Raw genomic sequence first — 261,014 nt, 5'->3', positions numbered from 1 at the left:
CTGTATCAGCTCACCTGGGACCCTGCCCCGTTACACGGGCCCCAGCAAAGCCACCAGCAAAGGCGGCGCGCACTGAAACGCCGCACGCCGGGTGACTGGTGCGCAGAGCTCTGCGGTCTGCACGCCGAGCGGTTTCGTCATCGCGGGGGAACCACGAGACAATCACCCACGCGCCCGCCCGTGGTGCTTCTGTGGTCCGAGGTCTTGTGTCGCAAGCCGGCTGCTCGGGAGCGAGGCGAACCGGAGGGTACACGAGAGCAGCCGGATTCCTGAAAAGGAGCAGGAGTCCGAGAAGGTTGGGACCCACTGAGGGAGAGGGACAGAGGCGCCCGAGGGGCTAGACAGACACGTACAGGTCAGACAGATGGGTAGAGAGAATCTAAACCCGCAGTCATTTATTGCAGCCCTGCGCTCCCTTCCACACACACACAGCGCTGCCGCTGCCTCTGACTCACGCCCTGCAGCCGCCGGGCAGCGTCCTACCAGGGCGGGGCTAACGCCCCTCGTGGGTCCCAGCACGCAGCCGGACGCGTGTCCCCTTCACCCGCTTCCCCTCTCACGGCACAAAAGGGGCCGGGCGGCGGAGCCTGGGTGACGCGATCTGTGCCTTGAACAGGGGCCGGGCAGAGCCGGCGCCACCGCGAGCGAGGGACTGAGCTATGCTGAGATCGCTTTCAAGGCTCCGGCGCACACAGAATACGCCTCCATCCGCACCCAGCGGCTCTGAATTCTGCCACTCCTCTCGCCCAGGGGACGCGGCCAAACTTCGTAGCGGTGCCTTGGGGGAGCTGCAGTCCCCTCGTTCGATGTCGGGGCACACGCCTCGGCTGGCCGACCCCGCGACAGAGCAGCCTCACAGGAGTCCCCGCAAGGGACGGCTCACAGGAGACGGCCTCGGGCTCCCCGACAATGAGGCCCTGCAGCGGCAACTCCCACAGGGAGCTGCTGTGAACCCAGCCCGCTCGGCTTGTGAGATCTCACCCGACCCCTGACGCTTGCTTCAGAAAACAGCGAAGCTGAAAGAGATTTGCTGAGTGTTCAGTGGGTGTGCGGGGCCGGCGCCGGGGGCCAGGGCTGGGGTGGGGGAGTCCTGTTCACCAGCCAAGTCGAAATCGGAGCTGAATTTTCTCTCTCTCGTTGCCTCTGTCTTGAAAGAACAAAACTGGCCAGCAGTCAGTAGTTTCCAGGTCACACGCTACTGGGTGGCACCCGCCAGAGGCTCTGTAGAGCCCGGCTGAGGCGGAGGCGACGGCTGGTAAACGGAGCAGAGGGCGGAGCTGGGGGAAGACCCCTCGGGGCAGCCGGAAGTAAGCGCCGGCGTCGGTGACTTCGACGAGGCTGCACGCTGACGTCACAGGACCCCACTGACGCGACAGCGACGTCCTGGAGGCAGGGACGGAGTCCCACCCCCCTTTCCACAGGGCGAATCGGGGCTGACGGCGGCAGGGTTAGAGCCTGGCCTGAGCTGCGCCTGCCCGGGCAGTTCCTGACCCGGCTCTCTCAAGGCGGGAACTCCTGGAGCCGCACGCCACCGGCTGGGGAGGGGACCAAGCTGGGTTGTTCCAGACCTAACCCAGCCTGCCAACAGGAGGCGAGGCCAGTGGTCCTGGCGCTGTGCCCTCCTGCGGAAGGGCAAAGGGCACAGGTCAGGCAGATGGCCCAGCTAGCAACGCCGGGAGCTGCCCGCCCCCTGGGGCTCACAGCCCCCCGAGTTCAAAGGTCCAGGTTCATGTAGGTGCGCAGGTCCCGCTCCCAGGCCTTCGCTCGGGCCTCTCTGCGGCGAGCCTCTCTCTTGCCCACCGTGGCTGCCCGCCGCGGCCGGGGCCGCTGCTCCTCGGGCTGCGCCACGGCCTGGGCGTCGTTGGCGCCGAAGTGGGTGACCTTGGGCCGGAGGTCGCTCCGGAAGCCCAGGCCCTTCTGGTCCCTCTTGAGGACGGTCTGAACGGGGAATTTGCGGCCCGCGCCCTCGGGCCCCAGCCCGGCCTCAGCGTCCCAGCCGCCCTTGACCAGGAGCCGGAACCCGACGTTGCTCTCGGGGATGTGGTAGCGCGTGGGGGGCAGTGGGTCGCGGCGGCTGAAGAGGTGGGCGGTGGAGCGCTCGTGGAGCTGCACGCTGTCCTCGGCGTAATGCGTCTGGCACACGGCGCAGTACTTGCGCTCCGCCGGAGCCCTCCTGCTGGGGAGACAATGGGGTCAGGGGCTCCCGGGGGGAGCGCGCTGCCTGGCTCAGGGCCGGGGGGAACGGGACACGGGGCCCTTCCCCTTTGGGGGCGGCCGGCTCCCGGCTGGTCCCCAGCGGCTCAGGCAAAGGGGGAACAGCAGACGGGACCTTTTCCGTCTCGCTCTGCACCAGACGGGCCGCGGCCCTGACAACTCACCTGGCCACCTGTTCCTCCGGCTGAGTCGCTTCCGGCTCCTGGAAGATCCTCACCACGTCCCGGTGGCCGGCTTCCTCGGCCAGGTCCATCGCGTCCCGCCCCTGCGACTCGCACACGCCCACCCAGGCGGCGCCCTGGCTCAGCAGGTACCGCACGGCCTCCCCCCGGCCGGCGTACGCGGCGCACATCACCGCCGTCCAGTAGTAACCGTCCCGATAGTTCACATCGCAGCCCTCCCTCTCCAGCAGCCGCCGCAGGGCCGGCACGTCGCCCTCCTGGGCCGATCTCAGCAGCAGGTTCCCGCGGTGAGGGTCCGTCTGCCCGGGCTGGGCCATGGGCGGCTCCGGCACCCGCGGGCGTCTTGGCAGGGCCTTGCGTTCTTGCAGGGGGCTGCAGCTGTCGCCTGAGGCCAGGAGGCTCTCGTAGAAGCTCCGGGCTTCCTCGCCGGCCGTGTCCCCGACCCCTTCCCGGCGGCTGGCAGGGGCACGGGCCTGTGGCTGGAGCTGCCCGTCCTTCCAGCGGTCTGACTCCCCCCGGGCACGGGTGAAGGCGATGAGCTGGGGGCCATCGGTCATGGCTGGAGGGGCAGACGGGTCCCTAGGCAGCTGTGCTCCACCGGGAGGGATCAGCCTGGTTTTGGGGGGGCAGTAAGGTCAGCAAAGGCAGGAGGACACAGAGTGGGAGCCCTTGGAGGGGCAGGAGACAGGCCCTGGGGGACCACTGGCTATCGGGGCGTCGGTGGCCTGGGGAGGGGGCAGGGCTGGGGCCCCAGGGAAGCGGGAGTGGGGCAGCGAAAGCTGGGGGCGGGGCAGGGCTGGGTGTGGGGGGTGCGCTGGGGGATGTGGGCGGGGCTAGGACCCTGGGGGCGGGGCTAGGGCTCGGTGGGGGGCGGGCAGTGGGGGGCAGAACTAAGCCCTGCAGGAGGGGCCAGTAGGGGCGGAGCTGGGACCCTGGGGGCAGGGCTGGGGCTCGGGGGGGGGGGCGGGGGTCGGCCAGTACTAAGCCCTGCGGGAGGGGCCAGTAGGGGCGGGGCTGGGATCCTGGGGGCGGGGCTGGGGCTCGGGGGGGTCGGCCAGTGGGGGGCAGAACTAAGCCCTGCGGGAGGGGCCAGTAGGGGCTGGGCTGGGACCCTGGGGGCGGGGCTGGGGCTCGGGGGGGGGCGGGGGTCAGCCAGTACTAAGCCCTGCGGGAGGGGCCAGTAGGGGCTGGGCTGGGACCCTGGGGGCGGGGCTGGGGCTCGGTGGGGGCGGGGGTCGGCCAGTACTAAGCCCTGCGGGAGGGGCCAGTAGGGGCGGAGCTGGGACCCTGGGGGCGGGGCTGGGGCTCGGGGGGGGGCGGGGGTCGGCCAGTACTAAGCCCTGCGGGAGGGGCCAGTAGGGGCGGAGCTGGGATCCTGGGGGCGGGGCTGGGGCTCGGGGGGGGGGCGGGGGTCGGCCAGTACTAAGCCCTGCGGGAGGGGCCAGTAGGGGCTGGGCTGGGACCCTGGGGGCGGGGCTGGGGCTCGGGGGGGGGTGGCGGGGGTCGGCCAGTACTAAGCCCTGCGGGAGGGGCCAGTAGGGGCGGAGCTGGGACCCTGGGGGCGGGGCTGGGGCTCGGGGGGGGGGGGGCGGGGGTCGGCCAGTACTAAGCCCTGCGGGAGGGGCCAGTAGGGGCGGAGCTGGGACCCTGGGGGCGGGGCTGGGGCTCGGTGGGGGCGGGGGTCGGCCAGTACTAAGCCCTGCGGGAGGGGCCAGTAGGGGCTGGGCTGGGATCCTGGGGGCGGGGCTGGGGCTCGGGGGGGGCGGCCAGTGGGGGGCAGAACTAAGCCCTGCGGGAGGGGCCAGTAGGGGCGGGGCTGGGACCCTGGGGGCGGGGCGGGGCGGGCCAGTAGGGGCGGGGCGGGGCGGGCCAGTAGGGGCGGGGCTGGGACCCCGGCGCGCGGCCCGCCTCTTGGCCATTCTCTCGGCCCCCCCCCGCCCTTGGCCTGCCCCCAGAAGCCTCAGCGGCCCGACTCACCATAGAGAGGCCGGAGGCCGCAGTAGCAGCGCGCCTCGCTGAGCGTAGACGCGGCGCATGCGCGTTAGGACACCGCGCGGGAGGCCGAGAGGCGGATCCTGGTTTTAGGCATGCGCATTAGAAGGTGGGGAGGGGCGGGGGGCAAGGGGTGACACTGCGCATGATCTCTAGGGAAGGCGGCTCGGAAACGCCCTTACGTGGGCTGGCCGCGATACGCATGCGCACTCACGCGCAAAGGCGCGGGAGCACACGAACACGGACCGAGGGCGTGCGCGCGGCGACAGTGGAGACCACCGAAACTGAAAGGGAGCGCATGCGCAGCCCTCTGCCCCGCAGGACGGGGCGGGCACAGCGCATGCGTGCGTGCCCCGCCTCCAACGGCCTCTCTCGCGCGCCCCCTAACGGCCGTTGGCCCACGAGCTTCCCTCCCTCCAGCGCGCGGCGCCTGGCCCCGCCCCGCGCTCTGGGCGAGGAGACCGACTCCACAATTTGCATATTACCCAGCATGCCTTGTTTCTTCAAACCCACACTTTAGCGCAGCCGGGGCCCCATCGCAGTCGGAAAATTAGCTAATTAATGAATCCAAATAATTAACGGCTCGTCGTTTCCTGACGTAACGTAGTTACTTGTCGGTGGGTGAGATCATTTCCGCTCACCGTAACTGCAAGACACACGTCACATATACATCTGACGTCAGGCTCAGTGGACCCGACGGTAATTAGGGTCTCATTAGCATAATTTATTCCTCTCGAGAGGCGCCAATTAGCGATGAGCAAGCGGGGGGCCATGGAGTACAGCCGGGCAGCCGCCCGGCGGAGCAGCTCCAGCGTCAGAGAGGGTAAAGCCCGCCACGCCCACTCCTGGCACAGGCCACGCCCCTCTTGGGTTAGGCCACGCCCCTCGTGGTGTTGGTCACGCCCCTTTCAGCGAAGCCACGCCTCCTTCTGGATAGACCACGCCCGTTTCTGATGTCTCCCCAGGGCCCCTGCTGGGACCCCTAGACCCCAACCCCCGGGTGCCGGTAGAGGACCCAGGAGTCCGGGTGCTCTCCCCTGCCCCCCACGAGTCTCTGGTCTTCTGCTCCCAAGAGGCTCAGCGCGTGCTGAGAGCTCGCCTCCCATGATGCTCTGCGCCCCCTTGGAGTTTCCCTGTGCTCCGCTGCCCGTTGGAGTCCGTGAGGCTCGGGCAGGGAGAGGACTACAACTCCCATGACGCCTTGCGGCAGAGCCCTACGGTGCCCGGAGCCTCGGGTGGCTGCAGAACTACAACTCCCGCCGTGCCCCGCGGCTTCCCATCAGCCCCCGTCCTCCGCGCTTCCCCGGGGCCGCCGCGCCTGGCATGATGGGAGTGGTAGTCCCTGGCCCACCCCGCGCCCCGGGCTCCCAGGGGAGCGGCTCCGGCTGAGAACTACATCCCCCGTGATGCCCCGCGCGCCTGCGCAGTGCGGAGGGGCTCGAGCGGGGCCTGTGCGCGTCGCGCTGCTCTTGTTTGCGGTCGCTGCCGGCCGCCGCCTGCTGCCGACCGGGCGGAGAGCGCGGGGGTGAGTGGGGTCGGGGGTCGGGGGTCGGGCCCTCGTACACAGGAGGAGAGGCGGGCCCGACCCGTCCTGCAAAGGGGGGGCGGAGGGATCGGGCCCTTGTGCAAAGGGGGGGCGGAGGGATCGGGCCCTTGTGCAAAGGGGAGCGGGAGTTCTGGTCCCTCGTGCAAATGAGTGTGGGGTGTCTGGTCCCTCGTGGGAAGCACGGCGGGGGGGGTCTGGGCATCTGCCCCGCTGCAAAGGGGGAGGTGGGTTTTGCCCCCCCCAGTGCATAAGGTGAGGGCGGTGCCGGCCCCTCCCACTGCTGAACAGTCTGTCCCCAGTGCAAAGGGGGCACGTCCGCACCGGGAGAGGGTCCTGTGTTACTGACCCCCTCCCGCACCCCACCCCAGAGCCAGCTGCACCTCCGCACCGGGAGAGGGTCCTGTGTTACTGACCCCCTCCCGCACCCCACCCCAGAGCCAGCTGCACCTCCACACCGGGAGAGGGGTCCCTGTATTAGTGACCCCCTCCCGCACCCCACCCCAGAGCCAGCTGCACCTCCGCACCGGGAGAGGGTCCCTGTATTAGTGACCCCCATCCTGTATCCCACCCCAGATCCAGCTGCACGTCCGCACCGGGAGAGGGGTCCCTGTATTACTGACCCCCATCCCGTGCCCCACCCCAGAGCCAGCTGCATCTCTGCACAAGGAGAGGGGTTCCTGTGTAATTGACCCTGTGTGCCCCACGCCAAAGGACCCCATCTCCGTGCTGCAGATTGGGTCCCTGCCCCGCTCCCAGGGAGGCAGAGCTCAGTGCTGACTGCACTGAAGCTGCTGGGAGCTGCATGCTTGTGGGGCTGAGCCCTGCCCCGCTCATCACACCAGCGACAGGGGGCAGGCTCTGCTGAGGCCTCCTCTCTCCGTAGAGGACGGGAAGATGAGCAGCTCGGAGGAAGTGTCCTGGATTTCCTGGTTCTGTGGCCTGCGAGGGAATGAATTCTTCTGCGAGGTGTGTGGGGGCTGGTGGTTAGTGCAGGGGCTGGGGGCCAGAAATCCTGGGTTCTCCCCGGCGCTGGGAGGGCAGTGGGGGCTGGTGGTTAGAGCAGGGGTGGGAGCCAGGACCCCTGGGTTCTCCCCGGTGCTGGGAGGGCAGTGGGGGCTGGTGGTTAGAGCAGGGGTGGGAGCCAGGACTCCTGGGTTCTCCCTGGCACTGGGAGGCAGTGGGGGCTGGTGGTTAGAGCAGGGGCTGGAAGCCAGGACTCCTGGGTTCTCCCTGGCACTGGGAGGGCAGTGGGGGCTGGTGGTTAGAGCAGGGCTGGGAGCCAGGACTCCTGGGTTCTCCCCGGCGGTGGGAGGCAGTGGGGGCTGGTGGTTAGAGCAGGGCTGGGAGCCAGGACTCCTGGGTTCTCCCCGCCGGTGGGAGGCAGTGGGGGCTGGTGGTTAGAGCAGGGCTGGGAGCCAGGACTCCTGGGTTCTCCCCGGCGGTGGGAGGGCAGTGGAGGCTGGTGGTTAGAGCAGGGGCCGGGAGCCAGGACTCCTGGGTTCTCTCTCGACTGTGGCAGGGAAGTCTAGTGGCGGAGGAACAGCGCATCTGTTCTCCTGGGTTCTCAGCCCATCTCTCCCCGCAGGTGGATGAGGATTACATCCAGGACAAGTTTAACCTGACGGGACTGAACGAGCAGGTCCCCCATTACCGCCAGGCGCTCGACATGATCCTCGACTTGGAGCCAGGTGCCCGGGGGTGGGGGGTGTCCCTGTCTGAGCCCCTGAACCCCTCCACTCCCACTAGGGTCCTTGTCTCCCACCCCTCCCAACAGGCCAGCCCCTTGGGCGCTGGCGGGGGTGGCGTGTCTGAGCCTGACGCGCTTGATAGCTGCCCTGTGCACGACTGGCGGGTCAGGCTGTGTGTGGCACGGCTGTGTGCCTGTGTCTTGCACAAGTATGGTGCACAGGCATGCGTCCATTGTATCACACAATGATTGCGTGCCTTGCACAAGCCTGGGAAGCAGGTGTGTGTGTCCGTGGTGCTGCGTGTGGCTGTGTTGTGGAAACACGGTGGACAGGGCTGCGTTCTTTGCACAGCTGTGTCTTCTGCAAGTGTGGAGGCGGCTGCATTTGTGGCCAACCCGTGCACACGGTACACCTGGCTCTCGGCCCTCGGCCTGCGTTCTCGCACGACTGGGAGGGCCTGCTTTGGGTGTGCCTGGCCTTTGCACGAGGCTGCCTGCCTTTTGCACAGCAGCGATTCGCGTGCAACTGTTCCTTGTGCGAGGAGCCCCCGCTTGTGCGTCTCACGCATGGGAGGATATGACAGCAGCGCACTCTCGGGGCAGCGTCTGCACTCGCCGGCGTGCAATGGTGCGAGAGCTGCGGAGGCGTCTCAGTTGTGTGATAGGCTGAACTCCCTCCCCTGCCTCGTCCTTCCATTCAACACGGCCGTCCAGCCAGAACTGGCGCCTGCTGGCCTGTGGAAGGGGCACCCTGGACAGATGCCCTCTTAATTTTTCCATCAATGTGCGGAATAAATTTTGTGTGTCAAAGCCTGTGCGGCTGCGCACCACCAAAGACACACCCTCTGCTGGCGGGAAGGGGGTTGCGCTTCTGTCAGTCGGGCGGTGCCCAACTCCCCTGGGCAGCTTCCTGTGCACTCAGTTTCCACGGAGCGCTGCCTAGAGTGGCTCTCGGGGGCTGGGCGTTCCCTCCACGCAGCCATAGGAATTAATTCCCGCCAGTCGTTTGGCCTCGGTCAGGAGCTGAGACCGGCTGGACGCCGTGGGGCAGGGCTGTCCCTGGTGCGGCCGCTGTTCCTGGGGGAAGGGGTCTCCCCAGAGCGGCCGCTGTTCCCAGGGTCTCCCCGCATCTGGCTGACACTGCCCCTGCCTTGCAGACGAGGAGCTGGAAGATAATCCCAACCAGAGCGACCTGATCGAGCAGGCGGCAGAGATGCTGTACGGCCTGATCCACGCCCGGTACATCCTCACCAACCGCGGCATCGCCCAGATGGTGAGTGCCAGCCCCGACCCTGTGCCAGCTAGGCCACGCCCCACTCGCCGCCCCCTGGGCTGGGGGGAGCCGGCGCCCCTGGAGGGGACAGGCCCTGTTCCCAGCCCTGTCTCTTATCCTCTCTCTCTCTCTTCGTCCCAGCTGGAGAAGTACCAGCAGGGTGATTTTGGCTACTGCCCTCGTGTCTATTGTGAAAACCAGCCCATGCTGCCCATTGGTAAGTGGGGAGGGGGAGTGGGGCCTAATGGTTAGAACCAGGAGGTTGCGCACTGGGGTGCCTGGGTTCTCTCCCTCACCACGGCAGGGGAGTGGGGCTGGCGGTTAGAATCAGGGAGGGGGGCTTGGAGCCTGGACGCCTGGGTTCGCTCCATGGTTGTGTGAGGGGGAGTGGGACCTGCTGGTTGGAGCTGGGGGAGGGAGCTGGGAGCCTGGACACCTGGGTTCCCTCCCTGCTTGTGTGAGTGGGGCGTGGGGCTTAGTGGTTGGAGCTGGAGGGTGGAGGGAGCTTGGAGCCCGGATGCCTGGGTTCCCTCCCTGCTTGTGTGAGTGGGGAGTGGGGCTTAGTGGTTGGAGCTGGGGGGCAGGGGGAGCTTGGAGCCCGGACGCCTGGGTTCTCTGACCTCTCTCCCTCTTCACAGGCTTGTCAGACATCCCGGGCGAGGCCATGGTCAAGCTGTACTGCCCCAAGTGTATGGACGTCTACACCCCTAAGTCCTCCCGTCACCACCACACGGACGGCGCCTACTTCGGGACCGGCTTCCCCCACATGCTCTTCATGGTGCACCCCGAGTACAGGCCCAAGCGGCCAGCCAATCAGTTCGTCCCCCGGTGAGCCGCTCCCCGCCCCCAGTGGGCAGAGTCCCAGCCCAGCAGGTCGGGGGAGGGAGGAGGTCCAGCTCCAGGTTTTCCTCCTTTCCTGGTGGGCTGGGGCCCAACTCCATTCCAGGGGACTTGGGATCCGCTTCCAGCTCTTCTGTCTCTCCTGGGGGGGGCTGAGTGAGGCAGCCCATTCCAGTGGACTCTGGATCCAGCTCCAGCTGTTCCATCTTCCCGGGACCAGGGAGCTGTACCTAGTAGTCCATTCCAGTGGATCCATCCAGCCCCTACAAGGGACAGTGCCGGAGTTCGTTCCAGCAGGGCAGGTGGATCTGCCTCCGGGTTTTCTCACCCCTCTGAGGCTGCAGTTGGCCCCATTCCCAGGGCTCCGGCTCCAGTACTTCCCCTCCCTGCTGTGATTGCAGCTGGGCTCCATTCCTGGGGTGTGAGAGGATCCGGTTCCAGCTCTTCCTTCTCCCAGGCACAGCTGGGGTGCAGCCGGAGTCCGTGCCAGTGGGAACAGCTGTTCCGGTTCCGGCTTTTTCTCTTCCTGCCAATGGGCGTTCACTCTGGAACCTACTGAGGGGCCCCCGAACACCATCCAGGCACAAACCCCTCCAGGCTGGGGCGGGGCAGGGCAGGGGAAGCCCTGACGTTAACCCTTCTCCTCCCTTTGGCAGGCTCTATGGGTTCAAGATCCACCCCATGGCGTACCAGCTGCAGCTGCAGGCCGCCAGCAACTTCAAGAGCCCCGTGAAAGCCATCCGCTGAGCCCTCGCCCGGACGCCGGGGTCCCCGCTCCTTTCCCACCTCTGTCCCCGGGACAGGGCCGCTTTGGTTTGGGTTCCTGGGGTCCCCTTGGACTGGTCTTACCCCCCGTTTCTCCTCTGGCGTCTGATTTTCCTTCCTGCGGCCGCGGTGTTTAAATATTTCGTTCTCGGGAAAACACGTAAAACTCAAAGTGGGGCGGGGAGCGCGTGACTGTCTCCTTTGTCAGAAGTAGAGTAGGGGGTGAGGGTCGGCGCTGGGAGGGTCCTCATCCCTAGCAGGTAGAGCGGGGGGGGTGGGAGCCAGGACACCTGAGTGCTGGGAGCGCAGTGGGGGCTGGTGGTTAGAGCAGGGGCTGGGAGGGCAGGGGGGGGTGGTGGCTGTCTGCCCTGTTCCTCTTCCCTGAGGCCCACAGCTGGCTGCGCTCCTGGGCCTGACCCTCAGCTGGGGGGCGGGAGCCCTGGGCTGCTCCTTGCAGCTACGTGACAGCCCTGGGCTCAGGCTGTGGGGCACACTACAGGCTGCAGCAGACCAGGGGCCTACGGAGGAGAAGAGGGGGGCTCTTGGGGTCACAGCAGAGGCTCCCCCAGGCATAATGGGGTGCAGGATCCCAGATCCGTCCCTCCATTGCCCCCAGGGGTGGGCAGCTTGTCCAGGGATGGGGGGCGCTGTCTGGGGCAGGCAGACGAGCAACAGGAAAGCCAGCGCCTTCCTCCTGCAGCAGAGAGGGCCTAGGGCCCCCAGCTCCCTGCAGCCCCCCAGCTGCTGGCCTGGGGAACCCCCACCCTCCCTCACCCCCCAGCTGGAGCTGGGCCCTGGTGATGAGGCAGCTGGGGGAGGGGGTCTCTCCTGGTGGCTCCCAGCCCCACACGGCTATGGGGGAGGTTTAGGGCTGGGCCTGAGCTCCTGGCCAGCCAGTGCCCAGCCGGGGGGGGCGGGGGGGGTGGTCCTTGTGGCTCTCTGTGTTCCGCCCCCTGCCTGTTCCCCAGCTGCTGGGCTGGGCCCCTCTGCAAAGCAACCTCCGCAGCCCCTCCTAAGCCAGCCCCTGGCCAGTGCCCAGCCAGGCAGCCCCCAGGAAGGTTCCCGAACACTCGAGGTTCAAAAGAGGCACTTAGATGACCCCGTCACTGCAGAGCAACTCAGTGAATTCTTTGCTTCAGTCTTTATGGCTGAGGGAGGGTCCCTGGAGCCATTCGCCTGTTCTAGTGACACATCTGAGGCATTGTCCCAGCCTGAGGCGGCAGCAGAGGCTGTTTGGGAGCTAATCAACGAACTGAACAGCGACGAGTCACTGGGGCCACCTGGCATTCACCTGAGAGTCCTGGGGGAACTTGGCTGGAGAACTGCAGAACTGTAAACTGGGGTTTGTAACCTCTCCTTTAAACCCGTTTCTGTGCCCAGGACAGCTAATGCGATGCCAATATTTAGAAAGGGCTCTGGCAGCAATCCTGGCAATTACTGACCGGTAGGTCTAATGCCAGTACTGGGCAAATTAGTCAAAACCACAGTAAAGCATAAAATTGTCAGACAGGTAGAATGTAATTAGTTGGGTGAAAGTCAGCAGGGTTTCTGTGAAGGGAAATTCTTACTAATTGATTCAAGCTCTTTGAAGGAGTCAAACTCATGTGGAAAAGGGGGATCTGATAGATGAAAGCCTTTGACGAGGTCCCTCAGCAAAGGCTCTTATGCAGATTAAGTCATTGTGGGAGAAGAGGGGAGATGCTTTCACGGACCGAGCGCTGGTTAAAAAGCAGGAACCAGAGGGCAGGAATAAATGGTAAACGTCCAGGTTGGCAGCTAGTGGCGTTCCAAGGGTCAGCCCTAGGCTGGTCCTGGTCAGCTCGTTCATCACCCCCCTGGAGAAAGGGCTTTACCTGGGAGGTGGCGAAGTTTGCAGACGACCCGAAGCTGCTCTGGAGAGTTCAGACAAACACAGACTGTGATGAACTTCAAAGACCTCACAACACTGAGGCAAGAAAAGAGCCCATGAAATGTAAAGCAACGCACATTGGAAGAAGTAACCTCAGTTATACCCGCAGGGCGCTGGGGGCTAATTTACCTACAACGCCTCAGGAGAGAGACCTCGGAGTCAGCGTGGTCAGGTCTCTGCAAACAGCCCCGCAGTGCGCAGGGGTGGTGAAAAGCAAACACGAGGTCAGGAACCATTAAAGAAGGGACAGAAAATCGGAGAATATTTCACTGCCCCTTCCTGAAACTCTGGTACGGCCACAGCTTGATACTGCATCTGGCTGGGCGCACCCCCTGCAACGGTACTGGGGGGTCAGGGAAGGCTCAGAAAAGGGCCCGTGAAGCGGGGGGGGGCTGGGAGGGGTCCCTGCTGGGGGGATTAGAGGGGGGCAGGTCTCAGCTGAGAGAAGGGGCCGAAGGGGGAGCTGCGAGGTCTGTACAGCTGTGAGGGGGGAGGAGAAGCGAGCAGGCAAAGGGTTGGACTTGGCCCCTGATCCCAGGGCCACCGGGCACCAAGTGAAGCTCGTGGCAGCAGGTTCAAACCTGGCGAATGGCCCCTGGAGCTGGCTGGCAGGAGATGGAGTGTTGCCTGTTGGGCAACTCCGCCTGGGTACCTGGCCTTGGCTGCTGGGGGCTGACAGGATGCTGGGCTGGACAGACCTCTGGTTTAACCCATCGGGCTGTTCTTCAGGGGTTGGGGGCCTCTCCCTTGCACTCACCCCCCCCCTTGCTGAGCCAGGAGAGAACCCAGGAGTCCTGGCTCCCAGCCCCCACTCTACCCCCCAGCACCAGGGAGAGAACCCAGGAGTCCTGGCTCCTGCCCCCCCCCCCGCTCTAACCACCAGCCCCCACTGCCCTCCCAGCACCAGGGAGAACCCAGGAGTCCTGGCTCCCATCCCCCCTGCTCTAACCACCAGCCCCCACTGCCCTTCCAGCACCCAGGAGACAACCCAGGAGTCCTGGCTCCCAGCCCCTGCTCTACCCCCCAGCACCCGGGAGACAACCCAGGAGTCCTGGCTCGCAGCCCGTGCTCTACCCCCCAGCACCCGGGAGAGAACCCAGGAGTCCTGGCTCGCAGCCCCTGCTCTAACCACCAGCCCCCACTGCCCTCCCAGCGCCAGGGAGAACCCAGGAGTTCTGGCTCCCAGCCCCTGCTCTACCCCCCAGCACCCGGGAGAGAACCCAGCAGTCCTGGCTCCCAGCCCCTGCTCTAACCACCAGGCCCCACTGCCCTCCCAGCAACAGAGAGAACCCAGGAGTCCTGGCTCCCAGCCCCTGCTCTAAGCACCAGCCCCCACTGCCCTCCCAGCACCCGGGAGAGAACCCAGGAGTCCTGGCTCCCAGTCCCTGCTCTAAGCACCAGCCCCCACTGCCCTCCCAGCGCCAGGGAGAGCCCAGGAGTCCTGGCTCCCAGCCCCCTCCCCCCCGCTCTAGCCAGCTCCGCAGCAGCGGGCACTGGGGCCATTTGTGACCAGGCAGCAGCTGGAGCCAGTCAGGATCCCCAGTTGGCTGGGGAGAATCCCCTGTGTGCCCCCGCCCCCGAGTGCGGGACCTCCCTGCGTCCCATCAGCCTGGAACCTCCAGCCTTGGGGGCAGTGGGACAAGGGCCGGCCGGGGAGCTCCTCGCCCCCTCGGAGGTTGGGGATCTCCCGGCGCAGCACCACTGGGAAGCAGGCTGGGGCACCGGGCTAAGCCCCCCCAGAAAGAGAACCAGATTCCCCCAGGTTAAAAGTTAATCGCACTTTATTAAGAGGGTGCCAGGCCGGGGGTCCAGGCACTCAAAGCCCAGGGGCCGTTTGCAGGCAGCCAGGACCTGCCGGGGCCCAGGCAGAGACACGTGTGGGGGCGATTACAGCTAAGGGACTCTGCTCCCTGGCCGAGGCAGGGGAGGCCACCGAGCAGCCAGCCAGCTCCAGCGCAAGCCCCTGCTACTTCGTGCGGGGCCCCAGGCGCCAGCCTCAGCCGGACTTTGGGTGGGAAGATCATTTCCAGCTGGGGAGTGGAGCCGGCTTCGGCCCACTAGTCGGATCGCTCCAGAGCGAGGGCGCTGCTGCTGGCGTGACTCAGTTTACCCTACGGGACTTCCATGGAGTCTGGCCGGCAGCCGACCAGCTGGAGCCCCTGCCTTCGCTCTGGTTCTGGTCACAGTCCCGCTCCGGTTCGGCGTCTCCCGGCCATCGAACCACATCTGCGACGCTGCAGCCACCCCGGCCCGCGCTCGCTGCGCCCCCAGATGCCCGCGGGCCTCGTCGAGGTTTCTGCAGTAAAGCCGAGCCCGATGCCCAAGCGGAGAGACGCCGGGGAGTCAGCCCGAGCACCCGACCTGGAACAGCCATGGGCCCGCTCGGTCCTTCACTGGCGCCAACTCCCCCAGCCCCGGCAAAGCTCAGAGAGCCCAGGTCACCGCCGCGCCTGGAGCTCTTCCACGCGGCGGCAGCTGTCGCTTCGGCCTGTGCTACGCACGAGCGTCTGTCCGCGGCCGGCAGCTAACGCAGCAGCTTCTCCGAGAGCGGGCCGGCTGGGAGGAGGTGGATCAGCTCCGCCACGGTCCTCGCCACGTGCCGGCTGCAGGCCCTGGCCACGCGCGCGTCCCACCGGGGCACTCGGATCTCGTACTGGACGTGCCCCTGCAGCTGGAAGACGGAGATCTCGTTCTCCTGCGTGCCGGAGGCGAAGACCAGCAGCGTGGGCCCGCTTTGCAGGGTCAGCCGGGCGTTCTCCTGGATGCAGGCGGGCTCCCGGGAGAACTCGCTCAGCGCCAGGTGGAAACAGGCCCTGAGCTCCGGGGTCAGCCGCCTGCGGGACTCCAGGCGCGTCCGAGCCCGGAGCAGCCACTCGATGCTGAGGGGCTCGGGGAGTGGGGGAGATTTAACCACACAGCCGCCCATGGGTCGTCCCCGGCCTTCGCTGGGGATAATTCAGCCTGCGAAGGAAAGAAATCAGGGTTAGTTCCTCCAGACCTGGGCTGACCCCCATCCCCCGCTCACAAGTGCAATGAGTTCTCCTTGGGTCTCAGCCTAGTTGGTTTTGAGACCTAACTAAACTGGACACTGGGTAGACCCCACCCCTTGTGACAAGGCTACAGCAGAGTCCAGCCTCATCCCCTCTCTCTATTTAGAGGAGGCCAGCGGGTTATTGCCAGGGTGTGGGGAGCCAGGACACCTGGGTTCTGTTATTGCTAGGGGAAGGGACATCTAGGGGACTAGGGCAAAGGGGTGGGGAGTTAGGACTCCTGGTTTGCACCCCCAGGCCTTCCTCTGACTAACGGGGACTTTGAGGGGGTCAGGGGTCCCTGACCCACAGGAAAGTCCATTGGGGCACACTACTGGGGGCCCTCACTGGGCCCAGAGCAGAGACTGTTTTCCCAGCCCCCAAAGGTGGGGATTTCACCCCAAATCCCCTCTGCACATGTCTGGTGTAATGCCAGCAGCCCCAGGGAGCTGCCCCTCCGCAGCAGCCTTGGGCCTGACCCCTCTCCAGGTCAGGATCTTCTCCGCTCCCTTGTCTGGCCCCAAACCCCCACCTGCTCTGTGGGACCCTCCAGTGGTCAGAGAAGAGCCCGAGAGGTCCAGCTACACAGGAGAGCTGCCTGGGGTCTCCCCTTGCAGGGTCACATCTGCACCACCCGACCTGCTGCACTGACCCAGCCCTGGGGCCAGAGCCTCCCCCTGCCCCAGAGATCGACCCCTACGTGGGGCCACGTCCACTCTCAGCTGCTCACAGCACAGAGGGGTCGTGTGCCACAGGTCCTGCAAGGGTGGGACTGGAGAACCTGGACGTCCTGGCTACCTTGTGATGCACCCTCTAACCACCAGCCCCCACTGCCCCCCCAGCGCCAGGGAGAACCCAGGAGTCCTGGCTCCCAGCCCCCTGCTCTAACCACCAGCCCCCACTGCCCCCCAGCACCAGGGAGAACCCAGGAGTCCTGGCTCCCAGCCCTAGCCACCCACCCCCCTTGTCCTCCCAGAGCCAGGAGAGCCCCAGCCCCCAGCTCTAACCCCTAGACCCCACTACCCTTCTAGCAGCAGGGAGCTGAGCCCTGCACCCTACAGCACTCCACCCCTCAGCAGTTCAGGTGCCACAGCCCCATCCCACAGCAAGAGGTGCCCTTGGTTACCAGGGACCACCCCCCCCCCCAGCACTTCTGAGAGCAAATACCCCCCCCGCCCCCCAAGAGGGGAGCAGCAGCACTGCAAGTTCCCAGGGTCACAGCTAGACAGACCCCATAACACCACTCTGCATTTAACCCCTTACCAAAACCTACAGCGGCCCCAGTGACCTCTGCCCACCTAGCCCTAGTAGGGGGAGTAGCTCCCTGGTCTCCTTTTATAGGCAAGTGGCTCCCAAGGCAGGCTGGGAGCTGGCCGCTAGGGACGCTGGGAGTTGAAGTTTCTTAGCCCCTTTGCAAAGAAAGGTCCCTTTCTGATTGGCCAGGGGGGAAAGGGGGTGGGGCCTGGATTCATCATTCCGGGCCCCCCCACCCGCGCCCCCGGGGCACTGCTGTGATTGGCTGAGCCCTCCAACCCAGCTGGGCTCAAATTGCCCTGGCCATGCCCCTCTGCTCTCTGATTGGTCAGTTCTTAGGGGCGGTGGGGTTGTCCCAGCTATTTAAAGCTCAGGGCTGGGCTGAGTCCCTCACTGTTTCCAGCTGGTTGGGTCCTTGGGGGTCTCTGGAGGTGCTGTCATGGAGTGTGTGAGTTGGGGGGCAGCTAGGGTCTGGGGGTGGGGTGGGGGTAGGAAGGTCTTTGGGGTGTCTGTAATTCTGCTGGTAGCTGCTTGCTCTGCCCTGTGTGTGGCCTGCTGTCTGAGCCCTGTTTGGGAGGCTGTGAGCCCCATGGGGGGGTGTTGGGGGCAGATATGGGGGAGTCACAGATGTAATCTACACCCCCTTATGCAAGTCCTACGAAGTCCCTGGTCTGGAGATCCCCTTCCTGCTCTGGGGGTGGGGGCAGTACTGCAGGGCTCACCTCTTCTCTCCCCTCCCCGCCCCAGGGGATGGTCCTGACCCACCTGAACGTCCAGCCTGGTGAGTGCATTGTGGTGAAGGGGACGGTGCTGCCAGATGCTAAGAGGTGAGCCTAGCTGCAGGGGGGAAGGGGATCCCCCTCTTAGGTTGCAGTCTGGGGGTCTCTCTGCTCCTCCTAGCAGTGTGGGGGCAGGGCACCATAGCCCGGGGCTCTGCCCCACAAGGGGGGAGCATCTCCTGGCTGGGTCACCCCCTAAGTTCTCTAGGGACCCCCAGGACTTGGGTCTGACCCTGCAGTGGGAGCCATTGGAATGGGGAGACCAGCTCCCATTCCCTGCAGCTGGTTCTCCCCTGTATGGGGTGAGCCCCACAGAGGGAGGGGGAGCTGGGCTGCAGGGAACCTTTGCCCCTCTCCTGCAACCCAGCCCAAAGGATGCTGGGAAAGCCAGGCACTGCCTGGTGCATTGTGGGAAGCTTCTAGAGGATGCCCACAGGTGACCCTGCTGCAGAGGATGCTGGGAGATTTCCCCCCAAGGCCCCAGAGCTGTGGCTTTGCCCTGGGGGTTCTGGGAGCCTGGGCTGGGGGTAACAGGGGAGGTGCTGGGAAGTATCCCACAATGCACGGGACAGGGCATTCTGGGAAACTCTGCTGGTGATGGGGAATTTCCCATCATGCTCTGCATGGCTGGAGGCATCTTCCAGGGTCAGGCCTGGGCAGCTGCCCTGTCTGGGGGGGGGGGGGGGGGGGCAGGGTCTGAGCCTCTTCTTCCCCCCCCCCCCCCCCCCCGCCCTAGGTTTGCCCTGAACATGGGCAAGACCAGCTCGGAGCTGGCCCTGCACTTCAACCCCCGCTTCGAGAGCCACGGGGACACCGCCGTCATCGTCTGCAACTCGCTGGCGGCCGGCGAGTGGGGGCAGGAGCAGCGGGAGCCCCACTTTCCCTTCCAGCCGGGGCAGGATGCCAAGGTGAGTAGGGAGGGGTGTGGCACTGTCCTGGGGGAAGAGCGCAGCCCTGAGCCCCTCTCGGGCCAGGGCCCTGCTGAGGGGAAGGTCCCAGGGCTCTGCTGGGGGCGGGGGTCCCACGTTTCAGGGGCCAGACTCCTCCCCCTCTCTGGGGCAGGAAACTTGCGGCTCTTTGCTGGGGAACAGCTCAGGGCACTGTCTGGGGAAGACCACAACCTCCATCTCTGGGCGGGGGCTGGGGTGGTACTTGAGCCCTGGGGGCAGGTGTCTCAGACTCCGCCTCTCCCCCCAGGTGTGTGTCTCCTTCGATGCCCAGGAGCTGATGGTGACGCTGCCGGGGGAGCAGCAGATCCTGTTCCCCAACCGGCTGGGGCTGGAGGCCATCGGCTTCTTCTCCGTGGAGGGAGACTTCAGGGTCAAGTCCATCAAGTTCAAGTAGCCCCGCCCCCTCCCCGCTGGCCACGCCCCCTCCCTGGGGAGCTGGAAGCTTACCAATAAACTCTGCTCAGCTCATCACCTGCGCTGTCTCGGGCTGGTCTCTCTTGTGGGGGCTGGGGTGTTGCCCCACTCTGGGCTGGGGTTCTCCAGGGGCTGTAGATGCCTCCAGGGGTCTAAGGATGTGACAGTGGGGTGGTGCTGCTGGGCTGGGGAGCAGGATGCCTGGGTTCTCTCCCTGCAGAGGGGAAGACAGACAATTTCATTGCCCAGCTGCACTGGGGGGGTTGCTGGGCTCTGCTCCCCCCATGGGCTGATCTCCCCGCAGGCTGTCTGGCCGGCTGCCCTCGGCGGAGACCCCCTGCTCCGTGGTGGGGAGGTGCCTTTAGCAGGGATGCTGCGGTGCTGGGCTATGGGTCCCCTCAAAGCAGCTGGGGGGGTGGTAAGTTGGCAGTGGGGGGAGGAGTAAGGGCAAATTCCCCCCCCCCCCCCAACCTGGTCTAGTGCATCCAGGAGGCCTTGGGTCCCCTGGGGGGTGGGATAGGCTGATGCCTTATGGAATGTGGGCTCCTAGGCCTCAGTCCAGTTTAATGCCCAAACAGCCCCACCAGCGACCTAGGAGGTCGAACCCGCCAGCTGCCCCTCTGTGGCCAGAGGCCTGAGTAAAACACAGTGGAGGGGGGGGCCCTGCCAGGAAAGGGCTGGGATGGAGCTTCCAGAAGCAAGGGGCTGCCCAAGGGTGTAGCTGTCCCAGCCCTGAGCCTGCTGCCTCCAGGCCTCCCTTGGAGGCTGGGTCAGGGGCTGACAGTCCCCCCTCATGTGCGAGGGAGCCTCTCGGGTCAGCCGGGCTCTGCCCCCGCAGGAGGAGGCGGCACAGGGCCTGCCGGGCTCCTGGCAGCGCCCCCAGACTAGCACCCCATGCTCTGTGCCAGGACAGCCTGAGGGGGCGCTGGGTACGCCTGGTCCTGGTGTGGCTGAGTAAAGCGTCGGCATCAGTGCCGTGGAGGAGACGCATGGTGTGCGTGTGCCCCGCCGTGGGGCTGAGCGCAGGGGGCTGGGGCCGCTGCGTGCGATGGTGGGACCAGGCTCAGGGGACGCTGGCTCTGTCTGCCTCTCCTGGTCTCCGTCCAGGGCCCCAGGTGGACCCCCCCCCCCCCCCCGCCCTTGCTGCCTGTCCCTGTTTGTCTGCTGCTGTTCCCAGTTCCTCCAGCTCCAGGCCTCTTACTGGCATCAGCTACTGTCATGCTGGCTGTGGTCTTCTCCCAAGGGTGCCCTGCCCTCCGCTGCCAAGGGAGAGCTGCGGTCTTCCCCGAGGGTGCCCCTCTGTGATGGGGTTCAGGGTCCCCCTGCTCTGCACCCTGTCCGCTGGCAGGAGTGACTCTCACTCAGCAGGTACAACAGGAGGTTCATTAGGCAACAGATGCCCAGTTTCTCACAGAAGCGTCAGTGCAGCAGCCAGAGACAGTCCTTCCACCCCGTCCTGGGGAGAGGACCCCGAGGGGGGCCCCTCTGGGGTGTAGCTTCCCCCCTCCTCCGGCTGGCTCCTTCCAGCTCCCTCTTCCCCCAGCCTCTAACTGCTGCCCCAGAATCAAAAACCAGCTCGGCTCCTCCCTGCTCTTTGCTCAGGGCAGAGGTGTTACCTGCCAGGTGTAGCCCCAGGGTCATCCTTAGCCACTGGGAGCTGCTCTGCTTGTCTCTCACATCCAGCCTGAGTCTCTCAATGCACCACACCCTCCATGCTCCAGAGTGGAGGGAAGGGCGGATGCTACCGGGGGGGTGGGGGGGGAGACCTGCCTACCAGCTGGGTCCCCTCCCCCCATTCCTCAGTTTCCAGGGTCCCAGCCCCCACTACCATGGAATCTCCCTCCTAAGCGTCACTGGTAAACTGTTCGCTCGCGTCATCCTTGGCAGACTCCAGAAGGTTGCTGAGCGGGTGCACCCCGAATCGCAGTGCGGATTCCGCGCAGAGAGGTCTACCATTGACATGGTCTTCTCTCTGAGGCAGCTGCAGGAGAAGTGCAGGGAGCAGAGAGAGCCACTCTACATGGCCTTCATCAACCTGACCAAGGCCTTTGACTTGGTCAGCAGGGACGGTTTGTTCAAACTGCTCCACAAGATAGACTGTCCTCCACGGTTACTCACGATGATCCAGTCGTTCCACGAAGACATGAGAGGAACCATCCAATCTGACGGCGCATTATCGGATGCTTTCAGAATCAGGAGCGGCGGCAAACAAGGATGCGTGCTTGCTCCGACGTTGTTCGGGATCTTCTTCGCACTCCTCCTGAAGCCTTTGGATCTTCAACAGAGGGCATCTTGCTGCACACAAGATCGGATGGGGAAACTGTTTAATCTTGCAAGGCTGAGAGCTAAGTCTAAGGTGCAGGAAGTCCTCATCAGAGAGATGCTGTTCGCGGACGATGCTGCTGTGGTGTCACACACAGAAGACCAGCTTCAAAAAGTGCTGGATCAGTTCTCCAAAGCGTGCAAGGACTCTGGGTTACCATCAGCCTAAAGAAGACGAACGTACTCGGTCAGGATGTTGCTGAATCCCCATCAATCAGCACTGACAACTATACGTTAGAGGTCGTCCACGAGTTCGTTTACCTCGGGTCCACCATCACTGACACCCTGTCGTTGGACACTGAGCTAAACAGGAGGATCGGAAAAGCGGCCACAACTCTGTCCAGACTCAGCAAGAGGAGTGTGGAATAACAACAAGCTGTACACTCACACCACAATACAAGTCTACAGAGCCTGCATCCTCAGCACCCTCCTTTGTGGCAGCGAGACTTGGACCCTGTACACCCGCCAGGAAAAGAGGCTGAACGTCTTCCACTTGTGCTGCCTCAGGCGCATCCTTGGAATATCATGGAAGGACAGAGTGACCAACACCGCCGTCCTCGAGCAAGCTGGAATCCCAACCATGCACACCCTCCTCAGGCAGCGTCAGCTCCGCTGGCTTGGCCACGTCCACAGGATGAACGATGGAAGGATTCCAAAAGACATCCTGTATGGTGAGCTAGCCCCTGGCAAAAGACCCCCCCGGACGCCCCCAGTTGCGTTACAAAGATGTCTGCAAGAGAGACCTCAGAGGTAGACATCGAGCTGGACAGTTGAGGAACTAGCAGATGGAGGCAGGGGTTACACAAGGGCCTTCAGAAGGGCGAGTTGAAGATCAGACAGCTAGCAGAGGAGAAGCGAGCGCACAGAAAGCACACTAAGGACTTGCCAGACACCCACCACATCTGCAAGAGATGCAGCAAGGACCGTCACTCTCTTGTGGGCCTTTATAGTCACAATAGACGCTGTAAATGAAGTCCTCAGTTGAAACTTTAAAGGGCGCAATCCATCGTCTGGGCAGACTGAAGGATGCCCACTCTAGCCCCCACACCCTCCCGTTTGTCCCCTTCCCAGGTCACCTGCCCCCCCTGCGCGGCAGCCGGCTGGCTCTCAGAGGGGGACCACCCCCCCAGTGGCTGAGTAGCTAAATGCTCCCACCCCATTAGATCTGTACGTAGGGAACCTGAGGCACAGCTGGAACTTGTGCAACGTCGTGAGCAAATCCCCACGTTCTCAGGGGCAGTGACTGGGGCATGAGTAAGGAGCGGGGGCTCTGTGTTTGGAGCCCAGAGCAAGGGGGCAGGCTTGTGGGGCAGCCGGGGGGTCTGTTCTGAGTGGCCCCAGCACCATATTCAAACCCGTGGCCCCCCCCCATGGCTGAGGGACCCCATATGGCATAGCCAGCCCCTCATCTCCCCCCCCCCCCCCCCTCCACTGCCTACCCTGAGATCCCTGGCTCCTGCTGCTGCTATGGGGCCAGTCCCCCTCCTAGCCCGCAGGCAGCCCCCTTCACTTACACACCACTCCCCCATTTCAGTGTGGCCCCTCTGAGATGGCGACTGTCTTGAGGCCCCGCACCCTGGTATTTCCTGCCCGCAGTGGGGCTCCTGGCTGGGCTGGGAAATGGCCCCCGGCACCCCTCACTCCTGGCCCGCTGCCCCCCAGGGCTCCCTGCACAGGGACTGGCCCCCAGGGACAGAGGACACCCAGGGCACCTGGTGCCTCCTGTCTTGTGGGGAATTCACACAACTGACGAGGAGAACGTCTTCGGTCTGGGAACGGAGAAACGTGACATCCTGGGGCCAGAAGTTCAGAATTGGGAGAACTAAAGTTAGTGAGAAACCGTCCCTGGGAGCTGTAAAGTGCCTCTGTTAACCACAACGAAACCGGCCTGATAAACCCACATGTTTTGCCGCCTTTTCATTTTCCCGCAGGATTTTCTCATCCCTATTAATGACAGCAAAGAGAGTCGATTTCTAGCGGTGTGGCTGTAGACGGAGAGAGGGAGCTTCCCTTGCCTGGAGACTTTTAAATGAAAAATTGTCTTGCTGGAGGCTTTTAACTAATGGATAAATTTTACTAATTCTAGATTTTTTTTTTTCCCCCCCCCCCCTCCCACAAATTGATGTATTCTTCAGCCACCTTAAAAATATGATCATTGTCTTTTTTTGGATGGTTTCTGGCTACAGCGTGACTGAAATTTTCCGAAGAGCAGTCTCTCTATCAATGCAAAAATTGTCATTTTCCATTTATAAAAATCTAGAAATAAATGTTTGACATCTATTTAAAGAAATGCCTACGGGGGCTTCTCTAGTGACCTTTTAAAATAGAAAAGTTGTCGTGTTTAAAGGACAAATGGGAGCACAACCTCTCCCCTAGAATTTTACCAGAAATAAATGTTTTTTTTTTCATAAATCGGTTGTTTTAATTCAGAGAATCTTTGTGTATAAATACCAGCTGTGCCACCGTTTAACTCTCTTCTCCAAAACCCATTACCAGCTCTTCTGCTTCCAACAAGAAGAATAAAAGTCAAGTAGCAGCAAAAATATTTCTGCACAAAGAGCTTATTTTGCAAGTGGGGAAGACAGCGTCTCCTTTAATGAACCTGTGAGGCTGTAAAATTAAAAACAGACCAAACCAACCACCCTTTCCCCGCAAAGCACAACTGGCCTGAGGGTCTTAGTGGGGTGGTGTGTGGCAGGGGGGCTCACAGAAGGAGGGGGGCTCCTGCTGGGGTAACCTGGGGCCCAGGTGACACCTCTGGGCTGCAGACAAAGGGGGAGGTGGAGCCTGAGGAGTTTGAATTGGAACTGGGAGTTGGAAGCAGTGAGTCTGGGCTGAGGGAGAGAGAGACAAAGGAGGGGGCCAGGCCCCAGTTCCGGGGGCCCCTCGGGGCCTCCTTTCCCCAGCATGGATGGGACTGGCTGTCTCTGCCTGCTGTACTGATCCCTCTGTACGACGCTGTGTCCTGTCGGCTCATAAACCCGCTGTTCTCCTGCCAGTGAGAGTCTCTCCTGCCTGGGGACAGGGGCAGAGCCTGGGGACCCTGAGCCCCATCACACTGGTGGCAGAGGTGGGATGTTCTGAACCACAAGGATGGAGCATCCAGCTGTAAGTGACCGGGGTGCAGGAGGAAGAAGGGGGGCCAGTGAGACCCAGGTGTGCCAATGGGCAGTGAGGTGCAGCTCCCCAAGCCGGAGGGGCCTGTGGCCGAACCAAAGCACCTGGGATCGTGGTCCTTGAGAGGGGGTGTCCCACCCGAGGAGGGGGGTTACTCCTGGGAGTCAGTTGGAGTCGGTCCCAGAGGGCAGAGGGGCCGAGGGCCCAACCCCAGGGACAAGTGACCCGCGAGGAGGCTGACGCTGAATGAGTTCATCCCAAGGCAGTGTGGTTGTGGTCCTTGAGAGCGGGTGTCACAGCGAAGAAGGGGTTCCTCTGGGAGTCTGTTGGAGTTGGTCTCAGAGAGCGGAGGGGCCTATGGCCTAACCCTGGGGGGCTTGTGACCCTCAAGGAGTCTGGCACACTGAAGGAATCGTGGGGTGCAGAGGGCATTGGCCTGTGAGCCTGCAGCCACGCTCAGCAACTCCCCTGTGAAGCAGCAGCACCTGGAAACTGAATGGAGATTAAAGAAGCTGGACAAGGCAGCGTGGATGTGCAGTGGCAGAGCTGAGGGTTAAGGAAACTCCTGCAGAGGTGAGCCCGGATCGGGGCAGGGAACCCTGGACTGCCTGGAGCTCTGAACCGAGGGGCCTGCCGCAGCTCAAGGAGGGAAGGGGCGATTCCAGCCCATCGTCTACTAGTGGCCAAGACAGACCCGTGAAGAGTTTTCCAGGCCTGGGCCGAGGAAGGTGCCTGTGTGTCTGTGCAGGAAAGCAGCTGATCCACTGGGAATGGCAAGTTGTCTGTGAGAGAAGCTGCTCCACCTTCTGTGTGTGTGTGAGACCAGCCGGGGGGCTGGGACAAAGGAGAGAGTGTCCCCCATTGTCTGTCTGTGTTGAACAGCAGCAGCGGCCTGGGGAGAGAGCAGAGCCTGCGTTTGGAAAAGGTGCCAATGAGGAAACTAGCCCATTGTCTGAGGAGGATGGTGGCTGGAGAGGGAACCACCAGGAAAGAGCATTCCAGGTGTGACTCTGAATCCAGCCATGGGGGTGTGATGGAGGGGGGGCGGTGCAAATGCGAGACTCAGGCTAGATATGAGAAACAAGCAGAGCAGCTCCCAGTGGCTAAGGATGACCCTGGGGCTACACCTGGCAGGTAACACCTCTGCCCTGAGCAAAGAGGAGGGAGGAGCCGAGCTGGGTTTGAATCGGGGGCGGCAGTTAGAGGCTGGGGGAGAGGGAGCTGGAAGGCGCCAGCCGGAGGAGGGGGAAGCTACACCCCAGAGGGGCCCCCCTCGGGCTCCTCTCCCCAGGACGGGTTGGAAGGACTGTCTCTGGCTGCTGCGGTGTCGCTTCTGTGAGAAACTGGGCATCTGTTGCCTCATGAACCTCCTGTTGTACCTGCTGAGTGAGAGTCTCTCCTGCCAGCGGACGGGTGCAGTGCAGGGGGACCCCGAACCCCATCACAGGGGGCTGGAGCAGAGGAAATGGCTCTGGGATGGGCAGTGGTGTCCCTGCTAAGGACGCTGGTCCTTGGTGCAAGAAAAGTGCTTCTGCTTCTGGGGAAGTGAATCCTTTGCCTGAGCCTGTGGGGGCTCAAGATGGGCCAAGATCCCAGAGCTGGAGCTGAGGGCAGCTGAAGCCCAGATGGGAAGTGGGCCTACCTCTGTGTCTCTCAGGGGGGATGATGCTTTAACTCGGTCTGATCCAGTTAGTATCATCAGGGAATCCCAGAGAGCAGATGATTCTGGTCCTTGTTCTTTGCCTGATGCTGAGGTGTTCCTGGGAGGGGGTGAGAGGACTCTGTCCTACCAGAGTCATCCTCCAGCCAGGACACAGGAAGAGCAGACGGGCAATGGAGTTATGCTGCCTGATGAAGATAAAGGAGCTGGTAGCAGAAGGGAGGAAAGGGACCCTGACCTTCTGTCCGGTGGTACTGGCTGTCTGCCTGGAGGGGGGTTATGTGGGAATCCGCCTGATGGGCCAGAAGTTATCCTGGGTGTAGGTGAACCCCAGGAGCTGGTTGCGGCTCAAGGGAGCAGTGCCCCTGTGGAGCCAGACAGGGGTGAGTTGTTGCTTGGGGGAGCTCTGGAGGAAGAGAATTTCCCTGAAACTTTTCCTGAGCCGTCTGGCAGGCTAGTGGCATATTAGGTTGCACTAAGAGGAGCGTTGCCAGTAGATCCAGAGAAGTGATTGTTCCTCTTTATGCAGCTTTGGTGAGGCCGCATCTGGAGTACTGTGTCCAGTTCTGGGACCCCAATTACAGGAAGGATGTGGAGACACTGGAGAGGGGCCAGCAAAGGGCGACCACAATAATTAGGGGGCTGGAGCATATGACTTATGAAGAAAGGTTGAGGGAATTGGGACTTTTTAGTCTGCAGAAGGGAAGACTGAGGGGGGACTTGACAAAAGCCTTCAACTTAGTGAAGGGAGGCTGCAAAGGGGCTGGAGAGAGGCTGCTCACAGTGGTCGTGGATGGCAGAACACGGAACAATGGTCTCGAGTTGCAGTTGGGAAGGTCCAGGTTGAACACGAGGAAAAGCTTTTTCCCTAGGAGGGTGGTGAAGCGTTGGAATGTTCTACCCAGGGCAGTGGGGGAGTCTCCATCCCTGCAGGTGTTTGAGTCTCGCCTCGAGGAAGCCCTGGCAGGGCTGATCTGATGGGGTTGGCCCTGCCTAGGGCAGGGGGCTGGACTCAATGGCTTTTTGAGGTCTCGTCCAGCTCTGTTGTTCCCTGATTCCATGACCCCAGAAAATGGGAGTGAGCTGCAGGAGAGTGACCAGGAAAGGTGCTTCTCTGGAAGCGCCAGAGCCCTTTGCCTGTGGAGAAGTTTGTTTGTTGATGGCCAGGACCTGCCTGAGTGCGACGCCCCTGGCTGTGCTCTGCAAGGGGGCAGAGCGGGCAGGGCAAAGGCTTTGGAATTGGAAGTTGGTCTGGGTAGAGTGAAAGCTGTAAGGGACGTGAGCAGCCCTGTGAGAACCAAGCGAGGGGTGTGACCAGCGCACCGGGAGCGTGATGCTGAGCCAGGGCACTTGCAGGCGAGCGCCAGCGACCTCCCGTCTCCAGATGCTGGGAGCACTTGTGATGGACCCACTTCCGAGTCCAGGGGGAGGCAGAAGTCGGAGGCGGAAGGACAGAGGCGCTGGGGCCTGGTGGGCCGGTCGGGGAGAAACTGGGATTCCTCCATCAAAACAAAGAGCAGTCAAGTAGCACCTTAAAGACTAGCCAAATAGTTTATTAGGTGAGCTTTGGTGGGGCAGACCCACTTCTTCAGCCCAGAGCCAGGGTGGGGTCTGCGTCTGGGTCTCACAAAGCAACTTTCAGAAACCAACGGGGCAGCAGTTTGGTTTGCAGGTTTCCAGACTGGCTGGGAGGGGGCAGTTTCCCTGAGATCAGTGATGGCCCAGCTCTCCTTACAAGGGAGGGCACAGCCAGAGAGATCAGCAGCGGGGAGGTGGCCGTGTTTGTCTGTAGCTCCGAGAGCAAGAAGTCCTGGGGCACCTTTACAGACTAACAGATGTTTTGGAGCATCAGCTTCCGCGGGCAAAGAGCGGCTGCGGCAGATGCACAAGTGGGGGGCGTTGAAGAGGGGGGCCCAGTAAGAGGGAGGCCAGAGCTGACAAGGGCTATTCTGCAAGGGGGACTGTCTACGAAAGCTGATGCTCCTCTTCCCACGTGGATGCGACTGGCTGTCTCTGCCACCTGCACTGACCGCTCTGTACGACGCTGCGTCCTGCCGGCTAATAAACCCCCTTCTCCGGCCGAGTGAGCGTCACTCCTGCCTGCGGCCGCGGGGCAGAGCCTGTCCCTCTGGCCGGGGCAGATACCGAACGTTGTGTACCCACTGGGGCAGGAAGCCTGGGTTATAAGGGCCCTGCACAAAACCCGCACACGGGGCCACGTTCGCAGCCCACAAGGGGACGTTTCTTGGTCCCACCCGGCGCAGGCAGCAGGCGCCGGCGGAGACGCCGAACGAGTCTCACAGGTGCGGACACGGCTGGTTTGCAGAGCGCTCCCGTGGCGGCGTTGGTGCCGGGCCGGGATACCAGCCAGGACGGCCCCTTAATTTCACCTTGTGCAGCCCAGCCCAGCCCAGCCCAGCCCAGCACCCCCCGCCCCAGCCGGGCTTTGGCCACCCGGCAGTTGCTCACCGAACCCCCCCACCCCCCGTGCTCCAGCTCCCCCCAGTCCCTAGCTTCCCGGCCCGACGACAGAGTAGCTGAGGTTCCCGTCGGGGATCAGGTAGACGGTGATGCTGTTCACCCCGTCCCCAGAGAGAAAATTCAGCACCTGCCCGTCGCTCTTCACCACCATCCTGGCGTTCTCCTGGATGCTCTCGGGCTCCCGGGCGAGGCGCCGCTTGGCCTGAATCAGGCAAAACCTCAGCCCTCTGGTCAGCCCCTTCTGGACCACCAGGTTGTCCAGGTTGTCCAGGCTCAGCACCAGCTTCCCGCCGGGTAACTTTTCCACTGAGCTGTCGAAGGCGGGGAGCACCACCTGATACTGGGGCACCCCCTGGAAGTAGAAGACCTCTATGGAGCTCTCCCCCTGGCCCGCGACAAACTCCAGCTGCTGCGAATCGCAGCGGACCACCAGCCGGGCGTTCTCCTGCAGGTAGTCGGCCTCCCGGCTGACCTGCAGGATGGCGTGGTCCAGGCACTCCTCCATGGGGCGAGAGAGGGCTCCCAGGGACACCAGCCGGTTCCGCACCCTGGCCATGTTCTCCAGGCTCAGCACCTCGGGGTGGGCGGAAACGGAGGCTCCGAGATCCATCGCTCCCAGGTGCCGACGTGCACCGGGGGTGGCCAGAGGCTTGGAACCGACTCGCTGGCCCTGCAGGCAGAAGCAGACACAGGCCGTGGGGGTGAGATCTCCCTTGGAGGCCCAGTGGGGATGGGGGTGGGCAGGGCTCAGCCGTGCTGGGGGAAGATGAACCACTGGGTCCCATTTCACCCGGGGATACGCGGCAGGGAGTTCCCTGGCGCCCGGCTTTGCACCAGGGCCACCGCGCTGCGGATCTGGGCCTGACTTCAACCCGAGGACACCTGGGTTCCCTCCTTGGCCCCGGGAGGGCAGTGGGGCCCGGGGTGGAGGCGGGGGAGCAGCCAGGACTCGGGCCTGACTCTGCCCAGACGCGGTCTCGCTGCGGCAGAGCTCCCCATGTCTCCTGCCCTGGTGCAGGGGAAACCGAGCCCAGGGCATCGAACCCCCTCGGGGGGATTGAAAGCTGGATGCACCGGGTGGGGCTGCGGGGGCTGGGGGCAGGTTGCACCCCGAGGGGTTCACAAACAGCTGCCTCCTGGGCCGAGCCCCGGGAAGGCAAAGGGCTCCCATCCCTCTGGCTGGCTGTCTGCACGTTGCTTTGTCCCGATACTGCTGGGCTGCGCCCTGGGGGGCGGGAACAGGGTTTGGCAGAGCAGGAGTGGGACAGGGAGAGGCCGCAGGCCCCCAGATTTCTCCCCTGGGGCCCAGCACAGCTCAGCTGGGGGAGCGCTCAGCCGGGGGGGTCAGGTTGGGTCTGGGGTTACTCTCACTCACGCTGCAGGAAGGGACCTGGCCTCAGGAGTTACACCAGGTCCCTGAGGGCGGCGTTACAGCCTGACTCCTGCTGGGGCCTGGCCTGGCACTGGGAGGGTAGTGGGGGCTGGTGGTTAGAGCAGAGGGATGGCAGCCAGGACTCCTCGGTTCTCCCTGGCACTGGGAGGGCATTGGGGGCTGGTGGTTAGAGCAGGGGGTGGAAGCCAGGACTCCTGGGTTCTCCCTGGTGCTGGGGGGACAGTGGGGCTAGTGGTTAGAGCAGGGGCTGGGAGCCAGGACTCCTGGGTTCTCCCTGGCGCTGGGGGGACAGTGGGGCTAGTGGTTAGAGCAGGGGCTGGGAGCCAGGACTCCTGGGTTCTCCCTGGCACTGGGAGGGCAGTGGGGGCTGGTGGTTAGAGCAGGGGCTGGGAGCCAGGACTCCTGGGTTCTCTCCTGGCACTGGGAGGGCAGTGGGGGCTGGTGGTTAGAGCAGGGGCTGGGAGCCAGGACTCCTGGGTTCTCTCCCTAGCGCTGGGGAGGGGTCCTAGGGTCAGTGGGGGTCGAAGGAGCTGACTCGCCTCTGCAGCCCTTTCTCCTGCCCCAGCTGAGCCTATTCCCAGGAGTTGCGCTGGGGGGACCAGGGCTCACCCTGTTCCCAGCCGGGGCCCTCAGAAACCCCTTCCCCGGCACAGCCCCAAACCCGTCCCCTGGTCGTGTCCTACCTGTGGCCTGTCTGGGGCGTCTCTCCCGCCGGCAGCGGCTGCACGTCCCCTTGGGAGCCCCTCACTGGCCTCCTGCGCTGCAGTCTGGGGGTTCGGCCTCCGCTGTACCGGTGGCTTCTCCGCAGGTCCCCGGCACGCGCCAGCTCCACGGCTCCCTCTCGGCCGAGCGGTTCCCTTTATATGCCCCATCCTCCTGGGGCCGCCCAGCGCGTGGGAGGGGACGTGGCCGCTTGGCCCCAGAGCAGCTGTGTCATCCGTGCGGGGGGGGGTACGCCCTGCCCCAGGGAGTGGGGGCTAGTGGTTAGAGCAGAGGGGCGGCAGCCAGGACGCCTGGGTCCTGTCTGAACTTGGCTGTGACGAAGGCTGGGCTGGAGGAAAGCCAGATGTGTCCTGGAGCTGCCGTGATCTGGGCACGTCCCCGTGGCAGAACCAGTTTCAGTTTTGACATCCTTGAACCCGGCCCCACCCAGTCGCCGGTGTCCCCATCGCCCTGGCTGGGAAATCGAAAGTTACCACCCCCCAGAAGTGCGTGTGCGGCTCGCGTGTGTCTGGGGCCCCGGGCGCCGGGGGGCTCACGCACGCTCTGCCCAGAGCAGGGGGAGGCCCGGCCCTGACTCAGGGTCCGGCTGGCTGGCTGGTTCCGAGCCCCCGGCACCGGCTGGGCACGGCTGGGGGGCGGGGGAGTCCGGGGCAGAGCTGGGCGATGTGGCAGGGCTGGTGGAGCCCAGCAGGTGCGGCAGGAAATCGGTGGTGGGCTCCCAGCTCCCCCTTTGTGAGATGAGTTTGGGGTGGTCTCAGCCTCGCTGCGGGATGGAGCCCGGAGAAAATGAATCAGGGCTTCTGGGTACAGGGGGCGCTCTGAGGTCCAACTCTGTCCCGGATCTTCATTCCCAGCACTCCTGGGTTCTCACCGGTGCTGGGAGGGCAGTGGGGGCTGGTGGTTAGAGCAGGGGCTGGGAGCCAGGACTGCTGGGTTCTCTCCGGGCACTGGGTGGGCAGTGGGAGCTTAGAGCAGGGCCTGGGAGCCAGGACTCCTGGGTTCTCCCCAGCACTGGGAGGGCATTGGGGGTTGGTGGTTAGAGCAGGGGCTGGGAGCCAGGAGTCCTGGGTTCTCCCCAGCACTGGGAGGGCATTGGGGGTTGGTGGTTAGATAAAGAAGCTGGTAGCAGAAAGGAGAAAAGGGATCCTGACCTTCTGTTCAGTGGTACTGGCTGTCTGCCTGGAGGGGGGTTCTGTGGGAATCTGCCTGATGGGCCAGAAGTGATCCTGGGTGTAGGTGAACCCCAGGAGCTGGTTGTGGCTCAAGGGAGCAGTGCCCCTGTGGAGGCAGACGGGGTGAGTTGTTGTTTGGGGGAGCTCTTGAGGAAGAGAATTTCCCTGAAACTTTTCCTGAGCAGCCTGTGGGGACGGCAGAAAATGAGAGTGAGGTGGAGGAGAGTGAACAGGAAAGGTGCCTGTCTGTGAGAGCCAGAGCAGCCCTTTGCCTGGGGAGAAGTTTGTTTCAGCTCCTGATGGCCAGGACCTGCCTGAGTGTGAAACCACTGGCTGTGCTCTGCAAGGGTCCAGAGCAGGCAGTGTAAAAGTTTCTCAGGAATTGGAAGTTGGTCCAAGTAAAGTGAAAACTGTCAGGGAGTGTGAGCAGCCCTGTGAGAACCAAGTGAAACAGCTGCACAGTCAGTCTCTGTAGGATGCAGGAGAGAGCCAGCAATTCCCCATCTCCAGATGGTGGAAACACTTATATGCTCACACTGGACTCCACTTCTGATTCCATGGGGAGGCAGTAGTTGGCGGTGGAAGGACAAAGGAGCTTTGGGCCTGGTGGGCCAGTAAGGGATAAACAGGGATTCCTTCATGTGGATTCTGCGTCTGGGAGTCACAAAACAACTTCCAGAAACCAGTTTGGTTTGCAGATTTCCAGGCTGGCTGGGCTGGGGGGGGGGGCGTCTCCCTGAGATCAGCACTGGCCCAGCTCTTGTTAGAAGGGAGGGCACAGCCAGAGAGATCAGATTTCCACCCCAGGGGGCAAGGGAGGAGATTAAAACTTGATGGTGCTAAGAAAGGCCTCAGCCATTTAGCCCCAAAATACCAGATTCTCAAGGATGGTGCACAAAGGTTGTGGTCTACCAAAGAGCAACGTGAATGTGCAGTTGCAATGGGTTTGTTCTGTAACTCACGCTGACTGCTGTAACCAAGGGGTGCTGCTACCCAAAGCTGTAGAATTGTACCACGTACTGACTGTTTAAAACAAGCCCTGTAACATAATAACATTGACGTAGAAGCATAAATTGTACGTTAAAGGAGTTTGTAATTGTGAAATGTCACCGTTGTTCCCTGTAACTCGTCTTGCAACCTCTCACATGGGCAGGAACATTCCAAACCTATTGTGTGGCACGGAAGGGGAAACCGAGGCCATTGTGGTGGTCTGGCTAAATGCCGAGGGTGGAAGCATTTGTACCTTCCGTTACTGGACTGTAACTGAATCCCAAACATTGGCTGGAGCAGCCGTATGGGCTGGTGGTCAGACGGGGCAGGGCCCAGACCAGAGAAGAACTATTTGACCTGCTGGTGCTGCAGCATCTGTATGGGCTCTGCCCGCCCGACTTGAGAACGTGGCTGATGGACCAGAGGCCAAAGCCGGGAGACCGACCAACCCGAGGGAACTAAAGGGACTTGCCCGGCTGCATCACATGAAAGGGGCCAACACCAAGCTCCTGACTTGGAGCCTCCCCCGGCAGGATTACGACGTGGAGGTGGTAACATCGAGGGGAGCACTGAGGGTGCAGCCGACGCCCTGTCACGAGGGGAGGGCCCCGAACTTCCCCAGGTCACCGGCTGAGTGACCCCGCTCAGTTCGGTCTGGAAGGGGGGAGAGATGTGCTGGAGTGGGGGATACCTGTGTGTGTGGGGGGCTCACACAGGGTGTGGGGCTCCTGCTGAGGGTAACCCTGACGACCAGGTAACACCTTTGTACTGCAGACAAAGGAGGAGGTGGAGCCTGAGGGGTTTGAATTGGAACTGGGAGTTGGGAGCAGTGAGTCTGGGCTGAGAGAGAGAGAGACAAAGGAGGGGGCCAGGCCCCGGCTCTGGGGGCCCCTGGGGGCCTCCTCTCCCCAGCATGGATGGGACTGGCTGTCTCTGCCGGCTGCGCTGACTCCTCTGTACGACGCTGTGTCCTGTCGGCTCATAAACCCGCTGTTCTCCTGCCAGTGAGAGTCACTCCTGCCTGCCTGCAATACGGGGTGCTGAGCTTGGGGGACCCCGAGCCCCATCACACCCCCCAGCCCTACTGGTGCCCCCTCACTCCTGCCCCCCAGCCATTCTGGTGCCCCTCACTCCTGCTCCACAGCCCCTGCCCCCGACGTCTGCCGGTGCCCCTCACTCCCCAGTCCCAGCACGAATGAAAATGTCCCCAAGAACCCACCCCACCGTCTCTGTTAATTACACACACACACTCTCTGTTAGTTTCACTTGCCCTTTTTCCCCCTGCAGTGGAGGGTGTGGTGGGAGGCGGCTGGGTCCCGCTCTGTCCCGGCCCTCCCTCCGGTCATCTGTGTCTCCCCCCATCACTCCCACCCCCCCCCCCTTTGCTGGGCATCCCAGCCCCCCACCTCCGCCCGGCTCCCCTGAGATGTGCCAGAGCCGAGGCAGCCCGAGAGGGGTGAGGCCGGGATGGCTCAGCACCACTCAGAACAGTGGAGTCACTTCCAGCCCGGCGCTGGGGCCACCCCCAGCCCTGCGGTGCAGCCGGGGGCCACTTTTAGGCTCTGAGCCGCACCCGGGCAGCCTGCGCGAAGCGTTTTCTGGCGGGTTCCCCACAACAGGCTGGGCCCTGCCGGCTGCTTCTGCCCGAGCCGGAGAGGGGAGGGAGACGTCACCCCTGGAGACCTTCCCTCCTGCTGGGCTCCCGGGCCCCGCTGGCTGCCTCTCCTGGGCCCCGGGGTCGGCGAAACCGGGGTTTGCTCCGGTGCCTGGCGAGCCGAGGGCTGGGCAGAGATTTCAGCGTCGCCTGGCACAGCGCCCGCAGCCAGGTGTCCTTCGTCTCCGTGCGGGGCCTGAGAGCATTTGATTCCCTGCGGGGACGGGGCTCCCCGCGCCCTGTTTACTTTTGACTTTCAGTTCTTGCTTCTGTGTCCCGTAGCTCTGGCCGCCGTCGCTGGGTTATGGACCAGCCGGGTTCTGGAGTCCGACCTGGAACTTCGGCTGCGCCGGTAGATTTGACCCAGCTCGTGAATCGAATTGCTTTCTGCCACTTCTCCTGGAGCCTGCCCGGAGGGGGCGCCCCTGGCCGACTGGGCTGGAGTTCCTGAGACTCACCCCTGGCACCCCAGTGCCCTGCAGCGGTGGGAGTGGGGTTTGCGCGCCCTGGAGAAGGGCAGCGAAGCCCCCCCAGAGGTTACAGAGCGACCTGCACAAACCGGGCAATGGGCCGAGCTCTGCGGACAAATGCAAAGGGCTGCGCTCGGGGGGACAAGCCGTGTCACACGCGCGCCCTGGCGGGTCAGAGGGGCCCACGAGCGGAGGCGAGTCTGCAGGGCGAGGCTCCTGCAGGGAAAGCCGGCGGGATCCCGGGCCAGGCTAGCAGGACGGCTGTGAGTCACCAGAACCAGTGTGGTTTCTCCAGGGCTGCGCTGAAAGGCGTTCGCAGTGCGGCTCCAGGCCACGGGCTCCCATCCCAGCTGCGCTGCAGTGCGAGAGCATCGCGGGGAGCTGCTAGAGAGACCCGCAGCCAGAGGCTGGAAGCAGAGCGCCGGGAGAACGGAGCGAGAAGTGACTGAGGGGCAGCTGGGGTCGTGGCATCCCCGTTCTGGGGTGCTTGTTCCCCTCGGCTTTGTCCGTCGCGCTGCGAGATGCGACGCCCCCACTGCCCTCTAACCACCCGCCCCCACTGCCCTCCCAGCGCCGGGGAGAACCCAGGAGTCCTGGCTCCCAGCCCCTGCTCTAACCACCAGCCCCCACTGCCCTCCCAGAGACGGGGAGAACCCAGGAGTCCTGGCTCCCAGCCCCTGCTCTAACCACCAGCCCCCACTGCCCTCCCAGTGCCGGGAGAGCCCAGAGAGTCCTGGCTCCCAGCCCCCTGCTCTAACCACCAGCCCTCACTGCCCTCCCAGCCCCAGGGAGAACCCAGGAGTCCTGGCTCCCAGCCCCTGCTCTAACCACCAGCCCCCACTGCCCTCCCAGCGCCAGGGAAAGAACCAGGAGTCCTGGGGATGAAGATTAGACACAGTGTCTGACATCTGTGCCCCCTGGTCCCAGCCCCCACATCCCTGGCAGCTGCCTGACTTCAGCATGTGGGTCTAGCATGGGGGGGGCGGGATTTTGTTCCCCAGGTTTTCTGGCACTGTTTCCAGCTGCCCTGGAGCTCCCTGTGGGAACGTGAACGCCAGGGGAGGATGGGCCCCTTTGTCCCCGGGCCCAGGACGTGGGGCAGGCATGGGGGGGGGTTTGCCTGGGACCTGGGAGTGGGCAGGTGGTTGGCCTGGGCTGGGGAGAGAGACGGGGCCAAGGCCCTGGCTGGGGACCCCCTCGGGCCTCCTCGCCCCAGGATGAATTGGACCGAGCGCTTCCGGTGGCTGGGCTGAGCCGGGTGGCCGGTGACCCCCTCTCCTCCCGCTGCAGGAGAGTCGTGCCTGGCTGCCCAAGGGGGACAGGCCCCGGGGACCCCCCACCCTGTGAGAGCAGCTAAAGAAACCAGCAGCCCCAGCGATTTCTTCTCTCCGGCGCCAGCCCCACAGCGAGGCTGAGACCCCACCAGCTCGTCTCTGCTGTGCTCCAAGTGGTGCTGGGAGCCCCAGCCATGTCCCCCAACCCTCTGAACCCTGCGTTCCCCGCCAGCTCGCTGGCCTCACCCCCAGCCCTGCCCGGCCGGTGCCGGGGGCTCGGAACCAGCCAGCCAGCCAGACCCTGAGCCAGGGCCGGGCCTCCCCCTGCTCTGTGCAGAGCGTGCATGAGCCCCCCGGCGCCCGGGGCCCCAGACACACGCGAGCCGCACATGCACTTCTGGGGGGTGGTAACTTTCGATTTCCCAGCCAGGGCGATGGGGACACCGGCGACTGGGGGGGCCGGGTTCAAGGAAGTCAAAACTGAAACTGGCTCTGCCACGGGGATGTGCCCAAATCACGGCAGCTCCAGTACACATCTGGCTTTCCTCCAGCCCAGCCTTCGTCACAGCCAAGTTCAGACAGGACCCAGGCGTCTCTGCTCTAACCACTAGCAGTGTGATGGGGTTCTGGGGTCCCCCAAGCTCTGCACCCCATCCGCAGGCAGGAGAGACTCTCACTCAGCAGGAGAACAGCGGGTTTATGAGCCGACAGGACACAGCGTCGTACAGAGGGGTCAGTGCAGCCGGCAGAGACAGCCAGTCCCATCCACGCTGGGGAGAGGAGGCCCCGAGGGGCCCCCAGAGCTGGGGACTGGCCCCCTCCTTTGTCTCTCCCCGCCCCAGCCCAGACTAACTGCTCCCAACTCCCAGTTCCAATTCAAACCCCTCAGGTTCCACCTCCTCCTCTGTCTGCAGTACAAAGGTGTTACCTGGTCGTCAGGGTTACCCTCAGCAGGAGCCCCCCACCCCCTGTGTGACACACACACACACACACAGGTAGCCCCCACTCCAGCACACTAGCCCCCACTCCCTGGGGCAGGGCGAACCCACCCCGCACGGAGGACACAGCTGCTCCTGGGCCAAGCGGCCACGTCCCCTCCCACGCGCTGGGCGGCCCCAGGAGGATGGGGCATATAAAGGGAACCACTCGGCCCAGAGGGAGCCGTGGAGCTGGCGCGTGCTGGGGACCTGCGGAGAAGCCACCGGTACAGCGGAGGCCGAACCCCCAGACTGCAGCGCAGGAGGCCAGTGAGGGGCTCCCAAGGGGACGTGCAGCCGCTGTCGGCGGGAGAGACGCCCCAGACAGGCCACAGGTAGGACACGACCAGGGGACGGGTTTGGGGCTGTGCCGGGGAAGGGGTTTCTGAGGGCCCCGGCTGGGAACAGGGTGAGCCCTGGTCCCCCCAGCGCAACTCCTGGGAATAGGCTCAGCTGGGGCAGGAGAAAGGGCTGCAGAGGTGAGTCAGCTCCTTCAACCCCCACTGACCCTAGGACCCCTCCCCAGCGCTAGGGAGAGAACCCAGGAGTCCTGGCTCCCAGCCCCTGCTCTAACCACCAGCCCCCACTGCCCTCCCAGTGCCAGGAGAGAACCCAGGAGTCCTGGCTCCCAGCCCCTGCTCTAACCACCAGCCCCCACAGCCCTCCCAGTGCCAGGAGAGAACCCAGGAGTCCTGGCTCCCAGCCCCTGCTCTAACCACCAGCCCCCACTGCCCTCCCAGTGCCAGGAGAGAACCCAGGAGTCCTGGCTGCTCCCCAGCCTCCACCGCGGGCCCCACTGCCCTCCCAGGGCCAAGGAGGGAACCAGGTGTCCTCGGGCTGAAGTCAGGCCCAGATCCGCAGCGCGGTGGCCCTGGTGCAAAGCTGGGCGCCAGGGAATTCCCTGCAGCGTATCCCCAGGTGAAAAGGGACCCAGTGGTTCATCTTCGCCCCGCGCGGCTGAGCCCTGCCCACCCCCATCCCCACTGGGCCTCCAAGGGAGATCTCACCCCCACGGCCTGTGTCTGCTTCTGCCTGCAGGGCCAGCGAGTCTGTTCCAAGCCTCTGGCCACCCCCGGTGCACGTCGGCACCTGGGAGCGATGGATCCTGGCGCCTCCGTTTCTCCCCACCTTGAGGTGCTGAGCCTGGAGAACATGGAGTGATGGAGTGGGGAGTGCATGGGTGAGACTCAGGCTGGGTGTGTGTGACAAGCAGAGCAGCTCCCAGGGCTAAGGATGACCCCTGGGCTGTACCTGGGCTGGCAGGTAACACCTCTGCCCTGAGCACAGAGCAGGGAGGAGCTGAGCTGGGTTGGAATCGGGGGCGGCAGTTAGAAGCTGGGGGAGAGGGAGCTGGAAGGCGCCAGCCTGGCGAGGGGGGGAGCTGCACCCCAGAGGGGCCCCCCTCGGGCTCCTCTCCCCAGGACGGGTTGCAATGACCGTCTCTGCCGGCTGCACTGACCCCTCTGTGCTGAGCTGGGCTCTGTCGCCTCATCAACCTACTGTGCTACCTGCTGGGGGAGAGTCACTCCTGCCTGTGGTGTAATGTGTGAGGTGATGAGCTTCCCTGGGCCGGACCCCCTCCTTCCCCACCGCTGAACAGCCACGTCACCAGCTACACCAGCCGCCTGACCCATCAAGCGTAACCCCAGGGTGGGACTCAGACCGGGCTGCCACGCGCGGCAGATCCCGCTGACGGCCTCGTGTCCGGGAGCTGTGTAGCGCTGGGGTGCTGGATGGTCCCTTTGGAAGGAAGTTGAAGGCTGCTATTAAATCGCCTCTAACTCGTCTCTTCTGTGAACTGAATCAGCCCAAACCCCTCAGCCTCTCCTCATCGGCCGTGTGCTGCAGCCCCCGTAAGCACTTTCATTGCCCTCCGCTGGAGCTGCTCCGACGCAGCCACGTCCTTCCCATGCCGGGGGGCCCAGAGCTGGACTCCAGACGTGGCCTCACCAGTGCCGAGCAGCAGGGAACAGCCACTTCTCCAGCTCTGCTGGAAATGCTCCTCCCAATGCGCCATTAGCCGTCTTGGCTACAAGGACCCTCTGGTGGCTCGTATCCAGCCTCTCAGCCACTGTCTGCCCCAGGTCCCTTTCTGCTGCTGACTCCTCTGGCCTCCCTGCTGGGTGAGAGCCACCCCTGGCTGCGGCGGCGGGGCAGGCTGGGGACCCCTGCTCGGGGACCAGGGTGAATGCTGGTCCCTTGCACGGGCTGAGACACAAGCACAGGAGGAAACCTCCCAGCTGCCCGGTGGAAGGAGTCGGGCCTGTCGTGGTGTGTCACTGCCATCTCCTGGAGAGCCTCCGTGTCTGCCCAGCCAGCGAGGCTCCGGCCCAGGAGAACCTCAGGGTGCGTCCGGACCTCGGAGGTGCTTGGGTCCAGCCTCTCCCCACCGGCCGGTGCGATCTCATGGGGGTCCGGAGAGGTGCAGCCAGTCTCCTTCCACATGTGCGGCCGGGGAGAGGGTCCGGCCTGCGACGTCGGTCTCCGCGTGGGGGCCGAGCTGGGGCCGGCTCACACCGCCGCTGGGACCCCCCTGGCTGCTGGCTGGGAGCCCGGCTCTGAAGGCAGCACCACCAGCAGCAGCAGTGCAGACGGGGTGGTAATTCCCCCAGCCCCTGCAACGGCCTGGCCGCCCCGCAAAGCCCCCAAGGCCAGGTCAGGCCCCTGGTTACAGCCTGGCGGAAGTGCAGAGGACGGTGAATCAGACGCTTTCGCTGATCCCGGGGTGTGAAATTGGCCCCACGGACAGAGACAGGCTCCCTACGGTCCCTGGGAGGGGCGTTCTCGGGAGTCTGCTCTCTGCCTGGGCCCTTGGTCACCTCCCCCGACGGCCTGTCTGCCCCCATCTCCCGCTCTGGGGTCCTGGTGGTGGGGGCAAAGTCCCAGCGGGTGCCCTGCGCCCACAACCTTCCCTCCGCTGCCTCGCCGCACGGAGGGAAACTGAGGCACGCGCCGTGTTCGCCAATGCCCCTGCCCCGAGGGCATTCGCGTGGCTGCCGGTCCGGTCTCTGGCTTGGGAGGCGGCGTGGCGCCGCGTCGGGGACCCACGTCACAACCGGCGACCCCCCCCTCCACGCGTGGGCTGGCCCCGTGCATCGCACCGGCGTCTGCCACCCCACTTCGCCCCCGGAGGCCATACGAAGGAACAGGCCGCCCCGGAGCAGCCTGGCGGGGTCGTGGCGGACCGAGGCCGGCCCAGCTCAGAGCCAGCAGGCAGAGGAGGAGGGTTCGGCCCAGGGCTGTGTGCAGGCGAGGCAGGCGGGACAGTCCCAGGGCTCGGGGCAGAGTCAGTGTCAGTGTCAGTGTCAGGCTGTGCGGCTGTGGGATGGCGCCAGGTGGGGCGCAGAGCCCAACGGTGGGGCAGGAACATGAGCCCCAGACACCCGGGGGCCAGCTGGACACCCCGGGATACACACGGCTGCCCCACAAACACACTCACGCTCATACACGGACACAGAAACGCACTGCCACACATACTAGTGCACAAATACACACTAACGCACTACAGAACCACTGGCACGTGCACACGCTGGCACACAAACACACACACACTGACACGCACCAGTGAACACACACTGGCACACAAACACACTCGTGCTCATGCACTGACACACACGGATATGCAAATACACACCATATACACACACACACACGGATACACAAAATCACACCTTCATACACACACACACACACACACACACGGATACGCAAATACACACACACACAAATACACACCTTCATACACACACACACGGATACGGATACGCAAATACACACACACTAATACACAAATACACACCTTCATACACACACAGATATGCAAATACACACCTTCATACTCACACACACACACACGGATACCCAAATACACACCTTCATACACACACACACACACACACACAGATACACAAATACATACCTTCAAAGACACACACGCACACAGAGGAGTGGGTCGGTCGCTCCACTGCAGGCATAGCAAGAGTTAAAAACAGCCCTGGGTAAGGGCTGTCCCAGCAGCCAATCAGGGGGAGGCTAGCAGCAGCCAATCAGGGCTGGCCCAGGCCCTATAAGAAGCCACCTGTAGGGGAGACCCCCATTCAGGCCCCAGCACTGGAGGGGTCTGTGTGGGGCTGGAGGTCCTGGGGGGGGGGGGGGCTGGGCAGTGTAGTGCAGCAGGAGGGGGCGGGTCCAGGCACAGCCAATGGGAACAGCTGTGATGTTGGGGTGGGGTGGGACCAGGCTGGGGGTCACTGGGGTGAGGGGGAAAGGGGGGCTCCCTGAGGGTGGTCACACACGCCTGCACACAGACATGGACACACATACACACACCCCAGGCAGAGGCAGGCTGGACGGACACGCACACCCCTAGGCCCACACGGGCAGAGGCAGGCCCTACAGACACACACACACACACGGACACTCACACCCCGGCTTGTCCAGCCCCGTCCCAGGCCCGGCACTTGCCGTCCAGCCGCTCGCGCCGAATTCAGCGCCCGGCTCTGACCGGGAGGAGGAGCAGCTGGACACACAGACACACCAACTCCCCCAAGCCATCGCCGGCAGCAGCCGTGGGGCGGGATTTCAACTCCGCCCAGCCACTCGTGGGGCCATTTACCCACAGCCCTGGGGCACAGGGGCCTGAGTTTGCCAACAGCACGGACGGACGGACGGACAAGGCCTGCTTTGCACCCGGAGAGGTGAGCAGAGATCGTGCCACTGGCTTTATTAGGGGGTGCAGGAGCTCTTCAGGGGGCTTGGGGGGTGGGAGCAGGACCATTCTCCGCAGTGGGGCAGCACCCAGGGCCCTGACTCAGTGCCCGGTGCTAGTTGCAGAAGTCGCCATGGCAGCAGGTGTAGTAGGTGACGTAGCTGAGCGCGGCCCAGGTGGCGGCACCCTCGGTATTGCACTTCGCCGCAGCCACACAGTTCTTCCGCACGATGGGCTTCTGGCCAGCTGGGGGGAGAAGGCGTGAGCGGTCGGAGCCGGCGAGGGCGGGACAGGGGGCCCGGAGCGGTCGGAGCCGGCGAGGGCGGGACAGGGGGCCCGGAGCGGTCGGAGCGGGCAACGGGAGGATGGGGGCCCAGAGTAGTTGGAGCCGGCGAGGGCAGGATGGGGGCCTGCAGTGCTCAGAGCTGGCGAGGGCAGGATAGGGAACTGGGAGCGGTTGGAGCCAGTGAGGGCAGGATGAGGGCCTGGAACGGTTGAAGCCGGTGAGGTTGGAACAGAGGGGAACCAGAGCGGGCGGGAGGCCTGGAGCAGTTGGAGCCTGCGAGGGCTGGACGGGGGGAACCGGAGCGGTTGGAGCCGGCGAGGGCCGGACAGGGGGGGCTGGAGCCGGCGAGGGCAGGACAGAGGGGAACTGGAGCAGGCAGGGGGCCCGGAACAGTTGGAGCTGGCGAGGGCCGGACAGGGGGGAACCGGAGCGGCTGGAGCCGGCAAGGGCCGGACAGGGGGGAACTGGAGCGGCTGGAGCTGGAGCAGGCAGGGGGCCCGGAACAGTTGGAGCCGGTGAGGGCCGGACAGGGGGGAACCAGAGGGGGCGGGGGGCCTGGAGCGGTTGGAGCTGGCGAGGGCCAGACAGAGGGGAGCCGGAGCAGGCGGGGGGCCTGGAGCGGTTGGAGCTGGCGAGGGCCGGACAGAGGGGAGCCGGAGCAGGCGGGGGGCCTGGAGCGGTTGGAGCCGGTGAGGGCCGGACAGGGGGGAACCAGAGGGGGCGGGGGGCCTGGAGCGGTTGGAGCCGGCGAGGGCCGGACAGGGGGGAACCGGAGCGGTTGGAGCCGGCGAGGGCCGGACAGGGGGGAACCGGAGCAGTTGGAGCTGGCGAGGGCCGGACAGGGGGGAACCGGAGCAGGCGGGGGGCCTGGAGCAGTTGGAGCCGGTGAGGGCCGGACAGGGGGGAACCAGAGGGGGCGGGGGGCCTGGAGCGGTTGGAGCTGGCGAGGGCCGGACGAGGGGAGCCGGAGCAGGCGGGGGGCCTGGAGCGGTTGGAGCCGGAGCAGGCGGGGGGTACCTGCGTGGCCGCGGATGGTGGCACAGAGCTCCCCGGGCTGGCAGGTGACGGCGCTCAGGTCGCAGGGCGCGTCAGCGGCGGTGAAGTCGCACTTCAGGCACTGCAGGGCGGCCCCTGGGGACACAGCTGGGGTGAGACGGGGGGCTGCTCCTGCCCCCCCAGATACGCCCCAGCAGGCAGCCCCCGGGGAGTCCCACAGCGCTGGCACGGGGAGGGACCTCGGGGGTCGCCGCCTCCGGTCCCTGCAGCGCGCTCACGGCGTGTGTCCAACGGCTCTGAAATACCCCGCGGTGGGGACCCGGTGCTGCCTGGGGGAGCATCTCCCAACGTCCAGCCTCAGTCTCCCCGGCTGCAGCTTGAGCCCATTGCCTTGCCCTGTCCCCAGAGGCCGGGGAATGAGTCTCCTCTTCCTTGGGGCCTTGGAGATGCTTGTGACATCACGTCCCCCTCAGCCCCTTTCCCTCCTTGCTCGGCTTCTGACCCCCCAGCGCCTGAGGCCTGCCCCACGTTCCCCACCCCCCTCCCAAGGCGGGGCCAGAACCGGACCCACAGCCCCCAGGTCCCCTCTGAGCCAGCGAGTCGCTCCCCGGGGGCGCAGATGTGCCCCTCCCCGCCTGCGGCACTCGGCGTTGGACGAGCTGGGGCCGGGCCGGGGCAGAGTTAAGGGGACAAGGGCAAGGCTGGGGGTTACGGGGGGGGATGTTGGGGGGGAAATGGGGGGCCAGGCCAGGACTCAGGCTGGGAAGGGGACCAGGGAAAGACCCACCTCCCTCTAGCCGCCCTGTGAGGGTTAAAATGGGTCCACTCACCACATTCCCAGGGGAAGCGCTGGGGGATGGGCCTGGGGGTCCCCTGCCCCCCAGGCTCTGCCCCCCAGCCCTGTCAGTGCCCTCCACTCCTGCCCCCCAGGCCTTCCACTGCCCCCCACTCCTGCCCCACAGTCCCTGCCCCACAGCCTTGCCAGCGCCCCTCACTCCCACCCCACAGCCCTGCCACTGCCCCTCACTCCTGCCCCACAGCTCCTGCCCCCAAAGCCCTGCTGGTGCCGCTCACTCCTGCCCCACAGCCCCGCCGGTGCTCCTCACTCCTGCCCCACAGCTCCTGCCTCCACAGCCCTGCCACTGCCCCTCACTCCCGCCCCACAGCTCCTGCCTCCACAGCCTTGCCACTGCCCCACAGGCCCTGCCCCACAGCCCTGCCGGTGCTGCTCACTCCTGCCCCACAGCCCCGCCGGTGCTCCTCACTCCTGCCCCACAGCTCCTGCCTCCACAGCCCTGCCACTGCCCCTCACTCCCGCCCCACAGCTCCTGCCTCCACAGCCTTGCCACTGCCCCACAGGCCCTGCCCCACAGCCCTGCTGGTGCCCCTCACTCTGGCCCCACAGCCCCTGCCCCCCAGCCCTGCCGCCGCGCCTCACTCTGGCCCCCAGCCCCCCCACTCTGACTCACACCAGTAACCCAGGCCTGTGGACAAAGGTCACCTCTCCGCTGGGGCGAAATCTCTGGCGCAGCTAAAAATACTCCTGGGGGGCCCGGCTGGCGCCTCCAACGTGCCCCCCACCCCTGGCCTGGCTGCACCCATCGGGGGACGCGAGATCTGGGCCTCAGGCCGGATTTCCAGCCTCAGAAATAACCCCCCCCCACCGTACTCCCGCTGGGCCTGGCCCCCCAGCGTGCCCCCAGCCCAGCCGCTGTCGCTCGGGGGGCACCGGTAACCACGAGGGGCCGCCCGCCTGTGCCGATTTCTCCCCATGCCCGAACCGGGAAGAGCACCGCCCTGGCTGCCCCACGTCGCCCTCCCGCGCCTGGGGCGTGAGCGCCCAGGAGCCCAGAACAGGCAGAGTTAAGGGTATCTTGGGGAGACACCTTTGCGCCGGCCCCTCCTTCCCCCCGGGGGGGCCTTGGGAGTTCAGCTCTTCCCGTGGGGCAGGACAGCGGGGGCGGGGGGGATCCTTGGCGCGCTTTGCACCCCGAACGCTCAGGGCGTGCCTCAGTTTCCCTGCCTGCTGCGCGGAGTAGGGGGAGGGCCCAGCAGCCGGGGGGCGGCTGAAGATGGGGGGGCCGAGGGGAGGGGAGGGGCGAGCGGGGGCTTGGCGGGCGGCTCAGCACCCCCGGGGTTCGGGGCTCACCCAGCCCGGCGCAGGCCAGCGCGGCCAGGCACAGCAGCGCGGCTCGGCCCATGGCGGCGCCTCCGGAGCCACTCGGGGGGGTCGGGCTGTGTCCGCGGCGCGGCGGGGCGGGGCGGGGGGCGGGGCCTCGACTGGCACGGGGGGGGGGGGGGGGGGGAGGGGGACGGGTGTACGGCTGGACACGCGCACGCACCAACACACACACCAACACATACACTAACACAAATACACACCCACACAAATACACACCCACACAAATACACACACACCAACACATACACTAACACAAACACACACACACAAATACGCACACACCAGCACATACACTAACACAAATACACCCACACATACACACAAATACACACACACCAGAACACCAACACATACACACACACTAGCACATACACAAACACAAACACACACCCCCACACATACACACACACCAACACACCCACACAAATACACACACACCAACACATACACTAACACAAACACACACACACAAATACGCACACACCAGCACATACACTAACACAAATACACCCACACATACACACAAATACACACACACCAGAACACCAACACATACACACACACTAGCACATACACAAACACAAACACACACCCCCACACATACACACACACCAACACACCCACACAAATACACACACACCAACACATACACTAACACAAACACACACACACAAATACGCACACACCAGCACATACACTAACACAAATACACCCACACATACACACAAATACACACACACCAGAACACCAACACATACACACACACTAGCACATACACAAACACAAACACACACCCCCACACATACACACACACCAACACATACACTAACACAAATACACACACACCAACACACCCACACACACCAACACATACACTAACACAAATACACACACACCAACACACCCACACATACCAACACATACACGAACACAAATACACACACACCAACACACCCACACACACCAACACATACACGAACACAAATACACACACACCAGCACACCCACACATACACACACACAACACATACACTAACACAAATACACACCCCCACACATACACACACACCAACACATACACTAACACAAATACACACACACCAGCACACCCACACATACACACACACCAACACATACACTAACACACATACACACACACCCCCACACCCACACACACACCCACACCCACACACACACCCACACCCACCAACACATACACACACACCCCCACACCCACACATACCAACACATACACTAACACAAATACACACACACACATCAACACATGTAAATGAATACACACAGTCTCAAATGCACACACACACTGACAAATGCACAAACACACACACTCAGACCCACACACACATACAAAAACAAACATTGCTTTCTCTCCCACAAATACACACACTCACTCACACTAACACCAACACTCACAAATACACACTCATTCACGCTCACACACAAACACATGCAAATACACATATACTAACACACATTCAGGCAACACACTCAGTCACACACAAGTATGCAAATAAACACACAAACATGCTCCCACGCATTCATGCCCACTCACAAAAACACACCCTCTTGCTCATATACATACACACTCATACATGTGGTAACGCCAATCTACCCACAAACACTTAGATGCACAAATACACACATACGCACTCAAGCATGGTTGTACACACACTCATACACAAATCTACACACAAACACTCTTACACACCCGAACACAAATGCACTCATAAACCACACACTCCAATACAGACACACTGAAGACAGCCCGGGGCAGAGAGACGCACAACAGGAAATCAGTAACACACAGTCCTGTCCCTCACACACACACACACACACACACACACACACACACACAGGCCTAGCACACACAGAGCACATCCAAACAGACAGCCATGTGTAGCGCACACACAGGGTGCAGGTGAAAACACATCCACTAACACACACAGTGGGAAAGTTACCACACCCCCAACGCAACACAACACAACACAGTCACACACGAGGCACAACCCCCCCATGAATCCACAAGGTGAGGATACGCTCACAACGCGCGCGCGCGCGCACACACACACACACACACACACACACACACACACACACCCGGCAGAGACAGGCACAGCAACACACACAGGGAGAAACCCCCCAAGAAATACACGTGGCTTTGTTGGTGCCCCACAGCCCCTCCCCCAACTCCCGCCCCACAGGCCCCGCGGTCGCGTCGGTCGGAGCCGGGTGTGTGCTTGGCGCTGCCGGCGCCGCTCTGGCCCGAGCACAGCGAGTCCAGGTGGGGCGGCGGCCCCCACCCCGCCCGGCCCGGCCGCGCAGCCCGCAGGGCCCCAGCACGCTTCGGAGACGCGTTGGGGCGCTTGACCCAAGGGCGCCCCGGGGACCCCACGGCCCCGCCCTCCCGTGGGGTTGTGACATCAGCGCTGCAACGACCAATCAGAGGCGCCCTTGTTCTGTGCCCCGTCCGGGTGTGGAGGTGAGAAACTCGCCCCCCAGAGCCCCCCAGCCCTCCCCCCAGTCACCCCCGGGGCCCCCCAACCCTCCCCCCGGAGTCCCCTAACCCTCCCCCCAGTCATTCCCCTGGGCCCCCCAACCCCACCCCCATCACCCCCCGGGGCCCCCAACCCTCCCCCCAACCCTCCCCCCGGGGCCCCCCAACCCTCCCCCCGGGGCCCCCTAACCCTCCCCCCAGTCACCCCTGGGACCCGCCCCTGTCACCCCCAACCCTCCCCCCAGTCACCCCCAGAGCCCCCCAACTCTCCCCCCGGGGCCCCCTTACCCTCCCCCCAGTCACTCCCCTGGCCCCCCCAACCCTGCCCCCTCATCCCCTGGGGCCCCCCAATCACCCCCCAGGGGGATTAACTTTTGTTGTGCTCCAAGCCCCACACACGGGCACCACCTGGAGAGGCGCCGCCACCGCCGGCTGTGGGTCCCTGACTCCCCGGGGCAGCCCCAGTGCTCAGTTCAAAGGGTCGCTGTCTGGGCCTCCTGCCCCCGCCGGCCAGGCAGGGATCCCAGGCGTCCTGGCCCCAGCCCCCCTACCCCAGCCGGGCAGAGAACCCACGCGTCCTGCCCCACTCGGTCCCTCACGCCAGCCCCGGTGGCTGAGTCACAGCCACGCTCGCCCCCTGCTTGGCTGGCGAAATTCCTGGGGGTGGGGGGGTGAAGCCAGGAGGAAGTTGTGGAGTTATGGGGCAGGGAGGGGCCTGGGCCCCTGCTGGCCCTAAGGGCTGCTCAGCCGGGGACGGGCTGGACACGTCGCCCCCATGGGGCTTCTGGATAATCCCCCCGGCCCAGGGCAGGACTTGGGGGGCACAGCCTGTCCCCTCTAGGGACATTGGCTCCCCCCATCCCAGGGCAGGGCTGAGGGGCAGGGAGAGGGGGCACCGGCAGGGCTGTGGGGCAGGGGCTGTGGGGTGGGAGTGAAGGGCACTGGGAGGGCTGGGGGTCAGGGAGAGGGGGCACTGGGAGGGCTGTGGGGTGGGAGTGGGGGTCACCGGCAGGGCTGTGGGGCGGGAGTGGGGGTCACCGGCAGGGCTGTGGGGCGGGAGTGAAGGGCACCGGCAGGGCTGTGGGGTGGGAGTGGGGGTCACCGGCAGGGCTGGGGGGCTGGAGTGAGAGGCACCGGCAGGGCTGTAGGGTGAGAGTGTGGGGCACCGGCAGGACTGGGGGGCACCGGGAGGACTGGGGGGCAGGAGTGGGGCGCAGCAGCAAGGCTGGGGGGCCTTTCCCAGGCAGGCCACTCCAAGGGGCCAGCTGCCCCTCCCCTCCCCTCCCCTCCCCTCCCAGCCCGTGGGCGTCTCCTCCCTGGGCTCCACCTCTGGGCCACTCCCCGGTGCAGAGGGATAAAGCCGGGGACAGCCCCGCCCCCGCCTCAGTTTCCCCAGGGGCTCTCAGCTGCATCTCTTCTGCCTCCCCCGGCTGGTCAGTTTCAGCCTCTGCTGGGGCTGCCCTGAAACGGACCAGGATGAGCCGAGTCCTGCTGCTCCCGCTGGCCCTGCTGCTCCTCTGGGCCCAGGGTGAGTCGGGGCTCGGGGGGCTGGTGGTTAGAGCAGGGGCTGGGAGCCAGGACTCCTGGGTTCTCCCCGGCGCCGGGAGGGCAGTGGGGGCTGGTGGTTAGAGCAGGGGGCTGGGAGCCAGGACTCCTGGGTTCTTTCCTGGCTCACCTCTCTCCCAAGCCCCAAACTTGTAATCCATTCGGTGCCCTCATGTGGGGCAACGCTGATCCCGAGCTGGCTGCACATTCCCACTCTTCCAGCAGCTACTCCAGGGGCCCAGCCCGGGAGGTGGGGGGGCTTGAAACAGTCATGGATGAAGCCTGGTTCCACAGGGGACCTCGAAGCAGCTTTTTCTCGCTGTGTTTTGGTTGCCAGGGCGGCTGGGGGCTCTCGCTCATCACAGGGAGGGTTTTTAATCCCTTCCCCAGGTGGGGAACCTGGAATCTGCCCCTCCCTGCCCCAGAGACTTCTCTGCTTCCAGCCGCGGCCGTCGGGGGCCGTCCCATGGGTGCTACTCCTGGGGTGGGGCACCTCTGCAAGCAGCCCTGGGGCTGACACCCGCTGTGGGGTGGGGCAGGGGCAGCCGGGCTCCACGGTGAGGGGGCCCTGGGATGACTCAGAGGCACTCGACAGGCTCGAGGGTCCCCGTGGGTGGCAGCGTCTGCCTCGGTGACAGGCACAACGCCCCACGTGAGCCGCGGCATGTGGGTTCCCTGGCATGACACAGCAGCAGGGAAGGCCCCTGGGGAGGGGACCCAGGAGTCCTGGCTCCGGGCCGTGCCCTGATTTGACCACCAGACCCCACTGCCCTCCCCAGCTGTGCGCTAGCCCTGCCAGGGGAACTGCTTTCCCCAGGGGGCTCGGGGTGGCAGCTGTGTGTGCTCTGGGATTGCAGTGGGCTTTCCGTGCTCCACCCTAGAGGCAGCCGCACCTCTCTGCTGGCGCAGGGGGAGCCAGTCGTGCTGTGCCCCAGAGGCAGCCGCATCTCCGTGCCAGGCACTCTTGGCAGTTGTGTGGCTTCCCCTGGCCACAGGTCTCCAGGTCTGGGTGAGACCCATGAGTGAGTCAGGGCCTCTCCGCGGCCTGGTTCTCACGCAGTGCCTGGCGTGTGGGTGCCAGGTGGCTCCTTGCCCTCCTGCCTCGCCAATCCGGCAGGGAGCCCCCGGCCGGGCAGGGGGTCCTGGGCACCTGTGATGGGGTTCTGGGGTCCCCCAAGCTCTGCACCCTGTCCGCAGGCAGGAGAGTCTCTCACTCAGCAGTAAAACAGCAGGTTTATTAGCCGACAGGACACAGCATCATACAGAGGAGTCAGTACAGCCGGCAGAGACAGCCAGTCCAATTCATGTTGGGGAGAGGAGGCCCCGAGGGGCCCCCAGAGCTGGGGCCTGGCCCCCTCCTTTCTCTCTCTCTCTCTCCCAGCCCAGACTAACTGCTTCCAACTCCCAGTTCCAATTCAAACCCCTCAGGCTCCACCTCCTCCTTTGTCTGCAGCCCAGAGGTGTCACCTGGGCACCAGGTTCCCCTCAGCAGGAGCCCCACACCCTCTGTGAGCCACTCACATACACACAGGTATCCCCCACTTCATCACATCACCTCTTGCCTGGGCCTCGGCTCCGCTCCCCTCTGCACTGGGGCAGAAGCTACAAAGGTCGGGCTCCCACCTGCCCCTCGTCATGCTAACCACTAGGGCCCCCTGCTCTAACCACCAGCCCCCACTGCCCTCGCAGAGCCAGGAGCCCTGGCTCCAGCCCCCCGACACGCGGCTGACGTACCTCCTGTCTCTCCCCACAGCCGAGGCTCTGATCTGCAGGGTCTGCAAGTTCAAGGTGGGAGCCATGTGCTTCCGCTCCGAGCAGCCCTGCCGGGCGAACCCGGATGAGTACTGCGACACCACCAAGGCCTACCTGGGTCAGTGCCAGCGCCGGGAGCCTGCCCCGGGCCCGTCCCCGCCCCCCGCCGGGCGCCCGCCTGGGCCCATCCCCACCCCCCACCTGCCCTGGGCCCGTCCCCGCCCCCCGCCGGGCACCCACCTGGGCCCGTCCCCGCCCCCCGCCGGGCGCCCTGCCCAGGCCCGTCCCCGCCCCCCGCCGGGAGCCTGCCCCGGGCCCGTCCCCACCCCCCACCTGCCCTGGGCCCGTCCCCGCCCCCCGCCGGGCGCCCACCTGGGCCCGTCCCCGCCCCCTGCCGGGTGCCCACCTGGGTCTGTTCCCACCCGGGTCTGTTCCCACCCAACCTGGGCCCATCCCTGCCCCCTGCCGGGCGCCCTGCCTGGGCCCATCCCTGCCCCCTGCCGGGCGCCCTGCCTGGGCCCGTCCCTGCCCCCCGCCGGGCGCCCGCCTGGGCCCGTCCCTGCCCCACACCAGGCGCCTGCCTGGGTCCGTCCCCGCCCCCAGCAGGGCACCCACCTGGGTCTGTCCCCACCCAACCTGGGCCCATCCCCGCCCCGCACCTGGCACCCGCCTAGGCCCATCCTGCGCCCGCTCAGGGCTGCCCCTCCTCTCCCGGCAGGCCAGCTCCCGCTGTTCTCCAAGTTCGGCTGCAGCCGGCGCCGTGAGCACTGCAACGTCACGGAGAAGAAGGACGACATCTTTGAGATCAGCTACAACCGGACCTGCTGCGAGACCGACCTGTGCAACGCCGCAGGCCCTGGGCCCCAGGTGGCTGGGCTGCTGCTGCTCCCCGGGCTGGGGGCCCTGCTGGGCTGGGGGCTGCTGAGATAACGCCTCCATGGCGGCCCCGGCCCAGGGCTTTGCTCTGCTCTGTTCCTCCAGCCGCAGCTCCGCTCCACCCCGTCGAGTCGCCTTTCCCAGCCGCCTCGCCCCAGGCCTCTTCCAGAGCGACCGGTCGTCCCCCCTCCCCAGCGAGCCGCCCGCGCCCTCCCCACTTCCCGCCCCCCGCCTCAGGACAGGGTGGGGTCCCCAGGAGCATGGTCTTGAAGGGCAGCGACGCCCGGCCCTGAGCCACTGTGGCCAGAGCTCACTGGGCAGGAGCCCAGGTCAAGCTCCCCTGGGGTGGTGCCAGCCCTGGCTGAGCCTAAGGCAGCTGTCCGGGCCTTCTGGGAGACGCTGGCGGGTAACTGAGTCACAGCAGTGAGCGGCTGCTGCAACCCCAAGCCCTGGGACAGCCACGCCAGGGGCCGCAGCTGGAGGTCGCCCACAGGGACCAGGCGGGCCCGCCATCGCCGCCTTCTGCCTTGGGGGGCCAGGCGTGGCCCCAGCAGCTGCCTGGGGCTGGCGGGTTTGTGGCGGTGGGCCTGTACGGCAAATGGAGGAATAAAGGTGTGAGCCGGTGCATGTCCCTGCAGTTACCTGTGCCGGGGGCTGCGCCGAAGGGGGCTCCAGGGACGGGGAGCACGGACAAGGCCGGGGCGGGAGGGTGCTGTGAAACCCACAGCACAAAGGGGGACTCGGCTCCAAGCGCTCACAGTCCAGCTGCCAGCCACGGGCACCCACGACCCCGGCAGGCCACGCACGGGGGGCACTGGGGGCAGCCGCCAGCCATGGGCACCCACGTCCCCGGCACATGGCAGACGGGGGGCCCAAGGCAGCATTGCCCGTGGTTCTGGGGGGCCCAGGCGTTGGCAGCGGGGCGATCGCTCGGTGTGCCGGACCCAGCGGGACAGCGGGGGAGGAAGCCGAGCAGGGTGAAGGTCGGGGGAGCGAAGGCTCCTCCGAGGGCGAGTGAGCAGGACGTGGGAGCCGCAGGCGGGACCCTCGGGGGGCGACGGGGAAGGGTGGGCCTGCGTGGGGGCGGGCGGTGCAGAGGGGGAAGGTGGACACAGCCCCCGGGGCGGGGGGCACAGAGGGGCTCTGTGAGGTGGGCTGGCCAGGACTCACCGTGCACATGAACACAGCTCGACCCTGCCTCAGCAGGACCTGGCCCGGGCCCGGGTGGCACTTTCTGCCCTCCAGCAATGTCCCCGCCCAGGAACGGGGGGGGCTCGGGTCCCAATCTCAGCTGCTGGGGTACATGCCAGGGGGGCAGAGAATCAGAGAGGGAGGTGGGGGGCAGGAGCAGGCGGGGGGTGGGGTTCAGGGCCTGGAGCCAGGACCCCTGGGTTCTCACTGGCGCTGGGAGGGCAGTGGGGGCTGGTGGTTAGACCAGGGCGTGGAGCCAGGACTCCTGGGTTCTCTCCTGGCACTGGGAGGGCAGTGGGGGCTGGTGGTCGGAGCAGGGGCTGGGAGCCAGGACTCCATGTTCTCCAGGCTCAGCACCTCAGGGTGGGGAGAAACAGAGGCGCCAGGATCCATCGCTCCCAGGTGCCGACGTGCACCGGGGGTGGCCAGAGGCTTGGAACTGACTCGCTGGCCCTGCAGGCAGAAGCAGACACAGGCCGTGGGGGTGAGATCTCCCTTGGAGGCCCAGTGGGGATGGGGGTGGGCAGGGCTCAGCCGCGCGGGGCGAAGATGAACCACTGGGTCCCTTTTCACCCGGGGATACGCTGCAGGGAGTTCCCTGGCGCCCGGCTTTGCACCAGGGCCACCGCGCTGCGGATCTGGGTCTGACTTCAGCCCGAGGACACCTGGTTCCCTCCTTGGCCCTGGGAGGGCAGTGGGGCCCGGGGTGGAGGCTGGGGAGCAGCCAGGACTCCTGGGTTCTCTCCTGGCACTGGGAGGGCTGTGGGGGCTGGTGGTTAGAGCAGGGGCTGGGAGCCAGGACTCCTGGGTTCTCTCCTGGTACTGGGAGGGCAGTGGGGGCTGGTGGCTAGAGCAGGGGCTGGGAGCCAGGACTCCTGGGTTCTCCCTGGCGCTGGGAGGGCTGTGGGGGCTGGTGGTTAGAGCAGGGGCTGGGAACCAGGACTCCTGGGTTCTCCCTGGCACTGGGAGGGCATTGGGGGCTGGTGGTTAGAGCAGGGCCTGGAGCCAGGACTCCTGGGTTCTCCCTGGCGCTGTGGGGCAGTGGGGGCTGGTGGTTAGAGCAGGGCCTGGAGCCAGGACTCCTGGGTTCTCCCCGGCACTGGGAGGGCAGTGGGGGTTGGTGGTTAGAGCAGGGGGCTGAGAGCCAGGACTCCTGGGTTCTCCCCGGCGCTGTGGGGCAGTGGGGGCTGGTGGTTAGAGCAGGGCCTGGAGCCAGGACTCCTGGGTTCTCCCCGGTGCTGTGGGGCAGTGGGGGCTCGTGGTTAGAGCAGGGGCTGGGAGCCAGGACTCCTGGGTTCTCTCCCAGACCCCCACCCCACTGGCTGTGACATCTGTTCTGGGCCCCGGGGGTGTGTCTGTGGCTGGAGCTGGTGGGGAGGTGCCACCCCAGACTCACTGCAGCCTGGGATCCCCCAGCTCCACACCCGCACATCACAGGCCCTGTGGTGAGGCTGCCTGCGCCCCCCTGGGGACCGGGGGGTGTTGCAGGGGGTGTTTGTGTTTACTGGGGTAAGGGTGTGTGTGTTTGCGCTGTGCGTGTGTCAGTGGTGTGTGTGTGTGTGTGTGTGTGTCCATGTGTATCAGGGTGCATTTGTAGCTTTGGTGTATATAGATTGTGCATGTGAAGGTGTGTAGTTGGGTTGGTGTGTGTGTGTGTGTAATTGTGTGAAGCTGGGATGCATGTGTGTAGGGGTGTGTGTTTAGTTGCTCATGCGTATTGTTGTGGGTGTGCACTTTTGTCTGTAGCTGGGTGGTTGTGTGTGTGTGTGTGTGCGCAGTTGTGCATGTAGCTGGGCTGGGTGTGTATGTATTTGTGTGTGTAGCTGGGCTGTGTGCAGCTGTGAGTAGCTGTTTTTGTGTGTTTGTGTAGCTGTGTGTCGTCTGTGTTTGTGTGCTTGTATGTAGGGGTTTGTGTGTGTAGCTCTGTGTATGTGTGTGTCCCTCCCCACACTTTCCTCGGTGACTCACTGGTCTCGGGCTATATTTACGCCCTGCGATCATGTGTCCTGCTCCCCAGCCCCCCCCATTTGGCACTGTGTCCCCCCCCGTCCCCACCCCCGTTCATATATAATGGGCACAGCCTGGCCCAGCTGACTCACCCGCCAGCCGCCCGTCCGTCCAGCCGCCCGTCCGTCCGTCCGTCGTCGCCCCCCACCATGGGCAAACTCCTGCTGCTCTGCCTGGCCGCCCTCAGCTGTTTCGGCATCGGTAGGTCCGGCCCTGCCCCACTGCCCCTGCCCCCCGGCACCCACCCTGCCCTCCATCGGCCCGGCCCTGGGACAGGCGCGCACCACCCAGCAAACCAAAATGGGAAGGGGGGGTTGGACCTGTCTGTGGGACAGCTTGGGGGACCAAGCCCCCCCTTTGGGCAGGGAATCCCCCCACGTGCTCTGCCCAGCTGGGGGGTGGGGGTCACCAGCTCACTGGCTGCAAATGGGCGAGGAGTCAACCCACTGCTGCCACCAGCTGGGGAGCTGGGCCCTGGCAGCCCCCCAGCACCCCAACAGGCCCATTTCTCCCACAAACTCACGGCTCTTCTCGAGGGGCAGCAGAACCCCCCGACATGCACACACCTCGGGCCCCCCGTTTCCCAGGACTCCCTGGTTGAGCCCCATGAGCGACCCCCCCCGCACTTGGGGTGGGGCTGGGAGGCAAGATGCCTGGGTTCCCCTCCCGTGGACAACTCCCTGGAAATAGCCCCACCCCCAGCTCTCTTCCTGCTTCCTTAGCTTCCCTGTGGGGGATCCAGCTGGAAGGGGGGCCCCCCCCACTGCCTGGGGCTGCCCTGGGGCAGCGCTGCCCTGCCCTGCCCTACTTCCCACCGGCCGGGGCACCCGCGCTCCCACCCGCACGGGTATCGGGGGTGGGGACGCTGGGGTCCTTGGCTGGGGCCAGGCAGGGCGCTGGCCGGAGTTGCTGGGGTGGGGCCAACTGGCCAGGGGAGTTGTGTGCAGTGGCCCCACACACGCACACCCCCACACCCCAATGGGAACACACATACACATACCAGCGGGGGGACACAAACACAAACGCCGGCAACACACACGGCTACGGCACACAAACACACGCCAGTGCAGACACACAGATGCCAGCAGGACACACACACACACACACACCCCAGCAGCAACACACAAACACAAATGCCAGTGGAGACACACATGCCAGAGGGACACACACACACACACACACACCCCAGCAGCAACACACAAACACACATGCCAGTGGAGACACACATGCCAGAGGGACACACACACACACACACACACCAGCGGGGACACACAAAGACATACATGCCAGTGGGGACACAAACACACCAGCAGCAACACACACACACACACACACACACACGCCTGGCCCTGGGGAAGGAATCCAGGCCTGGGTTTGACTGGATGCCAGTTTTCCAGGCGGGGTTGTTTTTTCCGTGGTTGGAGCCGGTGCTCGCCAGCACACACCCAGCCCTGCACATGGGCTGGCACGTGCGCTCCCTGGGCCGCGTGTGTGTGCTGTGTGGGGCTCGCGGCGCTAGGTGTGTGCTCAGGAACGAGCCCCTGCACGCGGCTGCCGGGAGCGGTGTTGCACGCACCGCCCTGGCGCTCCTGCCGTAGGTGCACGTCCCTGGGCCTTTCTTTTCCACCGTGGGCTGGGTGCCTCGTGGGGGCCAAAGTCGGGCTGAGCCTAAGTCCCAGGATCCTGCTGTTTCAAAGGGGCCAAGCATAAAGGGCTCCTTATCGATCCCACTGCTCTCCCCAGGTCCGGTCAATCCCATCCCACTGCTGACACCAATGCTAGCGAACCCAATCTCCTTCTGATGCACACGTGTGACAGAAACCGATCCCACTCTCCCACCAATGCTAGCAAATCTAATCTCCTTCTGCCGTACACGTGTGGCAGAAACCAATCCCACCGTTCCCACCAATGCTAGCGAATCCAATCTCCTCCTGCCGCACACGTGACACTGATCCCACCAACACCAACATTAGTGAATAGTTTCCTTCTGCCGCACACGTGACAGACATCAATCCCACCTCTGCCACCAGTGCTAGCGAATCTAGGCTCCTCCTGCTGCACATGTGGGACAGACACTGATCCCACCACTTCCACCAACACTAGGAAATCCAATCTTCTGTTGCACACATGACAGACACTGATCCCACTGCTAACACCAGAGCTAGTGAATCCAGTTTCCCTCTGCCACAAACGTGTGACAGACACCAATGCTAGCAAATCCAGTCCCCTTTTACCACGTCACAGGTGCTGATCCCACGTCTCACAGCGACACTAGTGAATCCAATCTCCCTTTGCCACACACGTTACAGCCACCAATCCCTCTGCTGCCACCAATGCTAGCACATCCAGTCTCCTGCCACACAGGTGTCGGGCTCTGATCCCACTACTCCCACCAATGCTATGGACTCCAATCCTTTTTCCAGCTCCCACGCTCCAGAACCTGACTCTGCCACCAGTGCACCTGGCTCTGCACCCCCCCACTAGGCCCGGAAGGAGACCGATGTGCTCTCGCCCTTTCTCTCTCCCTCCCCAGCTGCGGCCTTGCAGTGCCTGAAGTGTGACTTCACCATGTTTGACATCCCCTGTCACACCACCACCGTCACCTGCCAGGACGGGCAGCAGTGCGCCATCATCCGCGGCCGCGCAGGTAACGCCCCCCCGCCCCCTCCTCGCTGGCCCCTTCTCTGTTCCTCCCCTGCCCCCGGAGCCATTTCTCTGCCCCCTCCCCCTCTGTCTGACTCCGTCTCGTGCTCCCGCCAGCCGGCCGCAAGCTGATCATGAAGAAGAACTGCGTGGACAAGCTGAAATGCGGCACCAACGACACCTCCACCTGGGCGGGCATCTCCTACACCACCTCCTACTACTGCTGCGAGGGTGACTACTGCAACTCGGCCGCCGGCGCCGGGGCCCGGCTCTCCCTGGCCGCAGGGCTGGCCGCGCTGGGCGCCTGGCTCGCCCGGGGCCTCTAACCCCTGCAAAAGAGGGAATCCTTTCTGTTGGAGGTCAAAAAACCGAGCCTGGCCTTACCTTTAAATAGCCACGCCCCCTTTCTTCTTAAAGGGGCACCCGTTAGCACAGGCAGGGACTTAATTTTCGGCCTTTTCGGGGTCACCTTAAAGCGTTTTAACCCGGGGCCGGGGGAAAGACCCTCGGGGTCTGTCCAGAGACAGAAAATGTAATCCCCCTGGCCTTTCTCAGTAAGCTTCTTCACTCGTTTGCGGTTTCTTTCTGTCCTGTCCCACGCTCGTCTGATTGGCCACCCCCCGGCGCAGCCCCCAAACCAGCCCCCAATGGCGCGCTGCTGTCTTCGTGCGACCTGCCCCCAAAAACGGGCGAGCACCCACCCCTGCCGGCTCCCGATGACACTGCTGTGTCCATGAGGGAGCCGTGGCGGTGGAAGAAAGCCCCGCTAAGAGTGGGGTGTGGGGCACCCCAGCCTTGGGGCCCCTCTCTGCCATTGCCAACCACACTCAATGGCACAGCCAACCCCCACCAGCCAGGTGTGCCCAGTGTGCCAACCCGTGCCACAGACCTCCGCGGCCAGAGGTGCTCCGGGGCTCTGGCATGACCCTGTTGGTGTGAGAAGTGGGATCTGTGAGGGGAGGGCTGTAGGTGGGGACAGACACCCTGTCTCCAACTGTTTCCCCCGAACGCCTGGCCTGAGCGGTTGCAGCTGCCTACAGCTCTGCAGACTCGGTGCTCACGGCCTCCCAGCCCGGCCACGCCTGGTCCCACTTCTCACCCAGCTGCAGCTGCTCCCCACGGGCAGGTGCCACCCCGCCCCCCAGTGCCCCTGCAGGCCGGGCGAGAAGGGCTGGGTGCCCGGTGTTGGCCCCGCCGACTGGGCTCCCAACTTGGGGCTGCCCTCGACTGGGTCGGGGGTCAGGGCCTCAGTTTCCCTGCGCTTGTTCTCCTGTAACGCACCCAGAATAAACCCTGCCCTGGCTCCGATCGCCTGGCGCTTGTGTCTCTGTTCCTCCCTCGCTCCCGGCCCACAGCACCCTGCCCCCCAGTGCCCCTCGCTCCCGGCCTGCAGCCTCAGCCCTGCTGGAGCTAGGACCCAGTCAGCCCGGGGGTGTTGTGTTGTTCACACTGGGATGGCAGGAATTCCCTGGCCAGACAGGCCGTGGGTGTGAGTCTGGCAGCAGAGCTGCAGCTCCTGCTGCAGGGAGAGGGGGGGTTGTTGGATGCGGAGGTTGTGAGGCAGGGCCCAGTGAGGCTGTGTAGCTGTGTGATTGTGTTGTTATGAGGGGCTTCTCTGGCTGTGTTTGTGAGTGCATTGTGTGTGACTATGTTATTGGGGGAGGTTTCCCTGTGTTGTGTGATTGTGTTATTGTGAGGGGTTTCTCTGTGTGTAGTTTGTGCTACTGTGGGGGGGTTTGTGTGTGTGGTGTGTTTGTGTTATTGTGGGGGTTTCTCTGTGTGTTATGTGTTTGTGTTTCTGTGTGTGGTGTGTTTGTGTTTCTATGGGGGTTTCTCTGTGTGTGGTGTGTGTTTGTGTTTCTATGGGGGTTTCGCTCTATAAGCGAGGTGCCTGATTGTGGGGTTTTTGTGTTTGCATGGTGTGTGATTGTGCTTTTGTGGACGGGGCCTCTGTGCATGGTGTGCGGTTCTCCGGGTACACAACCATGTGTGTTTGTGCAGTCACTGTGTTCAGCACCACTACCCCGGCCTACTCAGAGGTCGGACTGCCAAGTCACTCACACATTTTGTGGCACGGCTTCCCCGGCCTAACTGCAGCTCCAGGGCCGGTGCCGATACACAGGAGCATCCCCGTGCTGCCCGTGCGACACGCCGGTTCACCAGGGGGCTGTGAGACTGCACGTCCCCCCGCGCTTGTGCAAAGGTGTGATAGAGTGGGGGGGGGTGCGTGGGTGAGACTCAGGCTGGGTGTGTGAGACAGGCAGAGCAGCTCCCAGGGCTGAGGACGACCCCTGGGCTGTACCTGGGCTGGCAGGTAACACCTCTGCCCTGAACAGAGCAGGGAGGAGCCGAGCTGGGTTGGAATCGGGGGCGGCAGTTAGAAGCTGGGGGGAGAGGGAGCTGGAAGGCGCCAGCCTGGCGAGGGGGGAAGCTGCACCCCAGAGGGGCCCCCCTCGGGCTCCTCTCCCCAGGACGGGTTGCAATGACTGTCTCTGCCGGCTGCACTGACCCCTCTGTGCTGAGCTGGGCTCTGTCGCCGCATCAACCTCCTGTGCTACCTGCTGGGTGAGAGTCACTCCTGCCTGCGGCCGGGGTGCAGTGCATGGGGACCCCGAACCCCGTCACAAAAGGCTGTCGCACGAGGGGGTGGGCGTGATGGCGGGGGGCTGCCTGTGACTGGGCGGTGCACGACGGGCTGTGGGTCGCCCTGTGTGTCTACGTGCCGACCACGGCACTGTGCGTGCGAGTGGTGATGCGTTCCCTTGTGCGAGGTCCCTACCCTCAGCCCCACAGACCCACCACAGGCTCCGCCCACGTCGCCTTTATTCCAACCCTCCCCCACCCCACCCCACCCCACAGCAGTGGAGGAGGGGCAGCCGGACGCCTGGGTTCCTCTTCCAGCTGGTTGCTGTGGAAAGCCCCTGGGGGCGCCAGCGGCCGTGGGGTGGGGTGATGAGCGTTTGCTGGCAGCTGGCCTGGGCGTCGGCGCTCACTGCAAGGAAGAGGTCATATCGGCGCCCCCTGCTGGGCGACAGGACATACCACGGTCACCCCAAAACGGGGCTGGCATGGGGCCGGGAGCGAGGCAGGGGACTGGTTGGCTCAGGGGACAGGGCAGGGGGGCTAGGAATGGGGCAGGACTGGCAAGGCCTGTCCCCTCCAGGGACACCGGCTCCCCCCAGCCCAGGGCAGGGCCTGGCTGGCTTGGGGGACTGGGTATGGGGCGGGACCAGCCATGGGGCAAGGGGGCCAGGAATGGGGCAGGACTGGCTGACTCAGGGGGCAGGGAATGGAGCAGGGCCTGTCCCCTCCAGGGACACCGGCTCCCCCCGAGCCCAGGGCAGGGCCTGGCTGGCTTAAGGGACAGGGGCCGGGAATGGGTCAGGACCAGCCGTGGGGCAAGGGGCCCAGGAATAGGGCAGGATTGGCCATAGGGCTGGGGGGCAGGGAAGGGGGCAGGGCACAGGGCAGAACCAGCCGTGGGGCAGGGGGAGGGTGCTCCGGCCGCAGGCCCCACCTGTGTAGGGTGGCCCCATGTTCTCATACAGCTGCGGGGGGCATTTGGGTCCGGCGGGCGCTGCAGTCACACAGGAGAGAACGGCGGGAGACCAGGGGGCTCGGGGAGTGAGATCCCCCCCAGACCCAGCCATGGCACAGGGATGCCTACCTGGCTGAGGGCGCGCAGGGAGAGCACCCAGGGGTGACCTGCGGAGGAATTGGGGTAGGGCTGAGCTGGGGGCCCCTTCCGAGCTGCATGGCTGGAACCCAGGAGTCCTGGCTCCCAGCCCCTGCTCTAACCACCAGCCCCCACTGCCCTCCCAGCGCCAGGGAGAACCCAGGAGTCCTGGCTCCCAACCTCTGCTCTAACCACCAGCCCCCACTGCCCTCCCAGCGCCAGAGAGAACCCAGGAGTCCTGGCTCCCAGCCCCTGCAACAGCCACCAGCCCCCACTGCCCTCCCAGCACCGGGGAGAGAACCCAGGAGTCCTGGCTCCCAGCCCCCTGCTCTAACCACCAGCTCTCCCTCCCCCCACTACGTACCTGGGCTTCGCCTGCCGCCGCCTGCACAGCACCACCCCCAGCGCCAGCAGCAGGATCAGCTCCAGCACCGCGCACGCAGCCAGCGGGACCCAGACGAAGCGACAGACAGGCCCCTCCACAGCGGGGAGCGGGGGGGTCTCTGCGGCTCCCAGCCCTCGAGGGAAACGGGCTGTGAGAGAGAGGAGAACCCAGGAGTCCTGGCTCTTGGCCCCTGCTCTAACCACCAGCCCCCACTGCCCTCCCAGCGCCGGGGGGAACCCAGGAGTCCTGGCTCTTGGCCCCTGCTCTAACCACCAGCCCCCACTGCCCTCCCAGTGCCAGGGAGAACCCAGGAGTCCTGGCTCTTGGCCCCTGCTCTAACCACCAGCCCCCACTGCCCCCCCAGTGCCGGGAGAACCCAGGAGTCCTGGCTCCCAGCCCCTGCTCTAACCGCCTCCCCCACTGCCCTCCCAGCGCCGGGAGAACCCAGGAGTCCTGGCTCCCAGCCCCTGCTCTAACCACCAGCCCCCACTGCCCTCCCAGTGCCGGGGGGAACCCAGGAGTCCTGGCTCCCGGCCCCTGCTCTAACCACCAGCCCCCACTGCCCCCCCAGTGCCGGGAGAACCCAGGCGTGCGGACTCCCTACCGGGAAGGCTGAAGGCGACTCTGGCGCCCCCGAGCTGGCACCAGGCCTGGTGTTTCCGGCGGGCGCCCGGCTTCCAGCAGCCCCGCAGCAGGGCCTCCTGCGCTCCCCAGAAGACACGGTACCGGTCCAGCCTGGGGCTCTCCTCCACCTGCTGCCCGTCGGCCCACCAGGCCAGCGCCGAGCGCGCCAGCGGGGCCGTGACCCGGCAGCTCAGCACATGGCAGCTGGTGTTGGCGGGGCCGGGCCCTAGCGCCCAGTGAGTCCCTGCAGGGCACAGGCCACCAGTGGGGCAGGGTCGGGCTGGCCGTGGGGCAGGGAATGGGGCTGGGTTCTGCTAACTGTGGGGCAGGGAATGGGGCAGGGTCCCGCTGGCCGTGGGGCAGGGAATGGGGCAGGATCCCCCTGGCCGTGGGGCAGGATCCCCCTCGCCGTGGGGCAGGGAATGGGGCAGGGTCCCGCTGGCCATGGGGCAGGGAATGAGGCAGGGTCCTGCTGGCCATGGGGCAGGGTCCTGCTGGATGTGGGGCAGGGTCCCGCTGGCTGTGGGGCAGGAGTGGGGCAGGGCCTAGAGGCACCAGCAGGCCCCACCTGTGACAACGACGAGGCGGTAGCTGTTGCGGGGGGCTGGCCCCACAGTGCACCAGTATATCCCCGTGTCGGCGTCCTCGGCCCCCCGCAGTAGCAGCGAGTGGTTGTGGATCAGGGACAACCGGGGCCTGGCCCCCTCCAGCCGCTCCGGCGCCCGGCCCGCCGCCACCCGGAACAGCACCACTGAGTCCCGGCTCGGGTCCCTGTTGTAGGCCCACACCAGCGGCTCGGCGGGCGAGAGGGGCTGAGCCAGGGGGCAGGGCAGTGCCCGGCTCTCCCCCTTCGGCACGTAGGTGTCTGCGGGGAGCGGGGCGCATGAGGGGTCTGCTGGGGAGATGCATCCACCTCTGGGGGAGCCCATTTACCCAGGGACCCCTCGTCCGGCGGGGAGATGCGCCCACCTCTGGGGGAGCCCTTTTACCCAGGGACCCCTCACCCAGCGCTGAGATGCGCCTACCTCTGGGGTGGGGCAGCCGGTGACACAGGGACCCATTGCCCGGCACTGCGATGCGCCCACCTCTGGGGTGGGGCGGCCGGTGACACAGGGACCCATTGCCCGGCACTGCGATGCGCCCACCTCTGGGGCGGGGCGGCCGGTGACTCAGGGACCCCTTGCCCAGCATTGAGATGTGCCCACCTCTGTGGCGGAGCGGCCGGTGACTCGGGGACCCCACACCCGGCGTTGAGATGTGCCCACCTGTGGGGTGGGATGGCCAGGGACTCAGGGACCCCTCGCCCGGTGTTGAGATGCGCCCACCTCTGGGGAGGACAATGAAAGTCAGGTTTTTACCCTCCTGTCTGGTGAGTCGCAGCTGCAGAAGGAGTAAGAGCCAGAGCAGCGTCATGATGCCCCAGAGCTGGGTCCTTCTGTGGGGCAGCGCTGTGGGGCTCTGCCTGCCACACACGAGGAGGAAGGGACAGAAATAGAATAAGACACACGTCTCCGGCGTGACTCGGCCGTTCGGTCAGTGGCCGGCTTATCAGGGAGGCACAGCGGCAGCTGAGGGGGAAGCGGGTGAGGGGGATGGGGAAAGAGGACTGGGGTGGTCCGCCCCAGAGGCAGTTGCATGTAAGTGCCGGGGAAGGGATCTCTGGATGAACAGCTGCCCCATCCCACCCCTGTGGAGTTGATGATGTCTGAGATGCCATCTTGGCTGGCTCCGGCTTGGCGTGACCGTCATGGCCGCCCCACAGACGCCATTTTGGCTGGCTCTGGCTTGGCGTGACTGTCATGGCCGCCCCACAGACCCCATCTTGGCTGGCTCCGGCTTGGCGTGACTGTCATGGCCGCCCCACAGACCCCATCTTGGCTGGCTCCGGCTTGGCGTGACCGTCATGGCCGCCCCACAGACCCCATCTTGGCTGGCTCTGGCTTGGCGTGACCGTCATGGCCGCCCCACAGACCCCATCTTGGCTGGCTCCGGCTTGGCGTGACCGTCATGGCCGCCCCACAGACCCCATCTTGGCTGGCTCTGGCTTGGCGTGACCGTCATGGCCGCCCCACAGACCCCATCTTGGCTGGCTCTGGCTTGGCGTGACCGTCATGGCCGCCCCACAGACCCCATCTTGGCTGGCTCCGGCTTGGCGTGACCGTCATGGCCACCCCACAGACCCCATCTTGGCTGGCTCCGGCTTGGCGTGACCGTCATGGCCGCCCCACAGACGCCATTTTGGCTGGCTCTGGCTTGGCGTGACCGTCATGGCCGCCCCACAGACCCCATCTTGGCTGGCTCCAGCTTGGCGTGACCGTCATGGCCGCCCCACAGACGCCATCTTGGCTGGCTCCAGCTTGGTGTGACCGTCATGGCCGTCCCACAGACGCCATCTTGGCTGGCTCCAGCTTGGCGTGACCGTCATGGCCGCCCCACAGACCCCATCTTGGCTGGCTCCAGCTTGGCGTGACCGTCATGGCCGCCCCACAGACCCCATCTTGGCTGGCTCCAGCTTGGCGTGACCGTCATGGCCGTCCCACAGACGCCATCTTGGCTGGCTCCAGCTTGGCGTGACCGTCATGGCTGTCCCACAGACGCCATCTTGTCTGGCTCCAGCTTGGTGTGACTGTCATGGCCGTCCCACAGACGCCATCTTGGCTGGCTCCAGCTTGGCGTGACCGTCATGGCCGTCCCACAGATGCCATTTTGGCTGGCTCTGGCTTGGCGTGACTGTCATGGCTGTCCCACAGACGCCATTTTGGCTGGCTCTGGCTTGGCGTGACCGTCATGGCCGCCCCACAGACGCCATTTTGGCTGGCTCCGGCTTGGCGTGACCGTCATGGCCGTTGCCCGGCCCAGCCGTTGAGCGGCTCCAGCTCAGCCGCGTGCAACCGAATGGGCCATGGGTCGGCCCCTCCGACAGGGCTTGTTGAGCCTGGCCCCCCCGCCCTCTTCCCCCCATGGGGACACCAAAATGGCCACCCCATCGGGGTACTCCCAACATGGCTGCCGCTCCCTCCCAAAGGGGTACCAGGTAGCCAGGCCGTAGTCATGGCAACGCCCTTTTCCCCTCCCACCACCGTTGGAGTCAATGTGAGGGAGAGGGAAATGGTCGCCTGGCCCTTTAAGAGCGGAGGCGGGGGAGAGAACGAGAAAATGGCGGGGGAGCGTTCCGAAATCCCCTGACTAAGCGTGTCTGCGTTCGCCCCCCGTAGGAAGTGCGGAAGCAGCTCTGTGGGTTTGCCCCGCCCCTCCGCCGTCCAGCCGGCGCCCGGCATTGGTCCGGGCCAAGATGGCGAAGCTGCTGAGCTGCGTGCTGGGGCCGCGGCTCTACCGGGTCTACCGGGATCGGGCCCCGGCCCGGCCCTCCCGGGACGAGGGCGAGGGGGCTCCCGCCGCCCAGGACGGTTCTTGGGTGAGTTGGTTACCCTCCCCCTGCGGGAGACAATGGTATCGCCCGGGCTCCCGTTATCTCTATGGGAGCTTGGGCAAGACCACGGAGCGGGAAGGGGGTAGCTCCCCCGCTTTGTCCATCTTGGAATCGTCTGAGCCCGGAGGTCTTGAGACCCCGCTGGGCGATACTATTTTGCAAAATGGGGGGGAATGTGGGTTCCCTCTTCTGCTCCCGTTATCCAGCCTGGTATCTCCCCAGGGAATTGAGAGCTCCTCCTTCGGGACAGACCATTGTAGACGATGGAGGGGGGTGCTTCCGGAGGAAAGGGGCAGCTGAACCCCTTTCCGTGGCTGAAGATGGTATTAATGAGCACGCTTTGGAAGCGATCATTCCAAGAAATCGGAGGGGATAAGGAGTTTGCCCTCTCCCCATTTATCCAATGGTATCGTCCAAGCCTCATGGCTATTGATAGTCCCTGGGAGAAACCATTGTAGGACACGGGGGGGGTACAGTGCCACGCCTTTGCACCTTTAAGGTAATGGTGCTCTTTCCCGCTTAGGGGAGATCACTGTGGAAGATGGTGGGGGTGTCGGTGTATGTGGTCTCTCCCAGGCTCTAGCACCCCAGTGGGTCAGTGGAAGATGAATTCTGTTTCCCCCCTGCTATCCATCATGGTATCATCCAACCGTAGGGTATTTATATCCACCTGGGATGAACTATTGCAGGAAATGGGGGGGGGGGTGCTGTCCGGTGCTCTCTGAGTGCATCGATAACAGTGTAAGGCCACTACAGAAAGGGGCTGGAGTGGAAAGGGCCTTTTATCTTGGCCCCTTCTCTCACCCCGTGGCCGTGACGCTGCCCTCTGGAGATGCCAGGTTGGCACCACTCCCATTTGAGGCGTTCCAAGATGGCCGCCTGGGCGCCACTCTGGGGGCGGGGGGGAGCATTCCAAGATGGCCGCCTGGGCGCCACTCTGGGGGCGGGGGGGAGCATTCCAAGATGGCCACCTGGGCGCCACTCGGGGTGGGGGAGCATTCCAAGATGGCCGCCTGGGCGCCACTCCTCAGAGGTGCTATGTTGGCGTGACTCCACTGTGTTCGTACCGCAGCTCCTCCCCGGCGGCGGGATTTGACCCCAGTGCCCGACGCGCCAGTTCGGCGTTACTCTGAAATAGCCGCCACGTGGGGCGGGGGGAAGATGGCCGCTTCCCTTCTCCCCTGGGCCCCGGCCCCAGTGCCGCCTTCGCACCTTGGGGCGGGGTGGGTGGGGAACTGGGCCAGGTTCGTCCCCCATCCGACTGGGGGCCCGAATGACGTGGGTTTTTCCCAGCAGGAGTCGTACTACCAGCCGCGGGCGCTGGAGAAACACTCGGACAGCATCCTGGCCCTGGTGAGTGCCACGGCCAGCTCGTTCAGAGGGACCCAGGTGTCCTGGTCTGGCCCAGCCTAGCCCAGATAGCATCCTGGCCCTGGTGAGTGCCACGGCCGTGCCCCCGGGGCGCCTGGGGCAGGGCCAGCTCGTTCAGAGGGACCCAGGTGTCCTAGCCCAGCCCAGCCCGGCCCGGCACGCGTAACCTGCCTCAAGGGAAGCGTGACTCAAGCTGCAGTGAAAACATGTTTGTGTTTAATCTGGTCCCACAGGGCCTGGCTGGCTCAGCCGCAGCCTGGGCCTCCTGCCCTGCTGTGCTAACCACTAGTCCCCACTCCCCTCCCCCAGCTGGGAGGGAGCCCAGGAGCCCGGGGCTGGCTGCGGTGGGCTGCTGACCCTTGCTGTTCCTTGCAGGCCTCTGTGCTCTGGTCCATTTCCTATTACGCATCCCCCCTGGCCATGTTCTACTGCTATCGAAAAGGTAGGGGCGCTGTGGGGCAGGAGTGAGAGGCTCTGTGGGGCTGGGAGTGGACCTGGGACGGGGAAGGTGGGGTGCAGCAGGGTGCCCTCTCTCCAGCTGCCATCCCTCTGCAGCTTTACGCCACCACACCCCAGAGGTGGCTGCATCTTAGTGCTGGGTGAGTGAACCTTATGCAGCGTTATGTGTGGCTGTGACCTACCCGCCGTGCCCCAGAGGTGGCTGCATGTTAGCGCTGTGGAAGCCAACGCTGTGCAGCATTATGTGTGGCTGTGACCTATCTGCTGCACCCCAGAGGTGGCTGCATTGCTCCAGGCTGTACCCTCTCTGCTGGGCACAGCTTGGCTGGCTGGCTGCTGAAGCCCAGATAACCCTTTCCCTCTGCCCCCACCCCGCAGGGTACCTGACCATGTCGAAGGTGGTGCCTTTCTCACACTACATTGGCACCTTGCTGCTGCTCCTGGCCGGGGTGGCCTGCCTCAGAGGTGAGAAGCGGGGTCTAGTGGCGAGAGCGGGGCGGGGGAAGGGAGCTGGTCCCTGGCAGGGGTGGGGCTGGGAGCCCGGACGCCTGGGTCCCCCCGCAGGCGTCTAACTCCATGCGTGTGCGGCAGGTTTCGGGCGCTGGACCAATCCCCAGTACGTCCAGTTCATCACCATCCTGGAGGACAGCCACCGCCTCCGCACCCCGGAGATCAAGGTGAGGGGGTGGGGGGCAGCTTCTCCCCACAGCTGCGGGAAACAGCTCCGCCCACCCCCAAAGAGGGCTGCTTCCCATGATCCTCTGCAGCTGTGACCCGCCAGCTCCCGGCACGTCCATGGCCTCTCCTGCCGCTGCTGCCCTGCACCCCCGGTTTCCCAGAATGCTCCGGGGCCAGCTGCCTGTGCCTCTCCCACAATCCTCAGGGCCAGCCCCACCCATCTGCTGTGGTGCAGGGGGTGTCCCTGGCTGCAGCCACCCCCCCACCCCCCATAATGCTCAGCAGCTGCCCCCTGCTCACTCTCCGTCCCAGGGGACCCTCAGGGCGGGGCTCGCTGGCCAGCTGGGCGCACCCCTCACGCGCCCCCGTCCTCCTCTCGCCTCCGCAGAAGAAACTCACTGGCTACAACTTCGACTTCAGGAGCTGGCCGGTGGACTTCCGCTGGGACGAGGCCTCCAGCCGGTGGGTGCGAGGCGGGGACCCAGGAGTCCGGGGTCGTCCCCCCCTGCTCTAACCACTAGACCCCACTCCCCTCCGGGGCGTTGAACCCAGGCATCTGGGCACGCGGTCCCCTCATCCTGGCTCTGGGGGAGTGCCCGGGCGGGAATGACGCTGGTCTGACCCTGTGCTGCCCCCCAGGCCAGCCGCCGGTGGTGGCGTGTCCCTTCTGCGCCCGGAGCCCCGGCACCGCAGCACGGCCACCGGCTTCCTGCACCTCATCCAGAAGCTGCCCTGCCAGGTGGCCAGGTAGGTGCCGCCCCCCCCAGGGGAGGGGCTTAGTGGGTCCTGGCGCCCCATTGGTTGGCCAGGGGGGTGAGTGCGGGAAGGAGGAGCCCAAGGCATTGTGGGACCATGGGGTCTGCACAAGGGCATCATGGGAGATGGGGTGGGAGGTTATCCTTGGGGCGGATGGGCCAGGTGGGGTGGAGGGGAGGGTCTTCTGGATGCTGATTGGCCTGCTGGTGGAGGGGCGGGGCCTGTAGGATGTTCCTGGAGGGGACCTGCCTGGTGATTGGCAGTGGGGCTGGGTGGGCCTGTTCTGGATGCTGAGAGGGAAGGATGCTGATTGGCTGAGGGCTGGTGGGCGGGGCTTGAAAGGGTGGGAGGATGTCCAATTGGTTAGGGGGAACGGGAGCTTTGAGAGGGTGGGAAGGAACCCTGCCCTCAGATTGGCTGCCAGCAGCTTTGCCTGGTGGGGGGGCAAGGGGGGACCGACCCACGCGCCTCCTCCCCACAGCTACGTGGTGGCGCACACCTTTGGGCGCCGCATGCTCTACCCCGGCTCCGTTTACCTGCTGCAGAAGGCCGTCATGCCCATGCTGCTGCAGGGCCAGGCCCGCCTGGTGGAGGAGGTGAGTCCTGCGGTCCTGGTGGCCAGCCCCCCACCGCCGCCCTGCTCCCCTCCCACAGCCAGCACTCCTGGCCCCTGCTCTACCCACCAGCACCCCCTACCTGCCCAGCGCCGGTGAGAACCCAGGAGTCCTGGCTCCCAGCCCCCTGCTCTGACCACCAGCGCCAGGGAGAACCCAGGAGTCCTGGTTCCCAGCCCCCTGCTCTACCCACCAGCCCCCACTGCCCTCCCAGCACCGGGAGAACCCAGGCATCCTGGCTCCCGGCCCCTGCTCTGACCACCAGCGCCAGGGAGAACCCAGGAGTCCTGGTTCCCAGCCCCCACTGCCCTCCCAGCGCCAGGGAGAACCCAGGAGTCCTGCCTCCCAGCTCCCATACTCTGACCAGTGGGCCCCCCTCTTGGAGTCAGGGCAGAGGCCAGCGTCCTGACTCCCCCACTGAGCCACGCTCCCCCTTTCCCCCCCGGCGGTGCAGTACAACGGGCAGCGCGCCAAGCTGCTGGCCTGCGATGGCAACGAGATTGACACAATGTTCGTGGACCGTCGGGAGAGCTCCCAGCCCCAGGGCAAGAAACTGGTGAGTACCTCTCGCTGCCCTTGCTCCCTGCGGGGAGGCGCTCTGGGTCTGGCAGCAGCGGCTCCAAGGGGGCGAACCCTCTTGGCATCGGCCAGCGGGGATCGGGGGAACGTTCCCTGTCTCCCAGTCGTCCCTTCCTGGCGCCGCTGGGGGGCAGGCTGCCTCCCGCACCCATAAGGGCCCACGCGGCCCGGCTCGGGCAGAACCTCAGCCGCTGCCCACGCTGCGGGGCCGGGGGACCGGCTTGAAGACGAGCCTGAGAAGGGTTGTTTGGAACAGTCGCCTGGCCTGCAGCCGAGCAGGAGCTGTGGGGTGTGAAACCAGAAATGCAGCCACCTCTGGGGCGGGGCTGCTGGGGACTGGCTCAGCAAGGGGGCGGCTCAGCGGGCACAGAGATGCAGCCAGCTCTGGGGTGGGGAGCAGCCGACAGGAACGCTGCGGCTAATTAGCCCCAGTGCCCAAGGGGGGCGCCGCGTCTGGTGCTAGGGAGGCTGGGCCCCTCATTGCCCCTCTGCCCCCCCAGGTGATCTGCTGTGAAGGCAATGCTGGATTCTATGAGGTTGGCTGCCTGCCCACCCCCCTGGATGGTATGATCCGGTGTCACGTTTCCCTCCCCTCCCATTTCCAGTATGGTAGAACCCAATCCTCTTCCCAGGAGTGGGGCACATCCCTCCTTGGACCAGTCCACTTCTCTGCATGGGGGGGGGCTTGCTGCTTTTGAACCACTCTACCTGTTCAGAAGGGGTGGTGATGTCTCCCTTAGGATTAATGCATTCTTGTGCTTTGGCGGGGGGGCTGCCTTTGGACCCATCCATTTTGTGTATGGGGGGATGCAACCACTTGGGCCAATCCACTTTCCTGTGAAAGGGGGAGTGCAGAACGGAATTGTCCTGTTCGGACTAGTCCATTTGACAGTGTGGGGGATAATCCTGTTTGGACTAACCCATATTGCTGTCCGGGGGAGTGATTCCCCCCAGACTTTCTTTCGAGTGATTCATCTTTCTGCTGGCAATAAGGGTGTAAAGGAAGGATCCATTTCTCTAGGGCACCTCTGCCCTTGGGGTTGGCCCACTTTGGGGGGGGGGGGGGGACGACGCATCCTAATCTGCCGGGTACAAGGCGGGGAGGTGTCTCTCCTCCCCTGCACTCAGCAGTGGGACTGTCCGTCAGCCCCCTCACCCTGCTAACCCCCCACCTGCTTGTCCCCCAGCCGGATACTCCGTTCTCGGATGGAACCACCCTGGCTTCGCCGGCAGCTCGGTGAGTCCCACCGCCCCGGGTCTGGGCTGGAGCAAAGGCCGATGGCGCTGGGCACGCAGGACCCAGACGTCCAGGCGCCCCCCTCCTCCCACCCCAGCTCCTGGCACTTGTCCCCTCCCCCGCAGGGCGTGCCGCTGCCGCAGAACGAGGCCAACGCCATGGACGTGGTGATGCAATACGCCATCCACCGCCTGGGCTTCCTGCCCGAGGACATCGTGCTGTACGCCTGGTCCATCGGCGGCTTCACAGGTGAGGGGGCCAGTCCCGTGCCGGGGGGGGGTGCTGGGGTCTCCCTCCCCCCCCGCCACCACTGACACTTCCCCTCCCTCCCGCAGCCACCTGGGCGGCCATGTCGTACCCAGACATCAGCGCCCTGGTGCTGGACGCCTCCTTTGACGACCTCGTCCCCCTGGCACTCAAGGTCATGCCGGAGAGCTGCAGTGAGTGATGCACCCCCCCATGTGGTACAGCCCGTTTCCCCTCCCCCCCGTGTGCTCTGTCCATGTGGTACAGTCCTCTTCAATACACCACCTTCCCTCTGTCCATGTGGTAAAGCCCATTTCCCCTCCCCCGCCCACATGGTACAGCCCTCTTCCTCTCTGCCATACACCCCCTTCTCTCTGTCCATGTGGTACAGCCCATTTCCTGTCCTCCTTTCCTCTCTCTTACATGGGTTGACCTTTTTCTCGTCTCTCCTTCCCCTCTATTGACATGGTTCGGCCCGTATCCCCCCTCCCCCACACACACTGGGGTTCGGCCCCTTGTCTCAGACACATGGATTAGCCCTGGAACCTACCCGCCCATCTGTTTCCTGCCCCCCCCCGCTGATCATATGACCCCCCCCCAGCCAACCAGAACACCCCCCCCCGCCCCCCAGGCCAAGTTATTCTGGAGCATCCCACATACTGGCAGGGGGCCGGGGGGGGGGGTGGTTCATTGGCTGTGATGTGCCAGAAGCTTCCATTATGATGGGGGTGGGGTGAGAGGTTCCATTAGCCATGCACGGCGGGGGGGTCGTTCCCCCAGCGAGAAGCGGGTCGTTCCATTGTTACCCAGCCGTCCCTGTTGCGCCTGGCGTGGTCCCCCGAGCCAGCACTGAGCCGCTGTTGTTCACCCTGCAGGCGTGAGGCCACAGGGGCCGTCGCGCCAGCGTAGGGACCTGCTCTAACCACCAGGCCTCGCTGCCGGCTGGGTCGCGGCAGAGTCTCGGGCCGGCTTGTGCTCGGAGCGCTGCTCTCTGGCCAGCGTGGTGATGTCACCCCGCCCTGCCTCAGTTTCCCAACAGAGCTCCTTCCCCGAGCTCTGCGAGGGCCCAGCCTTGCGCGGTGTCTGTGTCTCCGTCTGTCCGTCCACGCGCTGCTTCTCACGTTGATTCCTCCCCTCCTAGGAGGGCTGGTCACCCGGACGGTGCGGCAGCATCTGAACCTGAACAACGGCGAGCAGCTGTGCAGGTAAGAGGGAAACTGAGGCACGGGCCTGAGGCCCCTCTGTTTCGTGGGGGGCAGGGGGGGCATGTTGGGCTGGTACGATCCCAGCCTCGGACAGCGGGCTCCGGTTGTGAGCCTGCCTCTGGAGCCTGATCTCTGCCCAACCTGGCTGGACTTTCAGCCTCGCCGATCACCTGTGGGACTCCCTGTTGCAGGATTTCCTGTCCGTGTACCTGGTAGCTGCTGGATTCGTCTGGGTTCTTCCAGCATCTCAGCCTCTGGTACCAAGTGTCCCACAGGCAGGAACTCGCCGCGTGATTGGAGCCGGATCCTGGGGCAGGGGGTCCCACAGGTTAACGTGATTCCTCCTCTCGGCTCTTGTGGGCAATGCTCAGGATGGTTTCCATCCTGGAGGAGGGTTTAATTCACTCCCCCAGCCCCGCCTCAGCTGGCTTTTTCTGCACTCCCCAGGTACCAGGGGCCCGTGTTGCTGGTCAGAAGAACGAAGGATGAAATCATCACAACCACGTGAGTAAAGCTCAGGGGAGGCGGGTGGGAGTATAGTGGTTAGAGTGGGGGAGCTGGGATCCAGGATTCCTGGGCTCCCTCCCCAGGGAGGGGAGTTGGGGTGTCATGGGATATAGGGGTGGATTGTTGGGGTCTGGCGTACAGCATAAAGAATTGAGAGTGGTCTGGAAGATACCCTTAACTGTGCCCCATTGCTGGCGTCCTTTAGGGTCCCGGAAGACATCATGTCAAACAGGGGGAATGACCTGCTCCTGAAGCTCCTCCAGCACCGGTGAGTTGCAGGACGTGGGAGGACATGGGCCAGGAAGGAGGGGCACTGTGGCCTGTCTCACCGCCCTCCCCACCCCCGGTTCCAGGTACCCCAAGCTGATGGGCGAGGAGGGGGTGAGAGTCGTTCGGGAATGGCTAGAAGCTTCCAGCGCCGTAGAGGAAGGTAAATGAGCTACCCGCTAGGCCCTGTGCCTCTCCCACAGCTAGGGGGAGAACCCAGGTGTCCTGCTTCCTCTGCCCTGCGCTAACCTCCCTCCCCCACAGCCTCGGTGTACAGCCGCTACGAGTTAGAAGACGACTGGTGCCTGTCCGTGCTGAAATCCTACCAGGCCGAGCATGGGGGGCACTTCCCCTGGAGCGTGGGTGAGTGGGGGGCGGCGGCTCTGGCAGAGGGCTGGGGGGGGCGAGAACCAGGCAGTGCGGTTGCTACGGATCAGCCAGTGGGGTGGCCGGAGGCGGGATCCACCAGCGGGTCGCTGGGGAAGGTTTGCGGTGGGGGGTAGGGGTGAAATCAGGTGGGGGGGGGGGGGTTTTCGTTGCCTGACTTTTGACCTCTTCTCCCCCCCCCCCCGCCCCCTCAGGGGACGACATGACGCCTGAGGGGCGACGGCAGCTGGCCCTGTTCCTGGTGAGTACCCCCTCGCTGGGGGGAGGGTGGCATGTACCCCTTCCAGTGCCTGAATTGTTGGGAAAATACCCTTCACGCTGCCCTCCGGGGTCCCGGCAGGAGCTAGATCAGAGCTGGGGGGAACCAGGATGCCGAGGTTTCCTCACCAGCGCTGGGGAGGGGAGTGAAGTCTGCTGGCTACAGTGTGGGGGGTGGGGCAGGGCATGTCCCTACCTGCCCCCCATCACCGACTTCCCTCCTTCCTCTGCCCCCCAGGCCCGGAAGCACCTGCAGAACTTCGAGGCGACGCACTGCACCCCCTTCCCCTCCCACGAATTCCACCTACCCTGGAGCTTGTAGCTGGGGGGCCGCCCCCCGACCCCCCACTGGTTGCACTTACCCCTCGGTCTGTTCTGTATGGCGCGGCCCCCGTGTCCCCGTCCCGGCTGTACCCCCACCCGGGCGCAGAACCGCCAGTAAAGACGATATTTTTTGTACTGGGCAGTGTCGGCTGGCGGCGGGTCTCGGGGCGGAGCTAGCCCTCTGGTAGGGGGCAGTGGCCCAGTCCCAGGCCGAGCCCCTCTTGCTCTGGGTTGCGCCAGGCCTGCCGAGGCGTCGGCCATCGCTAGGTTCCAGGGTTAATGCCAAGTCGGCCATGGGTTCCAGCTCCTGGCACGGGCAGGAAGTCGGGGCTGTTGTGATAAGGGCCCCGGCCGACTCAGCCCGACACGTACGAACCACAACACTCCCACCCGCACCCCCCCCCCCCCCCCCCCCCCAACGTGCACACTGCCCCACCCGCATCCCTGTCGAATCCAGCCCTGCGGGGGAACCCATGGACCCTGTCGCCTGGCTCCTGCTGGTGCTGGTCACCCCCGCCCCCATGTGGGGTAAATGCCAGGGCTGCGGGACAGGAGAGAGAGGCACCAGGGGGGCTGTGGGGTGGGAGCGAGGGGCACTGGGGGGGGTGGGAGCGAGGGGTACTGGGGGCTGCAGGGCTGGCGCAAGGGGCGGCTGGGGGGCTGCAGAGCTGGAGCGAGGGGCACTGGGGGGGTGGGAGCGAGGGGCGGCTGTGGGGCACGAGTGAGGGGCTAGGGGTGGGGCACTGCTAACTTTCTGCCCTGGCCAGGGTCCGTGCGCCTGGAGCAGCGGGCAGCTGGGGGCTCGATCCTTCTGAGCTGCGATCTCTCAGGGCCCCCCCTGCGCTGGGTCTGGTCCCCCCAGTTCCCCGACTGCGCCGGGCTGGCTGGGGACCTGCTGCACCTCGCCCGGCTGCCCCCCAGCCCGGAGCCCCCCCCGGGGCGCTTCCAGGGGCGGCTGCACGCCCTGCCTGCCCCCCCGGGCACCCTGCTGCTGCAGAACCTGCGCATGAGCGACTCAGGCACCTTCACCTGCCTCGGCGCCACCGGGGCCCAGCGCCCCGTCCACCTGCAGGTGTCCGGAGGTGAGGCCGACCCTCCTCGGCCGCCTGCTGGGGGCCCCCCACGGCTGCCCCCCTCGCTGACCCCCCTTCTCCCCCCAGGCTGCCAAAACAACCTCACGGTCTTCTCCAACCAGACGTCCCCCCGGTCCCTGACCCTGCACTGCCAGCACTGCCCCCCGTGGGCCAGGCTGGGCCCCTTCCGCTGGCTGCTCCAGGCCCAGCCCCTGGGCAACCGGCCCTGGGCTGCTAAGAGCGACCACGGGGCTACCCTACAGCTGGACCCAGCCCAGCGGGCGGCCTGGGGCCGCTGGGAGTGTCTCCCCCGCCTGGGCCCCTCCCTGGGCTTCGAGTTCTGCCTAGCGCCCCCCCTCGGGGCTGGGGACACAGGTGAGTGTGGGCCCCACGGCGCCCCCCCTGCCCCACGGGCGCCCCCGCCAACTGACGCTGCTTCATTACAGGCCCCAGTGCCGAGTGGGGGATCTGGGTCGCGGTGGCTGCTGCAGTTCTGCTGGGGGCAGGGCTGGGTGCCTGGTGCCTGAGGTGGCAGAGGAGGTAAGTTGGGGACCCAGGTGTCTGGGGAACGGTGCCCTTATTGGGGGAGGGGGTGAGGGAAGGGACCCAGGTGTCTGGGGAACGGTGCCAGCCCCAAAGACCTGGGCGAGGGGCAGTAGGTGGGGGTGGGAAGCTAAGGAGCCTGCCAGGGGAGCCTGGGGAGGAGGTAGAGGGAGTGACCCAGCTGTCCGGGTTGGGGGGCAGGGGGAAGAGGCAGGAAACGATTTCTCACCCACTGTCTCCCCCACGTTTTCTCCAGGACTCGACAGGGCAGCCCTGAACCAGTGAGTGAATCAGGTGAACAGGCCTTCCCCCAGCCTGTTCCCAGTATCCCACCGCTCCCACCAGCACTCTGACCCCTGGGGGGAAACAGCCTGTGCAGTCCCATCCCCCCTTTCCTGCCCCCTCCACCCTTCCTGCTCACATCCTGCTCTCTATCCCACCCCAAGGGGCCCCCGGGCAGTGCCCTGCAGATACAGCGACTTGACGGACGCCCTGGGCCCCACAGCGAGGAAGGGCAGGTGAGGGGAGACATGAGCAGGGCTGGGGGATGGCTGAGAGAGGCACCACCCAGCAAGGGAATCACTGCAGATTTTACCCCTCTCTCCCCAGGCCTCCGGTGCTCTCCTGTATGCCACCATCGAGCTCCCCGGGGCACCTCGTGTCCCCCCAGCGTGCCCCGCCAGCACCACGGCCTACGCCACCCTGGCCTGACCCCCCGGCCTGGGAGAGTCGCTGGGGGGCCGGGCACGCCCTGGCACGAGGAGTTCCACCGGTTAACACTGCACAGCATTAAAATCCATCCTCCACACGCTCCTGGCCTCTGCGTCCCCCTCGGGCCGGCTCAGAGGGCTGGGCCCATGGCCGCTGGGCCCACTCCTCCGCTGCCCCCCAGAGCCAGCTGCAGCACTGCCCCCAGCACCCACCACAGTGCAGCCCCAGGGGGCCCATTGGTGCTGAGCCCATGTCCCCAGGGCAGGGTTGGACCCTGGCCCCCAGCTCGGCCGCTGCAACACCCTGGGGTGAGGGGGGGATGGGGGGAAAGTGGGAGCTCATGGTGTGGGAGGGATGGGCGCCAGCACTCCTGGGTTCCTTCCCTGGCGGGGGCTGGGACTCCAGACACCGGGGTTCTCCATGGCTCGGGGAGGGGTGGGGGGCGCCCTGGCTCCCTCTGGCTGTCCCTTTGCCCCAGCCCCTCCCCCCCCCCCACGGGCTGGCCTGCCCCCCCCATAGTGTTACACACACACACACACACACACGTCTCCCGAGGCAGGTGTGTGTGTGTGGAATTTCCATGGGCTCCTGCGTCGCAGGGGCCACCTAGCAGACAGACCCAGACGCACGGACCAGCTCGGTGGGCGGTGAGTGCCCAGAGACCGGGGGGGGTGTTGTGGGGCTGGCAGAGTGGGTTGGGGGCTGGCTGGACAAGGGAGACTGAGCTGGGGGGGGCGGGCTTGGGGAGGGCAGAGGAGTCGGGGTTGTGTGCTGTGGGGCTGGCTGGAGCAGAGAGAGTGTGGACTGGTGGGGGACAGGCTCAGAGGGCTGTGGGCTGGCAGGCAGCTGGTGGGAGGGGAGGCCCTTGGCTGCTGGGGGGGCATCAGACATTCACGTCGGGAACCGGGGCCCAACGGCCGTGCTGGGAAATCCAGCGGCGGGCTGTTCCCCAGGTTAACACCAGGCATGTAAGGGGCTGCAGGGCAGAGCAGCAGTGAGAGGAGTTGCCCCGCTTGGGGGGCAGACCTAGTGGAGCAGAGCAGGTCTGCAGGGCTGGGGGGCTGCCTGCGTCAGGGGGCTCAGCTCGCTCCGGTCTGCCTCCCCCAGCCCCTACAGGGTCCTGTACCTCGCCAGGGCCAGGCTTGGCTCGGCCACCAGGTGAGGGGGCACTGGGGCTCACCTGCCCTGTGGACTGCCGCCCCCCCCACCCCCCGGTCCAGACTGGCACGCGCCCATCTCGGCCTCCTTCCCCCTCGTCGGCCGCCTGGAGCAGCTGCTGCCTGCAGGACACCAGCACCGAGCGCGGGGCCGGGCGCCCGGAGCCCCAGCCTCCCACCGGGCCTTGGCCCAAGATGGCTGCCCAGCACCCCAGTCTCTGGCCGGACCCAATATGGCCACCCAGCACCTCACCCCCCACCCAAGTGCCTCACCCCCACGCCAGTACCCTCCACCCCCCCAAGGGAAGCAACCCTGCAGCAGTGTCCAAGATGGGTGCCACAGAACTACCAGACAACCCCCCGCCCCCACCACGGCCTCCCCAAGATGGCTGACCACAGAGGGGTGGCACTTGTGGAAGGAGGGCACAGCTCAGGTATTCCTCAGGCTAGGAGGGGGCAGCGGTGGGGCTCTCATGACCCTGAGCCCCACACACACAAAGGGGGTGTCACCCCGCATACTGGCTGGGGAGGGGGGGTGCATGCCCCTCAGGCTGAAGACCAGTGGCCTTGATCTGCTGGTCAGAGGGGCCTTGGGACTCACTTTCATTTTTGTAGGCCCTACAATAAACAAGGCACAAGAAACACGACAGGGCTGGCGGCCCTGTGCCGGAGGGAAGAGGTTGTACTGCCATTAACCTTCAGCCTGGCTCCTCCTCGGGGGGGTAGTACCCCCCAGCTTGGGATACATGCAGAGAAGAGCTAGAGCAGGGAAAGGTGCCCCCCCACCGCAGGGACTGTGGGTGGGGATGGGCAGGAAATGGGGTTCAGGTCCCCCCCATCCAGACACAACTCAGGGGAAGCTAATCTGGTTCCATTCTTTATTGTGTCCAGGAGCTGAGGCAGTGAATAGCTAAGAAAACAGCTGGACCCTGGCTCACACTCCCCACCCTCTGCGCTAGAGGCTACTCCTACCCCACATCACAGGAGGCTGCTAGGAGCCCCCTAACTACACTAACACACACACACACACACAAGGCACCCCTGGCTTGGCGGAGGGGGCGGGGCGGGGCGGGGGAGACACCGTTACCTAGCTGAAGGCCTAGTAGTCCCTGCCTGGCAGCACAACTGCCCAACCTGGTATCCCACTGCACCCACCATCAGTCAGCCTCAAGGACCTGTTTGCTACAGCCAGCAGCAGAGGGGGACAGGGATTACCCCTCCCAAACACCAGCACCCTAGATTAGTAGAGTGGGCAGGTGCACAAGTGGGAGGGGACAGTCCTACCCCTTCCTGCTACCCTCCCCCGGTGACAGGATAAATCAGGGTGCCCCCCCCGCAGGACATACAGGGCTCCGCTGTACCCCACCATCATGGCCAGGCTTTGTGGAGTCTCCCAACCTCTGTATAGGGGTTTCCTTTGCCCCCTCCCTGGGTCACCCTGGCTCCCCTCTTCTGCAGATGGCAGCACCCCTTTGTTTCAGGGCCAGAGGTCTGGGGGTGCCAGGCGGGGGGGCCAGGAGGCACTAGCGGTCGAGCTTCTTGTTGATGAGAAGGGTGCAGGAGCTCAGGGCCCCCCCCAGCTTGGCCACCTCGCTGCAGCCCACTGGGATCAGGGCCACGTCCGGCAGCTTCTGGAAGGGCTGCGGGGAGATTGGCAGCTCAGAGGGCGCAAGGCATTGTGGGTAAGCAGCTCCCCACAGGCCACGCCCTTTACAGGGATGGCCCTCCACTGCCAAGCCCACCCCGGGTCCCCATGCCCTGCCCCCCACTTCCCTAGCCCCACCCCCACACCCCATTCACTCCTACCCACCGCCCCCCCCCCAGGCAATAAGCCCGTTCTCAGAGACCCGCCCTGACTCTGCACTCACACATTCAGCCCTGCCCCCAGCAGCCCCACAGCCCCGCCCCCTCACCGGCAGGCTGTCCGGGAACTCCTCCGGGCTGCGGTGGAGCAGGGCGCTGCCCTGGGGCCCCAGCCGCACGTAGATGCAGTTCCCGGCCGGGTCATCCGGCACCGTCAGCGTCTCATAGCGGTGATCCGTCAGCTGCTCCATGGCCTTGGGGGGCAGGGTGTGTGTGTAAGAGCAGGGCCTGGGGGTCCGGTCCCTGCCCCGCAGCCCCCTTAGCCCATGGCCTAACGCTCACACCCTTCGGCTCCACCCTGCCAGGTATCCCACAACTGCCATCACAACTGAGCACTCCTGGGCTGGCCCAGCCTGGTATCCCACTTGTGCCACCATGACAGGGCCACCACAAGCTCGTCCAGCTGGGTATCCCACCGCTCACACCACGATTTACCCATCCCCAAGCCCACCCAGCTGGGTAACCCACCACTGACATCACAGGTCAGTGCCTTTGGGGCCACCCAGCCGGCTATCCCACTGTGTCCAGCACAGCTCAGCCCCCTGGGCCCACCCAGGCGGGTTTATCAGACCCTGTTACCCTCATTGCTTTCCTGGCCGCCTCACTGCTTCCGATGGCAACTGTGTCCGGCCCAGCCATGCTACAGAAGCTCTTCAGGTGGAAGGCGCCCGACACAGGAACAGTGGAGACAGCAAAATCCTGGCATCCGGCAAAGGGTGAGAAAAATAAAAACACCCCGTAGGGTCCCAGCCCTGCCAGTGCCCCTCACTCCCGCCCCACAGATCCGCTGGTGCCCCTCACTCCCGACCTGCACCCACTGACTATTCTGGGACTCCTGGGTTCTCTCCCAGCACTGGGAGGGCAGTGGGGACTGGTGGTTTGACTGGTGGGGTGGGGGGTGGGGGGTCTGGGAGCCAGGACTCCTGGGTTCGCTTGGTGAGCCTGCCAAAATTCCAGCTCACCCGAAAAGCCTCCGCCACCATCTCTGCCCCTCTGTGATTGGTCCATTTGGAGATGCCCACAAAGAACTCGCGACCTGTGAGGAGAAGGAGGGGTGAGGCCAGATGGATTCATCCTCAGAACATCCCACCCCCCCTTAGCCCCCACGGCTGCGACGTCAGGTTGATACACCCTCCCATGGAGCTGATCCCTTAGTTGCCTCCCTCTAGCCCTCCCATACCTCTGGGGGGGTGGCAGTGGTGGGGTACCCAGCTTGTTGGGCCTAGGGGGCCTGAGCCATGGTGTCAGCGGTGGGACACATGCCTGGGTGGGCCCCAGGGCACTGAGCCACAGGATACCACGCTGAACTGTGGTGGCGGCAGTGGGATGCATGGGTGGGTGGGCCCTGGGGGGGACTGAGCTGTGGGATACACAGCTGGGTGGGCCCCGGGGGGGACGAGCTGTGGGATACTGGACTGAGCCATGGTGGCAGCTGTGGGATATACGGCTAGGTGGCCGAGGGCTACTGAGCCATGGTGGTAGCGGTGGGATACACGGCTAGGTGGCCATGGGGTACTGAGCCATGGTGGCACAGGTGGGATACATGGCTAGGTGGCCGAGGGGTACTGAGCCATGGTGGCAGTGGTTGGATACACGGCTAGGGGGCTGAGGGCTACTGAGCCATGGTGGTAGGGGTGGGATACACGGCTAGGTGGCCGAGGGGTACTGAGCCATGGTGTGAGAGGTGGGATACACGGCTGGGTGGGCCCCGGGGGAACGAGCTGTGGGATACTGGACTGAGCCATGGTGGCAGCGGTTGGATACACGGCTAGGTGGCCGAGGGGTACTGAGCCATGGTGCCAGCGGTGGGATACACGGCTGGGTGGCCGAGGGGTACTGAGCCATGGTGGTAGGAGCGGGATACCCTCACATGCCCAGGTTGCAGGAGCAGGGCCTGGACTGTCACCTGTGAAGAGCACGTCGCTGCCGTCCAAGGTGGCCCCGTCATCCGTCAGCTCCACCACCCGCATCTTCAGCTCCTCCAGGACCTTCTTGATGCTGTTAATCTGGAGGCGAGTCCCCCCCGCCCCGCCCAGAGATTAAAACTCTTTCAGGGTCCCCTCCCCCACGTGCCTTCGCAAGCCCACCAGGCGAACCCCCAGCCCCCCCTCGCCCTCCCCGGCCAACGCGAGCTGCAGCCCCACCCCACAGCAGAGCTGGGGGCCAGGACCTCTCCCCACGGTGGGGGGAGGGGCACAGGCAGCTTGCAGGGGAGTCTCTGGAGGCCTAAGGGTTCACATCGCGGATGAGGTCAGGAGCAGTTGCCTGGCAACGCAGGTCAGCTGACCGGCTCTCCTCCGCCCGGACCGTGGGGCAGCGGGGACCGCCCGGGGGGGAGCCAACAGAAAACGAGCATCTGCCCCACCCCCTGCAGTCAGTAGGGGCTTCACAGCCTGAACCCCACTGGCAAAAGCAGACCCTGCTCCTGTAGAGCTAGGACAGGGACCCAGGAGTCCTGGCTCCCAGCCCCCGATCCAACCACCAGCCCCCACTGCCCTCCCAGCGCCGGAGAGAACCCAGGCGTCCTGGCTCCCAGCCCCCTGATCCGACCACCAGCCCCCACTGCCCTCCCAGCGCCGGAGAGAACCCAGGCGTCCTGGCTCCCAGCCCCCTGATCCGACCACCAGCCCCCACTGCCCTCCCAGCGCCGGAGAGAACCCAGGCGTCCTGGCTCCCAGCCCCTGCACCGACCACCAGCCCCCACTGCCCTCCCAGCGCTGGAGAGAACCCAGGCGTCCTGGCTCCCAGCCCCTGCACCGACCACCAGCCCCCACTGCCCTCCCAGCGCCGGAGAGAACCCAGGAGTCCTGGCTCCCAGCCCCCTGATCTGACCACCAGCCCCCACTGCCCTCCCAGTGCCGGAGAGAACCCAGGCGTCCTGGCTCCCAGCCCCCGATCCGACCACCAGCCCCCACTGCCCTCCCAGCGCCGGAGAGAACCCAGGAGTCCTGGCTCCCAGCCCCCTGCACCGACCACCAGCCCCCACTGCCTCCCAGCGCCGGAGAGAACCCAGGCGTCCTGGCTCCCAGCCCCCTGATCCGACCACCAGCCCCCACTGCCCTCCCAGCGCCGGAGAGAACCCAGGAGTCCTGGCTCCCAGCCCCCGATCCGACCACCAGCCCCCACTACCCTCCCAGCGCCAGGGAGAACCCGGGCGTCCTGGCTCCCAGCCCCTGCTCTACCCACCAGGCCCCCCGGCGCCCGGCTACCTCTGCGCGGCGCGTGGGCTCCCAGGGCCGGGTGAGCAGCGCGGTGTCGCCCTGCACCACGGCGAGGTCCTCGACCAGCACGGCGCACGGCAGGGCCTCGGCGGCCGGCAGCTCGATGAGCTGCAGCCCCAGCTTCTGGCGCAGGACGCCGGCCAGGACGCCGAGCTGCCGGTGCGCCTTGGCCAGGTCCAGAGGTGCCGGTGCAGCCAGGGCGGCGGGCAGGCTGCGCACCACGGCGTGGGTGTAGCGGCCGAAGGAGGAGGGGCCGGCCATGGCGGGGGCCGAGGGGCCGCGCCCCCATGCGGCGCTGCGGCTCTCAGCGGTCGAGCCGGCCCCAGGCACCCGTTCACCGCTCGGCCCGGACTCCTGGGTTCTCTGCCGGCCAGGACTCCGCTCACGGGCGCGTGCGAGGGGGGCCGGAGCCCAGGGCCTGGGAGCAGGAGAGGGGAGGTCAGTTCTGCTCCCACTGCACCCCCAAAACCTGTCCCCCACCCAACAGCCACTCCTACACCAGGGCTCCCCGCCGTCAGCCGCACCCCAAACTCCACCAGCCGCCCTGCCACCCACGGCCCCACCCCACAGCAGCACCCCCCAAGTGTCTCCTCCCCCTGCGGGAACCCGCCCCCCCAGGGCCCTGCCCCCCCCCCCGGCTCTGGGAGGGGAACATGTTTAGTGGTGAGAGCCGGGTGTGGGTCTGGGAGCCCCGACTCCCGGGTTCCGTTGCAGGGTCCTCTGCAATCCCCTGCCCCGGGTTTCTCTTTCCCCCCACATGGGTCTTATCTCCAGCCCAGGGCCAGACCCAGCCCCGCACCGGGCCCACAGCCAGCTGGCCCCGAACCCAGGAGTCCGGAGGCGAGGGTGGGGTAGGAAAGGAAGAGGGAGGGGCTGGGAGCCAGGACTCCTGGGTTCTCCCAGGTGCTGGGAGGGCAGCAGGGGCTGGTGGTTAGAGCAGAGGCTGGGAGCCAGGACTCCTGGGTTCTCCCCCTGGCGCTGGGAGGGCAGTGGGGGCTGGTGGTTAGAGCAGGGGGTGGGAGCCAGGACTCCTGGGTTCTCCCCCTGGCGCTGGGAAGGCAGTGGGGGCTGGTGGTTAGAACAGGGGGCTGGGAGCCAGGACTCCTGGGTTCTGCCCCTGGCGCTGGGAGGGCAGTGGGGGCTGGTGGTTAGAGCAGGGGGTGGGAGCCAGGACTCCTGGGTTCTCCCTGGCCCTGGAGGGCAGTGGGGGCTGGTGGTTAGAGCAGGGGGTGGGAGCCAGGACTCCTGGGTTCTCCCTGGCCCTGGAGGGCAGTGGGGGCTGGTGGTTAGAGCAGGGGCTGGGAGCCGGACGCCTGGGTTCTGTGGTAGGTTGGCAGCACACTGTAGACAGAGTCTGTCCCCCCGGGTGTGGCCGGACCTCCAGTGCGATGTGGGGGAGCCCTGACTGAGGGGGGCCGGGAGCACCCGGCACACGTCCTTGGGGAACTGGGCGGCGCTGGGGGACTCCAGGCTTCGTCACTCCGCCTTAGGCCGCCGCTAATTGCCCCAGGGGGAGCCTGGGCCTTGGTGGGGGGAGGGCAGTGCCTGGATCTTCCCTGGCAGCTGCCCCCTCCCCCTCCCAGCCGGGCGGGGCCTTCGCTCATGGCCAAAATATGCAACAGCTGGGTCCTGTCAGCCCAGTGCGGGGGGGGGGGAGCCCCCAAGGGTCCCCCAGCCCGGCCCCCCCACACCCTGGGGGGAAATGCGCTCCCCGACCCCAGGGACCTGGTGCCAGGCTGGAAACTCCCCTCCGCCCCCCGCAGCGGGGCTCTGGCCTGGGAGCGGGGCAGGGAAATGGGGGCCTCCTCCGCCCCCCAGCGCCCCTCCCCCCAAGCCAGGAGGCTTCGGGCGGATCCCTCCCCCGGGCCCATAAAGAATAACTCGAGAGGGGTCCGCCCCCAGCTCCGCCCTTCCCCCTCTCCCCCGAGGCCGGCAGGGAACCCAGGCGTCCGGGCCCCCAGCCCCCTCCCCCCCAGGAGACACCCCCCCCGCGCGCTCCAGACAAGCGATCCCCCCCCAAGCACTGCGACACCCCCAGTGCCCGAGAGACCCCGCCCGACCCCGCCCAGCCGGTACCCCGCACGCCGGGGGGGAACCCGGGGCTCCCTGGCAGCGCCCCCAGCCCGACCAGGGCAGCCCCCTAACTCGCCCCCCAGCCCCTCCCCCACGGCCCCCCCCAAACCGCCCCGAGACCCTCATGGAGCGGCCCCAGCGCCCCCCCCCCATTGTCAGCCCTCTTGCCCCATAGAGCGCGCCCCGGCCCCCGGGACCCCCAACTCCCCTCCCCGCCGCGCTCTCACCTCCCTGGGCCCCGCGGCTCCGGGGTCCCTCTGTCCGGGGGGGGGGATCCCCCGTCCCACAATGCCCCGGGGCTGCGCCAACGGGGGGGGGGACCCCGGGGCGTGTCACACCCGCCCGGATCCCAGCGCGGCCGCCGCCCGCCGGCCCCAGCGCATTGTCTGCCCGGGGGGGGCGGGGCGTCTCAGGCCCCGCCCCTCGGCAGGCCCCGCCCCTCGGCCAGAGCCTTTAAAGGGGCGCGGGGCAGGCGAGCAGGGGGGGGATCGTTCTCACTGGTCATGTAAGGGAGCGCTGGGAGGACTGGGGCCGGACTGGGAGCACTGGGATGGGGCACTGGACCTTACTGGGAGCACTGGGATGCGGCACTGGGCCTTACTGGGAGGCTGGGGCCGGACTAGGAGCGCTGGAGCCAGGCCTGAGGGTGGCTGGGAATGGCTGTCTGGGGAGCTCTGGCTGGGCGCAGAAGCCCGGCCCGATCCTGCTCATCCATGGGGTGGGGCGGGGCGGGGCTTTTCATGTGGGGTGGAGGCAGCGCCAGCCCCGCCCCCGAGGCCTCGGCCGCCCTCCTGGGGACACCCCAGCTCCTCCCCCCCCCCCCCCGGCGTTAACCTGGGAACCTACAGACGGCGGGGGCCGAGGGCGGGGCTCCCCTGGAGGCATGTGACTGCCCCCCCCCCCCCGTCAGTGGCAGAGAGGGGTGTGTGTGTGTTGTGGTGCCGGCTGTGTGTGCGTGTGTGTGTGTGTTGTGGTGCTGGCTGTGCGAGTGTGTCTGTGTTGTGGTGCCGGCTGTGTGTGCGCACGCTCGCGTGTGTGTGCATGGGCATCTGTGTGTGTTGTGCTGGCTGTGCGAGTGAGTGTGTGTGCTGTGCGTGCGTGCGTGTGTGTGTATGCGTGTGCATCTGTGTGTGTTGTGCTGGCTGTGCGAGTGAGTGTGCGTGCGTGTGTGTGTATGCATGTGCATCTGTGTGTGTTGTGCTGGCTGTGCGAGTGCGTGTGTGTCTGTGTTGTGGTGCCAGGATGGGGCCTGACACTCTGCGGCAGACAGACACGTATTGTTTCCAGCCGCCTGCGCCATCTGTGTGGGGCCCGGCCTGTCTGTCTGCTCCCCGCCGGCCCCCCACAGGAGCTGCGGCTGGGCCGGGGGACCCCAGTGGCGCACAGGGGGGCTGGTGTCACCCGCCAGCAGTGCAGGACATGCGGCCCTGCCCCCCGCCGCTCCACAGCTCAGCAGGGGGCTCTGCCACACCAGGGTCCAAGCCCCTGGGAAGAAATCCGGGGGCTCCCTGACTTCCTCAGGGGGCTGCCAACAGTAACAGCGCCCCTGTGACTCGCCTCCCCGGCCCAGAACTGCCACGGGGGCCAGGCCAGCAGCAGGCACAGCTGGTGCCCCCTGCCCATGTGTCATATACCCTCTACTGGTGCTCTGGCCTGGGCGGGTAGCAGCAGCGGCCGGGGGCTGCAGGGACAGGGGTTGGCAGTGCCCGGGGGAGGGGGGCAGGCGCTGTGGGTTTCACAGCCTGAGGCGGGGCTGGGGGATCCCCCTGGGCCCTGCCTGGGCCCCACCAGCCCCTCCCCCCCAGCTCCCAGCCCCCTGTCCTCCTCCCCCACTGCTCCCAGCCCCCCATTCTCTGGTCCCACCCCCTAGTGCTAATTAGCAGCATGTGGGTCATTAGCAGCTGGTGGCCCCCCAGGCTCAGACCAGACACGCTTGGTGCAGTGAGAGGACAGACAGGCCCCTAAACTCCACCCTGGGCCGGGTACACTGCTGGCTCTGGCTGCTGGGGAGCAGGGCCCGGCCGGCTGGCACATGGCAGGAGCTGTCAGGTCTCAGCTGGGGGTTAAAACCTCCACCCCACCAGGTGACTGATTGGGGGGTGTGAAACCCCCGAGGCACTGCAGACAGTTGGAGCTGGTGTGAGTGGTGGGATGGCAGTTGTGTGTTTCAAGGCTCCCCTCAGTGCCTTGAAACCACCCCCTGACACCAGCAGGCCTCTGCCCCACCCACCTGGTGCCAGCCATGTGACCATACACAGCCAATGAGGTGGCTCAGAACTGCCCCAGATGCTTTGCGGTTCTCTACCGCCCAATCAGAACCGCTGAACCCCCTCCTGCCCCCCCCAAATTCCTACCCCAGGGCCCAAGGTGGGCTCAGTCCCAAGGCAGGTGCTGTGAGGGGAGCTGCCCCCAGGGGTGAGCCCTGCACTGCCGACCCGGATGCCTGGATTCCCCCCTGCCCCCAGCGCCCCTCCCCCACTGCCAGCCCGGACACCTGGGCCCCCTCCCCTGACTCAAGACTTCACTCAGGGGAGTTTTACAGGTTTATTTACCAGGTTTCACATGCCCGAGCGAATGCCCCGTCCGGGCACGGCCCCCCCCAGCTCACGGGCCCCCGGCTCATGGCCGGCCCCGCTGGGCGCCCGGGGCTACTTCAGGGCTTTGGCCACCTGCTCGTAGGCCAGCTCGATCTCCTCAGCGTCGGGGCAGGTGCTGGCGAACTCCTCGCGGGCGTAGGCGTGACGCAGGTACCGGTGGACGCCCTGCAGCGCCTCGGGGATGGTGAAGCCCCGGTACTTCTTACACACCACCTGTGGCAGAGAGGGGTCGGCTCAGGCCGGGCCTGGGACCCACGGACACGCCCGCGGCCCGACCCACAGCCCAACCCACAGCCGCACTCGCAGCCCGACCCGCGGCCCGACCCACCGTCACTCCCACGGCACAACCGATGGCCCAACCCACAACCCTGCAGCCGGTCCTACAGCCCGACCAACAGACACACCAACAGCCTGACGCACAGCTGCAGGCTCTGCCTCGGGGGCCACCCCACCTGCTAGGGGAGAGCCCCCCCGCCGCCCCCACCCCTACTCCACTGTGGCTTTGGCTGTGTCTGGTGCCCTCCAACAGCTCCCCAGCTTTGGCACGGTGCCAAACTGTGTCTGGCGCCGCCCGGTGGCCATTCCCGGCACTGCGCTGGGGCTGGGGCTCCGGCTGGCGCCACCCGGTGGCCATTCCCGGCACTGCGCTGGGGCTGGGGCTCCCGCTGGCGCCACCCGGTGGCCATTCCCGGCACTGCGCTGGGGCTGGGGCTCCGGCTGGCGCCACCCGGTGGCCATTCCCGGCACTGCGCTGGGGCTGGGGCTCCCGCTGGCGCCACCTGGTGGCCATTCCTGGCACTCTGCTGGGGCTCAGGCTGGCGCCTCCTTGTGGCCGTTGCTGGCACTGCGCTGGGGCTGGGGCTCCGCCTGGCGCCACCTGGTGGCCGCTCCCGGCACTGCGCTGGGGCTGGGGCCCCGCCTGGCGCCACCTGGTGGCCGCTCCCGGGACTGCGCTGGGGCTCCGGCTGGCGTCCCCCGGTGGCCATTCCCGGCACTGCGCTGGGGCTGGGGCTGCCGCTGGCGCCACCTGGTGGTCATTCCTGGCACTGCGCTGGGGCTCAGGCTGGCGCCCCCTTGTGGCCGTTGCTGGCACTGCGCTGGGGCTGGGGCTCCGCCTGGCGCCCCCTGGTGGTCATTCCTGGCACTCTGCTGGGGCTCAGGCTGGCGCCCCCTTGTGGCCGTTGCTGGCACTGCGCTGGGGCTGGGGCTCCGCCTGGCGCCACCTGGTGGCCGCTCCCGGGACTGCGCTGGGGCTGGGGCTGGGGATCCGGCTGGCGCCCCCCAGTGGCCATTCCGGCACAGCGCTGGGGCTGGGGCTGGGGATCCGGCTGGCGCCCCCCGGTGGCCATTCCCGGCACAGCGCTGGGGCTGGGGCGCCCCCTGGTGGCCGCTCCCGGCACTGCGCTGGGGCTGGGGCTAGGGCTCCGCCTGGCGCCCCCCTATGGCCATTCCCGGCACTGCGCTGGGGCTGGGTCTCCCGCTGGCGCCCCCCTCTGGCCATTCCCGGCACTGCGCTGGGGCTGGCGCCCCGGGGTGGCCACTCCCGGCACTGCGCTGGGGCTCCGGCTAGTTCCCCCTGGTGGCCATGTCCGGCACTGCGCTGGGGCTGGGGCTTCTGCTAGCGCCCCCTGGAGGCCATTACCGGCACTGCGCTGGGGCTGGGGTTCCCGCTGGCGCCCCTGGTGGCCATTCCTGGCACTCTGCTGGGGCTCAGGCTGGCGCCCCCTTGTGGCCATTGCTGGCACTGCGCTGGGGCTGGGGCTCCGCCTGGCGCCACCTGGTGGCCGCTCCCGGGACTGTGCTGGGGCTGGGGCTCCGCCTGTCGCCCCCTGGTGGCCATTCCGGCACAGCGCTGTGGCTGTGGCTGGGGATCCGGCTGGCGCCCCCCTATGGCCATTCCCGGCACTGCGCTGGGGCTGGGTCTCCCGCTGGCGCCCCCCTCTGGCCATTCCCGGCACTGCGCTGGGGCTCCGGCTAGTTCCCCCTGGTGGCCATGTCCGGCACTGCGCTGGGGCTGGGGCTTCTGCTAGCGCCCCCTGGAGGCCATTCCTGGCACTCTGCTGGGGCTCAGGCTGGCGCCCCCTTGTGGCCATTGCTGGCACTGCGCTGGGGCTGGGGCTCCGCCTAGCGCCATCTGGTGGCCGCTCCCGGGACTGCTCTGGGGCTCCGCGTGACGCCCCCTTGTGGCCGTTGCTGGCACTGCGCTGGGGCTGGGGATCCGGTTGGCGCCCCCGGTGGCCATTCCCGGCACTGCGCTGGGGCTGGGGATCCCGCCGGCGCCCCCGGTGGCCATTCCCGGCACTGCGCTGGGGCTCCGGCCGGTTCCCCCTGGTGGCCATTTCCGGCACTGCGCTGGGGCCAGGGCTCCGGCTGGCGTCCCCCGATGGCCATTCCCGGGACTGCGCTGGGGCTGGGGCTCCTGCTAGCGCCCCCTGGAGGCCATTACCGGCACTGCGCTGGGGCTGGGGCTCCCGCTGGCGCCCCCTGGAGGCCATTACCGGCACTGCGCTGGGGCTGGGGCTCCCGCTAGCGCCCCCTGGTGACCATTGTCGGCACTGCACTGGGGCTGGGGCTCCTGCTAGCGCCCCCTGGAGGCCATTACCGGCACTGCGCTGGGGCTGGGGCTCCCGCTGGCGCCACCCGGTGGCCATTCCCGGCACTGCACTGGGGCTGGGGCTCCCGCTGGCGCCACCCGGTGGCCATTCCCGGCACTGCACTGGGGCTGGGGCTCCCGCTGGCGCCACCTGGTGGCCATTCCTGGCACTCTGCTGGGGCTCAGGCTGGCGCCCCCTTGTGGCCGTTGCTGGCACTGCGCTGGGGCTGGGGCTCCGCCTGGCGCCCCCTGGTGGCCATTCCCGGGACTGCGCTGGGGCTGGGGATCCGGCTGGCGCCCCCCGGTGGCCATTCCCGGCACTGCGCTAGGGCTGGGGCTCCGCCTGGCGCCACCTGGTGGCCATTCCGGCACAGCGCTGGGGCTGGGGCTCCCGCTGGCGCCACCTGGTGGCCATTCCTGGCACTCTGCTGGGGCTCAGGCTGGCGCCCCCTTGTGGCCGTTGCTGGCACAGCGCTGGGGCCGGGGCTCCGCCTGGCGCCACCTGGTGGCCGCTCCCGGGACTGCGCTGGGGCTGGGGCTCCGCCTGGCGTCCCCCGGTGGCCATTCCCGGCACAGCGCTGGGGCTGGGGCTCCCGCTGGCGCCACCTGGTGGCCGCTCCCGGGACTGCGCTGGGGCTCAGGCTGGCGCCCCCTTGTGGCCGTTGCTGGCACTGCGCTGGGGCTGGGGCTCCGCCTGGCGCCCCCTGGTGGCCATTCCGGCACAGCGCTGGTGCTGGGGCTCCCGCTGGCGCCACCTGGTGGTCATTCCTGGCACTCTGCTGGGGCTCAGGCTGGCGCTCCCTTGTGGCCGTTGCTGGCACTGCGCTGGGGCTGGGGCTCCGCCTGGCGCCACCTGGTGGCCGCTCCCGGGACTGCACTGGGGCTGGGGCTCCGCCTGGCGCCCCCTGGTGGCCGCTCCCGGCACTGCGCTGGGGCTGGGGCTGGGGCTGGGGCTGGGGCTCCGCCTGGCGCCCCCCTACGGCCATTCCCGGCACTGCGCTGGGGCTGGGTCTCCCGCTGGCGCCCCCCTCTGGCCATTCCCGGCACTGCGCTGGGGCTGGGGCTTCTTCTAGCGCCCCCTGGAGGCCATTACCGGCACTGCGCTGGGGTTCCCGCTGGCGCCCCTGGTGGCCATTCCTGGCACTCTGCTGGGGCTCAGGCTGGCGCCCCCTTGTGGCCATTGCTGGCACTGCGCTGGGGCTGGGGCTCCGCCTAGCGCCATCTCTTGGCCGCTCCCGGGACTGCGCTGGGGCTCCGCCTGACGCCCCCTTGTGGCCGTTGCTGGCACTTCGCTGGGGCTGGGGCTCCGCCTGGCGCCACCTGGTGGCCGCTCCCGGGACTGCGCTAGGGCTGGGGCTCCGCCTGGCGCCCCCTGGTGGCCATTCCCGGGACTGCGCTGGGGCTGGGGATCCGGCTGGCGCCCCCCGGTGGCCATTCCCGGCACTGCGCTAGGGCTGGGGCTCCGCCTGGCGCCACCTGGTGGCCATTCCGGCACAGCGCTGGGGCTGGGGCTCCGCCTGGCGCCACCTGGTGGCCGCTCCCGGGACTGCGCTGGGGCTGGGGCTCCCGCTGGCGCCACCCGGTGGCCATTCCCGGCACTGCGCTGGGGCTGGGGCTCCGGCTGGCGCCACCCGGTGGCCATTCCCGGCACTGCGCTGGGGCTGGGGCTCCCGCTGGCGCCACCTGGTGGCCATTCCTGGCACTCTGCTGGGGCTCAGGCTGGCGCCTCCTTGTGGCCGTTGCTGGCACTGCGCTGGGGCTGGGGCTCCGCCTGGCGCCACCTGGTGGCCGCTCCCGGCACTGCACTGGGGCTGGGGCCCCGCCTGGCGCCACCTGGTGGCCGCTCCCGGGACTGCGCTGGGGCTCCGGCTGGCGTCCCCCGGTGGCCATTCCCGGCACTGCGCTGGGGCTGGGGCTGCCGCTGGCGCCACCTGGTGGTCATTCCTGGCACTGCGCTGGGGCTCAGGCTGGCGCCCCCTTGTGGCCGTTGCTGGCACTGCGCTGGGGCTGGGGCTCCGCCTGGCGCCCCCTGGTGGTCATTCCTGGCACTCTGCTGGGGCTCAGGCTGGCGCCCCCTTGTGGCCGTTGCTGGCACTGCGCTGGGGCTGGGGCTCCGCCTGGCGCCACCTGGTGGCCGCTCCCGGGACTGCGCTGGGGCTGGGGCTGGGGATCCGGCTGGCGCCCCCCGGTGGCCATTCCCGGCACAGCGCTGGGGCTGGGGCGCCCCCTGGTGGCCGCTCCCGGCACTGCGCTGGGGCTGGGGCTAGGGCTCCGCCTGGCGCCCCCCTATGGCCATTCCCGGCACTGCGCTGGGGCTGGGTCTCCCGCTGGCGCCCCCCTCTGGCCATTCCCGGCACTGCGCTGGGGCTGGCGCCCCGGGGTGGCCACTCCCGGCACTGCGCTGGGGCTCCGGCTAGTTCCCCCTGGTGGCCATGTCCGGCACTGCGCTGGGGCTGGGGCTTCTGCTAGCGCCCCCTGGAGGCCATTACCGGCACTGCGCTGGGGCTGGGGTTCCCGCTGGCGCCCCTGGTGGCCATTCCTGGCACTCTGCTGGGGCTCAGGCTGGTGCCCCCTTGTGGCCATTGCTGGCACTGCGCTGGGGCTGGGGCTCCGCCTGGCGCCACCTGGTGGCCGCTCCCGGGACTGTGCTGGGGCTGGGGCTCCGCCTGTCGCCCCCTGGTGGCCATTCCGGCACAGCGCTGTGGCTGTGGCTGGGGATCCGGCTGGCGCCCCCCTATGGCCATTCCCGGCACTGCGCTGGGGCTGGGTCTCCCGCTGGCGCCCCCCTCTGGCCATTCCCGGCACTGCGCTGGGGCTCCGGCTAGTTCCCCCTGGTGGCCATGTCCGGCACTGCGCTGGGGCTGGGGCTTCTGCTAGCGCCCCCTGGAGGCCATTCCTGGCACTCTGCTGGGGCTCAGGCTGGCGCCCCCTTGTGGCCATTGCTGGCACTGCGCTGGGGCTGGGGCTCCGCCTAGCGCCATCTGGTGGCCGCTCCCGGGACTGCTCTGGGGCTCCGCGTGACGCCCCCTTGTGGCCGTTGCTGGCACTGCGCTGGGGCTGGGGATCCGGTTGGCGCCCCCGGTGGCCATTCCCGGCACTGCGCTGGGGCTGGGGATCCCGCCGGCGCCCCCGGTGGCCATTCCCGGCACTGCGCTGGGGCTCCGGCTGGTTCCCCCTGGTGGCCATTTCCGGCACTGCGCTGGGGCCAGGGCTCCGGCTGGCGTCCCCCGATGGCCATTCCCGGGACTGCGCTGGGGCTGGGGCTCCTGCTAGCGCCCCCTGGAGGCCATTACCGGCACTGCGCTGGGGCTGGGGCTCCCGCTAGCGCCCCCTGGTGACCATTGTCGGCACTGCACTGCGCTGGGGCTGGGGCTCCCGCTGGCGCCACCCGGTGGCCATTCCCGGCACTGCACTGGGGCTGGGGCTCCCGCTGGCGCCACCCGGTGGCCATTCCCGGCACTGCACTGGGGCTGGGGCTCCCGCTGGCGCCACCTGGTGGCCATTCCTGGCACTCTGCTGGGGCTCAGGCTGGCGCCCCCTTGTGGCCGTTGCTGGCACTGCGCTGGGGCTGGGGCTCCGCCTGGCGCCCCCTGGTGGCCATTCCCGGGACTGCGCTGGGGCTGGGGATCCGGCTGGCGCCCCCCGGTGGCCATTCCCGGCACTGCGCTAGGGCTGGGGCTCCGCCTGGCGCCACCTGGTGGCCATTCCGGCACAGCGCTGTGGCTGTGGCTGGGGATCCGGCTGGCGCCCCCCTATGGCCATTCCCGGCACTGCGCTGGGGCTGGGTCTCCCGCTGGCGCCCCCCTCTGGCCATTCCCGGCACTGCGCTGGGGCTCCGGCTAGTTCCCCCTGGTGGCCATGTCCGGCACTGCGCTGGGGCTGGGGCTTCTGCTAGCGCCCCCTGGAGGCCATTCCTGGCACTCTGCTGGGGCTCAGGCTGGCGCCCCCTTGTGGCCATTGCTGGCACTGCGCTGGGGCTGGGGCTCCGCCTAGCGCCATCTGGTGGCCGCTCCCGGGACTGCTCTGGGGCTCCGCGTGACGCCCCCTTTTGTGGCCGTTGCTGGCACTGCGCTGGGGCTGGGGATCCGGTTGGCGCCCCCGGTGGCCATTCCCGGCACTGCGCTGGGGCTGGGGATCCCGCCGGCGCCCCCGGTGGCCATTCCCGGCACTGCGCTGGGGCTCCGGCCGGTTCCCCCTGGTGGCCATTTCCGGCACTGCGCTGGGGCCAGGGCTCCGGCTGGCGTCCCCCGATGGCCATTCCCGGGACTGCGCTGGGGCTGGGGCTCCTGCTAGCGCCCCCTGGAGGCCATTACCGGCACTGCGCTGGGGCTGGGGCTCCCGCTGGCGCCCCCTGGAGGCCATTACCGGCACTGCGCTGGGGCTGGGGCTCCCGCTAGCGCCCCCTGGTGACCATTGTCGGCACTGCACTGGGGCTGGGGCTCCTGCTAGCGCCCCCTGGAGGCCATTACCGGCACTGCGCTGGGGCTGGGGCTCCCGCTGGCGCCACCCGGTGGCCATTCCCGGCACTGCACTGGGGCTGGGGCTCCCGCTGGCGCCACCCGGTGGCCATTCCCGGCACTGCACTGGGGCTGGGGCTCCCGCTGGCGCCACCTGGTGGCCATTCCTGGCACTCTGCTGGGGCTCAGGCTGGCGCCCCCTTGTGGCCGTTGCTGGCACTGCGCTGGGGCTGGGGCTCCGCCTGGCGCCCCCTGGTGGCCATTCCCGGGACTGCGCTGGGGCTGGGGATCCGGCTGGCGCCCCCCGGTGGCCATTCCCGGCACTGCGCTAGGGCTGGGGCTCCGCCTGGCGCCACCTGGTGGCCATTCCGGCACAGCGCTGGGGCTGGGGCTCCGCCTGGCGCCACCTGGTGGCCGCTCCCGGGACTGCACTGGGGCTGGGGCTCCGCCTGGCGTCCCCCGGTGGCCATTCCCGGGACTGCGCTGGGGCTGGGGATCCGGCTGGCGCCCCCCGGTGGCCATTCCCGGCACTGCGCTGGGGCTGGGGCTCCCGCTGGCGCCACCTGGTGGTCATTCCTGGCACGCTGCTGGGGCTCAGGCTGGCGCCCCCTTGTGGCCGTTGCTGGCACTGCGCTGGGGCTGGGGCTCCCGCTGGCGCCACCTGGTGGTCATTCCTGGCACTCTGCTCAGGCTGGCGCCCCCTTGTGGCCGTTGCTGGTACTGCGCTCGGGCTGGGGCTCCGCCTGGCGCCCCCTGGTGGCCATTCCGGCACAGCGCTGGGGCTGGGGCTCCCGCTGGCGCCACCTGGTGGCCATTCCTGGCACTCTGCTGGGGCTCAGGCTGGCGCCCCCTTGTGGCCGTTGCTGGCACAGCGCTGGGGCCGGGGCTCCGCCTGGCGCCACCTGGTGGCCGCTCCCGGGACTGCGCTGGGGCTGGGGCTCCGCCTGGCGTCCCCCGGTGGCCATTCCCGGCACAGCGCTGGGGCTGGGGCTCCCGCTGGCGCCACCTGGTGGCCGCTCCCGGGACTGCGCTGGGGCTCAGGCTGGCGCCCCCTTGTGGCCGTTGCTGGCACTGCGCTGGGGCTGGGGCTCCGCCTGGCGCCACCTGGTGGCCGCTCCCGGGACTGCGCTGGGGCTGGGGCTGGGGATCCGGCTGGCGCCCCCCGGTGGCCATTCCCGGCACAGCGCTGGGGCTGGGGCGCCCCCTGGTGGCCGCTCCCGGCACTGCGCTGGGGCTGGGGCTAGGGCTCCGCCTGGCGCCCCCCTATGGCCATTCCCGGCACTGCGCTGGGGCTGGGTCTCCCGCTGGCGCCCCACTCTGGCCATTCCCGGCACTGCGCTGGGGCTGGCGCCCCGGGGTGGCCACTCCCGGCACTGCGCTGGGGCTCCGGCTAGTTCCCCCTGGTGGCCATGTCCGGCACTGCGCTGGGGCTGGGGCTTCTGCTAGCGCCCCCTGGAGGCCATTACCGGCACTGCGCTGGGGCTGGGGTTCCCGCTGGCGCCCCTGGTGGCCATTCCTGGCACTCTGCTGGGGCTCAGGCTGGCGCCCCCTTGTGGCCATTGCTGGCACTGCGCTGGGGCTGGGGCTCCGCCTGGCGCCACCTGGTGGCCGCTCCCGGGACTGTGCTGGGGCTGGGGTTCCGCCTGTCGCCCCCTGGTGGCCATTCCGGCACAGCGCTGTGGCTGTGGCTGGGGATCCGGCTGGCGCCCCCCTATGGCCATTCCCGGCACTGCGCTGGGGCTGGGTCTCCCGCTGGCGCCCCCCTCTGGCCATTCCCGGCACTGCGCTGGGGCTCCGGCTAGTTCCCCCTGGTGGCCATGTCCGGCACTGCGCTGGGGCTGGGGCTTCTGCTAGCGCCCCCTGGAGGCCATTCCTGGCACTCTGCTGGGGCTCAGGCTGGCGCCCCCTTGTGGCCATTGCTGGCACTGCGCTGGGGCTGGGGCTCCGCCTAGCGCCATCTGGTGGCCGCTCCCGGGACTGCTCTGGGGCTCCGCGTGACGCCCCCTTGTGGCCGTTGCTGGCACTGCGCTGGGGCTGGGGATCCGGTTGGCGCCCCCGGTGGCCATTCCCGGCACTGCGCTGGGGCTGGGGATCCCGCCGGCGCCCCCGGTGGCCATTCCCGGCACTGCGCTGGGGCTCCGGCCGGTTCCCCCTGGTGGCCATTTCCGGCACTGCGCTGGGGCCAGGGCTCCGGCTGGCGTCCCCCGATGGCCATTCCCGGGACTGCGCTGGGGCTGGGGCTCCTGCTAGCGCCCCCTGGAGGCCATTACCGGCACTGCGCTGGGGCTGGGGCTCCCGCTGGCGCCCCCTGGAGGCCATTACCGGCACTGCGCTGGGGCTGGGGCTCCCGCTAGCGCCCCCTGGTGACCATTGTCGGCACTGCACTGGGGCTGGGGCTCCTGCTAGCGCCCCCTGGAGGCCATTACCGGCACTGCGCTGGGGCTGGGGCTCCCGCTGGCGCCACCCGGTGGCCATTCCCGGCACTGCACTGGGGCTGGGGCTCCCGCTGGCGCCACCCGGTGGCCATTCCCGGCACTGCACTGGGGCTGGGGCTCCCGCTGGCGCCACCTGGTGGCCATTCCTGGCACTCTGCTGGGGCTCAGGCTGGCGCCCCCTTGTGGCCGTTGCTGGCACTGCGCTGGGGCTGGGGCTCCGCCTGGCGCCCCCTGGTGGCCATTCCCGGGACTGCGCTGGGGCTGGGGATCCGGCTGGCGCCCCCCGGTGGCCATTCCCGGCACTGCGCTAGGGCTGGGGCTCCGCCTGGCGCCACCTGGTGGCCATTCCGGCACAGCGCTGGGGCTGGGGCTCCGCCTGGCGCCACCTGGTGGCCGCTCCCGGGACTGCGCTGGGGCTCAGGCTGGCGCCCCCTTGTGGCCGTTGCTGGCACTGCGCTGGGGCTGGGGCTCCGCCTGGCGCCCCCTGGTGGCCATTCCGGCACAGCGCTGGTGCTGGGGCTCCCGCTGGCGCCACCTGGTGGTCATTCCTGGCACTCTGCTGGGGCTCAGGCTGGCGCTCCCTTGTGGCCGTTGCTGGCACTGCGCTGGGGCTGGGGCTCCGCCTGGCGCCACCTGGTGGCCGCTCCCGGGACTGCACTGGGGCTGGGGCTCCGCCTGGCGCCCCCTGGTGGCCGCTCCCGGCACTGCGCTGGGGCTGGGGCTGGGGCTGGGGCTGGGGCTGGGGCTGGGGCTCCGCCTGGCGCCCCCCTACGGCCATTCCCGGCACTGCGCTGGGGCTGGGTCTCCCGCTGGCGCCCCCCTCTGGCCATTCCCGGCACTGCGCTGGGGCTGGGGCTTCTTCTAGCGCCCCCTGGAGGCCATTACCGGCACTGCGCTGGGGTTCCCGCTGGCGCCCCTGGTGGCCATTCCTGGCACTCTGCTGGGGCTCAGGCTGGCGCCCCCTTGTGGCCATTGCTGGCACTGCGCTGGGGCTGGGGCTCCGCCTGGCGCCACCTGGTGGCCGCTCCCGGGACTGCGCTAGGGCTGGGGCTCCGCCTGGCGCCCCCTGGTGGCCATTCCCGGGACTGCGCTGGGGCTGGGGATCCGGCTGGCGCCCCCCGGTGGCCATTCCCGGCACTGCGCTAGGGCTGGGGCTCCGCCTGGCGCCACCTGGTGGCCATTCCGGCACAGCGCTGGGGCTGGGGCTCCGCCTGGCGCCACCTGGTGGCCGCTCCCGGGACTGCGCTGGGGCTGGGGCTCCGCCTGGCGTCCCCCGGTGGCCATTCCCGGGACTGCGCTGGGGCTGGGGCTCCCGCTGGCGCCACCTGGTGGTCATTCCTGGCACGCTGCTGGGGCTCAGGCTGGCGCCCCCTTGTGGCCGTTGCTGGCACTGCGCTGGGGCTGGGGCTCCCGCTGGCGCCACCTGGTGGTCATTCCTGGCACTCTGCTCAGGCTGGCGCCCCCTTGTGGCCGTTGCTGGTACTGCGCTCGGGCTGGGGCTCCGCCTGGCGCCCCCTGGTGGCCATTCCGGCACAGCGCTGGGGCTGGGGCTCCCGCTGGCGCCACCTGGTGGCCATTCCTGGCACTCTGCTGGGGCTCAGGCTGGCGCCCCCTTGTGGCCGTTGCTGGCACAGCGCTGGGGTCGGGGCTCCGCCTGGCGCCACCTGGTGGCCGCTCCCGGGACTGCGCTGGGGCTGGGGCTCCGCCTGGCGTCCCCCGGTGGCCATTCCCGGCACAGCGCTGGGGCTGGGGCTCCCGCTGGCGCCACCTGGTGGCCGCTCCCGGGACTGCGCTGGGGCTCAGGCTGGCGCCCCCTTGTGGCCGTTGCTGGCACTGCGCTGGGGCTGGGGCTCCGCCTGGCGCCCCCTGGTGGCCATTCCGGCACAGCGCTGGTGCTGGGGCTCCCGCTGGCGCCACCTGGTGGTCATTCCTGGCACTCTGCTGGGGCTCAGGCTGGCGCCCCCTTGTGGCCGTTGCTGGCACTGCGCTGGGGCTGGGGCTCCGCCTGGCGCCCCCTGGTGGCCATTCCGGCACAGCGCTGGTGCTGGGGCTCCCGCTGGCGCCACCTGGTGGTCATTCCTGGCACTCTGCTGGGGCTCAGGCTGGCGCTCCCTTGTGGCCGTTGCTGGCACTGCGCTGGGGCTGGGGCTCCGCCTGGCGCCACCTGGTGGCCGCTCCCGGGACTGCACTGGGGCTGGGGCTCCGCCTGGCGCCCCCTGGTGGCCGCTCCCGGCACTGCGCTGGGGCTGGGGCTGGGGCTGGGGCTGGGGCTGGGGCTAGGGCTCCGCCTGGCGCCCCCCTACGGCCATTCCCGGCACTGCGCTGGGGCTGGGTCTCCCGCTGGCGCCCCCCTCTGGCCATTCCCGGCACTGCGCTGGGGCTGGGGCTTCTTCTAGCGCCCCCTGGAGGCCATTACCGGCACTGCGCTGGGGTTCCCGCTGGCGCCCCTGGTGGCCATTCCTGGCACTCTGCTGGGGCTCAGGCTGGCGCCCCCTTGTGGCCATTGCTGGCACTGCGCTGGGGCTGGGGCTCCGCCTAGCGCCATCTGGTGGCCGCTCCCGGGACTGCGCTGGGGCTCCGCCTGACGCCCCCTTGTGGCCGTTGCTGGCACTGCGCTGGGGCTGGGGATCCCGCTGGCGCCCCCGGTGGCCATTCCCGGCACTGCGCTGGGGCTGGGGATCCCGCTGGCGCCCCCGGTGGCCATTCCCGGCACTGCGCTGGGGCTGGGGCTCCTGCTAGCGCCCCCTGGAGGCCATTACCGGCACTGCGCTGGGGCTGGGGCTCCCGCTGGCGCCCCCTGGTGGCCATTGCCGGCACTTCGCTGGGGCTGGGGCTCATGCTGGCGCTCCCTGGTGGCCATTCCCGGAACTGCGTTGGGGCTGGGGCTCCCGCTAGCACCCCCTGGTGGCCACTCCTGGCAGTGCAATGGGGCTGGGGCTCCCGCTGGTGCCCCCCTGGTGGCCATTCCCGGCACTGCAATGGGGCTGGGGCTCCCGCTGGTGCCCCCCTGGTGGCCATTCCTGGCACTCTGCTGGGGCTCCGCCTGGCGCCCCCTGGTGGCCATTCCGGCACTGTGCTGGGGCTGGGGTTCCCGCTGGCGCCCCTGGTGGCCGCTCCCGGCACTGCGCTGGGGCTGGGGCTGGGGCTCCGCCTGGCGCCCCCCTATGGCCATTCCCGGCACTGCGCTGGGGCTTGGGCTCCCACTGGCGCCCCGTGGTGGCCACTCCCGCCACTGCGCTGGGGCTCCGGCCGGTTCCCCCTGGTGGCCATTTCCGGCACTGCGCTGGGGCCCGGGCTCCGGCTGGCGTCCCCCGATGGCCATTCCCGGGACTGCGCTGGGGCTGGGGCTCCCGCTAGCGGCCCCTGGTGGCCATTGCCAGCACTTCGCTGGGGCTGGGGCTCACGCTGGCGCTCCCTGGTGGCCATTCCCGGAACTGCGTTGGGGCTGGGGCTCCCGCTAGCGCCCCCTGGTGGCCATTGCCGGCACTTCGCTGGGGCAGGGGCTCCCGCTGGCGCCCCCTGGTGGCCGTTCCCAGCACTGCGCTGGGGCTGGGGCTCTCAGTGGTGCCCCCTGGTGGTGCCCGGCCCCGACCCACCTGCAGGATGTGCAGCTTGGGCAGCAGGTTGCAGTCGGCCAGCGTCAGCTCGTCCCCATCTAGGAACTTGCGCTGCGAGCGGCCCTCGTCCTCCGCGCTCGTCTCGTCCACCTCGTCCGGCAGCGGCGTCACCAGGTAATCATCCAGCACCTTCAGTGCCTTCAGCAGCCCCTTCTCCAGCACTGCGCGGCAGCCAATCAGAGCCGGAGGCCAAGGCAGGACAGCCAATCGGAAGGGAGGAGGCAGGACAAACCGGGAGAGACAGCCAATGAGAACAGAGCAGAGATGAAGAGCAGCCTATCAGAAGGGACGATCAACAGAACGGGGCAAACAGCCACCAATGGGAATCCAGGGCACGGCAGCCAGCCAGTCACAAGAGAGTACAGAGGGGCAGCCAATGGAAATGGGGGAGAGGATTATGGGAGCTAAAAGGCAACCAATGATAACCAAGGGAAGAAGGAAGCCAACCAATGAGTGCCAAGGTGGCGTTAGGGGTTGCTGGGGCTCAGACCAGGAGGCAGCCAATGGAAAGGCAGAGTCCGGGCTGGGGCAGCCAATGAGGAGAGGAGATTCCCCCCACCCCCACCCCATCCATCCAGGGGATGCCCCTCACCGGGGTCCTGGGCCGGGTTGGAGTTCTTGATGTAGGCAGAGAACTTGGAGAAGACGTCCAGGCCGGCCGTGTTGGACTCGGGGTTCCGGGCAGCCAAGCGGGGGAACCTGGGGGGAGAGGCCGGCAGGAGGTTTCCAACTGCCCATCCCGGAGCCGCCCCCCACTGGCCAGCCCGACCCCTTCACCCTGCCCAGCCCAGCCTGGCCCCCCAACACTGCCCGACCCGGACCCCTCACGCTGCCCAGCTCAGCCCCCCGACACTGCCCAGCCCGACCCCCTCACTCTGCCCAGCCCAGCCTGGCCCCCCAACGCTGCCCGACCTGGCCCCCTCACCCTGCCCAGCCCGACCCCCAACACTGCCCAGCCCAGGGCCCCCCCTTGCACCACTGGCCTAAGGCCCCCGCACACACCTCGGACCCCAAACCTGACCCCTCCTACTTCTGTCCAGCCCAGGCCCCCCCCACCTCACACTGCCCAGCCTGGAGCCCCCAGCTGCCCTGACCCTGAACACCCCCTAGAGGTCTCGTGGCCAGTGGAACTCCCTGCCACGGGCTGCTGGCACGTACTTGGGGGGGCAGAGAACCTCCTCCAGGAACTCCTCGATCTTGTTGGTGTCGGTGCGAACCTCGTTCCCGTACATCAGGAAAGGCAGCTGCCCCCCCGGACACAGCTTCTGCACCGTCTCCGTCCTCCTGCCGCGAGAGACGGGGGCTGCGGGTCGGGAGGGAGGGGCACTGGGGGTCTGTGGGAGAGGGGCTGTGGGGCAGGAATGAGGTGTGCCGGGGGGCTGTGGGGCAGGAGTGAGGGGCCATGGGAGGCTGTGGCGCGGGAACAACGGACACTGAGGGGTTGTGGGTTGGGAGCGAGGGTCACCGGGGGGCTGTGGGATGGGAGTGAGGGGCCCCAGGGGGGCTGGGGGCAGGAGCTGTGAGGTGGGAGCAAGGAGCCCCTGGGGGCTGTGGGGCAGGAGCTGTGAGGTGGGAGCAAGGAACCCCTGGGGGCTGTGGGGCGGGAGCAAGGAGCCCCTGGGGGCTGTGAGGTGGGAGCAAGGAGCCCCTGGGGGCTGTGGGGCAGGGGGCTATGGGGCAGGGGCTGTGGGGTGCCCCCGTCCTCACCTCTTGGTGTCCACGGTGGTGACGTTGAAGGTGACGCCCTTGAGCCAGAGCACCATGAAGAGCCGCTGGGAGAAGGGGCAGTTACCAATCTTGGCGCCATCGCTGCCGGCCTGGCACAGAGAGGGGGGATCAGCCGCTGCCCCCAGCCCCCATCCCAGAGGCCCCCCCGCCCCCCCGGAAGTCCGACCCCCGCCTTGGCCGGGGCCCAGGACCAGCTACCCCTGCCAGGGAGTGTCCAGCGCTGTACATCCCAGAGCGGGGCTCGGGGGGAGCTGCAGAGCTGCAGTTCCACCGGGACCACCAGAGGGCGACGCGCACCAGCTCCATAGGGCCTATGGCGGGGATCCCCCGTGCAGCCCCCCCAGCTGCACTCCTGGCCCCAGCGCCCCCTGTGGTCTCTGTGGGGGGCAGGAGGTGGGGGAAGGGAGTCGTGGGGGGCAGGGGAGGGAGCTGTGGGGGGCAGGGGGTGGGGGAGGGGTGTCTGTGGTGGGCAGGAGAGGAGAGGTGGGGCCCAGGGGAGTTGCACAAGGGGGCCCCCCAGGGGAGGGAGCGCAGGGGGTCCACACAAGGGTGAACCTGACCCCAGACCCGGGTCCCAGACCCGCCCCCCGACTGGGAACTGGATCCCAGCTCCCCGGCCACATCCTGCTGCCTGTTGCCAACATCAGCCAGGCCGCAGCCCGTCGCCAGGGTGACGCCCGGCAACCCCCTTCACCCCACCAGGTGGACCCGGTTGCTAGGCAGCTGCTTCCCACCCACCCCTTCCACCTGCCCCCAGAGACACCTGCTGGTTGCTACGGAGATGACCACCCAGCCCCACCAATGGCAACCCAGGTGACGGACACACCCGCAAAGTGGCAGCTCAGCTGACAGCCCCCCCCGCCCCCATAACACCTCCAGCTGGTCACACCCATGGCCGGGTGACAGGCATAACCAGTCGCCATGGAGAAACAGCACACCCGCCCAGCGCTGGGCAGAGCGAGACACACCCGACCCTCACCGCGCCAACAGCAACAGCCACCGCCGGCAAACACAGGCCGGGCCCAGGGAGCCCGACTCCTGGGTTCTCCCCAGCGCTGTGTGAGCTGGTGGTTAAAGTGGGGAAGGGGCTGGGAGCCAGGACTCCTGGGTTCTCTCCCGGGCAGTGAGGGCTGGTGGTCAGAGCAGGGGGTGGGAACCAGGACTCCTGGGTTCTCCCCGGCACTGGGAGGGCAGTGGGAGCTGGTGGTTAGAGCGGGGGGGCCAGGAGCCAGGACTCCTGGGTTCTCTCCTGGGCAGTGAGCGCTGGTGGTCAGAGCAGGGGGTGGGAACCAGGACTCCTGGGTTCTGTGTTCAGTAACTAGCTGTCTCCAGGTAAGGACCGAGGGGAGGGTCTGCGTCCCAGTCCCAGGACAGGGGCCCAGTTGCTGGGGTATGGTGCGAGGGCACCAGCAGGGCTGGGTGTGTGTGTCTCATATGCCCTATAATATAGCAAGCTGCAGCGATTCCCCTTTGACTATCCTCTGTGTTCTGCCCCACATGCTCATTCCCTGCCCCCCCAGTGCCCATCCTCGCCTGGTCCTCAAATCCCCACGACAATGCCCCATACCCTCGTTCCACCCCTCTCTGCCTGGGCCGGCGTGCTGCACCCCGAATCCCTCCACTGCCCCACAGCACAAGACAAGAAACCCCAGGCCTATGTCTGGACGACACCCCCCAGGCCGCATAACGCCCCCCATCCCTACGCCCTCCGGGAGAGACGCAGGGGAGGTAGGGAGGCTTGGATGGGGAAACTCGCCCTTCCTGGGCACAATCTGGCCAGGCAGAGCCAGGAACCGCTGAATCAACCTGCCCCAGGCAGGCTCTTTAGGGCTCTGTGCTTGGGGCCCGTCCACCCCTGCCCTCTGCACCCCCACTTGGCCGTCTGCTGGGGGGACGGCTGGCAGGGGGCACCGGGCTGAAGGGACCTGGGGGGGCAGGATGGGGTGCTGTGCTGGGGGGGCAGGAAGAGGGTGCTGGGCTGTAGGGGGGCAGCAGGGGGCGTCCCCAGGATCATGGTCCCCCCCCGGCACCATGTACTGCTCTGTCCCATGGGGGTGGGGGAGGCCAGGCCCGGCCCGGCCAGCCATGGTCACCGACTGCCTGGCAGATTGCAGCTGGTGTAGGACCTCCTGGGGCCCAGTTCTAGGCCCCGGGCCAGGGTCTGAATCCCTGGGGTTCTCCCATCACCCCCCTGGCGTGCTGGGCTCAGGCACTCACCTATCGGACCCCTCCGGGATCGGGGGTTAACTTTGTTCCCAGGAGGATGGCATGCAACGAGGTGTGAGAGCCCCTGACCCAGACACACCCCACAGCCAGGATCCATGCAGTGGGGAAACCGAGGCACAGAGCGATCCTGCAACTTGCCCAGGGTCATCCCCTCCCAGCTCCAGGAAAGAGTCCTGGCTCCCAGCCCCCTGCTCTAACCACCAGCCCCCGCTGCCCTCCCCAAGCGACGGAGACAACCCAGGAGTCCTGGCTCCCAGCCCCTGCTCTAACCACCAGCCCCCGCTGCCCTCCCATAGCTGGGGTGAACCCAGGAGTCCTGGCTCCCGGCCCCTGCTCTAACCACCAGCCCCCGCTGTCCTCCCATAGCTGGGGTGAACCCAGGAGTCCTGGCTCCCAGCCCCTGCTCTAACCACCAGCCCCCACCGCCCTCCCTGTGCTGGGAGAACCCAGGAGTCCTGGCTCCCAGCCCCCTCCCACTTCAAGCCAAGAGGCACCACTGTGCCCAGAGAGCTCAGGAGAGAACCCAGGTGTTCTGTTGCTTTTCCCTCTCCTGGCCCCACCTCAATCCACAGAAGGCATCTGTGGGCAACACAGCAGGTAATTTAACAACCCGGCCACCGCACCCAGCGCTGACACACACACACACACCCCCAGCACCCACACACCCAGGGCAGTGCAGGAGCTGGGAAACCACAGGGCCCAGCCGGGCACAGACATCCCTCCTGCCCTGCCCTGCCCAGCCCGGCTAGGCCAACAGAGAGAGAGAAAGCCAGCCAGCCCGCCCGCCCTCGGCAGACACAGACAGACAGGAAGGAAGAGGAAGCTGGACCCAGCTCACAGCAGAGCAGGAAGGGAGCCCTGTGGGGTTGGTCGCTGGCTGGATTTCGGTGGGGCTGAGATGCAGCCTGGCGGGGCTCAGGAGCACAGGGCCTGAGGAGAGCAGGCGCTGGTGGTGCCCCTCAGCCCCTGAGAGCCGGCGGAGGAGGAAGGAGGCAGAGCCCAGCTATGCCAAGAAGCCGCCTCGCCCGCTGCGTCCCAGAGCTTCTCCCCAGTCAAACGTCTCCCAGTGTCCGGGTTCTGGCCCTCACCGCTGTGCCATGTCCCCCGGGGGGCCGTTCCAGCCTCTGCCCAAGCACGTGGTCCCCGAGCTGCTCCTCCCGCTGCAGCGTTATCCAGGGCCTCGGCGCTCTGGGCCAGGCGGGAACCCTGACCTGGGCCGGGCTGAGTGATGGGGCGAGCCAGGCTAGGTGATGGCGAGAGCTGAGCCGGGCCGGGCAGCCGCGTGGGAAGCCCGATCTGGGCCAAGTGATGGGGAGAGCCAGGCCAGGCGATGGGGAGAGCTGAGTTGAGCCAGGGGGCCGCATGGGAAGCCCAATCTGGGCCAAGTGACGGGAGAGCCGGGCCAGGCCGGGCCGGGCCGGGTGACGGGGAGAGGCGGGCCAGCGCGATCGCTCCAGTCGGCAATACTCGAGGTAGCAGCTCTGGCCCGGCAGCCGCTCCAAGATCCACCACACGACGAGCGCGTCTGACCAGCAGCGCCGGTTCAAATGGCTCTTAACTCCCGGGGAAACTGGCGCCTGAACCGTCCTCCTGCCAAAAGGCTCCACGTCCGGCCGCCTGGAAATCCACCGAGCGGAAACCCAAATGTGTGGCTCCTTTCCGAGTGATGCGCTGCGCTCTGTGCCTTGTTCCAGCCCGCAGGCAGGGCCCCGCCACCAGCCGACTGCGCCCGTCCCAGAGCGCTAACATGGAACACTGGGCAGCGCCACGACTTTCCCCCCTCAGTTTCTCAGGCCGGCACCGAAACGTCAGGAAATCGACACCTCCCGGAAGGAATTTTTGATGCAGAAAACCGGGTGTATTTCCCCTGCGTGGAAACAGGGACTTCCCGGCCTGTCCTCCATCGGGCCACCTGGAGCAGCTCCGCGCCAGGTGGCTGATGAATCCGGGGCGTTCCTTATCCCCCCGACAAGGCGGGATTCTCCCACAAACGTCTCCTCGCACCGCGCGGCTTCGGCCAGACGTTGGTTCTCCGAAGGGCTCGTGGCCACGTGTTCGAAGGACCATGCCCAGGTTTGCGAGGCCAACCGGCCTTGGGCTGGGCCCTCAGCTGGCCAGCCCATGGAGGGTTCAGAAGAGGACAAGGTTTGAACTGGCCCAAACGTGGGTGTTTTTCAGCCCTGGCCGTTGGAAATGGCCCTTTTTGCTCGGATTTCAAACCTTGGCAGCTGTTGATGGGGCAGAGAAGCCAGGTCCCTCGGGTGACATGGGGCACCCGCGGGGAGATTTCCAGGGTGCTGGGAGCCAGCCCTGGCAGCAGGTGTCCGAATGAAGCAAGGCCAAGAATCCAGACCTGCCAGGAGTGGCCGAAGAGGTTTCCCCACGAAAGCTCACAGCCCAGGAGATGGGTCCGTATCTGCACCGGGTCGGTGGTTCTGACATTCCAGGCGAACCCGGCTGCCCTCAGACTGTCAGCGGCAGAGGCTGAAGTCAGAGCAGGTGGGGTGGAAAACGAGGTGGTTTTTCCCTGGGAGGGGAGCCGGGTGCAGGCCGCTGGGTGTTTCTAACTCAGGCTGCAGGGTTTAGCTCAGGACTGGCCAGGCCTCAGCCGGATCCAGATCAGATGAGCACCAGGAGCCAGAAATGGAGGGATTTCCCAGTGTGTTTTGCAGAAATTCGGCCCCGAGTGCGGCACAGCTGGGGAGGTGCTGGGCCGCACAGCGAGGTGTCAGTGTGCGGGGACCGGGTCGGGGCTGAACTGAACCTGCCTGCGGGGGGAATGCTGACGACCCAGGGACAGGCTGTGGGGGCTGACTTTCCCGCCTCCCCCCCAAAGGCCAGGCCTGCACGCCCACAGAGGAAGGGAAGCCCCACAGGTTCCGCCTGGGGGTGGGATAGGTGGCGGGGGAGCGTCAGAGTCAGGAGGGTTGCTGCAGACAAGGAAACGGTTTCAGTTTTGGGGCCCCACGCCAAGGGAGGAAGCTGCGCCGGATGTTCCCACGTTCCCCCCCACCCCCAGAAAGAGCCCTGAAGACAAGCTGGGCGTTTGCAGAGTGAGGGGGCAGGGCCGGGTAGTTGGCAGCTGTGGGGCAACTTTCATCCCCCTAACATGGCACCCGACAACTGTGCCCAGCCCAGGCAGCAGCACCCAGGGCTGGTGGGTGGGGCCAGGCATCTGGGGGCCCATCTCAGCCCAGGCCACCCCGCCAGGGGGAACACTAGGCATGGGGGGGGGAGGCTGGGAAGGCAGGGCCCAGGAGCCAAGGGCTGTGGGGGACAGAGGAGTGTGAACACGGGGAGCAGGGTGTGAACAGGGGCAGAGGGGTGTGAACACAGGGAAGGAGGGTGTGAAAAGAGGGCAGAGGGGTGTGAACAGGGACCATGGGGGGCAGACAACAGGGGGTCAAAGAGGGGGCAGGAGGTTCCCAACTCCCAGGAGACAGAGAAGTTGGACCCCCAACTGGAGCGCCCCACAGGCCGGGGGGCTCAAGAGGGCTGGGGGGGTGTTGTCTCGCCCCACCCCCTTTTCCCGAAGTTTCACTCTCCGGCATGGTACAGCACGGCCGGGCCCGGCCCGCCCCGTTTTCCGGCCCCCCGCTGCGCCGGGCTGGATGCGGAGTGACTCCCCACACCCCCTTACCTTGACGAACAGCTCCACCTGCGGCTGCTCTTCCGCCATGGTCCGGCCGGGGGAGCTGGAAACGGATAACTCCCCCCGCTCCGCGGCCGGGCGCGTTTCAAGGCTCCCCCACGGGGCGGGAGACGGCGCCGGGGGATGCGGGTCGCTCCCACTTCACTTCGGACGCCGTGCGGGGAACTGGGCGCGACGCGCTGCAGATCCGGAGCGATGGGTCCTCCCCCGCCGGCCCCACCCAGGAAGAGAGGGAGGGAAAGGGTGAGTCACCGGGAGGGGACAGAGCCGGGGCGGGGGCTGGGGGGGGGTCTCTCCTGCAAGCCCTGCCCCCTCCCCTGCCCCTCCCCCTCTGCCCACCACCCCCCACCCCTCCTCTCTCCCTCCTGGCTTCCTGTCGCGGCGTCCTGGAGCCTGGACTCCTGGGTTCCCCCTGCGCTGGGAGGGCTGCGGGGGCTGGTGGTTAGAGCAGGGGGCTGGGAGCCAGGACTCCTGGGTTCTCCCGGCGGTGGAAGGGCAGTGGGGGCTGGTGGTTAGAGCAGGGGCTGGGAGCCAGGACTCCTGGGTTCTCTCTGGCTCTGGGCAGGCGGTGGGGGCTGGTGGTTAGAGCAGGGGCTGGGAGCCAGGACTCCTGGGTTCACCCGGCGCTGGGAGGGCAGTGGGGGGCTGGTGGTTAGAGCAGGGGTCTGGGAGCCAGGACTCCTGGGTTCTCCCGGCGCTGGGAGGGCAGTGGGGGCTGGTGGTTAGAGCAGGGGTCTGGGAGCCAGGACTCCTGGGTTCTCTCCCCAGCTCGGGGAGGGGAGTGCATCCCAGTGGTGGAGCGGCGGCGGTGAGGGGCTGGGAGCCCGGCCCTGAGAGGGGCGCAGTGTCCAGCACTTTCTCAGAGGTGCGGAGGACGCAGGATCTGGCCCGGGCGGGCGCTGACGTGAACCGATACAATAAGCCTCTGTCCTCGGCCCTGAATGGGGACTGGAGCCTCCGGCGCGCGGCGCGGAAGTCCGGCCCTACCATTTCACTGGCTCACGGACCTTGCAGAGGGGAAACAGCGCGCGGGCGGGCAGGGAGCTGAAACGCGCTCCCAGCGCACAGGGGCGCCCCACGGCAGGGCGGGAGTGAGGGACTCCGGCTGGGCTGGGGGGCAGGGGCTGTTTCGGATCTGATTAGAACCCCCCATCTATGGGGCCCTCCGCTTGCCCCCCCCAGCCCCTGGGGGTGGGGCCCGTCCATCCACCCGGCACCCGCCTCCTCCGCTGCCCCATCTGTCAATATTGACGCTGGCAGCCAGCAGCGGGCGGCCCTGACCCGGCGGCCGGCCTGGGCGGTGGGGGGCACCCGGGGGCGCTGAGCTGCCTCCCCTCCTCCCCCGCAGGAACCAGCCGCGCTCCGCCCCCGGGGACTGAGTTAACCCTTTGTAGTCCGCATCCCCCAGCGCCCTGTGTTCCGCCCCAGAGCCAGCTGCATCCCCCAGCCCCACCCGCGTCCTAACGGGGCACCGGAGGGGAGAGGCTGTGGGGCGGGAGTGAGGGGCACCGGCAGGGCGGGGGGGCTGTGGGGTGGGAGTGAGGGGCACCAGCGGGGGGAGGGGCGCCGGCCGGGCGGGGGGGCAGGGGCTGGGGGGTCACGCTTGCACCGCTCTGTCCCCTCCTTACCAACCCCCCCCACCGTTTTCTGCCCCCCCCCACGGTCCGGCGGGGGGGAGGAGGGTGCGGGGAGGATTCATTAGCTGGAGCCGCTAATCAACTGGCCTGGAGGATTAAGTGGGACAGGCTGGTGGGTCACGTGACCGGCTCCCAGCTGGGATCCCCCCCCCCCACACCGCGACTCCGAGTTGTGCTGGTCAGGGGCGGACAGAGCCGCGGACAGAACCCAGGCGTCCGGGCTGCCAGCCGCTCCCCGGCTCTAACCACTGCCCCCCGAGAGCCCAGGCGTCCTGCCCCCCGACCACCCCTCCGTTCTAACCACTGCACCCCACCGCTCCCCGAGAACCCAGGCGTCCTGCCCCCCGCCCCCCCCCCCGCTCTAACCACTGCACGCCACCGCCCCCCGAGAACCCAGCGTCCTGCTCCTCTCCCTGCCCCATGAGCTCCCTGGCCACCCCCCCAGCTCCGGGCCGGCCCCCGCGGCTGCCCCGGCCCTTCATCCGAAGCCTCCGGACCCTCTTTGACATCCTGGAGGAGACGGGGGGCGGCGCCGTGCACCTCTCGGACATCGAGAGCCGCTGGGGCCGCGGGGGGCCCGGCCTCGGCCCGCCGGGGGACCCGCTGCCCCCGGGGGTGCTGCCCGCCCTGCGGCACGTGGCGGGGCCCAGCGGGGGCTACCTCACTTTCCCCCGCCTGGTGGCCGGGCTGCGCATGGCGCTGCTGCGAAACCCGGGGCCGGAGCCGGCTGAGACCGGGCACAGCTCAGGGCAGGAGTGCGCCAGCGGGGAGCAGCCGCGTGAGTCACGGGGCGGGGCTCCCTGGTGGTTGGGGGTGAGGGCGAACCCAGGACTCCTGGCTTCTGTCCCAGCTCTGGGAGGGCAGTGGGGGCTGGTGGTTAGAGCAGGGGCTGGGAGCCAGGACTCCTGGGTTCTCTCTGGCTCTGGGCAGGCAGTGGGGGCTGGTGGTTAGAGCAGGGGCTGGGAGCCAGGACTCCTGGGTTCTTTGCAGGCAGGGGGTGGGAGCAGGCCCTGGGCGGGCAGAGGGCAGGAGTACTGCCAGGCGAGGTGGGCATGAGCCCCGCACCATAGGGCCAGGAGCTCAGCTAGGCTCATCCCTTCTCCCCAGCCATGGGGAGCCCCAATCTGCGCACGACTCCGGCCCTGAGCCTCCCCAGAGCCCATGGGCGGCTCCAGCCTGGCCGGGCCCCGGGGCATATTTCACTGGGTCTGAGACACAGATTAACACAGCTAATCCAAGCCATTGGCTGGCTGGCGCCAGTCCCATCTGCTGCCAGATCCGGCTGGGCCCAGGGGGGATCCCCTCCCCCGCAGCCTCAGAGATTCCCCCCCAGGGATCTAGCCACCCACCCCCAAGACTGGGCACATCTTGGTGCCGGGCGAGGTGTCCCTGGGTCAGTGGTCACTCCACTCCAGAGGTGGGCGCATCTTAGCACCAGGTCCACGAGTCACCAGCCTCCCCACCCCAGAGGTGGGCGCATCTCGGCACCGGCTGCCCCGCCCCAGAGGTGGGCGCATCTTGGCACCAGGTCCACGTGTCACCAGCTGCCCCAGCCTAGAGATGAGCACGGCTCAGCACTGGGCGAAGGGTCCATGTGTCACTGGCTGCCCCGCCCCCGAGGTGGGCACATCTCAGTGGTGGGTCCCTGTGACACCAGCTGCTCCACCCCAGAGATGGGCACATGTTGGCGCTGGGTGAGGGGTCCCCATGTCACCGGCTGCCCCCCTGCCGAGCTGCCTACGTGCAGACCGGCAGGGGCAGCACAGCTGTGGCAGGGGCCTGGTGGGGGAGCTGGGCAGCTCCACCAGCTCCTGGCGCTGGGCCCCGACTTTCCACTTTCTGCTGAGTTGGTCTGCTTGGCCTGTCCCCCTCCATCCCCATGGCAGCCAGCCCCAAACTCTGCCCCTTGCCTCAGATCCCTGCCCCACAGCTGCGCTGAGCCATGGTGCTAAAACACCAGGGCTGGGGGGCAGGAGTGAGGGGTGGGCGCAGGGCTGGGGGGCAGGGGCACCAGCTGGTTTTATGGCAGGAGGCAGAAGGGGTTGGTCGATTCTGTTGCTGAGGCCGCTGTCTAGGCCCAGCTGGGGAATCAATGAGGCCCTGTAATTAATTAGTGCCTTTAATTACAGCTGCAAGGATGGGACAAGGGGATGAAGAGCCTCTGAGAGAACCAGCCCCATTCCCTGCCCCCCCCCCAAGCCAGCCAGGCCCTGCCCTGGGTGGGGGGGAGCTGGTGCCCCCATGGGCCAAGACCCCCGTTTGGGCTCACCTGCTCTCTCCCCAGGTGAGGGGGAGCCCAGGGGCGTGACTCGATCTCGCAGCATCAACAGCTTGAGCCCGGCTGGGCACCCCCGGAGCCCCCGTGTCCCAGAGCCGCGACGTCACACCATCACCCACGGCATCGACTACGAGGCGGTGAGTCCCGGGCCGGCCCCCCAGTGCCCCCTGCCCAGCCCCCCGCAGGCAGTGCCAGGCTGGCTCCAGTGGGGGGGGGGGGCAGGGCACCAGCTGGTCACTCCAGGGCCCGGGGGCGGTTTCCCTCTGCCCAGGCCAGGCCTGGCCTAGCCGGCGCCCACGGGGGCTCAGGCCATTGTCTGCGGGTGGGAAGCGCTGTGCTCAGCAGCTGGGGGCTTAGCCAGGCCCAGTGCTGGATCGCAGCCCCCCGGCCCGGCTCTGCCCCCGCCTGGCCCCTGTCCGGCTGGGCCGGGCAGCCGCGGGGAGTGCAGCCGGCCGGGGAGGAGAGGGGAGCCTGGGGCCCGGATGAGGGCGGGGGCTGCCTGCCGGCCCCCCCAGCCGGCCGTGGGGCGCTGCCCCCTGCTGCCCGCACCGACTGTGCCACGTGGCTACACCATCCTCATCCTGCCCCTGGGCACCGCGCTGGGCAGCTGTGAGGCCCGACGCTTCTTCCTCTGGGTGAGTGACAGCCCCCACCCGGGACCCAGGCGTCCGGTGCCAGCTCTGGCCACTAGGCCCTGCTCCCCCCCGCACCCCACAGCCGGGCAGGGGACCCAGGCGTCCGGGCTCCCAGCGCCACCCCCTGGCGGGCAGGGAACCCAGGCGTCCGGGCTCCCAGCGCCACCCCCCGGCGGGCAGGGAACCCAGGCGTCCAGGCTCCCAACCCCACCCCCCGGCGGGCAGGGGACCCAGGCGTCCGGGCTCCCAGGCCCCCCGCAGCCGAGCGGGGACCCAGGCGTCCGGGCTCCCAGCCCCAGCCCCAGCCCCACCCCCCGGCGGGCAGGGGACCCAGGCGTCCGGGCTCCCAGGCCCCCCGCAGCCGAGCGGGGACCCAGGCGTCCAGGCTCCAAGCCCCACCCCCCGGCGGGCAGGGGACCCAGGCGTCCGGGCTCCCAGGCCCCCCGCAGCCGAGCGGTGACCCAGGCGTCCGGGCTCCCACCCCCACCCCCCGGCGGGCAGGGGACCCAGGCGTCCGGGCTCCCAGCCCCACCCCCACCCCCCGGCGGGCAGGGGACCCAGGCATCCGGCGCTGACCCCCCCGCCGCGTCCCGCAGCTGCAGCGCAGGCGGACGCTGGAGCGGGAGCGAGACGCGCTGCTGCAGGGGCTGCACCTGGCCGAGCGCATGCGCACCTGGTACCGGCGCCACCTGCTGGCGGCCCAGCGCCGGCAGGAGCGGGAGGGGGCGGAGCCGGTACGTACCACAACGGGGCGGGGGGGGGCGGCGCGGGTCAGTCCATTGTTACAACGGGCGAAGGAGGGGGAGGCGATGGAAGGCGCCATTGTTTTGCTAAGCGGGGAGGTAAATCCATTATTATACTGAGGAACATGAATCAAACCTTTGTTGGGAATGGATCAGTCCATTGTTATCATGAAGGTGGATTGACCTATTAGCATCACTAAGGGGGGGTTTGATTCATTGTTGTGATAGGGTGGCTCAAACCATTGTAACTAGAATGGGCATGGCTCAGTCCATTGCTAAGATGGGGAGGGGGAACGGATTGGTCCATTGTTGTCAAGAGGGTGGTACTGGAGCGGTCTATTGTTGTTGGGTGGGGAGAGCTCAGTTGGTTCTGTGAGGTCTGGCAGGCGCAGTTTGTTCCATTATTAATAAGGAGGGGATGGAGCAGTCCATTGTGTTTCATGGGGGTCTGTACAAAAGGGTCACCTGTTCTGCTAGCAGGACTAGAGGGGGTGGATCAGTCCATTGCTACATGAAGTGACCCCCTCCTGCGTACGCTGAGGGGTGAATGGTTCGGGTTGCAGTCACCCTCTAAGTGGACTGACCCAGTCTAACAGACCCAGGATGGATGAATCTATTGTATTATTGGTCGGAGCCAATGGGTCATTCCAGTTCTTCTAACGGGGGGGGGGGGGGAGGTGGAACAATCCATTGTCCCTGTTGATTGGGGGATGCTGGACTGTTCCAAAGCTATGTGGTGTGGTTGGATCATTCCATCGTTTAGTGGTGGGCGGGTGAAGTGGATCGTTCTATTTTCAGTGTTGGGGGGGGAACGGAATGGATGATTCCATTGTTCCCACTGACAGAGGGGTGAACTGTGATGGGGGAGTTGGCGCGGGGGGGCGGGGTGGTCCATGGACAGCTGCACTCTTCCCCCCCTCCAGGATTACCTCCCTGAGTCCTGCCCCAGCCACAGCTGCCACCTGCTGGCCCAGGTCGAGGAGGTGAATCTCGGGCTGCAAAACCTACTGGCCAGTCCTGGAAAGGTCAGCACAGCTGGGGCAGGAAGGAGGGGCACCGGCGGGGCTGTGGGGCAGGAGCGAGGGGCACGGGCAGGGCTGGGGGGGGCAGTAGGGGGCTGTGCGGGACCATGGCTGGGGTGGAAATGATGGCTGTGCCCTCCCGCTCCCCCAGACAGACCCTCGCCCCGACTTCCTGGCGGACAGCCCCGGGCCCCGCCTCTGGCCCCAGGGGCAGACGGAGGAGAGGCAGCGGCGAGCCGTGACGGTGCTGAAGGAGCAGAACCAGCTGCTCATTCAGGTGGGCAGCAGCTGCTGAGCTGGGGGAGGGGGGTTCTTGCCCCGCCTGGCCCCCAGAGAACAGAGGCATGGGGGGGGGGAACACTATGGGCCCCCCCCACATCGGTCCCTCGCCCTGTGGGCGTGGGGTGAAGTTCAAGGTGGCCGACCGGCACCGGGTGGGGGCCTGGACTCAGGAGTGGGGCCTGCGACACCCCTGGGCACCCCAAGCAGCGAGGCGGGGTGGGGGGCGGAGCCAAAGGTCGGTGGGTGGAGCTTTGCCACAGGGGGGAAGATGTCTGTCACTGGTGGGCCGCCGGGGGGGGGGGCAGCGGCTCCAGGGCCCGGCCAACATGGCCGCCGAGCCCGACCGCCTCCCCCCCCGCAGGAAGTGGCGGAGAAGAGCGACCGCATCGCCCGGCTGGAGCGGGAGAAGGCGGCTTTGCGCCAGCAGCTCCGGGAGAGCCACGGCCCCCGGCTGCCCCGCCACAAGGAGGCCACCTTCCTCTGACGGGCGAGGTCACTTCCTGCCGCCAACCTGCCTGATGAGGTCACTTCCTCCCATGGATCGACTTGGCAAAGTCAATTCCGGCTGCCGCCCTGCCTGACAAGTTCGCTTCCTCCGTGGCATAGTGACATCACTTCCCGTTGCTCCCCAAAGCCAGCAAGGTCACTTCCTGTGGGCCTACCCCCCCCACTTCACAATGATGTCACTTCCTCCTTCCTGTCAATGGCCTGTGATGTCACTCCCTGCTGGGCTCAGCCTCCTCTAGACTTTGCTGACATCACTTCCTCTCCTGCCTCCTGAGTGCCCCGTCTTGTGATGTCACCAACATCTCACTTCCTCCAGCCCCGCCCCAGCCTCTGAAGTCACAGACTTTTCCCCACCCCATGACATCACCCCCCAACTTCCTGTTCTCTACGAACCTTCCCATGACATCACTTCCCACACTGGGACAAGCGGGAAGCAGCCATGGAAGATTGTGGGTACCAGGAGGGCTGACAACCGAGACCAAACAAGCTTTCAAGGGGGAAGCCCCCCAGTGCTCCCTTGGGGGGTGTCCAGCTGCCCCCTAGGGGCTGGATTCAGAGCAGCATGCGCGTGTCAGTCACCCTCCAGTGCTACAAGCTGATGGGGATTCTCCTTCCTACCTTCCTTTACCCACGGTGCCCCTTTGATCACACGTAGGGTGACCTGGGCCCTTGCTGTGAGCCCCCCAGACCCACCCTCCCACACCAGCTGGGAGCGGGGGGCACAGGACGCCTGCCCTGGATTTATTCTAACAGCTGTAAATGAGCCCATTGCAATGAGTACTGTAAACCCAATTAAAAGAGGAAGTCGTTTCAGCTTCACCTCCTTGTTCAGTGACCCCTTCCTCCTGCGCCCCCATGGCCCAGTCCCCCGGCTGGTAACAGGGAACCGGCGGAGAGAGGGTCCCAGGTTAGCACCCTCCGGCCAACGGGGTCCTCTTCTCCAGGCCCTTCGCACAGGTGAACGACCTGTGTAGCTGGCCAGGCCGCCTGGGTCCCGTTCCCCAGCCCCGGGGAGTGAGGGCCCCGTGTCTGCCACCCGCCCAGACTCCTGGGTCCCGTTCCCCAGCCCCAGGGAGTAAGGGCCCCGTGTCTGCCGCCCGCCCGGACTCCTGGGTCCCGTTCCCCAGCCCCGGGGAGTAAGGGCCCCGTGTCTGCCGCCCACCCGGACTCCTGGGTCCCGTTCCCCAGCCCCGGGGAGTGAGGGCCCCGTGTCTGCCGCCCACTCAGGTGCCGTTCCCCACATTACACAGCAAGAACCTACAACTTCCCCCTCTCCCAGCCAGCCTAGGTGCAAGCAGAGACACCCCCACCCCCGCCCCCACCCCACACACACAGAGAGAAACTGCCTCGCACACCCAGCGCCAGCCAGAGCCCCACACCCCAGGCAGGGCCCTCGTGCCTCTGAGTCAGCAAAATACTTTAATATCTTCGAAGAAAATAGACTGGAGAGGGAATGGAGAGCAGCTGGGGGGGCGGAGCCAGACATGGGGCCGACCCCCTGGGGAGCAGTTGTGGGTCTGTCTGTCCGTCCGTCCGTCTCAGAGCATCCTCTGGAAGGTTTCCATTGCCTCCGCCACCTTCTGCAGCTCTGCCCGGCTCTGCCGCAGCTGTGGGGACAGGGGCGGGAGTGAGGGGTGGGGACACGGCCCGCCCAGCCCTGCCCCCCGCGGGTGGGTCGCCGGTACCCACCTTGGCAGCGTCAGCCTCCTGCACCTTGGGGGGCACCTTGGCGCCGTAGTCGGGGGTCTCCATCCGCTCCTGCAGCCGCTCAATCTGCCGCTGCAGCTCCACCTGCTTCCCGGCCAGCTTGGCCAACTCCTTCTCCGCGTCGATCAGCCCCTGGGGGGGCCCCGCGTCAGCCCCGGACGCCTGGGTCCCGCCCGCCACCTCCTGCCTCCCGGGGAGAGCCCTCACCCCACCCCTCCCGGTGCTGCCCGGACGCCTGGGTCCCGCCCTCTGGCTCCTGCCTCCCGGGAAGAGCCCTCACCCCTGCTTGGACGCCTGGGTCCCGCCCGCCGGCTCCTGCCTCCCGGGGAGAGCCCTCACCCCCCCCCCGCCCCGTGCTGCCCGAACGCCTGGGTTCCGCTCACTGGCTCCTGCCTCCCGGGAACAGCCCTCACCCCACCCCACCCCACCCCTCCTGGTGCTGCCTGGACGCCTGGGTCCCGCCCTCTGGCTCCTGCCTCCCAGGAAGAGCCCTCACCCCTGCCTGGACACCTGGGTCCCGCCTGCTGGCTCCTGCCTCCCGGGGAGAGCCCTCACCCCCCTCCCCCCGGTGCTGCCCGAACGCCTGGGTTCTGCTCACTGGCTCCAGCCTCCCGGGGAGAGCCCCCCCACAACAGGGCCACCCGGACGCCTGGGTCCAACACATCTCCAAGTCTCCAGCCCCTGGACGTGAGCCCCATATGCTGCCCCAGACGCCTGGGTCCCGCCACCCCCAGCCCCTCTGACCTTGAGCAGCAGGTGAACGGTGCACTTGTCGGAGGCCACGGCCACGGCGCAGCCGGCGGGGGGCGCCTGGCCCGGGCCCAGCACCTGCACCAGCCCCGAGCAGGACAGGGTGCGGATGGCGGCCGAGCAGCGGCGAGCGGTGTCGGCTGTAGCCCCGTCCAGGCACTGCAGGAAACCTGGGGAGCAACGGAGTCAGAGGTCGGGGGGAGCAATGGGGAGGTTGGGGGGAGGGGGGTTCAGGGCAGCCCCCCTGGTGGTACCCACAGTCGGCTCTGGTCCGGGTCAGGTTGTAGTCGGCCCGGAGGGAGCGCAGGGCCCGGACGATCCCCAGCGCAAACTCCAGGGAGGCCTCCAGCGCCTCGTCCCGCCAGCAGAACTGGGGCACACAGGAGAGGGTTAACGGCGCCTCTCCCACCCCAGCCCCACCGGTGCCCCGCAGCCCCCCATGTCCCTCACTCCTGCCCCACAGCCTCCCCATGTCCCTCCCTCCTGCCCCACAGCCCCTGCTCCTAATGCCCCTGGTACCCCCCCAACCCCCCTCTCCTGCCCCACAGCCCCCCAGGCCAGGCCAGCCCTGCCGGTGCCCCACAGCCCCTGCCCGCACAGCCGCCCCCCGCCCGTCCCTTGTTTCCACCACCCAACCCCTGCCCTGCCAGTGCCCCTCACTCCCGCCCTGGCGGTACCTGCTGGGGGCTGGGGTAGGGGGTGACGCAGATGCTGGGGGGCGCCTGGGGGGTGCGGCGGGGCAGCCGCTGGAACAGCTCCTCGCAGACGAAGGGCATGAAGGGGGCCAGGAGGCGCAGGCCGGCGTCCAGGCAGGTGTACAGGGTGCGGCGGGCGGCCGCCACCTCCCCCGGGCCCCCCTCCGCCAGCACCGGCTTCAGGCACTCCTGCGGGGTGGAGGGGCAGCTCAGAGCCGGCGCCCCCTTCCCCCCTTGAGCCAGCCAGGCCCACGCTGGGGGAGCGGGTGCCCCTGGGGGGCCAGGCCCCGCCCCGCTCCCTGCCCCACGGCGGGCGCCTCACCAGGTAGACGTCGCAGAGCTCGTAGAGCCAGAAGCTGTAGACGGCCGTGGTGACGCCGGGGAAGTCGTAGGCCTGGAAGCCGGCGTCGCACAGCGCCACGGCCAGGCTGAGCCGGCTCAGCGCCCAGCGGTCCATCAGGCCCTCGGCTCCGCTGGGCTGGGGACGGGGAGAGAGCGGTGAGGGGGGGGATGGACGGGGAGAGAGCGGTGAGGGGGGGGATGGACGGCCAGCCGGGAGCCGCCCCCCCCGCCCCTGGCCTGCCCAGCCCGCGCCAGCTGCTCACCTCGGGGCCCGGCGGGGGCTGGAAGTCGCCCCCCAGCCCGCGCAGCGCGAACTTGGTCGCGTTCCACAGCTTGTTGCAGAAATGCCGGTAGCCCAGGATCCGGTTCACGTCCAGGTTGATGTCCCGGCCTGGCCGAGGGAGTCGCGGCACCGTTTCGGGACGTGCCTCAGTTTCCCCGTGGGTGTAGGGGTGTGGGGGGGCTCGGCCGGGGGAGGCCCCTGACGCTCTGGCTGAGCCGGATGGGGGATGCGTCTGTGGGGTGCTGGCGGGCTGCCTGTGACCGACCCACGGCACCGGGCGCCCTGCAGGCCGGCCAGCGCGGGGGGGTCAGGCCAGCGCTCTGCGGACGGGGACGTGCAGAGCGGACAGGTCCGGGAGGGAATTTTCCCTCCTGCTTTACACCTGTGCCTCAGTTTCCCCACGCATGACTCCGGGGGGGCGGGGGGGCAAAGGGGCATGTCCAGGGAGCAGCGTGGGGCCGTGGGGGGCAGGGACTCACCCTGGGCAGTGTACGCGCAGAGGGCGAATCGCAGGGCGTCCGTCCCGCACTCCGGGATCCCGGCCGGGTAGTCGCTTTTCTGGGGGCGGGAAGAGAAGCATCATCTCCCAGCCAGCCCCCCGCTGCCCCCCTGCAGGCCCCCCAAGTCCCCGCCCCCTCGCGGAACTCACCTGGCCCTGCCGGGCACGCTCCACCTCCGCCGGCTCCAGGTTGCTGTCCTGCAGCTGGGCGTGCAGGCCCTGCGGGGGAGAGCAGAGGCGTGGCCAGGGCCGTTCACTCTGAACCCTACTGATGGGCAGGGAAGGCTGGCCCCAGCTGAGGGGTCCCCTGGCCCAGGCCCAAGGGGGGGCTGGTAACACGGGGGGGCGGACACAGGGCCCCCCCGCGGGCGGGTACCTCCAGCGTGATGCCGCTGATGACGTCCAGCGGGTCAATGACGTTGCCCAGGGACTTGCTCATCTTGCGCCCGTGGGCATCGCGGACAACGGCGTGCAGGTACACCTGGGGCGGGAGGGAGCAGCTGGGGGTCAGGGGGCGCGGGCGGGGCGGGGCAGGGCAGGGCGGGGCGTGGGGGGTCGGGATCTCACCTCGCGGAAGGGCAGCTTCCCTGTCAGCTTGAGGCCCAGCATGACCATCCGCGCCACCCAGAAGAACAGGATGTCATGGCCGGTTTCCAGCAGCGTCCCCGGGTAGAACACCGCCAGGTCCTCGCTCTGCCGCGACAGCGGGGGTGGGGCGGAGCCGGACGCCTGGGTCCCCCCTCCCAAACGCCCCTCCCCAGCTGCCTGCCTGGATACCTGGATCCCCCCCCACCCCGGTCCTCTCCCCAGGTGCCGTACCAGACACCTGCCCCCCGCCCCCGCCGCCCCTCCCCTGCCACTGGCCCAGACGACGGGGTCCTGCCCCCTCCTTGCCCCCCGCCACAGGCCCGGATCCCCCTCCCAGCACCTCTCCCCTCGCTGCCAGCCCGGACACCTGGGTCCCACGGCACTCACAGGGTGGGGCCAGCCGAAGATGGAGAAGGGGAAGAGGCCGGAGGAGAACCAGGTGTCCAGAACGTCCTCGTCTGGGAAGGAAACAGACGGACGGACATGAGTTCGGGAGGCTCCGTCTGGCCCTGGCCCCCACTCCCGACCCGCAGCCCCCTCCCCCCAGCGCTGGTGCACCCCCACTCCCGACCCGCAGCCCCCTCCCCTCCCCAACGCCAGTGGCCCCCCCACTCCCGACCCGCAGCCCCCTCCCCTCCCCAACGCCGGTGGCCCCCCCACTCCCGACCCGCAGCCCCCTCCCCTCCCCAACGCCGGTGGCCCCCCCACTCCCGACCCACAGCCCCCTCCCCTCCCCAACGCCAGTGGCCCCCCCACTCCCGACCCGCAGCCCCCTCCCCCCAGCGCTGGTGCACCCCCACTCCCGACCCACAGCCCTCTCCCCCCAGCGCTGGTGCACCCCCACTCCCGACCCGCAGCCCCCTCCCCTCCCCAACGCCAGTGGCCCCCCCACTCCCGACCCACAGCCCCCTCCCCCCAGCGCTGGTGCAGCCCCACTCCCGACCCGCAGCCCCCTCCCCCCAGCGCCGGTGCACCCCCACTCCCGACCCACAGCCCCCTCCCCCCAGCGCCGGTGCACCCCCACTCCTGACCCACAGCCCCCCGCCGTACCTTGCTGCAGGGAGATCTTGTCAGGGCTCACCCCGAAGGCCTTGGCCGCTTTCTCCCGGGCCTCCACCTCGCTGCGCCCGCTCACCCAGTACCGGCCGTCCGTGTCCTGGCGGGAGGGGGCGGACGTCACGCCTGGGGGCCCGGCCTCCTGCCCCCCAGCCCAGCCCAGCCCAGCCTGCCCCGTGGGTTGAGGGCACCCCCCACCACTCACCTCGCCTGGGGGCACTGAGGGGTCAGCCACGGACACAAAGTAGGCCGGGATCCGATGGCCCCACCACAGCTGCCGGGAGATGCACCAGTCCCTGGGGGAGACAGCCCCCAGCACCCACAGGTCAGTGGGCGTCAGCACCGCTGGGGATAACAGCCCTACTACTGCTGCTGGGCCAGCCTCGGGGGGGTGGTGGGGGGGGCAGTCCCGGGGCACCCACTGGGAGAAGCACCTGAATGGGGGAGGTAACAGCAGCCTTACTACTGCTGCCATGACTGGCTCCAAGCTGTTCAGTGGGGGAGTCCCTAGTCGGGGGGGGGCCCCCGCCACCCCCCAGCGCCCCTGGGCCTGATGGGGTAACAGCCCTACTACTGCTGCCATGACTGGCTCCAAGCTGTTCAATGGGGGAGTCCCTAGTCGGGGGGGGGGGCCCTGCCACCCCCCAGTGCCCCCAGGCCTGATGGGGTAACAGCCCTACTACCGCTGCCATGGGAGCCCCCACCCCTGCTCACCTGATGTTGTCCATCCACTGGAACCAGGTGCGGCAGTGGGAGGGGGGCAGGATGCGCAGGTCCCCCCGGCGCACGGCCTCGGCCGCCCCCCGCGCCAGCCCCTCGCAGCGCACGTACCACTGGGGCTTCAGCAGCGGCTCCACCACGTCCTTCGAGCGGCTGCAGCGCGGCAGGGAATAAAGAGTCCCCGTGTCCTTCCGCCGGCCCTCGTATCCTTCTGCCCTCCCTGCCACATCCCTGCGCCCTGCCGCCTCCCCATCTTGTATCCCCCTGCCCCTAAAAATAGTCCACCACTGGCAAACCAACCCCGATATCCCACCGCCCCATCAGAGCCCCCCTCACCTGCAGATGGGCACCACCATGGGGTTATCCTTCACTTCCTTGAACAGCCCCTTCTGCTTCAGCGCCTCCAGCACGGCCCCCCGGGCCTCGAACCGCTTCATGCCCTGCACATCAGCGGGGACGGTCAGGTCCTGTCCGGCTTCTCCAGCCCCGTACCCCACCTCTCCCACCATTGAACTCACCCAGCCAGGTATCCCACCGCTCCCACCAGTGCTCAACTCCCCTTGAACACACCCAGCCATGTATCCCACCACTATCACCATTGTACACGCCCAGCCAGGTATCCCACCGCTCACACCACTGCTCAACTCCTTTTAAACAAACCCAGCCGGGTATCCCACCACTACCACCACTGTACCCGCCCAGCCAAGTATCCCACGGTTTTCACCACTGCTCAACTCCCCTTGAACACACCCAGCCACATATCCCACCACTACCACCATTGTACCCACCCAGCCGGGTATCCCACCACTACCACCACTGCTCAACTTCCCTTGAACACACCCAGCTGGGTATCCCACTGCCGACACCATAGTGCAGCCCCCATTGAACGCACCCGGCCATGTATCCCACCTTTACCACCACAGCTCAGCCCCAGCCTGCCAGGAATCCCTCCTGTAACACCACGGCTCAGTCCCCCTATGCCCACCCAGCCGGCTAACCCACGGCTGCCACCACAGCTTATCGCCCTTAGCCCCCCCATACCAGGAAAGGGGGAGGCACGTTGATGAGGCGGCCGCTGTCGTCAATGATGGTGACGCAGTCCAGGCTGTGGCGCTGCCCCACCTCGTAGTCGTTGTGGTCGTGGGCCGGCGTGATCTTCACTGCGCCTGGAGGGGAGGGGGCTCAGACGCCTTGTGATTGGCTGCAGCCCAGAGACTCCTCCCACCTGGCCTCACCCGACTCCTGCCCCCAACCCTGCTGTCACTGGCTTCTCTGCCAAGCCCCGCCCCCTTCCCCTTAGGCCCCTCCCCCACTCCAGACTCCTCCCTTTAGGCCCCTCCCTCACTCCCGCCTCTCTTCCAGGCCCCGCCCCCTACCGGTCCCAAAGTCCATGTCCACGAAGTTGTCACAGATGATGGGCAGGCGCCGCCCGGTGAAGGGGTGGAGAACGTGTTTCCCGTGGAGATGCTGGGGGACAGAGGGAGGGGGTTACATGGGGACTCCAAAACGAGCCCCCCCCTCCCCACCCAGGGCAGCCCACAGCCCCCCTCCCCCCAGGCAGGTACCTGGTAGCGGGGGTCCCAGGGATGGACCGCCACGGCCGTGTCCCCCAGCATGGTCTCCACCCGCGTGGTCGCCACGACGACCTCCTCATCTGCACAGAGACGCGGTGAGACCCCCAAGTGGGTCTGGGCCTGCCCCATCCCCGGCCCTGGCCCCAGAGCCTGACACGTCCTATCCCATCCCCAGCCCCACAGCAAGCCAGGCCTGGCCCCATCCCCAGCCACCCAGCCCTTGCCCCATAGCCAGCCGAGCCCTGCCCCTTTCCCTGCCCCACAGACAGCCAGGCCCTGCCCCACCTCTGGCCTCACAGCCAGACGGGCCCATCCCCATCCCCGGCCCTGTTCCCTGCCCCATCCCCAGCCAGCCAGACCTTGCCCCATTCCCGACTCCACTGCCAGTTGAGCCCTGCCCCTTTCCCAGCCCCACAGCCAGCCGGGCCCGGCCCCATTCCCAGCCCCACAGGCCTTGCCCTGCCAATTCCCTGCCCCCCGTTCTCCCCTCCCCACTCGTACCCGAGTTCTCAACCTTGTAGGCAAATGACACCAGGACTCCAAACTCCACCTTCTCCTTGTACCCGGGGACGGGCAGGAGGGTCCGGCTGGACAGCTCCTTCTTGTCAACCTGGAGGAGGGGAGAGCCGAGCCGTCAGTGAGCCCCTGGCCCTGCCCCCACCCCCTCCAGCCCCACCCCTGGCCCCTCAGGCCCCGCCCACCTCGATGTCGGAGATGGCCGAGCGCAGGGTGCAGGACCAGTTAACCAGGCGCTTGCTGCGGTAGATCACCCCCTCCTCGTGCAGCCGGACGAAGGCCTCCTGGACAGCGTGGGACAGCTTCTGGAGAGCGGTGGCGGGAGGGGTGAGACCCCGCACAGCCGCGTGCCCTGCGCCCCGCACCGCTCCCCACCGAGGGAGATTCTCCCAGGTGCAGGGCAAGCTCCCGAGGGGGGCTGCCGCCACGCTGCCCTAGTGGGATCCCCACTCTCCCCCAGGGGGGGACATTCCCTGCGTGTGGGGCGGGGGCGGGTCTCTTTATGGCACCACTGGGGAAGACGAAGCAGATACTAGAAGCAGGGCCACCCAGACCCACCTCTGGGGCTGGATCACAACTGCTGCCCCCTAGAGGGGACAGGCCCTGCCCCGTTCCCTGCCCCACAGCCAGCTAGGCCCTGCCCTGGGCCAGGGGGAACTGGAGCCCCTAGAGGGGCCAGGCCCCGCCCCATTCCCTGCCCCCTGAGCCAGCCAGGCCCTGCCCTGGCCCCGGTGGGAGCCGGCGCCCCTAGAGGGGACAGGCCTAGCCCCAGCCCCAGCCCCAGCCCCAGCCCCAGCGCCAGGCGGGGGGCGTACCGGGTCCATGGTGAAACAGGCTCGGTCCCAGTCCATGGAGGACCCGAGCTTCTTCAGCTGGTGGTAGATGCGGTCGCCCTTCCTGCGGGCAGAGGAGACAGAGGAGTCAGGCGGCACCGGGGGGGACGATTCGATGGGGGGCCCTGCAGGGGCCCGATCCTGTCACTCACTCGTTCTTCCACTTCCAGACCTCACGGACGAACTCCTCCCGGCCCAGGTCGTGCCGCGTCTGCCCCCGCTCCCGCCACAGCTTCTTCTCCACCACCACCTGCGTGGCGATGCCGGCGTGGTCGCAGCCGGGGTTCCACAGCGTCGTCTCACCCCGCATCCGGTGCCTGTCGGGAGCCACGGTCAGGGGGGCCCTGGGCCGGGCCAGCAGGGGCTGCGGGGCAGGAGTGAGGGGCACCGGCAGGGCTAGGGGCAGGGGGCACTGGCAGGGCTGGGGGTTCCGCAGCTGGGGGGTCGGCAGGGGCTGTGGGGCAGGGTTGGGTGGCGCTGGCGGGGTTCGGGGCACCGGCAGGGCTGGGGGGCAGGGGCTGCGAGGCAGAGTTGGGGGGCAAGAGTGAGGGGCACTGGCAGGGCTGGGGGGCAGGGGCTGCGGGGCAGGTTTGGGTGGCACTGGCGGGGTTCAGGGGCACTGGCAGGGCTGGGGGGCAGGGGCTGAGGGGCAGGGTTAGGGGGCACTGGCAGGGCTGGGGTTTCGGCAGCCGGGGTTTCGGCCAGGGCTGTGGGGCAGGGTTAGGGGGCACCGGCGGGGCTGGGGGTTTGAGCCGGCGGCACCTCACCAGCGCGTCAGCGCGTCCTGGATGGCGTTGGTGAGGGCGTGGCCCAGGTGCAGGGAGCCCGTGACGTTGGGGGGTGGGATGCACATCATGAAGATCCCTTTGGGGTTCGGCTCTGAGACGCTTTGCCGCTGCCGGGGGAAGCGGGCCGTCAGGAGAGCCGCCATGGAGGAGTGCTGTGTGTCATACCCCCCGCACTGCTCCCTGAGGGCGAGTCCCCGTGGCCGGAGCCCCAGCTGCTGGGACATGGGAGATCCAGGGCCGGTTCCAATTCGGCCGCCCGAGAAACAATCCTGCATGAGTGTCCCCTGCTAGCTGCACTAAGACCCACCCCATGTGTGTCTTATCCCCTCTACTGCTCCAGCCCACAGGGGATTCCCATCTCCAGCCCCAGCACTCACCCCGTACTCGGGCTTGAAGAAGCCCTGGCTCTCCCACCAGGGGTACCAGGCGGCCTCCACATACTGCGGGCTGTAGGCGTCAGGCATGGGGCCGCTGACATCTGCGGGGGGCGAGCAAAGGCCGTCAGTCCGGCCATGCGTCTGTCCGCCCCGAGCCCACCAGCCCCTAACACCCCCCCGGGAACGTCTGACCGATCAGCAGCTCAGGCAGTCACCCTCCCCACCCTGACCAATCAACGACCAGTAAGCAGGCCTCCCAGCCAATCAGGCGCTGCAATCAGTAACCAATCTGACAGCCCGAGCCGCCTGCTGTAGCCAATTGCCAGCGACAGGAAACTTCCAACCAGATCCAACTTCTGTGCAGCCAGCCAATCCCGGGTCAGGATTCATCCATTGGCCAATTGCCAGCAGCCACCAAGCCACACCCCAGCAGGAGCTGGGGGCGGGGCAAAGTGGAGCTCCGCCCCCACTGCTAGCCAGCATCTCTTGTGGGGAGTCGGGGGAGATGAGAGCCCCCCACCCTGCCCCCCCCGGTACCTTTCTTCTCCCCCGGGTGGGTGGCGACGTTGTAGGTCACAACCCCAGGGTCTCGCTTCTCCTTTTTCTCAGGCTTGACCTTTTTCTGGCTCACGGGAGAGAAGGGAAGGTCACGTCATGGGCTGGGAACCCCGGCCCCACCAGCACAAACCCCCGCCCCAGAGCTGGCTGCATTGCAGCCCTGTGAGAGCCGCCCCCGGGGAGATGTTCTACACGGCTGTTCCCCAGCCGCCCCGCCCCAGAGCTGGCTGCATTGCAGCCTTGTGAGAGCCGCCCCCGGGAGATGTTCTACACGGCTGTTCCCCAGCCGCCCCGCCCCAGAGCTGGCTGCATTTCTCTCACCTCAGCCTGCTGTTGTTGGCTCTTCTCTTTCTTCTGCTGGAATTTTTCCAGCTTCTCCTTCTTTTTCGCTTCTTTCTTCAGCTGGGAGGCACTCTTCACTGGGGCCTCCCCAGAAGCAGGGACTGCCCCAGCTGCCGGCCCCACCTCTGAAGGTGCCGCAGGCTCTGGAAGTAAAAGCACAAAAATCAGATTCAATCACAGCCACGAACCAGTCTAGCCTGGTATCCCACGCCTGACACCATGAACCTAAACTATCAGTGAAACCGTGTGAATATATGCCTCTCTTCCCTGCTTGCACTGCTCAGATCACTCTACCATCTCCCCCAAAGACCACTCCCCAGGTCGGACCTACAGGCCCATCCGGCTTTGTATCCCACTCTCACATCACGAGTCCAAGCCCTGCTCAACTCGACTCTGCAATACCCTGCGGCAGGGCGCTCCGTTAGCAGCCGCCACAGACGGGGCACTGGCAGCTCAGAAGTGGGGGTCCCTTACCCTGGGTCCCCAGTTGGTATTCACCACCCCCGGCTGCCTGCTCGCACAGCTTCACCGGCCCCAGCACGGCCTGGAACTGCGGCTGGTGGACGCAGGTCAGGAACCAGCGGGTGACGTTGGGGTAGGGGGCCCGGCTGGCGGGGTCCAGCACCTGGGGACGGACCACAAGAGAGGCGGGGGGGGGTTATCGTCAAAAGAGAAGACAAGGAAAATATCACTATCGAAGGGGCAGCAGTAAGAAAATACCAATATGAGCAAGGTATGACTGGGATGAAAAAAAAGACCCTTATTAGAATAGAGAACGAGAAAATACCGTTGTTGCGAGGTGGGGGGAGAGCAGGGGGAAATATTTTGGCATGGAAGAAGGAAAGTACCACGGTGGAACTGGAAAGGGGGTCCCGGCCACCACCATTATGTGAGCTGGGGGGAGAATGAGAGAGCGAGCCATGGGGGGCGGCGGGACACTCACATATTTGTAGGGCAGCAGCAGGGCGCAGGCCACAGTCACGTCCGCCAGCGTCACGGCCTCCTCCACCAGGTACGTGCGCAGCTTCAGGTGCGTGTCCAGCACTCCCAGCGCCCGGCACAGCTCCGCCCCCGCCCGCTCCACCACCTGGGCCAGCACAGAGAGGAGCCAGTGACCCAGCACGGATGGGACCCAGGCGTCCGGGCCCCCAGATGACCCCACCCTGCTTCTGACCCTCTCCCCTTCTGCCCAATCCACTCCCAGGGCTGGCGGGTGAAGCCCAGGAGTCCAGGCTGCAATCCCACCCCGCCCCCCTTGGAACCCAGGAGTCCGGGCTCCCAGCCTCCCACCACAACCCCTAGCCCGCACTCCCCTCTCACCTGCTTGCTCTGCTTGGCCAGGCCTAGGGCGGAGAAGGCGGCCGCGCAGGCAGCCGGGGCAATCTCCCCCTCGGCATAGCTAACCCACTGCTGCACCCGAGCGGCCCCCGCCGGCCCCTGCCCCCTCAGCTGCTCCGGGGCCAGGAAATGGGCCACAGCGGCCGGGCCGGAGACCCATACCCCTGGGCGGCTCTCCAGGGCGGGCAGCTTGGGCAGGGGGCAGGAGGCCGGGGGCTGTGGGGGGGCCCCCTGTGCTGGCGGCAGCTCCACCACCGAGGGCAGAGCCAGGTCATAGCGGGCAGCAATCAGCACCCGGTAGTTCTGGAAGTTGTCCGGGTGCGGGGAGAGGTACAGGGTGGGCATGGCGGGGGCTGGGCACCAGGGACACACCTGGGAAGGGACAGAGACAGCTAGTGAGACATGCGGAATGGCCCACGGGGGCGGGGGGGGCAGCGCTGGCTCCCACTCTGCCCAGGCCAGCTCAGGGGGCAGGGAATGGGGCAGGGCCTGTCCCCTCTAGGGGTGCCATCTCCCCCCCGGGCCCAATGCAGGACCAGCTGGTTCAGGGAGCGGGACAGGGCCTGTCCCTTCTGGGGCACCAGCTCCCCCACAGCCCAGGGCAGGGCCTGGCTGGCTCAAGGGGCAGGGCAGGGACTGGGGCCCAGGTTGGGCTGATGCAACCCCAGTACCAGGACCTGTCAGTCCAGGTCTAAGAATTGTCTCTCTGGACTGGGGCCAAGACAGCTCTCAGTGGGGGAGGGGCGTCCCACACAGCGCCCCCCCTGCCCAGGCTGGAGCCCAGAGAGCGGCGGGGGGGGGGCAGTGACTAGGGCCAGGACGGCTGGGGAGCAGGGGCTGTCAGGGCTGGGGGCAGAAGGGGGAGTGCAAGGGGCTTTGGGGCAGGGAGGTGACGGGGCAGGGGGGGCAGCCCGGGGGCAGCTGCGTGGGACCACAGAGCGGCTTAGGGGGTGCAAGAGGGGCACGGGAGGAGCTGGGGTGCAGGGGTCCCCTAGGAGTCCAGTTGAGGGGGCAGGGCCCTGAGGCCCTAGGAAGGTCTACGGGGCAGGGCAGAGAGAGTGGGGGGGCTCCAGCAGCTCTGCGGGGCAGGGGGAGTGGGGGGCCCCGGGGGCGGGGGGGTCTATGGGGAGGGACGGGGGAGTGGGGGGGGCTCCAGCGGCTCTATGGGGCAGGGAGGGGGGGTCTATGGGGCGGGGCGGGGCAGGGGGAGTGGGGGGCCCCGGGGGCAGGGAGGGGGCTCTATGGGGCGAGGCGGGGCGGGGCAGGGGGAGTGGGGGGCCCCGGGGGCTCTATGGGGCGGGGAGGGGGCAGTGCAGGTGGTCTATAGGGCGGGAGGATCTGGGCGGGGCGGGGGCAGTTGGGGGGCGGGGCCGTGGGGTCTGTGGGGCAGGGAGGGGGAGCGTGGGGGGCTCCATTGGACGGTGCTTCCCGCTACCTGCTCCTGCCCCACGTGTCCACAGCTCGCTGCTCCCGCCCGAAGGACCCTTCCGGGGCTGCCTGCGGCGTTGCCTGACCCCCCGCGCGCCCCGCCCACCCGCAGGGCGAGGCGGCGCTGCTAATTCCGGTCAGGCACCCGCCGAGACAGCCCCAGCTGGGGTCCTCCGGGAACCATAGAGCGGGGTCGAGCCCCGTGTCCCGCAACAGGAAGGAGCCATAGAGAGGGGCTAGCGCTGGGCTGCGCCCTCTGGCGGCCGGAGCGGGTCACTGCACCGCACTGTGCAGCCCGGGCCAGTCTCCTGCAGGCTGCGAGCGGCCCGGACGCCTGGGTTCACACCCGCCCTGATCAGGAAGGGGGGGGGGGGGGCGCACCGCACCCCCGGATGAGGAGTGTCAGGCTGCTGGGGGGCGTTCAGGCCCCTCCGCCGTTATGTCCCTGCGCCCCTGGGACCCCCTTGGTGCTGCAGCGCACCTGGGGGACAGGCAGGGGGTCCCCCCCAACTCAGGGGTCCGGCCTCCTAGCCCCCCCCCACAGGCAGAACACAGGCGTCCCTGCTCCACTCCCCCTCCCCAGGGAGCACCCACGAGTCGGGGGTCCTGGCCACCCCCACCCCCTGCTCTAAGCCTGGGAACACCCTCCTCTCCCAAAGCCAGGGAAAGAACTCAGGAGCCCGGGCTCCCCGCCCCCAACAGGGGAGAACCCAGGAGTCCTGCCGCCCTCTCCCCCCAACACGCCAGGGTCCCAGAAGTTTCCCAGAAGTTCCTGTATCAAATTGGCTGATCAGAAAACAAGCCCCAGAGAAAGAAAGAGGAGGCAGCTGGTGGGCAAACCAACACGGGGGGAGGCCCCTGGTGCTGTGGCTGGGGGATAGCCCCTGGCAGGCCCCCTTGAGCACAGACCACACAAGGGACCCCAGGGCCCCTCTGCTCCCCATGGTCCCACCTCCACCCACCCAGGCAGTGACCAGGAGAAGATGGGGTCACGGCTGAGGGCCCCAACACCTAGGTTCTCCATCCTGTGTGATCCTGAGGAAGTCACATAGGCCTGTGCCTCAGTTTCCCCCCAGCTGAATGCGAGCACTGGGGGCCCAGCCGCTAAGCCCCCCAGTCAACAACACGCGTGTACCACTTGTCTCCCAGATTTTATTCTGCACCACAAACCCAACATAAAAAACAACCTCCAGCCCCTCAGCCCAACCTCCCCACCTCCCATCAGGGCCATGGGCCCCTGTCCACCGCACCCCCTCCAGGAGCTGGCCCACAGAGAGCCACCGGGGTTAACGCCACCCCGGAAAAGGAGAGGGGAGTCTCACCCCCTTTAAGAAGCGGGCAGAAAATAGAGCTGAGAACCGAACATGAAGCTTGAACAGCTACACCCAGGAACTGGGGGGAGATGCAGACATGCCCGTGAGGGCCCCCCCTTTTCCCCAATGAGGGGAAATAACGCAGACCCCCCCAAGGAACACTCTGCTCTGGGGAGCACCAGCCCAGACCTGGCATCCGGAACCCAGGTACCCAGGGCCCTGCAAAAGGCCCAGCCCCCACTCCACCCTCCTAAGCAACAGCTGAGCTCCCCCCGCTGGGCCCCGGATGCCTGGGCTCCCCTCAGCTCTCCCCGGCCGCTGGGGAGGAGGAACCCAGGCGTCCGGGCGTCACTGCTTCTGCTGCAGCGCCTCCTTGCGCGCGGCGTCCTGCAGCAGCTGTGTGTCCACCTCGTCGGCTGGCAGCTGGACGTAGCGCACCACCGAGCCCCGGATGAAGCAGTTCTTCACCGACAGCTGGGGAGAGACCCCGTCAGGGGGCACTGCAACGGCCCCCCACCCCTGCCGGCTGAATGGACTATCTCCCCCCCACCACCTGCCGGCTGAATGTACTATCCCCGCCTCCCATGGACCTGCTCCCCCCCCCCGCCGGCTGAATGTACTATCCCCGCCTCCCATGGACCTGCTCCCCCCCCCGCCGGCTGAATGGACTATCCCCCCCCCCCCCATGGCCCTGCTCCCCCCCCATGGCTGAATGGACTATCCTCCCCCCCCCCCCGAGGCTTTGCCCCCCCATGGCTGAATGAACTGGTCCCTCCCACCCGTGTCCCTGCCCCCCTCCGCCAGCTGAATGGACTATTTCCCCCCCCCACCCCACCCCACGGCCCTGTCCCCTGCTGGCTGAATGGACTATCCTCTCCCGTGTCCCCACCCCCGCCCTGCCCCCCCCCCACCGGCTGAATGGACTGCCCCCCCAAACCCTCAGCCCTGCCCCTCCCACTGGCTGAATGAACTGGTCCCTCCCACCCACAGCCCTGTCCCCCACCATGGCCCTGCCCCCCCGCCACTGGCTGAATGGACTGCCCCCCCACTCGCTGCCACCCCCCCCCCCCGCTGGCTGAATGGACTAGTCCCTCCCACACTCTGCCCCCCCACCCAGCTACCTGAATGGACTGTCCCCACCCCCTGGGAAGTGGGGCCCAGACCCACCCACAAGGAGCGCCACCCGCACCTCTGCTGCCCCCCAGCCCCAGGGCTCTGCCCCTCACCATGTGGGGGTACTTCTCCGGGTCCGTCACGCTGATGTCCGTCAGTTTGATGTTCAAGTACTGGCAGGAGGGACAGACACACGGACTTTAGCACCGGGCCGCGCTCTGCCTACCTCAGCAAGGGGGCAAGCAGTGGGGCAGGGCCCCCCAAAGCCGGGGGGGGGGGGGGCGCAGGGCCAAGGGGACCGGCTCTGAAGATAACCTGGAAGTCTCTTACCTGGTCCACTGAATGGAGAGTCCCACAGATACTGCAACAGAGATGGGGGCGTTAGTGGAGGGCAGTGGGGCTGGTGGTTAGAGCAGGGGGCTGGGAGCCAGGACTCCTGGGTTCTCTCTGGCTCTAGGGGGGGCAGTGGGGGCTGGTGGTTAGAGCAGGGGCTGGGAGCCAGGACTCCTGGGTTCTCTCTGGCTCTAGGGGGGGCAGTGGGGGCTGGTGGTTAGAGCAGGGGGCTGGGAGCCAGGACTCCTGGGTTCTCTCTGGCTCTAGGGGGGGCAGTGGGGGCTGGTGGTTAGAGCAGGGGGCTGGGAGCCAGGACTCCTGCGTTCTCCCGGCACTGGGAGGGCAGTGGGGGCTGGTGTGGGGCACAGAGAAAGGGACCCCCCCCCACACACATACACACAGTAGTAGTAGCAGTAGGCATCCTTCAGTCTCCATAGACTATGGATCGCACCCTTTAAAGTTTCAATTGAGGACCCCCCCACACACACACACTCCAGAACTCACCTCAAGTCGTTCTTTAACTCCACCACCACGTCCTTGCCCACCAAGGACTTGAAGAAGGAGTAGAAAAGCTGCCAAGAGAGACAGGGGGACCAAAGAGAGGGCTGTGTCCCTGCCCCACATCCTGCAAGCGCCCCTGTTCCATCCCCCCCTTGCCAGGCCCAGGGACCCCCACAGGCCATCCCACCCCACCCCACCGCCCCTGTCCAGCCTCCACACTGCACCCAGTCCCAGCGGCTCATGGGCACACAGATGGCAGCCCCCCAAACGCCCAGCCCGGCTCATGCACCAGGGTCCTCGGCCGCCCTGGCTCCTCCAGAGCCCCACAGCAGCCCCAGCACCACCCCAGAAGTAATGGGGGCCCCTTCAGGGGATGACTGTGACCCACACCTCCACAGCCAGCAGCATCGCTCCCCTGCCCCCCAACAGGCCCCAGGGCTGCCCCCAAACCAGCCGGGCCCACCATGTGCTCCAGCAGCTGAGGAGTGCTGCCCCCAGAGCCCCACGCGGCTCCAGCACCCCCACCCCACCTCATCCCAACCAGCGCCCCACACGGCCCCACCCGACCTCATCCCCTTAGCGCCGAGTCCCCCAGCACCTCCACCTCACCTCATCCCCCCAGCATCCCCACCCCACCTCATCCCCCCAGCATCCCCACCGCCGACCCCCCCAGCACCCCCATCCCACTTCAACCACCAGCCCCCCACATGCCGCCACCCCACCTCATCCCCCCAGTGCCCCACACGCCCCAGCACTCCCGCCCCATCCCCCCAGCGCCCGCACCCACAGTGGCCATACACCCCCCCACTTCCTCTAGCAGCTAGAGGGGGACCAGCCCCGCACCCCTCACATCCCCCAGGGCCGCCCCCAAACCAGCCAGACCCCCCCCCCCCATGCTCCAGCAGCAGGGAACGTGTGGTCCCCCCCCGCCCCACGTGGCCCCGCCGGGGTATCCCCCCGCGGCAGTGACGTCACGCTCTCACCATCCCGCCGGCGGCAGCACAGCAAGCGGCGACCCCGGGCCGCGCAGGCGCACTGCGGTCGGCGGGTTTCCTCCAGCGGGGCGGGACCGAACGTGGAGGCGGGGGGCGGGGGGAAGCGCGTGAGGAGGGAGGGGAGGCTCTTAAAGGGGCCGCGCACCCTTACTCCCACTCTTAAAGGGGACGCGCCTTGTTACTCCAACTCTTAAAGGGGACGCGCCCTGTTACTCCCACTTAAAGGGGCCGCTCCCCAGAACCCCCACGCTGGCTGTGCAATGAGTCACGGACCACTCCGCTCCCAGCCCAGCCCCCCCCCATCTCCCCATGCGGATCGCCCCTCCCCCATATCCCCCTGGGGCCACCGAAAGGCCCGAAACAACGCCAGGGGTCCCAGACAAGCCCCTGCCCCTCCCTGCTCCCCCGTGGGGCCTGGCCCGGCCCGGCCCGGCCCGGCCCAGCGCCCCTCTACTCTGGGCCCGCACTAGGATGTCACCACTCCCTAGACAGGAGCAGGGGGAAGGACCGCCGGCCCTTTAAAATTCAGGGCGATGGGGGAGCAACAAAAAGGGGACACCCCCCAAGAGGGGCCCTGAGCAGGAGGGGTCTACGGGGAGGGCTGGTAGCCCAGACTCCTGGGTTTTCTCCGGCGCTGGGAGGGCAGTGGGGGCTGGTGGTTAGAGCAGGGGACTGGGAGCCAGGACTCCTGGGTTCTCTCTCTGGCTCGGGGTGGGGTTGGGGTGCTGGGACTAGGCCCCCAGTTGCCAGCCAGCAGCAGCTGCAGACCTGGCCGGGCAGTGGCGAGATCCCAGCCTGGCTTGGCTCCTTTGAGTGATATCCAGCTGAGGGGGAGCCAAGCCAACTCCTGCACTTTCTATGCATCGTGCTGCCCCCCCACATCCCACGTGGGGTCACCGGGGTCTCCGACATGGAGCTCTGCATTGGCATCGCGCTCTCACCCAGAGACCCCCCAGAGAAACCCAGAGGGACGGTGACGCCCCAGATTCTGAGCTACACCTCGGGGGGCAGAGACACCCCAGAGGGATGGGGGCGCCCCACATTCTGAGTTTCACATGGGGGGGGTGCAGATTCTGGACCACATGTGGGGGGCTGGGAGGACAGGCCCCCACCGGTTCTTAGCTCATGCTGGAGGAGGGAAAGCATATCAGATCCCCCCAGGGCTGCAAGACTCCCCCCATGTCCTGGGTCCCCTGAGGGGAGTGGGGCCAGGGAATCAGCCCCCCAATGGGCAGCCCCCATCCCATAGAGGGGGGGGGGCCAGCTCTGCAGCACCTCCCACAGGTCCCCCTGCCCCAGACCTCTGTCCCCATCGGGGACCCCAGCGCAGGCAGGGCAGGAGCCAGGTTCGGGGGCGGCTGGCACCCGGCCGAGGCCTGGGGGTGGTTGTGAAAGCAGCCAGGCGCTCCCCACCCCGTGACTGCTCCCCGCTGGGATCCAGCTGGGCTGGGCCGGACGCCCCAGGGTGGGGAGGCGGGTACATAAACCTGGCCCAGCGGGAGAGGCAGTGAGACGCTGGAGACAGGTAAGCAGCAGAGGGGAGACACCGGGCCGGGCGCTGGCTGCTGGGGGCCATGGGGGTGCTCCCCGGGAGTGGGGTATGGGGGGGGAGAGCCGGATGGCCATGAGCTGCAGGGCTGCACTGCCCTGGGATTCCAGAGGAGGGGCCTCGCCTGGTGCCCCCATGGCTGGAGCCAGGTCTGGTGCTGTATCCCTGGTGCTCAAAGAAGAGCTGTGAAAAAGATTAAGGGGTTAAAATCCCCCTGTGGTGCAATGGGTCCCCAGGAGCTCATGCCGCAGTGCCGGGAGCGGCTGGACAGGGGACTGGGGACCCTCCAGAGACCCACCTGGCTGGGGGACAGGGGACCCTCTGGGGACCCAGCCAGACCAGGGACCCTCCAGGGATCTCACCAGCCCCATTTAACTCGGGAGCTGTTGCTGCCGGTTTGCTCCTGGCGCGAACTCCAGCCGGCTGGGCCGGGGCTGCAGGGCTGCGGAGGCGTGCGTGCGTGGCGGTTCATTACGCCAGGGCCAGTGGGATGGGATGCCAGCCCCACCCAGCCCGGGAACAGGGCTGGGCTGCAGCTGGGATAAGGTGGGGGCGAGGCAGACGCCAGCCCGGCAGGGTCCTGGTGAGCCCGGCAGGAGCGGCTCTGGCAGCCACCAGGAACCCACCCGGGCACTGGGGCGCGCTACCGACGGGCCGGGGCCGGGGGGGACACGTCCCTTGGCGCTGACCCCGCCCGGCTGCTCTCACGCGGTTCTGTTCCCGCCTGGCGCAGCCCCCGACCCGCGATGTGTGACCGCTGCCAGTGCTTCTGTCTCCTGCTGCGATGGGCGTGGTACGTCGTGAAGCGGCTGTGCCGGCGGAAGAGAGGTACGCGGGGGACACCCGGGGGGGGGCCGGATGGGGCAGACACCCAGCTATGGGTCCAGGGAAGCAGGGTGCACCTCCCCCTGGAACAATAGACCCGCTCTTCCGGGCCCTAGACTCTTCCCCTCTCGGGTAGGAGAGCCCGGACTCCTGGGTTCCATCCCTGGTTTGCGGCACTGTGCCTCAGTTTGCCTTCGACGCGCAGGCGTATGGCCCTGCAGGCTGGGAAGCGCGGGACCCCTGATCAGATGCCAGCCCTGCCGCGTGAGGTGGGCCTGGCTCCCACCCGGCCGGGGTCGCAGGGACAGGCTGGCCCTGGTACCACTGCAGCCGGCTGGACCAGCTGCGAACTCGCTGGCTGGGTGGGGCGCAGGGCTGACTCAGCCCCCTTGGGGCAGGAATGCAGCCAATCAGGCCCAGTGACTCTGGGAATCATCCAGGCCCCGCCCCCCCACACGCCCAGGCACAAAGGAGGTAAACTGAGGCACGGGAGCCTGCAGAGGCAAGAGCCAGCCGAGGATACAGCCACTGTAGGAGGTGGCAGGGAACGTTGCGCCTGCTCTAACCACTAGCTCCCGCTCCCCTCCATGTGCTGGGAAAGACCCCAGGAGTTCTGGCTCCCTGTACCCCCCAGACTCCCTCTCCCAGCAGCTCAGTCGGTGAATCCCCCTCCACGTTCTCATTGCAGAATCTCAGACAAGCGCCGACGAGACGACATCCTTATTGGGCAACAGGCGTGACGCAGGGGCCTGAGGGGGCGCAGCCAGGAGCTACCCCTTTGCCAGACACCCCCAAACCTCCCCAGAGTGGCTGTGGCTGGGCCGGTGCTGCAGGACAGTGGGGATGTGGATTACCCGTCTGACCCGCCTGTGAGCCCAGGGCCACGTCTTCCTGGGACCCCTTCTCTGCTACTCCCCCCGAGTCTGTTTCCCTCTTGGTTTTATTCCCAAAGCGCAGGGGCTGGGTGGCGGCTCACGGCGGGCAGTCACGTCCCACAGGACGGCGCTATGGACACGTCGGTCATGGGGATGAGACCCCTCACCCCACCCAGCCTGTAAAGGGTTTTCAATCAGTTGCAAAATGAACAGGGCTTCCACTCAGATGACTGGATACCAGTTAGGAGAAAAACAGTCGCGGTTAAAAATAACACGCCACTCACTCCTGCTCGTTTGCTGAGCCTGGCCAGTTATACCCAAGGCCGCCGCCTGATTGTTAGTGCCAAAGAGACGGGGCGAGAAAAATGCCTTATTTCAGTGGCTGAGTGATGCATACGTTGAAAAAAATCCAACAATTCATTGCACTCAAACGCTGCCACAACAGTAGGGAGAAAACCGCTCGGGGTGAAGAGTCAGAGTAAGATGATGTTCTACACTGGCATTTTTAAAGGTAACTAGACCCAGTTCTCTCCATGACTCAAAGGTTCCTTCAGCTCACTCTTAGGAGACAAATGCTCCTGTCCAGAAGGTCTGTCTTTGGGTACAGCTAATGGGGCTGGGGAGCCGTCCTGTGCAGTTATTTTTGTGGTCAAATAAAAGCTCAACAGTCTGAACATTTGTGAAAAATATAAAATAAAATCCAGCGTCTCATATTCAAACGCTGCAGAAAACTCACCGAGCCGAAGTGCCCCACACTCAGGGGGTCGCCCCCACGCTGGCGTTCTCCAGGCTGGCTGCGCGTCTAGGCTCCGACCCTGAGCCATATCCTGCTCAAATGCCGGAGGAACCCGCTGTGTTACAGTCCTGCTGGTGACTGCGGTGGTGAGGTCTCGGTCTCGGCCCCAGCTGCTAAGGGCGTTAAAAAGGGGCATCTCTGGGGGTTGGGGTCGGGCGGCCCTGACTGAGAGCCAAGGGCTGGAGCTCTGCTGAGGGCAGCTGGACCCATGTCTGAGGCCAGAAAGAACCACGAGAACTAGAGAAATTCCCATCCCAAAGCATCACCACCCCCCGCCGGCAAGGGAAGCCCTCTGGCCCCGGCCCAGGCATGAGCTGTGTGTTGCAGGCGGCGGGGTCCTCAGATAGCTGGGCCTGCCGCACCACAGCAGAGTCGGGTGAACACTGTGCATGGATGAAGCCAACAACAGCACCAGCCTGTGTCAGTATTGGCACCAGGACAGAACCCAGGAGCCCTGGCTCCCAGCTCTAACCACCAGGCCCCACTGCCCTCCCAGTGCCAGAGAGAACCCAGCAGTCCTGGCTCCCAGCCCCTCTGCTGCAACCCACCTGACCCCTCCCAGAGCTGGGGAGGGAACCCAGGAGTCCTGGCTCCCAGCCCCCATCTCTAACCAACAGCCCCCACTGCCCTCCCAGTGCCAGAGAGAACCCAGGAGTCCTGGCTCCCAGCCCCCTGCTCTAACCACCAGCCCCCACTGCCCTCCCAAGGCACTGATGTAGTGGAGCTGGGCAGTCAGGGTAGTGCTGCAGCAGCCTGTGGGGCCTGAGGGGGGTGGTCTTGGCTCTGGGGCAGTGAGGGCTGGTGGGTGGGCAGGACAGCACCCCCAGGGACCCCTCACCGCACCCTGCACATCCTGGCTCCTCCTCCATCCCCCAGAACTAAGGGGGTGGGGATCACCCCCCACTGCATCCCGTCACCATGGCAACCCACTGCGGCAGCCACCTCATCCCTGGTCCAGCAGTGCAGGGAGCTGGTTGCCATGGTGACAGCTGGGGGGGCAGGGCTGAGAGCCAGGACTCCTGGGTTCTCCCTGGCGCTGGGGGGGCAGTAGGGGCTGGTGGTTAGAGCAGAGGCCCGGAGACAGGACTCCTGGGTTCTGAGGGGTCACCCTGCTCTGTGCACCAGCCCATCACCCCCCAGCCCAGCTCGCGGCCCCAGAGCCGGCAGAGAGGCCGGGCTGAGATGCAGCTGGCTCTGGGGAGGGACAAGCAGGTAACCGCCACTTAGAACAGAGCCCCGGCACCGGCGCTGGGATGCGCCCACCTCTGGGGGGGGCGGTCTGGGGACCAGCGGCACAGAACAACTCCCCACGTCTGGGGCTGGAAGCGAAGGAGACTCTGGGCTCCGCCTCCCGCCCCCCACGGTTCATTCATAAACACAGCTAGCCCCTCCTCCCGCCGGGAGGGCGGAGCCGGAGGCGGGGACCCCCCCCCCACAGCGATGCGGCCCCTGCGCTGGCTGCCGGCCCTGATCGTCCTCCTCGGGCTGGGGGTCGCCCCGGCGGGCGGCGGGGACGCAGGTGAGGGGGAGGGGCGGGGAGCCAGGACTCCTGGGTTCTCTCCCCAGCCTCGGGAGGCTGCGGGGCGGGAGTGAGGGGCCCCGGCAGGGTTGATGGGCAGGGGCTGTGGGGCGGGGGGCAGCGGCGGGGCTGGGGGCGCCGGCAGGGCTCTGGGGGGCAGGGGTCATGGGGCTGGGGGCACCGGCAGGGCTCTGGGGGGCAGGGGTCATGGGGCTGGGGGCACCGGCAGGGCTTGTGGGGAGCATAGGATATTTTTGTCTCTTGCCGTGGCTGAGAACTGGGGTGACGATTTTAAGATGAAGGAACACTGGCCGGGGAGTGGGGCCTAGTGGTTAGAGCAGGGGGGCTGGGAGCCAGGACTCCTGGGTTCTCCTGGCGCTGGGAGGGCAGTGGGGGCTGGTGGTTAGAGCAGGGGCTGGGGCCCAGGTGACCAGTTCTGTCCCTACAGGCCCGACACCGACCTGCCCGGCCCGGTTCCGGCTGAACTGCCTCCTGCGCCGGCGCCAGGGCTGTGGCCCTGCTGGGATCCGGAGCTGTGGGCCCTGCCTCCGCCCCTATTACGAAGACTCGGGGGGGGACTGTGTCCTCAGGAAGCCCCACAGGCATGGTGAGGGGCACCGGCAGGGCTGGGGGGCGGCAGGGAGGGCGCCTGTCCCAGCTGGCAGGGGGGTCTCCGTGGGACACACTCTGGGTACTGGGGGGGTGTCACCCCTCTGTGCACAACCCCATCGCCCCCCCAGTCCAACTGGAGGTCCCACAGCCCAGGCAGGGAGGTGGCGCTGCGTTGCCTGGTGCTGAGATGCAGCTGGCTCTGGGGAGGAACAGGGGTCACTGCTGCCTAGAACAGCTTCCACCGGGGGCCCTGGGCCTGGAACTGAGCTGCAGCCACCTCTGGGGTGGGGGCCTCAGGTGTGTGTTTGTCCCCAAGAGGACAGCGCGAAGGCTCAGGCCGGAGCCAGCGACTTGGCTGCTCTCATCCGCTCCCTGGTGGCCAAGAAGCGGAAGGAGCTCAGGACCCGGGGGACGGATTCGCCCCAGCACGGTAGGGAGGGAGGGGACCCTGCGGCTGGGATGGGGGGTGAGATCTCTGGGGGATGGGGGGTGAGATCTCTGGGGGGCCGGGGGGGTGAGATCTTTGGGGGATGGGGGGTGAGATCCCTGGGGAATGGGGGGCAAGATCTCTGGGGGGCCGGGGGGGTGAGATCTTTGGGGGATGGGGGGCGAGATCTCTGGAGGGCAGGGGTGAGATCTCTGGGGGCCGTGGGGGGTGAGATCTCTGGGGGATGGGGGGCGAGATCTCTGGAGGGCAGGGGTGAGATCTCTGGGGGCCGTGGGGGTGAGATCTCTGGGGGATGGGGGGCGAGATCTCTGGGGGGGCTGTAACATCTTTGTCTCTGCAGCCAGCTCCATGGGGCTGGACCCCCCGGGTTCTTCACCCACTGAGACGCCCCCCACCTCGGCACTGCCCCCCCCCACCAGGCCCCCCTCCACCCCGGTCCCCAGTACTGGGCCCCCCCAGCCAGAGGAGGATGTGAACATGGGCCCCCCGGCACCCCGGCTGCCTGAGGCTGTGTCTCTGTGTAAGTGGGGGGGGGCTGGGGGTGGGGGGAGGGAGGCGTGGGGGTGGGGGGGTGAGTGCTCAAGGGGCTAATGCCTCTCCCCCCCCCCAGTGCTGGTGCTGATGTGTACGGTCACCGGGGTAGCCGGGCTGCTGGTGGCTGCCCTCTGCTGGTACAGGTAGGAACTGCCCCCCGCCTGCCCCCCCAGCTCCGGGCCCCCAGCCCTGGGACCCCCGCCTGCCCACAGCTCTGGGCTCCCAGCCCCCCGCCTGCCCCTCAGCTCTGGGCCCCCCACCTGCCCCCAGCTCTGGGCTCCCAGCCCCCGCCCCCAGCACACCTCACTCCCACCCCCCAGTGCCCCTCGCTCCTGCCCCCCGGCTCCCCACCTCCCCCGCTCTGACCCCCCGTGCCCCTAGGTTGCAGCAGGAGGTGCGTCTGGCCCAGAAGACGGCGGACGCGACGTACCGCAGGAATCACTATCGGTACCACCAGCCCGGAATGGTGAGCCCCCCCTTCCTCACTGCCCCCCAGGGGCCGGGGTCCCAGGCGTCCGGGGCGGCCACTTCCCCGACCAGTGACCCCCTCCCATCTGTCTGTCTGTCCCCCCAGTACATGGACGCCCGCCTGGCCCAGGCCTGCCAGGTGCACCACTTCCAGCACCAGAAGAAGGTCCTGACCAATGAGGAGTGAGTGGCCCGCCCCCCCCCACCTCAACTCAGCCCATTGGCTTTGGGAGGGGAGGGGGTGGAGCTTAGTTAGGGGGCAGGACACTGGGCTCCCAGGGCCACATGTAACACGCATGTCCTGCCCGTGACAGAAGTGGGGGCAGATCACCCCCCCATCCACCCCTGCCCTCCCCCACCCCACGTGCCCCACAGACACTGTCCCTCCCGCTCCCCCTAAGCCTCCAGCTCCCCCACCTGCCCCTCAGTTCCGCTCCCCCCCCTTTACCCAACTGACCCCCACCCACCACCTGGTCCCCCTAAGCTGCCCCCGCTGGGGGGTCTCTGGGAACAGCTGAGCTCAGCCCCCTGGATCGCCTGGTCTCTGGTGGGAGAGGGGAGACGGGCTGACGCTTGGGGAGATGTAGACCCCCCCCATTTTCCCAGCCGGACACGGGGGCCCCTGGATGCCCCCCCCAGCTCCGGAGGCACCCCCGGATTCCCTGCCCCACCCCCCAGGAGGTTCCTCACCCAGCTGTGGGTCTGGCCCCCCCCAGGAGCCCCCCGAAGCCCGTCCAGCAGCTGTCGACCGAGTCGGAGACCGAGAGCGGCGAGTACACCGTGTACGAATGCCCCGGACTGGCACCGGTAGGGGCACCGGGTGGGGTGGGGGTGGGGCTGGCAGGGGGTGCCAGGCAGGGGCGGGGCTGTCGTGGGGCATTGGGCAGGGGCGGGGCTGGCAGGGGGGCGCTGGACTGGCGGGGGTGGGGTGGGTGCTGCGATCTTCCCTGGAACAGTGCCCCTGACTAACACCTTCCTTTCTCTCTCCCTCCCTCTCCTGTTCCCAGAGCGGCGAGATGGAAATCCACAATCCCCTCTTCGGCACGGGACCCCCACTGGCACCCCCCCGCCAGCGCCCCCCTGCCCCACCCCCCAGGCAGCGCTGTCCCCCTAGCCCCGCCCCCAGCAGCACCCCCTAGCCCCTGGCCCTGCCCCGACCTGACCCCTGGCACCCCAGCCAGCCCCACACCCCGGCCCAGACATGGTGGGGAGATGGCGGTGGGGGGGGGCGCATATTGACCGGAGGAACCGGGGATGGCGGCTGGCTGGGCTCAGGGGGACCTGTGGGGACACAACACCGCCCCGCCCCCAGGCAATATGGCCCAGGGGCTGATACAGGTGCCTAGTGACTGGGGCAGGACCCCTGGGTGGAGCCCGGACCTGGGGGAGGGGCCCTGCCGCCATGACCCCGAGTCTGCCCCATGTGCTGAGTCAGGGCCAATACGGCCCAGGAACTTCCCCTCCCCTGAGCCCGAGAGCAGCAATGGGGGGGTGACTGCCCCCCCCACGTGACGCGGGACCGACTGGATCCCACCCGGCCACACCTGTGTGTCCCCAGCTGTCATGTGCCATCACGTGTCCCTTGGCGTGGGCCGGGCCCCAGGGCGTGTCTGTACGTGACGTGGCATTCTCACTGTTGTCCACGCCGCACGGCCCGTGCACCAGGCCCACACCAGCCCTGTGGTGTCGCATGTGGGCTGTCACGTGAAAATATGTGGCCCTGGGGCATCACACGTGGGCTGTCATGTGAGATCACGTGGCCCTGGTGCGTCGCACATGGGCTGTCATGTGAGATCACGTGGCCCTGGTACATCGCACGTGGGCTGTCATGTGAGATCACGTGGCCCTGGTGCATTGCACATGGGCTGTCACGTGCCATCGTGTGGCCCTGGGGTATCCCATGTGGGCTGGCCTGCGGCCCACGTGGGAGCGACAGTTGTGGTGGGACGACCTGTGTCAGGGCCATGGGCTGAGTCACATGACAGCCCACGTGGTGGGTGTGGGACTTACCCGCGTGCCACAGCTACATGGCTGACGTGGCTCTATCCCGCTCCCACCCACCCAGTGGCTGCCGGGATCCCTGGGGCAGGTCCCACCCTCTGCAGGGGGCGCTGCTCCCCCTGCCCCCCAAGCTGCTGCCCCCCAAGTGTTCTCCTGCCCCCGTGTGTCTTATTTATTCAACCCGCCAACATGGAATAAAAGGGAAAAGCAAAGATGAGATGGGTGCGTGAGTTGGGGCCCCAAAGCTGATGGGGGGACCTGGGGGGCTGGCTGCTGCTGTGACAGTGCTGTGGGGTTGCAGGACAAGGGGGTAGGGTAGGAGATGCACCCCAGAGCCCCCTTCCTGCCCCCCATGCTGTGATCCAGGGAACCCCCTGTCCATCACCAGCCCCCCAAGATCTCCTTGGCAGCTTGGCCCCCACCATCCCCCCAGAACCCCCACTGGGCCCCTCCTGCTGGAGAGCCCCCCCACACTCAGCACCCCCCCAGCAACTGCACCCCGAGAACCATGAGGGAGCCTCAGCCTAGCCCTGCCAGGACCCCCCACCCCTTCCCCTCACTCTCACCCGCGTCCCCGGCCCGCTGGTGCCCCTCAATCCCACCCCACAGCCCCAGCCCCTCACTCCCCCGCCGGGTTTCACAGCCCATCCCGGCACACAAAGGCCGCGCCCAGGTGAGAGGGGCCCGGGGCTGGGCCATTGAGCACTGAAAGAGCCGCTGTCACCCGCCACAATAGGGCCCAGCCGGGTCATTCACCCCCAAGGGACTGCTAAGTGCTCGGGCCCCGCCCCGCCGGCCGAGAACCCAGGCGTCCGGCTCCCGCCCCGCCCCCACGGCTGCCACTGCGCCCCGGAGAGAACCCAGGAGTCCTGGCTCCCATCCCCCTGCCCTAACCACCAGCCCCCACTGCCCTCCCAGCGCCAGGGAGAACCCAGGAGTCCTGGCTCCCAACCCCCGCTCCACCCACCAGCCCCCACTGCCCTCCCAGCACCAGGGAGAACCCAGGAGTCCTGGCTCCCATCCCCCTGCCCTAACCACCAGCCCCCACTGCCCTCCCAGCGCTGGGGAGAGCCCAGGAGTCCTGGCTCCCACCTCTGCTCTAACCACCAGCCCCCACTGCCCTCCCAGCGCCCAGAGAACCCAGGAGTCCTGGCTCCCAGCCCCCTCCTCTAACCACCTGCCCCCACTGCCCTCCCATAGCTGGGGAGAACCCAGGAGTCCTGGCTCTCTCCCCTCCCCTCAGACGGCCCCTCCCTCACTGATCAATCCGACCGAAACCTGGCAGATAACCGCCCCCCCCTTACCCCACAGGCTCCACTTCAATGGCCCGGCCCAGGCGCTGATGGCTCCCCTGGGGGCTGCTTCCTGCTATCCCCCCGCGCCCAGAGCCCACTGCCGCAGCCCCCCCTAACCCCCCGCGGCGCTGTGGGGCCAGGACGCCTGAGTTCTCCTATTAACTTGTTGGTGAACTTGGGGATGTCACCGTCCCCCTTCCCCACAGCCGGAGGGAGAACCCAGGAGTCCGGGCTCCCAGGCCCGCTCCTGCTCTAACCACCAGCCCTCACTGCCCTCCCAGCGCCGGAGGGAGAACCCAGGAGTCCTGGCTCCCAGCCCCTGCTCTAACCACCAGCCCCCACTGCCCTTCCTGCGCTGGGGAGAACCCAGGAGTCCTGGCTCCCAGCCCCTGCTCTAACCACCAGCCCCCACTGCCCTTCCTGCGCTGGGGAGAGAACCCAGGAGTCCTGGCGCCCAGCCCCTGCTCTGACCACCAGCCCCCACTGCCCTCCCAGCGCCAGGGAGAACCCAGGAGTCCTGGCTCCCACCCCGGCGGCCCCAAGCCATTGTCTGGAGCTAAGTGGGGCCCATTGAAAGGCGATGGGGCACTTGGCGGGGGGCGGGGGGAGCCCCGGCTTTGATCGGGGGGAGGGGCCGCTCCTCGGAGCTGCAGAGTGGGGGGGGGGAACCTGTGCCCAGGGTGGGGCCGGCCAGGGAGGGGTTAACGGAGGGGGGGCAGTGGCGCAGAGGTCGGAGCGGCTGCGGGCTGGGGTCTGCGCTCCCGGACACCTGGGTTCCCTGCGCCCTGCCTGGGCCTGGAGCGGGGGCTCGCTTCTCCGGGACGCCTGGGTCCCCCGATCGCCTGGCTGCCCTGCCCCGGACGCCTGGGTTCCCCGATCGCCTGGCTGCCCTGCCCCGGACTCCTGGGTCCCGCGATCGCCTGACTGCCCTGCCCCGGACGCCTGGGTTCCTCTTGAACTTCACCTTGGCAAGAAGGCAGGACCCGGATTCCCCCAGACGCCTTGGTCACGTCCCCGGCCGAGCTGCGCCCCCGGACGCCTGGGTCCCCTCCCCGGCTGAGCTGCGCCCCCGGACGCCTGGGTCCCCCCGGGCCCGTCCCCATGGCCGGCCACGTGGGCCAGGGCCTGGGGCGCCCCCCGTTCCCCGTGGGGGCGCAGGGGTCGCCGCTGGAGCCCGGCCCGGGCGCTGGGGGGCCCCCCGAGGGGCCCGGCCCCTTCCTGCCTGAGCCCTTCCCCGGGCCGCCCCCAGCGCCCTACGGCTACGGGCTGCTGGAGGGGCCGCCCGGGGACCCCGCGGCCCTGCTGCGCGCCTGGGCCCCCTTCCCCGCGGGCGCCGAGCCCTGGGCGCCCCCCTACAGCCCCGCGCCGCCAGCCCAGGTCAAGGCCGAGCCGGCCGGCGCCTACTACGGGCCCCCGGGCCAGGCCTGGGGCGGCGCCTTCCTGCCCCCGCCGCCCCCCAGCCCGGCCGGCGAGGGGCCCGAGGGCAGCGGTACCAGCAGCCCGGTCAGCGCGGGGAGCCCCGGCGAGGCCAAGGCGGAGGAGGCGGAAAGCGGGGACGAGGTAGGGCGGGGGCCGGGCCGGGCGGAGGGGCTGGGGAATGAGGGGGGCCGGGCTGGGGGGATTGGGGGGCTGGGCCAGGCGGGGCCGGGGGATTGGGGGACCGGGCCAGGTCGGGCCTGAGGGACTGGGGGGCCGGGCTGGGGGGATTGGGGGACCGGGCCAGGTGGGGGCTGGGGGGACTGGGGGGCCGGGCCAGGTGGGGGCTGGGGGACGAGGGGGGCCGGGCCAGGCGGGGCCGGGGGGACTGGGGGACCGGGCCAGGCGGGGCCTGGGGGACGAGGGGCGCCGGGCTGGGGGGATTGGGGGGCTGGGCCAGGCGGGGCCGGGGGACTGGGGGGCCGGGCCAGGCGGGGCCTGGGGGACGAGGGGCGCCGGGCTGGGGGGACTGGGGGGCCGGGCCAGGCGGGGGATTGGGGGGCCGGGCCGGGCGGGGCCGGGGGGACTGGGGGGCCGGGCCAGGCGGGGGATTGGGGGGCCGGGCTGGGGGGACTGGGGGGCCGGGCCAGGTGGGGGCTGGGGGACGAGGGGGGCCGGGCCAGGCGGGGCCGGGGGGACTGGGGGGCCGGGCCAGGCGGGGGATTGGGGGGCCGGGCCGGGCGGAGGGGCTGGGGGGCCGGGCAGGGGGGACAAGGTAGGGCCGGTGGTGTTGGGGGGCGGGGAGGACGGGGCTGGGCCGGATGGGGGGGCCGGGCAGGGGGCGAGCGGGACGGGACGGGGCCGGCCCGGGGGGGGGGAGTCCCCCGGGGGCGGAATAAATATCTTTGCGCGCTCCGCGGCGGCCGCGCACCACCCATAGGCGCACAGGCCGGGCGGCCCCTGGGTCTCCCCAGAGATCGGGCTGGGGAACACCGGCCCGGCAGAGCCCAGGCCCTGAAGCCGAGCTCGGCCCCCAGCCGCGCCCAGAGGTGGGAGAGAACCCAGGCGTCCTGGCCCCCGCCCCTCCCGAAGGGCGACGGGACCCTGCTTTGAAAGTGTGGCCGCCCTGGGTTACCAGCACCCCCGGGGCAGGCGGCCAGGACTCCTGGGTTCTCCCGGCGCTGAGAGGGCAGTGGGGGCTGGTGGTTAGAGCAGGGGGCTGGGTCCAGGACTCCTGGGTTCTCCCCGGCGCTGAGAGGGCAGTGGGGGCTGGTGGTTAGAGTAGGGGCAGGGAGCCAGGACTCCTGGGTTCTCCCCGGCGCTGAGAGGGCAGTGGGGGCTGGTGGTTAGAGCAGGGGGCTGGGAGCCAGGACTCCTGGGTTCTCCCCGGCGCTGAGAGGGCAGTGGGGGCTGGTGGTTAGAGTAGGGGCAGGGAGCCAGGACTCCTGGGTTCTCCCTGGGGCTGGGAGGGCAGTGGGGGCTGGTGGTTAGAGCAGGGGGCTGGGAGCCAGGACTCCTGGGTTCTCCTGGCGCTGGGAGGGCCGTGGGGGCTGGTGGTTAGAGCAGGGGCTGGGAGCCAGGACTCCTGGGTTCTCCCCGGCGCTGAGAGGGCCGTGGGGGCTGGTGGTTAGAGTAGGGGGCTGGGTCCAGGACTCCTGGGTTCTCCCTGGGGCTGGGAGGGCAGTGGGGCTGGTGGTTAGAGCAGGGGGCTGGGAGCCAGGACTCCTGGATTCTCCTGGCGCTGGGAGGGCAGAGGGGGCTGGTGGTTACAGCAGGGGGCTGGGAACCAGGACTCCTGTGTTCTCTCTGGCTCAGCGAGGGGAGCAGGGCCAGTGGTTAGAGATGTGGGGGGGGGGGGGGGCCCGCTGGGAGCTAGGGCCCATCTTCCTTTCCTGGCCCCCGGCTGGCAGGTGTGGCCTAGCCAGCGGTCACTCCCCAGAGCTGGCTGCAGCGCAGGCTGCGGCTGGCTAGGGCAGAGCTGGTCTGACAGGTGTGGGGTCGTTGGCATTCCTGAGCGATGGGCCATCGCCAGCGTGATGGGAACAGACCCACCCGACAGCGCCCTGGGGCCCCGGAACCAGGGCTGGGGCGGGAGCCAGGGAGCCGGACCCGGGGCCGCACAGCTGCTCCAGCCAGGGGCAGAATAAACCATGCACCATGGCCTGTGCCAATGTGCACCACCGTGGGAACTAACTCCACAGGCACCCTGGTCCTGGGAGGGGCTGCAGCCTAGTGGGCAGAGCAGGGCGAGGGGAGCCAGGACTCCTGGGTTCTCCCTTGGCCTGGGAAGGGGCTGCGGCCTACGGGGCAGAGCAGGGCGAGGGGAGACAGGACCCCTGGGTTCTGCCCTGGCCTGGGAGGGGGCTGGGGACTCAGGGTGCTGCCCAGCTGGGCGGGGAAGGTGACGGGTGTGTCAGGAATGGAGCCAGATTCAATCTGCTCCATGGGGGAAGTGTTACCAGGGCAGCTGGATTCCTGGGAGATGATCGGCGGGGCCACGGCCCTGGCTCCAGTCGGGCCCCCCTCCCCCAGCCCCTGTGTCCCCAGCTGGGAGCATGGCCTAGTGGTTAGAGCGGGGAGGCAGGACCCAGGTTCTCTCCCTGAGCCCTCCCGCCCACAGGAGACCCCCAGCACGGAGGAGATGGAGCAGTTCGCCAAGGAGCTGAAGCACAAGCGAATCACGCTGGGGTTCACGCAGGCGGACGTGGGGCTGGCGCTGGGCGTGCTCTATGGTGGGTGTGGGGGGTCCTAGGACAGCTGGGTCTGTTTGACACAGTGGGGGGGGCATATGCTGGGGTCTGCTGGTGGGGGGGTGGAGGGTGTCCCAGGGGCACCTGGGTCCACCTCTGCAGTGAGGTCTGGATCCCTGGGTCTGGGGTGGAGGAAGGCCTGGACGGGTATCTGTGGGGGGGATGTTCCAGGACACCTGGGGCTGTGGGATTCGGGGGGGGGCTTCCCAGCCCCCCGGTGGCTCCAGGCCGGCTCTGACCCCCCCGTGCTTCCCAGGGAAGATGTTCAGCCAGACGACCATCTGCCGCTTCGAGGCCCTTCAGCTCAGCTTCCGCAACATGTGCAAACTGAAGCCGCTGCTGCAGCGCTGGCTGGAGGAGGCCGACAGCAACGCCAACCTGCAGGAGGTGGGGCCCAGCCTGGGGCAGGAGGCGACCTCGGGGGGGGGGGGGTTGAGTGTTGGGACACGGGGCTTTGGGGTGTGGGGGGACCCAGAGAAACGAGGGTTTGGGGCATGGAGGACTCAGGAAGACGAGGGTTTCGGGGAGCAGGGGACCCACCAGATGAGGGTTTGGGGTGTGGGGCACCCCAGAAGGTGAAGGCATTGGGGTGAGGAGGACCCTGACAGACAAAGGTTTTGGGGCATGGGGGACCTGGGGAAACGAGGGTTTTGGGGGACCCCAGCAGACAAGGGTTTTGGGGTGTAGGGGGACCTGACAGATGAGGGTTTTGGGGTGCAGGGGGACCCAGGGAGATGAGGGTTTTGGGGGACCCCGGCAGAGGAGCAATGTGGGGGGACCCCAGCAGACGAGGGTTTTGGGTGCGGGGGACCTGCGGAGACGAGGGTTTTGGGGGATCCCAGCAGAGGAGGGGCACAAGGGAACCCAGGGAGATGAGAGTTTGGGGGTGCAGGGGACCCAGGGAGACGAGGGTGTCGGGGCACGGGAGGACCCGGCAGAGGAGGGCGTGGGGGACCAGGGCCGATGACACCCTACCGCTGTGCCCCAGCTGTGCAGCATGGAGAGTGCGCTGGCGCAGGCGAGGAAGCGGAAACGGACCAGCATCGAGACGGCGGCGCGGGGGTCGCTGGAGACCCACTTCCTGCGCTGCCCCAAGCCCAGTCTGCAGGAGATTGCCCACATCGCGCACGACCTGCGCCTGGACAAGGACGTGCGTCCCGCCCGGGGGGGGGGGGGGGGGGGGCTTGGGGAGCGGGTGGGGAGTCACAGGGGGAGGGGGCCCATAGGGGAGGGGGCCTGAGGGGATGGGGAGTCACAGGGGTGTGGATGGCAGGGGGAACACGCAGGGGACCACATGGGAGGAGGTGTGGGGGGCCATGGGAGAGGGGGACCACGGGGGTGTGGCGGTGGGGGGCCATGCGGGCCCCCTCCCGCCACGCTGATGCCCCCGCCCCCCCCAGGTGGTCCGCGTCTGGTTCTGCAACCGCCGGCAGAAGGGGAAACGCAGCGGGGGCTGTTCGGCCCGGGATGACTGCGAGGGGGGGGCCCTGCCCTTCGCCCCCCCTGCTCAGCTGCCGGGGCCCCCTCAGGGGCACCACCCGCCGCCCCCCCAGGGCTACAACGCCGCCGCCTTTGCAGCTCTCTACATGCCCCAGTTCCACCACGGGGGGGAGCCCTTCGACCCCACCCCCCCTGGGCCCCCCCTCATGGGCCCCCCCATGCACTCCACCTGAACCCCAGGGGGCAGGCGGGGGTGCGCTGAGAGTCCTGGGGCAAGGCTGGGGGGTTGGGATTTTAAAGCAGGGAATTGTGGGAACATTTTTAGTGAGCAGGAAATTGGCCTCCACCAGGTTCTAGATTGACTTGGTCTGGAGCCGACGCAGGTTCTGGAGCCAACAGCCTAGTTTGTCTGGGCCATGGGCCCCTGCACCTGGCAGGCTCTAGAAGTGGCAGGTCCTTGCCACGCTCTAGAACCCCCACATCTGCCCAAGGTCTAGACCCACCCACAACCCCCGGTGAGGATCCAGATCTTCAAATGAGCAACTCCAGCAAGTCCTGGGTTCTCCTCGATGACCTTGAATAGCTACTGAAGCTCCAGCTTCCCACCAGCTTCTTTTCGGCATGTTGTGGGGCAGGTCGGGGCTCGAGAGCCTCATGGACTCCAGAACAGACCCTCACGGTGGGAGGGGCCCCGTACAACCTGCAGGGGAAGTGGTTCTAGATACGTGGTAGGGCCGGCGTTACCCCTCAGTGGGCCGCAGCTCTAGACCATCTTGGTGAAACTCGAATTCCCCCTTTCCTTGTTGAACCCATATGTACAGGATCCAGAAAAGCCAGCGGCGCACCCGACCCGCCTGCCCACTTCTCAGGCCTCCTGTGGAGGGTCTAGAAGGGGCACTCACCCCAACTCCCCTCAGGAACATCTGGTTGCAAGGGGGCGGTCCAGAACCACATCTGCTCTTTGCTGACTCGAGAACATGCCTGGTGGGTCGAGAACCGGGCACAGCCCCTCAGCTCATAACGCAGCCCCCACGGCCACGGCCAAACCACTGGAGGGAGTGGGGACACTCTAGACCCACAGTCACTCCAGAACCAAGGTGGGAGAAATCTAGCAGCACCCCAGCTCCAGAACCATCCTGCCCTCTGGGACCCTCAGCGTCGCCTCCTCCCAGTAAGCGCCCCCGGCCCCCCAGCCCTGCCCCTCGGGCCATCAGCCCGGCCTCACCCGACTCTGGAGCTCTTTTAGAGAGGTGTAAATAGCACAAGACTTTTTCCCCAGCAGGAGGCGCAAGTGGCCTGACCCTGTGTCCCTGCCCCCCGGCTGCCCCCGCCCCTTTTCCCGAGTGCTATTGCTGCTGAACGGGGGGCAGGGAAGTGATCGGGGGTGTCCCAGAGCCGTCACCCCCTTCCAGCGCCTTATTAAACGACTCGCTACCTCCACCACTCTCTGCGTCTGTGCCTGGCTCGGGGGGGGGGGGGGGGGAGAGCGGCCCCTGCTGAGCCCCCACCTTGCCAGCCCCCCACCTGGCCCTTCCTACCGCATCCCTGCCCCCACCCAGCAAACTTAACGCCCCGTTCCCCTGCTGTCCAGCGCCGGGGAGAACCCAGGTGTCCTGGCTCCCAGCCCCCTGCTCTAACCACCAGCCCCCACTGCCCTCCCAGCGCTGGGGAGAGAACCCAGGAGTCCTGGCTCCCCACCCTGCTCTAACCACCAGCCCCCACTGCCCCCCAGCACCGGGGAGAGAACCCAGGAGTCCTGGCTCCCAGCCCCCCTCCTCTAACCACTAGGCCTCACTTCCCAACCCGAATGCAGGCAGGATGGGATCCGTCGGCAGCTGGGGGCTCTTGGTTCCCTAACCCGTCTTCTGCGCTGCCGCCTCCCTCCCCACTTTCCCCCTGCCCTGGGGGGAGGCCCTGCTGGCCCAGCCTGCCCCCAGCAACACACTGGAGCCCAGGGTTGCTCTGGGCATGGTCGGGCCCGGCCCACGAAGCCTCCGCCGGGGATGATTTTGCGGCGCACGTTGCCCTGCAGCGGGCAGGAGGCGAGTGGTAGGGAGGGAACCGACATGGAGGCAAGTGGTGAGAAACCCTCCTTCTTTCCAGCACCCCAGGGAAAGGGGGCGATGGGGGTGGGGAGCCGCTCTGGGGTGTCCAGGCCCACGGAGCCACTGCTGCCACGGAAAGGGAGGAGGAAGGCGTCACAGGGTCCAATCACCTCAGGAGTCAGCAAGGCCCTTGTGGAATCCCCGTGCACGTGCAAATGGGCTCCTTGTGCAAGGCTGCACGGCTGTGCTGCTTCGGCACAATGGGCTGCGAATTCTGAGGTTCCAGCTCCAGAGGGCTGCGCACGGCCGCCGAAGGCTCTGGGGAGGCACCAACTGGCCGTGAAAGCCAACGTGCGAGTTGCTGGTGCTCTACTGGGCTGCGCCTGGCCAGGCATGTTTTCACGAGCCCCGGCTCACGTGCACTGGGGCTGGTGCCCTGCAGAGGGGAAAGGCTCAGTGTCCCCCTCCCTGCTCCTCACCGAGCGGTTGGTAAATCCCAGCCCAGGACCATGGGCTCGGCTCCCAGCTTTGCACAAGTCACACGCTGGGATCTGCTTCTTCCCACCGCCAGCCACGTGCCTGGCTCATGTGTCTTACTCCACCCTCCTCCACTGTGGTCACCCAGTCCCTCGGGTGCACCCGGCTGGCTCCCAAGCTGTCACTAGTCGCTTTGCAGGTTTTCACACATCTCTGCTGGTGCATGCACAATCACCAGGCATCTTCACCGGTCACAGCCCCGTGTGCGCACAATCGCCAGGCATCTTCACCGGTCACAGCCCCATGTGCGCACAATTGCCAGGCAGTTTCACCAGTCACAGCTCATGCGCGCAAAATCGCCAGGTAGTTTAACCAGTCACAGCCCCGTGTGCGCACAATCGCCAGGTTGTTTCACCAATCACCGTCTGTGCGTGCAGTCGCCTGGCCCGTCTCCCACAATTTCACCAGTCCCTTCAGGGCAGGGCTTGAACGTGCCCAGGTGTTGGTGCCATTTCCCCAGTCCCTGCTGTGGGCGCACAACTGCCTGGCCTGGTTTCGCCTGCCCTGGGCTACGTGCGGCAGCGCCCGCAGCGGAAGTCGGCCTCCTGCAGCGCGCTGTAGCTGCGGCCCACGCAGACCACGTGGAACCAGGCGTCGCAGCCGTCACACTGCACCCACTGCACCGTCTCGTCCTGGGGCAGGCGGCAGCGTGGGGCCGCGCAGGGCTCTGCCCCCAGCAGCACCCGCGAGGGCCCCGGGGGGGTGACGCGCAGGGGGTGTTTCCGCGGCCGGCCCCGCCGCTTCCTGCGACCGGAGTGGGGAGGTGAGCGGGACCCAGCCTGTCCTCCAGGGGGCAGGGCCTGGCCCCTCTAGGGGCGCCGGCTCCCCCCGGCCCAGGGCAGGACGGGCTGGCTCAGGGGGCAGGGAATGGGGCAGGGCCTGACCCCTCTAGGGGCGCCGGCTCCCCCCGGCCCAGGGCAGGACGGGCTGGCTCAGGGGGCAGGGAATGGGGCAGGGCCTGGCCCCTCTAGGGGCGCCGGCTCCCCCCGGCCCAGGGCAGGACGGGCTGGCTCAGGGGGCAGGGAATGGGGCAGGGCCTGGCCCCTCTAGGGGCGCCGGCTCCCCCCGGCCCAGGGCAGGACGGGCTGGCTCAGGGGGCAGGGAATGGGGCAGGGCCTGGCCCCTCTAGGGGCGCCGGCTCCCCCCGGCCCAGGGCAGGACGGGCTGGCTCAGGGGGCAGGGAATGGGGCATCTGGCTCCTGAGAGGCCCTGATGTCAGACTGGAGCCCTGGCCCCTTGCTGTGAACTTGGGGCCTTTCATGTGCCCAGCTCTGAGGCAGGGCCGTACAGGTGGTGCTGAGTATAACGCAGGGGGACGGCGATGGCCGAGGGGAACGGAACTGACTCCGGCCCTTTCGGGGGAGAGGTGGGGCTGTGATCCTGCCCCTCTGCCCCAGGGCATGCTGGGTAAGCGACTACTCACCCGCCGGGCGTGACCTGGAGCGGCGCCGTGGGCCGGCTTGGGGGGCTCTCCGCCTCCAGCTCCTCATCCAGCCGGGTCACCTCGTCCTCCAGCTCGGGCAGGAGCGTGTGAGCCGACTTGCGGCGGCTGCGGGAGGCGCCGGGGCGGGCGGGCGGCTCCGGCCGGCGCAGGGCAAAAGTCAGCGGGCGCGGCTGCAGCTTGCTGATGCTGCCGATGGAGCTGAGCACCAAGGAGGCCTTGGGCCGGGCATGGGGGGCGGGCGCGGCAGGCCGGGCCAGCGGGCGGATGCGGGAGCCGGCTCCCGGCAGCACCGGCCGGAAGCCGCAGGGTAGGGGCCAGGGCGCCTTGGGGGCCGTGAGGGCAGCGAAGTCCTGGGGCTGCACCCGCACCTTCTGGAAGAGGAAGCAGAACTCGGAGTCGCCCGGCCGGGGCGCCGGGGGGCCCAGGGTCAGGAGGTCTCCGTCAGCCAGCTCCACGCGCCGGCCCCGCACCACCCGGGCCGCGTTGACGTAGGTGCCTGGCGGAGACGGAGGGAGAGCAGTGAGGGTGGGCACAGACAGGCGGGTACGAAGGAGGCTGGAGGGATGGACGGACAGACAGGCGTGGGCACGGCTAGGTACGCAGTCAGACCTTTATGGGATAGCCCGGCGGGTGCGGGAGGCGCTGGGCACGCAGGACGTGAGGACAGACGAAGAGGGCTAAGGGACATGCTGGACAGAGACAGACAGACAGACAGACAGACAGGTGTGCGCGAGGCTGGAGGAGCAGACGGACGTGTCCGAGGACAGACAAGCGTGTAAGGGGACAGAGGGATGTGGGAGGTGCTAGACAGACAAACGGACGCCTTGGACAGAGGGGTGCGCCCAGGAGGACGCACAGAGGGCGGCAGGACTGGCATGGGAGCTGGTTCGCTCTGGGACCTCCCCCCACTTGGGCATGAGGCCACCTCTGGGGCGGGGGCGGTCGGTGGCCACCCCCAGACTCTGCACCCGGCCTGGGGCTGAAATGCAGCTGCCTGTGGGGCAGGGCCCAGCCGCGATTAACAGGCACTGAGTGATCCCAAGACTGGAGCCCTGACACCCACAGCCCAGCCCCCACCTCCACCCTGACACCCACAGCCCAGCCCACACCCCCACCCCACCCCCACCGCCGCCCCACCCCTGACCGTGGGTGCTGCAGTCCACCAGGCTGACCCGCCACTCCCCGCTGGTGCTGTGAGGGTCCCGCTCGGCGTGCAGTTCGGCGTGGATGCGGGACACCAGCCCCGGGCTCTGCGCCGGCAGCAGGGGCACGTCGCAGACCTCAGCCCGGCGGCCCAGCCGGTAGGTGCAGCGTGGCCCAGCCGGCCGGAAGGTGTGCAGGTCCCGGCTGGCCTCGTCCCCTGGGCGGGCTGGGCCCATGCGCAGAAGCTGGAAGCAGGGCAGGGCCTCCGACGGCATGGGGGTGGGGGTAGGGGTGGGGGTGGTGAGGACTCCTGGGTTCTCTCCCTGCTCACCGGCGGGGGAAGGGGAGTGGGGGCTGGTGGGTTACAGGGGACGATGTGCCAGGACTCCTGGGTTCCCTTCTTCTCTGAGCTGTTTACCAGCTGAGACGGGGCAGGTCCTGGCAGGTGTGGCTGGCAATGGACCCTGCTCCCCCAGAGAGGTCCAGACGCGCCCCAGCTGCTCCTGCCCCGTGTGTGTGGGGTGGGGGCGTTGATCTCCTGCCCTCACCTGTCTCTGGGATACAGCCGCTCACGGCTGCTGAGCAGGGCGCTGGCTCCCAGCCGGGGTTGGGGGACCCCACAGCAGCCCTGCTGCGGGGCTGGGGGGGCTGAGCTGGGGCAAGAGGGATGGCTCAGGCTTCTCCCACCCCTTCACCCCCTTTGCCAGGCCCTTCGCTGGCTCTAGACCCCCCCGCCCTCCCGCCGCCAGCTCCAGAACTGCCCGCAGGCCTCTAGCGCTTCCCTTGGGGTCGAGAACGTCCCCACACCAGGGCCAGGCCTGAGGATCCAGAACCCCCAGTGCACGCCGGGGCCTCACGTCTCCCGGCAACCCGGCTCTAGAACCGCCATGGCTCTAGAATCTGCCCCACTGCCGCCTGCTCAGCTCTCTAGAGCTGCTCCTGGTCTAGAACCCCCTGGCAACCGGCTCTAGAACCCCCGTCAGCGTGGAACCAGGTAGGGCTCGATGCCCGGCTCTAGAACCCCGTTGCCGAGCAACCCGGGGCGCCCAGCCCACTGGGTACGCAGCTCTAGAACCCCGTCTCCTTGGCAACGGGGATCTCCGCACTGAGAGGTCCAGAACGCCGGTCTCCTTGGTAACTGGGGGGGGGTCCTCCGATGACGTAGTAGAGGATACCCGAGTCCTTGGTGACGGGGACCACCGATGACGTAGCCGGGACCCGCTGCCCTCCGCTGAGCGCCGCAGCGGCTGCCTGGGCACCCGTACGGCGCGCGCTGCCCGTGGCCTCGCCGCTGATTGGCCGCGCCGGGCTGAGGGGGCGAGGCCGCTGCTGCCTATTGGCCCGGGGCTGGGCGGCCTCGCGCTGATTGGGCGGCCCGGCGCAGAGACGCGGGGCGCGGCTGGCGGCAGATTGGCCGAAGTTGACAGGGAATGCGCGCGCGCCTCTGGCCGCAGGGTCTCGTACTGCGCATGCGCGGCAGGGGCTCTACTCCCCCTCCCAGCCAGGCCCAGGGCCGGAGCGAGCTGGTGGGGTGGGGTGGGGTGGGGTGGGGTCCCGGACACCTGGGTTCTCCCCGGCCCGGGGGAAGGGGGATCCCGGATACCTGGGTTCCCCCTGGCTGGCAGGTGGGGGTCCCGGACACCTGGGTTTTCTCTGGCTCGGCAGGGGGCGGGGGAAGTCCCGGACACCTGGGTTCTCCCTGGCTGGGGGGGTGGGGGGGCACAGCGGGGTTCTGCGCCGCACTCAGCCAGGGGCACACTCATGTCTAATCCAAACTCGCTTTATTCGCCCCTTGTCCCTGCAGACCAGCCCCAGGGGCCGCACGGCCTTCCTCCGCCGCCGCCGCCGCCTCCTCCTCCTCCTCCTCCTCCTCCCGCAGGAGGGCCGCGCTCAGGGTCTGCAGCTCCTCCAGCACCGCCGCCAGGGCCCCTTGGGGAAAGGGGAAGATCAGGGGGGAAGCGCTGGGGGGTGAGGACAAGAGGATCATGCTGTGTGGGGGGGGGCAGGTCCCAGGCTCCAGGTCCCACAGCCCAGGCAGGAACGACACAGGGCAGCGAAAGAATCAGATTGGGGGGCAGTGTTCACAGCCCAGGCTGGAGGGGCTCAGGATTGGGGGGCGGGGGGAACGGCAGTGCCCAGCCAGGAGGGGCTCAGGGCAGGGGGGATGCAAAGAAGGGAGTAGTGGGGGGGTCCCAGTACCCAGCTGGGATGGGCTCAGGATGGCGGGGGGGACGCAGTGCCCAGCCGGGTGGGGCTCAGGGCAGGGGGATGTAGGGCTAGGAGTAGTGGGGGGGCCCAGGGCCCAGCTGGGAAGGGCTCAGGATGGCGGGGGAAGCAGGGCTGGGAGTAGTGGGGGATCCCAGTACCCAGCTGGGAGGGGCCCACGCCAGGGGGCTGTGGGGCTGGTGACATGCGGGTGGGCCACACACCAAGCAGCAGGCCACAGGCAGGTCGGTACCTTTGGAGGGAAGCCCAGCTCCACCTTCCCCTGGCGCAGGCTGCTCGGACCTTGCCGGGTCGTGTCGCGCCGCCAGCCGGTTCTGCCTGTACTGGGCCAGGAGCCCCTCCTGCCGCAGTGTGGCCTGGGGTGGAGAGCAGGTCAGGAGGGGGCCCAGCCCAGGCTGCAGGTGGGGTGGAGGCCCCCAGCCCAGCACGTACCATCAGCAGGTTCTTGTCTCTCTCCAGCGCCTGGAGCCGCACCCGCAGCCGGCTGCTCTCCTCCTGCCGGGCCTCCTCCTGCAGCCGCGCCAGCTCCTGGGCCCTGGCCTTGTCCCGGGTCGCCTGGCGCTCCGCCTGCCGCAGGGCGACCACTGGGGAGAGGGCAGGGCTGCGGGTCAGGAGGGGGAGCACCGGCAGGGCAGGGCTGTTGTGCTGTGGGGAGGAGGGAGGGGTATTGGGGCAGGGCTGGGGGGCGTCTCTCACCAGCCTTCGTGTGCTCCCGCTGGGCCTCACTGAGCCTCTTCTCCAGCTCGGCCAGGTCCCCCCGCAGCCGTGTCTCCACTTCCGCCACCTTCTCCTGCAGGGCTGGGGGGACAGGGGGGTGAGCACTGACTGACCGGGGGGCACCCGCTCTGATCCCCCTGTGCTGCCCCAGCCCGTACCTCTCTCGTACTCCTGCCGCAGCCCGGCCGCCTCCCGGCTCGCCGCCTCGGCCGCCTCCTGGCTCTCCTGCCGCTGCCGCTCCGCCTCCTCCAGCCGGCCCTGCAGCCGCTGCTGCTCCTGCTCTGCTGCCGCCACCTGCTCCAGCGCCTCCTGCAGGCCACGCACCGCCTCTCGCAGCTCCTGCTCCGCTGCGCCACCGGGGAGACAGGGTGTTATGGCCCTGCCAGGACCTGGGCCTCTGCCTGCCTTCCCAGACCCAGCCAGCACGGGGCGCCAGCGGGGAGAGGAGTTTATCACCACCCTGCCGGGACCTGGGCCTCTGCCCGCCTTCCCACACACAGCCAGCAGGGGGCGCCAGCGGGGAGATGGGTTTATCACCACCCTGCCAGGACCTGGGCCTCTGCCCACCTTCCCACACACAGCCAGCAGGGGGCGCCAGCGGGGAGACGGGTTTATCACCACCCTGCCGGGACCTGGGCCTCTGCCCACCTTCCCAGACCCAGCCAGCAAGGGGCGCCAGTGGGGAGACGGGTTTATCACCACCCTGCCGGGACCTGGGCCTCTGTGCGCCTTCCCACACACAGCCAGCAGGGGGCGCCAGCGGGGAGACGGGTTTATCACCACCCTGCCGGGACCTGGGCCTCTGCCCACCTTCCCACACACAGCCAGCAGGGGGCACCACGAGGGAGCTGGGGATCATTATGGCCCTGCCAGCTGTGTCCAGCAGGGGGCGCCACCCGGGGGCGCTGGGGGCAGGGTGCTGTTCTCCCCCACACCCCGTACCTCTCTCCCGCGCCTCGGCCACCTGCTGCGCCAGGGTCTGGGCCCCTCTCTTCAGCTCGGCCGCCAGCCGGTCCCGCTCCTGCTGCAGCAGGGCCAGCTCGGCCCGCACAGCCGCCTGCGACAGCCTGCGGAGAGTCAGCCCGCGCCTGGCTCTAACCACTGGGCCCCGCGCCCTCCTAGGGCCGGGGGAGGGGGGAGCCCAGGCGTCCTGCCTCCCACCCCCTGCTCTAACCACCGAGCCCCACTCCCTCCCAGGGCCGGGGAGGGGAGAGCCCAGGCATCCTGCCTCCCACCCCCTGCTCTAACCACTGAGCCGCACTCCCTCCCAGGGCCGGGGGAGGGGGGAGCCCAGGTGTCCTACCTCCCACCACCACCCCTGCTCTAACCACTGGGCCCCACTCCCTCCCAGGGCCGGGGAGAGCCCAGGAGTCACCGCGATTCCCCACGCCCACGTGGTGAGCAGAAGGCCTGCGCCAAGCCTGGCTCCTGCCCATGGGCACTGGGAGCACTCACCCGTCGTCGTCCTCCGAGCGGGTAGCCTGGGGCTGCTCCTTTCTCTGCAGCTGAGCCAAAGCCACTTTGTGCAACACCAGCCCTGCACATCCACAGAGGTAGAGACATGGCTCCAAGATGCGGCCAGCTCTGGGGCGGGGAAGGACAGCCGCAGGGGGACAGCTCACCTGGCACTGGGATGGGACCAGCTCTGGGGCGGGACAGGACAGCCGCAGAGGGACGGCTCACCTGGCACTGGGATGCGGCCGGCTCTGGGGTGGGGCAGGACAGCCGCAGGGGGACAGCTCGCCTGGCACTGGGATGCGCCCAGCTCTGGGGCGGGACAGGACAGCCGCAGGGGGGACGGCTCGCCTGGCACTGGGATGCGGCCAGCTCTGGGGTGGGACAGGACAGCCGCAGGGGGACGGCTCGCCTGGCACTGGGATGCAACCAGCTCTGGGGTGGAGCAGGACAGCCGCAGGGGACGGCTTGCCTGGCACTGGGATGCAGCCAGCTCTGGGGTAGAGCAGGACAGCCGCAGGGGGACGGCTTGCCTGGCACTGGGATGCAGCCAGCTCTGGGGCAGGACAGGACAGCTGCAGGGAGACGGCTCGCCTGGCACTGGGATGCGGCCAGCTCTGGGGTGGAGCAGGACAGCCGCAGGGGGACGGCTCGCCTGGCACTGGGATGCGGCCAGCTCTGGGGTGGAGCAGGACAGCCGCAGGGGGACGGCTTGCCTGGCACTGGGATGCAGCCAGCTCTGGGGCAGGACAGGACAGCTGCAGGGAGACGGCTCGCCTGGCACTGGGATGCAGCAGGATAGCCGCAGGGGGACGGCTCGCCTGGCACTGGGATGCGGCCAGCTCTGGGGCGGGACAGGACAGCTGCAGGGAGACGGCTCGCCTGGCACTGGGATGCAGCAGGATAGCTGCAGGGGGACGGCTCGCCTGGCACTGGGATGCAACCAGCTCTGGGGTGGAGCAGGACAGCCGCAGGGAGACGGCTTGCCTGGCACTGGATGCAGCCAGCTCTGGAGTGGGGCAGGACCAGAGCCCATGGGCCTGTTCTGAGGCAGGCAGGATGCCGGGGTAGACGGGCTCCTGTTTGCTCCTCTCACCTTGGATGGTGTCGACTCTCTTGGCGGCAAAGGTGACTCGGTTTCCCAGCCCTGCCAGGCGTGCCACTGCCACCTTCAGCTCCGCCTCCTGCCCCCCAAGCTGCTGGTGCAGCCTGCCAACAGGATGGGATTGAAGGTCAGGGGGCGGGACCTTCACCCCCGCTCAGTCACACGCCTCATGTGCCACCTGAGCCTGCGACCCTCAAGTGGGAGGGTGAGGGGGCAGCCGGGGCCAGGACCTCAATCCTGCCAGCCCCAGGGGCTGCTGCCAGACCTCTCAGTGCGCAGCAGCAGAGCATTCTAGGTAGGGGTGAGCAGGGGGCTGCCGACACCCCAGCGCGCAGCAGCAGAGGATTCCGGGTAGGGGTGAGCCGGGGGCTGCCGACACCCCCAGCGCGCAGCAGCAGAGCATTCTGGGTAGGGGTGAGCCGGGGGGCTGCCGACACCCCAGCGCGCAGCAGCAGAGCATTCTGGGTAGGGGTGAGCCGGGGGCTGCCGACACCCCAGCGCGCAGCAGCAGAGGATTCCGGGTAGGGGTGAGCCAGGGGCTGCCAACACCCCAGCGCGCAGCAGCAGAGCATTCTGGGTAGGGGTGAGCCGGGGGCTGCCGACACCCCAGCGCGCAGGCAGCAGAGCATTCTGGGTAGGGGTGAGCCGGGGGCTGCCGCCCATGCACGGGGAGGTCAGAGCGGCCTCGGCGGCCGGGAGGCTGGCTGGGGCACCCCAGGGGGCAGGCCTCTCTTCCCCGGGTCCCACTGCTCCAGGGAGAGCCCCAAGTGGCACCTGGTGACGAGCTCCGCGAGGCCCTGCAAGGCTCCCTCGGCCGCGGCCACCCGGCGCTGCAGCTGGTGCCCTGAGTCCTCCTGGCGAGACAGCTCAGCCTGGAGCCTCTGCAAGGGAGTGGAGCGCCAGTGTGGAGCGGGGTGCCAGTCCCGCCCCCCAAATCCCCCCAGCCAGCCCTGCCCCCCACCCCATCCCCCCATCCCCGCCCTGCCCTGCCCCGGTACTAGTCCACGTTCCCTACCTCCCCCACCCGTCCGTGGAACACATTTTGTGTGCGCGCCGAGGCCGGGGCGGAGGTGCACCACCCCAGGCGCACACAGGCTGCTGGGCGTGGAGCTACTCTGCGGGGGGGTGGGCCCTGAACTCCTCCAAGGTGACGGCCCCAGTGCCCCCCTGCACCGGCCCTTACCTCCTTGGCCACTCGCTCCAGGTCGGCCTCTGCCGCCTTGTCCTGCAGGCTATGGAGCAGCAGCGCCGCCTTCTGCTCCCGCAACTGCGCCTCCTCCTGCAGCTCGGCCACCTGTGGGAGCGGGCACAGCTACTGGCAGTCCTGCCGCGTGGCCTTCAGAGCCGGCGCCTAAACCCCCTGGGTCGAGCAGGGCCATACATGGGCTGGGGCACCACCTGGTGGGCATGGGCAGTACCTAAATCCCCTGGGCCGAGCAGGGCTGCGCTTCCGCCCCCGTTTCAGGCAGGGCCGTACATGGGCTGGGGCACCACCTGATGGGCACGGGCAGTGCCTAAACCCCCTGGGCCGAGCAGGGCTGCAGTTCTGCCCTGTTCAGGCAGGGCCGTACATGGGCTGGGGCACCACCTGATGGGCACGGGCAGTGCCTAAACCCCCTGGGCTGAGCAGGGCTGCGCTTCCGCCCCCGGCCAGCCAGGGCCGTAGGTCGGCTGGGGCACCAGCTGGTGGTCACGGGCGGCACTGCAGAGGGAAATGCCAACTTCTGTGCGTGACTGCCTGGGGCAGAGCCCAGCCCAGGCCTAGCCTGTGGGGCACATGGGGGGCACAGCCCTGGGAGAGGAATCCCCTGCTCTGGGCTGGGCGGCGTCTCGCCGTGGGTGGGGGTTGGGGCAGAATTCCCGCTGGCGTAGGGAACCCAGGCGTCTCCCCCCGCCCCCCCACCGGGCCCCACCTGCCCGTGCAGCAGCCGGGTGGCGTCCGCGTGGCCCAACTCCTGCGATCGCAGCTGCACCATGAGGGCAAAGACCTTCTCCCGCCAGCGGCTCAGCAGCACCCGGCCCTTCTGGGCTGGCTCCGGCTGCAGGGGGTGACACCGGTCAATGCCAGGATAAAGCACAGCTTCCCCGCACAACTCCTGCCCGGGAGCTGGGCCAGCCCTGGTGTGGGGCAGACCCCTCCTGCCCCCATCTACCAGGGGAGCTGGGCCAGCCCTGGTGTGGGGCAGACGCCCTCCTGCCCCCCTCCTCCAGGGAGCTGGGCCAGCCCTGGTGTGGGGCAGACCCCATCCCTGCCTCCCTCCCCCAGGGAGCTGGGCCAGCCCTGGTGTGGGGCAGACCCCTCCTGCCCCCATCTACCAGGGGAGCTGGGCCAGCCCTGGTGTGGGGCAGACCCCCTCCTGCTCCCCTCCCCCCAGGGAGCTGGGCCAGCCCTGGTGTGGGGCAGACCCCATCCCTGCCTCCCTCCCCCAGGGAGCTGGGCCAGCCCTGGTGTGGGGCAGACCCCTCCTGCCCCCATCTACCAGGGGAGCTGGGCCAGCCCTGGTGTGGGGCAGACCCCTCCTGCCCCCCATCTACCAGGGGAGCTGGGCCAGCCCTGGTGTGGGGCAGACGCCCTCCTGCCCCCCTCCCCCCAGGGAGCTGGGCCAGCCCTGGTGTGGGGCAGACGCCCTCCTGCCCCCATCTACCAGGGGAGCTGGGCCAGCCCTGGTGTGGGGCAGAGCCCCTCCTGCTCCCCTCCCCCGGGGAGCTGGGCCAGCCCTGGTGTGGGGCAGACCCCCTCCTGCCTCCCTCCCCCGGGGAGCTGGGCCAGCCCTGGTGTGGGGCAGACCCCATCCCTGCCTCCCTCCCCCGGGGAGCTGGGCCAGCCCTGGTGTGGGGCAGACGCCCTCCTGCCCCCATCTACCAGGGGAGCTGGGCCAGCCCTGGTGTGGGGCAGAGCCCCTCCTGCCCCCCTCCCCCGGGGAGCTGGGCCAGCCCTGGTGTGGGGCAGACCCCATCCCTGCCCCCCTCCCCCGGGGAGCTGGGCCAGCCCTGGTGCAGGGGAGGTGACCCCAGGCGTCGCAGGGTCTGTTACCTTCCCACTCAGCTCCAGCTCCTGCAGGGCCAGGATGTCGCGGAGGGCGGCCAGCCTGAGCTGCAGCAGCTGCACCGTGGTCTGCAGGGCCCGCGCGCTCCCCTTCCAGGTGCTGGGCGCAGGGCAGAGCGTCAGCGCCCCCCGCTGGGGCGCCCTGTCCCCCCACCTACCCCACGGCGTGTGTGTGTAACAGCCCTGCTGGGGCGCCCCGTCCCCCCACCTCCCCCACGGCGCGTGTGTGTGTAACAGCCCTGCTGGGGCGCCCTGTCCCTCCCACCTCCCCCACGGCGTGTGTGTGTAACAGCCCTGCTGGGGCGCCCCGTCCCCCCCACCTACCCCACGGCGCGTGTGTGTAACAGCCCCGCTGGGGCGCCCTGTCCCCCCACCTACCCCACGGCGTGTGTGTGTAACAGCCCTGCTGGGGCGCCCCGTCCCCCCACCTCCCCCACGGCGCGTGTGTGTGTAACAGCCCTGCTGGGGCGCCCTGTCCCTCCCACCTCCCCCACGGCGTGTGTGTGTAACAGCCCTGCTGGGGCGCCCCGTCCCCCCCACCTACCCCACGGCGCGTGTGTGTAACAGCCCCGCTGGGGCGCCCCGTCCCCCCACCTACCCCACGGCGTGTGTGTGTAACAGCCCTGCTGGGGCGCCCCGTCCCCCCACCTACCCCACGGCGTGTGTGTGTGTGTAACAGCCCCGCTGGGGCGCCCTGTCCCCCCACCTACCCCACGGCGTCTGTGTGTAACAGCCCCGCTGGGGCGCCCTGTCCCCCGCCACCTACCCCACGGCGTGTGTGTGTAACAGCCCTGCTGGGGCGCCCCGTCCCCCCCACCTACCCCACGGCGTGTGTGTGTAACAGCCCTGCTGGGGCGCCCCGTCCCCCCCACCTACCCCACGGCGCGTGTGTGTAACAGCCCCGCTGGGGCGCCCCGTCCCCCCACCTACCCCACGGCGTGTGTGTGTAACAGCCCCGCTGGGGCGCCCCGTCCCCCCACCTACCCCACGGCGTGTGTGTGTGTGTAACAGCCCCGCTGGGGCGCCCTGTCCCCCCACCTACCCCACGGCGTGTGTGTGTAACAGCCCTGCTGGGGCGCCCTGTCCCCCCACCTCCCCCACGGCGTGTGTGTGTAACAGCCCCGCTGGGGCGCCCTGTCCCCCCACCTCCCCCACGGTGTGTGTGTGTAACAGCCCTGCTGGGGCGCCCTGTCCCCCCACCTACCCCACGGCGTGTGTGTGTGTGTGTAACAGCCCTGCTGAGGCGGCCTGTCCCCCCACCTCCCCCCACGGCATGTGCCAGTGCCCCCACTGGGGCATTCCCCCCGGGGTTCATGTGCCAGCTCCCCCGCTGGGTGGCCCGTCCTGCCCCCTGCTGGGAGCAACAGGAGCCCAGGTCAGCAGCTCGACCCCTCACCTGCACCTGGTCGAGCAGCTGCTGCCTCTCGGAGCCTGGCTCACTCCCCTGCTTGCCCACGTAGGTGCGCAGCTGCTGCAGCAGGGCCTGCTGGGAGGCCAGCTCCGCCCGGGCCGCGCTGCGGGGGGAGGGCAGAGTCGTGGGGTTGGAGGGGACCCCGGGAGGCGATCGCAGCTGGTCCCGGACAGGCCAGTGTCCTCAACAGGCGTCCATCCAACCTGCTCTGAAACAGCCCCGGGGACGGAGAGCCCAGACCGCCCCAGGCACCGTCTGCCCTCACGTCCCACCAGCCCTCCCTGGTGCTCTCCGCGCCCCCCTTCCTGGCTGCAGCCCGCCACCACCCACGCCTGCTAGCGAATCAGGGCCCCGGGGCCGTGCCCACCTCAGCTGCTCCTGCAGGCTCTGGCGCTCTCGGCTGCTGGCCTCCAGCTCCTGCTCCAGCTGCAGGGCCTGTTGCCGCAGGGAGCCCACCTCAGCCCCGTGGGACTGGCGCAGACGGGAGAGCTGCGGGGGAGAGAGAGGGACCTGTCTGGGACGAGAACCCAGGAGTCCTGGCTCCCACTGCGCCCCCTCCCCCTCCACTGGGTCCCATTCCCCTCCGAGAGCGAGGGAGAGAACCCAGGAGTCCTGGTCCCCCCGCAGCTCTAACCACCTGCCCCCACCGCCCTCCCAGAACCAGGCAAAGGATCCGAGAGCCCTGGCTCCCTGCCCCTGCCTCTAATCAGTTGTCCACACCTTCCTCCCAGAACCAAGGAGAGAACCCAGGAGTCCCAGATTCTCCCCTCAACTCTAACCACTAGTTCCCCTCCCTTCCCAGAGCCAGGGAAAGAACTCAGGAGTCCTGGCTCCCTACCCCCGCCCCCCCAGCTCTAACCACTAGTCCCCCTCCCTTCCCAGAGCCAGGGAAAGGACCCAGGAGTCCTGGCTCCCTACCCCCGCCCCCCTCAACTCTAGCCACTAGTTCCCCTCCCTTCCCAGGGCCAGGGAAAGGACCCAGGAGTCCTGGCTCCCTACCCCCGCCCCCCAGCTCTAACCACTAGTCTCCCTCCCTTCCCAGGGCCAGTGAAAGGACCCAGGAGTCCTGGCTCCCTACCCCCGCCCCCCCAGCTCTAACCACTGGTCCCTCCTCCCTTCCCAGAGCCAGGGAAAGGACCCTGGGGTCCTGGCTCCCACTCACCTCGGCCTGGAGCTCCCCCAGCACCCCCTGCAGCTGCTCTGTGGCTCTCTGGGTCTGGGCCTCCCCTTCCACCAGCACGGCCCGCAGCTCCCCCCGCGCAGCCGCCAGCTCCCGCTGGTGCCGCTCAGCTGCCACCTCTAGCTCCGCCCTCAGGGCGTCGGCTTCTGCCTGGCCACGCCTCCTCCGCTCCTCTAGCTCTGCCCTCAGGGCATCAGCCTCCCCTTGGCCATGCTGCCTCAACTCATCCAGCTCCACCCTCAGGGCGTCGGCTTCTGCCTGGCCACGCCTCCTCTGCTCCACTAGCTCCGCCCTCAGGGCCTCGCCCTCGGCCTGGCTCCTCCCCCGCAGCTGCTCCAGCTCCCCCTGCAGGCAGGTGACGGTGCTCTCCCTGGCGGCTGCCTGGGCTTCCAGCTGGAGGGTGGCAGCTCGCAGCCTGGTTAGCTCTGCCTCCAGCCGCCGGATCTCCTGGAGCTGGTGGGAAATGAGCTCGGCCTGCTGGGACATGGCCAGGGCGTGATGGGCAGCGGGGGGCTCCGCCTCCCTGTCCAGTGACCTGCGGGGTGGGAGACATGGAAGTGGGGCCTGGCCCAGCTAGGGGTCACCGGCTCCCCCTGGCCCAGGGCAGGACAGGCTGGCTCGGGGGCCGGGAATGGGGCAGGGCTTGTCCCCTCTAGGGGCACCAGCTCTCACCTGGGCCAGGGCAGGACTGGCTGGCTCAGGGGGCAGGGAATGGGGCAGGGCCTGTCCACTCTAAGGGTGCCAGCTCCCACCCGGCCCAGGGCAGGGCCTGGCTGGCTCAGGGGGACAGAAACAGGGCAGGGAATGGGGTAGGACCCATTCCCTCTAGGGGTACTGGCCCCCCCGGCCTCGGACAGGATGGGCTGGCTCAGCAGTACGGGATGGGGCAGAGCCGGGCTGGCTCAGGGGACATGGAATGGGGCAGGGGATATCACACCTGGTCCTGGCCCTGGGCTCTTCGGTCTCCACTGTTGCCCTTCCCCTGGCACCCGCTGCCATCCACCTTTGCAGCTCATCTCGGAGGCGCTGGTTCTCCTGCCTGAGCTCTGCCAGCTCCTGAGTCTGCCAAGAGGGTGGCCTGGCCTCCCAGGGTGCAGCTCCAGCCGCAGCCAGGGGAGGCGCCGACCGGCTCTGGAAATGCGAGGGGGGGATCAGCCCGCTAGAACCTGAGGGAGAAATGGGAGCGGATGGGACCCAAGCATCCAGAGTGACAATGCAGGGGACTCACCCATGGGGCGGCAGTACAGGGCTCAAATGAGGGGTGGGCGGGTGGGAGAGGAGAGGGGACCCAGGCATCCGGGCTGAGGGACATCTGGGGCTGTAGGCATTACCGGAGGGCCTGGGGGCTCTGAAGGCAGCCGGCGGGTGGAGGGAAGCCCCGGGCTCTTCCCTCTGCTGCATGGTCCCAGTGGTGCTGGGCACGGCCACAGACCTATATCTGGGGCGGGGGGGGGGGGAGCAGAGCAGTGAGAGTTATGGCTTGACCCCGACACCGCCCCCCAAGGCATCTCCAGCGGGGCAAGCCTGCCCCTCCCCCACCCGCCCAACCTGGAACCCCTGATCACGCTGCAGCCCCTGTGCTGCGACCCCACCTGCCCGGCTGCCCGCCCCCTGCTCCCCCAGCCCCTCCCCCCTGCTCCCCCAGCCCCTCCCCCAGCCCTTCCCCCCATGCTCCCCCAGCCCCTCCCCCACCCGCCCCCTGCTCCCCCTCCCCCACCTGCCCCCTGCTCCCCCAGCCCCTCCCCCTGCTCCCCCAGCCCCTCCCCCACCCGCCCCCTGCTCCTCCCCCTCCTGCCCCCTGCTCCCCCAGCCCTTCCCCCCAGCCCCTCCCCCACCCGCCCCCACTGCCCCAGTCCCTCCCCTACCCGCCCCCTGCTCCCCCAGCCCTTCCCCCCCTGCTCCCCCAGCCCCTCCTCTACCCGCCCCCTAGTCCCCCTCCTGCCCCCAGCCCCTCCCCCACCAGTCCCCTGCTACCCCAGCCCCTCCCGCCCGTTTCCCGGGGAACCTCTCGCGACCAACCGCCCCTCTCCCGCCGCGGCCCCGCAGACTCCCGCAGTAGCCAATCAGCGGGTGGCGGGGCGGAGCCTGAGAGGGACACGCCCCCCTCTGAGGCTGACCACTGAGCACCGAGGGAGCGGAGTCAACGGGTGGTTAGGACTCAGCGCTGACCAATCAGCGAGGGGTACAGGAGCCGACTCTGCGTTCCGAGAGCCGAGCACTCGAAGGTCCCGCCCCTCCGCGAAGCTCACCAATGGCAGCGAGGAGTCCGAGGAGGGACACACAAAACGGACCAGTCACAGCTGGGGGAGGCGAGGCTACGGCTTGCGGGAACACACCCTTATGAGACGGACCAATCAGAGATCAAAATTCGCAGAGGGAGGGCGGAGTGCGGAGGGAACCACGCCCACACGTGAATGGCCCAATCAAGGAGCAGCAAGGGCGGCGCTGGGTGCCGGGATTCCTGGGGTCTTTCCCCCGCCCTGGGCTGCCCACGTGCGGGGGGTGGCGGCTGTTCCGCCTGGCGGGGCCCGATCCCGGCCCTGCTCGCCCCCAAGCCCCTCCATCGCCCCGGGCCACCTCCTCCGGGGGCGGTGCCACGTGCTGGGGAAGCCCCCCCAGACCCCCTCTACCAGCAGCTGATTATGTCCCCCCACCGACCCCACTTCCAATGCCCCTGAGCCAGCCAGGCCCTGCCCTGAGCCCAGGGAGCGGGTACCTGTAGAGGGGCCAGGCTCTGCCCCAGTCCCTACCCCCTGGGCCAGCCAGGCCCTGCCCTGGGGAGCTGGTGCCCCTAGAGGGAAGAGATGGTGCCGCCAAGCCAGCCAGGCGCTGCCCCTGAGGCACCCCTAGCAGGGAGAGGCCCTCTTGGACTCACACTTTTATTGCAAAATGACTTTATTGCTCTACAAATGGGGTATTTACACGGCCGGGAGGGAGGAAGGGGGAAGGTTGAGGTCTATCCACCCTCAGCGCCGTCTCTTGGCAGAGCTGGTCGGGGCAGGGGCGAGGGCGGACACCCCCTTCCGCTTGCTCCCACGGGTGGGGGCAGCGCTGGGCGGGGCTGGGGCGGGCAGGCTGTCCAGCCGGTGGGCGGCCAGGTCCAGTGCCTGCCGCAGGACGCCCGTGAGGATCAGCTCGGCGCTAGCCACAGGCAGCCCAGCGCTCAGGGCAGGGCGGCAGCGGGGCAGGTCCTCGGGGCAGGAGATGATGATGCACTTGTCCTGGAAGGGTTAAATCTGGCTGAGTCCCACCCCACAACCCCCCTCGTGCTGGTCCCCCCATCTCCCACCTGCAGCAGCCCCTGCCAGCCCTGCCCCCTCCCACCCTGCAGCACCCCTCACCCGTTCCCCAGCCTGAAGCCCTCCACACTCATTCCCACCCCAAATCCCCTGATGCACCACCGCCCACCACTCCCAACCCGCAGCCCCTGCCCCCCCCCCCCAGTGCAGCACCCCTCACCTTATAGGCCCGGGGCATGTGGGGCAGGAAGGCTCCCCCACTGCACTGGATTATGTCCTTCATGTGCTCGGGCTCCGGCTTGACGCTGGGGGTGACGTGGATCTCATAGCCCTGGGGGAGGGAGGCGCAGCTAAGACCCCACTGACCACCTGGCCCCCAGGAGGGAAGGGGGGCAGTGAGGGGCAGGCCCTGGCCACAGTTTGGAGCAGGCAGCTGAACCCAGAGCCCACGTGTCAGCAGTAGAGACTTCTGGGGGAGGGGGGTAACAAGGAGGAGGGGGGGGCTCTCACCTGGAGCAGGGCCCCCCGGCGGGCACGCTTCAGTGACTGGGCCAGGCTGAAGTGGAAATCTTTCTCCCGCTCCATGTCCCGCACCAGGAAGCTGCTGGGCGCCAGGAAGCAGGAGCTGCGCCCGCTCTGGGGAGAGGAGCCGCGTCACGGGGGGGGGGGGGGTGTGTGATGCCCACCTGACCCCCCTGACATTGGCTCCTCCCCCATCGCTGCCCCCCATCCACCGAGACCCCCTGGCCCCCGGAGCAGCACCTTGTCCAGCCAGTCCAGCGTGACGATGGGCACCCCCCGGGCCAGTGCGCACAGGAACTTGACGGTGCGCCGCACGCGGTCCGTCACCAGGTGGGTGCAGTCGAAAACAGACTGGGCCAGCGCCCCACCCAGCGCCGCCACCACCTGCTCACCTGCCTCGTCTATCACCCCTGTGAACAGCACCTGAGGAGGGGCACAATTAGCACCGCCAGCCCGTCCCCCCAAGCAGTGTGGGGTGGTACAGTCCTCCCTGACACCATTGGGGCAGGGCAACATGGTACAGCTCCCTACCCACCACCCCCCGTGGGCAGGGCAACTTAGTACAGTCCCCTACCCGCCACCCCCGGTGGGCAGAGCAACTTGGTACAGTCCCCTACCAGCCACCCGCTGTGGGCAGGGCAATGTGGTACATTCCGTTCCACACCATCCCCTATGGGCAGGGCAACTCGGTAGCACCCACCCTGCTACCCCGGGGGACAAGGACAACTTGGGACATCCCCAGAGCAACTTGGTATAATCCTCTCTCAGCATCTATGTGAGCAAGGGTACCTTGGTACATCCCATCAATGCCACCCCCACTAGAAAAGGGCACCTTGGCACTGTCCCCTTCCTGCCACCGTTTCGGGTACAGTCACCCTCTTATCACACTCCTTGGAGACAGGCCCCCATGCTCCAGTCCCCTCCCAATCACCCCTGTGAAGCCAGCTGACTTGGTAATTCCCTCCCCCCACCCTTCAGGGCAGGGCTGTTTGGTACGACCCACTCTCACCCCCCCCCATCCTAGACAAGACAACTTGGTATAGTCCTCTCCCTCCCCCAGGATAAGGCACTGTGGTAGAGTCCTCCCTACCCCACCCTTACAGCTTGGCATATCCCCCCCGCCCCCGCACAGGTGGGCTGTTCCCCCCCGCCCCCCCCCCGGCTGTGCCTGGCCGGGCGCATCCTGCCCACCCCGAGTACCGCCAGGTGCCGAGCTGCAAGGGGGAGGCCCTGCCCCCACCGCCCTCACCTTGGGGGATGTCGCACCCCCGGGTGGCCCCTGGGACCGGCGCGTGGCCCTGGCCGGCAGCCCCTCCGCCTTGTTCTCCGAGCTCCGGCGGCGCAGTGGGGGCACCAGCGCCTCCTGCGGGGGGAGAGCGGGAGAGAGTGACACGCCCCATAGCCCTGCCCCATGGCCTGCCGGCCCCGCCCCCATGCTCAGACCACACCCCCAGCAGGAGAGGTCCTGGCTCTCAAGCTCACCCCAACCCTGGAATCCCCACCCCCTGGGTACCAGGCTCCGCCCCCAGCTAACTAAGCCCCGCCCATTCGACAAAGAACCCCAACAGGTCTACACAACAGGGCAGCATCCCACAAACAGCATATAGGCCCCGCTCCCAGCCCCTCATCCCCACTCCTTTCCCCAGAACCACCCATCCTGCCCCGCCAGCCCCTACTCACCCTCCTCTTGCCAGCGCCGCATTCAGCATTCTCCAGGGCCGTGGGGGGCTCCGATGCGGCCACTCCTGCCCCCTCCCCTGGGGCTGCCCCAGCTGGCTCTGGGCCGCCCCTCCTCCTGGCAGCCAACTCCCGGGCGGGGGCTCTCTGGGACCGCCGGGCCCGGCCCTGTGACGCCCCCAGCTCCCCTGCCCCCGGGCCAGTGCTGGGCTCGGCAGTGGGGACCGGCTCCGCGCCTGCAGCCCTCCGGGATCTCTGGGCCCGGCCTGGGGCCCCTGGGCCTGTGCTGGGCTCAGCAGTGGGGACCGGCTCCGCGCCTGCAGCCCGCCGGGATCTCTGGGCCCGGCCTGGGGCCCCTGGGCCTGTGCTGGGCTTGGCAGTGGGGACTGGCTCTGCACCTGCAGCCCCCCGAGATCTCTGGGCCTGGCCCGGTGCCCCCTGGCTTGCAGCCCCCAACTCCGGGGACAGGTCCTGGGCTCCTGGGCCCCTCCTGGGCCTCTTCCCAGGGCCAGGTTGCTCTGCCTCCGACACATCCAGGTACAGGGCCAGGCTGCAGAGCTGGCGCCGGGCCCTGCGCGCAGGGATGGCCACGGTGGGCTTTGTGGGCGCCACCGGCAACTCCCCCTGTGAGCTGCCTGGCTCCGCCCTGCGCCGCTGGCTCCGCCTCTCCGGGCCCACAGCGGGCAGCGGGGGAGCAGGAGGTGCTGCCGATCGCAGGCTCCGGCGCCTCACAGGGGCTGGGGGGCTGGGCTGGGCCTCCGGGACCTGCGGGTGGAGAGAGAGAGATGGAGCAGGGCCAGGACGCCTGGGTCCCACCCAGCTCTGGGAGATGGGAGCAGCCTCTGTTCCTCCAAGAGGGGCACCAGCCCCAGCTCACCTGCCCAGCATCCTTAGCCTGGGCCCCCGCGGGCTGTGGCTGGGCCTCCAGGTCCCCCATGCGCTGGGCCTCGGCCTTGGCCTCTGGGTCCCTCGCAGGCTGGGCCTCGGCCTCTGGGTCCCCTGCGGGCTGGGGCTCAGCCTCTGGGTCCCTCGTGGGCTGGGGCTCTGGGTTCCCTGCGGTCTCGGCCTCGGCCTCTGGGTCCCTCGTGGGCTGGGGCTCGGCATTGACCTCCAGGTCCCGCGTGGTCCGGGGCTCAGTCCCCAGGTCTCTGGCAGTCGCTGGGGCCTCCAGTCTGCCCCCAGCCTCCAGGCCGCCTGCCGAAGAGGGGAATTCAGCCATTGCGGCGGTTCCCTGCAGGACCACTATGGGGCGCTGCCAGCCAAGGTGCAGAGTGTGACCGGCCGGCACATGCCGCACCCCTGCACGAGGGTGTGATGCACACAGTGACTGCTGGCACACGTCGCACCAGGAGCGTCGCGCCCCCGCGTGTGGCACCTGGAGCATTACAGCCCAGGCACGTCACACCCGGAGCGTTACACACCCCCGCGCACGTCGCACTGCGAGCGTCACGCGCCCGTGCGTCGCATCGCACGCGTCACGCGCCCCCGCAGCGTTACACAGCCCCGCGCGTCGCACCAGGAGCGTTACACGCCCCTGCGCTCTCCCAGACACCACTCACCCTGCTCACTCAGGCCCTGCGCCCGGTGCCCAGAGCTGCTGCCCCTGGGCTCCGCTCCTGCCCGCCCGCCCTCGCCCTGCAGCGCCAGGCCTGGCCTAGGGGAGGCGCTCAGCGCCAGCCGCATGGGCTGGGACTCCCCCTGTGTGGGCTCCAGCCCAGCGCCCCCTGCTGGCAGGGTCCTGCCAGGGGCCTCAGGGCCGGGCCGCGCAGCAGGGAGCGCCAGGGCGCCAAGGGGCAGTCGCCCCCCAGAGGACTGGCCGGGTACTGCAGGCTGCTGCTGAGACAGGGCGCCCTCTGGGGGCGGAGGGGGGAGCAGCAGCTGGGTCTCCTCCTCCTCCTCCTCGGGGCTGGCGGGTGGGGCAGAGCGGCACCCGGGCTCCTCGCAGAACGACTGAGTCGCGTCCGCCACACATGGGTCCTCCTCCGAGTCCTCCTCCTTCTCCGAAGAGCTGCAGACTAGGCGGGGAAGGCGACACTGAGGAGGGAACCCAGGAGTCCGGGTTCCCAGCCCCCCCCCCACTCTAACCATTACACCCCATAGCCCTCCTAGAGCTGGGAAGGGAACCCACGAGTCTGGGCTCCCAGCCCCCCTGCTCTAACCATTACACCCCGCAGCCCTCCTAGAGCTGGGCAGGGAACCCAGGTGTCCGGGCTCCCAGCCCCCGCCCCCCAAGACTCCACTCAGCCGTGGTCGGGCAGGGAGGTGAGGGGACCAGCAGAGACGGGTCCGTCATGGCTGCAGCCCTTGCATGTCCCAGAATCCTTTGCACCCCATCCTGAAGTCCCAGCAGGTGGCTCTGGCCAGGTGTCCGCTACCTCCCCTGCCTGTCGCGCTCACCTGGCGTGTGCAGGGCTGGGCCAGCAGGGGGCGACATCACCGACCCTGCAAAGGCAGCAGCGTGACAGCAGGAAGTGGGAGGGAACAGTGACATGCTCGAGGCCCCGCCCCCATAGGACACTAACCCCGCCCCCTGCCCAAGACCCGCCCCCACCCTTACCACCCATGCCCCTGCCCAAGGCTGGTCTCACACCAGCTCCGCCCCCTGCCTGAGGCCCCGCCCCCGGCTGACCTACACACAGAAGTGGGAGTGCTCAGCCCAGCAGGGCAGGGGAGCTGCCCCAGGAAGACACACGGGGGGGATCACACCCACCCACCTCTCACCGGCGGAGGTGGTCTCAACAGAAATGTCTGGGTGGCCTCTTCCTCCAGCCTGCTCCCCGAATCTGTGGGGAGAGCAATGACCCAGGGTCCTTCCCAGCACCCAGCTCGGGGCCAGGCAACCCCCCGACCCTCCCCCCGCAGGAGGGACATGTGCTGGGTCATGGGGGAAACTGAGGCCCAGAGCGGGGAAGGGACGTGGCGGCGGTCACGCAGCAAGCTGGAGCCAGAGACAGAACCCAGGAGTCCTGGCTCCGTCCCCTCCCCCTAGCTCTGACCACTAGACCCTGCTCCCCTCCCAGAGTCCCACCTGCAGCTTGCGGGGCGCTGGTGGCCTTGGCCCCCGAACACAGGGCCTCCTTGGGCAGGTAACACTGTGTGGCCTGGAGGGCAAAGTCAGCGTCCTCTGGAAGGGAAGGAAAGCAAGAGGTGGGGTGAAACTGGCGCCTCGACCGTATCCCAGCATGCACTGCGCAGCACTCACCCCGGGGAGCCAGACACCAGGATGGGGAAGGGGACCCAGGCACCCAGGCAGGCAGCCTAGCCCGGCCCAGCCCAGCCCCGTATTCACCCTCCGCATCCGTCTCGCTCTCGTCCCCAGGCTGGGCCAGGCCCCACGGCGGCCGCTCGGTCCTGACGACGTCTGGTGCCTCGGGGCTAGTGCAGGACTGGGGGGCTGGGCCCCCTGCTGGTCTTGGGGCCTGGGCGGACTTCACTCCACAGGCCGCCTCCACATCGGTATCGCTGTCCCTGGGGTCAGTGCCAGGGTCGCGCTGTCTGCCAACATCTGGGCTCCGCCCGGCCGCCTCCGCATTGGTATTGCTGCCGACGTCAACCGCCACGGCCGGGCTCCCGCCAGACTCCTCCACATCGGTATCGCTGTCCCCGGGGTCAGCGCCAGGGTCCTGCTGTCTGCCAACATCTGGGCTCCGCCCAGCCGCCTCCGCATCGGTATCGCTGTCCCCGGGATCGGCGAGCTCCCTGCCCGTTTGTGCCATGAGGGGTTTTCCCACCAGCCTGCCCACATCAGCACCTCTGCCCCCAGCAAAAGCAGCTCCAGCATCCTTCTGCGCCACATCTGGATTCTGTACCGCCGCCTCCTCCACATCGGTATCGCTCCCCACCTCAGTCATGGGCTGATGGGTCTTCTGAGCAACATCTGGGCACCCCACCTCCTCCTCCTCCACATCTGTATCGCTCCCCACTTCAGTGATGGGCTGATGGACTTTCTGGGCAACATCTGGGCACCCCACCTCCTCCTCCACATCTGTATCACTCTGCACCTCGGCCAAGGCCTGATGGGGCCTGTGAACATCTGGATCCCCTACTGCCGCCTCCTCCACATCTGTATCGCTCCCCACCTCGGCCACAGCCTGATGGGTCTTCTGAGCAACATCTGGATTCTCTGCCTTCTCCACACTTGCCTCTCGGCCCGCAGGGAGAAGGGGCTGCCGGCTCCCCATCACCTTTGCGTTCTCTGCTGCTGCCGCCGCCTCCTCATCTGTATCGCTCCCCACCTCAGTGATGGGCTGATGGATTTTCTGGGCAACACCTGGACACCCCACCTCCTCCTCCTCCACATCTGTATCGCTCCCCACCTCAGCCATGGCCCAATGGGTCTTTGGACACCCAACATCAGAATTCACACCTGCCTGTCCCACTTCTGTCTCGCTGTCCCTGTTCCCCGCAAGCCCATGGCCCTCTGGGTGCCCATCTGGAACCTCTGGCCCGGCGGCATCCCTGCCCCCAGGGACAGCGCGTTGACGACGGCGCTGAACGTCCCGATTTGCCGCCTCCTCCTCCTCCTCCTCATCTGTGTCGCTGCCCACCTCAATGGCAGGCATCTCACCCCTGTGATCCACAACCTCCGGCTCGCTGCCTGCCTGACCAGGGCGACCGTTTACCGGGCCCCCAAGAGCCAGGCTCCCCGGGGGGCTGGCAGGTCGCTGCCCTGGGGGGCCCGAGGTGACTTGTGTGTGGTCGGGTCCCAGGTCCCAGCAGCCGGCGGCCAGCGCAGACTCCGGATCCTTCCCGCCCAGCCCTGCAGTAGCCCCATTCTGCGGCGAGCTGGGGTTCCCCTTGTAGCGCGGGGTGGGACGGAGGGTGTGCGGGGTCTCGCCCCCTTCCTCGTCGCTGGGGGGCAAAGAAGGGAAGGGGATTAGAACCTGCTCAAAGCTGCAGAGTCAGCCCCACAGCGCACCCTACTGAGCCCCCAACCCAGCCTCCAGCGCCCCCTACCGAGCCCCCAACCCAGCCCCACGGCGCACCCTACTGAGCCCCCCAACCCAGCCGTACAGCACCCCCTACCAGGCCCCCCAACCCAGCCTCCAGCGCACCCTACCGAGCCCCCAACCCAGCCCCACGGCGCCCCCTACCGAGCCCCCAACCCAGCCCCACGGCGCCCCCTACCGAGCCCCCAACCCAGCCCCACGGCGCCCCCTACCGAGCCCCCAACCCAGCCCCACGGCGCCCCCTACCGAGCCCCCAACCCAGCCTCCGGCGCCCCCTACCGAGCCCCCAACCCAGCCTCCGGCGCCCCCTACCGAGCCCCCAACCCAGCCCCACGGCGCACCCTACTGAGCCCCCAACCCAGCCGTACAGCACCCCCTACCAGGCCCCCCAACCCAGCCTCCGGCGCACCCTACTGAGCCCCCAACCCAGCCCCACGGCGCACCCTACCGAGCCCCCAACCCAGCCCCACGGCGCACCCTACTGAGCCCCCAACCCAGCCGTACAGCACCCCCTACCAGGCCCCCCAACCCAGCCTCCGGCGCCCCCTACCGAGCCCCCAACCCAGCCCCACGGCGCACCCTACTGAGCCCCCAACCCAGCCGTACAGCACCCCCTACCAGGCCCCCCAACCCAGCCCCACGGCGCACCCTACCGAGCCCCCAACCCAGCCCCACGGCGCACCCTACCGAGCCCCCAACCCAGCCGTACAGCACCCCCTACCAGGCCCCCCAACCCAGCCTCCGGCGCACCCTACTGAGCCCCCAACCCAGCCGTACAGCACCCCCTACCAGGCGCCCCAACCCAGCCCCACGGTGCCTCCTACCTAGTCCCCAACCCAGCCCCATGGCACACCCTACTGAGCCCCCAACCCAGCCGTACAGCACCCCCTACCAGGCCCCCCAACCCAGCCTCCGGCGCACCCTACTGAGCCCCCAACCCAGCCCCACGGCGCACCCTACCGAGCCCCCAACCCAGCCCCACGGCGCACCCTACTGAGCCCCCAACCCAGCCGTACAGCACCCCCTACCAGGCCCCCCAACCCAGCCTCCGGCGCCCCCTACCGAGCCCCCAACCCAGCCCCACGGCGCACCCTACTGAGCCCCCAACCCAGCCGTACAGCACCCCCTACCAGGCCCCCCAACCCAGCCTCCGGCGCACCCTACTGAGCCCCCAACCCAGCCCCACGGCGCACCCTACCGAGCCCCCAACCCAGCCCCACGGCGCACCCTACCGAGCCCCCAACCCAGCCGTACAGCACCCCCTACCAGGCCCCCAACCCAGCCTCCGGCGCACCCTACTGAGCCCCCAACCCAGCCGTACAGCACCCCCTACCAGGCGCCCCAACCCAGCCCCACGGTGCCTCCTACCTAGTCCCCAACCCAGCCCCATGGCACACCCTACTGAGCCCCCAACCCAGCCGTACAGCACCCCCTACCAGGCCCCCCAACCCAGCCCCACGGTGCCTCCTACCTAGTCCCGAACCCAACCCCCGGCGCCCCCTACCTAGCCCCCAACCCAGCCCCACGGCACCTCCTACTGAGCCCCCAACCCAGCCGTACAGCACCCCCTACCAGGCCCCCCAAGGCACCCCCTACCAGGCGCCCCAACCCAGCCCCACGGTGCCTCCTACCTAGCCCCCAACCCAGCCCCACGGCACACCCTACTGAGCCCCCAACCCAGCCGTACAGCACCCCCTACCAAGCCCCCCAAGGCACCCCCTACCAGGCGCCCCAACCCAGCCCCACGGCACACCCTACTGAGCCCCCAACCCAGCCGTACAGCACCCCCTACCAGGCATCCCAACCCAGCCCCACGGTGCCTCCTACCTAGTCCCCAACCCAACCCCCGGCGCCCCCTACCTAGCCCCCAACCCAGCCCCCGGCGCCCCCTACCTAGCCCCCAACCCAGCCCCACAGCACCTCCTACTTAGCTGCCCCCACCACCAACTGAGCTCTCCCAACCTAATCCCAAGTCTCACATTACCACGTCCCCCTGCCCTGAGGCGCCCCGACAAGCCAGGCCCACTGCTGAATCCCACGGCACGGAATCCCGCATCCGGCAGTGCTCCCTGCAACACCCCCACTTCCACCTCCAGCCCCCACTGCCTCCCAAGGAACCCAGGCATCCTGGCTGCCCCAGCTGTGCCGGCCGGCCCCGACTCTACCTTTCCGGCACCACATTTGCAGAGGGGGAGGAGAAGGTGGCCTGCGAGCGGGCCCCAGCCTCAGCGGAGGAGTCAGATCCTGGTGGACAGGACAGACATGGGGCATCAGTGGGCTGCCCAGGGGCCTGCAAAGCTCTCCCCTCATCCCTCCCACCCCTCACCTGTTACTATAGGGTCTACCACAACAAAGCGGGTGTCTCAACTCCAGCCCCCTCCCCCGCTCCAGGAGCAGAACCCCGGGACTCTCCCCACAAACACGGGTTTGTTATTGTAGGGCCTACAGGAATATCACAGGACCCCCTGAGCAGAACTGGGGCATAGCTGGAGAGGGGAGCAAAGGAGAGCACCCCCAAGCTCCCCACTGGCCAACTTATGCCCCCACGGGGCTACTTTGTTCTTGTAGGGCCTACCATAATATCAGGGGAGCTCTCTAACACTGCCAGGGGCAGGGCCGGGCAGAGCGGGGATGCATAATTCCCGTTGCTGTTTTGTCATCATAGGGCCTACCATAATATCAGGGGGTTACTCTAACACTGCCAGGGAAGGACATAATTCCCATTATTCGTTTGTTATCGTAGGGCCTACCATAATGTCAGGGGAGTTCTCTGACACTGCCAGGGAGGGGCGTAATTCCTGTTTCTAGTTTATCATCATAGGTCCTACCATAATAACAAGGATTTTCTCTAACACCGCCGGGGGGGGGGCGTAATTCCCGCCACTGATTTGTTATCATAGGGTTGATAACAATGTGACAGACCCGCCCTCACTCACCGTTGCTCCCAGGCAAGTGCAGTAGCCTTCCTTCACCCCACAGCTCCTCCTCATCCTCGGAGTCCTGGGCCAGCACAGCCCCGTAGCCGACCCTCTTGCTGGGGGCAGGGGTCCCCTCGATGGCCAGGGCGGGACAGGCCAGGGGCTGGGTGGGCGGCACCTCCAGCGAGTCGTCAGGGTCGGCGCCCCCCGGGGGCAGCAGGAAGTACTGGCAGCCCACGTCCCCGAAGAGGAGGATGTCGCCGTGGGTCAGGCTGTAGCGCACGTGGGGCACCAGGACGGCACGGCGGCGCCGGGTCCCGTTCAGGCTGCCCCGGTCGTAGAGCAGGTGGGGCCCGTCGGGCGAGCTCACCTCGATCACCGCGTGGGCCTTGGAGACCGAGGGGGCCGGCAGGCAGACCCCGCAGCTGGGCAGGCGCCCCACCACCGTCTGCCCAGGGTAGATCCAGAAATCTGGGGGAGAGAACCCAGGAGTCCTGATGCCTGCGAGTCAACAGCTCTGCTGCCCCCCAACCCGCCCCCACACAGAGCTGGAAGAGAACCCAGGTGTCCGAGCACCAGACCCCCCGGCTCTAACCGCTAGCCCCCGCTGCCCCCACTGACCTCGCTCCGGCCCGTACTTGCTGCCCAGCAGGTGCAGACGCCCCACGGGCCCCGCAGGGTCCCCGGTGCCAGACAGGTGCCGCTCCTCATCCTCTGGCTCCAGCAGCTGCGTCTCCTCCATGGCTGGGGGGTGGGGAAGGGTGGTCACGGGGGCGGCAGCAAACCCCAGTCCCCCCAGGCCCTGACCGGCCCCTGCCCCCAGTGCCCCCCCACCCTGCCCCCAGCACCCCTCACCCTGCCCCACTGCCCCAGCCCCCCACCCTGCCCCCAGCGCCCCTCACCCTACCCCACTGCCCCAGCCCCCCACCCTGCCCCGAGCGCCCCTCACCCTGCCCCACTGCCCCCGCCCCCCACCCTGCCCCCAGCGCCCCTCACCCTGCCCCACTGCCCCAGCCCCCCACCCTGCCCCCAGCGCCCCTCACCCTGCCCCACTGCCCCAACCCCCCCTGCCCCCAGCGCCCCTCACCCTGCCCCCAGCCCCAGCCCCAGCCCCCCACCCTGCCCCCAGCGCCCCTCACCCTGCCCCACTGCCCCCCACTGTCTCAGCCCCTCACCCCGGCAGGCGCTTCCCACCCCTCCGCAGGGAGACTGTTTTAAAAGCTTGTCCTTGTGTTGATTGGCCTCGGTGGTTGTCAATCATTGGAGCGGGCGGGCCCAACCGCCCTGAGCCCCGCCCCCGCCCCGGAAGTTGGCGCACCGAGAGGCGGGGGAGCGCGTAGAGCGTCGCGCTGTTACCATAGAGAGGCGCGGTGGGGGCGCCCGGCTAGACCGCCGCTGGGCCAAGGCGCACCACAGAGAGGCTCACCTCGAGGCAGAGGTTACCATGGGAATCATAGAGTAACCGAGGTCTCGGCTAGAGCGGCCGCCCCTCCCCCCCGGGTCCGCCACAACATGGCGGCGCCGCCGCTCCGCCCGTGATCGAGCGTCCACCCCAGCCCCTCGCGCGCCCAGGCCCCGCCCCCTGCTGCCCAAGACGTCAACGGTGGCCACGGAAGCGCAGGAGGCCGTGCAGACAAGCAGGGAACCATAGAGACTGTGGTCGAGGCCAGAGTGTACCTCACGGTCCTCCAAGACATGGCTGCCCTGCCCACGTGATCATCACACGCCTGATAGTCTGGGGGCGGGGCCAGGGCGAGGCTGGGGCGTCTGTACGGGCAGGGGGGTGTAACCCCTGGCTCCCACCCCTGCTCCAGCCACCAGCCCCCACTGCCCCCCCAGCACCGGGGAGAGAACCCAGGAGTCCTGGCTCCCAGCCCCGCTCTAACCACCAGCCCCCACTGCCCCCCCAGCGCTGGGGAGAGAACCCAGGAGTCCTGGCTCCCAGCCCCGCTCTAACCACCAGCCCCCACTGCCCTTCCTGCGCTGGGGAGAGAACCCAGGAGTCCTGGCTCCCACCCCCCTGCTCTACCCACCAGCCCCCGCTGCCCTCCCAGCGCCGGGGAGAGAACCCAGGAGTCCTGGCTCCCGGCCCCCTGCTCTGACCACCCGCCCCCGCTGCCCCCCAGCGCTGGGGAGAGAACCCAGGAGTCCTGGTTCCCGGCCCCTGCTCTAACCACCAGCCCCCACTGCCCCCCCAGCACCGGGAGAACCCAGGAGTCCTGGCTCCCAGCCCCTGCTCCAACCACCAGCCCCCACTGCCCTCCCAGCACCAGGGAGAGAACCCAGGAGTCCTGGTTCCCACCCCGTGCTCTGACCACCAGCCCCCACTGCCCCCCCAGCGCCGGGGAGAACCCAGGAGTCCTGGCTCCCACCCCTGCTCTAACCACCAGCCCCCACTGCCCTCCCAGCGCCGGGGAGAACCCAGGAGTCCTGGCTCCCGGCCCCCTGCTCTGACCACCAGCCCCCACTGCCCCCCAGCGCCGGGGAGAACCCAGGAGTCCTGGCTCCCAGCCCCTGCTCCGACCACCAGCCCCCACTGCCCCCCAGCGCCGGGGAGAACCCAGGAGTCCTGGCTCCCAGCCCCTGCTCCAACCACCAGCCCCCACTGCCCTCCCAGCACCGGGAGAACCCAGGAGTCCTGGCTCCCAGCCCCTGCTCCAACCACCAGCCCCCACTGCCCTCCCAGCACCAGGGAGAGAACCCAGGAGTCCTGGTTCCCACCCCGTGCTCTGACCACCAGCCCCCACTGCCCCCCCAGCGCCGGGGAGAACCCAGGAGTCCTGGCTCCCACCCCTGCTCTAACCACCAGCCCCCACTGCCCTCCCAGCGCCGGGGAGAACCCAGGAGTCCTGGCTCCCACCCCGTGCTCTGACCACCAGCCCCCACTGCTCCCCAGAGCCAGAGAGAACCCAGGAGTCCTGGCTCCCAGCCCTGCTCTAACCACCAGCCCCCACTGCCCTCCCAGTGCCGGGAGAACCCAGAAGTCCTGGCTCCCAGCCCCTGCTCTGACCACCAGCCCCCACTGCCCTCCCAGCACCGGGAGAACCCAGAAGTCCTGGCTCCCAGCCCCGTACTCTAACCGCCAGCCCCCACTGTGCCCCCAGCCCCGGGGAGAACCTAGGAGTCCTGGCTCCCAGCCCCTGCTCCAACCACCAGCCCCCACTGCCTCCCCAGCACCGGGGGAACCCAGGAGTCCCGGCTTCCAGCCCTGCTCTAACCACCAGCCCCCACTGCCCTCCCAGCACCAAAGACAGAACAGTAGAGTCCTGGGACAGACAGACAGATGGAGGGGTGTAGTGGGATGGGCCCAGGGCAGGACAGACGGGCGTACAGGGACAGACAGACGGGCACGTGGGCGTGGCTGGGTGGCAGGAAAGGAGTTTCAGGGGCTGATGGAGGAGGAGAGGGCAGTGGTGCTGACAGGGTGGCAGGAGCCTGGGCAGCGGGGGCAGGAAGGCTCCAGGTCTGTCCAGAGCTCATTGCTGTCCCCTAGGCCCTGCTGGTCTCGCTGAGGATGATGATGGGGGGGCGGGGGTAGGGCAGCGCCGAGCCGATCCGATGCTAAGGCACCGAGGTGTCCTGCCGTCTCCGTGGCTGCTGCTTTCCCGACCATTGCTCGGGCCGCGTGCCCTCCCAGAACCACCCCACCCCACTCCTCGCCAGCTCACCTGACAGCAGGACACTGCTGGGGGAAGCTCACAGCCGGCTTTGTGCTGCCCCCAGTCCTGCCACCCCCCAGGGAACCAGCTGAAGAGGAGGGATCCACCCAGCGTCCACGCCTGGGGACATGAGAGTCCCCCCAGGGGTGGCCAGTTCGGATCCAGCCCCAGGACAGGCCTTTGGCTGGCTCCGGGGTGTCCCCACCCCAGTCACACACAGAGGCCAGGGCCTGGCTGAGTGCCCGAGCCCTTGGCCCTGCACAGCTGGGAGCTGAGATCCTGCCACCACAGGGGTGTGCTTAGGAGGGACACAGCCAGGTAATTCCACCCCACAGAAAAGCCAGCCCCCCATCACGCTCACCGCCGTGAGATGCAGAGAGGAAGAAGCCCCAAAGAGGACACATCAGAGCCCCAGGGAAAAGCGTTCCTTCCTGACCGGGGGCAGAGTCCCTGGAGCATGACACTGGCTGATGCTCGTGTTACTGCCAGCATGAGCTGTGGGCAGGGCCGGGGCCCCTCTTTCACCCCAGACCCACAGGGAGATGCACAGAGCCGCACCTGCCTGGGCTGGACACACCCACGCCCAGCCCATGAACTTCTTCCAGCAGCTGGAACTCAGGCAAAGATCAAACCGGCATCAGACACCACTGAGCCGGGGCAGGTACCAGTGTCCCTCCTGGTGCACCCGGTCTGACGTGGCAGCATCTGGTGCGGCAAGGGACAGGACTCCTGGGTTCTGTCTTTGGTTCTGGGAAGGCAGTGGCAGCTGCTGGTTAGAGTTGCAGGGCTGAGCTCCAGGACTCCTGGGTTCTTTCCTGGCTCTGGGAGGGCAGTGGGGGCTGGTGGTTAGAGCAGGGGGCTGGGAGCCAGGACTCCTGGGTGCTCCCCAGCAGTGGGAGGGAAGGCAGTGTCTGCTCTATCTTATTCTCCCCTCGCCCCACAGCTCTAGTTCCCAGGGTGTGAATTTGGAGGTGAGGACCCAAATTCCCCCCAGAGGGTGCCAGCTGGGACCCTCCACTCCACGCGGCCTGGCTAGAGCAGAGGTGCTTTTACCGCTGGGCTGTGGGCCTCTCTCGGACAGACACACACTGTGGCCGGAGGGCTGAGACGGGCGCGTGGAGCCGGATGGATGCGCCGAGGGCGGCAAGGACAGGAACCAGACCCTGGCGTGGTGCTCACAGCGTTTATCTGGTTGAGCCCATAGCTGGGGTCTGTCCCACTGCCCCAGGCGCTGGGAGTCACCAGGCAATGGCCGATGGGTTCTCCCCTCAGGTGGGACTTCACCCTCCCTTCCAGGTGGGTCGCGGCTGAAGCGTCTCATTCTCATTGTCCTTCAGCCACCAGGTCTTCGTTGGCCAGACAGGCGGCTCCAGAGGGAAACTCCCTCAGCACCACACTCGCACTTCCAGATGGATCCCACCCCCCCAACACACACACACACACACACACACACACACCTGTCCTCACACAGAGGTAACGCCCTCAGCACCACACTCGCACTTCCAGATGGATCCCACCCCCCCAACACACACACACACACACACACACCCCTGTCCTCACACAGAGGTAACGCCCTCAGCACCGCACTCACACTTCCAGATGGATCCCACCCCCCCAACACACACACACACACACACACACACACCTGTCCTCACACAGAGGTAACGCCCTCAGCACCACACTCACACTTCCAGATGGATCCCACCCCCCCAACACACACACACACACACACACCCCTGTCCTCACAGAGAGGTAGCGCCCTCAGCACCGCACTCACACTTCCAGATGGATCCCACCCCCCCAACACACACACACACACACACACCCCTGTCCTCACAGAGAGGTAGCGCCCTCAGCACCGCACTCACACTTCCAGATGGATCCCACCCCCCCAACACACACACACACACACACACACACACCTGTCCTCACACAGAGGTAACGCCCTCAGCACCACACTCACACTTCCAGATGGATCCCACCCCCCCAACACACACACACACACACACACACACACACACACACCTGTCCTCACACAGAGGTAGCGCCCTCAGCACCGCACTCACACTTCCAGATGGATCCCACCCCCCAACACACACACACACACACACACACACACACACACACACACACACACCTGTCCTCACACAGAGGTAACGCCCTCAGCACCACACTCGCACTTCCAGATGGATCCCACCCCCCAACACACACACACACACACACACCTGTCCTCACACAGAGGTAGCGCCCTCAGCACCGCACTCACACTTCCAGATGGATCCCACCCCCCCAACACACACACACACACACACACACACACACACACACCTGTCCTCACACAGAGGTAACGCCCTCAGCACCGCACTCACACTTCCAGATGGATCCCACCCCCCCAACACACACACACACACACACACACACACCTGTCCTCACACAGAGGTAACGCCCTCAGCACCACACTCACACTTCCAGATGGATCCCACCCCCCAACACACACACACACACACACACACCTGTCCTCACACAGAGGTAGCGCCCTCAGCACCGCACTCGCACTTCCAGATGGATCCCACCCCCCCAACACACACACACACCTGTCCTCACAGAGAGGTAGCGCCCTCAGCACCGCACTCGCACTTCCAGATGACCCCCCCCCCACCCCTGTCCTGGTACAGACAGCACAAGGTTTACAGGCTCACACAGCAGAGTGTTGCCCCCACAAGGGAGCCGTGGGTACAATGTGGAGTCGGTTACGAAGGCTGTAACAACAGGACAATACAAAGGTACAAAAGTTGTGTAAAGTAACACGTGTAAAGAGCAACCCAAAGTTGGCGGCCGATAACACGAGCATGGGAAGGGGCTGTATCCGCGAGAACAACCAGAGGTCCTGTGGTGCCTTACACGCTGACGGCGTTTGGAGCGAAACAAACCAGCAGTCCAGCAGCACTTTAAAGACTAACAATATAATTTATTCGGCGATGAGCTTTCGTGGGACAGACCCACTTCTTCAGCCCACAGCCACACCGGAACAGACTCCATATTTAAGGCACAGAGAAGCAAAACCTGCAATCAAGGCGGGCAAATCAGAAGAGCAGGGAAGTCAAGAGTTAGATAAAACGAACGAAGTGAAAAAGTCCTTATCCTGGGGCAGGTAATTGCTGTCCCGGTTCAAACCCCGTGTTAATGTGTCGAGGTGGAATATCATTGACAGGTCTGAGCACTCTGTGAACGATCCTTAAAGTAAAACACAGACTTTCGGGTCATTAAGAGGATGGCCCAGTCCACTAAAGTGCTGGGTTTGTGAGTTAGGAGGTTTTTGATGTCCGTTTTGTGTCCGTTCATGCTTTGTCCAAGAGCCTTTGCAGCCTGTCCAGCCTTTGCAGGCTCTTTAGGGACCAGGGACTGGACTTTGGAGGACGAGCTTCCCTGGGCAAAGACCCGCTGGGTTCCAGAGGTCTAACTATCCCAGCTCGTGGGATGGAGAGAGCCCAAACAAGAGGAAGCCAGAGCCGACCCGCCGCTGAGGTGCAGCGTGAACAGCAAGAGAGGAGAAGCTGCTTCTGTAGCTGGCCGGCCGCTCCCGGTCTCGGTTCCCGCCTCGGACGACGGGGCCACGTGTGGAATGAACTGCAGCTCCGCCGTCTCTCCTTGGAGTCTGGGTTTGAAGTGGTTTTGGTGCCGGGTGGCTCCTTTGAAACCTGCTACCGAGCGGCCAGGGAGACTGGAGCGTCCTACGGGTTTGGGTGCGTTTCCGTCCCTTGGTTCTGTGACATAGACGCTGTCTCAATGGCTGTGGGGCGTTGCTGGCACATGATGGCGCGTATCACATTAGTAGAGGGGCAGGTGAAAACGCCCCCATGGTGTGGCTGATGCGGTTAGGTCCTGTGATGGTTGAAGCACTGGCCTGCTAAACCCAGGGTTGTGAGCTCAATCCTTGAAGAGGCTGTTTAGGAATGAGGGACAAATGTGGTGTTTGCTCCAGCCCAGAGAGCAGGGGACTGTGTGATGGGGTTCAGGGGTCCCCAGGCTCTGTCCCCCCCCATCCACAGGCAGGAGTGACTCTCACTCAGCAGGTAGAACAGGGAGTTCATGAGGCGACAGAGCCCAGCTCAGCACAGAGGGGTCAGTGCAGCCGGCAGAGACAGTCCTTCCAACCCGTCCTGGGGAGAGGAGCCCGAGGGGGCCCCTCTGGGGTGCAGCTTCCCTCTCTCCCCAGCTTCTTACTCAAAATCCCCCAGTCAGAGGTGTTACCTGCCAGCTTAGGTTACAGCCCCAAGGGGTCATCCTGAGCTGCTCTGCCTGTCACACACACATCCAGCCTGACTCTCACACACCCCCTCCATCACAGACTGGACTAGATGACCTCCCAAGGTCCCTTCCAGCTCTATGAGGTGTGTGTGGTGTAGATACGGGAGCAGAGTTGACCCTGAGCTTTGTTGCAGGGATTGGGTCCAGGTTTAGCGTTACTGTGGTGTGGTCGGTAGCTGCTGGCGAGGATTCGTTTAAGGTTGGCAGGGTGTCTGTAGGGGACGACAGCTGCTTCCCAAGGCCTGTGAGAGTGAAGGATCCTTGCCCAGGGTGGGCTGCAGATCCCTGATGATGCGCTGGAGAGGCTTTAGCTGGGGGCTGTATGTGACGTGGAAGGAAATAGGGAGAGAGGCCTCAGACACAGCCCACAGTTATTGATGATGATGGATGTGACGGCCAGTGGTGTTCTCTTGTTGGGCCTGTCTTAGGCGGCTTCTGGGTACCCGTCTGGCTCTGCCGATCTCCCTCGGGGGGTGTTGTAGTTTGAGGAAAGCTCAGTGAAGGTCTTGTGGGTGTTTGGCTGTGTCTGACGGGTCGGAGCAGATGCGCTTGTCCCTCGCTGCCTGGCTGTGTACAGTGGATCGGGTGGTGTGCCCTGGATGGAAGCTGGAGGTGTGGAGGTTAGCCCAGCGGTCCATGGGTCGCCAGTGGAGGGTGGCGTTTGTGTGATCATCATTGATTTGCACAGTCGTGCCCGGGACGTGGATCTCTTGTGGGGCCTGGTCCAGGCCGAGGCTGCCGGCGGGGTGGGAACGGATGGAATCGCGGTGGAGCACTTCGAGAGCCTTCTTCCCGTGGGTCCAGCCGACGGAGATGGCACCAAGGGAGCGCAAGCAGGGGGGGTGTTCGAGGATGAGAGCGGAGGAAGCGTTGTTCCGGGGCAGCCAAAGACATGATGGCGTTGGGTGGGGCCATGCGGCGGCCTGTAGCCGTGCCGCTGATTTGAGGGTATGAATAGTTGTGGGTGAGCGAAAAGTCACAAAGCTCCACCACCAGCTGTGTACAGCCCCATAGCGCCTGGCCTGGCCTGGCCTGGCCTCCTCGTCTCAGAGTCAGTCTCCTGCCCCATAGCCCCCCACTCAGCTTGGCCCAGTCACCCCGCCGGCCCAGGCGACCTGCAGCCAGTGGTGCCTGGGGCTGGGCGGCGGGTTGGCCGTGGCAGTCGGTTGTTCCCCCCCGTGGTGGCCTGGTGCCAGGGGAGTTTGTTCCCTCGTGGGGTGGGGGCAGGGGGCAAGCAGTGGGGCAGCACCCACCTGAGCCGGGGTGCGGGGGATGACATTCAGGGTCCGGGAAGGGCAAGAGAGGCTGGAGGAGGGGCCCTACCTGGAGGGGATGGACTGGACCCCCCGGGGAATATCTGAGCTGGTTCCCATGGGGCACCGGGGGGAGGGTGGGTGGGGAGGGGGTAAGGCAAAGGGGGTGGGGCAGACCTGGGGTAGTGGGGTCCCTCTGGGGCTGGGGTCCCATGGGGGAGTGTGTAATGGCCTTGGCCCAGGGGGAGAGCTGCTCCATTTCCACAGCACAGGGCCACCCAGGCGTCCTGGCCCCCAGCCCTGGCGCTGCTCTAACCACTAGTCCCCACTCCCCTCCCAGCGCCGGGGTAGGCCCCTGGCATCCAGGCCCCCAGCCCTGCTGCACTAGAGGCCTGAACAGTTTCCACACCCCTACCCCACATCTCCCCATACACCCCTCCTCTCCCCCCTTGCCCCTCCCATCTCCCCACACCCCTCCCCCCTTGCCCCTCCCATCCCCGCACATCTCCCTCCCCTCCCCTTCCTCGTCCCCCTGCGCCTCCCCTCACCAGACGTGCCCCCCCCTGCGCCCCCTCCCTCCCTGCCCAGCTGGTTCCCCCTGCGCGCCCCCTCGGCACACCCATTTCTGCCGCTCTCCCCCTTTAAGCGCCGCACAACAAAAGGCGACTACAACTCCCAGCGGCCCTTGCGTCACACCCCCCCTCCCTCCCTTCCTCGGACCGCGCCCGGCCGTCCCCCCCACCCCCCCGCTTCCTCACCACTACGTGTCCGCGGCGCCGCCGCCCAATGGGCGGCCGGCACGTGATCGCCGCGGGCCAATCGGCGCGCCCGCCGCCCTCCGGCTTATAAAAGCTTTGTCTATATCAGCCGCAGCCCTCTCGCCCGCGCCGCCGCCTGGAACGTTCGCTCCCGGCGCGTTCGGCGGAAAGAACCTTGAGCTCGCCAGCGTTCGGCCCTTCCGGCGAGGACCGGCCCCCCTCCCCCTCCACTCACACGCACGCACACGCGGAGGCGAGATGAGGGAGATCGTGCACATCCAGGCCGGCCAGTGCGGCAACCAGATCGGCGCCAAGGTGGGCGGGAAGGGCCCGATCCCGGGGAGGCTGAGCCCTTCGATCTGCGGGGAAAGGGGGAGACTCCGGGCTCGCGGGGCGGGGCGGGGCGGGGCGGGGCCGCGGGTTCCTCTCGCCCCGGCGACTCGTGGCGGCGGCGGCGGCGGCTTCGCTGGGGCAATTAGAAGAGGCGGGAGGGGCGGCGGGATCGGACGAACCGGTCTCGATGGCTTCCCCCCCACCGCCTCCTTTTTCAATCCGGATTTCGAACGGCTGCCCCGTGTGAACGCCCCTCCCCCCCACCACCGGACTCTGCCCGGTCTGGGGGGGCGGCGATGGGCGCGGCGCGGGAATGGCCGGCGTGGCGGATGGGGGGTGGGTGGGCAGGAAACGCTCCCCCCCTCTTCCAGCGCCGCGCTGCAGATTTTAGCGCCAAACCCGCCTGCTGGGGGCGGGGCCGGAGGGGCTGATGTGTTCCCCCTCCCCCCCCCGCGCACCGCCCCATCAATCTCCCCCCACTCCCCCGCTGGGGAATTTCATCCCCGCCCTTCGGGCGCCATTGCCCGCCAGGGTGGGGAAGGGGCCGATGTCTATCGGGGGGGGCACTGCCCCCCTCGATCTCGTGTTAATCAGCGGCAAAATTCCCCCCCATCCCCGGAAACCCCCCCAACTTCCCTCCCCCTTGAGATCGGCGCGAATATACCCGCCCCCCCCGTGTCTGGGGCGCCCCCCTCCGGGCGCGCTCCGGATGCGGCGTTACAATGTGGCAAGGCGCCCTGCGGTCGGTACAATGTGGCAGCCGCAAGTTCCCGCCCCTCCCCCACTTTGCTTTGTCTGGGGCCCGGCCCCACGTGGCCGCCAGCGCCCCGCAGAGGTCAGGGCGCCCCCCGGCAGAACCCCACTGCTCTGGCACCGCGGCGCCACGCCCGCCATGGCGGCTGCGGCGGGGCCCTAGGGAGTTCCCAGCCTGTACCAGGTGCCCGCCTCCGTGCCCGGGGAAGGGGGGGGCGTGACTCCCCCCAGCCCTGATCCTGCCTGTGCTGGGCCATAAGCCGCCCTGCCGGGCCCCCTCCCGGCTCCTGCTGGAGTATTGCCTGAGGTGGGCATTTTCCCGCCAGCAGCACCAAAAGGAATGAGGGGCCTGGTACCACTGCCCATGGGGCCCCCTGACAGCCCCACCCTCTGAGCTGCCTGGATCCAGCCCCCATCTCCCCCCTTCTGCATACGTGTCCTGCGACTGGCCTCTGCCGGCTAGGGTGGGTGCGGCCCGTCTGCCCTGGTCCCCTGCAGCAAATGCCTGATGGACACCTAAACCCCCCGCAGCAGGGCTGAGCTTCCCAGCCCGGCGCTGGGCAGTGCCTGGGCTCTTCAGGGGCAGCAGATTTCCTGCCATTCCCCCAGGAGCCCCTGGCCCTAGACCAGCCCCTGCCCTGGGTCTGCTCCTATTGGTGTTACTGGGGGGGGGCTGTGTAGTAATCCCTGGCCTGCCTGTGCCCACAGGAGCCTTGCTTGGGGGCGGGGGGCGCTCTGAGCCCTGCACTGTACAGGGCGGGTCCTGCAGCCACATCTGGAGTGTGGGGGGGGTGCAGCTGGGAGGACAGGCTGTTCTCTGCCCCCCGCCCCCAGAAGCCCCTCCCAGCAGCCCTTGTCCTTGAGCACAGGGGGCTGGGTGGGCCTGGCAGCTGCCCCACTGGGGCTGATAGCAGCTCATCTGTTAATGGCCGGCACACCCCAGGCCCTGCTCGCGCAGCTGCTTTGGCAGGCAAAGGGCTGAGCAGAGAGGAGGCGTCATGCGTCAGGAGTCCTGGCTCCCACCCAGTGCTCAGAGCTGCTCAGCCCTGCTTGTCTCTGAGCCAGAGAGAACCCAGGAGTCTTGGCTCCTGGCCCCTGCTCTAACCACCAGCCCCCACTGCCCTCCTAGCCCTGGGGGGAGAACCCAGGAGTCCTGGCTCCCAGCCCCTGCTCTGACCACCAGCCCCTGCTGCCCTCCCAGTGCCAGGGAGAACCCAGGAGTCCTGGCTCCCAGCCCCCCTGCTCTGACCACCAGCCTCCACCGCCCTCCCAGTGCTGGGGAGAGACCCCAGAGGCAGCTGAGCTGAGATTGAGCTGGTGGCAGGCAGGCAGCAAGCGGGGGCAGGGCTGCCTCTGGAGCCAGCCGCCATCTGCTCGGCTCAGTGGCCGGAAGCTGCATTTGCATTGGGGCAGGGGGAGGGGTGAGCGACAGGCCGGGCAGCGCCCGCCATCCCACCGCTCACACCAGCCCTGGGCCCTGCAGGGTAAATGTAAGACAGCAGCGCTGGCCTGGGGAGAGGGGCTGTTTGGCGGGAAGGGAACCGGAGGTGGGGGGGGCTGTGTGTGGGTTGGGGGGGTGGGATGGGGAGGCAGCTGCCCTGGTGACCCCCTGTGGCATTCTCCCTAGTTCTGGGAGGTGATCAGTGACGAACACGGCATAGACCCGACCGGCACCTACCATGGCGACAGCGACCTGCAGCTAGACCGCATCAGCGTCTATTACAACGAGGCCACAGGTGGGTGGAGTCCCCCCTGCCTAGCCAGCATGGGCTGGTCCAGGAGCCCCCCCCCCCCCCCAACACAAATGCATGGTTGGGTCCTCCCTGCCTGCAGATATTGCTCTGGAATGGTCACCCCCCATCCATACGTAGTTTGGTCTGGTCAGCCCCCCACGAACTGCTGTGGTTTCATTCCCCCCCCCCCCCAGTGTGTTAACGGGTTGGTCTGATTCCCCTCCCTCTGTGTGAGGCCCTGTCCCAAATTCCTCCCTGCCTGCTGCTGATGGGCTGGTCTGTTCCTAACCCTGCACCCCCACTCCAGGTGAGAGTTGGTCTGATCCAGCCCCCCCCCCCCCACTCCCAGATGCCCCCAGGGCTAAGCAGCCCCCTCCCCTGCCCTTTTGTTTCCACATGGCTGAGACCCAGTGCACTCGACTCACCCATGTCTCTGGGCTTGGTGTCCAGGCCACCTTCTGCCTCTGCCACAAGCCACGCCCCCAGGTCCCTCCTCTTGCTCTGATTAACTTGTGCTGGGCTGCTTCTTGCTCGCCCCTGCAGGTGGTAAATACGTCCCACGCGCCATCCTGGTGGACCTGGAACCAGGCACCATGGACTCCGTCCGGTCCGGTCCCTTCGGCCAGATCTTCCGGCCAGACAACTTCGTCTTTGGTAAGGCCCCTGCTCCCCACCCCTCTGACCCAAGGCTCCTCTTGTCCCACAGGGGGGAAGGGACCTGGCCCCTGGGAGTGACTGGGGGACACTTGGTCAAGGATCGGCTGGTTCCCCCAGGCTGTAGCCCAATGCTCTTGGCTTCTTCCCCCCACCCCCAGGCCAGAGCGGTGCCGGTAACAACTGGGCCAAGGGGCACTACACGGAGGGGGCCGAGCTGGTGGATTCGGTGCTGGACGTGGTGAGGAAGGAGGCAGAGAGCTGCGACTGCCTGCAGGGCTTCCAGCTGACCCACTCGCTGGGCGGCGGCACCGGCTCGGGCATGGGCACGCTGCTGATCAGCAAGATCCGGGAGGAGTACCCCGACCGCATCATGAACACCTTCAGCGTGGTGCCCTCGCCCAAGGTCTCGGACACGGTGGTGGAGCCCTACAACGCCACCCTCTCCGTCCACCAGCTGGTGGAGAACACGGACGAGACCTACTGCATCGACAACGAGGCCCTCTATGACATCTGCTTCCGCACCCTCAAGCTGACCACCCCCACCTACGGCGACCTCAACCACCTGGTCTCGGCCACCATGAGCGGCGTCACCACCTGCCTCCGCTTCCCCGGGCAGCTCAATGCCGACCTGCGCAAGCTGGCCGTCAACATGGTGCCCTTCCCTCGCCTCCACTTCTTCATGCCCGGCTTCGCCCCCCTGACCAGCCGCGGCAGCCAGCAGTACCGGGCCCTGACCGTGCCGGAGCTGACCCAACAGGTCTTTGACGCCAAGAACATGATGGCGGCTTGCGACCCCCGCCACGGGCGCTACCTGACGGTGGCGGCCGTCTTCCGCGGGCGCATGTCCATGAAGGAGGTGGACGAGCAGATGCTGAACGTGCAGAACAAGAACAGCAGCTACTTCGTGGAGTGGATCCCCAACAACGTCAAGACGGCCGTGTGCGACATCCCACCCCGCGGGCTCAAGATGGCCGTCACCTTCATCGGCAACAGCACGGCCATCCAGGAGCTCTTCAAGCGCATCTCGGAGCAGTTCACCGCCATGTTCCGCCGCAAGGCCTTCCTGCACTGGTACACAGGCGAGGGCATGGACGAGATGGAGTTCACCGAGGCTGAGAGCAACATGAACGACCTGGTCTCCGAGTACCAGCAGTACCAGGACGCCACGGCCGAGGAGGAAGAGGACTTCGGGGAAGAGGCCGAAGAAGAGGCTTAAGGCGTCAGCAGCCGCCCGGAATGCGCTCGCACAAAGTGAATTTTTTTTTAACAAAACCCACATCGCATCATGTTCCAATTTTCTTCATCAGTCTTCCCTCTCTGCTGTCCTCTCCAGGGCGGGTCTGACCTCCCACTGTCTCCGCTGTCTGCTCCACCCTGGTTCCTCCAGGGCGGGTCTGATCTCCCACCGTCTCCGCTGTGCTCCACCCTGGTTCCTCCAGGGCGGGTCTGATCTCTCACCCTCTCTGCTGTCTGCTCCACCCTGGTTCCTCCAGGGCGGGTCTGATCTCCCACCCTCTCTGCTGTCCTCTCCACCCTGGTTCCTCCAGGGCTGGTTGGGTGGGTGGAAGGAGAGAGGCCACCTCCTGGCTGTCCATCTTCCTCTCTGTGCACCTGTCCTCTGCTCTCCCCCAGCACTAAGTTATTTTGAGGTTCTGTCGTCAATAAAACTCAACGTCCCCTTTCTCTGTCGTTGTCTGCATCCAGTGACATCTTTGCTCTCTTCTCAGCCTGTCCTTCACCCTGGGGAAGAACTTGGGCCCGAGCCTGGCTGGGGGGGGGTAACCCCAGTATGGGCAAGGCCCCACCAGGGCTGCCAGGTTGTCCCTTGATTGGCTAAATCAGCAGGAGTTGTGGGGGTGGGAGAACAGCCCCTATCCTGGTCCAGCCTTGCTCTAAGGAGCTTCAGCCCCAGGTAGCACCATGTGGGCAGCCTGCTGGGGTGATGGAGGGGTGGGCATCTTCCTGGCACAGAAGGGGGCAGAGGTGCAGCCCTGAGTAGACCCTGGGGGTAGAGTGGGAAGAGATGCCCTGGGGCCCTGAACTCCTTTGCTTTGATGGATGGGGCTGCAGGACCTGCCCACAATGTCCTGTGGCTGAAGCACCCTAGTGCTGAGGGAAGTTAGGGGGCTGCCTCTTCTCTATCCCCCCAGGCTGAACCTTCCCCAGAGGGCCCCCAAGCCTGACTCTGCAGGGCCAGGCCCCATCCAGAGCTGGCTTGGCTGGAGGCAGAACGGAGATGCAAGGAACCCCAGCCAAGGCAGACCTGGGCTGAGGGGAGACCCACCTCTTGGCCCCAGGCTGAGGGGAATGGGATGTGGAGAAGGGGGGCAGGACGTGGGGCTGATACAGGAGCTGCCCCCCTGCTGTTGCCCACCCAGCCGCTCGCTCACTGCCACCTCGCTCTTGCGTTTAACGGCTTTTTTCATATTGAAAAGACGAGTCCTGGGAAGAATAAACCGATTTTTTTAACCATTATCCTGAGTCGCCTTGTGCAGTGCGGGGAGGAAAGAAGCTGAATCCCAGGGGGTGGGGGGGGAACCCCCATGCCCCAGCGCTGGGGCAGCCATGAAGGAACTGGTGCCAGGAGACGGGACTGTTTTCACCAGGCATTTAATAGTGGGGGGTGATACATGGGGGGGTGGGTGACACATGGCAGTTCCTGCCTCTCCAAGCACATGCAGGTTGGGTGGGGTCCCTGGGACCCCCAGGCAGGACAGGACACATTGGCACCAGCAGGACAGAGCCAGGGCTCCTGGTTGGAGGGTGCCGGGGAGCGGCTGGCTCTGGGGGTGGCACATCGGGGCAGGGAACCAGCTGCTAGGGGAAAGGGTGCAGTAGTGCGGGGGGGACCACAGGGGCTCCCCTGCCAGGGGGTGAGGGGAGGGATGTGACTGACACCCCCCCCCCACCAGGTCTGATTGGCCCCTGGGGTGAAGGGGGGCAGGAAAATTCTCTTGGGCCCCAATCTGGTGGCAGCAGGGGGAGAGGCCCCCCCCCCCCCCAAGTCTCCCTCCATTGCTAGGGCTACAGTGAGCAACCAGGAGTGCTGACCCCCAGGGGACTGTACCCCAATAGCCCCACTCTGACCACACGGGGGTACCCAGGTGTCCGAGGGCTGCCCCCCGCCCCCCCAGCCAGCAGAGAACCCAGGTGGTGCAGACCGCCAGGGCCCCCGCTGTGCTCCCGCAGCACAGGGCAGATGCCTCCTGCCACGCCCAGGCCGGGGAAGGAAGCCACTGGGGGTTTCTCCAGGGTGTGCCCCCCCGGCTGTGCTGATGGAGGGCTCTTGGGCCAGGCGAGGTTCAGGGGCGTAGAAGGACCACAGGGAGTGGGGCCCCTGGGGTGCAGCAAGCGGTGGGGGGCAGAGCCCCAGGCACAGCAAGGAAAAGGGGAGGCCTCAGAGCCAGGAGCAGCCCAGGGCCGAGCCCCCGATTTCTGGCCGCTACGACATGCGCCCCGGTTTCTTCTGGCTCATCTGTGGGCAGAAGGGGAAAGGGGTCAGTTCTGGCACCCCTCCCCCGTGCTCTAAGCCCTGGACCCCACATGCCTCCCAGTACCGGGGAGAACCCAGGAGTCCTGCCTCCAGGCCGCCCCCCCTGCTCTAACCCCTAGGCCCCGCTCCCCTCCAGGGGAGAACCCAGGAGTCCTGCCTCCAGGCCACCCCCCGCTCTAACCCCTAGGCCCTGCTCCCCTCCAGGCTGCCCCCTTGCTCTAACCCCTAGGCCCCGCTCCCCTCCAGGGGAGAACCCAGGAGTCCTGCCTCCAGGCCGCCCCCCTACTCTAACCCCTAGGCCCCGCTCCCCTCCAGGCTGCGGCCCCCCACTCTAAGCCCTAGGTCCCGCTCCCCTCCAGGGGAGAACCCAGGAGTCCTGCCTCCAGGCCGCCCCCTGCTCTAACCCCTAGGCCCCAGTCCCCTCCAGGGGAGAACCCAGGAGTCCTGCCTCCAGGCCGCCCCCCTGCTCTAACCCCTAGGCCCCGCTCCCCTCCAGGGGAGAACCCAGGAGTCCAGCCTCCAGGCCGCCCCCTGCTCTAACCCCTAGGCCCCAGTCCCCTCCAGGGGAGAACCCAGGAGTCCTGCCTCCAGGCCGCCCCCCTGCTCTAACCCCTAGGCCCCGCTCCCCTCCAGGGGAGAACCCAGGAGTCCAGCCTCCAGGCCGCCCCCCTGCTCTAACCCCTAGGCCCCGCTCCCCTCCAGGGGAGAACCCAGGAGTCCAGCCTCCAGGCCGCCCCCCTGCTCTAACCCCTAGGCCCCGCTCCCCTCCAGGGGAGAACCCAGGAGTCCAGCCTCCAGGCCGCCCCCCCTGCTCTAACCCCTAGGCCCTGCTCCCCTCCAGGCTGCCCCCTTGCTCTAACCCCTAGGCCCCGCTCCCCTCCAGGGGAGAACCCAGGAGTCCAGCCTCCAGGCTGCCCCCTTGCTCTAACCCCTAGGCCCCGCTCCCCTCCAGGGGAGAACCCAGGAGTCCAGCCTCCAGGCCGCCCCCCCTGCTCTAACCCCTAGGCCCTGCTCCCCTCCAGGCTGCCCCCTTGCTCTAACCCCTAGGTCCCGCTCCCCTCCAGGGGAGAACCCAGGAGTCCAGCCTCCAGGCTGCCCCCTTGCTCTAACCCCTAGGCCCCGCTCCCCTCCAGGGGAGAACCCAGGAGTCCAGCCTCCAGGCCGCCCCCCTGCTCTAACCCCTAGGCCCCGCTGCCCTCCAGGGGAGAACCCAGGAGTCCAGCCTCCAGGCCGCCCCCCTGCTCTAACCCCTAGGTCCCGCTGCCCTCCAGGGGAACCCAGGAGTCCCGCCTCCAGGCCGCCCCCCTGGCTCTAACCCCTAGGCCCCGCTCCCCTCCGGGGGAACCCAGGAGTCCCACCTCCAGGCCGCCCCCTGCTCTAACCCCGAGGCCCCGGTCCCCTCCAGGGGGAACCCAGGAGTCCTGCCTCCAGGCCGCCCCCCTGCTCTAACCCCGAGGCCCCGGTCCCCTCCAGGGGAGAACCCAGGAGTCCAGCCTCCAGGCCGCCCCCCTGCTCTAACCCCTAGGTCCCGCTGCCCTCCAGGGGAACCCAGGAGTCCTGCCTCCAGGCCACCCCCCTGCTCTAACCCCTAGGCCCCGCTCCCCTCCGGGGGAACCCAGGAGTCCCGCCTCCAGGCCGCCCCCTGCTCTAACCCCGAGGCCCCGGTCCCCTCCAGGGGAGAACCCAGGAGTCCTGCCTCCAGGCCGCCCCCGCTCTAACCCCTAGGCCCTGCTCCCCTCCAGGGGGAACCCAGGAGTCCTGCCTCCAGGCCGCCCCCGCTCTAACCCCTAGGCCCTGCTCCCCTCCAGGGGAGAACCCAGGAGTCCTGCCTCCAGGCCGCCCCCCTGCTCTAACCCCGAGGCCCCGGTCCCCTCCAGGGGAGAACCCAGGAGTCCTGCCTCCAGGCCGCCCCTGCTCTAACCCCTAGGCCCCGCTCCCCTCCAGGGGGAACGCAGGCGCCCGGACCCCACCTGGGAGATGCTGACGCCGGTGAGCTTCTCCACAGTGTCGGGCAGCTTGCTCATGATGTCCAGCACCTCCCCCGTCAGCTTGGCCGCCCCCACATCCCCGCCCCCGCTCGACACCATGGTGATCTTCTTCACCTCCGTCAGGGGCTTGCTGATTTCCTCTGCCACCTGCCACGGGAGGAGCGGGCCCCAGTTACCGCGGGGGCAGGGCCGTTATCGTAGGGTCTGTCTGAACCGGCGGGGGGGATAGGAGGACTAGGCTGTTGTTGTAGGGTCTGTTTGAACCGCTGGTGGGGGTGGGGTGAGAGGACTGGGCTGTTATTGTAGGGTCTGTCTGAACCGCTGGTGAGGGAGGGGGCTGGGCCATTATCATACGGTCTGTCTGAACTGGCGGGGGTTAGGAGGGCTGGACCGTTATCGTAGGGTCTGTCTGAACCGCGGGGGCAAGCAGGGGGCTGGGCTGTTATCGTAGGGTCTGTCTGAACCGCTGCTGGGGGAGGGGGCTGGGCTGTTATCGTAGGGTCTGTCTGAACTGCTGGGGGAGGGGGCTGGGCTGTTATCGTAGGGTCTGTCTGAACTGCTGGGGGAGGGGGCTGGGCTGTTATCGTAGGGTCTGTCTGAACTGGCGAGGGGGTGGGAGCACTGGGCTGTTATCGTAGGGTCTGTCTGAACTGGCGGGGGTTAGGAGGGGGCTGGGCTGTTATCGTAGGGTCTGTCTGAACTGGCGAGGGGGTGGGAGGACTGGGCTGTTATCGTAGTTTCGGTCTGACCCACAGACAAGGAGCCCATGTTGGGGGGCTGGTTCCAGGGCGGGGGTGGGGGAGGGGGGCCTGCCGTCTTCTCGTGGGATCCGCCCCCTCCCGGCCCCGCCTCACCTGGGGCAGCTTCTCCAGCAGCATGTCCACCACGGCGGCCTCCTGGTACTGGCGGAACGCCTCGGCCTTGAGCGCCATCTGCCCGGCCTCCGCCCGCGCCCGGGCCTCCACCGCGAACGCCTGCGCCTCCCCCTTCACCTGCAACCGGGGGGGGCCGGGGGGGGAGTCAGTGCAGCCCCCGCCCGGACGCCTGGGTCCCTTCGCCCCAGCAAGGCCAGGAGCTGCCCCAGCCTCAGACTCACCCTCAGGGCCTCGGCTTCAGCCTCTGCCTGGATGACCAGCTGACACCTGGGGGGGGGAAGGGGAGGGTCTGTAACTTGGGGGGGGCCGGGGGGAGAGCTGGCGGGGGCAGGGCAGAGCTGTGGGGTGCTCACACCCCAGTGGCTGGGGCTGCAGGGCAGCATGGGGGGGCGCCCCCCTACCTCTGGGCCTCGGCCAGCCTCTCCAGCCGGTAGCGCTCGGCCTCCGCGGGTTTCTTGATGGTGGCCTCCAGCTCGCGCTCCTTGCGGACGATCTCCTGCTCCTGCAGCTGGATCTGCTGCGCTCGCTCCACCACCAGCACCTGCATCTTCTGCTCCTCGATCTTCTGCTTCGTCCGCGCCACCTGCCGCCGGGGCGGGAGGTCAGCGCTGGGTCAGCATGGGGTCAGCCTCAGGTCAAGGGTCAGCGCCAGGTCAAGGGTCAGCTTCAACGGTGGCTGCGCCTTTGGGGGTCACCCACCAACAATGCTGGTTTCCCGCCCAGTCCGCACCCCAGGGAGGGCAGAGGTCACTGCTGGGGGCTGCTGGGCCCATGCGGCTGGGATGTGTGGGGCAGGGTTTGACCCCTGCTGAGAAGCTCGGGACTGAAGGGTCAGGAACTGGCACCAGCACAGGGGTCTGAGGACAGGGCTGTGGGGGATCGGGGCCAGCCCCACTGAGGCAAGTCCAAGGGAGTGGGGCTGATGGGCCAATGAACTGCCACCGTTGAGAGGTGAAAAGTCACCACCAGCCATGGGTCAAGAGATGACCTCCCTGGGACAGGTCAGAAGTCAGTCCTGGGGAGGCCAATGGGCCCAGAACCGAGCCCAGCGGCTGAGATGTCACCACGGTCATTGGGTGGGGGGCAGGGCCAACAAGGTCACAGGTCAGGCCTGAGGCAACTGGGGGGCTGACCGAGGGCCGGCGCGAGGAGGGTGGAGCAGCTTGTGGGGGTGGAGGTCACCAGGGACCCAAGGGTCACAGCTGTGGGTTGGCCACCACCGGGCTACTCTGGGGAAGCCACGTCCGACCCGCGGGCTCACCTGGAGCTGGTAGGCCAGGTCGGACTCGGCCTTGCGGGTGTTCACCTCGATGTCGTAGGTGGCTTTCTTCAGCTCGTAGTCCCGCTGCGCCTTGGCCATCTCTGCCTCGCTGATGTACTGGGCCGAGAGCTTCTCCTGCTTGGCCTTGGCCTCCTGCGGGTGGGGGATGTCAGACCGGCCGGGCGGCCCGGCCTCTGGCCTGACACTCACCCACCAGAGCCCCCAGCCCAGCGGAGCCCCCGCCCCCAGAGCTGCCCCATGCACCCCCCAGGCCCCAGCCCCAGCCCCACCCACCAGAGCCTCCGCACGCCCGGCGCTCACCTTGATGCCGGCGTCTCTCTTGGCCTCGGCCTCCCCGATGCGGGCGTCCTTCTGCACCTGCGCGGTCCTGGCTTTCCCCAGCGAGTGCAGGTAATCCTGGGGCAGCAATCAGTGGGGACAGGACAGAGACAAGCCTCAGTCCCACCCCACAGCCTGGCTGGAGAGCTAATCCCTTCAGGGCTCTGGCTCCTCTAGCTCGGGGGGCAGGGACCTGTCCCCTCTAGGGGCGCTGGCTCCCCCAGGGCAGGGAATGGGGCAGGGCCTGGCCCCTCTAGGGGCGCCAGCTCTCCTCACCTGGTCGTCGTGGATGTCTTTGAGCGTGTAGCTGACCACGCTGATCCCCATGTTGACCAGGTCGGAGGAGGCCACGTTGAACACCTGCTCCGAGAACTTCTGCCGGTCCTTGTAGATCTCCTGCGGGGGGCACACAGGGCGGGTCAGGGCAGGCGTACAGGGACACACAGGGGGAGGAGGACTGACCCCCCGGCGGGGGGAGGGGAACCCACCTCCACCGTCATGTGGGCCATGATGGCGCGCTGATGGCCCTCCAGCGTCTCCAGGGCGATCTGGCTGATTTCGCTCTCCGACTTGCCCAGGAACATCTGGCAGGCGGCCGCCAGCATCTCCTTGTTCTGCCCCTGGATCTTCACCTGTCGGGCGAGGTCACCAGAGCTGGGACGGGGGCAGGGGGCCTGCAGCCCCAGCCCCCACAGCCCAGCCCCCCATGAGCCCTAGGCATTCTGCCAGGATGGGTCGCCTGCCCCTTTAAGAGGAAGAGGCTATTGTCTGCACCCCAGCAACAGTTGCCTGGAGACCATGTCCATGGTGGTGAAGGGAGCCCTGTGGTCCCCTGTGTGTCACCAGTGGGATGGCCAGTACCATGTTGGTAAGGCGGGGGAGGGGGAGCCAGGCTGGGCAGTACCATGGTGGTAAAGCGGGGGAAGCTAGACAAGGTACTACCATGGTCGAGGGGGAGGGAGCCTGGCTGGGCAGTACCATGGTGGTAAAGCGGGGGAAGCTAGACAAGGCAGTACCATGGTGGTAAGGGGGGGTGAGCCAAGCTGGGCAGTACCATGGTGGTAAAGCGGGGGATGCTAGACAAGGCAGTACCATGGTGGTAAGGCAGGGTGAGCCAAGCTGGGCAGTACCATGGTGGTAAAGCGGGGGATGCTAGACAAGGCAGTACCATGGTGGTAAGGCGGGGTGAGCCAGGCTGGGCAGTACCACGGTGGTCATGGGGTGTGGGCTGAGAGAGGCTGGGCAGTACCGTGGAGACAAACGGTGTGTGCGTGTGTGGAACGAGCCAAGGCGGGCTACCACTGAATGAGCCATTGGGGGAAATGAGCTCGTCTGGGCAAATACGACGTGAGGAAATAGGGTTGTGGTGCCGGTGGCAAGTACCACTGACGGGGGGGCGGGGAGGGAGGGAGAGAGAGAGTGAGTGTGTGTGTGTGTGTGCGCGCGTGCGCACACGAGAGAGCAAGCGAGCGAACTCACAGGTGAGCTCGGCTGGAAGGTACCATGGGGGGAAGTGGGAAGGAGCCAGGGTGGCACGTACCAATGAGGAAAGTATGGGGATGGGGGTGCCAGTGGCTGGTGCCATTGGGGGCACAGGATACCCTGCTAGTTTCCTAGGTGTTCCCTGATCCCCTGGGGTTTCCGTGGTGACCGTGCAGGAGTGGTGGTTACCTGGGCGATGCCGGTGACGGAGATGGGGACCCCGTGCCGGGTATAAACCTTCTCACTCTTCACGTTTAGGGTCAGCGTGTTCAGGGAGATCCTGCAGGCGGAGCAGGGAGGTCAGCAGGGTGGGGGCATCCCCCGATCAGGCCCACCGACCCATCCAGGCTGGCATCCCTGCCCCCCACGCTGCTCCCTTCCTTACTCCCACCGACTCAGCAGGGCCGATCCGGCACGGCCAGACCTGGCGGGCTCTGGGGCTCACCTCTGGATCTGCTGGACACAGGGCAGGACGAACACCCGGCCCCCCGCCACCATCACCGGGGGGCTGCGGCAGAAGCCTGGGGGAGGGGAGCAGAGAGTGAGATGCTGCTGGGTGCCTGAGCTGCTGCCGCCTCTGGGGTGGGGCAGGTGGGACCAGCAGCCTGGGACAGCGACACTGCGCAGTGACAGCTCGCTTGCTGCGGGGATGCAGCTGTCTCTGGGAAGGATGATAAGGCAACACACCACTTGCCCCGCCCCCTGGGACTCCCGTCTGCCCACACAGCCCCCCCCCACCCTGCCCCGTGGTACCCCCTTCTCCCCACCCCCATACTCCCATCTGCCACACAGCCCCCCCCACCCTGCCCCCTGGTACCCCCTTCTCCCCACCCCCATACTCCCATCTGCCACACAGCCCCCCCCACCCTGCCCCCTGGTACCCCCTTCTCCCCACCCCCATACTCCCATCTGCCACACAGCCCCCCCCACCCTGCCCCCTGGTACCCCCTTCTCCCCGCCCCCATACTCCCATCTGCCACACAGCCCCCCCCACCCCGCCCCCTGGTACCCCCTTCTCCCCGCCCCACCCCCATTCTCCCATCTGCCCACACAGCCCCGTGGTACCCCCTTCTCCCCACCCCCCCATACTCCCATTTGCCCCCCCTGCCCCCGCCCCCCCCTTCTCCCCACCCCCCCATACTCCCATCTGCCCGCACAGCCCCCCAACCCCCCCCGCCCCCATCTTCCCTTCTCCCCGCCCGGCCCCCCCCGCAGCCATTCGGGAGCTGGGAAGAGGTTTGATTGTTGACCATTCGACGACCGACCCCCCCCCCCCACATCCCCAGGGAGATTGTGACGTCACCGTGGCTGAGATCCCGGTGGGGGGGGCGAGGCCGCTTCCCCTCGGGGGGGGGGAGGGGGGCGCGGGCTCCCCCCCGGCCCAGGGCAGGTTCCGGGGGGGTCCCGGCGGGGTCGGGCTGGGGGGGTCCCGGGGCGGGGTCCCGGCGGGGTCGGGCTGGGGGGGTCCCTCACCCGACACCACCATGGCCTCGTTGGGGCCGCAGGTGAAGAACATGCTGATGCCGCCGCCGCAGGGACCCAGGCGTCCGGCCCCGCCCGCGCCCCGCGCTCAGCCTCTCCCGCCGCACACGGGCCCCGCCCGGCCCCGCCGCGATCCCGGCAGCCCCCGCGGCGGGGGTGAGGCGGGCAGGCGGGCGGGGCCGGAAGTGCGGAGTGATTGACGCGTGTTCGCGGGTTTCCAGGGAGACTCGGTTGCGTCACTTCCTGCCCAGGACGGGAGGGGGCATCCCTCCCCCGAAGCATCTGCGTCAGCTCCCGGCGGTCGGCAGGGGGCGCGCGCGTCCCATAGCGCAGCCCGGGAGGGCGGGGCCAGTCTGCAACAGCGTCCGCCGGCCCCGCCCCCAGCCGGGCCCCGCCCCTTTCCCCGGCCCAGCCAGGCCCCGCCCCCAGATGGGAAGGCCCCGTCCCCAGATGGGACAGGCCACACCCCTCTCCCCGCCCCCAGCCGCAGGCGCAGGCACAGGCACACAGCAGCCCCCGCGGGCCCCCTAGGACTCCCCCGGCCCTCCCTGCAGGCCTGCCCGGCCCAGTCCCGCACCCACAGGGCCGGCACCCGGCACCCGGCACCCAATACCCGGCACCCGGCACCCGGCACCCAACACCTGCCACCCGCCACCTGGCACCCAACACCCGGCACCCAACACCCGCCACCTGCCACCCGCCACTCAACACCCAGCACCCAACACCTGCCACCCGCCACCTGGCACCCAACACCCGTCACCCGCCACTCAACACCCGGCACCCAACACCTGCCACCCGGCACCCAATACCCGCCACCCGGCACCCAACACCCGCCACCTGGTACCCAACACCCGCCACCCGCCACTCAACACCAGGCACCCAACACCTGCCACCCGCCACCTGGCACCCAACACCCGGCACCCGCCACTCAACACCCGGCACCCAACACCTGCCACCCGGCACCCAATACCCGCCACCCGGCACCCGCCACTCAACACCCAGCACCCAACACCCGTCACCCAACACCTGCCACCTGGAACCCAACACCTGGCACCCAACACCCGCCACTCGGCACCTGGTACCCAACACCCGTCACCCAACACCGCCACCTGGCACCCAACACCCGCCACCCAACAACCGCCACCCACCACCTGGCACCCAGCACCCGGCAGCCGGTACCCAACACCCCCCACGCAGCGCCCACCATCTGGCACCCAGTGCCCAGCACCCGGTGCCCAGTATCCAGCACCCAGTGAGGGGGACGGGAAGGCAGAGACCAGGAGCCAGTCACTATAGGTCAATGCCTGACACAGCCCCAGCTCTGCCAGTGCTCGCTCACATGTCGTGGGAGTGTGTGTGACCAGCGTGCGAGTGTGCAAGGCCCTGGCACGGCCCTGCCTGCACCATGAAACATGCACCAGGCACTGGAGGGTGAACCCAGCCCTACTTCCCACTACTCTAAGCACCAGCCCCCCTTGCCCTCCCAGCACTGGGGAGAACCCAGGAGTCCTGGCTCCCAGCCCCCCTGCTGTAACTACCAGCCCCCACTGCCGCCGCAGACCGGGGCAGGACCCAGGCGCTGTCTGGCCGTGGGCGTTGGCTATATATAACCCTCCCCTAGTGGCTCAGCAGGTGCCACTGGGAACCCGCTGTTCCCCGGCCCCCGCACAGAGCCAGAAATAGCCCCTTATCAGTCCATGGGGCTGGGCCCGTCCCTGGCCAAGGGCGCCCAGCCGGCCGCCTTCAAGGTCGGCTCGAAATCCCCATGCAGCCAGGGACAGCACGTGGACGGGCTAGACTGGGCCAGTCAGCCGGGGATCTAGCGAGCCCGGCTGCAGGGGGCACAGGGGCCAGGGCCAGCTGGCTGCGGATCTAGGGAGCCCAGCTCTGGGGGGTACAGGGGCCGGGGCCGGCTGGACGGGGATCTAGGGAGCCCAGCTGCGGGGGGCACAGGGGCCGGGGCCGGCTGGACGGGGATCTAGGGAGCCCAGCTGCGGGGGGCACAGGGGCCGGGGCCGGCTGGACGGGGATCTAGGGAGCCCAGCTGCGGGGGGCACAGGGGCCGGGGCCGGCTGGATGGGGATCTAGGGAGCCCAGCTGCGGGGGGCACAGGGGCCGGGGCCGGCTGGACGGGGATCTAGGGAGCCCAGCTGCGGGGGGCACAGGGGCCGGGGCCGGCTGGACGGGGATCTAGGGAGCCCAGCTGCGGGGGGCACAGGGGCCGGGGCCGGCTGGACGGGGATCTAGGGAGCCCAGCTGCGGGGGGCACAGGGGCCGGGGCCGGCTGGACGGGGATCTAGGGAGCCCAGCTGCGGGGGGCACAGGGGCCGGGGCCGGCTGGACGGGGATCTAGGGAGCCCAGCTCTGGGGGGCACAGGGGCTGGGGCCGGCTGGACGGGGATCTAGGGAGCCCAGCTCTGGGGGGCACAGGGGCTGGGGCCGGCTGGACGGGGATCTAGGGAGCCCAGCTGCGGGGGGCACAGGGGCTGGGGCCGGCTGGACGGGGATCTAGGGAGCCCAGCTCTGGGGGGCACAGGGGCCGGGGCCGGCTGGACGGGGATCTAGGGAGCCCAGCTGCGGGGGGCACAGGGGCCGGGGCCGGCTGGACGGGGATCTAGCGAGCCCGGCTGCGGGGGGCACAGGGGCTGGGGCCGGCTGGACGGGGATCTAGGGAGCCCAGCTCTGGGGGGCACAGGGGCCGGGGCCGGCTGGACGGGGATCTAGGGAGCCCAGCTGCGGGGGGCACAGGGGCTGGGGCCGGCTGGACGGGGATCTAGGGAGCCCAGCTCTGGGGGGCACAGGGGCTGGGGCCGGCTGGACGGGGATCTAGGGAGCCCAGCTGCGGGGGGCACAGGGGCTGGGGCCGGCTGGACGGGGATCTAGGGAGCCCAGCTGCGGGGGGCACAGGGGCTGGGGCCGGCTGGACGGGGATCTAGGGAGCCCAGCTGCGGGGGGCACAGGGGCTGGGGCCGGCTGGACGGGGATCTAGGGAGCCCAGCTGCGGGGGGCACAGGGGCCGGGGCCGGCTGGACGGGGATCTAGGGAGCCCAGCTGCGGGGGGCACAGGGGCCGGGGCCGGCTGGATGGGGATCTAGGGAGCCCAGCTGCGGGGGGCACAGGGGCCGGGGCCGGCTGGACGGGGATCTAGGGAGCCCAGCTGCGGGGGGCACAGGGGCCGGGGCCGGCTGGACGGGGATCTAGGGAGCCCAGCTGCGGGGGGCACAGGGGCTGGGGCCGGCTGGACGGGGATCTAGGGAGCCCAGCTGCGGGGGGCACAGGGGCCGGGGCCGGCTGGACGGGGATCTAGGGAGCCCAGCTCTGGGGGGCACAGGGGCTGGGGCCGGCTGGACGGGGATCTAGGGAGCCCAGCTCTGGGGGGCACAGGGGCTGGGGCCGGCTGGACGGGGATCTAGGGAGCCCAGCTCTGGGGGGCACAGGGGCTGGGGCCGGCTGGACGGGGATCTAGGGAGCCCAGCTCTGGGGGGCACAGGGGCCGGGGCCGGCTGGACGGGGATCTAGGGAGCCCAGCTGCGGGGGGCACAGGGGCGGGGGCCGGCTGGACGGGGATCTAGGGAGCCCAGCTGCGGGGGCACAGGGGCCGGGGCCGGCTGGACGGGGATCTAGGGAGCCCAGCTGCGGGGGGCACAGGGGCTGGGGCCGGCTGGACGGGGATCTAGGGAGCCCAGCTCTGGGGGGCACAGGGGCTGGGGCCGGCTGGACGGGGATCTAGGGAGCCCAGCTGCGGGGGGCACAGGGGCCGGGGCCGGCTGGACGGGGATCTAGGGAGCCCAGCTCTGGGGGGCACAGGGGCCGGGGCCGGCTGGATGGGGATCTAGGGAGCCCAGCTGCGGGGGGCACAGGGGCCGGGGCCGGCTGGACGGGGATCTAGGGAGCCCAGCTGCGGGGGGCACAGGGGCCGGGGCCGGCTGGACGGGGATCTAGGGAGCCCAGCTGCGGGGGGCACAGGGGCTGGGGCCGGCTGGATGGGGATCTAGGGAGCCCAGCTGCGGGGGGCACAGGGGCTGGGGCCGGCTGGACGGGGATCTAGGGAGCCCAGCTGCGGGGGGCACAGGGGCTGGGGCCGGCTGGACGGGGATCTAGGGAGCCCAGCTCTGGGGGGCACAGGGGCCGGGGCCGGCTGGACGGGGATCTAGGGAGCCCAGCTCTGGGGGGCACAGGGGCCGGGGCCGGCTGGACGGGGATCTAGGGAGCCCAGCTGCGGGGGGCACAGGGGCCGGGGCCGGCTGGACGGGGATCTAAGGAGCCCAGCTCTGGGGGGCACAGGGGCTGGGGCCGGGGCCGGGGCCTAGGGAGCCCAGCTGCGGGGGGCACAGGGGCTGGGGCCGGCTGGATGGGGATCTAGGGAGCCCAGCTCTGGGGGGCACAGGGGCTGGGGCCGGGGCCGGGGCCTAGGGAGCCCAGCTGCGGGGGGCACAGGGGCTGGGGCCGGCTGGATGGGGATCTAGGGAGCCCAGCTGCGGGGGGCACAGGGGCTGGGGCCGGGGCCGGGGCCTAGGGACAGCTCCAGCTCCGGCCACGCAGCCTGTCGTCCCTGTGGTGTGGGTGGCCCAGCCCCGGCGGGTGTGTCTGATCGGCTCCTCCAGCCCTCTGGCCACTGACCCCACGACCTCCCGGCCGATCACTCTGGCCCAGCCCTCAGGCCGGGCCCTTTCCCTCGTGCGTGGCCCTGGCTGCGGGGAGAGCCCAGCGGTCGGTCCCGTCCCCGGACCAGTGGGAGCCCAGCAGCCGGTCCCGCCCTGGTGTTCCCCAGACCGATGGGAGCCCAGCGGCTGGTCCCGTCCTGGTGTTCCCAAGACCAATGGGAGCCCGGCAGCTGGACCTGCCTTGGTGTTCCCCAGACCGATGGGAGCCTGGAGGCCGTTCCCACCCTGGCGTTCCCGACCGATTGGAGCCCGGTGCCTGGTCCCGCCCGGTGTTCTCCAGACCGATTGGAGCCCGGCGGACGGTCCCACCCGGTGTTCTCCAGACCGATTGGAGCCCGGCGGACGGTCCCACCCGGTGTTCTCCAGACCGATTGGAGCCCGGCGGACGGTCCCACCCGGTGTTCTCCAGACCGATTGGAGTCCGGTGCCTGGTCCCGCCCGGTGTTCTCCAGACCGATTGGAGCCCGGTGCCTGGTCCCGCCCGGTGTTCTCCAGACCGATTGGAGTCCGGCGGACGGTCCCGCCCTGGCGTTCCCCAGACCGATGGGAACCTGGCGGCCGGTCCCACCCTGGCGTTCCCGACTGATGGGAGCCCGGTGCCTGGTCCCGCCCGGTGTTCTCCAGACCGATTGGAGCCCGGCGGACGGTCCCGCCCTGGCGTTCCCCAGACTGATGGGAGCCCAGAGGTCAGTCCCGCCCTGGCGTTCCCCAGACCAATCCCCTCCTCGCCACAGTGACGGTTCCCGGACTGGACGGCTGTTCTCCGGTCCCAGCCCTGGCTCTGCTCGCCAGCCCCTTCGCCCCGGGCATTGCTCAGCTCCCATCCTTCCTCTCTTCCCCAGCACGCAGCACCCGGCCGGGTCCAGCCCCGCCCCACGGCGCAAGGGCCACTTCCCCTTCCCGGCCAAGTGAGCCGGCAGTGGTCTGTGCCTAGGTCACACGCTTGCCTCATCTTTTGCTTGTGAGCCGGTCCGAGCACTGACCTTTCCCGGAACGGCTGCTGGGGCCAGCACCCCCCAGCCCGAGCGGAGCCGCCCCACGGAGGCGCCATGCCCGGCTGGGGGACAGCGAGGCCCTAGGAGGGCTCAGCCCTTCACAGGCTGCATCCGGGGCTGCCCCATTTTTTTTAGCCACCTTCAGCCTGTTTATCACCAGCCGTTTCTGCCCCCCAGCTGGTCCCTCCCCGCACTTTACCAGGGACCTCCGGGGTCCCCAAGCGCTGGAACCAGAAGGGCCTTTGTCACACCCGCTCCTGGCCCCACGGCAGAGCTGGGCCCCCTCCAGGTCTGCTCAGTCCCTGCTGGTACCCAACAGACCCAGGCTGGGACCTGACCCCCCCACCAGCCCCCTTGTTCCGCCCTCCTGTGACCCACTGAGAGCCCCAGGTTGTGTCCGAGGCCCCAGCTGAGGGGTTCCCACCTCCACTGCTGGGGGATGGGCGACCCCCCCCTCGCTGCAGATGAGACCCCCAAGAGTCCTGCTGAGGCCCAGACCCCTGTAATAACCCCTCGGACCCCCCCTCGCAGCTTGGGGGTGGAACCCAGGAGCCTCCCCGCGTCCCCAGAGCTGTTTGCTCCACTGGAGGGGCTGCCCCCTCCCAGGCCCTGCCCCCCAGCCCCCCAGCAGCCAATGAGAGGGCAGCCTGGTGATGTAATACCTGTGATGCAGCAGACGGGTGGACGTGGCATGAGGGCCCCGTGAAGGAGAGGGGACCCCTCGCCCCCCACCCCCCGGCGAATCTGTCTACAGAGGTGTTGAGCTTTGCCTTTATGAGACAACCACTGACCCCCCACCCCAATGATAGGGTCCTCTCCTGCCCCCCCCCAGAAATCAGCCACCCCCCCAACAGTTTGGGGTCCCCTCCTGCCCACCAGAACACCCCCCCAAGGATTGGGGTCCCCTCCTGCCCCACCCAGAAATCAGCCACCCCCCGCAACAGTTTGGAGTCCCCTCCTGCCCACCAGAACACCCCCCCCCAAGGATTGGGGTCCTCTCCCTCTCCCCCAGACATCAGCCACACCCCTACACATGGGGTCACCTCCTGCCCTCCAAAACAGCCCCCCCCAAGTATAGAGGTCCCCACCTGCCCCCCTCAGAAGTCAGCCACACCCCAACAGATTAGGGTCCCCTCCTGCCCTCCAACCCCCCCAAGGATAGGGTTCCCCTCCGGCCTCCCCCAGAAATCAGCCACACCCCAACAGATTGGGGTCCTTTCCTGCCCTCCAACCCCCCCCCCCCAGGATAAGGGTCCCCTCCCCCCCCAGAAATCAGCCACACCTCAACACATGGGGTCCCCTCCTGCCCCCCCAGAACATCTCCCAAGGATTGGGGTCCCATCCTGCCCCCAGAAATCAGCCACACCCCCAACAGACTGGGGTGCCCTCCAAAACACCCCCTCCCAAGGACAGAGATCCCCTCCTGCCCCCCCCAAAAATCAGCCACACCCCAACAGACAGGGATCCCCTCCTGCCCTCCAACCCCCTCCCCACATAGGGGTCCCCTCCTGCCCCCCCAGAAATCAGCCACACCCCAACAGATTGGGGTCCCCTCCTCCTCCCCCCTAAAACAGCCTCATGCCCCAAGGATGGGGATCCCCTCCCCTCCCCCCCCAGAAATCAGCCACACACCAGCTCCAGAAGTCAGTCAATTTATTGTGTTCACAGAACATACACAGCTCGGCCCAGCATGTGGGAGCTGAAGGCCTCGGACTTGGGGGGCTTACACAGTAAGCACACCCGGTGGGGGCTGGTCCCACACCCAGGGGGACAGGAGCTCAGCCGGGGGGGGGGGGGGGGGTGGAGGAGTAGGGGGTGCTCAGCCATCTCTGGCACAGGCTGCTCTGCCCCCCACTTCTCCCCTCTGCCCCCAGAGGACCCTAACGATTCCCCCCTCCTCCAGCTGCGCCCCCGCCCGGAGCTGTTTGTCCGAGACAAGCCTCATCTCCCTGGGACCTGTAGTGTTTGACCCTAGTGCCAGGGCACGGGTGAGTGCATGGGCGGGCGGCAGGGAACAGCTTTCCCCGAGCAGGGATTTCCCACGCCTGCCCGCATTAAATAGTTTAAATTACTCCATATAAATAGCACAATAAATACAAGAGTGACAATAAGTTAATAAGTTAATTCCCCTGCTCCCCGCAGCGGCCCCTGCCCAGGACCGCCCTGGCCCGGGCCAGCCAACGGTTTCACGAGGCTCTTGACGTCAGGGCTGGATTCCTCCTGGCTGAGTTCAGAGGCGAGACGCCCGGCCGGGGGTTAACCCCCAAGGGGCTGGCGGTGCCCGGCCGGGGGCTCAGAAGGCGGCTGGGTTCTGCTCCAGCAACTGGGCGAGCTCTGCGGCCGGGTCGGCTGGGCTGGTGGCGTTGGCCGTCTCCGGCACCTGCAGGGGCACAGGCGGGGGTGGGGGCGGGCAGCCGGGGAGCCCGCTGGCCATGGAGCAGTCGGGGCAGCCCAGCTCGGGCGCCAGGGCCGGGTCCTCGTCGGCGCTGTACACTTGGTAGACGATGACGAGCAGGAGAAAGACGAGCAGGCGTTTGGCCGGGCTGCGCTCCTGGGCCGGGTAGTAACGCTTCACCTGCAGGGGGGAGAGACAGACCCACTGATTACCCACAATGCACCGGTCTTATTCCATCACCCAGAAGGCCTCAGGGCAACCCTGCTACCCAGCCACCGCTAGGGGGATGACACCCCACTTACCCAGAATGCTCTGCTGCTACCCCCAACACCCCCCTCTGCCAAACCACTGTAAAATCACGGGCTAAGCCACCCACCCCTGCTGCGCCCGTATAATCTGGCTTGCCTCTCCATGCTGTGTGTCATATGCCCCATACTGCTCTCAGATGGGGGAGAGTCCCCTACTATTCTACAAGAGAAAAGCACCTCCCCGGCAGCAGCAGGCAGCCTGGCCCACATGCACCCCCCCATCCAGGAGATCTCTAGGGCAGAGAGTCTGCCGCAGCAGGTGGGGCAGGGTGATTCATGCAGCAGGAATCCAGACGCCCTCGCTGCAGGGCTGAGCTACAGGTCTCCACCCGCTCCCCCCATCCCCCGGCGTCAAGAGATTCATCCCCAGCGTGCTCAGAGATGGGGCAAGAACAACCCCCCCCCCCAAAACCCCCAGTTCAGCCCCATTCCCCACAGGGAGGGAGTACACAGCCTTCACCCCCTCTCCAGCCTCTGGGCCAACCATCCCCAGCCGGCTTCTGCAGCCGGGGAAACTGAGGCACAGAGGGGGCAGAATCACCGCGTGAGCCCTGGACCCCCCCCCTTCTCCCCCGGGAGAACCCAGGAGTCCCCCCCCCCACCATGCGGAGAACCCAGGCGCCCGGGCGCGCGACGCAGCCCCGCACTCACCACGGGCGGGTAGAGCACCCTGCGCAGCCGCTTCTTGCCCCGGCGGGCAGGGGGGCGCTCCAGGGCGGGCAGCGGGTCGAAGGTGAAGTACTGGGGGCCGGGGGCCTTGCTGGGGGGCTCGGCCGCGGGCAGGCCGGGCAGGCGGGGCTCGCAGGCCAGGCACATGCTGGTGGCGCCGTACAACGCGTTCATGGAGCTGGCGCGCAGCGCGATTTTCAGCGCTTGTCCTCCTCACGCAGCGCAGCACGATTGACTGGCGAGGCAGCCCGTTGGGCCGCCTTATGAATGGGGCGGGCCCCGCCCCCGCCCCCGCCCCTGTCGCCCATTGGCTGCGCCAGGGAGGGGCGGGGCCAGCTCTGCGCGCCGGAACTCGGGGAAAATCCCGGGCTGCTGGCCCCGGGCCTGGCACGTAACGGGGAGCGGAATGAACGCGGCGTGTGCGAGCCCGAGTGTGCAAGGCACACACTGCGTATACGCACCCGCGTGCAACACACATGGTGCAACAAACTGTGCACACACCCTCGTACAACCCTCTCACACACACTATATGCACACACCCATGTGCAACACACACACTGTATAGACACACCCGTGTGCAACACACACTATACACCCCCGCGTGCAACACACACACACGATGTCACAAACTATGCATACACCCTCGTGCAACCCCCCCACACTATATGCACACACCCTGCATGCAACACACACTGTATAGACACACCTGTGTGTAACACACACTATACACCCCCGCGTGCAACACACACAGTGCAACAACACTGCACACACCCTGCATGCAACATACACACTGTATAGACACACCTGTGTGCAACACATACTATAGACACACCCCGCGTGCAACACACACTATACACACCCGTGCTGTGCAGTGCACACTGTATCTACACACCCATGCTGTGCAGCACACAACTATGTAAACACACCCAGCGTGCAACACACACACGATGCCGACACCTCCCTCTTGGAGCTGGAAGGGGCCCCTGGAGGTTGCTGAGTCCAGGCCTCACAGAGTTTAACTTGGCCCCGATCCCTAAATGGCCCCTCGGGGACTGGACTCACAACCCTGCGCTTAGCAGCCAGTGTGCAAACCAGCGACACTCCCCAGCTGTGCAAAGGTCACACACTGAGAACACACACCCGGCCCAGACACCTCACAGGCAGCGTGGGAGGCACAGCTAGCAGAGAACACACAGGCCTGTGGAGCTGCACAACACACACACACAGAGGTGTCCGGAGCAGCGCATGGCACACCCCCGGCACCGTGTGCTGAGTTGTGCGAGAGACACACACAGACACACAGCTGCAGAGTTGTGCACAGACACGGACTCACACTGACACCGCCCCTTGAGTGGTGGACCCCCTCCCCCCGGCCACAGGCACACACACACACACACACACACACACACACACACACAGAGCCACCGTCACAGAAAATGAGCTCGCTGACCTACACTTCCTGTTGTGTGTCACCCCCCCAATACACCTCAAGGCCGCACTTCCCGAGCTGTGTAACAGGCCTACGAAATCCCCATTTGCCCACACTGCACCTGGGGCTGAGCAATACACAAATACACCCACGGAGCAGAAAGGCTCCCGCTGAGACACCTCCTGAGGGGTAACACACGCACACACTGAATGGCCGTACGCACTGGCCTGCAGTGCCTTGCCTGAGACGTACACACACCCCGACCTCCCCCGAACACCCCTGGGTTCTCCCCAGCGCTGGGAGGGTAGTGGGGGCTGGTGGTTAGAGCAGGGGCTGGGAGCCAGGACTCCTGGGTTCTCCCTGGCACTAGGAGGGCAGTAGGGACTGGTGGTTAGAGCACTGGGAGCCAGAAACACAGTTACATACTGACCCCAGTCTGTGTGATAAATATCCCTGGTCACACAACCACACACTGACCCACACACCCTGGGCTGTGCCAAACCCTTGCATGCTAAGCACAAGATACGTCAACGCACAGCCATCAAAACACACACACACACACCCCACACACACAAATGAAGGGTCCTGTGGCACCTTATAGACTAACAGAAAAGTTTTGAGCCTGAGCTTTTGTGAGCACAGACTCACTTCATCACGAAAGCTCAGGCTCAAAACTTTTCTGTTAGTCTATAAGGTGCCACAGGACCCTTCGTTGCTGTTACAGCTCCAGACTAACACGGCCACCCCTCCGATACCCACACACAAAGGCACACCCAGGTGCAAATACCCACTCAAAACAACCACCCGTTCACTGAGCCGCAACCTTCAGACACAACACCACACCCACACAGAGACACGGCGCTGTACACAGAGACACAGCACCACACACACAAAGCTCTGCAGCCTGCCGCTTGGGGAGACACAGCAGCACACACACACGCACACACACGGCTGGCAACATCCGCCCCCTGCCCAGCACTGGTGCGTGTGAGCCGGGGGATGATTTACTGCCGGTTGTGATGTCGTAAGATTAGAAAAACCGGCTGCCAGGGACTGACGCAACACAACTTCCCTTTGGCACAGAGCACAGGGGGCCGGGCCTGGGGGTCAGGGGCCATGTGTATGTAGTGGTTCCCGCCGGAGCCAGGGGAAGGGGATGGTGATTAGAATAAGGGTCTGGGGGCCCGGACTCCTGGGTTCTCTGCAGTGGGGCTGGTGGTTAGAGCAGGGGCTGGGAGCCAGGACTCCTGGGTTCTCCCAGCACTGGGGGGGGGCCGTTAGCCAGGGGGCAGGTGTGGGGCCCAGGGAGCAGGGGGCTAATGCTGAGCCAAGCCCGGTGGCTCTGGCAGGAGCAGTGGAAGCTGCAGCTGCCCTGGGACTCCTTAGTCACGAGCGGGTCCCCTCGCCCCCCCGGCTGATGCCTGTCACAGCCCGGAAGAGCCCTGCACGGCCAAATGGGGTGCGGGGGGAGCCACCTCTTCCTGGGTAAGGGCTGAGCTGTCAGTGGGGGGAGGGGGCGGAAGCCAGAGCAGGAAATGTGGGGAAATGGAGGCAAGGATGCCCGGTGGGTGGAGCTCTGAGGGGAGCTGGGCTGGTAGGGGCTGCGGGTCACCAGGGGCCAGGCAAGGGCTGTGTCAGGATCCGGCGCAGGAATCCCTGGATTTGGGTGCTGAGCAGTGGGCGGCCGGGGAGGCTGCAGCCCTGAACAGGCCAGGGCAGGTCCTGGTTTCCACACCCTGAACTGCAGCTTCTGACACGGAAACCAGCGCTGGGAGGGGAGAAGGGCCCAAGGGTTAGAGCAGGCGGGGGAAGGGAGGAGCCAGGACTCCTGGGTTCCTTGCCTCAGGCTCAATGGTCCTTTGCACCGTTTCGTTGTATGAACACCTCCACGCCTGATTTTCCCAGCCCGGGGATGGAGTTAATACAAACCTGCACGTGCCCCATAGCCAGGGAGGGAACCCAGAAGTCCTGGCTCCAGCCCCCTGCTCTAACCACCAGCCCCCACTACCCTCCCAGAGCTGGGCAGAGAACCCAGGAGTCCTGGCTCCCACTTAGCCCGTGGATGTTATAGTTCCAGCTGGGGGCAGGGTATGGTGTTAGCCCAGCAGGCCAGTGGGGCAGTGGGGGCTGGCCGGGGTCGGGGCATCTGTGCTGGGTGAGTCACTGGTTGCACACTCAGAAATGAGTCAGGTGCAGCTCCTGGAAATATCAGCCCAGCTCTGAGATCAGCTCCCCCAGTGACTGCAGCTGTGAATGGAGCCAGAGCCGGGTGTGAACTCAGTAACTCCGGAGTGAATCCAGAGCAGCTCCCCTGCCGTGAATGGAGCCAGAGCCGGGTGTGAACTCAGCAACTCCGGAGTGAATCCAGAGCAGCTCCCCTGCTGTGAATGGAGCCAGAGCCGGGTGTGAACTCAGCAACTCTGCATTGAATCCAGAGCAGCTCCCCTGCCGTGAATGGAGCCAGATGTGAACTCAGTGATGCTGGAGGCACCCGGCTGCAGTCAGGACCCGCACTGCTCCCCACCCCCATCTGCGGCTGTGGTTTTGCTCACGGCAGAGACATCCGGGGAATGCGGCTGTTGTGCAGATTTTGAGTGGAGCCCTTCAGCCCGGATGAGTCACCAGCTCCCGGCCGGGGGAGCCAGCACGCACCTCCACCGTGTGTGTGTGTGTGTGTGTGTGTGTGTGTGTGTGTGTGTGTGTGTGTGTGTGTGTGTGTGTGTTAGGTGTTGTGCATTGGGTGTTGTGTGTGAGGGGTTGTGCATGCCTCTCTGCAGCTCTCAAACTCAGCCCAGACAAACTAGTCCCATCTGCCCCTTTGCCTTCCTGGTCCTGGCAACTCAGCCCCACCTGACTGTGGGATCCCACTGCTCACACCAGCAGTGCCATGTGCTGGGCCCCAGGGAGCAGAGCGCAGCCACATGACCCACTGAGAACACCAGGGGGCGCTGGCAGTGCTCCACACAGCTGCCTGCCCTGGAGGGGTTGCCCTGAGTTTGAATGGACCCCTCACTCTCCCCCCAGTGCCAGCACTGGGGCTGGCACCAGGAGCCAGATCCTGGCAGGAACCGCCGCAGGCTGGGGCGTCTCGGGCCGCTGCTCCCAGGCCGGCTCGGCAGTGGGGGACGGGCCAGTTCCGGGGCCGTGGTTGGAACTGACGGAGTTGCCCTGGAGCTGCTGCGTTGAGCAACTGGCGTCCGGTGAATTGGCCTGGGCAGGACAGGGAAAACCGGGGGCGGAAGAGGGAAAGAAATTTCCACTCCAGAGTGTTAACCTGGCTCTGGGTGCTGTCCCTCCCCCAGCCGCCCCCGCCCAGTGCCCCTCACTCCCGCTCCGCAGCCCCCTGCTCTGTCCCACCCGCGTGCGCGGGGTAGTGCCGCCGGCCTGGGCCGGATCTGGGCAGAGCGCAGACTCCCCGGCTGGCCCTGGCGCGCCAGGAACGTGGCCTTTGGAAAAACAGCCCCCGGCCCGGAGCCCTGCGGATGTTTACCAAACACGGCGGGTTACTGCTGCACTTTCCGCTCCCTTCCGGCCTCGCCGCCTCGCGGGGCAGGAGGGCGAGAGGTTAGAGCCGGGGGGAGGGGGAGGCTGGTTGGGAGCCAGGACACCTGGTTTCTCTCCCCGGCTCTGGGTGCTGCGAGGGGACCGTGATCTGCTGACACCTGCGCTTGGCGGGGCCTGGGCTCGGACGTGTGCACAGAGACAGTCCCTGCCCCGGCTGAGATCAGGGCCCCGTCGGGCCGGCCAGCACTGGAAGAGTGACGAGGGCAGGACGCGACAGCCAGTGGCAGAGGGGGTGTGGGGTGGTCAGGTACCCGCTGGCCAAGGGGCGCTCCGGGCAGACGAGGCCGTCAGACGGCGCTAACGATTCTCTGCGTCGGTCGGCGAGGCCGGAGATTCCCGGCTGCAGCCCGCCGTGTGGTGAGCGCTCAGCGGAGCTGCCCAGGCCGTGGTCGTTGGCGGCGGAGGTCCTTACGGGTGCCAGCAGATGCACAGAAGGGCACCGGGTCGGCAGGGGCTCAGGCCTGGCCGTGCAGCGAGTGCGGATCAGCCAGAGCTAAACCCGGGTGAGGGGTGAAGGGAAAGTGTCTCACTGCTGGGGAACCCCCCTCCCGACCTGGTCCCGCTCTGCAGGTGCAGCCGGGCTGGGGCTGGGGGGTCCCCGATGTCCAGGAGGCCCAGACCAGGTCCCCACCACGGGCGCGTACATGAAGTGCCTTGTCCTGGGCGCAGAGGGAAGGGCCTCTCCGGCCTGAGCGCTGGGGAGAGGAAGGAAGGGCAGCAGTGACTGGCTGTTTCCGGAGCAGCGAGCGGTGAACGCAGCCATCTCGGTCTCCGTGGGGCCGTGCCGGGAGCCCCCCGAGGCAGCCGGTGTGGAACCGGTCTGGAGAAGGGGTTAACCGGCGGCGGGAAGGTGGGGGGGATCTGCTGCCGACACCGAACTGCTGCGGGTGGTTCAGCCCAAAGCAGCCCGGGGAGCGCTTGGAACCGAGCTCAGCAGAAGGCGAAGGAGCTTTAATGGGGGAAATGTAAAGGATGTTCATGGGGGACGAAGCCAGCGCCCGGCCCGGGCCGTGCGGCTGACGCAGCTGCACCCGCTGCAGACAGCGCCGGGAGTCGCTGCAGCCAGTTCCCTGCCAGCGTCCACAGCGCGTGCTGCAGCCGGCAAAACCGCCACCGCTGGGCTGCCGGGGCCATTGAAAAAAGTCCAGTCGCAGCTGGCAATCACCAGCCGCCCCAGTTCCCTATCCACCCGGCCTGCCAGCCAGCCAGCCAGCCAGCCAGCCAGCCTGCCCTCGCTCCCTATGCACCCAGCCAGCCACCCAGCCACCCAGCCAGCCTGCCCTCGCTCCCTATGCACCCACCCAGCCACCCAGCCACCCAGCCAGCCTGCCCTCGCTCCCTATGCACCCAGCCAGCCAGCCAGCCCTAGTCTCTATGCACCCAACCAGCCTGCCAGCCACCCAGCCAGCCTGCCAGCCTGCCCTCGCTCCCTATGCACCCACCCAGCCACCCTGCCAGCCTGCCAGCCCTCGCTCCCTATGCACCCAACCAGCCACCCAGCCACCCAGCCAGCCTGCCCTCGCTCCCTATGCACCCAGCCAGCCAGCCAGCCCTAGTCTCTATGCACCCAGCCAGCCACCCAGCCTGCTACCCAGCCCTCGCTCCCTATGCACCCACCCAGCCACCCAGCCAGCCCTCGCTCCCTATGCACCCAGCCACCCAGCCAGCCCTAGTCCCTATGCACCCACCCAGCCAGCCAGCCCTTGTCCCTATGCACCCAGCCACCCATAGTCCCTATGCACCCAGCCACCCAACCAGCCTGCTACCCAGCCCTCGCTCTCTATGCACCCAGCCAGCCAGCCCGGCCACCCTTCTCTCTCAAAGCACCCCCTGCCCACACTGGCCCCGCCAGCCCGGGAGGTGTGGGACCGGTGGTGCAGCTCAGCCGCCAGGCCAGGGTGTGTGTTGGTGGTGTGGGGGGTTTGCAGGGTTCGGGTCTGGGGTGGGGGTAGGGGGGTTACTTCCACTGAGCTGCAGCCTCAGCTTCTCTCCAGCGTGTTAGATAAAGGTGTGGGGCAGGACCTGGCCCCTCTAAAGGCACTGGCTCCCCCCAGCCCAGGGCAGGGGCTCAGGGGGCAGGGAATGGGGCAGGGCCTGGCCCCTCTAGGGGTGCCGGCTCCCCCCGGCCCAGGGCAGGGGCTCAGGGGGCAGGGAATGGGGCAGGGCCTGGCCCCTCTAGGGGTGCCGGCTCCCCCCGGCCCAGGGCAGGGGCTCAGGGGGCAGGGAATGGGGCAGGGCCTGGCCCCTCTAGGGGTGCCGGCTCCCCCCGGCCCAGGGCAGGGCCTGGCTGGCTCAGGGGGACAGACCCTGTGTCTGTCCCTGGCTGACACTAGAACTACCCACCTCCCCCCGCACCCCCCCCCCCCCCCGCCAGACCATTAATTGCAGCTCATTGCTGGGCAGGGAGCAGGCCGGGTCACTCATTAACCACCCCCCCCCCCCCCCGCCTGATGGCCCCATGGGCACGGGAGGGGTCGGGGGGGCTCTGCACACCTGGACGTGAGCCAGACTCTGACCTGCAGGGTGATCCAGCCAGGGCCAGAGTGTGTGTGTGTGTGTGTGAGAGAGAGCACTGCCCCCTGCTGGCCGGGATCAGCCTGGCTCTGTGTGTGTGTGTGTGTGTGTGTGTGTGTGAGCACTGCCCCCTGCTGGCCGGGAGGGGCCTGGCTCTGTGTGTGTGTGTGTGTGTGTGTGTGTGTGTGTGTGTTGAGCACTGCCCCCTCCTGGCCAGGATCAGCCTGGCTCTGTGTGTGTGTGTGTGTGTGAGAGAGCACTGCCCCCTGCTGGCCAGGAGGCGCCTGGCTGTGTGTGTGTGTTTGTGGGTGACTCTGCCCCTCCACTAGTCACACTGACCCCCCCCCCCACTCCCTTTTTCTCAGCAGTGGCGACCCCCCCCCCGCCGTGCTTGGCCCCCGCCCTGGCTGACCCCCTGGGCCCTGCGCCCGCTGGCAGCCCAGGCCCCATCCTGTCCCAGGGGCTGCGCCCCTTTCCCTGGGCCCCGCGGGAAGGGAGACGTGGGGCTGTCGCTCCCCAGGGCCGGCCGTGGGGACGGGGCACACGGGACGGGTAACGGCCTCGGGGCTGGAAGCGCCAGCAGGACGCGGTGGCCCCCGCAAGCTGTGTCTTGGTGCTGGGGGGCAGCGGCTCTGCCGTGTGCCGGGTCCGGCTCAGCACGTGGGGCTGCCCGGCTCCCGGCGGCAGGCCCAGCCCCTTGCTGTGTGGCACCCGGCGCTGCTCAGGGCTCCCGCCGCCAGGTACGCGCAGCGCCCGGCTCCCGGCACCTCCTGCCTGTGGGGCAGAAGGGGGCTCGTTACTCGGGCAGGGGCAGCGTGGCATGGGGCAGGCGGGGTGGGGGTCATATGCCCAGCGTCTGTCCAGCGGTTTGTCTGTCCCCCCTCCTCTCCCTCTATCCTCATCCACGGTTGTCTACTCAGCCCCCCGCCCTGCACCCCACACTTGCAGTTCTCCCTGGTACTTTCCTGCCGCGATCCCCCTGCCCCAAGCCCCCCGAGGGCTGTGCTGGACGGTACCGCCCTGCCCTTCTGCTGGCCAGAGACAGAACTGCCGCACTTGCATGCGGGGAACCCCCAAAGGATGCGCCAGGCACAGAAATGCCCCCGGGGTGTCTCCCCCGGGGCCCGGGCCTGGGAAAGGTTACATGGCCCAGCTGCCCCTGGCATTCCCACGCCGGGGGGCGGATGGCAGGGGGCAGTCACGGGAAATCTGGGAGTTTCCCACAGCCGAACTGGCGGAGGACATGGCCGGCAGAAATCCCGCGGTGCTCTTGCTCTGGGCTCGGGCCAAGTGAAACGTCGCTCTCGGACTTGGGCTTTGTTTTAGACCCACGTTGAAAAGAAAACGGGGTCGAGAGGCCGTGTCGAAACAGGAATCCAAACAGCAACGTTCTGAAAAACGGCCCAAACCCATTCTCCTCGCTGGCCAACTCCACCCCAGCAGGCGGCACCGTGGGGCAGGAGAGAGGAGAGCAGAAGGCCCAGCTGTTGGGATCCCACTTGTGACACCAATTCCACCCTGGGTGTAGACAGGCCCCTGCTGCCACTTCTGGAGGGGGAGGAAAGGGGACGGGTTCCTCTCTGGGAAGGGGGCTTTTCTAAGGGTCCCAAGTCGTGAGTGGGGCTCTGGCCCTACTTGCCCTATATCATGAGATGATCCCCTCTGTTCTGCCCCCCAGGTGCAGTCAGAAAGAAGGGGACTCACTGGTGGTTGAATGCAGTGCCATCCACCCATCTCCAGGGCTGGCCCGGTTCCCTCCGGAGTCCAAGCCAGTGATTGGCGGAGCCTGTCTGTCGCACCAGAGTATTCTGCATGACACAAAGGGAAATCATATGTCACGTTTCCCTCTGCCCTGCCCATTCCCGCACTGTGAGTGTGTGCGCTTATGTGGCCATGGGGTCGAACGGGCTATTCTCTTGGGAGGGGTTAATGGAGCCCCCAGCTCAGCCAATGGGAGTCAGGCACCTACATACTGTCTGGGTGACCCCCAAGGTCTGTGGGTGAGCTGGGAACTGAACCAACGTTGTTGTCCTATCTCTGGGGGTACAGAGGGAAACCAGCCTGCACTCGCAGTGTCTCCCCCACCGCCTGCCCTGGGCTGCACTGGGGGTGTGAGCTGTAGCTTCCAGCTGGAGCTGGGGCACTGGGCCTGCACACAGCTCGGGGTGTGTGTGCTGTTTTTGTGCTTTCAAACCTCAGATGACAAACTCTTGGGGGCTCCTTCGTGACATGTCTGTACGAGTGTCTCAGTCCACCGCTAGACGCACAGGGTCACAAACTGGATGGGGAAGTCCCTGGTCAACAACAGAGGTAAAGCTGGCGGGCGAGCTGTGTAGGTATCTGCTTGTTTGGGACTGTAATTGGCATCTGTTTTCACTCAATAATCTCCTCCATACCGTCTAGACAATGATGCCATAGCTCAATGTGCCCTGATCACTCACTGCAATCTCTAGGCCTGCTACCCTAGAATAAATTCATATATTCCACCCCATGTGGCTGTAAACGAGAACTGAAAGTGATACAGCCACGCCTGCCTGAGTCTGCAGAAAGCCTGAGCCAATCACGTAGCGACATGGCCCATGTCCCGCCCCTCTCCACTGGGCGTAGGATCCGAACCTCACGACAGCACCTGGACATGTAACCCCTCCTGGGGTCGCCATCTCTTGCAGTTTCATCGTTAGAGTCAGAGCATAGTCCCGTGCCCTGGGAATCGATCAGACTCTCGGCTGCCCATTAAATGTGTAAAACGTTCCCAGCCCCGCGGTTGCAGAGGAAAAAATGTGATGTGAGTACAACTGGGCGGCCAACAACCTCTGCTTCTAGGGGGAGCTTTACTAACGCCACAGCTGTTATGCCGAATCTCATCACGTCTGGGGTGGGGCTGGGCCTTTTCTTTAAAACAGGGCTGGTTACCGCTGCCAAAGGGCAATGCTTGGCGTCACGAGTGAGAGGGGCGTAGGCTGTGGGTGGGGCAGAGGTTGTCGGCGGGGTTTAACTTATGGGCAGGGCTCTGGCTGGTATTGTGTGTCCCCACCTAATGCCAACACCCTCTGCTGTGCCCAGCCTGGTCCGTTGCCGTTATCCCATAGTGACAGCTGCATCGTACCAGTGCCTGGAAGCTGCCGTGTGCAGCCAGGGAGGCGGTGTGAGACGTGCAGTAATTCTGGCCTGTGCTCCAGGTCCCCTCTTCCTCGGAAAGGTAGAAGCAGTGTCCCAGGGCGCCCAGCCAGCCTTCTGGGCAGCAGGGGGAAGCAGATGCTTGTGGCTCGGGCCCATCAGGCTTGACTGAAGCTCCTGGGAATACACAAGTGATAACAGCCGGTCCAGGCTCTCCCGTCCCTGCGGATGTCACACTGGGGCTGCGGGAACGGTCAGGGAATTTCCCGCCAGGGCTAAGGGAGACGCGGCTGTAATGGTAGAAATGTTGGCTGGATGGGACAACGTGAGGTCATCAAGTCTGCTGGGGCAGGGCCACGTACACCCAGCCTGGCCCAGACTGGTGTTCGTCCAACCTGGCCTTAAACACCTCCAGCGACCGGGATCCCCAGCCTCCAGGGGAAGCGGCTTCGGAGCTGTGCTGCCCCGAGAGTGCACAAGTTTCCCACAGTGTCCAGCATAACCCTTCCCCGCTGCAGACAGGGCCCGTTGTGTCTTGCCCTGCTGTGTGTGGGGAACAAGTGACCCCCATCTTCCTAACACGAGCCCTTCATGCAGGGGTGGGAACTCCCTGGCCCACGGCCCGGCTCTGGACCACGGCTGGTATGGAGCTGGCCCCCACGGCTCGGGAGTCTCCTCCATAGCACCAGGCCCATGGTGGTATCGGAGATATGGAACTCTGAGCCTCGTGGACCAGATCAGGCAAGCTGGGGCCAGCTCCAGACAATGGGCTGTGCTGGGGGCAGAAGAACAGGAAGGGGTTTTAGGCTCTGCTGCTCTCATCCACAGTCTCAATTTTTCACACTTGCTATCGTCCCCCTGGTTCCTGGTCAGCAAGGCTACGTCTACACGTGAAGCCAACATCGAAATAGGCTATTTCGATGAATAACGTCTACACGTCCTCCAGGGCTGGCAACGTCGATGTTCAACTTCGACGTTGCGCGGCACCACATCGAAATAGGCGCTGTGAGGGTACGTCTACATGCCAAAGTAGCACACATCGAAATAAGGGTGCCAGGCACAGCTGCAGACAGGGTCACAGGGCGGACTCAACAGCAAGCCGCTCCCTTAAAGGGCCCCTCCCAGACACAGTTGCACTAAACAACACAAGATACACAGAGCTGACAACTGGTTGCAGACCCTGTGCCTGCAGCATAGATCCCCAGCTGCCGCAGAAGCAGCCAGAAGCCCTGGGCTAAGGGCTGCTGCCCACGGTGACCATAGAGCCCCGCAGGGGCTGGAGAGAGAGCATCTCTCAACCCCCCAGCTGATGGCCGCCATGGAGGACCCAGCAATTTCGACATTGCGGGACGCAGATTGTCTACACGGTCCCTACTTCGTGAACGTCGAAGTAGGGCGCTATTCCGATCCCCTCATGAGGTTAGCGACTTCAACGTCTCGCCGCCTAACGTCGAAGTTAACTTCGAAATAGCGCCCAACGCGTGTAGCCGCGACGGGCGCTATTTCGAAGTTGGTGCCGCTACTTCGAAGTAGCGTGCACGTGTAGACACAGCTCAAATGAGGCAAAGTTGGAGCATGAGCTGGGTAGAAGTCTGGGGCTATCGCTTGCATCGGTTTTCTTGTAATACTCCCCACCTGTTTAATACAGTGATTCCATGTAACCTGACATTACCTGTGCCAGGGATGTCTACGCTCGTGGGGATCTCTCCTACCGAAGGTGAATTCAACCAGGGAGGTGTCTGCATCCCATTTACACCCCGGAAGGAGCTTGGAGGGGGCCAGGATCTGGACTTGTACCGGAGAGAGCAAAGAAAGAGGCAGACCGGACGAGTAACCGAGACGTGTAGACGGAGTCAGCCCAAGCCCTTTCTACTCACGTGCGAAAACGAATATAGTGGCACTCAGTCCCCCAATAGCCACTAGGAAGAGGAGAAGGATCGTCCATGCCATCAACGTCTGGATCCTGGAGAAAGGGGGGTCGCCTGCGAGGGGAGCAGGAAAGCTGTTTAAATCCCTCGGGGGATTACGCTCCGGGGGGTAGAGCCTAGGGCTGGAATGCAGCATGGTGCTAGATACCCCTCTGCAAAACAGGACTGACCTCCTCTTGGGGCGTTGGTGGCTTTTGAATGAAGGTGAAAATGGTGCCCCAAGCACTGTTCTTTGTTTGCCCCAGGACTTTAGGCTCAGGGAGACGTCAGTCAGAGGTGTGACCACAGCCCCTTGCCAGGGAAGCCAGACTTCACTGGGAAAGGGCCTTATCACCTGCCTGACAGACCAGGGACAGGCTTCATCTCTGCTGGGCTCCCACACAGGGAGAACAATGGATTTCCCTCAACGTGGGCCAGGGACAAAGGGGACCCTGAGGCTCTTCCATCTTGGTCTTCACTCCAGCTCATGGGCATCTCTGCGAGGAGCTCAGCCCAGAAGGGCTGGTGACTTATTCTACCTATCTAGAACTGCAGATACACATCTCCTAGAGCTGGAAGGGACCTCAGCTAGCCCAGTCCCTGCCCTCTTGGTAGGGCCAAGCCCCATCCCTGGCATCTATTTGTCCCACTCCCTCAATGGCCTCCTCAAGGATTGAGCTCACAACCCCTGGGTTTAGCAGGCCAATGCTCAACCCGCTCAGCTATGCCTCCCCAAGGACAGGCTCTCCAGACTTTTACGATAAGAGCCTTTTCCATCTGCTGCGGCCTGCACGGTGATCGGTGTGCGTAACTGGATTGTATTCACCATTGCACGCTCAGCCTATGCCTCTCATTCATAAACCTTGAGATGCGAAAGGCCTGGCCCAGCGGCCTCTTTGGGGTCAGATCTGAGGTGTGCATTGCCCTGGGGATGGGACTGGCCCTCTGGGGCTGGAAGGACCCGTGTGGATTTGGTGCGATTGGTTTTCACAACCCCTCCTCTGTGCGCAGAGGGGACGGGCGGTGGCACCAGGGAAGCCGGCATGTTGGAGGGTATTGCTGGTGTGATTTCTTGCTGGCCAGAGTGGTGACAGCCGTGCTCGGTGGGACGGGTTTGGTGCTTGACAGTGGAAGACCGCCCCCCCCAGTCCTGAGCTGTCAGGAGCCCTGTTTGAAGCACGTGGCCCTGGTTTGGTTCCCTCCGCAGAGCCTGGAAAACCTGCCACGTTACCCCTCCATAAAGCACTCTGAGCCCTCCCTGGGAAACGTGCTAACCCCAGCGGGTGGCTTTGCAGATGGTGGCTCTCCCTTCCTCCTTCCCCGGTGGCCCTGCATTGGGTGTGCTTAAGACCCCCCCCAAATCATTTCCTTTACCTTCGAGCCCAGCTGGGTCCCCGTCTGCAGCCTGCGGCCCCAGCTCCGCTGTGGCTGCGTCTCTGCACGCAGGAGAACTCGGCTTTGGCGTTTGAAACTTCTCCCTGCTGCAAAATCACAGTGCTGGGGGGACGACGCCGGCCGTGCGGGGGACGCTCACACCGGGGCTGGGGGAGGCTTTGAGCAGTCAGGGGAATTCCAGCCAAGCAGCCCCTTCCCACAGCCCAGGCCCCGGTACTAACCCCTGGTCTGAGGCCGGGGAGCCCCAGTCACCCGGCCAGGGCTCGGAGACAACGTGCTGTGCTTTTTTCAGTGTAAACTTACCCTCAGGGGTGGAACCTGTTTCTCAGCCCCCTTCCAGCCCCACACAGCTCAGGAGGGAGCAGTCGGGGTCACTTACCCGGCTGTGCTGCGCCTGATGCCCTAGGGGAGAGAGCAGAGGAAACTCAACCCCTGGGCCGGACCCCAGAGCTCCTCTGGGACAGGGAGCGGCTCACGCCAGACGGCACCGGTGAGCCCGTGATCTCTGCGTGATCTCTGTTTTTGGGGCTCCCAATGCGTTGGCCGTGGCATTGAGCGCAGGGGAGGGGGAGGGGGAGGTCAGCCAGGCTCAGCTCACTGCTCTTTGTCACGGATACGAAAAACGTGTGAACGTTCGCCCGAAATTCCCATCCCTTTGCTCAGGCTGGCCTCTGAGCTCTTGCAGCAGAGGTAGCCCATGAGCTGGCATAAGTAGTAGGCTGTTATCCACGAGGTGGAACAGCAGCGAGAGCGCGACGCTCTGGCCGGGTACAGTGTACACAAGTTGAACTGCTTAGGGCAGGGGAAATCCAACTTTTCATCCCAGTTTCATTGTCCGTAGTAACAAACTTCCAGAAAGCTGCATTTTCAAATGGCCTTTTCTCGCTCTAAAAACCATTTGTTCAAAATTTCAATTTGCTCTAAGGACCAAGAGCTTTCCACTCTCGGACTTGTCTATTGCTACTGCTGAGGTGTTCAGAGCAACGGCTGTGTGGGCAGCTCCCGGCCTGATCTCAGCCGGGGCAGGGACCGTCTCTCGCTGTGTGTCTGTGCAGCGCCCGGCCCAACGGGGCCCTGATCTCAGCTGGGGCAGGGACTGTCTCTCGCTGTGTGTCTGTGCAGCACCCGGCCCGACGGGGCCCTGATCTCAGCCGGGGCAGGGACTGTCTCTCGCTGTGTGTCTGTGCAGCGCCCGGCGCGACGGGGCCCTGATCTCAGCCGGGGCAGGGACTGTCTCTCGCTGTGTGTCTGTGCAGCGCCCGGCCCAACGGGGCCCTGATCTCAGCCGGGGCAGGGACTGTCTCTCGCTGTGTGTCTGTGCAGCGCCCGGCCCGACAGGGCCCTGATCTCAGCCGGGGCAGGGACTGTCTCTCGCTGTGTGTCTGTGCAGTGGCCGGCCCGACGGGGCCCTGATCTCAGCCGGGGCAGGGACCGTCTCTCGCTGTGTGTCTGTGCAGCGCCCGGCCCGACGGGGCCCTGATCTCAGCTGGGGCAGGGACTGTCTCTCGCTGTGTGTCTGTGCAGCGCCCGGCCCAACGGGGCCCTGATCTCAGCTGGGGCAGCTGGGAGCTGGTGTAATTACCCAGTCAGCACAAGCACTTACCTGGCTGCTGTTGACTCCCACCTCCTCGCCGGGAGTCTCCAGGTGCGAGGTGCGATTCTGGGCCCCCCTGCAGACGGCACAGCTGAAGGTCTGATGCTCCGCGCAGAGGAGGCGCTGCTGGGCTCTGTGGCACACGCACACGCTATCGGGCCACGCACTTGTCCCCGCTAACGGGAATTCCCCGTCCGTTCCATCCACTGCCCGGGGCTGGGGATCGGAGCCGGATTCCTCCCCCTGCAAACGCTCCGTGCGCCAGGGGCAGGAGAAGGGCTCTGCCACGTCTCCCCAGGGCCGACGGCCGCAGGCCTGGCACATGCTGTGCCCGCAGGGTCTGATCTCTGGGTGCCCCCGGCGCTCCAGGCTGCCGGCGCAGGTGCCGAGACCCCGGGGCTGCTGCCGGCCGTTCGCGTCTGCCATGGCTCCTGCAGGCGACTGGGAGGTTCGCTCTTGGCTCTTGGGGTCGCTCTTTGCGTGCAGCTGTTTGTTCCCCCCTCTGGCCTCTGCCGGCCCTTTGGGAAGGAGGAGACGGAAAGGGAACGAGGTGGACTCGAGCGCAGAAGGACAGAGAGATTCTCATGGCTACGCTGGCCTCGACGACGCTCTGCTTCCGAATGTCGGAGCCCTGTGACCAAGCCCACCCGCCTGCAAACTCCCCACGGCGGGCCTGCAACGTGGCCGCATTGGAAGGGGTTCTCCAGTGGCCTGATCTCAGAGCTACCCTGGCGGATCGCCAAGCTCCCGTTCCGCACCATGGAGGCACAGAAGGCCGAGGGGGGACCCCTTAGAGGCTGGGGACCGACTGGCTAAGGAGCAGTGCAGTGGAAAAGGACCTGGCAGATTATGGTGGGTGAAAGGCCGGGTATGAGCCAACCGTGGGTCCTTCTAGCCAAGCAGGCTAATGGCACGTCGGGGTGCATTGGGAGGAGCATTTCCAGCAGAGCTGGAGAAGTGGTTGTTCCCCTCTGCTCGGCACCGGTGAGGCCACATCTGGAGTATTGTGTCCAGTTCTGGGCCCCCCGGTATAGACAGGACGCGGACGCATTGCAGAGGGCAGTGAAAATGCTTCAGGAGCTGGCGCACAAGACCCATGAGGAGAGGCTGAGGGGCTTGGGGTCCTTTAGTTTGCAGGAGAGAAGACTGAGGGGGGGATTTAATAGCAGCCTTCAACTTCCTGCAGGGGGGCTCTAGAGAGGCTGTTCTCAGCGGTGGCAGACGGCAGAACAAGGAGCAATGGGCTGAAGTCACAGAGGGGGAGGTGCAGGTCGGATATTAGGAAAAACTCTTTCCCCAGGAGGGAGGTGAAGCCCTGGGATGTGTTACCTAGAGAGGTGGTGGGTTCCCCATCCCTGGAGGTGTTTAAGTCCCACCTGACCAAGCCCTGGCTGGGTGACTCAGTCGGGGTTGCTCCTGCTGTGGGCAGGGGGCTGGAGTGGATGACCTCCTGAGGTCCCGCCCAGCCCTGGGGGTCGGTGACTCTCTGCTCAGGAGTAGGGGCTGGCATTGGTGGGGACCCCCGTCGGGAGACACAGCACCGGTGGGGCTGACAAACATCGCGAAGGAACCGCCGGATCCACACCGGGGCAGCGACCGCAGGAGATGAGGATAAAATCCAAACAACCGCGCACAGAGCGGTTAGGGCAAGTGAGGGAGGAGCTGAACCTGGCACCTCTCGGCTGCTGGTCCCGGCAGCTCTCCGAGGGCGTCTTCACGTGCGTCAGCCTGAAATCGCAGCTGGTTCAAAACAGGGGTCACCAGCAGGTCAGGCTCCTGCAGCTGCCTCTGAGCCGCCCGGCTATGAATAGCTCTGCCCGAGCCGCGGGGGTTTTCTCCTGCCTGGGACCCGGACACGGGCGCCTGAGGAACTGCGCAAGGGGCTGGACGCAGAGTGCCGGCGGCACTGCAGGGTAAAGGTAGAGGACCGGCTTGTCTCTGCCGGCCCCTGAGCCTGCCGAGAAAGCTCCCGGCCTTCCCTCGGCCTCCGCGAGCGATGTGAACGTTTACAACCGGGTCAGGACGTCGTTTAAAACCACCAGCCCAGCAGCGCGCCTGGGAGGCTCTGCACCCGTCAACACCCTGCCGCCAGCTGTGGACGTGAATCGACTCCCGGCCCGCTGGAGCTGGCGAGCCAGAGACGCTTTTCGAAGGGACGTTACCGAGCCCGGGGGGCGGACGACGCCAATTTCCCAAAAGCCTGAGGTGTGATCACAGCCCACGAGGACTGGAAGGGACCTCGAGAGGCCGCCAGTCCAGTCCAGCGCTCTGGGAAGGACCGAGCGCTGTCTGCACCATCCCTGATTGGTGTCTGTCCAACGCGCTGTGAACTAGCTCCAGGGATGGAGACCCACCCTCGCGCCCGACCGTCTGCTCCAGCATCCCTAACCATCCACCCTAGCCCCCAGCCATCTACTCCAGCATCCCTAACCATCCACCATCCACCTCACCCTAACCATCCACCCTCGCCCCCAACCATCTGCTCTACCATCCCTAACCATCCACCATCCCTAACCATCCACCCTCGCCCCCGGCCATCTACTCCAGCATCCCTAACCATCCACCATCCACCTCACCCTAACCATCCACCCTCGCCCCCAGCCATCTACTCCAGCATCCCTAACCATCCACCATCCACCTCACCCTAACCATCCACCCTCGCCCCCAACCATCTGCTCCACCATCCCTAACCATCCACCATCCCTAACCATCCACCCTCGCCCCCGGCCATCTACTCCAGCATCCCTAACCATCCACCATCCACCTCACCCTAACCATCCACCCTCGCCCCCAGCCATCTACTCCAGCATCCCTAACCATCCACCATCCACCTCACCCTAACCATCCACCCTCGCCCCCGGCCGTCTGCTCCACCATCCCTAACCATCCACCATCCCTAACCATCCACCCTCGCCCCCAACCGTCTGCTCCACCATCCCTAACCATCCACCATCCCTAACCATCCACCCTCGCCCCCGGCCATCTACTCCACCATCCCTAACCATCCACCATCCCTAACCATCCACCCTCGCCCCTGGCCGTCTGCTCCAGCATCCCTAACCATCCACCATCCACCTAACCCAAACCATCCACCCTCGCCCCCAACCGTCTGCTCCACCATCCCTAACCATCCACCGTCCCTAACCATCCACCCTCGCCCCCGGCCATCTACTCCACCATCCCTAACCATCCACCATCCCTAACCATCCACCCTCGCCCCCGGCCATCTACTCCACCATCCCTAACCATCCACCATCCACCTCACCCTAACCATCCACCCTCGCCCCCAACCATCTGCTCCACCATCCCTAACCATCCACCATCCCTAACCATCCACCCTCGCCCCCGGCCATCTACTCCAGCATCCCTAACCATCCACCATCCACCTCACCCTAACCATCCACCCTCGCCCCCAGCCATCTACTCCAGCATCCCTAACCATCCACCATCCACCTCACCCTAACCATCCACCCTCGCCCCCAACCATCTGCTCCACCATCCCTAACCATCCACCATCCCTAACCATCCACCCTCGCCCCCGGCCATCTACTCCAGCATCCCTAACCATCCACCATCCACCTCACCCTAACCATCCACCCTCGCCCCCAGCCATCTACTCCAGCATCCCTAACCATCCACCATCCACCTCACCCTAACCATCCACCCTCGCCCCCGGCCGTCTGCTCCACCATCCCTAACCATCCACCATCCCTAACCATCCACCCTCGCCCCCAACCGTCTGCTCCACCATCCCTAACCATCCACCATCCCTAACCATCCACCCTCGCCCCCGGCCATCTACTCCACCATCCCTAACCATCCACCATCCCTAACCATCCACCCTCGCCCCTGGCCGTCTGCTCCAGCATCCCTAACCATCCACCATCCACCTAACCCAAACCATCCACCCTCGCCCCCAACCGTCTGCTCCACCATCCCTAACCATCCACCGTCCCTAACCATCCACCCTCGCCCCCGGCCATCTACTCCACCATCCCTAACCATCCACCATCCCTAACCATCCACCCTCGCCCCCGGCCATCTACTCCACCATCCCTAACCATCCACCATCCCTAACCATCCACCCTCGCCCCCGGCCATCTACTCCACCATCCCTAACCATCCACCATCCCTAACCATCCACCCTCGCCCCCGGCCATCTACTCCACCATCCCTAACCATCCACCTAACCCTAACCATCCACCCTCGCCCCCGGCCGTCTGCTCCAGCATCCCTAACCATCCACCATCCACCTAACCCAAACCATCCACCCTCGCCCCCAACCGTCTGCTCCACCATACCTAACCATCCACCATCCACCTCACCCTAACCATCCACCCTCACCCCCAGCCGTCTGCTCCAGCATCCCTAACCATCCACCATCCACCTAACCCAAACCATCCACCCTCGCCCTCAACCGTCTGCTCCACCATCCCTAACCATCCACCATCCACCTCACCCTAACCATCCACCCTCGCCCCCAGCCATCTACTCCAGCATCCCTAACCATCCACCATCCACCTCACCCTAACCATCCACCCTCGCCCTCAACCGTCTGCTCCACCATACCTAACCATCCACCATCCACCTCACCCTAACCATCCACCCTCGCCCCCAACCGTCTGCTCCACCATCCCTAACCATCCACCATCCGTAACCATCCACCCTCGCCCCTGGCCATCTACTCCACCATCCCTAACCATCCACCATCCCTAACCATCCACCCTCGCCCCCGGCCATCTACTCCACCATCCCTAACCATCCACCATCCACCTAACCCTAACCATCCACCCTCGCCCCCAGCCATCTACTCCAGCATCCCTAACCATCCACCATCCACCTAACCCAAACCATCCACCCTCGCCCCCAACCGTCTGCTCCAGCATCCCTAACCATCCACCATCCACCTAACCCTAACCATCCACCCTCGCCCCCGGCCGTCTGCTCCACCATACCTAACCATCCACCATCCACCTCACCCTAACCATCCACCCTCACCCCCAGCCGTCTGCTCCAGCATCCCTAACCATCCACCTAACCCTAACCATCCACCCTCGCCCCCGGCCGTCTGCTCCAGCATCCCTAACCATCCACCATCCACCATCCCTAACCATCCACCCTGGCCCCCGGCTGTCTGCTCCAGTCATTAGCACCGAGCTGGACCTGAGCCAGGGGCTGAGAGCTCGGGATCACCTTTCTGCTCCAGGGGGCCGACCAGCCCGCGAGCCGCCCTACCTGGAACACGCTCCTTGGCTCTAGCAGACCCCCGGTGCAGCAAATCTCACCGGTGCCCAGGTGCCAGGGCCCCCGCTGGGCAGCAGGCAGCGACGGGCAGAACTCAGGCAGTTCAGAGCGGGGCAGTGAAACCGATCGGGGGCTCACACGGGGAGCCTGAAATAGCCGCCTGGGCTTGGTTGGCTGCCTGCTTTTCCTGGGGGCGGGTTCATTGGCTGTTTGCTGCAGCCCCAGCCTGGGCCCTGTTCTGCAGTGGCTTCACCTCAGCCTCACCCCACACCTGCCCTCGGATCTCTCCTGCCCTGTCCTGCAGCAGCTTCAACTCAGCCTCACCCTGCACCTGCCCTCGGATCTCTCCTGCCCTGTCCTCCTGGTCCCTCTCTGCACCTCAGCCTCACCCCATACCTGCCCTCGGATCTCTCCTGCCCTGTCCTCCGGGACCCTCTCTGGGTCCTTCCTGATTTCTGGAGCTAACGCCAATGTTCTTCCAAGGAAACTCCACCCTCCCACAAAAGGGTGCCGCAGTTAACCTGGCATCATCCCTGGGTGCGTAATGTACCCCTTCACCCTACCCTAGTTCATTGTAATGCCTGCAACACATAGACTGTCTCTCGCTGTGTGTCTGTGCAGCGCCCGGCCCAATGGTACCATGAACTGCATTGCTTAGTAGGCTCCATTATGATACACCTAATTCCCAGTGACAATGTTAACAAGCTTGCAGATTGGAAGGTGCAGACGGGCTCCTGCGAGTGAGAGGCAGAATGCAGTGAGGAAGCGGCGAAGGGAAGTGGGAGACGTCTTGGTGTGATCTCTGCGGAGGAACACTCGCTGTGTAACCATCGGCGGAAGGGCCTGGGCGAGGAGGAAGAAGGGAGAACTTAGAGGTGGTCTCGAATTGTCCAGCTCCAAACGCCCCTTTGAGCAGATGAAAGTTTTCCTGCTAGAACCTCAGTGCTGCTGGGAAGCGTTGGACCGGCCCCGACTCCCGACAGACACCCATCCTCGGCCTTGTACCGACATAACGCTGGGTGGGGAGGGCTCTGGCGGAGGAAGGAAACGGGGTCATGCGTGATATTTGTTCTCCGACGAGAGACCCGAGCGGCTCAGCAGCCGCCTTGAAGGTGTTCGAATCCACCCCTGCAACTGGATCCAGAAACCAGCCGTGATGATCCTGGTTCAAACGTGGGGGGTGGGGGGGGCTGATGGATAGTGGCCCAGAAATGAGCTCCACCTCCGTCATTTCACAGGTTCTTCTAACCGCCACCCTGTCCGCAGAGCACCAGGGTGCCCAAAGCTCCGGCTGCTGCCAATTCTCCCACCGGCTCGAAGGGCCCAGGCTGGCTGGTTTGCAGAGTCGTCTCCTGAGTAGCCAGGTCCAGCTAAGGGAGTTTGGTGCATGACTCTGTGACAGGTTCACTCACAGAGGTCCCCTTGAGGTTGTCCCCGGTGCGCTGGCCATGCCACAGTGCCTCTCTACCTGCCCTTGTCCTGCTGGGTCAGAAGCTCTGGTCTCTCCCCTCCAAGGCACAGAGCTGCCATTTCCACGCCCTGGGAAGAAACTCAGACGCTGCACCAGTTCAGCTCTGAGAAGGTTCAGCACCCAGGAAACCAGCCCCCAAAAGGGACCAAAACCCCTTTGTACTCTGTGTAGGAGTTTTACATGGGGTAAACTCCTAAGGTCTCCCCACTTTATCAATGAATGGGAGGCATGCCCAGTGGTTGCCTCCATTCCACAGTGACAAATATTTACACCAGACTTGATAAAGACCAAAAGAGCTTTTGCTGAGTATAAAGAATAGGGTTTCCATCATTGCAAGTGAAAACAGACAGATCAAAGTCAGTTACTAAGCCAAAATAAACACAACATGCCAGCCAGTCCCGATCCACTGAGAAATCTGTTACATGCAAATTCCGTACATGTCAAACATTAGGAGTTAGTTACTAGTCTGGACTCAGTAGTTAAGACTTAGTTCTTTTTGCATGTTGAATAGTAACAGAGAGGGAGCCGTGCTAGTCTATATACTATCAAACAAAAAAGCAATCCAGCAGCACTTTAAAGACTAACAAAATAATCTATTAGGTGATGAACTTTCATGAGGCAGACCCACTTCTTCAGACCAGAGCCGTACCAGAACAGACTCAATATGTAAGGCACAGAAAACCAACAATAGTAATCAAGGTTGACAAAGCAGAAAAATATTATCAAGGTGAGCAATTCAGAGAGTAGAGGGGCAGAAGGGTGTGCGTGTGAAGAATTAGATAAAGCCAAGTATGCAAAAGAGCCCCTATAAAAGCCTAGAAAATTCCCATCCCCACTCAAACCACGTGTTAATGTGTCAAATTTGAATAGAAAGGAGAGTTCAGCAGCCTCTCCTTCCAAACTGCTGTGAAAATTCCTCTTCAGTAAGATGCGAACTTTTAGGTCATTAGCAGATCTCGTGGGTAGCACAGGCTGAGTCTGGGGATCAGCTCTGAATTGCTGGCTCCCTGCTGCTCTGTGCTGGCGGGGGGAACGAAGGGAGTTTTTCTTTGCAACATGTTTCTGCTGCAATTCCTTCCTGCCATTTGCTCTGTGGTGCTGAATCAATAAAGCAAAGGTGACGGAAAGGAGCCCGGGCCTCTGGCGTGTCATTCTCTAGCACTCTGGCCAACACTGGCATCTGCTCAGCCTGACCTGTGACACGAGCTGGGTCGGTTCTCAGTCTGTGCCCAGCAGCCACAGCCTGTTCTCTGCTCTCTTGGGCTGTGCTGCCCTCTGGTGGCCTTATTCTGTGTCTAAGCTCGGCCTCTGGGCCGTTTGCTTGTCCCTTAAAATCCTGGTCCCTAAAGGGAACCCAGCCCCAAGGCTTCCGACTCCCCCCCAGCCCCACATCGGCTCATTTTACTACCTGGGTGCCGGTTTGGTAGGCCCCAGACTGTCAGGGTGTGCGTCCCCCCACCCCCCGACTCCCCCAGCACACCCATCGCACCAGGAATAGATCTGAGCCAGAAATGAATCCGGTGCCCCTGGAAGGCAAAGGACCCGCCCCCCGAGTCGCTGTTTTAGACGTGGGGCTTGGGCTGGAACTTTCTTTCGCAGCACATGAAGTCGTCTCTCAGAGGCTATGCAAGAGTAACACGGTGTGAAACTCCTCCATCGTCGCGCGCGAGGAAAAGGCCCCTCTCACCGGTAATATATTGAGTAGAACAATTCGCACTTTCCCAGCTCCCCCAGAAGAAGGAGACGCTCACTGAAAGTGAAAGCCAACCACTCCAGAGCCCGCCCGGAGAAAATGCTTCTCACAGCAGGCGCTGGGGGCTTACACTGCCCTCAGCTACGCGAGGGGGGCGAGAACACAGGAGCATTCACACAGCGAGGGGCTGTTCACAGGGAGTTTGGGGATATTCGGATTTGCAATAGTCAGGGTCAAAAATGCACACACGGATGTCGTGCGCACAAATAAACTCCTCCTGTGGGGCACACGCCAATTGCCAGCAGGCGGGGGGCTCAGGAAAGGAGCAAACCCCAGGGGTAGGTTCTTCCATCGTTCTCCAGCAGAGGTCTCTTGATCTTATCCGTGATACCGGCCACGCTGGGCGCGGTGGGAGACAAGAACGCGGCGTAAATGGACGTCACATTTGACCCAGCCTGGCAGTGCGAATAATACGCTGGTGGATTATAACGCCAGGAGGAGCCCTGGGGATTATCTTGCAGGACCTTCGTTAGAACGCGGGCTCCAAGACTTTCCTGCGTTAATTCCTGTTTGTATTAACACTGGTCATTTAGAAATCCAGCCAAGCTGCGTACAAAGGGCAGGTGATTAGTAAACCGGGGCGGGAGGTTGGTGCCCCACAGTGTTCACAACGCACCGGTCCTTTCCCATTTGAAAAGGAGAAGGACTTGAAGCATTCACCAGACCCTGTGCCAGCTGGGAATCCAATCCAGCTCAGCTCCGTGCAGCCGTCTTAGGTGGTACTTTTCTCGCCATTGACATATCCCCTGCTTAGGCCCAAAGAGAGTAGAAAACAGTTAACAACAGGCCAAGGCTTGGGGGGAACCACATACACGCCACGAGCGCCAGCCCGTCCCAGAGGTGTAAGTAATGAGGCTGCAGTATGGGGGCGCAGACAGGGCACGGAGCAGGCTGTGGGTTCAGCTTGCAGGCAGTGGAGGGGTGACTGTGCCCGTTTGAAGGCAGGAAGGAGAACTGAAGCCAGGCGCCTCCTCGGGAGCAGGGGTACAAGCCCAGCCTGGGAGCGCCGGCCAGCCTGGCTGGAGAGTTGGCCCTGGAGTTATGGAAAGGGGCCCAGAGCCATGTGAGTCTCCCAGGCCGGAGCCGAGCGCCAGGGAGGCGGTGTGGGACTCTCCCATGCAGGGCCCCCCCCAGACAGAGCTCCCCTCAGCCACCCCTCCCACTCAGCCCCCACTAACCACCAGTCTGTCCCCGCCACAGAGAGAGCTCCCCTCAGCCACCCCTCCCCCTCAGCCCCCACTGTCTACCAGTCTGTCCCCCCACAGAGAGAGCTCCCCTCAGCCACCCCTCCCACTCAGCCCCCACTAACCACCAGTCTGTCCCCCCCACAGAGAGAGCTCCCCTCAGCCACCCCTCCCCCTCAGCCCCCACTGTCTACCAGTCTGTCCCCCCACAGAGAGAGCTCCCCTCAGCCACCCCCCCACTCAGCCCCCACTAACCACCAGTCTGTCCCCCCCCAGAGAGAGCTCCCCTCAGCCACCCCTCCCACTCAGCCCCCACTAACCACCAGTCTGTCCCCCCCACAGAGAGAGCTCCCCTCAGCCACCCCTCCCCCTCAGCCCCCACTGTCTACCAGTCTGTCCCCCCACAGAGAGAGCTCCCCTCAGCCACCCCCCCACTCAGCCCCCACTAACCACCAGTCTGTCCCCGCCACAGAGAGAGCTCCCCTCAGCCACCCCTCCCCCTCAGCCCCCACTGTCTACCAGTCTGTCCCCCCACAGAGAGAGCTCCCCTCAGCCACCCCTCCCACTCAGCCCCCACTAACCACCAGTCTGTCCCCCCCACAGAGAGAGCTCCCCTCAGCCACCCCTCCCCCTCAGCCCCCACTGTCTACCAGTCTGTCCCCCCACAGAGAGAGCTCCCCTCAGCCACCCCCCCACTCAGCCCCCACTAACCACCAGTCTGTCCCCCCCACAGACAGAGCTCCCCTCAGCCACCCCCGCTCCTCAGCCCCCACTATCTACCAGTCTGTCCCCCCCACAGACAGAGCTCCCCTCATCCACCCCTCCCCCTCAGCCCCCACTGTCTACCAGTCTGTCCCCCCCCAGACAGAGCTCCCCTCAGCCACCCCTCCCACTCAGCCCCCACTAACCACCAGTCTGTCCCCCCCACAGACAGAGCTCCCCTCAGCCATCCCTCCCCCTCAGCCCCCACTAACCACCAGTCTGTCCCCCCCACAGACAGAGCTCCCCTCAGCCACCCCTCCCCCTCAGCCCCCACTAACCACCAGTCTGTCCCCCCCACAGACAGAGCTCCCCTCAGCCACCCCCGCTCCTCAGCCCCCACTAACCACCAGTCTGTCCCCCCACAGACAGAGCCCCCCTCAGCCACCCCTCCCCCTCAGCCCCCACTATCTACCAGTCTGTCCCCCCCACAGACAGAGCTCCCCTCAGCCACCCCCGCTCCTCAGCCCCCACTAACCACCAGTCTGTCCCCCCACAGACAGAGCCCCCCTCAGCCACCCCTCCCCCTCAGCCCCCACTATCTACCAGTCTGTCCCCCCCACAGACAGAGCTCCCCTCAGCCACCCCTCCCACTCAGCCCCCACTAACAGCTCTGTTAGGCTATTAGCGAGCTCGGTAAGTTCGGGCGCAGCGGAAAGACAGGCGCTGGGAAAGCCCAGGAGCGCACCCCGAGCAAACGGGACGGCAGCTCTTGTCTGCTCTAGCGCCTGTGCCCAAAGCCGCAGGAGAGGGGTTTGTCCTTTTGTGCTGGGGTTCAGGGGTCCCCCTGCACTGCACCCCGGCCGCTGGCAGGAGTGACACTCACTCAGCAGGTACAACAGCAGGTTTATTAGGCAACAGAGGCCCAGTTTCTCACAGAAGCGACAGTACAGCAGCCAGAGACAGTCCTTCCGACCCGTCCTGGGGAGAAGACCCCGAGGGGGGCCCCTCTGGGGTGTAGCTTCCCCCCTCCTCCGGCTGGCTCCCTCCAGCTCCCTCTTCCCCCAGCCTCTAACTGCCCCCGATTCAAAACCCAGCTCAGCTGCTCCCCTCTTTGTTCAGGGCAGAGGTGTCACCTGCCAGTTGTAGCCCCAGGGTCATCCTTAGCCACTGGGAGCTGCTGCTTGCCTCGGACCTCCAGCCTGACTCACACATGCACCCCCCGACTCCATCACACCTTTCAGCAGGAACTGTGGGACCGAGAGAGGAAACTGCCCCGCAAGCATCAGCCTGGAGCCAAGCTCATGTGACTTGCAGGAAATCAGGCCGATGCTCAGAGCCTGGATCTGCAGAGCGGGGCGTTCCCAGCCAGCCCGGCAAGCAGCGCTCACGGCCGCCGGAGCGCTGAAATTCACACACACAACGCGGGGAGGTCCGCGCGGAAACCTGCCCTTGGGCAGCGGGGAGCGGCCGTGGGAAAATGTCACAGGAGGGGACAGACGAGTTCTGGCGGGGCGGAAAATGGTCAATTTTACCCCAACTAACGCTCAGAGGGTTCCCCAAGCACAGGGGGTATCTGGACCCCCCCCCGCCTTGCGCCTGCCATTCATCCAGGGGTACCTCGTGGGGGGGGTGTATCCCCTGAGCACAGGGGTTACCTGGACCCCCAGCCTAGCGCCTGCCGTCCATCCAGGGGTACCTCGTTGGGGGGTGTATCCCCTGAGCACAGGGGGTACCTGGACCCCCCCCCGCCTAGCGCCTGCCAGCCATCCAGGGGTACCTCGTGGGGGGGGGTGTATCCCCTGAGCACAGGGGTTACCTGGACCCCCAGCCTAGCTCCTGCCGTCCATCCAGGGGTACCTCGTGGGGGGGGTGTATCCCCATCCCCCGGCATGTAAAGAAACCCACCAATGGGAAACCTGTGGGAATCTGGGCTAGGGTGGGAGGGTCCCACCGGCCAAGGAAGGGAGGAATGTTTCTAGGCACGGGACAAGGGAACCCAGCGCTGGGTGTCCGAGGCGTTCCCCGCCCGGGGTGTGTGCAGGAAGGGGGCGCGTTGGGAGTCAGAAGCCGGCGGCGGGCGGCGGTAGCAGAGGGGGAGGAATTGTGTGTTATGGCTCAGTCGATAGACGCTTTTGCAACTTTCCAAAGATGAAGAGGGAGCTGCGGGGTGGAGGGTGGGGGGTCTGTGCCATGTGACTTGCAGGAAATCAGGCCGATGCTCAGAGCCTGGGTCTGCAGAGCTCACAGGGCTTGGGGGGGGGGGGGGCGCTCTCTGTAGCCGTCCCTGGCGGGGCTGGGGAGGGGGGGTTTTGCCATGTGACTTGCAGGAAATCAGGCCGATGCTCAGAGCCTGGGTCTGCAGAGCGGGGCGTTCACAGCCCAGCCCGGCAAGCGGCGCTCATGCTACGTCTACACGTGAAGCCTACATCGAAGTAGTCTATTTCGATGTGGTGACATCGAAATAGACTATTTCGATGAATAACGTCTACACGTCCTCCAGGGCTGGCAACGTCGATGTTCAACATCGACGTTGCGCGGCACCACATCGAAATAGGCGCAGCGAGGGAACGTCTAAGAGGCTACGTCTACACGTGCACCCAACTTCGAAATAGGCACAGCGAGGGAACGTCTAGGCTACGTCTACACGTGCACCCAACTTCGAAATAGGCACAGCGAGGGAACGTCTACACGCCAAAGTAGCACACATCGAAATAAGGGAGCCAGGCACAGCTGCAGACAGGGTCACGGGGCGGACTCAACAGCCAGCCGCTCCCTTAAAGGGCCCCTCCCAGACACACTTGCACTAAACAGCACAAGATCCACAGAGCCGACAACGAGTTGCAGACCCTGTGCATGCAGCATGAATCCCCCGCAGCAGCAGCAGCAGCCAGAAGCCCTGGGCTAAGGGCTGCTGCACACGGTGACCACAGAGCCCCGCACGGGCTGGAGAGAGAGCATCTCTCAACCCCCCAGCTGATGGCCGCCATGGAGGACCCCACAATTTCGACGTTGCGGGACGCGGATCGTCTACACTGTCCCTACTTTGACGTTGAACGTCGAAGTAGGGCGCTATTCCGATCCCCTCATGAGGTTAGCGACTTCGACGTCTCGCCGCCTAACGTCGACGTTAACTTCGAAATAGCGCCCGACGCGTGTAGCCGCGACGGGCGCTATTTCGAAGTTAGTACCGCTATTTCGAAGTAGCGTGCACGTGTAGACGCAGCCACGGCCGCCGGAGCGCTGCTCCGCTGGGGCGGGCCCCGCCAAGGCCCGGGAGTGCAGCCGGACTGCAGCAGGGCAGGGGCGGGTGCAGCGGGGGCCGGAGAACAGGGGTCAGAGGGGGCCGGGCCGGGCCGGGCAGGAGGGGTGCGGCATGGGGGGAAGGAGACAGCTGCGGTCAGGGCTGAGCCCGGGGGGGGGGGCGGGGGATGGATGTGTCCAGCCTCCCCCTCCCTCGCTCCAACCAAGCCCCGGGCGCCTGGTGCTTCCCCGCCTCGGCCCAGGTCTGCCGGCAGGACAAGTGGAGCCTGTAGCTGGGCCGACAGGAAATCGGCCCCTGGGGTGTAAGGGCCTCCCGGGGAATCCCCCCGGCACAGCGTGGGGTGGGGGGGTCCCCAGGCCCTGCCCCCCCCCCCACAGGCAGCCGCGACTCCCAGCCGGCAGGGAGCTGCTGTGCCTGGGGAAACTGAGGCACACAGGTCAGGTTAGCACAGGACGAGAGGGAACACGTGCAATGAGCCAGGGGCTAAACTCCCCCACGCCCACCTCCCCACAGCTGCTCCTGTGCCAGGCTGCGTCTCGGCTTTCCCACAGCAAAGCAGGGCAAGTCCCGGCTCGGGGAGCGGGGGGTCCCTGCTTGGGGCGATGGCCGGCTGCTCACAGGGTCACTGCACCGCAAGGACTGACTTTCTCTGCCCCCCCAGGCTCAGCCCTGACTCGGTGGGTGCCGAGCAGAGGGAATTAGGACGTCCCCGGCCTGCAGTGGGAACGCTGCTCTCCCCAGCCTTGGCCCGTGGGTGTCAGCCCCGCAGCGCCCACACCCCCAGGGCCCTACACCTGGCCCAGGCGAGGCTGAGTCTGGGCTGGTGCTGAGAAAACCGGCAGCGCCTCTACACCACCCCCTCTGCGTGCTGCGGCCAGGGGCTGAGGACACCCCAGCCCGGCAGACCTTGGCGTGGGGGGTGGGCTTTGGCGACAGAGCGGGTTAAACGGCTCAGCGGCTTGCGGGTGAGGACACCCTCTGTCGACAGACGCGTTCTGGGGCCGTCTCCTCCGCCAGCGACGTCTGCCGACAGAGGCTCCTGGCGCAGAGGCCGTGGGGCGAGAACAGCTTTGAGCCGAGACCAGGCGGCCCCACCGCAGCCCTGGCGCTGCCTGTCCAGCCACCGCCCCCAAATTGGGGGGAGGGGCCGCCCCCAGTCCAGCTCGGGGTGACCCCCCCGCCCTCCGCCCCAGCCCGCTCCTGGGGGCCCCCCGGCCCCCTGGCGCAGTGGGGAGGGGCACAACCCCCCCTGCGCCGGCCAATAGGAGGAGCTCTGGCGGAGCGCAGAGCCCCGAAGGGGGAGGGGGACCCGCCACGCCCCGCTCCCCCACCCCATAAAAAGGTCGCTCCGCGCTCTGCGCCCCGGCAACCCGCCGGCGCCGGAAGCCGATCGGACACCCCTGGCCGCACGGAGCCCAGCCCAGCCCAGCCCTCGGGTTCCCCGGGCCCCGGAGCAGCGAGCGCACAGCCCCGCGCCGGGACATCCTCCGCCCCTGCACGGTAACCTCCGCGGGTCTCACCCGGGGGGTCTGCGGGAGGGGTCGGGTCGGGGCGCGGTTGCCCGTGTGCGGGAGGGATCGGGTAGGGGCGCGGGTGCCCGTGTGCGGGGAGGAGCCGGGGGCGCGGGTGCCCGTGTGCGGGAGGGGCCGGGGGGGCGGGTGCCCGTGTGCGGGGAGGAGCCGGGGGCGCGGGTGCCCGTGTGCGGGAGGGGCCGGGGGCGCGGGTGCCCGTGTGCGGGAGGGAGCCGGGGGCGCGGGTGCCCGTGTGCGGGAGGGGGCCGGGGGAGCGGGTGCCCGTGTGCGGGGTGGAGCCGGGGGCGCGGGTGTCCGTGTGCGGAAGGGAGCCGGGGGCGCGGGTGCCCGTGTGCGGGAGGGGGCCGGGGGGGCGGGTGACCGTGTGCGGGAGGGGCCGGGGGCGCGGGTGCCCGTGTGCGGGGTGGAGCCGGGGGCGCGGGTGTCCGTGTGCGGAAGGGAGCCGGGGGCGCGGGTGCCCGTGTGCGGGAGGGGGCCGGGGGGGCGGGTGACCGTGTGCGGGAGGGGCCGGGGGCGCGGGTGCCCGTGTGCGAGAGGGGCCAGGGGGGCGGGTGCCCGTGTGCGGGAGGGGCCGGGGGGGCGGGTGCCCGTGTGCGGGAGGGAGCCGCGGGCGCGGGTGCCCGTGTGCGGGAGGGGCCGGGGGGGCGGGTGCCCGTGTGCGGGAGGGGTCGGGTCGGGGCGCGGGTGCCCGTGTGCGGGAGGGGGCCGGGGGCGCGGGTGCCCGTGTGCGGGAGGGAGCCGGGGGCGCGGGTGCCCGTGTGCGGGAGGGGGCCGGGGGAGCGGGTGCCCGTGTGCGGGAGGGAGCCGGGGGCGCGGGTGCCCGTGTGCGGGGTGGAGCCGGGGGCGCGGGTGCCCGTGTGCGGGAGGGGCCGGGGGCGCGGGTGCCCGTGTGCGGGAGGGGCCGGGGGCGCGGGTGCCCGTGTGCGGGAGGGGTCGGGTCGGGGCGCGGGTGCCCGTGTGCGGGAGGGGGCCGGGGGCGCGGGTGCCCGTGTGCGGGAGGGAGCCGGGGGCGCGGGTGCCCGTGTGCGGGAGGGGGCCGGGGGAGCGGGTGCCCGTGTGCGGGAGGGAGCCGGGGGCGCGGGTGCCCGTGTGCGGGGTGGAGCCGGGGGCGCGGGAGGGAGCCGGGGGCGCAGGTGCCCGTGTGCGGGAGGGGGCCGGGGGGGCGGGTGACCGTGTGCGGGAGGGGCCGGGGGCGCGGGTGCCCGTGTGCGGGAGGGGGCCGGGGGCGCGGGTGCCCGTGTGCGGGAGGGAGCCGGGGGCGCGGGTGCCCGTGTGCGGGAGGGAGCCGGGGGCGCGGGTGCCCGTGTGCGGGAGGGAGCCGGGGGCGCGGGTGCCCGTGTGCGGGAGGGGCCGGGGGCGCGGGTGCCCGTGTGCGGGGTGGAGCCGGGGGCGCGGGTGCCCGTGTGCGGGGTGGAGCCGGGGGCGCGGGTGCCCGTGTGCGGGAGGGAGCCGGGGGGGCGGGTGCCCGTGTGCGGGAGGGAGCCGGGGGGGCGGGTGCCCGTGTGCGGGAGGGAGCAGGGGGCGCGGGTGCCCGTGTGCGGGAGCGGGTCGGGGGGGCGGGTGCCCATGTGCGGGGTGCAGCCGGGGGCGCGGGTGCCCGTGTGCGGGGTGCAGCCGGGGGCGCGGGTGCCCGTGTGCGGGAGGGAGCCGGGGGCGCGGGTGCCCGTGTGCGGGAGGGGCCGGGGGCGCAGGTGCCCGTGTGTGGGAGGGAGCCGGGGGCGCGGGTGCCCGTGTGCGAGGTGCAGCCGGGGGCGCGGGTGCCCGTGTGCGGGGTGCAGCCGGGGGCGCAGGTGCCCGTGTGCGGGAGGGGCCGGGGGCGCAGGTGCCCGTGTGCGGGAGGGAGCCGGGGGCGCGGGTCAGAAATCAGAAAAAGATAATCAAGGTGAGCAAATCAGAGAGCGGAGGGGTGGGGGGGAAGGTCAAGAACTAGATTGAGCCAAGTGTGCAGACGAGCCCCTAGAGTGACTCAGAAAGTTCCCATCACGGTTTAAACCACGTGGTAATGTGCCGAATTTGAATAGAAAAGCCAGCTCGGCCGCTTCCCTTTCCAGAATGGAGCGATAATTCCTCTTCAGTAACACACATACCTTGAGGTCATTGACAGAAGGCCCCATTGCATTAAAATGTTGACTAACTGGTTTGTGGATCTGGAGTGTTTTGATGTCTGTTTTGTGCCCGTTGGCCCTTTGTCTAAGGGAGTTAGAAGTCCGTCCAATATACGAAGCACCTGGGCATTGTTGGCACATGATGGCATATATGATGTTAGTAGAGGAGCATGAGAAAGTGCCCGTGATTCTGTGAGTAACCTGGTTAGGTCCAGTGATGGTATTTCCAGAGATGAGATGTGGACAAAGCTGGCAGCGGGTTTTGTTGCAGGGAAGGGTTCCGGGACTGGTGTTCTTGGGGTATAGGCTGTGGCTGTTAGTGAGGATCCTCATGAGGTTGGGAGGTGTCTGTAGGAGAGAACAGGAACTTTTCCCTGCAACAAAGCCCGCTGCCAGCTTTCTCCACATATCGTCTCTGGAAATACCATCACTCGACCTAACCAGGTTACTCACAGAATCACGGGCACTTTCCTCTACCAACATCAAGGCCTGTGTGTTACTGAAGAGGAATTATCGCTCCGTTCTGGAAAGGGAAGCGGCCGAGTTGGCTTTTCTATTCAAATTCGGCACATTAACACCTGGTTTAAATCGTGATGGGAACTTTCTGAGTCACTCTCGGGGCTCGTCTGCACACTTGGCTCAATCTAATTCTTGACCTTCCCCCCCCCACCCCTCCGCTCTCTGATTTGCTCACCTTGATTATCTTTTTCTGATTTGTCCTCCTTGCTGACTGTTTTTGGTTCCCTGTGCCTTAAATATTGAGTCTGTTCTGGTCTGAAGAAGTGGGTCTGTCCCACAAAAGCTCATCACCTAATAAACTATTTCGCTAGTCTTTAAAGTGCAACTTGACTGCTTTTTGTTTTGGTAGTGTCCAGACTAGCACGGCTTCCTCTCTTACTAGCCCCTCCATGTGATTCCTCTAGCCCCTGATGGTGGTGTTTGAGCTGGGGGGGGGGGAGGTTTGGGGATCAGTGTCTGTCCACCACCACAACTCTGGTTAACTATAAGGACTGTCGTGGTGTTATTTGGTGAATTTATTTTCCCTTTTCTATGAAATATAAACATGAGCGGGGCACAATTTTATATTCCTGCCTCAGGCGCAAAATTAGCTGGTTACGGCTCTGCCCCCCAAGCCCGTTTCTGAATTGCTTTGGGTGACCAGGTCTTTCTTAATTGTCAAAATGGGTCCCCGTCTGGAAGAGGTTGGGAACAGCTGCTCTAGACCTTGCCCTGATCCACTGAAGAGAGCATCCACCTTCACGTCAGGCCGGGCGCTGCACAGACACACAGCGAGAGACAGTCCCTGCCCCGGCTGAGATCAGGGCCCCGTCGCGCCGGGTGCTGCACAGACACACAGCGAGAGACAGTCCCTGCCCTGGCTGAGATCAGGGCCCCGTCGGGCCGGGTGCTGCACAGACACACAGCGAGAGACAGTCCCTGCCCCGGCTGAGATCAGGGCCCCGTCGGGCCGGGCGCTGCACAGACACACAGCGAGAGACAGTCCCTGCCCCGGCTGAGATCAGGGCCCCGTCGGGCCGGGCGCTGCACAGACACACAGCGAGAGACAGTCCCTGCCCCGGCTGAGATCAGGGCCCCGTCGGGCCGGGCGCTGCTCAGACACAGCGAGAGATGGTGTGTGCCCGGAGAATTTACAATTTAAATCAATGAGATGAACAGAAGCAGTTGTCTGGGCCGGTGGTTAGGCAGGTGGTTTTAGGTGGGACCCACATGCAAGCTTCTGATGTGCCGCCTGGGTGAGTCACGCAGGGCCAGGTTTTACAAGGTCTTTAGGTGCCTAACTCCTATTGATTCTTGGCAGGATTAGATGCCTACATACCTCTGAACATCTGGCAGTCCCACCCTGAGGCGTTTTAGGGCCGGCCTTCCAAGTTCTATGTCCCACACCCAGCCTGATGGAGCCTTTATCCTGTTTAGGTGCCACCGTGAGATGCACGTTTATTAACAATGAACACTGTTCTCAGGGCTACTGGCGGCACAATGGCACATGACGACAGGAAGTCCCAAGAGCTGGTGAAGGCTGAGCTGAGTGTCTGCAAAGCCAAGGACGTGCGGAAGGAGACGGAGTTGAGGATGAAGTGCTACGCCAACTGGGAGGAGTTCCTTATGCCGGCCCCCATCTCCATTGCCATCCTAGGGCAGCTGGTTTTCATTTCAGCAGCGCAGAAGGATTTCTCCATCAATAAGAACCCTCCTAAGGACGGCTTCAAGCACGTCAAATACCCAGAATCCTTCAAGGCCTGCTTGTGTCAGGTCAGTAACCAAGGCTGGCACGCCTTTAACACCGCACACGTCAACATGGATCAGATCCGACTGCTCTCCATGAGTGTCCCGGGCCGGATGAATGCAATTGTTAAAATTCTGTTCCAGGACATGGAGACCGTGAGCGCCCTGCTGCCGAGTCAGCTGAAGAACATGAAGGCCATGGCAGATGAGTGCAGAGACTTAGCCCAAAAGGTGCAGGACGAGTATTCAGGCGTCATCAGCCTGATCGGGGAGCTGATGGAGGGCTGCTTGAACGCCAAGAAGAGTTACGAGGATGATCTGAAAGACATCGAGATAGCCCTGGAGCAGGCGAGGATCAAGGAGAAAGCAGCCAGGAAGGCTCAGGAGATGGCTGAGCAATATCACAGCCAGATGGGGCAAAAGCTGAATGAGTGCTTTGACGAGTACAAGGAAGCTATGAAAGCCATCCCCACAGGGTGGACTGCTGTAGGCATGGCCATTGTGGAGAGTTTGACCACTTGGCCCCCAGTGGTTCCAAACATGGTATCAAAGATCCTCAGGGAGAGGAAAGGCAGGGGAGGGGATGACTCAGAGCATTACGAGGATGGAAGCATAATATCAACATGCAACATCTTTACAAAGTCAGAAATGCTACTGACTTTTGCAACAAAGCTCAAAGAGCTAACCGACGAGTTCACTAGCCTCAACATGAAGGAAGTTGTCAGTGAGGAAAGTGGGGAAATTAGAACCAACTGGCTGAAAACGATGTTCCTAGAGATGAAGAGCAGCATAGAAAAAGAAAAGGCGTGTGAGCCAAAAGAGAAAGCTCAAGAGATCTGCGCATCCGGCATTCGTATTTGTGAACAACTGGCGAAGATGGCTTTGTCCGAAAACCTGGGAAAGGAAGCAGAGAAGTCGCTGCTTGAAGAGATCAAACACTTATACAAAACAGCGTCAGAATTTGATACACTCAGTAAATCCTCATTGGGATCTCCTGCCTTCAGCCCCAAAGCACCTAATCTGGGTGAAAGTAAACAAAAGTTAGGAGGAGGCTGCAGTGCCATACAAAATGCACATTTAAAGGTTGAGCAGAGCCGGGCGATGCTGAAGGAAACGCGGGAGGAGTATCACAGGAGCGTTGAGAACGTCAAGAAGCAGAACGATGAGCTGATGGAGCTCATGTGCACCATGGCAAAATGCGAGGTGCAACACATCGATTTTGACACAGCCAGGACGATGCTGATTGAAGGGCTGAAGGCCCTGGGGAAGGTGAAGGAGCAGTGGGCGAAGATGGTGAGATTCTTCCAGATGATCTCCAACCTGATTGCCTGCTGCCTCAGTCGGGACATCAGTGAATTTGTGAGCTATGTCTCAGACGTTCATAAAATCGGAAACTATTCCTCCAAATCCTTTGTGATAGACACCATCTACACCCAGGCGTTCAACGCTTCCAACGTGGCCCACCTGGTGCACATGATCTCCGAGACCTACACCGAAGTGTCCAATAAATACCTGATGGATCGTGTGAGCAGCCTGGGGCGACTGATCGCCCTGGAACCTAACAGCCTGAGCTTCATCAGCGAGCGGGAGGCGTTACAGAGAGGTTGCGAAGAGGCCCACGATGCCATTTACAAGCTGGTAGTTGCGAAGAAGGAGGATTTTGACCGGAGTGTCGAGGCCCGGGTGGAGACGATTGATAGAGACCTGAAGGCCCTGCTGCCCCCAGTGAGCATGGAAGAGCAGAAGGCAATTGAGGGAGCAGTGCGACAGGGGATGCAGGAGCTGACTGCGGAGGAAGAAGACCAATACATCTAGAGATGCGCCACTGGTAGTCCCAGCCGCTGGCTAACGCTGTGGGGAGTCTTCATAAGCAGTAACTGCAACCCCACCTCGCCTTGCTCCACATATGATCTTTGCTTTGCAAGACCCAAGCTCGGGACAGGCCAGCCTCGCAGTCAAAGCGCTTTGTGTGGCTACAACAGACCCCCGGGTTCTAGTCTTTACGCTGCCGCACTCCCGCTTCAGCTGTGGCCCTGGGCAAGTGGCTTTATTTCTCTGTGCTTTGGGTTCCCCTCTGTAAGATGGGCCGTATCGTTATCCCCATGTCAGCAATGGGCGGTCTGAGGGTGGAGAGGCGGACGTGTAGGGAGCTGCCTGGGGCAGAGAGAGAGAGTTACTGCGCAGACCCAGGAGAAGTTCCCACTGATGTGCTGCCCTGGGGGGTCGACCAGAGAGCCAACCAATTAGACCGGGCAGGTGAGGTGGGGCTGGAGGGGTAGGTTCTCCCAATAGCTCTGGGAGGGAAGTGGAGTCTAGAAGTTAGAGCAGCGGAGGTTCCCAGGCAGGATTCCCACTTTGTTCGCTGGAGGTAGAGGGCCTGGTGTTCAAAGGGTGTAGTCATCTAAGGAGACAGAGCAGCACCGAGCGGGATTTTAAATTGGGTCGGAGAGAGAGTCCCAGGGGACTGCAGGGGGGAGTCGGGCACCTAAGCAGCTTCCGAGCCTCTTAGAATCCCAGTGGGCCCCATCTGCACTGTTAGGAACCTAAATCCCTTTGGCAACGAGGCATGCAGAGGTGTGGCTTGAGCAGGGCCCATCTGCCCCACGGACAATGGCCGGCCAAACTCCTCTCAGCTTACGCTGGCCCAGGATTCCTCCTGCCGCACTGAAGGAAGTCAGTGCCGGAGGTAGCTGCGTCGTCCACTGTGAATTGTTTCCCCCAGGCGCACGGGGAGATTCTGCCAGCTGGCGGGACGCTGCAAACATCAGGCCTAGAGAACCTGAGCAAGCCTGGGACTTCCTGCTCCCTGCCATCACATTAACCAATTTCAATAAAGCCTGTGAAACCTGCTCGCGCTTGGGAGCCTGTTCTTGCTGCTTTGAGTAGGGGTCCTGCCCCAGCGTGTCACACTAAGCCTAGGTGGGATTTGGCTTCTGTGGGGAAGATGTGGCTGTTTCCCTGCTCCCGGCTTCCTTCCCCAGGCAGGCGAGATTGCCCTGACAGTCTGGCTTCCAGCTCCCGTTTTCTCCGCCAGCTCGACCAGCCTGGGCCAGTGAAAGGCTGAAAATAAGTGCTTGAGGGCAATTGTCAGAGGCACCCAGAGATGTGGGGAGTAGGGGCACCGGGGATGGGGGCGTTGTTGGCTAGCACCTGCCGTGCGGTGCCCAGGCAGCCGCAGGCCCAGAGGTGAGACCTGCACCAGGGTGCTGTTCCTGGACCTGCATGCTGGGCTCTGGCTGTTTCTGGCTCTGTGCTCAGGCCTCCGTTCCCAGCCCTGCACTCAGGGCTCCGCTGCCACCATACTCCGTTCTGCTCCCACCCTGCACACAAGGCTCTGGCTGACCCCAGCCACACAATGGGGCTTAGCTCAGGGCTCTGTTCACAGCCCTGCACCCGGAGACCCTATGCAGGGTCCCAGCTGCCACTCGACCTGCACCTGCAGCCTTGGCCTCCTTAACTCTGCCCTGTTTGCCATCCTCCCACCCAGTGCCACAGCCCCTCTCCTGCCCAGCCCTGGAGGGACAAGCGGGAGAGAGAGGAGAAAGCGGGTGTGTGAGGACTACTGCCTGCCAGTGCCACAGAAAGAGCCTGTACCAGGCGTGAGCGCTTTCCCACCTCCCCCTTGGGAGCCACCTGCACCTGGGGTGCAGCTGAGCCGTCTGTTTTACCCAGGGCGACCATCCGTCCGGATCGGGCGGGACGGTCCTGTGCTTGGGATACCAAGAAGGGTCCCAACTGACTTTTAAAAGGGGGTTCGTGGTCCTGGATTTGGGCCCTCCCCTGCTGGCCTTTTCCACCAGGAGCTGCTGGCTGGAGAGCAGGTTGGGCACTTCCCTGAGCCTCAGGGAAGCCGGGGAAGCGTGGGTGGCTGCCTCGTCCACGTCGCTTCCACGGGGCTGGGGGGAAGGAGGGACCAGCAGCTGCTGTCTCCTTCCTGGCTGCCCAGGGCTTGGTGGAGCCGCCCTTGCCCCATAGCTCCCTGGCCTGTATTTGGGACGGGGAGATCTGGTTGCCCTCCTTTTACCAGTCTGGGTTCCCTCACACCGTGTGGTTGTGACGACGCAAAGCCCTCCAAGCTCACACTCGCTCCACCGTCCACGCCATGAACGCTCAGGCCGGCCCGCACCGGAGAGGCTACAGCCAAAGAATGTCTCAGCTCCCCAGCCTCAGATCCCAGAGCTGCACCGTCCTGCCCTGGTCAGAACTTGACCCCTAGGAATTTATTGCCCAAGCTGTCTCCCCTGGACATGCAGAGGACCGTGCAGAAGTCCTGGGTCACTGAGCTGAAATTTTCTCCCGAACGCTTCACTCAAAAACACACTGGGTAAGGTAATACTTAAAAGAGGATGATTAAGTGCAGAAAGATGGACGTCAAGTGATTATAAATGATAGCAAACAGATCCAAGAAGCTAAGCAGAAGAAATAAAACAAAACTTGATTCTAACCCTAATATCCTAGGTAGGAGCAAAACGAACCAGTGGTCCAGTAGCGCTTTAAAGACTAACAAAATAATGTATTAAGTGATGAGCTTTCGAGGGGCAGACCCACTCCTTCAGACCAGAGCCAGACCAGAACAGACCCAGAGAACCGAAAATAGCAATGTCCACCTTGATTGCAATTTTTGCTTCTCTGTGCCTCAAATATGGAGTCTGTTCTGGTCTGGCTGTGGGCTGAAGAAGTGGGTCTGTCCCGCGAAAGCTCATCACCTAATCGATTATTTTGCTAGTCCCTAAAGCGCTACCGGACTGCTGGTTTTTGATCGTATATAGACTAGCCCGGCTTTCTCTCTCTCGCTATCTTAGCTAGGGTTTGAATCAAGCAGCGTCTCACCGTACAGAGGGTTTGCTGGTGTTTCATACAAGGCACAGCCTTCTCCGCTGCCTCAGAGCAGCGCTGGCCGCCCGGGTTGGCCTTTTTTCTCTGAGCTTTCAGGAGCTGTGCGGCAGGGAGAGAAGAGGTTTCTGGTGTGCACGGTTCCAGGGGCAATCCTGGCGTTTTCTCCCCAACAGGCTGTTAACACCATTTGGCCCTTTTACTGTTGAACCAGGCAGGCGGCTTGTGGGTGTCCCCGGCCTCTCAGCTTGTTTCAGGAGCACATACATGGCCACACTTACTCACCTGACGCACCCTGACCGCACGTACAAGCTCTGTGCCGTAGAGTCAGGACTGTGGTGCCTACAGGGTGCAGAGTATCCCACTAGGGTCTCCCACCCTCCTAGCCAGAGGTTCTGTGTGACCCTTTGGCTCCCAGCAGTAGCAGGGATCTTTTTATTTTAATTTTAATAGATTATGCCCAGAGTTTCACTTTGCTTGGCGGTTTCCCTGGAAGTGCTCATTTTGGGGCATGGAGTTACTCTCAGAGTCCCCCATTCCCTTCTCAGTATGGGGTCTCCATGCCCTTTTGCACCCCCACTTCTTTCCACGCCCGCCCTTCCTAGTTCCTTCCTTCTCACCAGGCTGGAGACCAGTCTTTCAGGGCGTCGGCGCGTTCTGCTCCCCTGCATGACGGGCGGGACAGGGCAGGGCAGAGTCGGGCCGTGGTTATGCTGGAAAATGCCAAAGGTGCTATCAGCCACTTCACTGAGCTATGGGTAATTGCAGAGGCTGCCGAAGCTGCTATATCAATTAATCACAGCCCCAGCCCTCACACCTACCGCTGCTACCGTAAGTCAGTTGCGCTCCACGCCTGCCCTCTGGTTCCATCCCCAACCCATTTCAGAGCCAGGAGGCTGCTCCCTGACCCACCCTTACCCCAGACCCCTGTGGGATGGGGAAGAAAGTCGAAGGCTGGGGGGTGCTGGCTGCCAAAAACTCACATTCTCCAGTGTTCAAAGCTAAAATCTCCAGGCTGCAAGACACCTGCGAGAGCCGGTCACATGGAGAGTGTGATGGAGTGGGGGATACCTGTGTGTGTGTGAGTGGCTCACAGAGGGTGTGGGGCTCCTGCTGAGGGTAACCTTGACGACCAGGTAACACCTTTGTACTGCAGACAAAGGAGGAGGTGGAGCCTGAGGGGTTTGAATTGGAACTGGGAGTTGGAAGCAGTGAGTCTGGGCTGAGGGAGAGAAAGACAAAGGGGGGGGCAAGGCCCCAGCTCTGGGGGCCCCTCGGGGCCTCCTCTCCCCAACATGGATTGGACTGGCTGTCTCTGCCAGCTGCACTGACTCCTCTGTACGATGCTGTGTCCTGTCGCCTAATAAACCCGCTGTTCTCCTGCCAGTGAGAGACTCTCCTGCCTACGGCCGGGGTGCAGAGCTTGGTGGACCCCAGAACCCCATCACAGAGAGTCACTGCCAGGCTCAGGCAGGGACACGGCTGGGAATCAGAGCTCTCCTTTGTTCTGTGCTGCTGGGAGGCCCATTGCCACTGAAAACAATTTAATTCCAGGTGTGATGCTGGTTTTTGGAGCAGATGTGCCTTGGGGTTCGGAAAGCTTAGCTTGTACCTGCAACGCAGGGGAGAAATCAGTCTCTCCAGCACAAGAGCCTTTGCCCCCGAAGGCACCACAGAACTTTTGTGCTTCCAGGGAATAAAACCAAAGGCCAGATTCTGATTTCAGTAACCCGGCCCTGAACTCGCAGCTACGCTGTGGTGTGACTAGAGCCTGGGCTGGAGTTTGTCTCAGTGGTCCTGGTGAGATGCACAGCCGCCCTGCCGCCCCAGCGGTGTGATTCTGTACTCGCCCCGGTGTAGCAGTGCACAGCCAAGATCCTGGGCTCAACGTGCCTGCCATGCTCAGCGTTACCTTGTTGTTGCAGGTGGGGGATCACCTTGTGGCACTGCCCCATGGCCCTTAGGAGTTGCTCCAGACTCGATGAGGCTTATAAGCTGGTTTGCCGGGACCACTTTGAGGCGGGGATGAAGGAGCTGGTGTGTTTCACTCAACACTTACTCGAGAGGGAGGAAGATCCAGAGGCACACAAGAAAATCCGGGAACGAATCAAGAAAGCTTCCCAAGAGCTGTCAGCAGCCGAGGGCGAGCTGGGAAGGCAGCTGAGGGTGGTCGATGCTGCAACCGAGGAGCTAGTAAAGAGGAAGAAAACGATGCAGGATGAGCAAGAGGAAAAGAAAGAGACCCTCACGCGTCTCAGGGCCCAGCTGGACTCCTGCCTCCAGCGGGAAAGAGAGGCCATGGAGAGGCTGGAAAGGGCTGAAAGGGAATGCAGAGAAATGCAGGCAGAGGTGCGGAAACGACAAGAGGAAGCAGCGAAGAACCGAGTGCAACGAGATGTGGGCATCGGCCTGATGTTTATTCCTTTTCTGGGGACAATTATCGGTGAGTGACTGGCGCTGCTTAAAGCTAACGGCTACTTGGCACCTTGGTGCATGCACCCTGGGGGGGCTGCCAGGGGTTTAGCACTTGAGGTGTCCATCCATCCATTGGTGCCATAGGATGGGGCCTCTTAATCCCCTTTCCAGGCGTTCCACTTTGTCAGTCTCTACTGAGCATGGAGAAGCAGCTACTAACTGGCCATTGCAAAGGGGCTGGAGGAGGACACACAAGGCCTCTCCCTTTAGTGGACACTGGTCCCCTCTGGCCCCAGGGAGAAGAAAAGGACGGCTCGGGGCTGCAAGGGAAGAGCCTTGGGGATGGGGCCTTTCCTCTCTGCGGAAGTGGGTCTGATTCTCTCGCAGGAGGTGCTGGTCTGCATGGGACACCCTGGCAGGTCATAAGAACATAAGAACATAAGAATGGCCATACTGGGTCAGACCAAAGGTCCATCAAGCCCAGCATCCCATCTGCCGACGGTGGCCAATGCCAGGCGCCCCAGAGAAGGAGAACAGAAGACAAGTGATTTATCTCCTGCCATCCATCTCCTGCCCTTGTTATGAAGGCTAGGGCACCATACTTTATCCCTGGCTAATAGCCATTTATGGACCTGACCTGCAAAAATTTATCAAGCTCTTTTTTAAACCCTAATAGAGTCCTGGCCTTCACAGCCGCCTCGGGCAAGGAGTTCCACAGGTTGACTGTGCGCTGTGTGAAGAAAAATTTCCTTTTATTAGTTTTGAACCCACTACCCATCAATTTCATTTGGTGTCCCCTAGTTCTTGTATTATGGGAAAAGGTAAATAATTTTTCTATATTCACTTTCTCCACACCATTCATGATTTTATATACCTCTATCATATCGCCCCTCAATCGCCTCTTTTCCAAACTGAAAAGTCCCAGTCTCTCTAGCCTCTCCCCATATGGGACCCTTTCCAAGCCCCTAATCATCTTAGTCGCCCTTTTCTGAACCTTTTCTAATGCCAATATATCTTTTTTGAGGTGAGGAGACCACATCTGCACGCAGTACTCGAGATGTGGGCGTACCATAGTTTTATATAGGGGAAGTATGATATCTTTTGTCTTATTATCGATCCCTTTTTTAATAATTCCTAACATCCTATTTGCCTTACTAACTGCCGCTGCACACTGCGTGGATGTCTTCAGAGAACTATCCACTATAACTCCAAGATCCCTTTCCTGATCTGTCGTAGCTAAATTTGACCCCATCATGTAGTACGTGTAATTTGGGTTATTTTTTCCAACATGCATTACCTTACACTTACCCACATTAAATTTCATTTGCCATTTTGATCCTCAGGTTTGGTCCTCAGGTTTGGTTTCTCCAGCCGGGTCGTAGTTCCTGCAGAACTGCTAGGGAACAACCAGGGCATTGAGACCAATATTGCCTCCTTTCCAGAGATGACTCACTTCGTAGCTGAGGCCTAATGTTCTGCATGCGGTGGAAGGGGATATTCTCCACCACTCAGCTGGGGGGCATGTTACCTTCTGGGGCCTTGCGCCTCGTTTAATCTTAACTAGCCCTGCCTCTTCTGCAGGCCTGTACAGCTGCACGGCTCAAAGCACTGCACACACAGGGAGTGGGGCTGGTGTCATTATCCCCATTGCACAGGTGGAGAAAGCGAGGCACAGATCTGGGCAGTGAGTGGCCCCAGGTGACCCAGCAGAGACCTGGAACAGACCCTCATTCGCTGGAGTCCCAGCCAATGTGTTTCTGGTAGGTCTGGCAGCACCTTGGCTGGTGGCCCCATGGGGCCTTGACCCTGCTTAGGGGCTGGGTGGGCTGTACCAAAGCAGACTGTGGAAGTCCCCAAACCCAGTGCTCTGCTGGGAGGAGGAAACGGGAGACACCCCACAGGCTCTGGCTGGATACCCACCTCTACTGCTCCTCATCGGGGGTGGGGGAGAGGCCGCTTGCGTTGCTGGCGAGGGCACGAGCTCCGAGCTGCTGGTCAGGTGCAGCAGAGCCCGCTGGGGGTGCGTGGGACTGTGAGGTGCTGGGGGAGTTGAGTCTGGGGGGATACCTGCCTCCCCAAAAGCTGTTGGAGGGGCTGTGCCCCACAGCAAGGCAGGAGATGGAATTAGCTACCAGGTAGGGGGCCCCTGCCCTCCCAGGGTGCAGTGCTTGGACCCCGCTTTTGGGGGGGGCGTCTGCAGCACTGATACCATGATGGCCCTGGTCTTGCCTGGGGGCAGGTCTGTGCAGGGGGTTCCAATCTCAGCCTGTGGTACAAGGAGCGGTAATCACAGAGCTGCTTATGTTTGCTTTCGCCAGGCTCCGTCTTGGTCGGCTGTGGGCAGATAGGTTTGGATGCTGCTAATAAAGCTGCAGGAGAGGCTCAGGAAGCTGCAAATCGACTCAGGAATGAAGTGGATACGTATTCGGCAGAAGCTGCCGGGTACCGCAGGCAGGAGCGAAATGTGGAGGCCGAGATCGAAGCCAACGAGCACCGGCTGGCTCAGCTCAATGTGGAGAGACAGGAGCTGGTCGTGCTGCAGAGGGAGCTCATTGCCCAGCAGGACGGGCTGAGGAAATGCACCACCTTTGTAAGCCAGCTAGCAGGGCGGGTCAGCGTGACCAGGAGGCTCACCAAGGACCTGGTGATCTATGAGGAGCTCAGCAACATCCTCGGAGAGGTTGTCCAGCAGGTGCTGTCCCTAACAAGCCCGGAAGGCGAGGCTGGCACGAGATTCCTGGCCACAAAGGAAATCCACGCTCTCGCTGAGAAGCTGAAGTCAGATGGCTGTAGCCTCAGAGCCCTGGCAGATGCTGAGCCAGCAGCAACTGACTGGTAGGGCCATGGCTCCAAGAGCCCACGTCCCTAGTTGGGCCGTTGCAAGTGCATGGGTTTATCTGTATGCTGGCGGCTTGCACCGGGCTACCAACGCGGGCGAGGTAGGGTTAAAAGTGAGAAGCAAATACCCCCCATCGTGTGACTGGACTTTCACATTGGGTCTGGAAGCCATTTGAATGGCCAGTGTGGCCATTGGCTCCAAATATTGTACTGGGGGGGCACGTGAGGTGTCACAGAATCAGAGAATCCCAGGGCTGGGTGGGAGCTCAGGAGGACATGGAGTGCAGCCCCCGTCCCAAAGCAGGACCAACCCCAACTAAGTCATCCCAGCCAGGGCCTGGTCAAGCCGGGACTTCAGCACCTCCAGGGATGGGGATCCCACCACCTCTCTAGGTAACACACTCCAGTGCTTCACCTCCCTCCTGGGGAAAGAGCTTTTCCTAACATCCAACCTACACCTCCAACTCTGTAACTTCAGCCCATTGCTCCTTGTTCTGCCGTCTGCCACCACTGAGATCAGTTTCTCACCGTCCTCCTTAGAGCTCCGCTTCAGGAAGTTGAAGGCTGCTACCAAATCCCCCCTCAGTCTTCTCTTCTGTAAACTAAATAACCCCAAATCCCTCAGTCTCTCCTCACAGGGCTTGTGCTCCAGCCCCTGAATCATTTCTGTTGCCCTCCGCTGAACCTGCTCCAGCACATCCACATCCTCATTATACGGGGGCCCCAGAACTGGACACAATACTCCAGATGGGGCCTCACCAGCGCCGAGCGGGGGGAACAGCCACTTCTCCAGCTCTGCTGGAAATGCCCCTCCTAATACACCCCAATGTGCTGTTAGCCGTCTTGGCTACAAGGGCCCCACTGTTAGCTCATATTCAGCCTCTCATCAAATTTCATCATATCCAGAATCTCATCAAATTTCTTTTGGCCCAATCCTCCAATTTATCCAGGTCACTCTGGATCCTGTCTGTCTCCAACCCAGTCCCTCATCCAGGTCATTAATAAAGACGTTGAACAACACCGGCCCCAGAACCGAGCCTTGCGGCACCGCTTGAAACCGACTGCCATCCAGATATTGAGCCACTGACCACTACCCCTTGGGCCCGACCATCAAGCCAGCTTTCTATCCATCTTATAGTCCAAGGATCCAATAGTGTCTGATGAAAGCAGATGATGCCCTGAATTTATGTATGCTACTTATAGGTCTGTGTCACGTTGGTAGGTAAAGTTATAGATCTTAGTTGTGTAGGTGTGTTAGGTGTGTTTAACAATTCTGTCTTTTCTATTAATAAATCATGAGATATTAGATGCAAAGAATTGGGGAGCGCGTTGTTTGGGTACGATCCAGATATGTATTGTCCAGGGAGTGAGGCTGGATCCTTTGGAGCCTGGAAAAGTCTGCGCGGTGCTGGTGAAACAGGCGTAAGAGCCTTTCACCGGAAGTTGGGGGTTGTGGGGCTGGGCTGGTGGAGCAGCTGGGAAGCCTGGGGGTTTGCTCGTGTGGCTTCTGGCTGGCCAGTGGGGCTGGCAGAGGGGCTGTGGTGGCTGGCTGGACTTGCCTCAGGGAGAAGGAAATCCCAGCCCGGGGCTGCGAGGAACCCAGATTTGAAGGAAAGGTGCCCTGGGTTGATTTCTCTGGCTGTGCCCAGAAACCCCGTCCTATCCCACTCCCACAAAACCCTCACTGGCGGTTAGTGGGGGCCGACCTCCCGCCACGGTTTACTAATCACCTGCCTTTTGTACGGAGCTTGGCTGGTTTTCTAAATGACCAGTGTTAATACAAACAGGAATTAACGCAGGAAAGTCTTGGAGCCCGCGTTCTAACGAAGGTCCCGCAAGATAATCCCCAGGGCTCCTCCTGGCGTTATAATCCACCAGTGTATTATTCGCACTG

General features: G+C 66.3%; 24 protein-coding genes across 35 annotated transcripts in view; 12 read left to right on the top strand and 12 right to left on the bottom strand.

Moving 5' to 3' along the window:
• LOC142025149 (natural cytotoxicity triggering receptor 3-like) overlaps positions 1 to 1,022 on the top strand; it is a 4,407-nt gene extending 3,385 nt beyond the window's left edge. The window contains exon 6 of the mRNA XM_075017696.1: positions 617 to 1,022. Coding sequence (XP_074873797.1) covers positions 617 to 727 — 111 coding nt within the window. The 3' untranslated portion in view covers positions 728 to 1,022. The remainder of the gene's footprint in view (positions 1 to 616) is intronic.
• Positions 360 to 4,475, bottom strand: GPANK1 (G-patch domain and ankyrin repeats 1). Of its 2 annotated transcripts, none has more exons than XM_075017655.1 (3): positions 4,374 to 4,475; positions 2,379 to 3,008; positions 360 to 2,176 (listed from the first exon to the last, which is right to left on the bottom strand). In XM_075017655.1, exons 1-3 carry the CDS (start codon positions 4,430 to 4,432, stop codon positions 1,714 to 1,716), a joined length of 1,152 nt encoding a protein of 383 aa, XP_074873756.1. In that variant the 5' UTR covers positions 4,433 to 4,475; the 3' UTR covers positions 360 to 1,713. The 2 variants fall into 2 exon arrangements, with proteins under 2 accessions (XP_074873756.1, XP_074873757.1); XM_075017656.1 differs by having other exon boundaries at positions 360 to 2,173.
• Positions 4,476 to 5,806: 1,331 nt separating this feature from the next.
• CSNK2B (casein kinase 2 beta) lies at positions 5,807 to 10,675 on the top strand. The gene is made up of 7 exons (XM_075017702.1): positions 5,807 to 5,913; positions 6,818 to 6,900; positions 7,520 to 7,622; positions 8,779 to 8,894; positions 9,036 to 9,111; positions 9,533 to 9,722; positions 10,391 to 10,675. Exons 2-7 carry the CDS (start codon positions 6,829 to 6,831, stop codon positions 10,479 to 10,481), a joined length of 648 nt encoding a protein of 215 aa, XP_074873803.1. The 5' UTR covers positions 5,807 to 5,913; positions 6,818 to 6,828; the 3' UTR covers positions 10,482 to 10,675.
• A 6,428-nt stretch (positions 10,676 to 17,103) lies between these two features.
• On the top strand, positions 17,104 to 18,869 carry LOC142025163 (16 kDa beta-galactoside-binding lectin-like). Its single transcript, XM_075017717.1, has 4 exons — positions 17,104 to 17,139; positions 17,439 to 17,518; positions 18,207 to 18,378; positions 18,668 to 18,869. Exons 1-4 carry the CDS (start codon positions 17,131 to 17,133, stop codon positions 18,812 to 18,814), a joined length of 408 nt encoding a protein of 135 aa, XP_074873818.1. The 5' UTR covers positions 17,104 to 17,130; the 3' UTR covers positions 18,815 to 18,869.
• A 9,573-nt stretch (positions 18,870 to 28,442) lies between these two features.
• Positions 28,443 to 30,752, bottom strand: LOC142024694 (uncharacterized). Its single transcript, XM_075016844.1, has 2 exons — positions 30,491 to 30,752; positions 28,443 to 29,084 (listed from the first exon to the last, which is right to left on the bottom strand). Exons 1-2 carry the CDS (start codon positions 30,677 to 30,679, stop codon positions 28,443 to 28,445), a joined length of 831 nt encoding a protein of 276 aa, XP_074872945.1. The 5' UTR covers positions 30,680 to 30,752.
• A 10,577-nt stretch (positions 30,753 to 41,329) lies between these two features.
• On the top strand, positions 41,330 to 52,551 carry LY6G6C (lymphocyte antigen 6 family member G6C). Of its 2 annotated transcripts, XM_075017719.1 has the most exons (5): positions 41,330 to 41,764; positions 47,462 to 47,739; positions 49,193 to 49,282; positions 51,053 to 51,169; positions 51,770 to 52,551. In XM_075017719.1, the coding sequence occupies exons 3-5, from the start codon at positions 49,231 to 49,233 to the stop codon at positions 51,979 to 51,981; spliced, it is 381 nt and encodes a 126-aa protein (XP_074873820.1). In that variant the 5' UTR covers positions 41,330 to 41,764; positions 47,462 to 47,739; positions 49,193 to 49,230; the 3' UTR covers positions 51,982 to 52,551. The 2 variants fall into 2 exon arrangements, with proteins under 2 accessions (XP_074873820.1, XP_074873819.1); XM_075017718.1 differs by lacking the exon at positions 47,462 to 47,739.
• Positions 52,552 to 55,166: 2,615 nt separating this feature from the next.
• Positions 55,167 to 59,076, top strand: SPACA4 (sperm acrosome associated 4). Its single transcript, XM_075017720.1, has 3 exons — positions 55,167 to 55,326; positions 57,659 to 57,772; positions 57,886 to 59,076. The coding sequence occupies exons 1-3, from the start codon at positions 55,275 to 55,277 to the stop codon at positions 58,092 to 58,094; spliced, it is 375 nt and encodes a 124-aa protein (XP_074873821.1). The 5' UTR covers positions 55,167 to 55,274; the 3' UTR covers positions 58,095 to 59,076.
• Positions 59,077 to 65,701: 6,625 nt separating this feature from the next.
• Positions 65,702 to 74,906, top strand: ABHD16A (abhydrolase domain containing 16A, phospholipase). Of its 2 annotated transcripts, none has more exons than XM_075017642.1 (20): positions 65,702 to 65,868; positions 67,177 to 67,236; positions 67,630 to 67,696; positions 68,092 to 68,178; positions 68,305 to 68,390; positions 68,780 to 68,853; positions 69,031 to 69,138; positions 69,629 to 69,743; positions 70,216 to 70,317; positions 70,841 to 70,904; positions 71,528 to 71,577; positions 71,703 to 71,826; positions 71,913 to 72,017; positions 72,965 to 73,028; positions 73,476 to 73,532; positions 73,741 to 73,803; positions 73,889 to 73,965; positions 74,067 to 74,165; positions 74,384 to 74,430; positions 74,686 to 74,906. In XM_075017642.1, exons 1-20 carry the CDS (start codon positions 65,746 to 65,748, stop codon positions 74,767 to 74,769), a joined length of 1,656 nt encoding a protein of 551 aa, XP_074873743.1. In that variant the 5' UTR covers positions 65,702 to 65,745; the 3' UTR covers positions 74,770 to 74,906. The 2 variants fall into 2 exon arrangements, with proteins under 2 accessions (XP_074873743.1, XP_074873744.1); XM_075017643.1 differs by having other exon boundaries at positions 65,703 to 65,868; positions 67,180 to 67,236.
• A 135-nt stretch (positions 74,907 to 75,041) lies between these two features.
• Positions 75,042 to 77,192, top strand: MPIG6B (megakaryocyte and platelet inhibitory receptor G6b). 4 transcript variants are annotated; one of them, XM_075017653.1, is made up of 7 exons: positions 75,042 to 75,299; positions 75,539 to 75,853; positions 75,932 to 76,219; positions 76,291 to 76,384; positions 76,644 to 76,668; positions 76,834 to 76,905; positions 76,997 to 77,192. In XM_075017653.1, the coding sequence occupies exons 1-7, from the start codon at positions 75,065 to 75,067 to the stop codon at positions 77,096 to 77,098; spliced, it is 1,131 nt and encodes a 376-aa protein (XP_074873754.1). In that variant the 5' UTR covers positions 75,042 to 75,064; the 3' UTR covers positions 77,099 to 77,192. The 4 variants fall into 4 exon arrangements, with proteins under 4 accessions (XP_074873754.1, XP_074873752.1, XP_074873755.1 ...); XM_075017651.1 differs by having other exon boundaries at positions 75,539 to 76,219; XM_075017654.1 differs by having other exon boundaries at positions 75,539 to 76,219; positions 76,644 to 76,681; positions 76,997 to 77,133.
• Positions 77,193 to 79,119: 1,927 nt separating this feature from the next.
• DDAH2 (DDAH family member 2, ADMA-independent) lies at positions 79,120 to 85,795 on the bottom strand. Of its 2 annotated transcripts, XM_075017687.1 has the most exons (7): positions 85,640 to 85,795; positions 83,328 to 83,757; positions 82,025 to 82,124; positions 81,081 to 81,154; positions 80,698 to 80,817; positions 80,169 to 80,312; positions 79,120 to 79,895 (listed from the first exon to the last, which is right to left on the bottom strand). In XM_075017687.1, exons 2-7 carry the CDS (start codon positions 83,598 to 83,600, stop codon positions 79,779 to 79,781), a joined length of 828 nt encoding a protein of 275 aa, XP_074873788.1. In that variant the 5' UTR covers positions 83,601 to 83,757; positions 85,640 to 85,795; the 3' UTR covers positions 79,120 to 79,778. The 2 variants fall into 2 exon arrangements, with proteins under 2 accessions (XP_074873788.1, XP_074873789.1); XM_075017688.1 differs by lacking the exon at positions 83,328 to 83,757 and having other exon boundaries at positions 85,640 to 85,787.
• Positions 85,796 to 87,942: 2,147 nt separating this feature from the next.
• Positions 87,943 to 108,896, bottom strand: CLIC1 (chloride intracellular channel 1). The gene is made up of 6 exons (XM_075017697.1): positions 108,706 to 108,896; positions 102,819 to 102,928; positions 102,270 to 102,395; positions 101,704 to 101,810; positions 101,091 to 101,272; positions 87,943 to 88,222 (listed from the first exon to the last, which is right to left on the bottom strand). Exons 1-6 carry the CDS (start codon positions 108,742 to 108,744, stop codon positions 88,061 to 88,063), a joined length of 726 nt encoding a protein of 241 aa, XP_074873798.1. The 5' UTR covers positions 108,745 to 108,896; the 3' UTR covers positions 87,943 to 88,060.
• Positions 108,897 to 110,739: 1,843 nt separating this feature from the next.
• Positions 110,740 to 116,634, top strand: SAPCD1 (suppressor APC domain containing 1). Of its 2 annotated transcripts, XM_075017673.1 has the most exons (6): positions 110,740 to 111,132; positions 112,639 to 112,769; positions 113,864 to 114,001; positions 114,934 to 115,035; positions 115,184 to 115,309; positions 115,676 to 116,634. In XM_075017673.1, the coding sequence occupies exons 1-6, from the start codon at positions 110,775 to 110,777 to the stop codon at positions 115,796 to 115,798; spliced, it is 978 nt and encodes a 325-aa protein (XP_074873774.1). In that variant the 5' UTR covers positions 110,740 to 110,774; the 3' UTR covers positions 115,799 to 116,634. The 2 variants fall into 2 exon arrangements, with proteins under 2 accessions (XP_074873774.1, XP_074873775.1); XM_075017674.1 differs by lacking the exon at positions 113,864 to 114,001.
• Positions 116,635 to 117,221: 587 nt separating this feature from the next.
• Positions 117,222 to 130,297, bottom strand: VARS1 (valyl-tRNA synthetase 1). Its single transcript, XM_075017614.1, has 31 exons — positions 130,223 to 130,297; positions 128,770 to 129,159; positions 128,393 to 128,536; positions 127,924 to 128,074; positions 127,429 to 127,592; positions 127,087 to 127,171; positions 126,550 to 126,650; positions 126,152 to 126,279; positions 125,537 to 125,701; positions 125,367 to 125,448; positions 124,737 to 124,856; positions 124,537 to 124,645; positions 124,027 to 124,115; positions 123,838 to 123,928; positions 123,503 to 123,627; positions 122,798 to 122,901; positions 122,456 to 122,614; positions 121,947 to 122,037; positions 121,736 to 121,841; positions 121,073 to 121,143; positions 120,665 to 120,790; positions 120,474 to 120,578; positions 120,248 to 120,316; positions 120,078 to 120,156; positions 119,579 to 119,706; positions 119,296 to 119,451; positions 118,956 to 119,162; positions 118,537 to 118,648; positions 118,273 to 118,448; positions 117,511 to 117,660; positions 117,222 to 117,428 (listed from the first exon to the last, which is right to left on the bottom strand). Exons 2-31 carry the CDS (start codon positions 129,130 to 129,132, stop codon positions 117,360 to 117,362), a joined length of 3,825 nt encoding a protein of 1,274 aa, XP_074873715.1. The 5' UTR covers positions 129,133 to 129,159; positions 130,223 to 130,297; the 3' UTR covers positions 117,222 to 117,359.
• Positions 130,298 to 131,355: 1,058 nt separating this feature from the next.
• Positions 131,356 to 134,544, bottom strand: LSM2 (LSM2 homolog, U6 small nuclear RNA and mRNA degradation associated). Its single transcript, XM_075017723.1, has 5 exons — positions 134,459 to 134,544; positions 133,479 to 133,546; positions 132,972 to 133,002; positions 132,755 to 132,814; positions 131,356 to 132,002 (listed from the first exon to the last, which is right to left on the bottom strand). The coding sequence occupies exons 1-5, from the start codon at positions 134,459 to 134,461 to the stop codon at positions 131,877 to 131,879; spliced, it is 288 nt and encodes a 95-aa protein (XP_074873824.1). The 5' UTR covers positions 134,462 to 134,544; the 3' UTR covers positions 131,356 to 131,876.
• A 5,411-nt stretch (positions 134,545 to 139,955) lies between these two features.
• Positions 139,956 to 144,289, top strand: LOC142024630 (neural proliferation differentiation and control protein 1-like). Its single transcript, XM_075016771.1, has 9 exons — positions 139,956 to 140,034; positions 140,483 to 140,641; positions 140,963 to 141,076; positions 141,435 to 141,614; positions 141,705 to 141,771; positions 142,010 to 142,094; positions 142,203 to 142,279; positions 142,813 to 142,903; positions 143,104 to 144,289. Exons 1-9 carry the CDS (start codon positions 139,956 to 139,958, stop codon positions 143,233 to 143,235), a joined length of 984 nt encoding a protein of 327 aa, XP_074872872.1. The 3' UTR covers positions 143,236 to 144,289.
• A 2,204-nt stretch (positions 144,290 to 146,493) lies between these two features.
• On the top strand, positions 146,494 to 151,231 carry POU5F1 (POU class 5 homeobox 1). Its single transcript, XM_075016078.1, has 5 exons — positions 146,494 to 146,952; positions 149,429 to 149,540; positions 149,815 to 149,945; positions 150,547 to 150,708; positions 150,959 to 151,231. Exons 1-5 carry the CDS (start codon positions 146,494 to 146,496, stop codon positions 151,229 to 151,231), a joined length of 1,137 nt encoding a protein of 378 aa, XP_074872179.1.
• A 2,843-nt stretch (positions 151,232 to 154,074) lies between these two features.
• Positions 154,075 to 156,824, bottom strand: TCF19 (transcription factor 19). The gene is made up of 3 exons (XM_075016516.1): positions 156,169 to 156,824; positions 155,004 to 155,520; positions 154,075 to 154,324 (listed from the first exon to the last, which is right to left on the bottom strand). The coding sequence occupies exons 1-3, from the start codon at positions 156,440 to 156,442 to the stop codon at positions 154,090 to 154,092; spliced, it is 1,026 nt and encodes a 341-aa protein (XP_074872617.1). The 5' UTR covers positions 156,443 to 156,824; the 3' UTR covers positions 154,075 to 154,089.
• Positions 156,825 to 157,235: 411 nt separating this feature from the next.
• Positions 157,236 to 168,745, bottom strand: CCHCR1 (coiled-coil alpha-helical rod protein 1). The gene is given in 19 exon segments (XM_075016843.1): positions 157,236 to 157,630; positions 157,944 to 158,096; positions 158,626 to 158,749; positions 158,826 to 158,977; positions 159,090 to 159,191; positions 159,269 to 159,457; positions 160,053 to 160,177; positions 160,566 to 160,647; positions 161,662 to 161,774; positions 162,445 to 162,551; positions 162,854 to 162,964; positions 163,584 to 163,709; positions 164,705 to 164,797; positions 164,799 to 164,816; positions 166,113 to 166,230; positions 166,495 to 166,616; positions 167,290 to 167,842; positions 168,245 to 168,473; positions 168,639 to 168,745. Coding segments are annotated over 19 exon segments (2,982 nt in total). The 5' UTR covers positions 168,709 to 168,745.
• Positions 168,746 to 170,190: 1,445 nt separating this feature from the next.
• Positions 170,191 to 181,931, bottom strand: LOC142024560 (mediator of DNA damage checkpoint protein 1-like). Of its 4 annotated transcripts, none has more exons than XM_075016660.1 (16): positions 181,788 to 181,931; positions 181,234 to 181,356; positions 180,631 to 181,083; positions 179,860 to 179,938; positions 175,948 to 177,596; positions 175,774 to 175,869; positions 175,460 to 175,528; positions 175,143 to 175,187; positions 174,305 to 174,760; positions 173,623 to 173,939; positions 172,749 to 173,510; positions 172,318 to 172,431; positions 171,309 to 171,491; positions 171,057 to 171,182; positions 170,767 to 170,877; positions 170,191 to 170,528 (listed from the first exon to the last, which is right to left on the bottom strand). In XM_075016660.1, exons 2-16 carry the CDS (start codon positions 181,352 to 181,354, stop codon positions 170,274 to 170,276), a joined length of 4,836 nt encoding a protein of 1,611 aa, XP_074872761.1. In that variant the 5' UTR covers positions 181,355 to 181,356; positions 181,788 to 181,931; the 3' UTR covers positions 170,191 to 170,273. The 4 variants fall into 4 exon arrangements, with proteins under 4 accessions (XP_074872761.1, XP_074872762.1, XP_074872763.1 ...); XM_075016661.1 differs by having other exon boundaries at positions 176,035 to 177,596; XM_075016662.1 differs by having other exon boundaries at positions 177,112 to 177,596; positions 181,788 to 181,930.
• An 8,764-nt stretch (positions 181,932 to 190,695) lies between these two features.
• Positions 190,696 to 195,749, top strand: TUBB (tubulin beta class I). The gene is made up of 4 exons (XM_075017593.1): positions 190,696 to 190,905; positions 193,304 to 193,412; positions 193,953 to 194,063; positions 194,225 to 195,749. The coding sequence occupies exons 1-4, from the start codon at positions 190,849 to 190,851 to the stop codon at positions 195,280 to 195,282; spliced, it is 1,335 nt and encodes a 444-aa protein (XP_074873694.1). The 5' UTR covers positions 190,696 to 190,848; the 3' UTR covers positions 195,283 to 195,749.
• A 911-nt stretch (positions 195,750 to 196,660) lies between these two features.
• FLOT1 (flotillin 1) lies at positions 196,661 to 205,157 on the bottom strand. Its single transcript, XM_075017595.1, has 12 exons — positions 204,978 to 205,157; positions 203,950 to 204,025; positions 203,694 to 203,784; positions 202,511 to 202,654; positions 202,299 to 202,418; positions 202,005 to 202,100; positions 201,684 to 201,836; positions 200,824 to 201,005; positions 200,644 to 200,689; positions 200,402 to 200,539; positions 199,530 to 199,694; positions 196,661 to 197,541 (listed from the first exon to the last, which is right to left on the bottom strand). Exons 1-12 carry the CDS (start codon positions 205,018 to 205,020, stop codon positions 197,509 to 197,511), a joined length of 1,287 nt encoding a protein of 428 aa, XP_074873696.1. The 5' UTR covers positions 205,021 to 205,157; the 3' UTR covers positions 196,661 to 197,508.
• Positions 205,158 to 212,310: 7,153 nt separating this feature from the next.
• On the bottom strand, positions 212,311 to 214,288 carry IER3 (immediate early response 3). Its single transcript, XM_075016455.1, has 2 exons — positions 214,000 to 214,288; positions 212,311 to 213,220 (listed from the first exon to the last, which is right to left on the bottom strand). The coding sequence occupies exons 1-2, from the start codon at positions 214,189 to 214,191 to the stop codon at positions 212,939 to 212,941; spliced, it is 474 nt and encodes a 157-aa protein (XP_074872556.1). The 5' UTR covers positions 214,192 to 214,288; the 3' UTR covers positions 212,311 to 212,938.
• A 7,635-nt stretch (positions 214,289 to 221,923) lies between these two features.
• LOC142024404 (uncharacterized) lies at positions 221,924 to 237,561 on the bottom strand. Its single transcript, XM_075016368.1, has 8 exons — positions 234,773 to 237,561; positions 229,547 to 230,055; positions 228,323 to 228,345; positions 227,923 to 228,029; positions 226,519 to 226,623; positions 224,631 to 224,818; positions 223,229 to 223,332; positions 221,924 to 222,298 (listed from the first exon to the last, which is right to left on the bottom strand). Exons 2-8 carry the CDS (start codon positions 229,961 to 229,963, stop codon positions 222,178 to 222,180), a joined length of 1,065 nt encoding a protein of 354 aa, XP_074872469.1. The 5' UTR covers positions 229,964 to 230,055; positions 234,773 to 237,561; the 3' UTR covers positions 221,924 to 222,177.
• Positions 237,562 to 244,509: 6,948 nt separating this feature from the next.
• On the top strand, positions 244,510 to 251,877 carry LOC142024359 (uncharacterized). Its single transcript, XM_075016298.1, has 3 exons — positions 244,510 to 244,653; positions 248,773 to 249,061; positions 249,179 to 251,877. The coding sequence occupies exons 2-3, from the start codon at positions 248,789 to 248,791 to the stop codon at positions 250,847 to 250,849; spliced, it is 1,944 nt and encodes a 647-aa protein (XP_074872399.1). The 5' UTR covers positions 244,510 to 244,653; positions 248,773 to 248,788; the 3' UTR covers positions 250,850 to 251,877.
• The last annotated feature ends 9,137 nt before the right edge of the window (positions 251,878 to 261,014 follow it).

This window comes from Carettochelys insculpta, chromosome 22 (assembly GCF_033958435.1).
Source record: "Carettochelys insculpta isolate YL-2023 chromosome 22, ASM3395843v1, whole genome shotgun sequence".
In the NCBI taxonomy this organism is placed as follows: Eukaryota; Metazoa; Chordata; order Testudines; family Carettochelyidae; genus Carettochelys; species Carettochelys insculpta.
The sequence above is the reverse complement of the archived record's forward strand: the minus strand, read 5'-3'. Positions and strand labels throughout refer to the sequence as shown.

Coding starts and splice junctions, on each gene's coding strand:
- GPANK1 (XM_075017655.1), bottom strand. CDS start 4,432: ATGCGCCGCGTCTACGCTCAGCGAGGCGCGCTGCTACTGCGGCCTCCG. Junction 3,009..4,373: donor CGGCCTCCGGCCTCTCTATG/GTGAGTCGGGCC, acceptor CCCCAAAACCAG/GCTGATCCCTCCCGGTGGAG. Junction 2,177..2,378: donor CCGGAGGAACAGGTGGCCAG/GTGAGTTGTCAG, acceptor TTGTCTCCCCAG/CAGGAGGGCTCCGGCGGAGC.
- CSNK2B (XM_075017702.1), top strand. CDS start 6,829: ATGAGCAGCTCGGAGGAAGTGTCCTGGATTTCCTGGTTCTGTGGCCTG. Junction 8,895..9,035: donor ACCGCGGCATCGCCCAGATG/GTGAGTGCCAGC, acceptor TCTTCGTCCCAG/CTGGAGAAGTACCAGCAGGG. Junction 9,723..10,390: donor GCCAATCAGTTCGTCCCCCG/GTGAGCCGCTCC, acceptor TCCCTTTGGCAG/GCTCTATGGGTTCAAGATCC.
- LOC142025163 (XM_075017717.1), top strand. Junction 17,519..18,206: donor GTGCTGCCAGATGCTAAGAG/GTGAGCCTAGCT, acceptor CCCCCGCCCTAG/GTTTGCCCTGAACATGGGCA. Junction 18,379..18,667: donor AGCCGGGGCAGGATGCCAAG/GTGAGTAGGGAG, acceptor CTCTCCCCCCAG/GTGTGTGTCTCCTTCGATGC.
- LOC142024694 (XM_075016844.1), bottom strand. CDS start 30,679: ATGGGGCATATAAAGGGAACCGCTCGGCCGAGAGGGAGCCGTGGAGCT. Junction 29,085..30,490: donor ACGCCCCAGACAGGCCACAG/GTAGGACACGAC, acceptor TTCTGCCTGCAG/GGCCAGCGAGTCGGTTCCAA.
- LY6G6C (XM_075017718.1), top strand. CDS start 49,231: ATGAGCCGAGTCCTGCTGCTCCCGCTGGCCCTGCTGCTCCTCTGGGCC. Junction 49,283..51,052: donor GCTGCTCCTCTGGGCCCAGG/GTGAGTCGGGGC, acceptor CTCTCCCCACAG/CCGAGGCTCTGATCTGCAGG. Junction 51,170..51,769: donor CACCACCAAGGCCTACCTGG/GTCAGTGCCAGC, acceptor CTCTCCCGGCAG/GCCAGCTCCCGCTGTTCTCC.
- SPACA4 (XM_075017720.1), top strand. CDS start 55,275: ATGGGCAAACTCCTGCTGCTCTGCCTGGCCGCCCTCAGCTGTTTCGGC. Junction 55,327..57,658: donor CCTCAGCTGTTTCGGCATCG/GTAGGTCCGGCC, acceptor CTCCCTCCCCAG/CTGCGGCCTTGCAGTGCCTG. Junction 57,773..57,885: donor CATCATCCGCGGCCGCGCAG/GTAACGCCCCCC, acceptor TGCTCCCGCCAG/CCGGCCGCAAGCTGATCATG.
- ABHD16A (XM_075017642.1), top strand. CDS start 65,746: ATGGCGAAGCTGCTGAGCTGCGTGCTGGGGCCGCGGCTCTACCGGGTC. Junction 69,139..69,628: donor CTGCCCTGCCAGGTGGCCAG/GTAGGTGCCGCC, acceptor TCCTCCCCACAG/CTACGTGGTGGCGCACACCT. Junction 71,578..71,702: donor CTGGCTTCGCCGGCAGCTCG/GTGAGTCCCACC, acceptor CCTCCCCCGCAG/GGCGTGCCGCTGCCGCAGAA.
- MPIG6B (XM_075017651.1), top strand. CDS start 75,065: ATGGGTTCCAGCTCCTGGCACGGGCAGGAAGTCGGGGCTGTTGTGATA. Junction 75,300..75,538: donor CACCCCCGCCCCCATGTGGG/GTAAATGCCAGG, acceptor TGCCCTGGCCAG/GGTCCGTGCGCCTGGAGCAG. Junction 76,385..76,643: donor TGCCTGAGGTGGCAGAGGAG/GTAAGTTGGGGA, acceptor CGTTTTCTCCAG/GACTCGACAGGGCAGCCCTG.
- DDAH2 (XM_075017687.1), bottom strand. CDS start 83,600: ATGGCCGGCCCCTCCTCCTTCGGCCGCTACACCCACGCCGTGGTGCGC. Junction 82,125..83,327: donor AGCCCACGCGCCGCGCAGAG/GTAGCCGGGCGC, acceptor ACTCGCCTCCAG/ATTAACAGCATCAAGAAGGT. Junction 79,896..80,168: donor AGTTCCCGGACAGCCTGCCG/GTGAGGGGGCGG, acceptor ATCTCCCCGCAG/CCCTTCCAGAAGCTGCCGGA.
- CLIC1 (XM_075017697.1), bottom strand. CDS start 108,744: ATGGCGGAAGAGCAGCCGCAGGTGGAGCTGTTCGTCAAG. Junction 102,396..102,818: donor ACCACCGTGGACACCAAGAG/GTGAGGACGGGG, acceptor CTCTCGCGGCAG/GAGGACGGAGACGGTGCAGA. Junction 101,811..102,269: donor GAGGTTCTCTGCCCCCCCAA/GTACGTGCCAGC, acceptor CTCTCCCCCCAG/GTTCCCCCGCTTGGCTGCCC.
- SAPCD1 (XM_075017673.1), top strand. CDS start 110,775: ATGAGCTCCCTGGCCACCCCCCCAGCTCCGGGCCGGCCCCCGCGGCTG. Junction 111,133..112,638: donor CGCCAGCGGGGAGCAGCCGC/GTGAGTCACGGG, acceptor CTCTCTCCCCAG/GTGAGGGGGAGCCCAGGGGC. Junction 114,002..114,933: donor AGCGGGAGGGGGCGGAGCCG/GTACGTACCACA, acceptor CCCCCCCTCCAG/GATTACCTCCCTGAGTCCTG.
- VARS1 (XM_075017614.1), bottom strand. CDS start 129,132: ATGCCCACCCTGTACCTCTCCCCGCACCCGGACAACTTCCAGAACTAC. Junction 119,163..119,295: donor AGCTCTGCGACGTCTACCTG/GTGAGGCGCCCG, acceptor TCCACCCCGCAG/GAGTGCCTGAAGCCGGTGCT. Junction 118,649..118,955: donor CCTACCCCAGCCCCCAGCAG/GTACCGCCAGGG, acceptor TGTGTGCCCCAG/TTCTGCTGGCGGGACGAGGC.
- LSM2 (XM_075017723.1), bottom strand. Junction 132,815..132,971: donor CTCTCCATTCAGTGGACCAG/GTAAGAGACTTC, acceptor CCCTCCTGCCAG/TACTTGAACATCAAACTGAC. Junction 132,003..132,754: donor CGGAGAAGTACCCCCACATG/GTGAGGGGCAGA, acceptor GTCTCTCCCCAG/CTGTCGGTGAAGAACTGCTT.
- LOC142024630 (XM_075016771.1), top strand. CDS start 139,956: ATGCGGCCCCTGCGCTGGCTGCCGGCCCTGATCGTCCTCCTCGGGCTG. Junction 140,035..140,482: donor GGCGGGCGGCGGGGACGCAG/GTGAGGGGGAGG, acceptor CTGTCCCTACAG/GCCCGACACCGACCTGCCCG. Junction 140,642..140,962: donor CAGGAAGCCCCACAGGCATG/GTGAGGGGCACC, acceptor TTTGTCCCCAAG/AGGACAGCGCGAAGGCTCAG.
- POU5F1 (XM_075016078.1), top strand. CDS start 146,494: ATGGCCGGCCACGTGGGCCAGGGCCTGGGGCGCCCCCCGTTCCCCGTG. Junction 149,541..149,814: donor GGCGCTGGGCGTGCTCTATG/GTGGGTGTGGGG, acceptor CGTGCTTCCCAG/GGAAGATGTTCAGCCAGACG. Junction 150,709..150,958: donor ACCTGCGCCTGGACAAGGAC/GTGCGTCCCGCC, acceptor CGCCCCCCCCAG/GTGGTCCGCGTCTGGTTCTG.
- TCF19 (XM_075016516.1), bottom strand. CDS start 156,442: ATGCCGTCGGAGGCCCTGCCCTGCTTCCAGCTTCTGCGCATGGGCCCA. Junction 155,521..156,168: donor GGTGGACTGCAGCACCCACG/GTCAGGGGTGGG, acceptor CGTCTCCGCCAG/GCACCTACGTCAACGCGGCC. Junction 154,325..155,003: donor CTCCAGGTCACGCCCGGCGG/GTGAGTAGTCGC, acceptor CTCCGGTCGCAG/GAAGCGGCGGGGCCGGCCGC.
- LOC142024560 (XM_075016659.1), bottom strand. CDS start 181,354: ATGGAGGAGACGCAGCTGCTGGAGCCAGAGGATGAGGAGCGGCACCTG. Junction 175,529..175,773: donor CAGCGCCCCGCAAGCTGCAG/GTGGGACTCTGG, acceptor CTCTCCCCACAG/ATTCGGGGAGCAGGCTGGAG. Junction 171,492..172,317: donor GGGGTGCGACATCCCCCAAG/GTGAGGGCGGTG, acceptor GCCCCTCCTCAG/GTGCTGTTCACAGGGGTGAT.
- TUBB (XM_075017593.1), top strand. CDS start 190,849: ATGAGGGAGATCGTGCACATCCAGGCCGGCCAGTGCGGCAACCAGATC. Junction 190,906..193,303: donor GCAACCAGATCGGCGCCAAG/GTGGGCGGGAAG, acceptor CATTCTCCCTAG/TTCTGGGAGGTGATCAGTGA. Junction 193,413..193,952: donor CTATTACAACGAGGCCACAG/GTGGGTGGAGTC, acceptor TCGCCCCTGCAG/GTGGTAAATACGTCCCACGC.
- FLOT1 (XM_075017595.1), bottom strand. CDS start 205,020: ATGTTCTTCACCTGCGGCCCCAACGAGGCCATGGTGGTGTCGG. Junction 201,837..202,004: donor AGAGAGACGCCGGCATCAAG/GTGAGCGCCGGG, acceptor CCCCACCCGCAG/GAGGCCAAGGCCAAGCAGGA. Junction 200,690..200,823: donor AGGCTGGCCGAGGCCCAGAG/GTAGGGGGGCGC, acceptor TCCCCCCCCCAG/GTGTCAGCTGGTCATCCAGG.
- IER3 (XM_075016455.1), bottom strand. CDS start 214,191: ATGAACGCGTTGTACGGCGCCACCAGCATGTGCCTGGCCTGCGAGCCC. Junction 213,221..213,999: donor GGGTGCTCTACCCGCCCGTG/GTGAGTGCGGGG, acceptor TCCCCCCTGCAG/GTGAAGCGTTACTACCCGGC.
- LOC142024404 (XM_075016368.1), bottom strand. CDS start 229,963: ATGGCAGACGCGAACGGCCGGCAGCAGCCCCGGGGTCTCGGCACCTGC. Junction 226,624..227,922: donor GGACCCAGCTGGGCTCGAAG/GTAAAGGAAATG, acceptor CTCCCCTCGCAG/GCGACCCCCCTTTCTCCAGG. Junction 224,819..226,518: donor CACTATATTCGTTTTCGCAC/GTGAGTAGAAAG, acceptor GTGTATTCCCAG/GAGCTTCAGTCAAGCCTGAT.
- LOC142024359 (XM_075016298.1), top strand. CDS start 248,789: ATGGCACATGACGACAGGAAGTCCCAAGAGCTGGTGAAGGCTGAGCTG. Junction 249,062..249,178: donor TCAAGGCCTGCTTGTGTCAG/GTCAGTAACCAA, acceptor ATTCTGTTCCAG/GACATGGAGACCGTGAGCGC.